Below are 288358 nucleotides of genomic sequence, written 5' to 3'. Positions count from 1 at the left end.
ATGAATGGTTGTTGGGACTTCCAGTTTAATTTTCTGTCTGTTCTGGTTATTGTTTTGTTTCTAAATTTTTGTTGTCCTTAATTTTGGTTGTGCGAAGAGGCACAGTGGGTCCACCTATACCTCCATCTTGGCCAGAAGTTCTGATTGGTATGTCTCTCACAGTTTATGTCAGACCTTCTTCATCCTTTTTGTTTTTGTTTTTGCAATGAAATGGGCATTTGTTTTGTAAAATTTGGCTGAGTGTATCCCCATACTGTTGTTTAAAGTATTCACTTTGCCTGTATTTCCTGTGAATTATTGGTTACAACCAAAGGCTTGTTCAGATTCCGGTTTGAGTTTAATACTTTTGGCAAGTATCTTTCATAGGTGGTGCTGTGCACTTCCTATTACATCATATCAAGAGGCTCATAATGTCCGATTCTTTCTCCTTATGATATTAAGATAGATTAGTAGCTCAAGTATTTCCAGCTTGATCCATCCATTATAAGGTTCCTCATCAGTCTTATCTAATGGTCCTTATCCATGATCCTTGCTCAGATACATTATTTCATTAGGCAAGATGGTGAGTTTCAATTCTATTATTTCTTTATATTAACTAAATGATTACTCTGAAGTAGATTTCATACAGAACAGGATCAATTCTTGAATCTTTTATTTACCATTTTTTAGAATGGGTTGATGCTCTAGAAACCTCCAGAAATGACCACTTTTAAAGTATTACAATTGCATAGATTTTAATTGTTTAAAGGTTTGATATATTTTAATCCATTGTAGCCATTATTTTTTCCAGTGTTCATGTTGTCCCATCTTTGGCAGTGGGAGGGCATTTGCATTGATTTGTAGTTCCATTTCATGTGACACTTGAACTCTTTCATAGTTTTCTTGTTTTCTGGTGCAACAAGATGTCCTAGGCTTATCTGTACAACATTGCCCCAGATCTGGAATCTGTCATGTCTTTAAGAAATTGTGATTCTCACCAGTGGGAATCATCATTAATTTCTAAATAGTCTATACTTTCCTTCTTAGATGTTGAGTTATTCAGAGCACTGTTTTAAAATTTCTGAGTGGTTAGTTTTTGGCTTTGCTTTTGTTAATTTTTAAATTTTATTTTCCCTATTGTCAAAAAATGTAGCTGTGTGATTTTCTTTATGGCTTACCATTGCCATTACCAGTTAAAAAAATGTACTATGAACATTTGAAAAGAATTCTATACAGTTATTAAATCAATTCTTAAAAAATTGTTATTCATAAACATTACTTATTTTGTTTACTTATCTGTAGATTTTTAAGAGAGCTGTGTTAAAAACAAATGCTATTATAGTAGTTCATCAATTCTTTCATTTCTAAAAACATAGTTTACTTTCCTTATTTTGAAGGGTTATGATTTAGTGTATAACATTGTGGTCTAGAGAGAAAATCTAATTATTCTCACCTGTAAGATGGATAATTTAAAATAGTAGAAGATTAAATTTTCTTCCCTTTATTAAGGGTTTGACCCCCACAGAGTACAAACATAAATGTTTGCTGTTGTGAAAGAGTACTTGGATTTTGTTGGTAGCTTCAGGAGAAGTAAAACATGTCATGTCTTGGGAATTGTAGTGCTAGTTAGTATATGCAGTAATTTAATAGTGTAGTGAAATGCAAATATTTGAGTGAATAAATGAGAAATTATTGGACAGTTATCAATATAATTATTAGTTGCACAATATAATTATTATTAATTACACTTTTTCTTTAATACTGCTTCTTGGTAATGTGGTAGTCTTAAGAAAACAAAGACATTTGCAAAATGTGAGTGCAATAAGCATTCCTTCTCAGTTGTGTCTTTTCCTTCCATGGAATGCTCTGAAATTAAAAGAATACATTAGTACTCTTTTAAGAAGGCCCAGTGTATTACCTGAACACCCCATAGTAAGGCCAGACTCACTCATGCTAAGATAGGATGTGTGACAGACAATGTTCACGTGACATTTCAACATACTAGGTTCTGGCTGAGTCAAGACAGCCTGCGACCTACGAATCTCTTTTCATTTCAGCTGTTTAAAAATACAATTTCACACATTCTTTCATTTTATTAAAGAAATGCTATGCTTCCAACCAAGGGGCCTGCCTGCCAGGTGGAATTATAATTATGCCTGGGCAGTTTGCAGCTGTGCTTAGTTATAAAGCTTTAACTAAAGAAAATAGAATTTGAGTGCTTTTATGCATCTCATAATATTTTCCTAAATCAGTATATTTATATGACAGTTAAATAATTTCTAAGGAGCTTACTGACATTTAAACTTTTTTTTGTTATCAGAACATCGGAAACTTAATACTAAAAATGACCTTTTTTTCTTTGGTTATCTTTCAGCAAAACTAATTATAAGTTATTCTTTTTCTTTTTTTCTTTTTTTTTGGCAATAGCATAACCCATCTCTTTCTTGACTATTTGCTCTTTTCCACTCACTACCCTCAGTCTATTTGCAAATCTACTGGCTTTGGTTTGAAATAGATCCAGGATGTAGCTTCTTCTCACCCTCCCTGACTATTACAACCTGAGTTGAAGCTGCATCATCTCTTGCCAGGACTGCTGAAAACACTTTCTATTTTGGCTCCTGTTTCCCTTCCATGATGTATTCTACACCCAGAAAGAATGCTCTCTTGAAAAGGTAGATCAGGTTATGTTTCTCCTCTATTCTAAACCTCTGTCTCTTCTAGGGTTGTTGCCATGCTCCACCAGACCATACTTGACCTGGACCTTTCTGGGACTCTGCCCTCATTTCCTACCTCTCTTCTCCTTGCTGCTTCCATCTCAGTTGTACTTCCCTCCTGCTGGTTGTGGACACATTGAGCACTATACCACCCCAAGGATTTTGCACTGGCTGTTCCCACCACCTGGAATATCCTTCTACACATATGTGCATGGTTTGCTTTATTACTTTATCCAAATAAATTTCTCTTTATCAGAGAGGACTTCTTAAAACTGTCCCTTCACCTCCTGGTTACTGTCCCAGGAGGACCCAGAGCCACTTCTGTGGGATTACAATCTTACAATGTACTGAATGGCCTGTTCAACTGAGAAATAATAATTTCTCACTTTCTTTTTTGTACAATGTCATACCATTGACATGCCCTTTCCTACATATTATCTTACTGAATTTCCATAATTTTTTTATTTGATAGGTGAGAAAATATATTAAAAAGTGTGGCATAATTGGGATTCAAATCCAGGTTTTTTTAAAGCCCAGAGGATTTTTCCCACCCAACCAAATAAAAAAAATGAAAATGTTTGTGCCCTTTTTATTTGGATAGCTTTTTCAGAATTTTAAGGAAGTTGACATAGTTTTTATTTTAGAAGAATTACTTTAGGCATTAAAGCTTATTGCTGTTGGGATTTGAAGTGTCCCTAGTTATTTAAAACCATCTCCAGCAATAAATAAGGTGGGAAGAGTGTTTTCCCAGGATGGGTTGAACACTTCCACTTGCTCACAGCATGGTAGCTGGTTTCACATGAGACATTTTGGAGGTCAGACAAAGGCTGTAAATCTCTTAAAGCCTAGCTTATGATGTACAATGTCACTTTCACCACATCTGGATTGGTTCTGGGATCAAAGTAGGTCACAGGACCAGTCTAGATTACAGAAAAGTGGAATAAACTCTACCTTTTGATAAGGAAGTGTTGTCTTATTGCAAAAGGTGTGTTATGGTGATCTTTGGAAACATAACCTACCCCAAAAGTCATCATGAAAAACTGTCATCATTTTACTACCAGTAGAGAATGAAGAGCTTAAGACAATGATGATAGTCACTGTTTTTGAAAAATTGTGGGTTTTCTTTGGTGTACTAGGTGTTGAAGAAAAACTTCACCTTTGAATAATACCCTCCTCACTGGGTATGCCATTAGATCTAAGAGATTTATTGTCCCTCTTAACTTATTGTCCCCCAGCATTGATAAAATACTTTCAAAAGAAAAATAGCTATATTATAGAATTGTGCTGAGCTCTTCATATTTCATATATGTAGCTGGCAGTGTACTTTGCAACAGGATTTAATGAAACTGATTTTATGCTATGTGTCACAAGGAAGCATGGACAAGTAAATGTAGACCATCATCATCATTCACTTTGAATAGTAGAATATAATTCAAGGTAATATTGTAATTTTGCTACTAATACATGATCTTATCATGTTCAGTAAATCTATAGAAATGGAGAACTGACCTTCTATTACAGAAGAATAGTCTTTCAAGTTAAAAACCAGCAACCATATACAGGTAGTTTTAAATCCATTATTTTCACTAACATTTATTTAGATATACTTCTAGCACACTACTAGGCACATGGTAAGGCACTGCATACATATTTGCAAATATTGGATAGTATAATATCTACAAAATAATTTTTTTATCTTAGAAATTTCTTTGTATGGGTAAGAAATGAAATATTGTGATTAACTCTAATTGTAAAGTCTTACTAGGCACTACCATTTTTACAGACATATGCAAACTATATACATTTAGTGTATCTAGTCATTGTTTTAACTTTCACTGAACACTATTGTTTTTAATTTGTGGTATTCTGGTCTCATGTATTAATTTCTTACCCTACTCTATCCCCCCCATTTCACTCTCTACTCCTTGGCAGGACACTCTGTCTGGAATTGCTGAGTTAACAACTTCCTCTGCTGTGATCATGTAATTCTAATCTTTACCCTCACGAGAGAACTTTTTGTGAATTCTGAGCCCATATGCAGCATATTCCATTTTGCCTCTGAAGTTAGTTCCAGACACGTGACAAATGTGGCCAAACTATTTACAACAAATGTCCACGGGAGCATTCATACTAAGCGACTGGGAAACGGGTTGATTCAGAGAAAAGTTTCTGTTTGACTTGACTGTCATAAACAATGAGATCACAAAAGTAAATACTCCACATCTGGCTGTCTGGATCCTTACTTGCATGGATATTTCTGGAAAGAAAAAAAGGAGCCATGTGGATCAGTCAGCATCATATTGTTCACATAATTACAATATTTGCTAAGAAGTAAAAAAAAATTCTTGGTTGATTCTTTGGATAAGTTTCACTCCATGAAAAGTAAGAAATTGCTGTATTTCAATCTGCATTGTGTAGGCAAATTAAAGTGTTTGGCTATTTCAGTATGACATGAGAGTACTTGTGGTAGAAGTAATTATTAGGTTTACAGGTTACAGTCTTGGCTAATTGCAAAAAAAAAAAACCCAGTTGCTTAGCTGCCTCATAACGTATAGCTATCCTGGTTTTTCCCTTTATGCAGGATATTTTCTTAAGATGGCATTTAATTAAAAGAGACAGGAATTTGTCCACATTCAGAAATATTCCTCAATATTTAATTTCATAATAAATTAGGTATAATGCCAAGTGGATTATGTCCTTACGCATTAACCATTCACATAGTTAAAACTTAACTGGTAACCATTGAGTCATGGAAATGTAATTTAGTTGAAGGTAAAAAGAAATGAGAATTCTCCTAATAATAGGTCTGAGTATGTGTTAAAATATATACATTTTTCTTTAAATACATTTGCATTAGGAATAAACTATATTTGTTGATCCTTTAGCATACTATTTGCACTTCAAATACTTTTTCTCTCCTTATAATGCACAGTAATAAAAGGTAATATTATATTTGGAAGTATGTTGGCAAGGGAAACTGGTAGACTTAATCCAATAACTTGGAGCACCTTGGCGAAAGGTGCTATAGAAACACAAGGAATTATTATCACTGTTATTATTGTGTTGTGCTGGAAAACCCACCTGCCCTTTGTGAAAGCTGGCCATTTAAGAAGGAATGCAGAATTGCCATAGCAGGAGTTGAAAGCATTTCACAATTTGAAAAATTTACCCAGCTAAGTAGTAAGAAAAAAATTTAAAAAGAAATGGCTTATTCAGATTTCTTGTTATTGTTCTTCATTTTCAAAGACGGTGTTATCAGTTATTTTCCAAGTATAACATGTAAGTGATAATTCCAATTCTTGGTGGTATTAGAGGTCAAACTGGAAATAATGATTTTCTAAAATAGAAGTTGACCTTGAAATTTATATGCAATGGTCTCCAGGATGCACAGAAGGATATACAGTATTACATTAATATCAAAACAATTGTGCATAGGGACCGTATACTTCTGTACCTTGGCTTAGGATGTATCAATATTCAAAAGGAAGTAAGTGTTGTGGGTGAGAGGATCATCTCTGTAGTTAGATTGGTCTCCATTCAAGTCATGGCTACTGGCTCTGTGAACTTAAAAATAATCATTAAAGTCTCCAGCCTCTGTTTCTTCATTTATATATTGAGGATAATAAAATCACACCAAAACCAGTGCCTTGCAGGTAGATGAGTTCTCAGAAGTGGAGGCTGTCATTTCAACTAAATGTTACCATCATCCTAATTCAAGTTACCGCTCTTAACTGAATTATTACCAATATATTTATGTAATTTCTGTATCATTAAGATCTTAAGCTTTTACTTTCTGTTGCTCCTCACTTCAGAGATTGAGAGTAAAGAAAGACCATGGAAATTCTCTTATTTTGATAGCTATTAATTATTACATTTGAAGGTAAGAGGGAAGTTATTAATAAAATAAACATGTTGATTTGATGTAAGTTTCTACTATATCAATATAATTTAAGGGGATCAGATGTGTAAGTTAAATGCATGTTGGTTCATTAACCAGATATATGTATCGTTTTGATTTTATCATTACCAGTGCTATAGTTATATTTCCTTGGATATTGTGTTGTTAAGTGATGTGGTTAGGGCTATATTTTCAAAATTGCTTTAGCAATATTTCAGCTTATTTACCAGGTATATCTGCTTATTCCAGTCATTTTAGTTATCCTACAATTGACAAAGCAGAAGGAAACATGCTTCAACTTTTTTAATAGCTATCTTAGAAGAGGGTATTTTGATGTTCTTAGTATCCTGTGCCTGAAAATATTTATGAGTGCAAACATTTTGCTTGTCCAAGTATGACGAACATATTTAGGGTATTAGACCAATTATTTAAAACTATGCTGGCTCAGCTACATATCTGACTATAGCTTTGATGAAAATTCTGGACTAATATTGGAAGCAGCTAATTTTATTGTTATCGACTGCTCATTAGACGTGTCCTTATTCAGATGAGAGAAGTGATGAACCAAGTTTTTATTTCAAGATGGTATTTAAATTGGATCCAAAGAAAAACCTTAAAATGGCTACATTTCACTGAAGACCACCTACCTACCTTCTTTTTTAAAGTAATATTTGTTGATTCCTCTTCCTATACAATTTTATTCATGTCTTCTTGTTATATATACATGTATACCCACATATACTCATTTACTTTGTTCTTGCCATTCTCTTTTGTTTAAATTATTTATTCAGTCAACCTTAATTTTTCACTTGTCTTCTCCCTGCTGGTGTCAAATGAATTCCTTTTTCTGCAGAAGCTCAGCAGGAAATGGATTAATGCAGCTACAATACAACTAGTGTAGTGTCAGGATGCTGGGGCATCCTCCATGTTTGAAAAATAAAAGAATTGAAAAGCATCCAGCAGCTGAAAGTCAAAAGGAAAACATCTTATGCATTCACCAAAGATGTGTTTGCACCATCTCTAAGGTATCCTGTGAGGGAATCATCATCATCATCATCATCATCATCATCATCTTAAATGATGATGAAACAGACATAAATTCTGAGTCTGGGATATATTTTAATACGTTTCAAGTTAGCAGTTCACAAGGGACATGGAATATTTGAGGTGCATGATTGATATGAACAAAAATGTGACGTTGTCCCTACCCCATTCACTTATATTATTTCCAGCAGTGAGAACCACCTCAAAAATTCATCTTCCAGTGATAAAAGGAGTTCATGTTTCTAGCCATCCTTCATCAATGTCAGGCTGTGATGGTTGGCCATTGCATGGGTATCCTTGCTGCTGAGGCCAAAAGCAACTTAGAAATGAAAGGACGTCCATTTTCCCTGCTACTGGTTCACTCACTTGCCAACAATATCCCTTTTCTTCACCCCCATGACTAGGATTTGTGAAATATCTGATGTTTGAAAACAAGATTGCTTACTCTTGCAGTTGTTATTAAATTCTTTTCCTGGGCTATAATGCATAGGCTTTGATCTAAAATCCTATCGTTGCTAGGACTTGTGTGATTACTATAATGTGTACTCCTCTTTTTGTTATTCCTATAGGGAAAATAAACCCCACATTAGTTCCATATTAGTACCTGACTTGGAGAAGTTAAAAAGCACCAGAAAAAGGTTAAACAGAGTCAAGTACACATAAGAGAGCAGTGGTTATTAGTGTTCAGGGAACCATTAAAAATTTCTGCTTATACAGAAGAATTTATTGGTGCTCCTGCTTCTGGCTGCTTTATGCATTTTAATAAAGAAGTAGGGTGTGTGTGTGCACACACATGCACTTAAACACATTTATGGCTGTGATTGGACAGGGGCTTTAGTTATTTGGTCTGTCACTAATTTCATCTTTTTTCCCTCTTTTCCACAAGTGTCTCTTTAATTTCCAGCTTCTGAAAATTCTGAAAATCCTTCAGTTTTATTTTTATTAAGGCACTGCAGAAGGAATATACCTATTAAGGCTATATATTTTCTTATGATACAAATTTTTACATCTGTAATAAGAAATTTAAAAAATGTAACAATATAAATGAAACTAATAGTGCAAAATGGTTTCTACAGTATGAGTACAACTATTTAAAAGCTTTTGTAAAAATATTTACAAAATAAGTAAAAAATAAAATAATCACAAATACACAAAGAATGTTAAGTACTCACAAAAAAGTCAATGTCAAAAGGTAAAATTGAATGCCTTTTGACTTTTGGCCAAGATGGAGGCATAGGTAGATACACTTTGCCTCCTCACACAACCAAAAGAAGGACAACAAGTTTAAACACAAAAATATAACCAGAACTGCCAGAAAATCAAACTGTATGGAAGTCTGACAACCAAGGAGTTAAAGAAGAAATATTCATTCAGACTGGTAGGAGGGGCAGAGACAGGCAGCCAGGACAGAGAGGAGGCACAGCAAAGCAGTGGCTGGCAGACCAGGGTAGGCAAGGTGGCAGCTGGCAGACTGAGCACACATTTGTGTGAGGTTAAACTGGGAGGAACAACTGGGGAGTGAGACAGATTGTGAAACCAAGGTTACAGAATGGGAAAAGAAAGCCTCCAAACCTCTGGCTATAAAAATGTATGGGGGTTGTGGTGGTGGGAGAAACTCCTAGCTTCACAGGAGAGTTTGTTGGAGAGAACCACGGGGTTCTAAAACATACACAAACACATCCACTTGAGAATCAGCATGAGAAGGACCCAATTTACTTGTGGGTAGCAGGGGAAGTGACTGAAAGTTAGCAGAGAACCCAGCAAGCACCATTGTTCTCTTTTGGACCCCTCCCCCACATACAGCACCACAACCCAGTGATGTGGGTTGCCCCACCCTGGCAAATACCTAAGGCTCTGCCCCTTACAATGTAACAAGCATGCTGAGACAAAAAAAAAAATATGGCCCAAATGAAAGAACAGATCCAAGCTCCAGAAAAAATACAGCTAATCAATGAAGAGATAGCCAACCTATCAGATACAGAGTTAAAAACACTGGTAATGAGGGTGCTCACAGAAATGGTTGAGTATGGATGCAAAATAGAGGGAAAAATGAAGGCTATGAAAAGTGAAATAAAAATATATAGGGAACCAAAAGTGAATGGAAGGAAATTGGGACTCAAATCAATGATTTGGAACCAAAGGAAGAAATAAATATTAAACCAGGACGGAATGAAGAAATAAGAATTCAAAAAAATAAGGAGAGCCTTAGGAACCTCTAGGACAACTTTCCAACATTCATTCCATTCCAACATCTGAATCATAGTGGTACCAGAAGGAGAAGAGGAAGAGCAAGCAATTGAAAACTTATTTGAAAAAATAGCACTGCCTGTTGTGGCTCAGTTCATTGAGTGCTCGTCTGCAAACCAAAGAGTCACTGGTTTGATTCCCAGTCAGGGCACATGCTTGGATTTTGGGCCAGATCTCCAGTAGGGGGCACATGAGAGGCAACCACACATTGATGTTTCTTTCCCTCTCTTTTTCCCTCCCTTTCCCACTCTCTAAAAATAAAAAAATAAATAAATGGTTAAAAAAAGAAAAAATAATGAAGGAGAGCTTTCCCAATATGGCAAAGGAAATAGACTTCCAGGAAGTCTGGGAAGCTCAGAGAATCCCAAAGAAGTTGGACTCAAGGGAGCACACATCAAGGCACAGCATAATTACATTACACAAGATTAAAGATAAGGAGAGAATCTTAAAAGGAGCAAGAGAAAAGAAGACAGTTACCTACAAAGGAGTTCCCATAAGACTATCAGCTGATGTCTCAAAAGAAATCTTGCAGGTCAGAGGGGCTGGAAAGAAGTATTCAAAGTCATGAGAAGCAAGGACCTACATCCAAGATGGCTCTATCCAGCAAAGCTATCATTTAGAATGGAAGAGCAGATAAAGTGCTTCCCAGATAAGGTCAAGTTAAAGGAGTTCATCATCACCAAGCTCTTATTATATGAAATGTGAAAGGGACTTATCTAAGGAAAAGGAGAAGATCAAAAATATGAACAATAATATGGCAATGAACTCACAAGCATCAACAACTGAACCTAAAACAAAAACAAAAACTAAGCAAACAACTAGAACAGGAACAGAATCACCAAAATGGAGATCACATGGAAGGTTATCAGCAGGGAGGAGTAGGGGGGAGAATGGAGGAAAAGGTACAGGGAATAAGAAGCATAAATGGTAAGCACAAAATAGACAGGGGGAGATTAATAATATAGGAAATGGAGAAGCCAAAGAACTTACATGTATGAACCATGGACATAAACTACGTGGTGGGGGAGGGTGGAATATGGGTGGGAGGGATTAAAGGGGGGAAATTGGGACAACTGTAATAGCATAATCAATAAAATATATTTTAAAAAATCTTTTCCTCATAGTTTTAGCTCCTGTGTGTTTGGTGAAAGTCTATGAACATTAAGTCATCTTTAAAAATTCTATCTTATTATCATATAATTTTACTCTTTATTTTATTTAGTACTTAAATTTATATTTTATCCTTTTTGCTATTAATGTTGCTATTCCTGCTTTACTTTGTTTTCTATCTTCAGATCTCCTTCACAATGCTTTTATTTTGTTTTATTGTTTGAAATTTACATTTATTTTGGTCAAGGTATATAACATTACATAATACTGCATGGCCTTTCATACATAATATTACTGGTCTCCTATGGTTTTCTATGGAGAAGGTTGAGGCAATTGATACTAAATTAAGGACAGGTAGAAGCCTTTGATCAGTATTTTTTTTTTTAAGAACACATTAAAAATACAGGGTAAAACAGAGTGGTGAATGGCATTATCTTTGTATCTCCATAGGTTGTAGGAACAAATCTTTACATTGATATATTTCCCAATTAACAGTGCTATTTAAGACTTTCCATTTCTTTTTTCCTTCTCCTCACTTGAAGATATGTTTATTGATTTCAGAGAGAGAGAGAAAGAAAGAGAGAGAGGCAGACATTGATATGACAGAGAAACATTGATTGGTTGCCTCCCATATGTGCCCTGACTGGGAACTGAACCCAAAACTTAGGTATGTGCCCTGACTGGAGAGAGAACACACCTTTTTCACACTGGGTGATGCTCCAACCGGCTGAACCACCTGGCCAGGGCCATTTCTGTCTTTTATATAGCACTTCCAACAAAATTAAACTAAACATGCTTCAGCATGTTCTTTTTTCTCAAAAAGTAAATAAAAGAAAAATATGTGTGAATAAAGATATCCCTTGGTACAGTACAGATCTCCACAGTACAATGTCATCTATCTGTAACCTGTACAACAAAGAATAGGAGGAAAAGCCAAATGGTTATATTTGTATATAGGAGAGATTTTTGCTTATTAACAACCGAATATGAGGAGGATTTTGAATGAGTAATTTCAAGTCAATGGAAAATAGAAGCCCTGGCTGGCGTGGATTGAGCGCAGGCTGTGAACCAAAGCATCACAGGTTCGATTACCAGTCAGGGTACATGCCTGGGTTGCAGGCCATGGCTCCCAGCAACCGCACATTGATGTCTCTCTCTCTTTCTCCCTCCCTTCTCTCTCTAAAAATAAATAAACAAAATCTTAAAAAAAAAGATTTGGTACTTAAAAAAAAAAAAAGAGAATAGAAACCATTAAAAGAATAAAAGGACACAAAGCCATTTCTTGAAAAGATCATAGAACATTTATATTCTTTGTATTTTTTCTTGGTATTCATTCCTGCTTATTTTTTAGAATCATTTGTATTGAGTTCAAGTGTTTCTTTATACCTTCTGTGTGATTTTTGTAACTTTAGTTATTTTTTCTGTTCTCTCAGTGCCTAGAACTTATCTGAAATGACAGTTTCCCTCATTGCCCTATAAAATTGTTATTTTATTATTAGTTTTAATTTTAGGTTAATTCTCCAGATATCTAATTTGTGGAATTTTGTGAGTGAGGGCAAGGGAATGAGTTCTTGGTAGTTGTTTTATTCTTTCTTTCTCTGTTTGTATGTGTTTTACCTAGGTGGTTGCATAGCCTTTTATTTTGTACATGTAGGCTTGCGCTTAACTGGAAGAAAAGCAGTTATCTAGCTTTCCTTTTATATTAAAAGAAAGACTACATATTATTTTTCTGTTTCTATTATGTCCTCGATCTGATGCTTTAACTGTTATCATTGAATTGAGCTGACTTAAATGGTGATAGTCCACAGAAATATAATTAATACCAGTGTTATTTCCAGTATATTCAATCTTGTTTTAAAGAAAACATTACTGTTACATTTTTTAAAGGAATATGAGTATATGAAGGATGATGACTAAATACTTTCTTATCTTAATACAATATAGGATCAGAGAAGATGGAATTCATTAGGACTAGTAAGATTTAGCTGACAAATTGTTGGAGTCTGTCTCTGGTTGGTGGAGTAAAATCAATTGTGTGGTGCTGGGCAAGCAAAGGAGAAAATAAAGGTTTTGGGAAAGCTAAGCTAGCTTTTGGGACCTTAATAGGAGTAAGGATAGCAGATGGATTCTCTGTTACCCCAAAGCAGTGGGTGATGCTAAAATCAGGGGCGTGATTAGTAAGAGTTGATCAGAAATCCAAGGTCTATTGGCCAAAGCCAGGAAGCCAAATAGATTATTTAATCAATGAAGAAGTCAGAGTTAATTATCAAGTTCCAAAATATGGAACCAGGATATGAAAACAGGAAGCAAAAAGGCTAAGTCTAGGTCCTGGGTCATCTGGAAGGGCCTAGTACAGATGCAAGTTCATTTGGCCTAAATTTCATTTATTGGCTTGTCCAATGCCAGGTAGTATGTGGGATGTTTAAAGGGCCAGAGACAAAGCTGAGAAATAATATCAACTTCTCTTATAGTAGGAACTGTTGAAACACTGGACCAGCAATGAAAGATCAACTATGTCATTCCCTGGTACCTGCTGAACAACTGACTTTAAATGAGGCCCTACTCACTGGTGGGAATTTGAATTAATAACTTACTGAGACTCCTTTGGCTTTAAGAATTCTATGATTTTTTTTTCTTTCTATTGGGTATAGAAGGTCACTTTCTTACTCAGGAAGCATATATCAAATACTGTTTTTAATAGAAAGTGTGTTTGAGTAGTTGTAGAGGTAACAAATGCTCTTGCTCTAGAATAGGCAATTGTAGTCATAAACAGCTCAGATTTCAATGTGTCAAACAACACAGCAAGGAGAGTGTTCCTTAAACTGACATATAGGGCTTTCCCCACCTTTCAGAAACAAGATGATGCTGGTCTAGCTACTTTTAAACAGTATACATCTTGAAGGGAGGAAAGATTTGCTAGGTCCATTGGTTTGTCATTATTTCACTTTAGAGGGGACAAGTGGCAGTGCCTGAGCCTGCTCTCAGTTCTGACCAGCTTCTGAAAATCTACACTGTATATGGCACATATGCTCACCTGCCACAAAATCGCCTTGGTAGAATCACAACCCCCCTTTCTCTTGAGATCCATGACAAGGCAGATATATATAGGTGTCTGTATTAGTCAGTGGTCAGACCAGATTTTATAATCATTGTAGTGTCCTGGTAATTAAATATGAAGGCTTAACTGGGACTTTCAGAATGGCCAGATCCTGTAAGAAAGCAATGGAAAACCAGTGAAGGATTTCAAGCAAGGAGGGTGTTTATTTGTTCAACAAATATTTATGAAGTGACCAATAGCATCAGGCGTAGTACTAAGATCTGGGGATTAATTCAAAAGTGAAATAGTAGACATGGTTCCTGTTGTCTATGGAAAAATATAGATAGGAAAAAAATAGTGTGATAGATACTGTGATGAAAAGAAGGACAAGATAGGAATATTGAAGCAAGGAGATGTTATATAAGAAAAAGGAGCCAGATAACAAATAAGGAAGTGTGTACTTGGCAAAGGATGAATGGTTGTAAAAGATCAGGGGAGGTGGAACATGGAGCACTGTGAGAAATGAAGGTGGTTGAAGGTGATTGGAAGGTCAAGTGCTTTGATCAGAGTGGTCCATTTGGACTCACAAGTCAGTATAAAATGCTGGTGTGCTGGTACACATGAGATGATAAATATAAATATAAACATGTCAGTATAGTAAAAATAAATAGACTAAATTAAAGGACAAAAGTTACCAGATTGAACTAAAAGACCCCCATAAAATCGAGCCATGTGCTATTGGTAAGAAGCACATCTAAAACATAAGCCTACACAGGGATGGAAATGGGCAATGGAGGCAGAGAGGATGTGTGGCAAGGCAGTGGCTGGCGGACCGGGCGGTCCTACATTTGTGTGAGATAAACTGGGAAGAACAACTGGAGAGTGAGACTGTGAAACCCAGGATTCCAGCCCAGGAAAATAAAGCCTCAAAACCTCTGGCTATAAAAACCTGTGAGGGTTGTGGTGGCGGGAGAAATTCCCAGCCTCACAGAGTTTGTTGAAGAGATGCACAGGGTCCTAGAATGTACACAAAACCACCCACCTAGGAATCAGCACTAGAAAGGCCCAATTTGCTTGTGGGTAGTGGGGGAAGTAACTGAAAGCCAGCGGAGAGCCCAGCAAGCTGAAAAGCCCAAATGAAGTTATAGTATCCTATCACTGAATCCATGTCTGGATAATGTTAATTTCTCTTCTAATTTAGTAACAGTCCCATTTGGATATTCTGAACCTAAAGACTACATTGTAAATTTAGGTACTACTAACATGCAATAAAATGATATGGGAAAAGGAAAGGGGGAAAAGATCAAAATATGCATGATGCGTGGGTCACCAGCCAGCAGTGATCACAGAATGCTGCGGATGGCTCGTCGAAAACGTGAGGAAAAACATGCACAGAGACAGCCAGGTCCTGTGGAGGAATAGGAACAGCAGGGCCACTCCTCACGTGGGGAGCGCCTTGGCCACCCTCTTTGCTGGAGGAGGCCACTTGGCCACCCTCCCAGGTGGGGAGAGCAAGCCGTTCCCCCTATGGAGAGGCTTTTTATTGGTTTTGTTTGCATAAGAATTCAGGTAAAAGCTCATTACTCATTGCTAGGAAGTAAGGATCAAACAATAGATAACAAGGAAGTCTGAGGGCCTATTCTGAGTCAGGGTCAAACAGCTGTAAGACTTTTAAGGAACAAACTAACTTCCTCCTTGGACCCTTCCCATTCAACTGAGAACATTCTAAACAAAGCAGGTTTCACAGTAATTTACAAGTTCTTTCTTAGGCTTGATCACCCGGGGAATATGCCCTTTTCAGCACAGAGCTGCACCACCCTGTCATTGTTTCAGGCTTAGGTGGAGAAAGGGAACTAAGGCAACCAAGAGATAAGGAGATTTTCTCCCAGAGGATGAGGACTCAGGCTATGTCAAAGCCAAGGAGCAAGGGTCCATCACCCCCTTTTGCTGTAGCCCCCAAAGTCCTTCTTTTGGGGGCCTCCCACGTGATCGTGCCTGTCTTAGATCATTCCCCCTTTGGGGACTCTTACCCATCTTTGGCTAACTGACCAAGCTTTGGGGTTCAGTTATGTATGAAGCAGCAGAAGCAGCACTCCTGCCAGGGAGATAGCTTTTTTTCTCCTTGCTGGCTTACAGTTCCAAGGGCGTTCCCTTAGCCTTAGCCTAGGCGGGGATTACAGCTTCTGATACCAGGCAGGGTGGTTCCCAACATATGCATATATGGAGAAAGTAAAGAAAAATATACTTGGCTACTATAATGCAATTAACTTAGAAATCAGTAACAAAAATAAAACTGGAAAAGTATATGCTGGAAATTAAGAGCTTCTAAGCAATTAAAGAGTCAGTAAAGAAATAAGTGAGAATTAGAAAATTTTTAGAACTGATTTATAATAAAAATATTAAATGTCAAAACTGGTACAAAGCTAAAACAGATTTAGAGGAATTTTTATGGCTTTAAATGCTGTGATAGAAAAGGTGAAAACTTCATGCAGAAACATTTTTACTGACATGTCCCCTAGAGCAAGGGACGTAAAAGAAAGAATAAGCAAATGGGACCTCATCAAAATAAAAAGCTCTGCATGGCAAAAGAAAACAGTATTAAAATAAAAAGAGAACCAACTGTATGGGAAAACATATTTGCCAATGATACCTCAGACAAGGGTTTAATCTCCAAAATATATAAAGAACTTATACGACTCCACTCTAAGAAGACGAGCAACCCAATTTAAAAATGGGCAAAGGACTTGAACAGACACTTCTCCAAGGAGGACATACAGAGGACCCAGAGACACATGAAAAGATGTTCAGTATCGCTAGCCATCAGGGAGATGCAGATTAAAACCACAATGAGATACCACTTCACACCAGTCAGAATGGCCATCATAAACAAAGCAACAAACAACAAGTGTTGGAGAGGTTGTGGAGAAAAGGGGACCCTAGTGCACTGTTGGTGGGACTGCAGACTGGTACAACCACTATGGAAAACAGTATGGAACTTCCTCAGAAAACTGAAAATGGAACTGCCTTTTGACCCAGCAATTCCACTGCTGGGACTCTATCCTAAGAACCCTGAAACAACAATCCAAAAGAACCTATGCATCCCAATGTTCATAGCAGCACAATTTACAATAGCTAAGTGCTGGAAGCAACCTAGGTGCCCATCAGTAAATGAATGGATCCAAAAACTATGGTACATTTACACAATGGAATTCTATGCAGCAGAAAGAAAGAAGGAGCTCCTACCCTTTGCAACAGCATGGATGGAGCTGGAAAGCATTATGCTAAGTGAAATAAGCCAGGCAGTGAAAGACAAATACCATATGATCTCACCTTTAACAGGAACCTAAACAACAACATGAAGAAACAAGCAAAATATAGTCAAAGACACTGAAATAGAGGACAGGCTGACAGTGACCAGAGGGGAGAGGGGAGGGAATTTCAGGGGAGAATGGGAAGGGTTTACAGGAACAAATATAAAGGACACATGGACAAAAACTAGGGGGGTGGGTGGGTGGGTGGGAGTAAAGGACAGAAAACTACTTGAACAATGACTAAAATAAAATAAAAAAGAAAAGGTGAAAACTAATACAATAAACTTCTGTCTTAATTAAATGCAAAAAAGTGGAAGAAGGTAATAAACATAAAAGCAGAAATCAATACAGTTAAAATAAAGCTTTTAATGAAGAGGATCTACAAAGCTAAGTAACTTATTTGAAAACATTAATATAATTGACAAACCCCTAGTGAGATTGATTATGAAATAATCAGGATTGAAAAAGGAAACAACAGAAATGTTCATGCTATTACAATGATAATAAAAGGCTATAATGATAAACTTTAGGCTATAACTTTGAATATTGGTAAGAAATGGATAAAATCTTGTGAAGAAAATCTTTTACCCAAACTGACTGTAGCATAAATAAAAACCCTAGCAATAACAAAATAATTGAAGAAATTGAATCCACAGTAAAAAGAAAGTTTTCCCACAAAGGAAACTCCAGTCCCAGCAAAATCTACATTCAAGAAAAATAATTCCAAAATTACTCCATAGACCATAGAAAAAAAAGATTAGCATATTTTTGATACTAAAACCTGACATAGATTATATAAGAAACAATTATAGGTCAATGTTATAATAAAAATACATGTAAAAATTCAATGTATAAAATATGTACATATGTATAAAATACAATGTACAAAATATTAGCAAATCAAAATCTCTAATATATATATAAAAGCTAAAGAATCATGAGAAATAGTGTTTGTCCCAGGAGTATTAGGCTGGTATAATTTTAGAAAACTAATGTTATTTATCTTATACATTCAAAGAGAAAAATTATGTTACCTCAAGTAATGCAGACATAGCATTTGCTGAAATTCACCATGATAGAAAATAATCTTAGCAAACTGAGACCTGAAGGGAAATTTCTGGCCAAGAGTTTCTAAAAATAGTAACTGTTGTCCTTAACAGTGAAATTTTGAAGACTTATATTTGAGATTAGCAAGAGACAAGCATGTCCCTATGAGCACCATGAAGAAGAACAATAAATAAAAAGTATCAGGAGTGGATGGGAGGAAAGAAAACTATCACTCTTTACAGATACTATGATTGTGTAAATACAAAATCTACAGATAATTTATTAGAATTAATAAGTCAGTATAGAAAGGTAGTTGATTTTTGTATATTGATTTTATATTCAATTGTATTTCTATATGCCAGTAAGAAACATTCAGAAAATGGATAAAAAACATGCTCATAATAGCACAAAAACATGAGAAATAAATCTAACAAAAGAGATGCAAAAGGTTTATGGAAAAAGTTGTAAAATTTTATTGAAAGATATTAAAGAGGACCTAATCAAATGGAGAGATAAGCCATGCTTATGGATCAGAAGATTCAATATTGTAAAGGTGTCAACTCTCCTCTAATTAATTGACTTAGATTCAATGTAGTTCTGTTTAGGATCCACACAGGATTTATTTTTCTTTTGTGAAATTTGATAAGATACTTATATAGCAATGCAAGGGACCAAGAGTTTCCACATTATTTTTAAAGACAAAGAACAAAGTTCAGAAATTTGCCTAGTAAGATCAAGGTTTTTATAAAACCATAGTAATTGAGAGACTTTGGTGTTGATACAGGGACAGAGAGCTACAGGAGAACATAAGGGAGCCCCTATAGAGATTAACACATATAATACCATTTGATATGTGACAGAAGCAAAAAAGAGGCAAGGAGTTTGGTGGCCCAAGGAGTCTTTCTGTTCTTCCCCTACTTGTCCCTGGATGGGTAGTACATAACCTTGATATTCTCTGTGCAAAACACTGTGGGTCCTTCCTTCCAAGGGTGGGTGACTCCTTCAATGTGCACATCTTGCCTTAAGGAGTGGTTGTTTGTATATAATTTCTCATGTATGGGGGTGAATGGAGCTTGGCTATGTATGATCACATGTAAGTACTTGAGACCCCTAATGGAGCAGAATGGAACTGGGTGAGAAGGGCCCGGGGCTGGGTCATGGGTCAGGGCTTTGAGGATAGAATATGGCTCTTCCCACATTTTGGTGGGTGCTGCCATGTTCTGGTCAGAAATTTTGGAGAAGTTAAAAAATTTAAATCAGTGCTTTTCAAAATGTGATAAGACTAGTTTTTAAAAAAATTCAAATGCTTTTATTAAATATAAATTGCAAGAAAATGAAATTTTAAAAGTATGTAACAATACTCTGTTAAATTGATATAAAAATTTTTAAACACTCAATTTCTATACTTATCATGGACCAATAAAAAATAATTTGTTGACTTGCATTGTGGGCTGTACTTGGAGCACCATTCATCTAAATTCAACCTGGCCTTACAGGATATTATAAAGATATATTTGTCAAAATGTGATAATAGCACATAATTTAACAGTTTATATGTAGACATGTAGTATGTGGGCATACATCTATACTTTCAACCCCAATCCTGTTTAAGTGTAGGCATGAGTCTTCTTCCAGCATCAGTGTTCTATACCCTGGGAAGTACCAAGGGGTATGCAGTGGCCCATCTTCTTAAAGCTGGAGTGCCACATTCCCTCACTCCCCTCTGGATTGTCTGAGCACGCGCTGGATCTAAGTATGGTCTGATCTCCCCAAGGTTCAGAGTCTCATCTCTGTTTTTCTTCATCATGGGAGCATAAACTACTTTCTGATATCATTAATATCTGGATTACCTCAGAATACCCTTCTCCCTACTTTATTTTTGTTTTTTTTCAGCCATTCAACACTTGTGTAACCATTCCGTATATTCAGTCTCCTCTGTTTAAAATACCTTGTGTAGTTTTAATTTTCCTGACTGGATCTTGACTTATATAACTTACAAATCAACAAGGAAAAGAAACCTGGGAAAAAGTCTTAAACAGGCACTTCATAAAGAGAGGAAGGCCAATAAATGTAGGGAAAAACACTTCATCTCATTAATAATCAGAGAAATGCAAAGTGAAAGCCCAGTGAAATAGCATACACATTTGCCAGGTTGGCAAATATGAACAACCTGACAAGTGTTGGGGATGGTGTGGAGGAAAGTGGGTTTGGGTCTGGACTGGCATAGCTACTTTGGCAGACAGTTGAGCACTGCTAGGGAAGTTGAGATTTACATACTTTCAATAGACTACAAGTCTCTTCTCAGGTGTCCACCCTTGAGAATCTCCTGAATTTGTGTGTACCAGGATTCATATATATGAAAGTGCATAGTAACATTGCTTATAAGAGGCAAACAAAACAAAAGAACAAAACTAGAATGACTCAAATGCCCATCAGCAAGAGATTGGATAATTGAGTTGTATTTGTACAAGGGAAGTGAATGTGAGACAAACTATAGCTCTGTGCCATCAATATGAATGGTCTTAGAAGTATAATGTTCATTCATTCAACAAATATTTATTGAGTGTCTATTAGTTGCCATGTATTGTTCTACATTCTGGGGTTACTTAATAGAGCTAATATTATAGTGAGAGAAGACAGAAACAAACAATAAGCACATTCCAAAGTGATAGGTGCTGTGGGAAAAGAAAAGGAACACATGAAAGAGAATCTGGCATTTCTGAGAGTGCGTTTGTGTTTGCCATTTTCAATAAGAAGATCAGGTCAGCTTCACTGAGAAATCAGATAGGCTTCACTGAGAATGTGACTTTAGGGAAAAAACTTGAAGGTGGTAATGTTTGTGTCATGGGGGTTGGGATTGTGGGGAAATGGGTGCAGGCAGAGGAAACAGTTAATGCAAAGACACAAAGTAGGGGCATTTCTGGAAAGGAGGAAGGGTGGCTAGAGGGGAGTGAGATTAGATTAGATAGGTAGCTGTGTGCTCAGATCATGGAGAGCTCCACTGACATTCTTGCTTTTACTAAATTGAGCAGCCATGGCAGGATTGTGAGCAGAGGCAGTGCCTCAGTTTGACTCCTCACTTTGGCTGCCATGGTGCAAATAGTTTTGGAGAATAAGCCATATTGAGCAAAAGAAGCATGTGACTGAAAGAATGCATACAGTATGTGTTAGTTTATATCAGGGGTGTCAAACTCATTTTTACCAGGGGCCACATCAGCCTTATGGTTGCTTTCAAAGGGCCAAATGTAATTTTAGGGCTGTATAAATGTAACTACTCCTTAACTAAGGGCAAGAAGCTTGGCACTGCTACTGGGTAGAAACAAAGTGCCAGGCTGGATAAAACAAGGTGGAGGGCCGGATTCAGCCCGTGGGCCTTGTGTTTGCCACCTGTGGTTTGTAATAAAGACTCAAAGTAGCCAAACTAAACAATATCCTGCCTGGAGGATACACACACAGGTGGTAAAACTATAAAGAAAGCATAGAGTAAAACAAAGTTAGGGTAGAGGTTACCTCTGGGGGGAAAGGCAGATGATTCAGTGGGGGAGGGGCACACAGGGGTACTGAGTGGTCATGTTCTCTTTCTTCATGTGGGTGGAACTTTTACTGGTAGTCACTTTATTAATACTGTTTTAAAGCAAATATTGTAGACAGATATTTCATACACAAAAGTAAAAATAAAAGAGAAATAAAAGGGGAAAAACAGAAGCCTGTTATTAGTAATTGCCAAAACTGTTTTACTATTCATTTATATAACAAGTTAGTATTTTTCTAAAGACAGAATTTTAAGTTTTTAAAAAAGATTTTATTTATTTATTTTTAGAGAGAGGGGAAGGGAGGGAGAAAGAAGGGAGGAGGAACGTCAACTTCTCACGCTTCCCCTACTGGGACCTGGCCCACAACACAGGCATGTGCCCCGATTGGGAATCAAACCAGCAACCTTTGGTTTGCAAGCGAGCACTCAATCCACTGAGCCACATCAGCTGGGGCCAGAATTTTAAAAGTTTTGCTCAAATATCTGGGAAATATAAATAAAAAAGTGTGGATGCATTATTTGGGTATTGTCCATGACATGTAGATATCAACTTTTGTCTATTAAAATAACACAATAAAAAAGAGAATTGGATGTCAGCCATGTACTTATAAGCTAGAAACCTCCAGTTTAGATAAACATGCTTTATCTAGTATTTTTCAGCACCTGCTACACATGTAAGGAAATTGGGAGTACAGAGGGAATATTTAATCTTATTAGCAAGATGAGATCAATGTATCAAACAATTATCTAAGACATTGTATTATTAATTGCTAAATTGTGTGGCACTAGATAAAAAGTGCTGACAAAAATATCTGAGAATCCCAGATGTAAAGCACAGATACAGTCCATGTCTTTATTTTAGAATCAATAGTAATCTGAGTATAGAGTTTTATAGCCAATTTTTATTATTGCATTAACACAATAGATTATAAAAAGACAATTTGCTATTGTGCATTTATGTGAATACCAGGTATCTTGATGTTTATAATTTCACAAACACTTTGGCCAATGTGCTCGACTTTTTTCTTGATTTCTCATCTGTCTAGAATATTCCCATGTTTCTCTTTCCATAGTAAATAGGTGTAAATAGCCTTAGAAAAGTGAACCATTCTTTCTGCTCTTATGTTTCATATATTCTTTTATGTGAATGAAATTATTAAGTATTTTAGCTTAAAACACTCCTGCTGGGCTGTACAAAATATAGGTAATGCAGAGGTAATGAATACAACAACTTCAGGTAGTTTTAACTTGGTCTTGTTAATTATTTCAATAAGAACTTGAAAACAACATAAACTGGTAATTGGGAATTTGCTTTCATTAAGCAAATTTTAAAAAAGGATTTAAAGTCACTTTTAGGGAAAATTTTGTTTAGTACTTTGTTATGTTTAAGATATTGATGAAATACATGAACATAGCTTAATATCTAATTACTATATTATATATTATAAAGTTAATATAGTTGCCAATTTGTAACCAGGCAAACTGGGGCTTGTGCTCATGGCACCTTGATGCATGACCCAACAATTAGTGTTGGAGGAAACAGGTTTTTATTTACAGGATTCTAACCTCGGGGTGAGGGATGCTGGGAGCACTTCTGCTTGGAGGACTGTTCTCCCAAGTGACGCAACACTTTCCTTGCTCCCTACCAGGCATAAGCCAAAATGAAGCCCAGTAGTTCCCCATGTCTTTGTCTGTTCTTAAGCTGGCTTTGCAAACAGTTTTCCATCTCCTCTGGAAAGTACACTCATGGGTTTCAAAGTCACCATCCTCTAGCAGTAGCTTTCCCCTTCAGGATCTGGGTGCATTGTCCTCAGCCTCCATGTAATAGTACAGGGAAACACATGCCATATTGCATGGGATCATGGTGAAGTCCAAGAAGGCACAAATCCCAACAGAGTGGCCTCTCCATATATCCCTCAGAGAAGCAGAAGTCTACAGTCTCTGGTCATAGTTCAGCATTCCAGGCATCTCCCACTCATCCATGCTTGGTTAGGCAGGTTCCCATAATTCCTAGCTTGATCAGCCTTTCCAGATCCCCTCACAGCTCCATCACCTCTCTCCTTACACCCTTTTCTCCTGCATGAATACTACCTTGCTATAGACCACATGCTTGCTCCCTACACTACAGACTGCACAGCTGCATCTCCTCATGGCTACCTCCCTTTCAAACTGCATGACTGAATCTTTCTGTCTCCTATGGCAGATCCTCTTCATTACAGACTGGCCTGGCTTCTACTCTTCCTCCTCCTTCCTCATGGCTAAACCTTCATGGCTGCCTCCTGCTACAGCCCCCATGGCTCCTATCTCACTACAGACCTCATGGTAGACCAAAATCCCCTTCTCTTCAAGACTGCTCTTATTTAAAATGCTGACCAGGAACTTCCTATGTGACCTCATATCTGGCCCCTCCTACAGTGGGATACTTTTGCCAGTTGCCCCATATCTTTACCTTCATTTGGCTGCCATCTTTAATCAAGGCAATAGTGACTCAGTGATGCAAGGGCCTCTGCCTCCCATGGCTATGTCACAAGTCAGGACACATTCTGAAAGTCACATATACTTTTTGCCTGGGGTGATAGCACAGCTATTAACTTGCCTTTTGTTATGCAAAGTATCTTGTCCTTCCCCCCCATTCCCTAACCAGGGGCTGTGTAGACTTTGGGGACCCCTCACTCTGTACTCCATTACAGATTCACACACATATATCATCAAGTGATAATTTGGCTTTGGAGCTCTGGAAAGGAAAACTATTTTAAAGTCTTTCACTCAAGTGTATTCTCCCTTTAATTGTCCATGGCTGTCAAAATCCAAGAATAAAATTGTTTATGTTGACTGCTTGACATACCTCTACTTTTCATAAGTACATATTGAGAAGCAAAAAAGATTAGTCTTTGTGCTGTGTTTTGATGTATGTCTAGAGTCCAAAATAAATGGTATATTTCAGTAAACTATTGAAAAAATCTGACTTTACTATAATGGTGACATAGTGCTTTGTTATGTATGGAGTTGCCTTGAAATATTTTATCCTTAGAAACATTTGCATATGCTTACAATGGGTTAGTAGGACCATTTGCTTTTTGTGTGTTAAATTCTATTCATTGCTTTTTCCCAATTCTGGTCAGCCTATCCTCTCAAGCTGTGTTAATATTGAGAATTTTCCAGGAGGAAAGGTGGAAATGAGGAAAGTATGGCCTCAGAGGTATGTGTTTATCTTTTGCTTTATTTTATTTGACATTGTTTTGGCCTTAAGCAAAAACAGGAAATTTGCTTTTTTTTTTTTTATAAGCAATTTACTTGCTTATATAAAGGAAAAAGAACCTTCTGGTGTTTTGTTTTTTTTTTAAAGAAACACATCTTTAATAATTCTGTTTCAGGATTTCTTCAAGATACGACATATACCCTAGATTAAAGGCCTTCATATGCTCAGCATACATCTAACCTCAGTCCATGTTAATGCCCCTAAGAGTCAGTTCTCCAACATTATTTCTAGCAATAAAATTAACAGCAAGGTGCAACAGCTCATAGATGTCAGAAAAATAACTGACCATCTGAGTGTTAAGAGTTGGTTGGAGCCATATCTGCTTGGGAATTTTAAATGTCCTAAATGGTTTATAGAAACTTGGGTCAGTCTCAGTTTGACTCTGTCCCCACCACTACACTGTCTGAATCCCTGCCCCCAGTTATTCTCACTGGGAAATTTATTGTAAGTTCTCTTCTGTGTTTTAGTGGGTATTCCTTGCAGTGTGCCAAAGGAGCAGCAATTATGTGGGAAATAGATGTGTGGGAATATAGTTTAAGAAGACTGCAGTGTGCCTTAGGTAATGATGTTTAGATAGATTGAAATTCACGGAGTATGAAGGGTTCTTTGGCAACCTTCCAAGCTGCCCTTCCAGTTTTAAGCTCTTTGAGATATTTTATAGGAAGGCCCTCTTAAAATTTACATATTAAACACTTCCCATTCTATTATGATTCCTGAATTTCTAGGCCTGGTTAATATTTTTCCTTTCCATAGACTGAGAGTTCTTTAATAACCTCCTTGAGGGCATGGATACTGTCACTTGGACTATGTGTCCCTAGGATGTTCAGTAATAGTATGTGGAATGTAGAGCCAGATAAGAGGGCTCATTTGGCTTAAGGTAACACTTGCTTTTCCATTTTAATGTAACAACTACTGAAATAATTGTCCTTTTCCTTCTTCATTATCTCCAGAAAAAAATCCTTGAAAGTTGGTTAGGTTTTCACAAATGATACTGCTCATCTTGTTGGCTAGGTTGTATTAATAATCTCAACTGGAAAGAATTTCATGTTTAAAGCAATGGGGTCCTATGCAAGGCATTTGCTTGTTTGTTCTAGACACATTCCCTGCCCTTTCCTGCTCTTTGTATTATGGGCCAATACCTGCAGCCTGTGTTTCTCAGGTTCCCTTGCTGATTGGTTTCCAGATAGGTTTGGCCAATGGTAAGAGAATGATGGGCAGTAGGAAGGGAGAAGCCAGGGTTTCTGTCTTCTGTCTCCTTGGCTTCAGGATGAGTGCCTCGGTCTCCGCCCTGGTTCCAGCATCCATCCCATAGACCCTTCTTTACTGGCCACAGTTTATGCTGGGTCTCTCATTCCCAAGTCCTGGTAGAGTACTTCATCCCTTTGTCCCTCTTGCTCAAAGTGAGACAATGGCTCCTTTCTCACTTTCCTTCTTTCTTTCCTCTCTTCCTCCCTTTATACTTTCCTTCCTTTTAATTGAAATATAATTCAGATACCATAAAACTTAACCTTTTGAAAAGTGTACAATTCAGTGATTTTAAAGTATATTCAGACTTATACAACCATCATTCACTATCTAATTCTAGAGCATTTTCACCATCCCAGAAAGAAACCTTGTACTCATTAGCAGTCACTTCCAATTCTCTTTTCCTCACAGTCTCTAGCAACCACACATCTACTTTTGTCTGTATATGTTTGCCTATTCTGCACAGTTCATTAAAATGGAATTATATAATAAATACATAGCCTTTGTGACTGGCTTTTTTCACTTAGCATAATGTCTTCAAGGTTCATCTGTGCTGTAGCTTGCATCAGTACTTCAATTTTATGGCCGAATGATATTCTATTGTATGGATATACCACATTTTATTTATTCATCTATTCATCAGTTGATGAACATTTGGCTGCTTCCATTTTTTTTGCTATTATTAATACTGCTATGAACATTAATATACAAGTTTTTGTATGAACCTGTGTTTTCAATTCTTAGATTGAAATTCTCAATTCTCTTAAGCAAAAAGAGATATCCAGGGCTGGGCAAAAGTAGGCTTACAGTTGTAACACAAATAAATAATACAATAAATAAATAGTCATTTGAGAATAAACTGAATGGTGTTTTGCATACTCCCAACTGTAAACCTACTTTGCCCACCCTGTACTTAAGAATAGAATGGCTGCATCATATAATAACTCTACTTTGAACTTTTTGAAGAACTAGATAGTGGCTTATTTCTGTTGCAGACCTCTGCATTGTCTCATTGTCCTTTCTTTGTCATTCGGCCTGTTTATAACTAGTCCCTGTATAAAATATCCTATCAAAATATCTCAGGCTCTATTTCATTGATTGAATCCTGACTGAGATGTTTTCATTTATATTATACATGAAAATCAAGGTTATTTTTCCTCTCAAGTTTCTTCATTTATTTTTTCATACCTGAGAAGCCACGGTTATGCAAAAGAGGAAAGGAAACGAAAAAGTTATTAGCATTGTCAGGAACAGAGTTTCTGTTTGTTTAGGTTTTGTAACTTCATTTGGTAATTTGCTGGCCTATTTAACCTGGCGATAGTTCTTTTGAATGTGTGTTACTTCCCCAACAGTCTCCAACTTTGAGTGTAAGTAGCTTATTTCGAAAGTGATTCCAGGAAGCTTCAGGAGAAAAGTGGGGAAGTGACACGGGGGAGGAAAAATGTCAACACAAGGTGCATTGGTGATCAAGTGACTTGGGATCAATTTTGCAGAGGACTTTGGAGAAACTACTTGCATGTGGAGGAGTTGTCCCATGTGAGGGCATGGAAACTGGGGTATCTCTCCACTGTATTTGATTTGTCACATTGTACCAAGTGACTTGAGGGCTGCTCCCCTGGGAATTGATTCCCTAAGAACTTCAGATCTGGTCATGTGGTGAGAAAAAGCCTGCATGCAGGGTCCCACGTGCTTGCAGGAAAAGCCAGTGTACTGTGTGTGCACATACACATGTATATGTTGATAGGGGGGTTTGGAGGAAGAGAGTGGGGGGCAGGTTTTGTAAACTCCTAGAAGGTAGAAACCTTGCATTTCTATGTATAAATTTTACTGGCGAATGATAAAAATTAGTTGATTTTATGCATTCATGAAGGAAACTGCCCAGGGAAAGAATCTTCCTGAATCATATATTGGAATTGTCACCTTATGTTTATACTGAAACTCTTCTTTCAGTTATTGGTTGATCTGGAAATTGTTTTTTAGAAAGAACCACAAATTCTCAATTTGTAACCAGACCATCAGCTGTGTTGTCAACAGCCTTTGAAAGAAGCCTCATAGAAACAGAGTTAAAATTTCCTTGATGCCTTTAGCTGCAGAGAATAAAACCTAGAAGGGAAAATAAAAATCTCACCCCCAAACTTTTCATAGCCACAAAGCAGAATGCTTCAGAAGTCCACAAGAAATGATGGGTATTAAAGCAAACGTACATATATTTGAGACCAGGAAGTGGGTATTAAACAAAAAAAAAATATTGATTAAAAACCAGGAACCTAGAGGAGTTTCTTAAAACAATGGCCCAATAGAGTGCACATGTTTAAATCAAGTTTAAAAGGGGTGATAAAAATGTAAATTAGTAGTTGCCTCCGGATCTCTTAACCAGTAGAATAAATTTAGATGCAATCAATTCTCTTCCCTCAGATAAGGTTGAAATCAAAGTGATAGGAAAATGGTGAGTTTTAAAAGTTATTGAGGAATGAAAAAATACAGTAAATGAGAGATGACATGTAAATAGGTTAAAGCCACTGACATTAGGGAAACTTCTCTCCCATTCTTGAATCTAGCTCAAGGCTCCCTTAGGGCAAGGCTTTGCCACGTGAAAACCATTTTAAAGACTTTCCAGTTTCCCCTGGTCATCCAAACAGGTAATGGTGATCACTGTTATACAAGTTAATAATGGAAACTTTGCTATGCCTTGACCACTACAGTGTGAAGCAGGAAATGGTATTTAATCATATCTGGCATGGTTTATCTTCCCATTCAGAGAGCAACAGCAATTTATACTTTGCATGTAGCATCTTCTACTTTCTATTTAATGCCTTCAACTCTTCTTTCCAGAATCCAGCCTCTTGTCTTGTGAACAGTGTAAAATTCAGCAAATCTCACCACCTCAGATTCCTTAGCAATAGACAGCAGATAACAGTAGCTACTTGGTAGTTGTTGATAAATAAGAAAATTCATATTGAGAGCTGCATGTAGTGGCTGAACCACAGTAGTACTGAATAAATGATGGCAGTTATAATTACACTCAGTGCCCTTCAGCCCTACTCATCTGCCTGTTTTCTTCTTTAGTTACCCCATTACCTGCTGCTTCAACCTTCTATTCATCCTCTTTTACATTCTTGGAATCTTTTTCCAGAAATTGATGTCCTTCTTTCTTGCTTTCAGTCTCTTCCTCATTTTTGTGGTTCTTCATCTCCTCCTCTGACCCTAAATTAAAAATATAACTAATAAACAATGTCTGTTTCCACTAGTTGGCTCTAGCTGAAGTTACTGTTCATTCCCCCTGCACCCCTTTTTACTGTTAAATTTCTTGAAACGGTTGTCTGTACTGGCCACATTCACTTGGCTTCCTAGTTACTCTGCATCCTCATGTCATTGATGTCCCCAATATCAGTGGCTTTGACATTGTATTCTTGTGAATTTGACCCTTCTCAAAGGTCACAAACAAACCCCTGCAGGTTACATCCCAGGACTTCTTTTAATTCTTTATCCTCCTTCACTTCTTGGCTGTATTTCATATTGGCATTTACCTCCTCTTTAGAGATCTTTGTACTTTTGGCCTCTGTAGCCTTGTTTTCCAGATCCCCTTTCTTTTTGATCACTTACCTTCATTTGTCCTGTTCCTCTCATATTTCTTTAAGGCTGGTAAACTCCAAGTTTTCTGGGCCTGGGAATCTTACTCTTCCTGAGATTGCTGACTGAGTGCATCCATATCCAAGGATTTGGTTATTATCTCAGGGTCAGAGCTTTTCCTGGTTATTTCTAACAGGCTGAGCACTGCCTCCAAATACACCAATTATCTTCTCACACACAACCCTTCCTTTATTTCTTTTTACCTTTTCATTTATTTATATATTTTAATTTATTGGCTTTGTTTTTTTGAGAGAAAGGAAGTAATACCAATTTGTTTTTCCACCCATTTATACATTCATTGATTGATTCTTGTATGTACTCTGACCAGGGATGGAACCTATAATCTTGATGTATCAGGACATTGTTCTAACCATCTGAGCTACCCAGCTCAGGGCGTCCTTCTTACCTTGAATGACATCAATATCCATCCAGTTGCTCAATCTGAAAACCTTTTCAGTTTGACTCTTCAGCCTTTCACACCAACTTGTGTCCCACCTTTACTTCTTGGCTTTTAGATATGCTCCTTCCTCTTTGTTCTTCCTGCCATTTCTCTACTCTAAGCCTATGTGATCTCCCCCAAACAGATTGTCCTGGTAACAACTTCAGTGATCTCTAGACCTAAAGGTCCCAAGAATTGCAGACACCATCAGGAGCTAGGAGACACACAAAATGCAGATTTTCCCTTAGAGCCTCCAGAAGAAACCAACCTTGCTGAAAACTTGTTTTCTAAGCTTCTGGCCTCCAGAGCCATGAGGGAATATTTTTATTATTTAAGGTACCCAGTTTGTGGTAATTTGTTATGGCAGCATGTAGGAATACCACCTTTTTCCCAAATCTGCCCATTGTAATCACTCTTAATATTTCTTGATGCATGGTGCTTTCAGGTCTCTGTTCTGGGCCTTTGCCTCTTTCTAGAATGTGCTTTATTTTCTACTTCTCCAGCTTCTTTCCCACCATCAAGTAAACTGATCAGGCCCTGCTCAAATTTGCTGTCTCAGAACCCTTTCCTCCTTCTCCTGCCACGTCATTTCCTTTGTTTATATCACATTGTTCTATTTTCTCTTCCCGAGATGTAGTATCTAGTTTGTCATTCAGTGTCTGTGTCTCTGTTAACCCATGAACTTCTTCGGAGTTGGGGCTATTTTATCTTTATATTCCCACAGCTTGGGATGTGATGGACACATGATTGACATTTATAAATAGTTATTTAATTAATGAAAGTTTCTCTTTTTGTTTTGCTTTTATTTTTTAAAGTCCAAGCCTATTGTTTCATTCTCCTTGGAAGATGTGTGTAAAAATAAATGCAACTTTGAATATCAAAACAGGCCATAGTGAGGTCAAAAGTTAAGTCTTCCTGGCCTTGCTATTAGAAACTGCCATTTAAAAATTGTTTAATTTAGAACTAATTTTGTTTTATGAAGATAAATGATGGAATAAAAGGAATAAACCAGTAAATAACTGTTCAAAATTCTGGAAAGTTAAAGCTGGATGACTTCATTGAAGGTTATTAAGAGTAAGGTTACTGTCAGAAAATTAGAGAAATATTTCACCTAATTAATTGAAGTGAGTTCATGATATTAAAGACCTGAAAAGCTTTTATGCCAAGAATTATTCTTCATGCTATCTCCTGCCATAGTGTGTGGGAAATGGGTTAGGGAGAAAATTTGTGGGAAGAGGTGTGAAACTATTTTTTATTCCTCTTTTTAAAATTCCATAATCAGTTGAAAGGGATAATAAGACAACCATTATTTAAAGATCTAGAAAGGGGTTTACTTTAAGGAAAGGAATTACAAAGATGGCCAAGCATTTCAAGAACTCTTGTTTATTGAATTATCTTGTATTTTTAAAACTATTTTGTTGCACCACAGCACTGATTGCTTGTTAGGATAATCAATTTATTCTTTCCAAAAGGGGGAAAAGCCCTGATTCCAAAAGGTTCTGAAACCATAAATAAAATCCCAATGAGGTTATGATTTGAAAAGACTGAGTATGGTTGTGTTCTTAAATATCAATTCTATGTAGGGAAAGAAAAAATATTAGCAAAATGACTTTTAGTAATAAATTCAGGCTTCCCGAAATGACATATTATTGCAAGTTGTTCTTCTATGGTCTATGTCAGAAAAAGTTTTTTTTTAAAAACTTTTTTATCTATAGCTAATTATCACCCCTCTATTAGAGGCAGTCTGACTGCTTTCACTGGCTGTATCCCTTTTGCAGCCCTTACCCAGTGAATCTTGGGTTGTCTTGCAAACAGAGTGTTTCTGGAATTACAGCTCTCTCTCTTCTACTTCAGTGCACAAAGCTCATTTTTAGCATTCTCTGAAATTCCTAGTGTATACATCTCAATAAAAGTTTGTTAAGAGGAAATTTGATATGCAGTGTCTGCCATTCTTTGTTTACTGATAACTGCAATCAATAGTTGGCAGCTTTAGACTCTGTTTCAGTTATTTATTGCCCAAAACTTAAAAAAAAAGAATTTTTCCCCTCATAATTCTACTAGGAGGTGTTTTCTGCCTTATATGTGAACCAGGGTTACTCAGTTGGTTGCATTCAGTTGGCATCTTGGCAAGAAAGCTTCACTCAAATGTCTCATACTTTGTGTCTCTCATGTTCTTTTCCTGTGGCTAGTTTAGGTCTCCTTACAGAATGGTGGTCTCAGGTTAGTCTACTTCTTATACTTTAACTGACTTTAAGAGAGAAAGCAGCAGTTGCCAAGTTTCTTGCAGGCTAGGACTAGATCTGGCACAGTGTCATTTCCACCCAAGTTATAAAACCAACCCAAATTTGAGGAAGGGAAGTAAACACAGCTTCTAGGTAGAGAGTGGTTTGCTCATATAGGGAGGGAAAGAATTGACAGCAGGAACTGGAGAATACCTACCTCTGCCTCATTACTCACTGTAAATTAGTGCTACTTTATCTTATAAATTAGATTTTCTCATGTATCTTCAGTTCCCTTTATTAGAACAATATTACATTCACTTGCCACTTTCTGCCATCATTTTCTGGTCATTTAGAAAAGATGATCCTAATTATTCTTAGTATAGTTAGTTAGGCCTTACTGTGTGTTCAGGACTGAATATAGTTCTTTATGTATGTGATGAAGCCTTACAACAACACCATGAGGAAAATTTTATTATCTCTATTTTCTTGATTTAAACAAACAGACAGCATAAACAAAATTGCCCAAATTCTCAGCTTATAAAGTATTAGAGCCAGCTTTAGAAACTAGAGATTTCTGATTTCAAAATTAGTGCTTTTGTATAAAACATGATAGTTTTTTTTTAGGTCCATTTTGAAGTTTCTATTTGAAACTTTTGTCAAATCCACCTGCACTAGACTTGTTGACTTCCCTGAATTCTGCTCACAGAATCCCTGAAATAGATGTTCCTGTTCTTGGCATGTACACCAGGACAAGGTCTGTGAGGTGCTTCCGTTAACAGAAACTCCTCTAAGCCTTTTGATTTATAGATTCTCTAAAACCAGAAACGTTTTTCCGGGACTTCTACTATTCCTCCATACTACCCTGAGAAATCTCCTTTTGTTGTTCAGCTGCTACCCACCTGAGTGGTATGGAAGACATTTCCACATCCTCAGGTCTTTCGGTTTTCTTGTCCAATATTATCATATCTTAATTACATTTTCATTGCTGAAGCCTTAGACTGTGGCTGTCCAGACTACAGAGGATTTTTCAGTAGGTTAAACAAATAAAAAATTGGCTTTTACTATTTTGAACGTTAGATTCTTGTCATGTTCTCTTGTGAACTTTATAGTCTGTTAAACTCTACTACATTCCTTTAGGCCATTAATATTTTCTGAGCCTTTCTATATTTTACTTTGATGTTAATATTTTATGTTTCTGGTCATGTATTTACTATTCACCATCATTAAAAATAGTTAAGTTGCTCAGTTGCAGGCTTTGGATTTTTATTATAACTCTTTAATTTCCTGAAACATGTTCCTGTGATAAAAATGACAAATAGATCCAGAAATTGGTCATATTCAGATCTTTGTTTAAATATTGCAATTCCATTATATATATATATATATATATATTTTTTTTTCAGAGAGAACTAAGAGATAGCACTAAAAAAGCCATAAAAAGATTGACATGTACCCTTTATACTGTGAGCGCAAGAGTTGGGCAGTCATGATGACGCCATCTTCTTGTTTAAATGCCAGGATGAAGATTTTAATTCAAAGTTGAAATTGGTGCTGCATTACACCTAAAATACAAGACACTGTTCCTAAATGTAACCTTAGTTACATGCATTGTCTTAGAAGTTTTTGAGTCTAAGAAATACAGTGCAGGAATAGAGCCACAAATTTTGATATGCTGTGTTTTCATTTTTACTCACTTCAAATACTTTGTAATTTATGTTTGATTTCTTTCTTTACCTGTGGATTCTATAGAAGTATTTTCTTTAGTTTCTAAATGTTTGGGGATTTTTTCAGAGCTCTTTCTGTTACTGATGTATAATTTAATTCCAATGTGGTCAGAGAACATACTTTGTGGACTTGAATGCTTTATAATTTTTAAAAACAGTTCTTTTATAGCCCCAAATATGGCCTATCTTTATATAAGATAAGCATGTGAAATAAACTGTAAGCATGTGAAATAAATGTATATTTTGTTGTTGGGTGGAGTATTCCATGAATGTCAGTTAAATCAAGTTGATTAATAGTGTTTTTTATATCTTCTTTGTCTTTACTAATTTTGTTTATTCTATTATTGAGATATTGGAAATTTTAAAGTATAACCATGGACCTGTTGATTTCTCTTTGTAGTTCTTTATGTATTTTGAAACTCTGTTATGAGGTGCATAGATGTTTCTGATATTTATGTCCTCTTGATGAATCAACCCTTTTGTCATTATGAAATGACTTGTTTAATCCCTTATAATCTTCTTTGTTCTGAAGTCTACTTTGTTTGATATTAAAATACCTCTTTCTACTTTTTTCAACTTGTTAGTGCAGAATATCTTTTTCCATCCTTTTTACTTTTAATGCTTTTTAAAATTTGCAATAGCTTAGAGTTTGGTGTTGCTTTTTTCCCCTCCTCATATGATAATTTTTGCCTTTTAATTGTTTTTTACATGATTTATATTAAATATGATTATTGATATAACTGCATTTGAATCCATCATTTTGCTATTTGGTTTTTATATGTACCTTCTGTTCTCAGTTCCCTTTGTCTTCTTTTTCTGCTTTGTCTGAGATTATTGTTTTTATGATTCTTTTTTGTCTCCTTTGTTGTTTTATTAAGTTATAACTGCTGTGTGATTTTATTTGTTGCTTTGGAGTTTATATTATACATATGTAACATATCATATTTACCTCCAGTGATACTTTACACTTACAGTATAAGACCCTTACAACAGTACTTTTTTTTATTTACCCACCATTCATTATCAAACCATTATTTTTCTTTTTAAAAAATCATGTATCATTTTTCAATTATAGTTGACATTCAATATTATATTAGTTTCAAGTATATACATAAGTGATTAGGCATTATATAACTTACTAAGTCATTACCTAATAAATCTCACACCCATCTGAAACCACACATAGTTATTAATATATTATTGTCTATACACTACATCCCCATGGCTTTTCTGTAACAACTAATTTGTTCTTATTAACCCCTTCACCTTTTTTACCCATCCCTCCAATGCCCCTAGCATCTGGAAAGTATTAAAATGTTTTCTGTATCAATGAGTCTGTTTCTGTTCTGCTTGTTCATTTATTCTGATTTTTAGATTCAATTGTTGATAGATACATATTTATTGCCATTTTATTGTTCATGTTTATTATCTTTTATTCTTCTTAGAGAAGATCCTTTAACATTTCATATAATACTGATTTGGTGGTGATGAACTTCTTTAGCTTTACTTTGTCTGGGAAGCACTTTATATGTTCTTTGATTCTAAATGAGAGCTTTGCTGGGTAGAGTAATTTTGGTTGTAGATCCTTGCTTTTCATCACTTTGAATATTTCTCGACAGTCCTTTCTGGCCTGCAAAGTTTCTGTTGAGAAATCAGCTGACAGTCTTATGGGAGCTCTATTGTAGGTAATTAACTGCTTTTCTCTTGCTGCTTTTAAAATTCTCTTTGTTTTTAATCTTTGGCATTTTAATTATGATGTGTTTTGGTGTGGACCTCTTTGGGTTCATCTTGTTTGGGATTCTTTATGCTTCCTGGATGTGTAGGTCTATTTCCTTCACCAGGGTATGGAATTTTTCTCTCATTATATTTTCAAATAGGTTTTCAACTTCTTGCTCTCCTCTTCTACTTCTAGCCACCCCCATGATGTGAATGTTGGTACACTTGAAGTAGTTCCAGAGGCTCCTTACACTAGCTTTACTTTTTATATTTTTTTCTTTTTGCTATTTGGGTTGTGTGATTTCTGCTTCCTTATATTCCAAATCACCGAATTAATTCTTGGCATCATCTACTATTGATTATCTGTACATTATTCTTCATTTCAGTTAGTGTATCCTTCATTTATGACTGTTTTTTCATGGTTTCTATATCCCTTTTCATACTGTTGGAATTCACTAAGTTTCTTGAGCATCCTTATAACCATTATTTTGAACTCTACATCTGGTAGTTTGCCTGCCTCATTTTCATTTAGTTATTTTTCTGGAGAGTTCTGTTTCTTTCATTTGGGACCAGATTCTTTGTCTCCACATTTTGGTGGCTTCCCTATGTGTATTTCTATGTATTAGGTAGCACTGGTATGTCTCTTGGGCTTGGTATAGTAGCCTTGTCTAGTAAGTATCCTGTAGGGCACAGTGGTACAGCCTCCCTAGTCACTTGAGCTGAGCATTACAGGTGCATCCCTATGTAGCTTGTGCCCATTGTCCTGTTGTAGTTAAGCCTTAATTGCTGTTGGTGGCTCTAGGAGGGATTTCCCCCCAGGACCTATTGGCTGTGAGGACCAGGGCCTATTGGCTGTGAGGACCAGTGGAGGAGCTGCTATGCAGTAGTTGACCCTATGGAGTAGAACTTGCTTCAGTGGGGCTTCAGTGTTCACTGAGTTCACTATTTGAGTGTGTTGCTTATGGAGGTAGTAGAATTATAATGCAGCGTGATGTGAAGCTGTGCACTGGATACATTTATTCTGGGGCCTTCAAGGAAGTGCAATGTCAGCCATCACCTATACCCTGCCTGGGGCCATCCAGCGTGAGCTTCAGACCAATCTGCAGATGGCTGCTACTTGTACTTGGCTTGGAGGTACCCAGGAGAGACTACACATGAATCAAGGAGGGCTGCGCTAGAGTTGGGCCTGGGGCCACTGAGCAAGTTGTAGTAGGTATGCAAAGGCCAGATGCTGCTTGTTTGAGAGATTTTAGGAAAGTTCAGAGCATGGAACAAGAGAGGCCAGTTGTGTGGAAAAGCTGTTGGAGATGACTTGGATAAGCCCACAAGTTAGGTGGGGCAGGGTTTCAGGGAATCAGCAGAGTAGGGCAAACAGTGTGGATCAGGTTGACAGAGACTCAGATATGGCACCTATATGTCATCTTTCTGGTGGGTGTGGTCTCAGAAAAGGACCAATGGCCTCTGTCACAGTTTTGTCTGTCAGAAAGGTGTCCTTCCAACTCTCGCCCTTATGTCAGACAACTCCGTTTCACCCCTGGTGTCCCTGGTTTCTTCCAAACTGCAGCTCCAACACTGGAGCTCAGAGGCAGTGAGTCCAAGTAAGTCTGTGCATGGACCCTTTAGGAGGAACTGCCTGGGGCTCCAGAAGCCCTCTGTCTCACTCAGCCACAATCCCTGTTGGTTTTCACAGACAGAGGTTGTGTGGACTTCTCTTCCTGGCACTGGAACCCTGGGCTAGGGACCTGGGCTGGGACCCTTTGCTACTCATGTGGGACCTCTGTAGCTGAGATATTCCTGCTTGTTTTTGTCTACCACACTTGGGTGTGGGACCAACGTAATCTGTACCTCTGCCCCTCTTACCACTCTTGATGTGGCTTCTTTTCAAAATCCTTAGTTGTAGGATTCCATTCAGCTAGATTTCAGGTAATTCTGAATGATGGTTGTTGTGTTGTTTAGCTATGATTTTGGTGGTTGTAGGAGGATGAGTGCTGCATTTACTTATGCCACCATCTTGATCTGACCCAACAGTATTTTTGTTTTCATTTCTTCTTCTTTCTCTTGGCCTTTAAGATATTGTTGTCATACATTTCCTTTTCATATATGTTAAAATTCCTAGAATACATTGCTGTTATTTTTGCTTTAAACAATGATCTTTTAAAGAGATTTAATTTTAAAAAAGACTGTTTATTTTTACCTCTGTAGTTTCTGTTTCCACTGTCATTTCTTCCTTTATGTACATCAGATTTCCTTCTGGTACCATTTTCATTCTGTTTGAGGCATGCACTTTGCTATTTCTTTTAGTGCAGGTCTACTGGTGGTGATTAATTCTTTGTTTTTGATTCCTAGAAAAGGTCTTATTTCATCTTCATTTTTATATCTATTTTCAGTGCATTTACCCAAGTCAGTACTTTAAAGATGTTGTTACACTATTTTCTAGCTTATGTCATTTCTAGTTAGAAATTTGCTGTCTTCACATTTATTCCTCTGTTCATAATCTGTCTCTATTTCTCCCCTTTAATTCTTTTTCACATTTCTTTCTTTATCACTGATTTTAAGCAATTTGATTATGATGTGCCTTAGTTTTCTTCATGTTCTTCTTCAGGGGTTTATTGAATTTCTTGGATTTTTTTTCCTCCAAGGAGTTTAATTTGGCAAACCTGGGTATAGGGTGGGCCCTGCATTTAAAAGAAGGCATTGGGTCTTTTGATGGTGAAGCTTGGCTTTTGCTGATAACGCAAAACCCAGTGAGGTAGTGGGAACTTGATTTTGGAATTGTGGAACTGTTACAGGGTGCAGCCAAGAGGGGGGGACCCCAAATGGGCATTTGAAATGGGGTCCGGAACTCAAGGTGTCCAGGGGATTTTAAGATGTCTCCCCCCCGCCCCCCCCGCCAGGGTGTGGGTTGGGGGAAGGGACAAATGAGGCAGGGCCATTGAGAGCTGTTTTGCATAGCAACAGCCTTGCAGCTAAGCTCTGGCGTGGTCATTTAACATATCTATAACCTTTGGCTGGTCGCTTAGATATGTCAAATAGCTGTGGCCATGCCCTGAGCCAGGGGAATGGAAGTAACTTCCCCACCAAGATGTAACTGGGGGGCAGGTCCCCCGAGTTACAGTGCCTGCATGGGAGCTTGGAGATGATTGGCTCCAGGACTTGGGGCCACACCTGCCCAGACTCATGATGGCAGTCCAGTAAAGCTGGAAGGATGTGAATTCTGGCATGTGAAGCCGAGTGTGGGAGGAATCGGAAATGGGGCTGCAGAGGAAGGCGAGCACGGGGATTTAAAACCCAGAGGCGGCAACCCTGAGAGGGAGAACCACGTGGCCTTGACAGAGTGGAGACTCCCTCAGCCCTGAGAGAGAGAACCCTGAGATGCAGCCTGGACAGAGTGGGGACTCCCGCAGCTTTAGAAGGGGGAACCACCACCTGGTTTTAGCAGAGATCCCGGCGACTCAGCGGAGGGTGCCGGGAACCCAGGGAGGTCTCCCAGTCAAGATGGAGGACTAAGAACCAGAGGACTGCCTGAGCCATGGACTTCTATTTCCTTTCCTGAGATACGGTACTCTGGACTGGGCAAAGGGGGAAGGAAGGAAGGACTGTGTCTGTTTGTGGGTCTTTTAAGGGACTTTAGGATTTTTTTGATAAAGACATTAGGTCACTACTTTAAGTTTGTGTAGCATTAAATAAACATTTCCTTTCCTTTTCACGAATCTCTGGCATTGAGAGACGTCTTTCCTCGGGTGGTGGACATGATGGACCTGGGGGCTTTTTTTCAATAATAGTACATCGTCCCAGGCCCCCCTTGTTTGTTCTGTAACAGAACTGCTTGACCACTGTAGGTAGCACCTGCTGGTGGTGATATCTTCCACCTTCATGATTTAAATTGAGTGGGCCTGGGCATGGTGCTGGACACTCATGTCACAATAGCACTGAGTGACAGTGTCCACAATGGTCATGTCCGGATATACCTGGTGCATGTGGATGCCACTGTGAGAGTTTCACTGAAGCCAGTTTCCCAAGTTCTTCACTTGCAGGGAGGATTTCCCAAACACCTGTTTGCTGGAGACACAGTTGAATGAATGATATGGTAGAGATGTGGTAGACATGGTAGTATACAAGTACACTAGGGTAATGGTGAGACTGAAATAGACTGAAGGTTTCTTCTTCAGCTGAGACACAAAGTACCAGAAGTTGGACCTGGTAAGGACAATATTAGGTGTAAAGATTCACATCTGTTGCAAGATGGCATTTGAGGGTGGGCAGGAAAAGGCCCCCTGCTTTGTACTCTCACTTGAGGCTTTCATGGTACTCTCTCTGTGCTTTCTTCTTCCCACAAATGGGGTTAAAGTTTTCATCAAATTTGAAATATTTCAGCCTTTACTTTTTCAAATATTTGTTGCCTCCCCATTCTTTAAGGATGCCAATTACATTATATGTATTTTCCCACTTGAGGTTGTCTCATGGTTCACTGATGCTTTTGTTCATTTTTTCTTTCTAAATTTTTTTTGTTTCAGGACTTCCGGCTAAGATGCAGGCATAGGTAGACACACTGTGCCTCCTCATACAACCAAAACAAGGACAAAAAAGATTTAGAAACAAAAAAACAACCAGTACTGACAGAAAATTGAACTGTATCGAAGTCTGACAACAAAGGAGTTAAAATAGACATGTTCGCCCAGACCAGTAGGAGGGGTGGAATTCGGGCAGAGAGGGGTTGTGGCAAAAAAAGTGGGGGCTAGTAAATCCTGGGCACATAGGTAGTGGCTGGCAGGTTCCAGGAGCGAAGTGGCAGCAGGTGAACCCAGCGAGGCGGCAGACTGTGGATGGGTGTAGCACACAAGGCAGCTGGAAGACCAGGCGGTCTCACATTCCGGTGCAGATAAACCAGGTGAAACTGGGGAGCAAGACAGACCACATAACCCAGGGCTCCAGCTTGAGGAAATAAAATCTCTAAACACTGATTGAAAACACCTGTGGGGGTGGAGGTGCCAGGAGAGACTCCTAGCCTCCCAGGAGAGTTCATTGGAGAGACCCACAGGGTCCTAGAACATACACAAGCCCACCCACACAGGAATCAGCACCAGAAGGGCCCAGTTTGCTTGTGGGAAGTGGCAGAAGGGACTGAAATCCAGCAGAGATTGGAGCAAGTGCTATAGTTCCCGCTCAGACCCCTCCCCTACAAATAGCATCACAATGCAGTGAGGTGGGTTGCCCCACCTTGGTGAATACCTAAGGCTCTGCCCCTCACTATGTAACAGGTGCGTCAAGACAAAAAAAAAATGGCCTAAAAGAAAGAACAGATCAAAGCTCCAGAATAAATACAACTAAGTGATGAAGAGATAGCCAACCTATCAGATGCACAGTTCAAAACACTGATAATTAGGATGCTCACACAATTGGTTGAATTTGCTCACAAATTAGATGAAAAAATGAAGAAGACTACATTAAGTGAAATGAAGGAAAATGCACAGAGAACCAGTAGTGATGGAAAGAAAACTGGGCCTCAAATCAATGGAGTGGACCAGAAGGAAGAAAGCAACAACCAATCAGTAAAGAATGAAGAAACAAGAATTCAAAACAATGAGGAGAGGCTTTGGAACCTCTAGGACATCTTTAAATGTTCCAACATCCGAATTATAGGGGTACCAGAAAGGGAAGAGGAAGAGCAACAAGTGGAAAAGTTATTTGAGTAAATAATAAAGGAGAACTTCCGCAATCTGGCAAAGGAAATAGACTTCCAGGAAGTCCAGGAAGCTCAGAGTCCCAAAGAAGTTGGAGCCAAGGAGGAACACACCAAGGCACATCATAATTACATTACCCAAGATTAAAATGAAGGAGAGAATCCTAGAAGCAGCAAGAGATAAGGAGGCAGTTACCAACAAAGGAGTTCCCATCAGACTGTCAGCTGATTTCTCGAAAGAGACCTTACAGGCAAGACAGGGCTGGAAAGAAGTATTCCAAGTCATGAAAGGCAAGGACCTACATCCAAGATTGCTCTATCCAGCAAAGCTTTCATTTAGAATGGAAGGGCAGATAAAATGCTTCTCAGATAAGGTCAGGTTAAGGGAGTTCATCATCACCAAGCCCTTATTATATGAAATGTTAAAGGGACTCATCTAAGAAAAAGAAGATAAAAAACAAATATAGTAACATGACAGCAAACTCACAGTTATTAACAACCACACTTAAAACAAAAGCAAACTAAGCGAACAACTACAACATGAAAACCACAGAAATGGAGATCACATGGAGGGTTATCAACAGGGGAGTGGGAGGAGGAGAGAGGGTGAAAAGGTACAGAGAATAAATAGCATAGATGGTAGGTAGAAAATAGACAGGGGGAGGGCAAGAATAGTATGGGAAATGTAGAACCTAAAGAACTTATAAGTAAGGCACATGGACATGAACTAAAGTGGGGGGGAATGTGGGTGGGAGAGGGTGGAGAGGAGTGCAGGGGGAAAATGGGACAACTGTAATAGCATAATCAATAAAATATATTAAAATTTTTTGTTTCATTTTGGATAGCTTCTATTGTTATTTTTTAGTTTATTAATCTTTTCTTCTTTGTCTAATCCTCTGTTAACCTCATGTAGTATTTTTTTCTTTGTTTTTAACCTGAGGACTTATTTATTTTTATTTTTTTAGTATGTTTTATTGATTATGGTATTCTAGTTGTCCCATATTTTTCTCTCCTTTATTCCTCTTCACCCAGCATTCCCCCTCCCACCAGTAGTCCCTCCTCATGCTTAGTTCAAGTCCATGGGTTGTACATACAAGTTTTTTGGTGTCTCCATTTCCTATACTATTCTTAACCTCTCCCTGTCTATTTTGTACCTACCAACTATGCTTCTTATTCCTTGTGCTTTCTCCCCTATTCTCTCCCACCCCCCTCCACTGATAACCCTCCATGTGATCTTCATTTCTGTGATTCTGTTCATGTTCTAGTTGTTTGCTTAGTTTGTTTTTGTTATTTTTTTTAGGTTCAGTTGTTGATAGTTGTCAGTTTGTTGTCATTTTACTGTTCATATTTTTGACCTTTTTTTCTTAGATAAGTCCCTTTAACATTTCATATAATAAAGGCTTGGTGATGATGAACTCCTTTAACTTGACCTTAGTTGGGAAGCTTCATCTTTATCTGCCCTTCCACTCTGATATGATAGCTTTGCCAGATAGAGTCAACTTAGATGTAGGTCCTTGACTTTCATGACTTTGAATACTTCTTTCCAGCCACTTCTTGCCTGCAAAGTTGAGAAATCATCTGATAGCCTTATGGGCACTCCTTTGTAGGTAACTGTCTTCTTTTGCTCTTTTTAAGATTCTCTCCTTATCTTTAATGTTGGGCAATGTAATTATGCTGTGCCTTGGTGTGTGCTCCCTTGGGCCCAACTTCTTTGGGACTCTCTGAACTTCCTGGACTTCCTGGAAGTCTATTTCCTTTGCCAGATTGGGGAAGTTCTCCATTGTTTTTTTCAAATAAGTTTTGAATTTCTTGCTCTTCCTCTTCTCCTTGTGGCATCCCTATGATGCAGATGTTGGAACATTTAAAGTTGTCCCAGAGGATCCTAAGCCTCTTCTTTTTTTTTTTTTTGTTGTTGTTGTTGTTGTTGTTGAATTCTTGTTTCTTCATTGTGTTCTGGTTAAATGTTTATTTCTTCCTTTGGTTCCAAATTGCTGATTTGAAACTGGTTTCCTTCCCTTCACTGTTGGTTCCCTGTATGTTTTCCTTTAATTCACTTTTCATAGCCTTTACTTCTTCCTCTATTTTGCAACCATATACAACTATTTTTGTGAGCATCCTAATTACCAGTGTTTTGAACTCTGCATCTGATAAGTTGGCTATTTCTTCATTGCTTAGTTCTATTTTTGGAGCTTTTTACAAAAAGGTTATATATTTTAATTTTAGAGAGAAGGGAAGGGATGAGAAGGAGAAGGAGAGGGAGAGACACATCAATGTGTAATTGCCTCTTGTACTCCTCATGCCAGGAACCTGACCCACAACTCAGGCATGTACCCTGACTGGGAATTGAACCTGTGATCCTTTGGTTCACTGTTTGGCAATCAGTTCACTGAGCCACACCAGCTAAAGCTATTTTTGGAGCTTTGATATGTTCTTCCATGCAGGCTATATATATATATATATATATTTTTTTTTTTTTTTTTTTGGCTCAGTGCAGTTGTTACCTGGTAAGGGGTGGAGCTGTAGGTATTTGCCAGAGTGGGGCAACCCACGTTGATGCATTGTGGTGCTGTATGTGGGGGAGAGGTAAGAGAGGGAACAATGCCACTTGCTTAGCTCTCTGCTGGTTTTCAGTCACTTACCCTGCTACCCACAGGGAAGTTGGGCCCTTCTGTTACTGATTCCTGGGTGAGTGGGTTTGTGTACATTCTGGGACCCTGTGGGTCTCTTCAAGGAACTTTCCTGTGAGGCTGGGAGTTTTTCCCAGAAACATAACCCCCACAGGTTTTTATAGTCAGAGGTTTTGAAGCTTTATTTCCCTACACTGGCACCCTGGGCTGCAAGGTCTGTTTCATTTCCCAGTTGTTCCTCCCGGTTTAGCCACACACAAATATGGAACAGCCTGGTCCTTCAGCATCTGCTTTGCCATGAGTCCTCTCTGCCCTGGCTGACCATCTCAGCCCCTTCTATCAGTCTGAATGAATGTTTTTTCTTTAACTCCTTGGTTGTCAGACTTCAATACAGTTTGATTTTCTGGCAGTTCTGGTTATTTTTTTGTTTTTAAATTTGTTGTTATCCTTCTTTTGGTTGTGTAGGAGTTAAAGTGTATCTTCCTCTGCCTCCTACTTAAGTGAAAGTCTTTTTATTTCTTCTAAAGCTTTTGGTTTATTATTTACCTTGACACTAAAATTACTAAAAATCTCTAAAATTATTACACTACCAGTTTTCTCCTAGTCAGTTTTTGCCTGTCAAATGTTTCCCATATGTTTATCTTAAAGTTTTCAAGGTTAACATTTTTTAGGTTTATCTCTTGTAAGCACTTGATAGTTGAATTTTATTTTATTTAATCTTGTCATCAGTTTTGGAAAGTTAAATCTGTTTATAGACTTAGTCATCCAAAAGAATCAAGCAAGGAGTTATAAAAATAGATAACATGGGGCAAGAACAGATACTTAAGAACTCTTACTTTAAAGGCCTTGGTCATGAGTCCCAATTTAATGGTTTCTGATTTCATTTCTTAAATAGATGCTAGAATTCCATTGGCTCCCATCAGATTATCTTCTCAGCTCATAGGCCTGAACATGCTGATAGAAAAAGATAATCTCACTCTCCTAAAATGGGAAATTATACTCAAGGTGTTCTCTTGTTCTCCTGCCCCACATGAAAATGGGTCTTTTAAAGCATTCGTGCCAGTATTATTTTGTATTTTGCTTAAAAGTTAATTTTAAATATGTCATTTTTTTAAGAAAAATTTCTTAGTGTGTAGATTTTTAATTGTCTCCATATTCTTTAGTTTATGTAGTTGTTCCTTTGGCCATTCTTTTTTAGATGGTCATATACTAAGTTTACTTGATCACTGTTAGGGTGAATTTTTTAATTCTAATAGACTATGTACTGTTCAGGGTCATTTATAATGAATAAAAAGTAACATTCCTATTACATAAAAATAAAATAATTGTTTTTGTGAAATGAATTGGAAGATGTGGCATAATTAGACAGTGGGCATTTATATTCTCCTATTATTACTTTGGAGCTGCAAAAAATGGAAGTAATTTATTTCATCTTGGTAATGCTTCTTCTTTCTGGTCCAACAATTTATCAGAAATGTTAATCCAGCAAGCAGTAAGTGGAGGAGGTGGGTGTTGAGAGAAGAGAGGGGGATTTAAAATTAGCTTGGCAATATTGCACATCTCATTAAAAATGTAATCATGCGTAAAATGAGATCAATGAAAATTTATCTAAAAGTGCAGGAAAAAGGCATTTCTAGTATGATACTGGATTTAATAGACTGGATTTTAATTTAGTCAGTTTTCTACAAAAAAATCTCTCCCGGCTAAATAAAACAGTTTTCCCTCCCAGTTATTGTACAGACAGCTAATTTCAGACCCTTTCCTTCTGATATTCAATCTTATCTCTTGCTGGATATGGGTTCTGTATATTGCAGAATTTGTTTTCTTTACATTTTCCATTACTGCTTTCATTTGCATGATAAATGATTAGAAGTAGAAACAGGAAAAAAACCCCATGCAGAACATTTCTTTATTAATTTTGTTTAAATCAGAGTAACTTTTTTATTCATCCTTCCTCTCCCCATTTAACAACCAGTGTATCTGAGAGTTATTTTAATATTCTGTTGTACAGCTAGAAAAATGGGTTACACATTTTTTATCTTGCACTTTCTTCAAGTAACATTTTATTTCGTTCTCATGTTTGTAGTTTATGTTTTGGTTTTTGTCTTGCACTGTTAATGATACTGATTTTTTTCCCCTTAAGAGAGACCTTTGTGTGTTAGGGGTTTAAGGTACTGAGGTTTAAAATATGTTGACATTGATGAACTTGAGGACTTTGAAGATTTATTTTGCAGATGATATTATCACAATTCTTAAATAATAAATAAGGTTTGTAAAATTAGGCTTCATTTACGTCTTCTGCCCTTTCTCTATTATTTTTCTAGTCTGATAATTTAGAAATGTGAAATAATGTAACTGAACACATTAATGAAAATCATCTAATGGCTTCCTTTCCTTCAAGGTTCTAAATGAAAAGAAATCAGCTTTACCAATAAAAACTTGCCTGGGCAAAATTTGCCTGAGCAAAAATTATTGTACAAGCTAAATGAATGGCTCCAGCAAAATTGGTCTACAAGAGAGACATCCTACATGATCATTTTAGGATCATTCACATAGATACCTTTTCTATTTATCTCACACAAATTTTGGGTAAATACTTTCCTGTTGTAAACAAACAAACAGACAAACAAACAGTACAGTTAATTGAATATTCTCTTGGTCATTTTTCTTTTCCTACTCCCTTCCATAAAAGTAACACACTGGTCAGCAGTCATCCTCCCTGAGATTTTTCTCTGTAAAATATGTGCCTGTAGAAATATGTTCATTTTAATTTTTGTTAAATTAATCTATAGTGCAAGGCATTATACCATTTTATTTTTTATCATTTTACTTAACATTATATCTTTGAAAACTTTCCATTTCAGTACATGTAAGTCTACTTCTTTCTGTTGATCTGTTGCATAATATTCTATAACCTGGACCTAGAAACATATGGAAAGAACCTAAATATCCTTCAATAGGGGAATGTTAACCAGACAAACAATGATGCTATAATGAACTTTATACCTCTGTGGAGAGTGGAAGTATTTCTTTGGGACACCATGAAGTAGGAGAACAGGGTCAATGAGTGCTCTTAAATTTTTCTGAGTACCGTTTTACCTAAATCCCACATGTTTTAAATGTCTGTATTGTAATTCATTTCTAAGTAGTTTGTAAGATCTGCATTGATTTTTCTCTTAAATGTAAGACTTATTATTATGAGGCTTTACAGTTTCTTTTTTTTATATATTTTTTAAATATTTTATTTATTTATTTTTAGAGAGGGAAGGGAGGGAGATAGAGAGAGAGAGAGAAACATCAATGTGCGGTTGCTGGGGGTTATGGCCTGCAACCCAGGAATGTACCCTGGCTGGGAATCGAACTTGGGACACTTTGGTTCCCAGCCCGCGCTCAATCCACTGAGCTACGCCAGCCAGGGAGGCTTTACAGTTTCTAAGTCTAGATTTTTCTGGCTGTCTTTTTGATGATTAATCTAATTTTATTTTATTGTGATCAATCAGTATGGCTTATATGATTTCTACTTTACAGGAGTTGATAAGGTTTTTCTTCATGACCTACTATGTGATCAGTTTTCTTTTGTCAGTGCCCCAGGTGAAGAATGGTTTTTATTATGTTCAATGTTTTCTTTTATACCCATTAGATCACTTGCTAATTAACTTATTCAAATATTCTATATTCTTTTGTCCATGTATTTAGTCTGCTGGTTCATAAAAGCTATGTTGTTAGACATACACAAAAGTTCATGAGTTACATCTTCTTGGGAAGTATCTTTTTCTGTCCTTTTAGTGTATTTGCCTAATTTTTTTCCTTTTTCCTGATACTAAGAATTATTTAGTATATCTTTTATTATACTTTTATCTCTTTGTGTGATACCTTATTTTAGATATGTCTTTTAAATATAGCCTTTGGCTTTCTATTACAATATGAAAGTATTTTTTTAAAGATTTTATTTATTTATTTTTAGAGATGGGGAAGGGAGGGAGAGAAACATTGATGTGTGAGTGGAACATCAATTGGTTGCCTCTTGCATGCTCCTAACTGGGCATCTGGCCCACAGCCTAGGCATATCCCTTGACCAGGCACTGAATTGGCAACCTTTTGGTTTGTGGAATGATGCTCAATCCATTGAGCCACAGCAGTCAGGGTGAAAGTTTCTATTTTTAGTAGATAATTAATCCTTCACCCAAATTATCATTACCATTTTATTTAGACCTATTTATATTTTCTGTGTATTTTTCCGTTCTATGCCTTCTTCCCTCACCCTTCTATTTTTGGTTGATTGGATTATTTTTTCATTTTTTTCTCCAGTGGTGGATTAATTATACTTCTTATAACTATTCTTCCATTAATTACACTTATATTTTTGAAATAACGTACACATTGATTATATATCTTTCTGCTATAGTGTAGACTACCTACCTCTATCTTGTCCCCAAATAAGGCGAAAATATTGGTGTATTTTTATTTCTGTTACTTTCTACCTTCTCTGACACTTTTCAAGTTTTTAGTTCCAAATTTTAAATTTTTTTGTTTGATATCAACATTTGTTTAAATTTAATTAGTTTTACTATTTTTTGTTTGTTTGTTTTTCTCACCCTTGTCTTTATATCCTCTCCTCTCTTCTCTTGCTTTCTTCTTCTCTTTGTTTCTTTCTGGAGTACATTCTCAAGAAATTCTTGTTAGACAGTTTATATATGAATGCTTGCATATCTGAAAATGTCCTTATTTTGAAAAATAATTAGAACTCCTCTAAAATATTAGGTTTAGATATTTTTCTCTTACAATATTAGTGGTATTGTTCTGTTAGAAATCCAAAGTCAATTTTTTTCTCATTTTCTTTTAGGTTGATGTTCATATGTTTTTTTTTTCCTCAGTGGAACATTTCAAGAATTTTTAAATTAAAGGTTATACTTTGCCTAATTCACAAATAAAAATAATAAAAAGTTACACTCAGAATTTTTGCTCCCACTGCTGTTCCCGCCTTCGTATTCGCCCCTCCACAGGTAACAATTTTCCATTAGATTTCTGTTTATCATTTCTTTGTTGAAAGGAAAGCAAATGTATATTTCTATTTCCCCGTCTTTGTTATAGAAAAGGTAGCATACTACATAACTTGCTTTGCATCTTGCTTCTTTTCAACAGTATCCTAAAGGTCTTTTCACATCAGTAAGTGGATATTCTTGAGCTTTTTATTCAATTGCATAATATTTATTATTTTTATTTTTGATTTTAATCCTCCTCTGAGGGTATGTTTTTATTGATTTTAGAGAGAGAGAGAGGGAGTGAGAGAGAGAGAAACATTGATTGGTTGCCTCCCATACACTCCCCACCTGGGGGTTGAACCGACAACATTTTGGTATATGGTATGATGTACCACTAATTGAGCCACCTGGCCAGAGCCAGATGCATAATATTTAACTGGGCAGATGTATCCATAGCTTTTTCAACCAGTACCATAAAATGGACTGCTGGATCATTTTCAATATTTTACTGTTACAAAGAATACTGTAATGAATAATCTTCCACACATGCCGTTTTATATGAGTGCAGCTATATCTATGGGATAGATTCCCAGGTGTAGGATTGTTAGATCAAAGGGTAAATGTATCTGTATGTCTTGTAGAGAGACTAAGAGCAAGAAAGGGAAGCACATTTATGTGAAAGAGAAACATTGATTGGTTGCCTCCTGAATGCAGCTTGACCGGGAATTGAACTTGAAACCTTTTTAGTGGGCAGGACAACAGTCCAGCCAACTAAGCCAGGGTGTATGGTCTTGGTTTTAACAGGCCCACTTGGATAATCCAGGATAATCTTATTTTAAGGTTAGACGATTAGCAGCCTTAATTCCCTTTGCCAGGTTATATAACATATTCACAGATTCTGGGAAGTAAGACACAGACATCTTTGGGGAGGAGGCATTATTCTGAGTACCACACACTACTTATGAGAAAGAAGAGTAATCTCTAAAGGAAAACAAATTCCAAGGCATCTGCTGAAATGGAAACTATGTATGTACTAATAATATGTGAGAACAGTCACATTCTTGTTTTAAGAAAAAAGGTGACAACACATATTCTTTTGGTTTATTGAAGACCAGCTCTCATATAGGGCAAGGAAGGTGCCTGAAAATTAGATGCCTGAAAATGCCAACAGTTGGGGATTTGTTTACCAGATTTCAGGAAACCATCTTGATCCTAGAATTCTTTCCTTTGTCCACTAAGCACCATCTTTCATGCATTGAGTTTGTGGAAAGTTGGCAGTCCTATTTATATAGATATGTTGCCCATAGAACATGTTCACAAGTGTAGTTTGGCTGAAACCCCTTTGCCCTGCAACGCTGATCTCAAATGACTTATGCACGAACCTACAACTATAACAAACCACACAATAGAAACCTGTAATATCCCCCTCAGGAACAGCAAATGTAACTTTCTGCTTTCCTTACCTGGTACAAGATATACTGAGGAAGGAAAAGTTAACTTCTGAACCTGATTCATCACTTTTATTGAAGTTAAATTCTTTTGTTTTAATGCACACTTGATAGAGCAAGCATTTATTGAGGCAGTTAGGGTTTGTAGGAGAAAGACAGTTGAAGAAAGAACAAATGAATCTAATGTAAATCAAATACTTAGCCCTTTTATAGGAACTACAAAGACTTAAATGTGTGTTCTTAATGGTAATTTTTACAAAACTCCAATAGGAGGCTTTGACAGTGATTGTTTCGTTGGGGAGATGGGTTTTTCCTTTCACATGCTAATCCCCTGCTTCTGGTGATATTTCTCTCCTGACTGCAGTCACGGAATTGAATAATTTATGGAATAAATTTTGTTGTAAATTTATTGTGTCACAAGCAGGTTGTAATTTCACTAACAGTTCACTTAAGTTATTAAGTTTAAGAAAAATGTGGTTGATAGGATAGTGCTTTTGGAGGATTTTCTCCCCTCCCAGCAAGTTCACATCTTATATATTTTCAAAACAGAGTACTTGCCTAATTTTTATTCAGAATTTGATATGCGAGAAGGAAGTGTACATTAACATAAGTGGAATTGCATTTACACACTGTTGTTGAATTTTGTAAGTCGTAAACAAATTATTGAAGATTTTCTAGAGACAGAAGTAGCATTAAACTCACAGTGCTGTGGTGCTGCTGCCATTGTTTCCTGAATTACTGCTCCCAGCTTGTTGATGAGGAACGAAGGGTTGGAAGCATAGAGGCGAAGATGCTCCTGGGAGGGAAAAAGTGCCACATAAGTCCCTTTGAATTGTGCTTCTACTCTGAGGTTAAAACAATGGCAAATTATTATTCCCCCAAGTCTTATGCAATCCGAATGGACTACGAGGAGAATAGGAAAAAAAAATCTTTAAAAATCTCTCGCAGGGGTATCTGATTGGCCTCCATCTACATTCACAACATTCTCAGGCTTCTTTTTTTAATGGCTGTTCCACTGTGATAAGAGGCAACATTTGGCCACTGCAGAAACCTTTGCTTAGTTTCTCCCCCCAATGTTTCAGCATTCAGCAAACACACATTTAAGGTCTCCTGTTATTTACATTGAAATTTTTCTATTGACCCTGCCAGTGTGAATGAATTTCAAACCAGTTGTTTCTTTCTCTGTATAGATGATTTCCCTATGTTCCTGGTGGGGATTACTTTTAATGCCTCTAGGAATTGCCTCTATTCTTGTTAACACCCTGAGGACTTGCTTTCTGTTTCCCTCCCTGTCGCCTGATGTGTGGCCCCCTCTCCCCACAGTCTACCCTGGGTATTCCAACCCTACACAGGGATGCTGGATAATAGCCACTATTCTTAAACAGAAATACATTTTAGGTCTTCAGAATAAACATTTCACCATCTTTTATGTACAATCTAAAAATGTGATGTGAAAACAGGTTATAATTAACTAAAAATGGGCAAAACTCTGTGTCTTAATGCATTTATGTAATGGGGTGCAGAGCGGGGAGAGGGGGTTGCCTGAAAATAGCAGAGGTATCCTTTATAGCCCTTGACTGGGGAGAAGGGGAAGTGGATGATATGGCCTTTAAGATGCTTTCATAACAGTGGCAAGTTAATAGCTGTGCCTTCCCTGAAGGGAAGAGGATCACAGCCTAGGGTGAAAGGTATAGTAATTTTAAGAGCATGTAGTGACTTGTGACATAGCCCGCAGAGGCAGATGCCCATCCTGGATGCCCCTGAGTCACTGGGAACTCCTGTCCTGACTAAAGATGGCAGCCAAAAGAAGGTAAAAGATACTGGGGAACTGGCAAAAATGGCAGACTCTAACACATGATAGGAGGGGCCAGATATGAGGTCACCTAAGAAGTTCCGGGCTGAACATTTAAATGAGGGCTGGCTGAAAGAGAAGAGAGGGTCTGCCACAAGGTCTGGTGTGTAAGGACAGAGTCTACCACAAAGAAAAGAGGTCTGGAATAAGTGAGAGAGACATAGGAGTGCACCACAAGTTCTGGGGAAGATCAGACCAGAGAAGACAGCACTAGAGCTGATGGAGCTGTGCGGGGACTTGCCTAACCAAGCATGGATACATGGGAGATGCTTGAAGCTGAACTGTGACCAAGAATCCTGAGTTACAGACTTCGGCTTCTCTGAAGGATGTACAGAGAACTCACCCTTTAGGGACTGTGCCTCCCTGGGCCCCACCATGACCCAGTGGAACATGATGTAAATTTTCTTGAACCACACTTTGAAGGCTAAGAACAGTGCACCCCAGATCCTGAAGGAGAGGATGCTGTGAGGGGATGGCGACTCAGAAACCCACAAATGCACATGCCAGAGAGAATGGAGAACTGTCTGTGCAGCAGGCTTAAGAACAGAAAAAGATATGGGGAACTTCTGGGCATGGTTTTGGTCTGTAGCCTTTCGGGGAGTAAGGGAAGTGCTGGTTCTTGTGGGAGAGGAGGGCCCTGAGCAGGAGTGCTCTTAGCACCCCCAACCCCCTAGGTTGGAACACTGTCATTAAAAAACTGTTTCCTTCAACACTAATTGTTGGGTCATGTATCAAGGCATCACGTGACCCATCCCTGGTTTGCTCAGTTACATTTAGATTGAGGAAATAGCTCCTCAAATTTCCAAAAAAATGCAGCTTTTACATTTTTAAAAAAATTAATAGGCTTTATTTTTTTGGATCAGTTTTGGGTTTATAACAAATTGAGGAAAAGTATAGAGCTTCCATATCCCCCTCCTACCCCCTGCCAGTTTCCCTTGTTTCCATCTTGGCCTAGTGTGTTATATGTATTATAACTGATGAGCCAACGTCAATACATCAGTATTTACTAAAATCCATAGTTTATGTTAGGGTTTACCCTTGGTATTGTACCTGGAGGGGAGGAAGAAACTTTACCCTTGAATTTACTTTCCAAGGATGTACCTTGGATGTCCATTTGCAGGACGGTTACAAGAATAGATGTTCAGTAATTAGAAGTTTGCCTTGCTCTGTTGATAAGTCATACAAAGTCATTCCTGGTGTTAACAGTTACTGCAGGCAAGGCCCCTATTTTACATTCTTTAAGGAGAAGTAAAAGTGTCTCATGAGCCTGTAGGGTCTTGATTACCTTCAGCTCAAAGTAATTCACCTGCCAAAGTGGCACATTTTGAGCAGGCCTGTTCAGTACCTTGCACATATTCTATGGGTTTTGACAAATGTATAATGACATGTATCCACCATTACAGTATCTAATGGGACAGTTTGACTGCCCCTGTGCTCCATCTATTCATCCCTACCCCTCTCACTCTGCCATCCCCCCATACATATCAAACCTCTGGTAACTACTATTATTTTTACAGCCTCCATAGCTTTGCCTTTTCCTGAATATCATATAGTTATGGCACCAGTGAAGGGTGTTTTTCCCCCTTCTCCAAGATAGAAATCAAGAGAGAAGGGAAAACAGATTCAAAAGGAGGGTTTATTGACAACAAAGTGGAGGTAAAGGAGACAGGGAGAGAGCTTGATACATCAAAAGCTCATACACTAATGAAGAACATGGCTGCCTGAACCTCTGCCAGAGTCTGGCTGATGTAGGGCTGGGTTCTTCACACAGGTGCAGAGATTTCTTTCCTTCCCAGGTTCCTGTGGTGAGCTGGTTTGATTTGTGCAGGTACAGAGCAGGAGCTCTTTGCTTTCCAGGTTCCCTTGTTGGCTGTTGTGGACCAGTGCAGGTGGAGAGTGGAGTTCTTTGGAAACTGCCTGAAGAGAATCTTTAAACTTATCTAGGAGAAGCTTAAAACATAATTGAAGAGCATCCCCATTTATTTAAGAGAGGCTCAGCCTGTCTCAGTTGGAATCATGTAGTGGGTAGCCTTTTTAGATTGGCGTCTTTCACTTAGCAATATGCGTTTAGAATTCATTTATATCTTTCATAGGGGACAAAACTCCTATTCTCTCCTAGGGTCTTTTGGTCTAATAATTAAATTGACAAATTAAGAGGAGAAAAACAAGTTTAATTTCGTTTGTAAGGACTCTCACATAGACATGAGAGGTTCAAAAACAGGCACTTGAGGCTTACATGCCATCCTGAGTTAAGGGGAAAGGTGAAAGGGGTAGGGGTCTAAGGCTCCAAAAAAGAAGGAAAATTCACAGGAAGAAGGGAAGAGGAAATGTTTGGAAAACAAATGTTTGCCAGGGGTCTCAGAGGAATTTGAACAAACAGGCTCTGCTGAGCTCCACCCCGTCCCCCCTTTCCCCCTCCCCCAGCTTGTGACACCTCGCCCATACTCTTTGTAATTATCTCTGGTGACAGCTCTTCCTGGATCAGGCCCTCTGTCTAAATTCTTTTAGGCAGTAAGGGGAAGGTAAAAATTCTTCCGTAATCTTTTGGGCCTTGATTTGTCTTCAGCTCAAAATAATCCACATGCCAAAATGGCACATTTTGGGGCTGCCTGTTCTGTTCCCCTTCAATAGCTCATTTCTTTTTCATTGCTGAATGATTAACTTTTCACTGGGAAACTGAGTGGGAACTCGGATTTTCTGATATGGAAGTAAAGCTACGGAGATAGATCTTTGCTCTCCTGAGTCCAGTCTAGCATGTTGTGTTTTCTTCACCACTGATAACCAGAGTTATCAGTGGTTATCAGAGTTAAGTCACCAGCATCAAGTACTCCACAAAATCATGAGACTGATTTAACAATCCACATGGGAAAATCAGACTTATTAATCTGATTACATTTTATATATTCCTGTAGTGGTTTCCCTTGGTTAATTAAAATGACATTTTATGTCTATTCTCTGTCTCTCTGAGAAAAACAGATTTGTTCTTAATACTTTAAGTATAGATTTGATCTGAAACCAGCTCAGGTAAGTAATAATTCTTTGTGTCTAAACCTCTCTAAAATCAGGCATGTAGACAATCCACAAATACTTTTGAACAAATACTGGATATTAGGTACCAATATATATACTGGGAAGAAATTGGTGACTAAGATGGAGCTTACAACATTACATTGTAAACATTAGAGAGGTAATAAATAAATAATCAATATAATTTAGGTCCTGAAAGGAACCTAAAAGAAAACAGAGTAATGTGGTAGAGTGGGCATGTGTGTGCACACATGAATATATGTATATTTTGTGTGTGGATACATGTGTGCAATGTGTGCATGCATGTATGCACATGTGTGTTTGTGATGGGTGTACATATGTGTGTCTCAGGAGGCAGGTTGTAGCTGCTTTTGTTAGGGTATTTAGGAAAGGCCTTTGTGAGGAGGTAGCATTTAATTTGGTGAGCAGCAGACAACTGTGTGAAGATTTGGGGAAGGGCATTTAGGCAGAAGGAACAGCAAGAGCAGTAGCCCTCAGCTGGAACTGGATGTGTCCCAGGAACTGAGAGAAGGTTGATATAACTGGAGCAGATAGGGGCCAGATCTTATTTGACTTTGCAGGCTTTGATCATGAGTTTTTGTTCTAAGATGTATTGGGAACAATTAACCCTATCCAAAGAGAAGACTTCCCTTTGTCCTCTGCTCCTGAAAGCTCCTCAGAATGCCCTGCTTAGTAAGATTGTCTTTGTTTACCAAGGGGTCTTGAGCCATACTGGATAGTCTAACAATGTAATTTATGGTGGTGACTTTGGGCTATGTAGTTACCAGTTCAACCTTCAGAAGGACTAAGGACTGAAGATCAGTCACATGAGCAATCAACCATGTCTAGGTGACCAAACCCCAATAAAACTCTATGTACCAAGCCTCAGATGAGCTTCCATAGTAAAACGCCATGAGTATTGTCAACCATCATTGCTGGGAAAACTTAGTGTCATACATGACTCCACCAGGAAAGGACAACTAGAAGCTCTGTACATGGAACTGCCCTAGACTTGAAGAGGAACTGTGCCATGTTCCTCTTCATTTGGCTGATTTCTTTTCACCGTAACAAACCATAACCATGAATATAAAAGCTTTAGTGAGTTCTGTAATATTTTTTCAAAGCAAAATATCAGACTCACGGGTGGTCATGGAGACCTCCAAACTTTCAGTTGGTGTCACAGTGTAGGTGATCTTGAGGATCCCTGAACTTCGTGGTTGGTGTCAGAAGTGAGAGCGATCTTGGAGACTCCCTCTATCTGCAGAAGCCATTGAAGTTTAAGCAAGGAAAGAGCAAAGTTTGATTTCTACTTTAGAAAGATGACTTTGCTCTGTTAGGAGGCTATTATAGTAATGTGGAAAGAGATGATAGAAGTTTAGTCACATGATTAGATATGGCACATGTGGCACATGTTTTGTCAATAAGTGACTGTACTTATTGATGAATTAACTATCATGTTTTTATCACAGACAAGTGTTTGTGACTGGTGGATCAAATGTGTTTGGTTGTACAAGAGGAAGACTTTTTGAGAAATCTAGAAAACCCTTCTTAGGTTTTTCAAGCAAGGCCTTTGAGCTCATTCCCTTTTTAGGATTGCATTCTTTTTTTTAAAATATTTTATTTATTTTAGACAGAAGGGAAGGGAAGGAAAAAGAGAGGGAGAGAAACATCAATGTGTGATTACCTCTCACATGCCCCCAACTAGGGACCTGACTGGCAACCCAGGCATGTGTCCTGACTGGGAATCAAGCATGTGACCCTTTGGTTCGCAGGCCGGTGCTCAATCTGCTGAGCCACATCAACCAGGGCAGGACTGTATTCTTAAAACATGTATAATACTATGCTATTAGTGTCCACAGACCTTCTAACAACATTTCTCTTTGTATGTAATTCAAAGGTTTATAGTTTAGGAAAATTGGAGACTGCATAGGTTTTATGTGTATTGGGTGTCCTTTTGGAAGCAGGTAATTTCTTTAGGGTTGTTATACTATTGTGTCATGCCTCGTGTCCCAGGGCACTCAAGAGTTTCATGAAACTTTCTTTTTTACTGTTGCATTGGATAGAAATTGAGTGTTAGCTTTGAAGAAATGTATTCAATGTCTAGCACTGGGTCTGGCATGTGAAAGGTACTAGATAAGTATTGGCAGAATGAATGAATGAATGAATGAATGAATGGCATTTGAGCCTTGTCAGTCATCCTAAGAGCAAGCATGCATAGAACTGACAGGTCTTCAAGTGTTTAGCTTTGGAGACAACCACGTGTCCTTACTATAGTCTATGCTCAATTGAAAAGGATATTATGTGAATTAATACCAACTGTATTATTTGTCCTAATCCTTTCATTGGGTGAAAATATTATTTTGCTGGCTCATTATACCTTCACTGAATTCTTGCTGGGTATCAAGACTATGCTGTCCCTGGGTATTAGGAAAGCAATAAAAAGACATCACCCTTACCCCAATGATTTTATGTTCTCAGAGAAATACTTCCTTAGAGGGTAGGGAGATGGAGAGAATGGGAATTATTTTTGTAGGACAAACATTTCCTTTGGTGTTGAGGTGTCAGTGGCATGCTATGGTGACACAGTAAAAAGCTGGAGGCAAATGTGTTGGAGTTTGCTTTAATCCCTCATGTGACCCTCTTCTACCTGGTTAGATAAGCAGGATCAAGCATTCAAGGGAACAGGATGTCAGTTCTTTTCTACTAAAGGGATACATTTCATACCATTTCTTCTGAGCAGGTAAAAACTCCTTCCGAACATTCCCTATGAATCCTTGTTTTTCTATTCCATCTTGCTCGGGGCCCTGGGAAGTTGATGCATCAGAACTCTATCATCTTGGCCCCCTTGCTCAAATTCTGTAGGGGTTTTTAACAAGGAATTAAACAATGAACTTGCCCTGAAATACTTTTTGCCTCACACCCCAACAGGGAGATAAAGCAAGTTCTTAAAGAAATACATAATGAAGTGAACAATTTAAATACAAAGTGCTATAAAGGGAGAGGAAGCTTAGGGAGTACAAATCATATCTGGTGAGTGGATGAGGGAGCTGGGATGTGTAGGGGAGGGTTACGAAAGGTGGTATGCTACAATCAGCTTTATTGCCTCTGTAACCGCTCATTACATTTTCAAGAATTTTGTCTGCTGATTATCACCTTAATAACTTGGAATCTTCCAGAGTGGGAGTATATATACCACATAACTGACAAACTTTGCAACTTAGGGTTCCCTCCACCCAGAGCTATTTGTTAAACACTTACCAGCACCCCACTGGAAACCTGGTTGGGGACGCTGGCTCTTAGATGAACCTGGGATGAGAAAGGGAAAATTCTCTAGGTAGAGGACCTAGCTCAAGTCCAGGCAGGGAGGTAAGAAAGGATGTGTGCGTGTATGTGTAGAACAATGCAAAGTCAGCATAGTTAAACAGGAGAAACATAGGGGAACATTAAGAATGAGGCTGGAAGGCAGGTTAGGGTTTCGAATATCCCAGTATTCAGCTAAAAGATTTTGTACCTTTTTCTCCATTTGATAGATTGTAGAGTCATGGAAGTTTCTTAAGCATGAGAGTGAGGCAATCAGAGATGATGGCGTACAGGTTGTTTAATCTGTCATACAAGATCAAGGTCACAGAGTCTTCTGAAACTTAAATTTTTTAAAAATTGATTTTGAGAAAGAGATATCAATATGTTTTTCCACTTATTTATGCATTCATTGGTTGATTCTTGTATGTTGCCCTGATGGGGGGTCGAATCCCTAACACTGGTATATTGGGACAGTGCTCTAACCAACCGAGATACCCAGACAAGGCTCTTCTGAAACTCTTTATCTCAGGTTTTCCATGTGCAATCAGTTTCCAAATCTTGTAGCATCAACTTTCACAATTTTTGTTCATTCCATCCCCTCATTTCCCATTGTAGGTGGGAAGCCTGGGAGCTGACTTTGGGATGTAGGAATAAGGTTTCTGTCTTTAGGCTTTTCCATGTAAAAATGACACATTTGTCATTTGTAGGGGCGTGAGGTAAGAGATCTAATTTAATTGCTCCTCAAATATGCAGCTCATTGTTCCAAATTACTGACTAGTTATCTTTTCCTCGCCAGTTTTAAAGGCCAGTCCACAAGGATGATAAGGGTTAAGATCCAGACATATCGTTAGATTATTTGGTGCTTTTCCCCATGAGCTCTAATTATACTAGCATCCCTAAGATGATCTAAAGCCCTTTTCTGCAGTGTGGAGTTTTCTAAGTTGTCATATTAATCTACTTGTTTTAATTTGGGTTCCCCTAGAAGCAGGATCTGAGACAGAGTAGGGCATTGGGGAACTGAAACAAGGAAGGGAAGGTAGTCAACAAACATGCCTTTATGATGCAAGTTACCATTGTGGATAATTAGTTTTGGTCTTAATCTGTGAAATAAAAATTTTAATAACTAACACTTACATAGTACTTATGTATTAGGCACTGTTCTGAAATCTTAACTTGTTTATTCTTTTTTTTTAATATTTTATTTATTTATTTTTAGAGAGGGAAGGGAGGGAGAAAGAGAGAGAGAGAGAAACATCAATGTGTGGTTGCTGGGGGCCACGGCCTGCAACCCAGGCATGTGCCCTGACTGGGAATTGAACCTGCGATGCTTTGGTTTGCAGCCCATGTTCAATCCACTGAGCTACGCCAGCCAGGGCTTAACTTGTTTATTCTTTATAGCAACTTAATTTCTCCATTTTATAGATAAAGAAACTGAGGTAGGAATTGATGAAGTCTGTGTCCAGAGTCACATAGCTTATAAGTGGCAGGTCCAGGAATCTTCAGGACTTTATCATAGAATGCAGGACTGATTATCCAGGGGTAAATATTCTTTATAGTGAAGTGGTTGAAAAGCCAGGGCTTCTGAAATTACATCACTGGTGAAAACTGATGCAAAGTACTGCCTTTGCCTTCTAGTAAAATGTTTGTGAAAACCCAGGTATGACTCATATATGCCATTCTAATTTGAAATGGAGTAGGTAATAATTTCCCAAAGAAAGCCATTTAAAAATAGTGATTAAAGGAGAGTATCTGCTTGAATGATCTTACAATGGATTTATTATATCGTTGTGTATAGAATAAGGAATAGGAGAAAACATAAAAACAAAAACATTTTGTTTTTGCTGGCATTGGTTATATATCCAGCTTCTTTCCTGATTACCATGTTTCAAAAATTAAAATAGAGAAAACATTTTTGCCTTCCATTTTTTATTAAAAATACTGTTATGACTCTAATGTTGTCAGGATATGTTAAATTTTTAATTTGCATTTCATTTATCTGTCCCATTGATGTAATTGGTGCTCACTCACCCTAGGATACAGATTAATAACTTCCTAACCTGAGAAAAAAAAATGATAAAAAGAACACCTCATGGTTTAAGTGACCATTTCAGTCCCTGTCTCTCCTTTTAAAATAACCTATTTCTTGCTCTGTCTGTCTAAGCCATTTTGTGCTTTCCAAAACTCTGCTAGCCATTAAAAGTTTAATTACTTCAAGGTATTATTTTAAAATATATATACATAAATTACCTTAAAAATTAGACCTTGGTTTGCATAATAATACCTTGTTATGGCTTGTATGTACCTATGTTCAAATTAGAGCATTGTTGTTTGTGATTTGAAATATACACTTAGCTATTTTTCTTATTTATATCTTAAAAGCAGTGTTAGTTCATGTGCTTCTTAAGCATATTAGCTAATTAATCTTATGGAATGTTATATAAAGACAATAACAGAGTTTTAAGAAATGTACAAAAGTTGTTGGTCAAAAACTATGTTAAATTAGTGTAGTTATCATCATTATGTGTTATAAACAAAAACATTAGTGTGATAGCTAACATTTTTGTTCCGGCTAACTTAGCTCAGTGTTTTGCACATTGTAGCACTGAATAAAAGCTTGTTGAATGAACAGATGGATGAATGGATATGATGGTTGATTTTATGTATCAACTGAGGTAGACAGTGCTTCCCAAATATTTGATCAAACATTATTCTAGATGTTTCTGTAAAGGTACTTTTTAGATGAGATTAACATTTAAATTAGTAGACTTTGAGTAAAGAGATCACCCTCCATAGTGTGGGTGGGCCTTATATAATCTGTTCATGGCTTTATTTAGTAGGAAAAACACTGTCTTCCCTTGAAGAGGGAATTCTGCCTCTCAACTTGAGATGAAATACCACTTTCCTTGAGTCTCTAGCCTGATAGCTTATCCTGAAGCCTTGGGATTTGCCAACCTTCACAACTGCATGAGCCAAATTTTTAAAATCTATCTATTCCTTCCTTCCTCCTTCCTCTTCTTCCTTTCCACCTTCCTATTTACCTTCCTTCCTTTTTTCCACCTGTCCTTTCTGTGCACACTCATGCAATTAGTTGATATTGTCTCTTTTTCTCTGGAGAACAATGAGTAATGTGCGATGATAACCATGAATAAATATATTACATTATGGCTTGTGCAATTAATGTATTAGAGTTGTGAAGGTAAAAAAATGTACTCTTCCCAAATCTTATATTGATATGAACATCAATTTGGTTATTATCACTGAGATGATTTTGAAGACTTTCAGCCAAGATGGAGGTGTAGGTAAGCACATTCTTTGCAAAACCACAGCAAAAATTACAATTAGACTACAAAACAATCATCACCCAGAATCATCAGAAAATCAAGCTATATGGAAGTCTGACAATCAAAGAATTAAAGAGGTCACATTCATCCAGATAGGAGGGGCAGAGAAACCACCCTCTCACTCCCTCTAGACACCAGCACAGGGGCAGCAGCTAGAAGGGTACCAGAGGAGTATGGGGATAGATTTAAGTGTCTGACATCAGGGACAGTGCCGGGGGACAGCTTTTTTCTGGACAAAACTCCAGAGGCTAGGCAGTGGCATTGTCCCCTTTCTAAGCCCTCCCCCATACAGAGCTACAGAGTGGCAACACCATATTGGAGACTCCATCAACCTGGTTCACACAGGTTGGCCCATACAGGTGACTACCTAAGGCTCTACCCCATCCAACTTACTGGTGAGCTTTATTCCAATAGGCCATGCTACTAATACAGGGAGTCAAAGCAGCTCTACTTAATACATAAAAACAAACAGAAGAAGGCTGCCAAAATGAGGAAACAAAGAAATATGGTGCAAATGAAATAACAGAACAAAACTCCAGAAAAAGAACCAAATGGAGATAAGCAATATAACTGATACAGAGTTCAAAACACTGGTTATTAGGATGTTCAAAGAACTCATTGGATACTTCATACGCATAAAAAAGATCCAGGCAGAAATGAAGGTTACACTAAGTGAAATAAAGAAAAATTTACAGGAAAGTAACCATGGAGTGGATGAAGCCAAGAATCAAATCAATGATTTGGAACATAGGGAAGAAAAAAGCATTCACTCAGAAAAGCAAGAAGGAAAAAGAATCCAAAAAAACAATGATAGGTTAAGAAGTCCCTGGGACATCTTCAAACATACCAACATTTGAATCATGAGGATACTGGAAGGAGAAGATAAGGAGGAAGGAATTGAAACCTTATTTGAAAAAATAATGAAAGAAAACTTCCCTAATTTGGTGAAGGAAATAGACATACAAGTCTAGGAAGCACAGATAGTCTCAAACAAGATGGACTATAAGAGGACCACACCAAGACACCAAAGATTGGGACAACTGTAATAGCATAATCAATAAAATATATTTTTAAAAAGTAATACATATTTTGAAAGTAATTTTCCTCGTGGTGAAATTTTCTTTTTTTTTTTCATTTCTTTATAAAAGTTTTCTCATATCCCTTTTCAATTTTTCTTTTCTTCTCCATATACCCTTTGGGTTTACACTGACTTGTCTTTTTAAAGGTATTGGATTTTATCCCCCTCTCAGAATTTGATTTGAATCTAAGGGTATGGGAAGTTCTGTCAGCATTGGGAAGAATTTTTTCCCTGTGTTTTCCACTAAGTAGCACTGGTGACTTTGAACAAATTGCATAAACCTCTCAGTCTTGTCTGATAAATGATGATCTCTAAAATGTGTTATAGCTTTAAAATGTGTTATAGCTTTTAAAATGTTTTAATTAGTGACATTGACAATGTCACTAATTTATTTGGCTATCTTTAAAGAGTTATCACTGGTATTTTTGGAATGCAACTTAGTACCTAATTTTATTTGAAAACAATGATGGCAACATTAATTTTTTTGGTATTTATTTTGAATTCTACCTGTCTAGGTGAGATTACAAATTAGAGAAAGAGAAAAATAAAACCCTGTGTCCATCTTTTAGACATCAATGTTTATAGAACAGGGGAATGCAGATGACACCATAACAGAACTGTGAGTGCCCAAGGACAGCCACACAGAGAGCACCCACGGATGAATTGTAGAAAAACATTCAGGAGAGGCCATTTCACTCTGATTTCTGCCACATGTCTTTGACTTATTTCCACTGTGAGGCCATGGTAAGGGTTTGGGTACAAGTAAGGGTACAGATTTAGGGCTAATCATTCTGTCTATACTCTATATGGTATATATTATTCTGTACCTTTAAAAATTATTTTAAAATCTTTATGATATATCTGGCAAAGCAAAAGAAATATTTGTTTAGGGGATTTCCTTTTAGTTCATCAAAACTTGATCTGTATAGGTTAGCATTCCATTGGGTGGATAACCAATAAGAATATAAATTAAAGGGTTGGGTGAAGAGCTCCCTTTCCATTTTAAGCTGTTGTGATTTCCGATGCCTAGTCTGATTAAATGTTTCATGAGGGTAAAACCTTCCCATTAGGAATTTTACACATTACCTTAATTCTTTGAGCCAGTTGTTTCTTCTGATGTAGACATCTTTACAATATTCTTGCACTTGAGGGAGTATTGATCAGTTTGCCAGCATTACAGATTTTCATTCAGCAACAGGGCCCTTGAAACCAATGCAGAATTGTCTTTGAGAGAAACTCCTGTCCCATAAAAATTTTAAGAACTGGGACAATGACTATCTTTTGATTATTTTAAGTACAGCTCTTTTTGGCAGTCTGATACAGTAGATAACCTTTTTTTTTCCCATCCCTTTCTGTAGTGTGATTTTCAAACATACCAACTGACTGAATCTCTTGCAGAAATAGGTCAACAAGGGACTCATAAGTGTTCATTGTTTTACATTTGAGTCTTTTGCTGCTCTGAGGATAAAGACTGGCTCACTGCTGGGGATTAAAGGGTTTCAAGACAAGCCAAATAATAACCAGCTGGCCACAAGTAAAGTTTATATTCTAAGACTTTCTTTTAGTATCCCTCAAAGATTTTATGTTTACAAGAGAATTCAGAATGAATTTGCCATTGGTGAATGTTGGTATCCTCCAAGTCTTATCATATAGGAACCTAGAGAGGAAGTTTATGAAGATAAAAGGCAGGCAGTATAATATAGCACATGTGAGTGAGAACCAAGGAAATTTTATAGGCCTGAAAAACAACTGTGGACCTAATAATGTTTTTGGAAATACTGAAGGCTAAACTTGTGAAAATCCTGTATTTTCACCAACCTAAACAAAAATCCAGAATAAGGAAAATGGAACTTGATAGTTTAACTCTCTTATGTGCTCTATTTCCCCCAGTATTAATTCTCTGTGCTTCAGCGGAGAAAACACCACATGATATTAAGATGGCTTGTGCACATTTCTTTGGACATGGTGTTTTGTGACATTAGCTGAGGATCAATAGGGCAATGATTAAGAAAGCACCAATGACTTTATTTCTAGGCAAAAGCAAGGGTTGCTGTTGGTATTTTGGGGGAAGGATGTATTCACTGATATACAAGGTCAGTCCCATTTTCATGAAGAAGTTTCCCTTTGATCTTTACTTTTTGCCCCATCAGGATTCTGAACAACAGCATGCCCAGGCAAACCTTGCTTTGTTGTGAACATTTTCCTACAGTCTTCTCTGTAACAAACATGCATACTTGAAATAGACAGTGGGGCTTTGAGGCAGAGACAGATACAGGATTTGTTGGGGCCAAAAGCTCATACAATTTTAGAGCTCTCTTTAAGAAAACATGAACTAATGGGTACAAATTATGTAAGAAAGTAAATATTTAGATTGAAAAAATTACAAAGCTTAAAAAGCAGACATATACAACAAAAGCCCTAAGAATGGATGCTAATATAGCATTTTTATTAATTAATTGCTCAATACACCTCAATGGTGCTTTTTTTTGTATAGTTTTTGGCTGCCTAATCTTGACAACTAATTAAGTTTTAATTTTTTCAGGTTTATTGAGACATAATTGACATTTAACATTGTATAAGTTTAAGGTGTACATGATGATTTGATAACGTACTGACAATGATTTTTAAATTTTGCTTCCTAGTCAGAGGACAGAAAGATGATTCAGTCTTTTTCTCTAGCATAGTTGATTGGCATTTGTTTTTTATTGTTGATGTTTAGGGAAATTTATTTTAGTATCCTAAGTCTTTATTGGTAATGCAAAAATTTATTGGTAAATTTTAAAAATTGTTTAGGATTAAAATTTAGAAAACTTGCTCCCAAATTTCTTTTCTTTTTGGGCTATGAGTTTGCAAGGCATTTCAAATTTTCTCAGAATAGCATCTGTCTTGAATTGACAACACTCATTCTTGTCTATGTCTTGTACATTGTAAGTTTTATGTTATTTTCACCAATATAAGAACTTCCTGTCAAATCAGGAAGAAATGTAATCTTTTTCCCAGAGTGGTTATTTGGGTTCCTCCTCATGAATTTAATGATCAAACAATCCAAGAGTGTGTTCATTATGACTAGTCAACATTTATCTCTTCCTTTAATGAAGTACTGCTTTTGGTGTGATCTAAAGACTTTTTATGTAATTCTTTTCGTCATGTCAGCGTAATTTCCACTGATTTCAGCTCTCATTTTATCTCTCTTGTTTGTATATTCTATTAATTTTATCTGAAATTTCAGTTACTTAATAAATAACTTTAAAGTCAAAAGAGGATACCCATTATATACATCCAAATCAGGAATTCTAAAATTTCTCTAAAATGATAAGACATCATTCTAAATTATAGTTAAAATAGTATGTTTAAACTTTACTATTAAAAAAAGGAAACTGTGTAGGGTATTTCAATTGTGCACACTGTTTTGTTTCTGACTAGAGAGTTCCTCTTTTGACTATGCATTGATGAGAACTGAATTTTCTCCTTTCAATGTTATACATCTCATGATTGGAGGAATTTTTTGCAGACTAGCTTCTGCTTGATACCTTTCACACCTTGTCATATCATGATACAACTCCTGAATTTGCCTCTTCATGTCATCTAGATGGATGGGTGAACACAGTGGGAAGTATGGATATTCCTGGAAGTCATTCCTCTGGGAAGATGAGCAACATCTTAACTACATGGAAGGGACAGCAAAACACATTAGTATATCCCATAAACCCCAAATCGATGTATTCCCAACTCAAATCTCCTTTACCAAACATTAAAAATGGCTGCAATCTCTCTAATGCCACCTGACCCAGGTGAAGTGTGATAGAAAAATCAGAGTGGAAACAGACAGTGTCTTAACTAATTATGGTTAAAAATATATTGGCTTTGAAAATTTTATAAAAACATATTGCTAAGGTCTCTCCAGAGTTTTGAAAGGGGCTGTGCAAATGAGAGGCACTAAAGCTGAAACTCTATTAGCTTGGTAAAGTTGCCTTAGCTGTAAAGATAAAACACAGTGTTGTATGTTTTACTGAGGTCTTCTTTTAGTCATCAATATGTCTTTCTGGGGCATACATTTTTCATATGGTACTACCTAAGGTAATTTTTATATCTAACTATTTTCTAGAATGCTTATCTCCTTTTTCTGGTGTCCCCTCTTTCAGTTCCCTCTATCCATGTGTTAAAGGAAACCTCTCCGGGCATATGTACCCTCACATACTTAGGCAGTTTTAACTTGAGAGTGAAGCCAGCTGTTTCCCCTGTCCTTCACAGTTGAACTTGAAAGTGGTTCACTTATACATTGGTTTTGATAGTGTCTCAGGGGCTCACTTAAAGTTAGCTTAAGCATAATGTGCATACTGTTTTCTGATGATTTTTATGTTTGTTTTAAAGATACTACTTTAAGTTTGTCTTGAAATTTTTATTATAGTTATTTACAAGTTTTGTATCCAAATGGCTTGCCTCCCTTTGTATATGAGGATGTGACAACTGAGATGATGGTCCCTCATCAAAGATTTGCCACATTATCATAAACAAATGCTGGTTTCCCCTGTACTATGTGCTTGCATGCGTGTGTGTAAAGAATCTTCTAGGAGGGAATATGAGGGCAGCGGGAGACGACTTACTCATTCATAGTTACTTAAGTACCAGTGATGCAGACACATGAGACTACTAAGTGAGTGAAAGCCATAAACTTCAGAGGGCCCTTGGCCACCTATTCCTTAGTTTTTGGCTCTATAATTTTGTGGGATCAGTCTGCCAGTTTTAACTCTAAGCTATATAGTAGCTGGGTATTGTTTCCTAGTAAAGTATTTTTTTTTCAATGTAGTGAAGTTACTTTTTATAGAGATAATTTTCTCATGTTTTTTGTTTATGTTTCTCATGTTTGTTTATTCTCATGTTTATTATTTCTCAGGGGAAAATAGCTAAAGATTTTTAAACAGATAATTCATAAGGAAAGCTATATCTGATTATGGTGATTTTTTGAGATTATCTTCTTAATTAAAAAACTAAAACTCTCATTTTCTAGGAAATTCAATGCATTTCAGATGAGAGAAGCCAAATGAACAGTGTTTATTTTCTCACTCTTACGCTAATCTCTTTCTTTAGGTCAAGGTTAAGCGGGTCTAGAAAAACAGATATCTGTGTTTGTAATGCAATAAAGTGTAATGAGTATGGCAACTTTTTCTAATTTACCTCAGCTGGGTATGCAAATAGAATGATTAAACTTATAACCCATAACTCTGTGGGGGAACCAATGGGTAACAGAAGTGCACAGTATTTACTGTAGCTAATGGGAAAGTTGTTAGATGATAAGAATGTAATATGTTCTATTTGCAAATGTACTAAAGAGGTAGTTAGCAGTGTAAATGAGGATTTGGTTATTTAGGAATAACCTTCAAATTGGCAAAATTAGTCCCAACAGCACAATTTAAATTAAAAAAATCAATCATTTATTTAATGGTGTTTAAATTTACTAACTACAGCTTGTTATGTATATTTAGAGATGTAGTTTTGTAAGTGGGAAGTCAGTAGTCTTAAATGTACATAATACACCATTGCAATGTACTAGTTTCTTTTATTTTATGTGATATTTTTCTTCAAAAAGCTTAAATTCTTCTCAGTGTTTAACTAGCTAATGTCATACTTGTCAAGAAGGCAAAGGTCAGGGTTATAATAATAATTTTTTAGATGTAAAAAATATAGATTCAGTCTTATGCTCAAATTCTACCATTAAGGACATAGAGTAAAATTTACATATTTGGTCTCAGCCAATATTTATTTATTTATTCATTCATTCATTTTTATTGTTATTCAAGTACAATTGTGTCTATTTTCATCTGTGCATGACTTTCACACCCATCCCCACCTCTCACCCTTGAACCCCCCCACTTTGAATGTGTCCATGTGTCCTTCATATGTGTTCCTTGATGGCCCCACCCATTATCCCCTATTATCCCTCTCCCTCTTCCTCTCTGATTACTGTCAGATTGTTCTTTATTTTAATGTCTCGTATTTTGCTTGCTTGTTTGTTTTGTTGATTCGGTTCCACTTATAGGTGAGATCATAAGGTATTTATCTTTCACTGCTTGGTTTGTTTCACATAGCATAATGCTCTCCAGATTCATCCATGCTGTCATAAAGGGTAGGAGCCCTTTCCTTCTGCTGCGTAGTATTCCATTGTGTAAATGTACCATAGTTTTTTAATTCACTCATTTACTGATGGGCATTTAGGTTGCTTCCAGCAGCTGGCTGTTGTGAATTGTGCTGCTGTGAAGATTGGGGTGCATAGGTTCTTTTGAATTGGTGTTTCAGGATCCTTAGGGTATACTCCTTAGTGGTATTCCTGCATCAAAAGGCAGTTACATTTTTAGTTTTCTGAGGATATTCTATACTGTTTTCTACCTTGGCTTCACCAGTCTGCATTCCTACCAACAGTATACTAGGGTTCCCTTTTCTCCACAACCTCTCCAACACTTGTTTATTGATTTGTTTATGATGGCCATTCTCACTGTTGTGAAGTGGTATCTCATTGTCATATTAATTTGCATCTTTCTTATGGCTAGTGATGCTCAGCATCTTATCATATGTCTCTGGGCCCTTTCTGTATGTCCTCCTTGGAGAAGTGTCTGTTCAAGTCCTTTGCCCATTTTTTTAATTGGGTTGTTTGTCTTCCTGGAGTGGAGTCATGTGAGTTGTTTATATATTTTGGAAATCAGACCTTTGTCTGAGATATCATCTGCAAATATGTTTTCCCATATGATTGGTTCTCTTTTGATTTTAATGCTATTTTCTTTAGCTATGCAGAAGCTTTTTATTTTTATGAGATCTCATTTATTTATTCTTTCCTTTATGTCTCTTGCTCTAGGGGGTGTATCAGTGAAAATATTGTTGCATGGAATATCTGAGATTTTCCTGCCTATGTTTTCCTCTAGGACTTTTTGGTGTCCTGATTTATATTTAAGCCTTTTATCCACCTTGAATTTATTTTTGGGTATGGTATAAGTTGATGGCTGAGTTTCATTCTTTTGCATGTAGCTGTCCAGTTTTCCCAACACCATTTGTTGAAGAGGCTATTTTTGCTTCATTTTATGCTGCTGCCCCCTTTGTCAAATATTAATTGACCATAGAGACTTGGGTTTATTTGGGAGCTCTCTATTCTGTTCCATTGGTCTGTGTGTCTATTCTTATGCCAGGGCCAGGCTGTTTTGATTACAGTGGCCTTGTAATATAGTTGAGATCAGATATTGTGATCCCTCCTGCTTTGTTCTTCTTCCTTAAAATTGCTGTGGCTATTTGGGGTCATTTACAGTTCCTTATAAATTTTTGAAATGTTTGTTCTATATCTGTGAAATATGTCATTGGTATTTTAATAGGGATTGCTTGAATCTATAAATTTCTTTGGGTAATATGGACATTTTGATAATGTCGATTCTTCCAATCCATGAACACGGTATATGCTTCCATTTACTTGTGTCTTCTTTAATTTCTTTCTTCAGTGTCGTGTAGTTTTCTGAGTACAGGTCTTTCACCTCCTTGGTAAGATTTATTCCTAGGTACTTTATTTTTCTTGTTGCTATAGCAAATGGGATTTTTTTTTCTTGATTTCTGATTCTGATCTTTTGTTGTTGATGTATAAAAGTGCCTTTGATTCGGAATATTAACTTTGAAACCTGCTGTTTTGCCAGATTTGCTTATTATGTTGAGTAGTTTTGGGGTGGAGTCTGTAGGGTTTTCTCTGTACAAAACAATTATTTTCTTTCCACAGACAGTTATAAAATTTTCCATTTTGTAACTTGTGTGTGTATAAATGTTCCAGCCTTTAGGGGTCACCTTTTCTCTTTACACCCAAATTGCCTGCTCTGAGTATTCTGTAGTCACAGGGATAAATGAGTAAATAGTTGCAAAACAATGAAAGAGGTAAATCCATCATGTTAAAAAGCAGAGAGAAGTCCTTCTTCAGACTAGCCTGAAAGAGGACTGTGCATAAACCATTCACAAAAACACAGACTCTTATGATTAGAAGTGGTGTTAGGGCTGATTCAGTCCACCTACCTCATAATGCTGCATAGATTGCTTTACCTTGTAAATCCTCCTTGACCTGGGATCATCTGAGGAGGGCCCTTGCAATCACAAGAGGCTAGCAGGTATATAGAATTGCTGATATACAACTGTTTTCGACCTATAAAGTAGCAGTTTCATATGGTTCATCCTAATAAGTTCCTCTTTGCTAGAGGCAAAATTCTAACTCTGTCCTGTTGGTACGTAGGAATATTTAAAAACTTGTTTAGGAAAAGAGATTTAATTTCCACCTTTGGTACACTATTCTGATATTTCTGTCACATTTCTTCTGTTTTTGTTTGTTTTACGCTATTAAGTATTAAATAAAAGTAATTTAAACCCATTTTATTTCAAAATTATGTCTTTAAAAATGATCTATGTATCCTCAATAGAATTGATTTTTGCCTCCCTTTGCCCCTGTTCTATTTGTACTCTATTGGTCTGTTTATTATTCTATTATGCTCTATTGGAAATAAAATAGGATAGCACAGATAAGAGCTCACAATTCACCCTTCCCTGAATTTCTCTAAATAATAATAATTTTCCCTCAATAAAGCTGGAAAAAAGTCATGTTCCTTCCTGTAGCTCTGTATTTCTTCAAACTACTTCTCAAAAATAATAATATAGCACCATAAAATAATAAAGAAATCTCAATGGATATGATATGATAAACAAGACTCATCTCTAGAATGAAATTACTGGTAGGATCTGCTGAAATCTTTCTTGAAAATGTTTTATACTCATTCTAGTAATAAGTCAGTCAAGAATTATCAATGCTAAAACTATTGGATGAATTAATGTTTGATGAAAATACAAGATATTTACATGGTCGTAAACTATTTTCATACAAATTATAAAGGGAGAAACAGTAACTTCATAGTGATGAAACCACTTTAACCAAGTCATCAAAGTTACTATTACCACCAATGGGGCAAAATGATGGTGTGTGTCTCCTGACAGGAAATGATAAACTAATGACATAGTTTTGCTTCGGTGGTATTCTTGCCAAAAATGTGTTCAGTATAACCTGAATCTGATCCTGAGGAAGCATTATTAAACCCAAAGTGAGGGACATATTCTGTTATCTTTAAAAATGTTTGTATCATGAAAAACAAGGATGGGTTTCCAGACTAAAGCCTAAAGAGCATGGCATCCACATGTAATATGTGAGGCTGGGTTGCACCCTATACTAAATGCTATACAAGAAGATAGTATTGGGACAATTAGAGAAATATGAATATGGACTGCTTAGTGGCTAATGATATTAATATTAAACTCTTGACTTCGATAACTGCACTATAGTTATATAAGAGAATATCTTTGGTTTTAGGAAATATACTCTGAAGTACTTATGTGCTACAGGGAATGATACCTCCAACTTACTCTCAACTGGTTAAGAAAAAAATGTTATGGAAGGTTTTTACACTAGTCTTGTGAATTTAAACTTAAATTATTTCAGAATAAAAAGTTCTAAATTGTTCTCCATTAAAAAAATCTATAAATATGCTGGAATTCCTCTCTTTGATTTCATTAGCCCTATATGCATTAAAAGTATCAGCATGTTAGCTGCTTATAAGGAAGCTTGGTCCTTTGTGGTTGCCTTCAAAGAGCTGAATGCAATTTCAACTACTTAACAGTTAAGGAGTAGTTAAATTTATACAGTCCTAAAATTATTTTGGCCCTTTGAAGACAACCATGAGGCTGATGTGGTCCCTGGTGAAAATGAGCTTGACACCCCTGCCCTATGCTTAATTGGTTACCTGGGACATGTACCTTTTTTAGAAGGAGGAACAATCTCCACTTGTTTGCTTGAGTTGATGGCACAGCACAAGTGCTTCACTTAGGTGAGACGAGTGACATGTATCTCAGGAAACACTTGCCATTGTGTTTCCAGCATGAGCTGGTCAGCAGTATTTTGAAGCAAGTCTGCAAGTTTTGCTGTTTTGATCTTAGCTGTCACTTTGTTTGTGGTTTGTTTCTTCTTTTATTTATTTTCTAAGGTGTAAGGATGGTAGGTACATTATGTAAGGTTAGTAGATTTGATTTTTTAGTGGTTTTAGCTTTTTTTTGTTCAATGAGAAAATTTTGTACTATGCTATTGAGTTTGATGCAGGCACCGCCATGAGAGTTTAGTCTGAATTGGTCCCTCCATTGTTTCTGTTGCCACACAGAAAGCATCTCTTACTGATTTTAGTTTTGGGTTGGTTTCGATTGATTGGTTTTCTCTTCATTATGGGTCTTGTCCTATTTCTTTGCATGCCTGGGATTTTTAAATAAAAATTGTTTTTGATGTAGACATTGTAAATTTTACTTTTTGGGGTGCTGGATAGTTTTTATTCTATATATATTCTTGAGCTTTATTTTGGGACACAATTGAGTTACTTTGAAGTTGTTCAGTTCTTTGGGTCTTGCTTTTAAGATTTGTGAGGCATGATCGTAGTCATATTTAGTCTGAGCCTAGTTATTCTGCACTACTGTGGTAAGACCCTCTGAGTACTCTGCTCAAAGCCCATTGATTTATGAGGTTTCCCAGTTTGGCTGATAGGAATAGGCATTATTCTTGGCCCTGTGTGAGTTCCAAGTTTTGTTCTATTTAACCCTTAAAATGTTTCTTTACCCAACCATGGTGTGAGGGTAGTTTCAGTTCTCTACTGAAAGCTTGGAGGGGAGCCTCTACAGGTTTCTGGAATTTTCTCTCAGTAGGAGTTTGCCCTGAGAACTCTAGCTTTTTGGCCTCCCCCGATTCTCAGCTCCATTTCTTCATCTCAGGACATCATTAGGCTGTGCCTGGGTTCTCTTCTTCATGCACGGTGTTCTGGAAACTCTTTCTATGCCCGTAGCTCAGGCAATGGTAGGCTTACCTATTTCTCATGGATTACTGTTCTTTGTTACCTGATGTCCAATGTCTTGAGCACTGTTATTTTATACCTGTGTCCCAATTTATAGTTGTTTCAAGTGGGCAAGTAAATCTAATTTCAATCACTCCATCTTGGCTGGAATAGAAACTCTTAGTGATTTTATATATAGTCACAGAAGTAAAAACAATAATTTTAAAAGATATTTTTATTAAAAATATACAAAATGCTGGCTCAAGCTTAAGAGATATAGGGCAGTTAAAACACTGTACATTTGTGGGCAGTCAGTATAAGTGTGTGTACATTTGTGTATACATACACATAAAATTCATTGCTCTGGTTAAATATTATAAATGCTAGTACTCTGGACTGTATATTCATTGTAGCAAAATCATCTGTGGAAACATATCCCCTCTCTGGGTTCCCTCTTTATTTTTCATTTAGTGATGCTTTCTCCAGGTGATATATTTGGACATTTAAGTGTGTCACACTCCTATAACCAAAGTCAAAGCAGAATGAGAACCACAAACCTTTCATAGCTATCTTTTCTTTGGTTGTATCATCATTGTAATCAATCCCCAAGTAGCAAAATTTCCCAAGTTTATTTGTATAAAAAGACCACACACTAAACTATTAGTGAGATAGTCTTTGATTCTAAATGGAAGTCCTGACATGGGCTGGAAAAGTCAGATTAGGCCTTGGAAAACACCTGAGTCAAGTTAAAAAAAATGAGAAAGAGAAGAGGTTACGAACAAATTTTTAGTTTACATGTGCTGAACTCTTAAATAAGAATGTGTAGTTTCTACTTAGAAGTGGATTTGGCGCTTCATTTTTGTCTTTTCAGAAATTATATTGCTTACAAGAGAAAATTGACATGATTCAAAACATGCAGTTAAGTTAGTAAAATGGTTTGTTTTTACTGAAAATGCCTGGTGAACTGATGGGGTGTTACTGAGTACATGTATTTCTGTTATGTTCAGTTATTCATATCTGAAGTTCAACTAACCACTGAACTTACATGATGATAAATAGTCACTAAAATTTGCCTGGAGGCAGTTTCTTAAATACAGACATGGTTGGAGAGTGATAATTTACTCCTTGAAAGACTTGATTTGAATACTAATTCTGCATGTAAATGTCACAGTTTTCAAGCTTCAAGAATTACAGTGGTTATTTCATGAGTATAATATTTGAGTAATCATAACATTTTTTTCATTATGGAAGAGACCAGATAATCATTCGACCAGCCATAAATATCAATATCTATACTCACGTTAGTGGAGATGTGGGCTCTCAGTTCTCAAGTTTGGCAAAAAAATAATTTAGAGCCAAGCACTTTAGTGTATGAAGTTTAAATAGAATGCAAAGTAAAAGTACACTTAAAGAGAAGATTTAAGTAAGCTGCTCAGAGTACTGCCTTGGCCTTGTAGAAAGTAAGTCATAGAGGCAGAACAAGTGAGCCAGCTGGGTGTATGGACTAGGGGGCAAAAGAAGTGCCCTAGAAGCTTAGGGGAAAGAAAGCAAGGATATATGCCTGAGGAAAGAAGAGGGGAGGGAAAGGTACAGGTGTGTTCTAGAGAGAACAAGAGCACACACTGGATCCTTTGTCTTGAGGGTTTTAATCTGTTTTCTAAAGGCAGGAATTTTAGGGGAGATCTTAGGAGGGGTGAACAGCAACAGAATATTCATCAGCTTTTCCAGGTGCGTCCTTTAATATGCTGCTTCATCAAAATGAGTATATAGGGTCAGGTTTGTGGTCTGTACTGATTAGTTGGAGCTTTGTCTGAGTTTACTGCTCTTCTTGGCCTAGAGCTGAAACACAACTGAGGTCTAGATGTTATCCCTAGTTTGACCAAAACTCTGCCTCTGTGGTCAGTAGATCTGAGGCTTTGTCCCTAAGATTATTTGATGCTGATCAGAACCTCATTGTTCTGAGAGCTTAATGCTTAAGGGAGTAGTCTGCAAAGGAGAAGGAGGCAGGTGGGGTCAGGATGAGGCCAGTGTGAATCTGTCTCAGTTTCCCCATTCCACTTGCCAAGGAATTTTCTTGGCTTCTTAGTATCCTGCCTCAGTCCTAGTCTCAAACATAATCTAAATTCATTGTTTTAATTATAATATATGCAGTCTATAATTAGATGTTAATTACTAAATAACATAGCTTTCAAGTTTTGATCTGTGATACTTGACTTCATGCATTTACAGAGATATATGCTAACTAAATGACGAGTCTTTTTAAAAAAGATTTTATGTATTTATTTTTAGAGAGAGGGGAATGGAGGGAGAAAGAGAGGGAGAAGAACATCCATGTGAGAGAGAAACATCAATTGGTTGCTTCTCATACACACCCCGACTAGGGACCAAACCCACCAACCAGGCATGTGTCCTAACCAGGGATTGAACTAGCAACCTTTTGTTTTGTGGAATGACACCCAGCCAAGTGAACCACACCAGTCAGGGCATGACTCACTTTCTTAAAATAATTCATAAAAATGACATTTGAAAATAAAGTTATTAAACTATATCCAACTTAAGACAAATACTATTTTGGGGGATTTCTTATGCTACTGAAAGTTTGATTGTCTGAATTGTCTTAAATATTAAAGTAAAGCGCTTCTATGACTGACTTTGAAAGCTCATTTTACTAGATTAAAAGTACCTAAGACAGGTATGTATCTAAAATGATTTTTCTCAAAGTGATGTCGTCCAGATCAGCTATATTGGTATCATTTGTGATACCTGTTAGAGATGCAAATTCTGCAGGCCCATCTCAGTCTACTGAATCAGAAACTTTGGTGATGGGAGGCCTAGTCACATGTATTTTACCAAGCCCAAGGTAATTCTGTATTTGCTAAAGTTGGAGCACCTGTGATCTGAAAAAGTGCCTCTCTGATTTCAGATGCCAGAAAAGCTGCTTTTCACAAGAATTTCCCCCCATGTTTGCATCTCAAACCCTTGTCATAAATCTGGTTTTGAACTGTTAGTTGAGGCTAATTAGGATTTAAACTTATTTAAAGTGAAGAAGTGCAGCCTCCTCAAACCATTTTTTTTTCAATTTAATGCCCAAATGATCATTTCATTGCTTTAGATGAAAGTAACTAATTTGTCTCATGATTTCCAAACTGTAACTATCTCAAGTTAACCGGGAGAGTTTCATTTAATTAGATCAATTCTTGATGGATAAACTCACCAGAACTAATCTGAAAGCAGATATTTACTTTTAAATTTGCCTTTTTCCACCCACAAAAGGGGGGAAAGAACTATCTGCTGATAGTTATTGCTTTCATCTATACTATTTCTAGCTTGCATTTACTGTCATGAAATGCACTTAGATTTGCCTCCATGTAGGTTTGCTTCAATATAGATTAACTTCAGTGTCTTTAAATAATTGCTGCAAGCTAGAGGACTGGGAGTTGGGTTGTAGCTCTAGGACAACCAAAACTGATAGCAGGTTACTGGCATACCTCATTTTATTGTGTTTCACTTTATTGTGCTTCACAGATGTGCTTTTTTAATTTTTATTTTTAAAATATATTTTATTGATTATGCTATTACAGTTGTCCCATTCCCCCCTCACTCCCCTCCACCCTGCACACCCCCTCCCATCCACATTCCCTCTTTAGTTCATGTCCATGGGTCATACATATAAGTTCTTTGGCTTCTACATTTCTTGTACTATTTTTGCCCTCCCCCTGTCTATTTTCTACCTACCATCTATGCTATTTATTCTATGTACCTTTTCCCCTTCTCTCCCCCTCCCCTGTTGATAACCCTCCATGTGATCTCCATTTCTGTGATTCTGTTCATGTTCTAGTTGTTTGCCTAGTTTGTTTTTGTTTTGGGTGTGGTTGTTAATAATTGTGAGTTTGCTGTCATTTTACTATGCATGTTTTTCATCTTCTTTTTCTTAGATGAATCCCTTTAACATTTCATATAATAAAAGCTTGGTGATGATGAACTCCTTTAACCTGACCTTATCGGAGAAGCACTTTATCTGCCCTTCCATTCTAAATGAAAGCTTTGCTGGATAGAGCAATCTTGGATGTAGGTCCTTGCCTTTCATGACTTGGAATACTTCTTTCCAGCCCCTTCTTGCCTGTAAGATCTCTTTTGAGAAATCAACTGACAGTCTGATGAGCACTCCTTTGTAGGTAACTGCCTCCTTTTCTCTTGCTGCTTTTAAGATTCTCTCCTTCATTTTAATCTTGGGTAATGTAATTATGATGTGCCTTGGTGTGTTCCTTCTTGGCTCCAACTTCTTTGGGACTGACTCTCTGAGCTTCCTGGACTTCCTGGAAGTCTATTTCCTTTGACAGATGGGGGAAGTTCTCCTTTATTATTTGTTCAAATAAGTTTTCTACTTGTTGCTCTTCCTCTTCTCCTTCTGGTACCCCTATAATTTGGATGTTGGAGTGTTTAAAGATGTCCTGGAGGTTCCTAAACCTCCCCTCATTGTTTTGAATTCTTGTTTCTTCATTCTTTTCTGTTTGGTTGTTTTCTTTCTTCTGGTCCACATTGTTGATGTGAGTCCCAGTTTGCTTCCCATCATTATTGGTTCCCTGTACATTTTCCTTTATTTCAGTTAGCATAGCCTTCATTTTTTCATCTAATTTGTGACCAAATTCAACCAATTCTGTGAGCATCCTGCTTACCCCAGTATTTTGAATTGTGCATCAGATAGGTTGGCTATCTCTTTGTCACTTAGTTGTATTTTTTCTGGAGCTTTGATCTGTTCTTTCATTTGGGCCATTTTTTTTTTTTTTTGTCTTGACATGCCTGTTAAGTAGTAAGGGTTGGAGCCTTAGGCATTCACCAGGGCGAGGCAATCCACGTGGCTAGAATGTAATGCTGTATGTGGGGGAGGGGTCCGAGCTGGAACTGTGGCACTTGCTCCAATCTCTGCTGGATTTCAGTCCCTTCCACCACTTCCCACAAGCAAACTGGGCCCTTCTGGTGCTGATTCCCGTGTATGTGGGCTTGTGTATGTTCTAGGACCCTGTGGGTCTCTCCAATGAACTCTCCTGTGAGGCTAGGAGTCTCTCCTGGTACCTCCACCCCCACAGGTGTTTTCAATCCGTGTTTTGAGGTTTTATTTCCCCAAGCTGGAGCCCTGGGTTGTGTGGTCTGTCTTGCTCCCCAGTTTCACCTGGTTTATCTGCATGGGAATGTAGGACCGCCTGGTCCTCCAGCTGCCTTGTGTGCCACACCCATCCACAATCCACCACCTCACTGGGTCCGCCAGCCACTGCCTTGCCACGAGCCCTCTCTGCCCTGGCTGCCCGACCCCACCCCTCCTACTGGTCTGGATGAATGTGTCTTCTTTAACCCCTTGGTTGTCAGACTTCCATACAGTATGATTTTCTGTCAGTTCTGGTTGTTTTTTTGTTTTTAAATTGTTGCCATCCTTCTTTTGGTTGTGTGAGGAGGCACAGTGTGTCTACCTACGCCTCCATCTTGGCTGGAAGTCTGATGTGCTTTTAAAAAAAAATTAAAGGCAAGACCCTCGGCTAGCAAAGAGATTATGACTTGTTTTATTGCTAGGCTTACTTTATTGTGGTGATCTAGAACTGAATCCACAATATCCAAGGTGTATGTCTGTATTTCAAAGCCAGGAAGAGGAAAATAATACCCTTTGTCTGCCAGGGGAAAAGAAAGACCTTTGAAAGGTGAGTTTGAGAATTTTTCTAGTCTTGTAGGACCAAAGTTCCTTAAATAGATGCTGTAACACCTTAAAGTATTAATAGTATTATGAAAATTTATAACTGTGCACAGTGATAGAAAGTCAAAGCTTGTGATGAGAAATTCCTCCTGTAAGTGGCAATGAAGGATATTGGCTCTCTTTGAAGCTTGCAAGGAGTGTTGGATATTAATATTATGATATTTAATCTGACATTTAGGCAATTGTCATGTTCTTTACTCTTATTTAGATGGCCTCATGAGATTCATGCTCTGATAAACAATGAAAGTTAGCAGTGGCTAAATCTTAGCATGGTTTTCAGACATATCTACAATTCTTGTACTCAGAGATAGCTGATGAGTGCAGATAGGTTCTGAAAAATGGGTTAATTTTGGTAGTCATGTGACTTCTGCTCTAAACATCCCAAAGTAGCCATTATAAAGCAACAAGTTTGGAAAAGGAAATCCCTGGCAGATACTACAGAAAATGATCAAGTAATTTTTTCCTGGTGATTTCATGTGCGATCCTCACTGAATGCCTTGCTATTATGTTTTTATTTATGCAATTAAATCCTAATAAAGCCATCTATTTTGGCTTCCAGTCAGTTTGCCAATGTATAATGAATACAGTTTTTAAGGGTCTGGAGAGCCTTAGCATTATACATTCGCACAGCTGTATGTAGCTCTCCATCCCCCAGTTCCACCTCTCAAAAGCAGCTGCCTCCAACTTTTTTACCTATTTTGTTCAGGATTTTTCCACATTTTTCTCCTAAATGATCTGCATATATCTTTACTACTTATCCCCACCCCTGTTTTGGGGGCCATTATCCTTGACTTTTTAATAGAAATTATGAAGAATTTTTAGTGTTTTTACACTACTCACCTCCCTATCCCACACACATCCCTTTTCTTTATTCTTAAAATGTAGCTATGCTACAATTTTTGGTTAAATTAAATTTTAGTGTTCATATTATTTTTATTATGTAAATATTGTCTTTAACTGAGCCATATAATATTCTGCAATTTGATTTCCTTTTGGGGGCCACATTTTTGTTCCCCTGGAGATAATATCCTTTTTTATTTTTTTGCTTAGTTTTCTGGGCATATGTCACTAAATTTCATCAAAGTTTTTGTTTTGGTTACCTGTTTTGCTCACTCTATTTCTTTCCTTCCTTCCTTCCCTCCTTTCTTTAAAAAAACCCAGTTTTGTTGAAATATAGTTCATATTTTATTCAAGTCACCTATTTAAAATGTATAATTCAGTAATTTTTAGTATGTTCACAAATATGTCAGTCACAGATATGTGACCACAGTCAATTTGAGAACATTTTGATCACCTAAAACTTATTTTTGATACTGCTCTCCTTTCCTGAAGTTTCTTACTCTGAGCAGATGCTGAAAGATATCATCTCTCTATAAGTCCCTTCATCCCACCTGGAGAGCCACTGCTCTAGACTCAACCCCAATCTATTACTGCAAGTATTAGTTTTCTAAAACAAATACACTTTTGTGAGGGACCAGATAAGCGTTTTAGTGAACTCTTGTCATATATAGGTTGGCATCCAAACTTCCTGGCATATCTTGGGCAGTCATAAAATTAGAGAAATCAGTTTGCCTTTGGTTGGCTAAAGACCTCTCCCCTGAATCCCGTGGAGGTGGTAGCTAGACCTCTGTTTTCCTTTGCCTCAGAGTACATCATTTAGCCCTGGCAGACCTGACTTTGGGGTTGTGGAGAGCAAAGCAAAAGTTATGTATATATATACACACACACACACACACACACACACACACTCTTTCATTTCTGGCTTTTGTTTTCCTAAATGTATATACTAGAGGAGTAGGCCAGGGTAAGAGAAAGGAGGAACTAGGAAAGAGATTCTTTGTAGCCTAGAAAAATGCTGGATGGAGGTGGAACCCTTGCTTAAGGACCTTGCCAGAGTTCCAGATATTCACCATGGCTAAGAAACTGCCTGGGAAAATGTTAGATGGGTATTTGCCATGTGCTTTGATGACATTAAACTTCTTTTGACACTGATCAAAAGATGCATTTTTAAATCAGTTTTAATCTTCAAGTACAGTTGACATATATTAGTCTCAAGTTGTACATTGGGCTGTACACTTGAAAGTACTACATAACTTACTAAGTGATCACCCCGATAAATCTTGGACCCATCTGACACCATACATAGTTATTAGACTATTATTGACTCTATTCCTTATGCTGTACTTTACATCCCCATGACTATTCTGTAACAACCAATTTGTACTTCTTAATCCATTGAACTCCCCCCACCCGACCTCCCTCCCATCTGGCAACCATCAAAACAGTCTCTGTATCTAAGAATCTGTTTCTCTTCTTCTTGCTCATTTATTTTGTTTTTTAAATTCAATTATTGATAGACAGGTATATATTGCCATTTTATTGTTCATATTTTTGATCTTAAAGAAGACCCTTTGATATTCCATATAATACTGGTTTGGTGGTAAAGGAAATAGACATAGAAGTCCAGGAAGCACAGAGAGTCCCCAAAAAGGTGAACCCAAAGTGGCTTACATGAAGACACATCAGAATAAATGCCAAAGGTTAAAGATAAGGAAATAATCTCAAAAGCAGCAAGAGAAAAGGAGAGTTACCTACAAGGGACTTCCATGAGACTGTCAACTGATTTCTCAAAAGAAAGTTTGTAGGCTAGGAGGGATTAGCAAGAAATATTCAAAGTGATAAAAAGCAGTGACCTACAACCTAGATTACTCTACCCAGCAAAGCTATCATTTGTAATTGCAGGATCAATAAAGAGCTTCCCAGACAAAAAAAAGCTAAAGGCTCCTCACCCCTGCCTTTAACAGCGGCTGTTTTCTACCTTTTCTCACCGCTACCATTTTTATGCCTTTTCTTTGTAATGTACTTTGGCTTTTCTCTGCAGAAGTTCATGTAAATGTTACTATGATATATATTGTTTGCTAAATAAAAATTTTGAATTTAGGACCCTGGGGGAAAAAAGAAAAAGCTAAAGGAAAGAAGCATTTTAAGTAGAGGAACATTAAATGTAAAACCAGTAGGCCATTGAGAGTCAACTATATTGATTAATAGTATTTGTTGGCTATCTTACTTTTTCCAGGGACCAGGTAAGTACTTTCAATTTATTATCTAGTATTACTGATTATCTTTACTTCTCAGATGAGAAAACAGAAGTACAGAGAGGCATCACTAGCCAGTCACATTACAGATGTGACTCACTTCACCTGTGACATGAAACCTTCCCAACAGAGTCCTGTTCCCCTTCTTCCAGCACACAGAGCAGCTTTTTCACCCTGCTCTTAAATGAATCTGTGCATACATCCCTTCCCATTTTTCTTTGGACAATTCTAGTGTGTGAGTTATTTCTGTATCATTCTTGGCAACTGAGAATTTCACTTCCAGTGTATGTGAAGTGTGAGTCACTCCTGTTACTGACATTTGCAAAAGTAGAAGCTGAGGCTTGGGAGTAGAAGTTGGTGCAATCAGAGAAGCTGAGGAAAGAGTAAGCTGAGTCTTGAGGTAGTGTTGTGATGCTGTGGGAAGAAGTAAAGGGTGTTAGCATGGACATACAATCCCTGAGGGTCAGGGGAGGGAGGTTCAGAAATAGTCATCCATGATGAGTAGGTTAAATAAGTGTTATCCAAAGTAGTGGTTGTTGCTGCTGCTGTTCTTCTTCCTCTCCTCCTCCTCTTTCTCCTTATTCCTATTCCTATTTGTAGTCCTATTATTAATCCAGTTACTCTGCAACTCAGTTACTTTGTAGAGCTTGAGAAGAAAGAATTTCTTGAGTTATAAGATCAGAAAGGGATTGAACATTTTGTTGAATGACACAGAAAATAATTACATCTGAAGCAAAGCAAAATGAACTTACAAGTGTAGAACATCCATAGATATTGTGGTAAGATGGCCCTCAACTTGTTCTTGCCTCACCAAGTCTAATCCTGTATGGACTCTTGTCTTGGCTATGGAACTTACTTTGGCCAATGGGATAATAGCAAATATGATGCCCAGGTTGGAAAAATACATGCTCTAGTTGCTGAGAACCCTTCTATCACTGTGTAAATAAGTCCTCAGAGGATTAGAGACTATGTGGAGTGACATCCAACCATCCATGACATCCAACAGAGGCCACAGATATTAGTGAGGCCATTTCTTTATCATTTAGTCTGACAGACCTGACTCACCCCAGATCACAGAGTCATCAGAAGTACTTTGTCTATTTTAAGTACTAAGGTTTGAGGTAGTTTGTTCTGTAGCAGAAATTGATAATGTATCATAACCTTTATTTCATATTTTTGCTATATGAAATATTATTCATATTCTCTTCATTTCACATGCTACCTTTGTTGTATGTTCATCAAGTTCTATAGGTTAGTTGTTAGGAATGTGGGCTCTGTAGTTGGACTACCTGAATTTCAAGTTTGACCTATCTGCTAGCTACATGACTTTGCACAAGTCACCAGACCTCTCTGTGCTATTTCTTTATGAGTAAAATGGGTTGTTGGAAGTGTAAATGAGAATGCATGAAAGGTTGTTCCTAACATATGGTAAGTGCTCATTAAATGTGCGCAATTAGTAGTCTGCAGTATTCATAAAGATGCTCATTGGTTACTAGGTACTCTGACCCTATTTCTCCCTAACTTCTATAAGGTTTCTTTTTTAAAAGTATATTTTATTGATTATGCTATTACAGTTGTCCCAGTTTTTCCCCCTATGATCCCCTCCACCCAAACCACCCCTTCCCTCCAGCAACCCCCTTCTTAGTTCATGTCCATGGTTGTGCATATATGTTCTTTGGCTTCTCCATTTCCTATGCTCTTCTTAACATCCACCTGTCTATTTCATTCCTACCAATTATGCTTCTTAATCTCTGCACCATTTCCCCCATTCTCCCTTCTTCTTCCTCCCAACTAATTACTCTCCAAATGATCTTCATACCTATGATTCAGTTCCTTTTATGGTTGTCTGCTTAGTCTGCCTTCCTTCCTTCCTTCCTTCCTTCCTTCCTCCCTCCCTCCCTCCCTCTTTCTCTTTCTTTCTTTCTTTCTTTCTTTCTTTCTTTCTTTCTTTCTTTCTTTCTTTCTTTCTTTCTTTCTCTTTTTGATTTAGCTGTTGATAGTTGTGAATTTGTTGCCTTTTTAATGTTCATAGTTTTGATCTTTCCTTAAATAAATCCCTTTAACATTTTGTGTAATAATGGTGTGGTGATGATGAACTCCTTTAGTTTTACCTTGTCTGGGAAGCACTTTATCTGCCCTTGCATTCTAAGTGATAGCTTTGCTGGGTAGAGTAATCTAGGTTATAGGTCCTTGCTTTTCATCACTTTGAATATTTCTTGCTAGTTCCTTCTAGCCTGCAAAGTTTCTTTTGTGAAATCAACTGATAGTCTTACGGGAACTACTTGGCAGGTAACATTCTGCTCTTCTCTTGAAATTTTTAAGAGTCTCTCTTTATCTTTAATCTTTGGCATTTTAATTATGATGCATCTTGGTGTGTTCCTCTTTGGGTCTGGCTTGTTTGGGACTCTCTGTACTTCCTGGACTTTTATGTCTATTTCCTTCGCCCAGTTAGGGAAGTTTTCTTCCATTATTTTTTTCGAACAAGTTTTCATTTTATTACTCTTTCTCTTCTCCTTCTGGTATCCCTATGATTTGGATGTTGGCATGTTTGGGCATGTCCCAAAGGTTCCTAAGCCTATCCTTGTTATTTTTTGAATTCTTGTTTCTTCTTTCTGTTCTGTTTGAATGTTTTTCTTCCTTATGTTCAAAATCATTGGTTTGAATTCCAGCTTCCTTTTCTTCTCTGTTGGTTCCCTGTGGATTTTTCTTTGTTTCACTTAGTGTAATCTTCATTTCTTCCTTTATTTTTTTGACATACTGATAGAGTTCTCTGAGCATCCTGATCAACCATGTTTTGAACTCTGCATCTGATAGGTTGGCTGTCTCTGTTTCTCTTAGTTTTTTTTCTGGAGTTTTTTTCTATTCTTTCATTTGGGTCACATTTCTTTGTCTCCTCAATTTCACAGCCTCCCTGTGTTTGTTTCTGTGTATTAGGTAGAGCTGCTTTTTACTCCCTGTGTTAGTAACATGGCCTATGTAGAAAAGGAAATTGTATGGGGTGAAGCATTTGGTAATTGTCAGGGTGGGGCAACTCTCTTCACCACTCTGTGGCTGTTGGGGAGGGCTTGGAGAGTGGACAATGCTGCCACCTGGCCTCTGGAAGTTCGCCCCATTTCCAGTCACTTCACTTTCTTCCCGAGTATGACTGGAGCCCTTCCAGCTACTGCCCTGGTGGTGGGTGGGTTTGTGTACATTCTAAGACTGTGCAGGCCTTTCAAGCAGCGAAAAGCCAACAGTTTCTTCCACCACCCCAAACCCCACTGGTTTTTACAGCCAGAGGTAAGGGGGATCTATCTTTGTGGTGCTGGAACCATGGGCTTTGTGGTCTGGCCCCGGGGCTAAGATTGCTTGCTCCCAAGGTATCCCAGTTTTCATCCACAATATGTGAATGTGGGACCCTCGGTTTCATTGCTATTGCCTGGCCATGCCACACTGCCTCTCTGCCCATTTCTGCGACTCCACCCCTCCTATCTGTCTGGATGAATGTAGCTTCTTTAAATCCTTGGTTATTGGACTTTCCTACAGATCAATTTTCTGATGGTTCTGGGTGTTATTAGTTTTGAGATCTGGTTGTAATTCTTTCTGTAGTCGTGTAAGGAGGCATAGTGTGTCTACGTATGTTTCCATCTTGACCAGCAGTCTATAAGGTTTTTTAAATGTTAATTTTACTGTTGGAATTTCAGGAATAGACTGCAGGGTCAATGAAGGACTGTATCTTCACTAGCATTTATTATATTTTTTGTTTGTATGTCTCTTGCCCTCCATGGGTCATGGTTCCCCAGGGCTGAGATCAGAAATAGCTATGTTATTATTATCTAGCATGGACCCTGGCCAGTGTGTCTCAGTTGGTTGGAGTGTTGTTCTATGAACTGAAAGGTTTGAGTGCATGCCTAGGTTGCAGGTCTGGTCCTCAGTCAGGGCTCGTGCAAGAGGCAACTGATCAATGCTTCTTTCTCACATTGATGTTTCACTCTCTCTCTCTTACCCTCTATCTTTCCCTCCACTCCCCTCTCTCTAAAATTAATAAGCATGTCCTTGGGTGAGGATAAAAAATGTATATTATCTAGCATGGTTTCTGACATGCCATAGAATAGACAATGTGTCCATTGAATGACTGGAGCCAGCAGGCATTAAGTGGAAGCTCCAGCATTCTGCTTGATTTTGGCAAGACTTCTCCTTCCAACATTCACAAAGTTGACAGCTGGTGCCTCTACCTTGGGGCCATCAGGATTACTCTCATTGAGTGTTTATCCCTGTTTATGATGGCCATAAAGCCAAAGCCATAGAAGGCCTTTGAGTTTGTGACCTCTGACCAGAACCCATCAAATATGAAATCTCAGTGACATTTCTAAACCTCCCTGTACCTTATGGTAAAAGCCATCATCATGTACCATTTGGAGGAAGTTATCTAACATAGAGGGATGTAAAGTGAAATGAATCTGAAATCAAACAGGAGGTACAGATAGGACTATGAGTAGAAACTAGGATTCAGTATCTGTTGGCCTGACAATGATGATTAATGTAGATGAATCATTTGACACTCTGCCCTGTGTCCCCTTGATTTACAGCTGAGTCCATTTGGGTTTTTGTTTTTTTTTAAAGACTTTATTTATTTTTAGAGGGAAGGAAAGGAAGGGAGTGAGGGAGAGGAACATCAGTGTATGATTGCTTCTCACATACCCCCTACTGGGAATCTGGCCTGCATCCCAAGCATGTGCCTTGAATGGGAATTGAACCAGTGACCCATTGGTTCACAGGCCAGCATTCAATCCATTGAGCCACACCAGCTAGGACTAGGGCTATGCATTGTGACAGGTTCTGTTTCTAGTCCTGTGTTTCTGCTTCTCTCCCTGGGAATTTTCTCTAGCTCTGTGCATGGCTGTTCAGAAGCTGGGAATGTAACTTTCCCAAGAGCAACCCCTTGCTTCTGAGAGATAGGAGTCAGAAATACATTCTCCTGCTTTTCCATCCTTTGGAGCTACACTTCTGATCTACATGGCAGCTTGGGGAGTCCCTAAGGAGACTGAGTCCCAGTTGCCTATGGCAATAGCCCCTCCTTAAAATACCTTTTTTTGGTTTTTCTCTCTCCTTGTGTCTCATTTTTCTCATATTCTCAATTGTGCTTCCTGAGGTCACCTTCCAAACAAATTACCTGTGTTCAACTTGCCTGTTCAGGACATGCCTCCCAAACCAGGAGAGTGCCTGCCAGCCTTTTTCAAAAGAGCATTGAAGGCAGAAGATATAGTACTGTATTTTTTTTGCATTAGAGCATGCAAACAATTGGCTTTGTTCATAACAGAAAAATAAGGAGAATAACTGGCAGTATCATGTCAGATTTCTACAACATTCCATGGATTTCATAACTCTCTAGAGAAATCCCAGGGTGGCAGATACATTCATTTGTTTTCTAGATCCCCTCCAAGCCTGTCTGTATATTATACCAGGTATCCTGCCCATATGAAGAAAAAATAAAACTAAACTAAAAACTACCTCAATGGAGCAGAGTTGAGAAATCTTTCATATTGAAAATGACTGCTATTGACTATTGAGTAATGTGCCAGCCATCTAGGAAAAAAATACCTGTCCTTATTGCCTTAAACATAGTGGGTATTTAATAGATTTTTGCAGAATTATGCTCACAGATTTTAACATTACAATTAACGGGCAAGATATGCATTTGGTGGTTAAGCACTTCTTAAAGGTGTTATTTAATTAAGGATAGTAATAATAGAATAGGTAACAAATGCCTAGAGTCATTGGGGTCTGCAGGCTGGAGTGAGTAGAGGAAAATTATACAACTGGTTAAAAATGACCAGGTCTGTTGATTTTACAGATGCTGAAACAAAGGATGTTCTTGCAGAGTCCCTTGTCTTAGTTAAACATACTGATATGATTGAATCTAGTTATAATCAGTATTTAGTGCTGTACTTAGAGCATAAACCCAGTCAAAAGGATGGGATCATATAAGCATTAGTAGCCTTCCCTCTATATTTTCAGCTGTTTTTTTTAAAATAGTAGCTTTTCAGATAAGCTACTGCTTATCCTTATACTTGATGTGGGGTCCCCTAATAAATCTGGGAAGTGTCAGAACTGGCTATTAGTGTCTTAACTTTTTTCTCCTACTATTGACTTATCAGCAGAAAATAAAAAAAAATAAAAAGGCATCCTTTTTTTTTTTTTCTATACATGTGCTCTGGTTCCAACAGGACAGTAAGTCTGAATGTCCTGAAATGCTTAAGTATTTCAGAGGCAAATAGGGAAAGGAATTAGGGAACCCCCCCTGGAATTTGGAGATATTTGTGACTTGTTTAGAGGGCAGTATAATAGGATGACTTGTTCCATATCCATATCAAATCAAATCAGGCTCTCTGCTGTCCATGGTTGGTAAGAGGTTCAGTATTGGTTTTCACGTAATTTCCCTTGAGTTGAGCCTACAACTTCTGCCATCCAGGACAAAGAAGGAAGCTGGTCAAACCCATCCTGTGCACCATAGAGACTATTCCTTAGGGCCATTCATAGATCAGGTGTCCTGGTGTTGTCTATACCAAGCTTGTCTATGGATCCCAAGGCTGTGGCACTGAGCCATGGAACCTGCTATCTTTTTGTCTGGGAAACAGATCTAACCTGAGGGGAACATAAGGCTGGACATTAGACACTTGAGTGAGCTGTCTTCCTGGAATGAGGTCTGGGAAAGAGAAGAATGCATTTTAATTTTTGCTGGTGATTTGATAGTAGGATAAAAAATGTTAAGACATCCATTCATGTCTTTCTATTTCCAGAGTGGGATCCTCTTTTGGTAGAGTAATTGAGGGTAAATATGATGGGGACAGATTAGAGAAAATCCTTGATTACTAGATCACAGAAAATTTTGCCTCAGTATCTGGACTTTTTCCTAAAAAGAATGTGTTGCCTTTTGATCCTGGGGTTTGATATAATGAAATCAATGTTTCAGGAGGTTTAACCTGGTGTTGTTCAGGACAAGTTAGAGGAGGAAAGGATGGAGTTTACTAGATATAAAGTTTTATAGTAAGTCTTGAAATGAGATGCCTGGTTGCTGGCAATATGATTAGAAAGAACTCACGAAATGGTTCGATAGATGGAATACTATTAACTTATTATTTATTCTGTCAAAAGCTCATGGTGAATAAGATCTAGAATGTCCTTACTGCTATGGAAGGAAGACAAATGATAAACAAACAAAACACAAATAAATGAATAAGAATTTTCAATGGTGACACACACTCCAAAAAAAAAAATAAAAGAAGATGATGCAGTAGAAGGTAACTGCGGAGTTGGTGAGGACTTCTGCTTTATATTGGTTGGTTAGCAAAGGTCTTCCTGAGCAGATAACCTTTGAACTATAAGCCTCTTTCCTTCCCTTGCGCCTTCCCCCTTCCATAATGCATGCACTCCTGTTCGTGCATACGTGCCTGTTAGTGTCCTCCACCAGAGCACTTACCACACTAAGTTATGAATATGCATTGGCTTGTATGTACAACCCACAATGCTATTATGAAGACAAGAAATTATCTTATTTATGTTTCTTACCATAGCACCTAAAACTGTACTTAGTATATCAGAGACATTAAGTAAAGATTTGTAGAATGAATGAGTGATTCAAGTCACCAAGAGAAAGGGTTTAAAGAGAATGGGACAGTGGGTAAAGGATGAAACTTTAAGAAACTCCCATAGTTGGGAATGAGAACAGAAAGAAGAGGGCAAAGGAGGAGTGTTAAACATTTTCTGCTGTCCCTGCCTGGTTAGTACAACAGTCTGTGCCTGCTTTACTTTCATCTCTCTGGAGTTGAGCTTTCTGTGTGGTAGCCAGTAGCCACATGTTGGCTACTAAGCATTTGAAATGTGACTACTCCTAGTTGAGATGTGCCATCAGTATAAAAATACATATTAGCTCTCAAAGACCTAGTTTTTAGAAAAGGGATGTGAGATATCTATTGAGTACTTTTTAGTTGACAGTGTTTAAAGGTGTATTAGATACATTGGGTTAAATATATTAACTTTAATGTCACTGTTAATTTTTGTTTTCTTAATGTGACTACTAAAAATTTGAAATTAATACTTGACTCACACTATATTCCTATTGCACATTAGTGGCCAATAGTCTATACTAGATAGCTTAGTTTGTTATTAGCTTATCATTTCTGAAATGAATGGTGCAAAGAAGAGTGACATGTCACTTTATTTACTTCTCAGCAATATAAATATCTCAACACATTAAAAATAATGGGATCAGATATGGGAGGTGTAACATAAATTTTATAGCAAAGAAGACATGTCCCAGTGCAAAACATATTGGGAAGTACTATATTAATTTTTAACTTTTATCACCTTTATTAGAAAGCAGCTTTCAAATTTTTGGGAAAAACTCATAATTTTATACTGAAAAGTTCATTTCCTAATTTTATTTCTACTCTTTGATATTTCTGCTATAGGGTAACTGTATGACTTAGTTGTTTTGTTTTTTTTTTTAATTGGTGGAACACAGTTCCTGAAGACTCAGTGAATGGTGCCCCCAGAGCCCATCTTATCCTGGCCTCACATGAGTGATAGCAACATAGAGATTCTTAAAGAAGAAAAACAGGTGTTATTTAAATACTCTATCTGTATCCCACCAATAACATTTTAGGATTGAGCTCACAGTGCCTGGATGTTAAAAATCTTTCACTGATCCCAAATTATGAATGCTCCATGTTGCTTTAATCCATTCCCTTGCAATGGCTTTATTAGATGAAACACCCTGTTGAGCATCTGAAGAGCAGTGGGATTATCACATTTCCCTTTGAAAATCCAGTAAAGACAAAATAAATGGTTAACAAAACAGAGCAAATTCAGTTTGCAGGTGTTCACGGGAAGTGCAACCCCTGGTAGAATCTGTGTCTCTATTCTTCTTTCCTTGTGAAATGCCTTTTACACAGGCTGAAGATATTTTTCAGGAAAAAGAAGTCATGGGGCAAAAGTTACTTTCCTCTTTTTTGATATGTTACTAATTGCATTGTGTAGACTGCAGAGACAGTGGGTAAGAAATCTAAAAACTTTGTTTCATTAAGCTTCGATTTTGACTACACCTATGTGCCAATAACAGTTCTTCATCATCTGTATCACCTAGAGTGTTGACTCTCAACAATTGATTTTTTTTCTTGGCAAATCTAATTAACTATTTGAAGTATTTCATCAAACAGTACCCAGTTACTATACACATTTGGTGGGTGACTCCTAGAGATTCTCTTAAAAACTCCGTTACGTCCCAGCACTCTAAAAGTTCTTCTCTGCCAGAGCAATTTGAATTTTGTGATTAGTGTCTGCTGGAAATCATAATTCAATAAAGAATAACTCATTTAAAAAGGTTTCATACTGGGCATGCATTAGGTAACTTGGGTAACAGGAGACACAGGAAAACATACAAACGTTCAGGTCTGCACAGGAAATTGGAGTGGTAGTGAACAATTTAAAGGAGGCTTTTTATATTTTTTAAGCAGCTATAACCAGATTAGGCGTGTGTGTGTGCACCCCCCCACCCCAACATACACATTTAAATCAGCGGACACAGTAGTCTTTTCTTTTACTCCCCTAGTACACTAGCATCTTCCACCAATCCTCAAATGTAAGCTAGTGGGCATAAAAAGAGCCTCTATCAACATTTAAAGTAATGATAATGACAAACAAGAGCCCCTGCATATTTCTTTGTGTAACTCATGTATGACCCTGGCTTCTCCTCTTGAATGAGATTATATCCATCTCCCAGCCTCCTCTCTCTCTTTCTCTTGTTCCTTTTATGGACATAGGATTATTGCTATAGAAAATATGGCCGTGCCATAGGGGAATGTACCTCCTGCTCATGGTTGTTTTATTTTTTTTTTTCAACTACATCTGCAGACTGCAGCTGCTGCAGTCTTTGAAAAAAAAAGATCTGGGTCCTTATGAAACTAATTCTTGAACAATGAATTCTTCCTTACAAGACACTCTACTTTTCACTGCTGTTTAGCACAGACTGCCATTAGTCTTCCCTGCAGTTTATTTGCTGCCCAAGTTCATCATTTGAAATATGTAGGGATATTTAAACATTTTTTCCCCCAGAGAAGTTTGTTTCATCTTTGGAACCACAGGGCTTCCTGCTGTCTTCACAGGACCTCTTCTACTCTACCCTCCCTTGTTCTCTGTTCTGCTTATCTGTGTCCACCCCCCACATGTTTCTTTGTTATGATGAGGTATCTCACACTGTTTTCCATTTGCCTCCTAAACTACATTCAGAAAATACCATCCCTTGCCCATTTTCTCCCTTCCAGTCTTTATTTCAAATCTATCTTTTGCAACATATCAACAGTTGAACTTCCAATTTCTCCATTTTTTACTGTTTCAGTACATTATGTGCTTTCGTGAGTTGTAATTTCCCTTGCTCTTAAATTAAACCCAGTGCCTAGAGAGATTATGAAGTTTTCCCTGAAATGTGGGAAAATAAAAGTATATGTATTTTATTTTGGTACATTTCCCTCTTTTGTCCTCTAGACATTATTAGATATTTGAAAAATAAGAGGGACCCATCCTGATTTGATGAATGGAAGCCTGCAGCCTGCATGAAATAAAAAGAGAGCTAGATTGTAGTTGATAATTCATCATATAGAGAGATACATTTTTGTTTTTTGTACATATCAGACCAAATCAACCGTGATGTGTGATTTTGTAGCTCAACTTAGCAATTAAAGGTTTAAAAACAACAGAGACCAGTTAGTTCTTATTTCTCCTTGAAGCTTCAAGAGCAAGTAAAGCCAAACTATTGATTGCCCTGTAATGATTGTATGGTATTTCTTGTAAACCCTTTAAAAAGAAGAATTAAACTAAGAAACCTAAGGTTGTTACTTTCTGATTAGTATAGAGATCCTTGCTAACATATAAGCTTCTTGTTAGTTAATATTTTTATGGGGAACTTTTGGTGCCTTTTCCTTTAAAGAGTAATATAGAGAAAGCAGTTGGCATGTTGACATTAAGCTGTATTGAGGAAAGTGGGTCCCTACTCCCCACATCTGTTCAGTGTTTCTGTTGCCTTTCATTTTCTAAAGTGTTACATATGGAATACATATGTCTTTCTGTTCCAGTATCACAGGAAAAAAAAGGAAAGAAATAAAAAAGAGAAAAATCACAAAGAAATCAATAAACACCTGTTATTCCCAGATCTGCAGTTATTTGGGCTCAGAAGTGCCTGCAGGCAAAGTTAGAACAAAAAAATCCTAGGATGTCTATATATGTCTTCATAGATTTCTTAGCCTGTATGAGGTTTTTAAATTTTATTTTATATTTATTTCATTTTGTTTCATCTTATTTTATCCCAGAGTGGACCCTTCACCTTCTGTTATTTTATAGCCCTGGATTTGTTCTCTCCAATGTATATTTCCTCTTTCTTTATATGCCATATTTTGTATTCAGCAAAGTGGAGATTTTTTTTTTTTTTTCAGACAGCTCCAGAATGTGGCCTTGCTTTAGCTCTCACTAGTTTCACAGCAGGTTTCCTACGTTAGATTGCCCCCTGCTGCTTCTGGAACATTAAAAATAAAGCTAGAAATAAAATATTTGGGGACCTACTCTTAAAAAAGTACATATTAAGTGAAATATATTGGAATCTAATCATTTGAAAATAGATTCAAGTGTAAGTCATAATTGGTAAATGCTTTGGCATGTCATATGGAGATTTTAAATTTGTGTGTGAGTGCTCACGTATGCACACAATTCACACATTGCCCCTTTCCACTGAAAGTCACCTATAATTTAGAGGGCATCCTTTTAAATAAGTATGAGGTATATGGTATGTTTTTTCCTTTGTCTGTGACAGGCAATGTACTTCCCATAAGCATGTTCTTACCCAACTGTACAACATACTTTTTCTTAAAAAAATTATACTTTTTCTTAAGGGTAGAGACCATATCTTGTTTGTTTTTGTCTCTTTAGTCCAGTGCCTGACACATGAAAGGTACTGTTTGTTAATTCCACTAGGTTTAGTCATTCAACAAAGAATAAGATCACTCGAGTTTAATTCATCGAATTAATTTTATTGGTTTTAGGATTTGGAAGAGTAAGTAATGTTGTTAACATTTTGACAGAAATAATTCCCAGCAAAGGTACAGGAAATTTTTAGTAATCCCTATGTCAGAGGGAGATTCTACCTTAGTGGCTTGCATTTTTGGCTGTCAATTTTCATTCTTTTGATTGCTTTTTCCTTCTTTCCCAGCTCAGGTTTTATATATAGATTTGACCTTATCTGCTGGATATTCCTCCCCTACCCCACATATATTTTTAGGACACCACATTGAATACTTTGGTTACTAGAACTTGTCTGCTTTCTCTGCAAAACCTTTAAGTGACTTGAGGGCAGGGACCATGTCTGATTTCTTTCTGCATCCCCAGCAGCTATCCCAGCAACATCCGTTTGTTATTAAATAGTTGACATTGAATTGGGATTCAGATATCCTCCAAAGAAAACAAGTACTGAAAATAGAAAAAAAATAATAAAAATAGAAGTGAATTATTAGACATGGTATTTAGTTTTATGAGTGATCCAACTGAAACAAAGAACAGCAATAAGGTATAAAATCACTATGTTGCCAAAGGCCAAGATGGGATGATAGTGGACTGGAAACATGAAATTAATCATGGTTGACTGCCCTAATCTCTATTCTCTTTTCCTACCTGTAATCATTAGAACAGCTCTATGTATACATCTGGCATTTCTTCTTCCCTCTCCCCTCAACAGTTGAGCCCCACTGGATCTGGTATTCTGATTAATCAGCATTATGACTGACAGCTTAATTTCAATAGAATTATGAGACTCTAGGTTGGGAGTGAGGGATCTGGGCCCCCTCACTTATCTGCATACTGTTTATCGAGAGTATAACTATACTCTAGACCTTTTGCTTCTCTTTCATCCTTGGCCTACAAGGGGTGAGTTCCTAAGGTGTATTTATTGGGGTAATATAAAGAGAGGCCAGACCCCTCACACTGGTGTCTGATCAGTCATTAAAGGTTCACCCTTTGTGACCCCAGGAATGTCCTCTACCACCTCTGGTTTCAAGTATGTGCAAATGAAGTTTATAAAAACCATGTTTGATTTTAACCTTTTGCTATCTAAATAAAGAAGAGTTTATTAAAGAAAAATTCCTTTGAGACTCATTTTTTTTCCTTACCAGGCAGAAGTAACTACTTCCCTGAAAATTATTTTTCTCAGATTACCTTGTAAAAACCAATAATTTTAGCACTGTTTGATATGTAGGATTAATATGTATGTATCCCTAAAAATATTCTTTAGTTTTGCTTATTTTGAAACTTTTGAAGTGGTATCCTATTTTAGGTACTCTCTTATAACTTTTTTTAAACTGAAATTTATACTTCCAAGATTCATTCATGCTGTTGCATGTAGCTTTTAATTCATTCCTTTTCACTGTTAACAAAATATTTCATTGAATGAATGTAGCCCAGTTTATTTATGCAGGCCCTTACTAATGGGCAGTTGGGTTACTTCCACTTTTGTTTTTTCCAACATTGCTATAAGGATCATTCTTGCACATGTGTAAGCATTTCTTTAGGGTATGTATAAAATATGAGAATTTCTCGGTTGTAGGGCATGTTCATTTTCAATTTGGTAATGCCAAATTATATTCTAAGATAGCACCAATTTATATTCCCATCAGCAGCATGTATATAATAGTTCTTATTGTTTCATATTCATGCAGCCCTTGGAAAATTTTGCACATCTAGTAATCCAGAATTGTTATCTCACTGTGGTTTTAATTTGCATATCCTTGATTACTAGTGTGGCTGAGTTTTACATGAATATTGGCCATTTGTGTTTCTTCTGAAAAATGCCAGTTCATGTCTTTTGTCTATTTTTCTAGTAAGTTATCTATTTTTTTCTTATTAATTTGTAGAATTTTCTTATATATTCTGGATACTAACCCTTTGTTAGTTATGAGTATTCAAATGTGTTTTTTTTCCCATTCTGTGGCTTGCTTTTTCACTCCTTATTGTTTTTAAATTAATTTTTTTTCCTTTTATGGTATCTTTTGATAAAGAGTAGTTCTTCATTTAAATAAATTCTTACATATTAATCTTTTGCTTTGTGGTTTGAGTTTTTAGTGTCTTGCTAAGAATTCTTCCCTATATGGGAGCCATAAAAACATCTGCTATATTTTATGGAATTTTAAGAATTAAAATATTTTTGAAGTTGCACTTTTCATGATAAAATCATTAATCTGCCTGGGACTGGTTTTTGAATGTGGTGTAAGGTAGGGATCTAAATTCATCTTTCCCCCACATGGACTATCAATTAACCCAACACCATTCATTAAATACTCCATCTTTTCTTCACTGATCTGCACAGTCAGCTCTGTTATCTGTCAACTCTTCATAAACATGGGGTCCGTTCTAGGCACTCTATTTGGCTTACTGGTCTAGCTATTTGTCCTCTGCCTTATGGATTTCCTTTCTCTTTTGTTTTCCAAGACTGAAAAGTAATAGTCCTTGTAGGACAAAATCATTGTTTGCATCACTTTTTGTAAATCTGCCTGAATGTCTATTATGTAAAGAAGCAGTTAGAAAACTATTTGTTTATATTACTGTGTGTTTTAGCAGCTGTTTTTAGGCATATTTTCCTGTACTTTAGTGATAGCATTAGTTGTTTTTATTATCCAAATCCTTACCTCAAGTATCCAGTCTTTTGATATTTCAGGCTCTTGTTTTTAAGTCTTGAGTGAATTTTTGTTATTGTGATTCAGTTCCCTAGGTGGACCTGTTAGAAGTGTTGCATCTCGCTCTTTTATATCCCTATGCAGAAAAGCACACAGAAATAATGTTGCTTCCACTAATGAAAATTCAGTAGAATGTCCTCATAATGCTGATGTTGGAGAATAAATGTAAAACCTGCTCTATTGTGGACTTACTCAGTTATGGTGTGAGATACTATGTGTAGATGGGAAATTTGGTGGCACACGATTTGATTCATTTGAATCCTTGTAACAGCAAGACCCATTATGATTGTTTTTGTTTTTAGTATATATGAAACTTCATACCGAGGACCATAAACTTCAAATTAATTTTTTTGAGAAAGGATTTCTTAGAAATGGAATATTTCATTAAAAGATTAATATGGCAAGTTTCAGGAATGTTTCTCACTTGGGTTTTAATAAAAGACATATTTATTTCAATTTTATACTAACTTGCATATGCACTTAATTTCAATAAATCATAAGAAAATGGTGACTAAGGGATCCACACATTTCAATGGTCTAATGTAATCATAAACTACTCAGTATTGACTCTCTGGCTAAGATAATGTGAACTGGAATTTCATTGATGTATATAGCACTGTTCTCTTAAATCATAGCTGTGTGTGTATAGGTATACTCATACAATTTCAGTAGATTATGGTCTCCATGCACTCTACATATTTCATGGAAATTTATGCACTGAATTTTGTGACTGTACGATTCAACCTGTGCATTGAATTTAATTCTGCCTGCTTGCTGAAGAGAGTAGTTTTTCTTTCAAAGTCAGTTTTGTTCCTAATTTTTAAATAAAGTATTTGTTATTCTATTTTATTGATATTACATCCAGCATTATATTAGGCTTAATGGTCATTTTAAGAAAGGTACCATGAATTCCATGATCTCCGATTTAGAAGCCATCAATGTAGAAAACTAACCAATTGCTGGGTATCAAGGAATCTGGATTTATGTCCTTGGTAGAAGTGCTGCTATTCCAGTCTGCAACCTTCTCTCTTGGGTACTTCCCATCACAGTAAGGAAATCTAGTTGAAACACTATTTTGAGTTCCTTTTAAAAGTGAAGGACAGCATTAGACACTGCTAAAACCATGTCTGTATTATTTGAAACTTAACTGTTACATATATTATATTTCTTCTTGAATTTCTAGCTTTGCTGAGAGAAAGAATGTAGGTGGAGGGAAGAGTCTTTGTGTAAAGGTCAGGAAGTAGGAACCCATTCTGGACTGACATTTCCAGTTTCATGTTTTGATGTCCTTAGTGTAATCAAGAAAATGAAGATCCAAACCAGTGTTCTTAAGGTATTGTCCCTGTAGCAGGGGGACGAGTATCACTTGGGAACTTAATAGAAATTCACACTCTCGGGTCTCAACCACACCCACTGAATCAGAATCTTGAAGAGGTCAGGTCCGGCAATTTGTGCTTTAATAACCCTCCTGGTGATTCTTGTGCGCACAAAATTTAAAACCACCCATATTATTAAGTATTTAACTAATTTTTCCTTTGGAAACACAAATTAGGTACCTCGATATACATGAATAATTATCAAGTACTTTTTGTTCCTTTATCATTGATAAATAACGGAAGAAAAAGTGTTCCCTATATATATATATATGTTTTTTACATTAGCTTTCCTCTAGTACTTTTTCTTTTCTGGCTAATTTTGTTGTTGTTCAGTCTCCTGTTGTTTTTAGGTATTATAAAATTTTATTCCCATTTGACTCAATCATTTTTGCAATAACTCAATTTTCTATGTGAAAAATACTATCCTGAGTGCTTTGAAAATAACAAAGGAGAAAACTTGATCTTTTTCCTTAGGGAAAAAGAAGAAAACCTAGTTAGGAGGGCATCAATTCCTTGACTTGAATTTTCTCTACAAATGTAATAAAATGGCATAGACAGGAAAGAGCTATCTGAATTGGGGTGGACTAGCTTGTTGCATGAAATAAGTTATATTTTTTGCATTAAAATATTTTTTAAATTGTTGTAAAATACACTTAAACATTGTGTATTTTAGTGATTGGATTTAGAAGATTGGGTTGCCAAAGGGGAGGGGATGGAAATAAAAAAAAATACATGTATACATAAAATGTACTATCTTAACCATTTAAAAATGTACAGTTCAATAGTGTTAAGTACATTCACATTGTTGTACATTCAATCTCCAGAACTTTTTTATCTTGTAAAACAGAAACTGTATAACTATTAAGCAGCAACTCCCCATCCTCCCCTGCCCTCAGCCCCTGGCAACTACCATTCTATTTTCTATCTCTATAAATTTGACTTTTTTTATGTATTTCATAGAAGTAGAATTATACAGTAGTTGTCTTTTTGTAACAGTCTTACCTCAGCATCATATCCAGAGGTTCATTTAAGCTGTATCATGTCAGAATTTCCTCCTTTTTAAGACTGAAAAATATTTCCTTTTATTTCCTTATCATACTTCCTTATATTTTCCTTTTATTTCCTGTATTACATTTTGCTCATCCATTCATCTGTTGATGGACCCTTTGGTTGCTTCTACCTTTTGGTTCTTATGAATAATGGTATTATAAACATGGGTGTGCAAATATCTCTTTGAGATCCTACTTTCAACTCTTTTGGATATATAGTCAGAAGTGGAATTGCTGGGTCATATGGTAATTCTATTTTTAATTTTTTGAGGAGCTTCCATACTGTCTTCCATAGCAATTACACCACATTACATTCCCACCAACAAGTGTACAATTTGTCTCAATTTCTTCACATCTTCGACAATACTTTATTTTCTTCCCCTCCCTCCTTCCTCCCTCCCTCCCTCCCTCCCTCCCTCCCTCCCTCCCTCCCTCCCTCCCTCCCTCCCTTTCCTCCCTCCCTCCCTCCCTCCCTTCCTTCCTTCCTTCCTTCCTTCCTTCCTTCCTTCCTTCCTTCCTTCCTTCCTTCCTTCCTTCCTTCCTTCCCTCTGTCTTTCCCTCCCACCCTCCCTCAGTCTCTCCCTCCCTTCCCTTCTTCCTTTCTGCCATACTGATGGATGTGAAGTCGTGTCTTATTATGGTAGAAGATTGTGAACTTGGCTGATGAAAGATAGAGTAAGTTTCCCAAGTGAGCAAAGAGCCATGAGAAAAACAGAAATTTAAATTTATATTATTTGGGGGGGAAAGAGACTATATTGAAGGACAGGGGATAGTGAGGTAGGTGGTGTGAGGAGTTGTTGGTATCAGATGATGGAGGATACTGTGTACCACACTGAGGGATGTGCTACACTTCTATTATAGTTCCTTTTGAAAGTGAAGGACACTTCACATTAGTATAGGAAGTTCCTGAAGAGTTTTGCACACTGAGATTATCTGAAAATAGTAGAGGCTATCTAGTCATGTTATTCTGGCAGCTGTTGATTGACTCTCAGTGGCCAGAGATGGAGCCAGTTGAATGTTTTCCTAAGAGCTGTCACTCTTACTTGTATTTGAGGTTTTGAATGACAAATCAGGGATCTAAAAAAGAGTGTTAAGCTATAGTAAGTAGTCTTTAGAATTTTGATGGAATTTTAAAAACTATTTAAAAGATCTCTAATTTCATATTTGCTTTTTTAGCTGCTAAATTGGAGTCTTTCAATTGATTTATTTGCAAAAACAATGTACATTTTTTTTTAAAAAGTGCTTATCCAAGCCATTGAAAACTATTATAGCAAATAGTGTGGATGTGGTAGACTAAAAATACACCACCCCTCAAATATAGATAAGGTCTTAACATCTGGAATTTGTAAATACTGCCTTATTTGGAAACAAAGTTTTTTCAGATGTTAAGGATTTTGAGATGGGGATGTTTGTTATCCTAGATTATCTGGGTGGGCCCTAAATGCAACCACAAGTTTCCTTAGAAAGAGATGAGGAAGATTTCACACAGAGACACAGAGGAGAAGGCTATGTGAAAACAGAGCCAAAAGAGATGGTGGCCTTGAAGACTAATGTGTCCACAAGCCAAGTAATGTGTCCACAAGCCAAGGAAGCTAGAATAGGAAAACAACGGATTCTCTCCTAGAGTGTGTGGAGAGAGTGTAGCATTGTTAACATCTTGATTTTGGCCCACTGATACTGAGTTCAGACTTCTGGCCTCTAGATCTGTGAGAGAATAAATTTCTGTTATTGCAGGGCATGAAGTTTGTAATAATTTGTTATCATTACTGTAGGAAAGTAATAAGATGGATGAGAATATTGCAACCAGAATTCCTGAATAAACAGGCTGGCATTGCCACTTGCTGGCTTTGTGAAGTTTTGCATTTAACTTAATTCTCTTTTCCTTATCTGTAAAATGAGGATGATAAAAATGGAGTGTTATCTATTTAATAGGGTGGTTCTGAGGACTAAATTAGCCTTCCCAGCCATAGTAAGTTCTATCATCATGATCACCATCAACATTGCTGATATCATTTCTTTTTGTCAGTTAATCCTATGCTCTTCCAGATTGGATATTTGTTTATCTTCTAATAAGTATAGTTCATATTCCTTACTTTGAAGACTTTACCCCTTTTCTTATTCTGTATCTAAGCTCATGGTTTGGCTCATTAAAATTTTTATCATTTTGGCAAAGTAAGGCCAACTTCACCTTCAGCAAAAGACTGGGGGATGCTGCAAAAAATGTAATTATGGCCAAGGTCACCCTAAGCATCTGTAAGGTTTTTCTTTCTCCTCTTTCTTATCATCTCCTTCATCTGCCTCTTCCTTCTTTTGCTTTCTTCTACTATTTCTTCTTCCACTATGTCATTCTTCCTTCTCCTGCTCCTATCTAAAATGGTTCTAAACCCTTCCCTAGCAAAGTATAGAGTCAGTTCTTGATTATGAATTCTAGAGGAAGAAAACATTGTGATGATAACCCTAAATGTTAGATGAAGGCATGGCTTGTTCCATGGTAGCCCAACAGGCTATGTGGGTTTATAGAATTATGAAATTAATTGATTGACCAACACATTTGGTTTCTAAATTATTTGAGAATTCAGATTTTGAGTAAATGATCTCTTCCTCTCTTGCTTATTTCTACTTCTAGGCCTTGGGTTAGCTTCAGACTACTTTGACCTGCTGAGAAGACTGTGACTGCCATTAGGGTTACACTTGCTAAGAGTCATCACCAGACCCCCATCTCCAAATGCCAAGCCCATTTACTGATGCCTACAAAGGGTTTGGCCTCATAAGAAAATAAATATCCAAGACCCAGAGAGCTTGTGCCCTGTAATTCCTTTAAAACCTACTAGGTTTTAATTTTCTCCATCACCCATCTGGGAGTTATTCATTTATAGAATAAATGCTAATATAAGCACCTACTTTATGCTGTGTACGTTGTTCTCAATAGTGACCAAAACAAAGCCCATGCTCTCCTATGTATAAGGAGATACAGGTAATTGAAGGGACAATTAAAATACAGACTAATGATGATTACCACTGGGATAGTTAAGGGCAAACATATAGGGACTCTTTTCAATGACCATGCTTTTACTGGAATTGAAAATAGGATTCTACTCTTTTCTAAAATAGCTATCTATCTACTTTGCTCAAAGCTGGGTGTTTACAAGATGCCTTTGAAAGGCCATAATGATATGCTTTCCTAGTTACAGAGTAAATTTCCAAGTATTTACTTAGCTGAAAGTAGCTTGGGAACAGATTTTTCTTCTGTCACTTTGGGACATATGGGGGAGTACTCAGAAATTCTGAAGAGGCATGGAAATGGCAAATAATGAGATCTGGATGGAATGTTTCATTGTGGTTGAATTTTAAAAGCATTTTTGTTTATTAACAAAGCATGAGTTTATTCAGAGCAACAAACATTTGTAAGTAGGAAGAAAACTATCTTTGTGAAATAGAGCATTTTTCTAGAACTTACTTTTGGGAGTTTAGGACTGACTCTCACAAAAGCTAGTCCTAATAGGTCATCCAGTGCTCCATGTACAATGTTGCTCTAACTTGGTTTAATGTAGGAAAAATAAAAATAAAATTATGGACATATTAGTAATGCTATTATTGCAGTTGGTAAGGTTGGTTGTAAAGAATTATGAAAATCAGTGAAGACAGTCTAAGGACCTTTCTTTTTATGGTCAACACATCTAAAACTTGTTACATGGCCAGTGCTTATTACTTATCTCATGATTTCATGGAGCATAAGTGACCTGAAGATTTAATACCATTGGCAATATGGCAAGATTTCAAAGAGTCACTTGTTCATTTTTCAACAGAAAGACTAGGGCCCGTGCTCTAGATAGAGCAAGATTTCAATTTATAATGTTAAATAAATTCCCTTATTGGGTTTAAAATCTTGGGGATTAAAAACCTTCATTCTACATTAAAATTGATTTATGGGATGTTTAAAAGATAGGATGCTAGGATGAAGAAAATTCAGCTGCATATTTGGATAATTTTCAGATAAGCCAAGAACATCATTTTGGGCTTGTTTTTGTTTCTGGGGATTAGGGTCTACCCTTTTTGGATTTTCTATCCTGTTATTTATCAGGGATTTCACTCTTTATCCTCACCCTTTGGACCATTTATTGTGTTGAGCATTCTGGGCTACAGCTTCATCATGAAGGTGATGCTATTCAAGGTCAATTTATTTACAGCTCTAGGCAGGAATTCTTATGGAGAGTCTTTCATGACCCAGAAAACTTCTCTCCCCCAAATAACTCTATTTTCCATATAACATCAGCTATTATTGCCTGAATTTTTTGATCAGTGAGTCATTCCTCTGGGTTAGCAAACACCATTAGGAAAAATGCAAGCAAGCAGCTATCAATCACACACATCCTAATGCAAATCATCTCTTTGACTCTTCCCAGCCAAGAACTGAGCTTCTTGGTAATGAAATTTAAATCTGAGATAAGGGAAAGGGATCATCTGAAGTAGAAGCTCTGTTAGAGATCAGGCTTATGTGGGGGTGATTGCAAGCTAAACTTAAGGCAGCATTTGGGAGTGCAGAAAGGGAAAGTAGGAAGATGTATTTCAGTGACCTCATAGTTTCCTTATTTAACCTCATGTTAGTGATTTACCATGTTGAGATTACCACTGCATGGATTATAGCTCTGCAGGTCTATTCATTCAGTGGTGTTTGTCAAGCATCTAGTATGGTGCCAGCACATAGTATGTGCTCAATAAACATAAATGAATGAATGAATAACTTGATATGCAAAGACTACTTTCAATCTATATTGCTAAAGCTATTTTTTTCAACTTCTAAACTGACCTTATTTTTTATTCCAACCCTCAAATGATTTTTAATAAGGTTCACTATACCAGATTTAAGTAATTTCTGCTGTCCCTTCATATTTAAAATACTAAGGATTAGATGTCTTACTAACTAAACAAGCTTATTATAAGAATTAATTAATGAGGTATTTATTGACAACACATTGTGCCCAGGATGATGATGATGATAATGATGATGGTGATGATGATGATTTTTAGGTCTGGAAGAAGGAAAATGCCAATCTGTTGATCCGTATTTTGCTTTTATACTTATAAGAATCCATGGAAAGCAATTAGGAGTTTTACTACTCGGGGATGCAAATATTCATGATAAATAATAGCCATCATTTTAATCTTTTGGATTTGATTTTATGGTTGCATTATGACCATTTGTCTGATGTATTTAATTTTCTAAATTTCTATTACATGAAAAATGGAAGCTGTATTGATTTAACATCAGAAAAATGTACAACAGTTAATATAAAAAAGGCTGCATCTAATTTTGTTAATAAACTATAAATGGTAAAATGACATACAGTTTAGATTTTAAAGCATGGGGGACCCACATTTTTCTGTAACATTAATTATGTAGTTTTAGTTTTGGCAGCATCATAATTCTACAGTGTGATATTTCTACTTTATTGTTTCTCAAAGTAGGCCTAAAATGTTAATATAATATGGGAAATTTTCCCCTGTGAAGTGTGCACTGAGCTAGGGGATGTAATGTTTGTATTACAAAGGTAACTCTTGCAGATATTTTCAGACTAGACACACTGGTCATCATAACTACCCTTAACCCTGACATTGAAAGATTTTATTAATGTCCGATGATACTCATTTGCCATTATGTGTTATAAACTCAAATGTAGTTTGCTCTTCTTGACTGTCTCTGGAGTAACAGACAAGTTCGTAGTTAACTCTGAAATCTTATGTCCTAGTTTTGAATCCTGGCTCTTCCACTTATTAGCTGTGTCTCAGTTTTCTCATCTATGAAATGAGGATAATAACTAGATCAACTCGTAGGGTTGTTCTGAGGATTATAAATTAATATAAATAAATGTTTAGAACAATGACGAGAACATTGTGCTTGATAAATATTAGACTTTCTATGATATATTATGAATATTCTTGTTCTCTGAAATTTGAGCTCCAGTGAAATAGTAATATAAGAGTACTATGAATAAGATTAGTTCATGAACAAAATACAGTGAGCTGTATCTATGTGGTGTTTCATTTCTTGGAAGAGACTTAGTTTAGTCTCAGAAGGGGAGGTTAGATTAAGCACAGAAGGCTTTAAAGTGAGAAAGAACATGGGTCTCTGTATTTAGGAGTGCAGAAGTTGTCAGGTTGTGAGAGATGAGGCTTGGTAAGAAAGCCAGGGGTGAATCCTGAACATGTGATTGAGAGTTTGGCTGCTATCTTGAGGGAAGTAAGGAAGCCTCTAAAATTTTAAGTTGTAGAGTGACATGCTAGATGAGTTTTGAGCAGTAGCATTGTGCCTGCAGTACAGAGAATGGAGCAGAGGGACCTTGACTGGTGCAGGAAGTCAGTTAAGAGGCCATTGAGAGGCAAGAGTGATGGTGGCCTGGATGAAGCAGCTGGTGTACCAGTGGAGATAAAGAACTGGACAGGTTTGAAATCCATTTAGAAGAGAGAATCAGTAGCATCTACTGATTGTTTTGATGTGGTGGGTGAGAAAGTGGTAACGAGTTGAGGATGATGGCAATGTTCCAGGCAGTGGCCAACTAGGGCAATACCCACCTCCCTGAACAGGTGCCTAGAGTTGTGGTTTACCACTTGGCTTACAGGGGTAACGTCAGGTGGAGCTGCTGTCTTGGAGAAGTCAGCATCACAGGTAAAACTGAAGAATTTGGTCATGGGCTGGAGGTAGGGAGGCTGTGTAGAAAGTAAGAGATGTATGATGTTAAAAACAGAAAATGAGGACAAATCTGAGGCAAGTGTTCAGGACAGCCTAGGGCACAGCCTCCATACACTCTCAGGGTTCCATGTGACAGTAGGCAGTTTTTTAATTTTTAAAAAATGTAATGTGACTTTTTCTAGTGACTACTGTCCCTAGAACAGTCCTTGTAGGCTTTAAATGCTCTGAGCAATTTCAGACCTCTGTTGGCTCTTTTCTTATTTCCCCTGGAGCCTTGGCATTAGCAGTTAAGGGTTGTGTCTCCCACCCTGAGGCAAATTGGAGGTCACCTTGAATCTGCAATTTTTGGGCGTTCATACCTTCAGCTTCTGAAGATGCTTTTTTCTCTCTGAGACAATGGACCCTGAGGAGTTAAAGCAGAGTTCTTAATTTTTCTTCTTTATCCATATTTGTGACATATCCATTCCATACCTCAATTGTTAAGGTGTCTTAGATCAGTGCTGGAACCTGAAACTTGATGCATTTTGGCTAGGCATTTCTGCCAGCTTGGCTCTAGAAATGAGTTAGGTTGAATTCAGCTAATTGCTAAATTAACTTTCTAATTTCACAAAGTTTGAGTTTTATCAGTTATTGCAACACTTTTATGATAAAATATAAACCGGAACACAACATGAATTGCAGCACCGGTGGGTAGGAATTAAAAATTTAATGTTCAGAAATTAGCAACCTAATATTTCATGAGCCCTCTAAGAATAGTAGAATTGTTAATTTATGTGAATGGAATGTAAATCTTTTTTCAGTTTGTTTAATATTAGAAATTCAAGAACAGGAAGATCCATAGCATTTCAAATATTACAAACCTTCTTAAGGTGATCATTATAGCAAGCCTCACTGAAAGTAAACAGACCTCTCTTGCTTTTTCAATAGACAAAAAGTGAGGGTAGGAATGAAATTAGCACTGAAAGTATTAAAATATTGATAGCAATCATTTCATGTCCACACTTTTCCAATTAATAATTAATTTTACCTTGAAGGTAAGAGTCAGACATTTTCCCCCATGCTTTCACTTGGCAAGAATGTTTGACTTTTTTACCTCAATGTTATCAAGTCTCTGTTATCATAACTCACATTTTAATGTGGTTAGTGGTTGAAATTTTTTTGTGGCTTCATGAAATAAAAAAAATTGCTGTGAATGATTTAAAGAAGGCCTGAGTTAGTCATCTCTCTGATTTATATGTGGCATCATTGCATCCTTATTAAGTCATTGCCTATTATGTACTTCTCAGTATATGTGTTGTTTAAAAAAACAAAATTAAGGGCTGTATCCAAAAGTAGAGGGAATGATTGCTATGCTCTGCACATTGACAATTACAAGAGGGTTATAGATTGTTACAAAATGGATGTTTTCTCACCAAAACAGGAATCATTCTTCAGTTTTTGTGGCTTTTTATTTGAGCAAGGCAAGTTTGTCTTGAATTTCTCTCAATATCACGTGTTAACAGCCTTCTTGCTGTTGTGTTATTTTGGAGTTAAAAGAGGTAATGCTCTCTGTGTTGATCTTGCCCTCAGAGTTGGTAGCAAAACTATGTCCTAATTGGTTTTACACATTTAAGAGTTATCTATTCAGAAGTACTTTGGAATGAATTTTATGTTGTCTTTTACTTTGATAAAATAAAAGTGACTAAAATATTCACTCATTCTCTGAACAAATATTTGCTAAATGCCCGGTATGTGCTGTTCTAAAGAAAAGCAGATTTAAAGCCAGTCCATGTCTTACTAAAAAGGTTATTAAAGAATACTACATGCTCTGTTTCTCATTTTCTAAAATGGGACAAGATGTTTATAGTCTTCGGGCCTTATACAAAAATGTCCCCCATTTAAAATGTCCATCCCTTCCAACTAAAAGCATATTGTGTTTTGCAAAAAAAAAAAAAAAAGCATTTATTTTGAATACAGACATTTAACTGTAGTCATCCTTCACTCCAGGTTTTAGAAATATTGTATTTAAAAATATTTGTTTATGTGCAGCTACAGGAAAATGTGTAATTTTTCTAAGTGACCCTGTTCAAATGTTTGAAACAGCACCTACCACTGTGCCCGGCACACATGTTTGTCAGTGCTGAGTGTGCCTTAATTCCAGTCTCCAGAATTTAGTAATCCAGTACCTCCACTCTGTTTAGTTACTTATCTTCTCAGTGGTGCTTTCTTGTCTTTTTTTCCATCTTGGTGCCTCAACTCCAAGATAACCTAAGCTATTCAATCTGTTACTAGCTAGCATAACAAGCAGTTTTCAGTCTAATTGCAACACTAACATAAGACTTGCAGACATTGATTATCTTGAATAAAAAGTCAGGAACAGGAGATAGTATTTTTATTTGGGTGACTGTGTTTATGAATGAAAGTAGGCTACTGGTAAGGTTTCATAAGTTACTACATTTATTAGTAGGATTTGTGTGGCTTATACTGTTTCTACCAACTCCTATAATGATTCAATGGCATTAAGTATTGAGACACTTGCAAATGAGTTAGACAGAATTTTCTGCAGTTACACAGGAGATTTATATGGTCATGCCAATAATTTAATTTGTGCAATTTTAAGGTCAATAGACATTGCCACTTATGAAATGAAAGTGAGCCAAAATTTATAATAGCCTTCAGGTAGACTTTATTTTGCTCTTTATAGTTACTCATGGAGAGAGTATCTTTGAAAATAAAGATGTTCTAACACAGTATAGTATTTATCATTTTTCCAGGCTGGGTGGAAAGTACACATCTAAATTATTCTTATAGGTCACAGAAGAGTTTTCAATGTAAGTTGGGAAGAAATGCTATAATATTTTGTGTTAAACTTTTAAAACTTATTAATTATGCATAAGATAATACTCTCAATAGTATCATGAATAGATAAATGAAATCATTAATTTTATATTCCAGACCCCCATGCACATCTATTATTACTATGTGTTAGAATGCCTCCGCCCCTATTTCTCAAAATGACTTTTTTTATTGTTGTTCTATTACAGTTGTTCCAATTTCTCTCCATTGCTCTCCCCTGCCTCGAACATCCTCCTACTCCCACAGTCAGTCCCTGCTCTATTGTCCATGTTCATGGGTCATTTATACCTGTTTCTTGACTAGACCCTTCCCCTTCTTTTCCTGCTCATCAAAGTCATTTTTTCATACATTATAATGTGATACCATAAATAAATATGAACATTATTATGTAGTGGATGAAATATACAAAAAAATCTTAGCTTTTGAAAATTATAAACCTGTCTCATTACTTGGAAGAGACAATTTTCTAACAGTCAATCATTTACCATTGTCTTTATTTTGTTAAATGGGGCCTCTGATAAATTTGTCATCCACTCCCGCATGCTTAACATGCTGCCAGGGCAGTATCAGTAGTGTAGATAGACATGGATGGGTCTTTGGGGTGGTACCTTCTAGGTATATGAAGTCTAGCTGGAGAAAGGTTCATCTGCTTCCTGTAGAGTCTGGTTATGATGGCATATCCAGGGTGTATCTGCATATCCTTTTAAGTTCCAAGCATTCTAGAGAATTATTTTGAGAGGTAGGAGAAGAAATACAGAGTGTATATTTAAAATGACTTTGTAAAATGATATGATTAGCCAAAATGCACATTACTTTAATTCAGCCAAGATAGGTGGCCAATTAAATGTTCTCGCAACTGTAATTGTCTACATGCTATTTGCAAGTCCCTTTCTAATAGAGCTAGCAAAATGCACCTTTTTCTTTCAATATCCATTTGGTTAGGAATGCATCTGTTACTTATAAATGATAACTTATTTTGGTTCTATAAATATCAGTGAAGGTAATTTCTAATAATTTTTTTTCTATTTTTGTAGTTGTGGAAATTATTTTTAAATGTACTATGTGTTTATCTTAAAATTCACTCTAAACTGTATATTTGCTTAAAAAGAAAAGGGAGATATAATCTGAGAAGGACAGCCATCCAGATAGGAGCTGGTTCTAGCCAGGCATTTTATAGCCAGAATTTGAAAACATGGATGGAAATATTCTCTAAGTTTTCAATATTGAAAATTGGTTAACCTTTTACATACTTCACCTTGCTGACACCAATCAGAAGCAATTAAAGTATGACAATAGAATTATATGTTACAGAATTTTAACCTGAAAAAGCTGTGATTTATTCATTGGTAGATGCACTGGTGCTTTTGTTTTATGTTTCTGAAGTATAAATGCATGAACCAAATTATAGAAAGAAATTTTGTCTATGAATTCCACTATTAGTAGTAAATGTTAAATATATCTTCTCATTGAAATATTTTTATTGTAAAAGATAAAACAAAAAATACAAAAGTAATCTTTGTAAATTCTGAATTGTGTTTTATGTATTAGACTTGATATGTCCAGTACACATAGTTAGTTATGTTTCTAACCTAGTACTGTCTCTACTAGCTGTGTGACCTTAGGCAAATTATTTAAGTCTTTGTGCCTTTGTTTCCTCATGTGCAAAATAAAGCAGAAATGATATTTCCATCAAAGTTGTTATAAAGATAAATGATTTAATACATGTATTTTGTTTAGAGATTCAAATAAAATGCAGTGTTGGGGATTCTAAGTTATGTTATATTAATAAAATTACTAATAATTAAAAATACCTATAGGGGAGTTCCCATGACTTCCAGCTGATTTCTGAAAAGGAACTTTGCAGGATAGAAGGGATTGGAAAGAAATATTCAAAGTAATGAAAAGCAGGGACCTACAGCCAAGATTACTCTACTCAGCAAAGATATCATTTAGAATTGAAGGGCAGAAAAAGAACTTCCAAGACAAGAAAAAAACTAAAGGAGTTCATCATCACCAAGCCATTATTGTATGAAATGTTAAAGGGGGTTATTTAAGAAAAAGAAGAAAACCAAAACTATGAACAATAAAATGGTAATAAATATGTATCATCACCAGTTGAATCTAGATGGACAAGAAGATTTGAAATAGAAGAAGGGCTCTCAGATGGGCAGGCATGGTATCTCTCTGGCTCTGAGGCTCTCTTCTTCCTCCAGGATGCCTGGATGATCACACTGAAGCTGCCTGTGTTTCCCCATGGCTGAGAAGAGGTGAAAGACACATGTCTGATTGCAATATCTATCTTGAGATGAGAGCAACTATAATCATCTATGAAAAGGAAAGCTACCTGTGACAATTTTTCATCCAGAAAGGCAATAGGGTTGCATTGAAATTAGGGACAAAAAGGACTTCTGGCCAAGATGGAGGCATAGGTAGACACACTTTGTCTCCTTGCACAACCAAAAAATGGACAACAACAAATTTAAAAACAAAAAATAACTAGAACTGCCAGAAAATCAAACTATATGGAAATCGGACAATGAAGGAATTAAAGAAGAAATATTCAGACTGCACCACAACACAGCTATGTGGGTTGTCCCGCCCTGGCAGATACCCAAGGCTCAGCCCCCTACAACGTAACAGGCATGTGGAGATAAAGAAATATGGCCCAAATGAAAGAACAGATCAAAGCCTCAAAAATAGAAGTAAGTGATGAAGAGATAGCCCACTTACTGGATGCAGAGTTTGAAACACTGGTAATGAGGATGCTCACAGAAATGGTTGAGTATGGTTGCAAAATAGAGGAAAAAGTGAAGGCTATGCAAAGTAAAATAAAGAAAAATATGCAAGGAACCAACAGTGAAGGGAAGGAAACTGGGATCAAATTAACAATTTGGAACCAAAGGAAGAAATAAATATTCATCCAGAACAGAATGAAGAAATGAGAATTAAAAAAAATGAGGAGAGGCTTAGAAACCTCCCAGACAACTTTAAACATTCCAACATCTGAATTATAGGGGTGGCAGAAGGAGAAGAGGAAGAACAAGAAAATGAAAACTTACTTGAAAAAATAATGGAGAGCTTCCCCAATCTGACAAAGGAAATAGACTTTCAGGAAGTCCAGGAAGCTCAGAGAGTCCCAAAGAAGTTGGACCCAAGGGAGCACACACCAAGGAAGCATAATTACATTACCCAAGATTAAAGATAAGGAGAGAATGTTAAAAGGAGCAAGAGAAAAGGAGACAGTCACCTACAAAGGAGTGCCTATAAGGCTATCAGTTGATTTCTCAAAAGAAACCTTGCAAGCAAGAAGGGGCTGGAAAAAAGTATTCCAAGTTATGAAAAGCAAGGACCTGCATCTAAGATTACTCTATCCAGCAAAGCTATCATTTAGAATGGAAGGGCAGATAAAGTGCTTCCCAGATAAGGTCAAATTAAAGGAGTTCATCATTGTCAAGCTCTTATTATATGAAATGATGAAGGGACTTATCTAAGAAAAAGAAGATAATACAAAATATGAACAGATGAACAGTAAAATGACAACAAACACAGAACTATCAACAACTGAACCTAAAAAAAAATACCAAAAACAAACTAAGCAAACAACTAGAATATGAACAGAATCACAGAAATGGAGATCATATGGAAGGTTATCAGTGGGGAGGTGAAGAGGGGAGAATAGGGGGAAAAGGTACAGGTAATAAGAAGCATAAATGGTAGGTAGAAAATAGACAGGGGGAGGGTAATAATAGAATGGGAAATGGAGAAGCCAAAGAACTTATGTGTACGATTCATGGGCATGAACTAAAGTGGGGGGCAGGGGGTATCCTGGTGGGAGGGAGGGTGCGGGGCAAAGGGGAATAAAGGGGAGGAAAAATTGGACAACTGTAATAGCATAATTAATAAAATATACATTAAAAATTTGAATCTAAAAATCTAGCAGACAAGAACAGAGACAGAACCATGGGTTCAGAGAGCATTTTGATGGCTGCCAGATGGGAGCAGGGTGTGGGGGAATGGGTGAAGGAGGTGAGGGGATGAAGTACAAATAGGTAGTTACAGAATAGCCATAGGATGTAAAGTACAGTATAGGAAATGGAGTAGCCAAAGAACTTACAAGCATGACTCATGGTCATGAACAATGGTGTGCGAATTGCCTGAGGGAGTGGGAGGTGCTGGGTGGAGGGGGAGAAAGGGGGAAACATGGGGACAACTGTAATAGCATAATCAAACTATAATTAAAAAATAGTCAAAAAATGAAATTTTAATAAAAATACATATTATTTCAAACTCTAAAAATAATGGCACTTAAAATTTGTGGAAACTACAGAAAGATATAAAGAACAGGTTAGAAATCACTTATCATTCCCCATAGAGATAATCACTACAACATTTAGTTATAAATTATCTCGTTCTTAGCATTCTGCTTTCTTTTGGCTGGTATTTGCCTACTATACCTTTCTTTATCAGTTTCTTTTCAGTCTTTCAGTGCCACCCTACAGTGTCTCTTTAATAAACAACATATAGCTAGATTTTAACTTCAATTCAATTTGAGAGTCTTTTTTTTAAATCTAAATCATTTGAATTTATTATGGTCATTGATACTTACATTTTTTTGGTATCTTCATTTCTTATTTTCCATATTTTTAATTTTCTTTTTTCTGCTTTCATGCCTTCAGTTGAATTATGTTGTTTTTATTTCCCCTGCGTATTTTCTCCCCTCTACTGAATTTAAAGTTTGCTTTCTATTTCAGTTCTTTCAATGTTTACCCTAGAATATTTGACATGCATACTTACCTAACACACTATAAAGGTGATGAAAATCCTATCCTACTCTTAAATACAATAATCCTAGAACCTTGATAACATGTTATTGTTATCAAAGATCCCATTATGATTTGAAACCCTCCAAAATGAGCTATTATTGACTTAGATTCACCAACTCGTATTAGTAATTTCTTTGCTTGCTCTTATTTCTTGTATCCCATTCTTTCCTGTGAGATTCATTTTCCTTCTAGTTGAATACATCCATTAGTAGTTCTTTCAGATGGGTCTCTGCTTAGCAAGCTCTTAGTTTTTATATCTTTGCTAGTTGCCTTTGCTTGACCTCAACTGATTGTTAACTGGCTATGGAATACTAGGTTATGCTATATTTCCTTAGTATTTTGAATTTACTGTTGTCTTTGTGCACTTATTGTTGCTGATGATAGAACTGTTGGTCTGATTGTTGTTTCTCTGAAGGTAGTTTATTTTTTCTCTTGTGGCTTTCACAATCTCTCTCTCTCTCTCTCGTGTTCTATAGTTTCACTTCAGTGTTTTAGTTGAGAATTTGTCTTTATTTAGTCTTGGAACTGATAAGCTTTTTAAATCCAAGAATTTATGTCTTTCTTCAGTTCAGAAAAATTTTTTACTTTTCTTTGTTCTCTCTAGTTTCATTTTCTCAGATAACTATCATATGCTGGATCTTTTCATTCTCTTTATCTAAATCTCCCTTTCATATTTGTTATATTTTTAACTTTCTGTTGTAGATTCTGGGTGATTTCCTTAGATCTATTTTCCAGTTTACTAAATTTATCTTCCTTTTTGTCTTACATACTCTTTAACATATTCCTTTGTTTTCCAGTGATAGTCTTTTAATTTCAGATTTTTTTTTCAAATTTTCTACTTTTCATAATACCCTGTTCCTGCCATGTGGAATCTATATCTATTATCTTTTTCATCTAGTTGATGGCTGTAAGCATTTATTTTAAAGTTCCTTTTGAATTGGTTTAGTATCTAAAGTTATTTGATTATGACCTTTGTTGTATTTGCAAACTTTCATAACATCAGATCTCCATGCATTCTTTGCAATCTTTTTATTTGGGTTCATCAGTAATAATTATATATTTATAGGTTACATGCTGGCTTGTGGAATCATCCTTATGGGTAAGTTTTGTGCTTTACTCTGTCATGAATGTATGAACTCCTCAGCTTTGGACATCTTTATGTACATGTCTTTGTGATTATCTCTGCCAAGGCTGCCTTCTTAGAGGTGGAAAAATTAATGTATAACAGGACAGGATCTTAACTATCTGAATGACCGATTGAGCAGTAGTAATGTAAAAGTATAAGGGATGTATTACAAAAATTCTAAAAATTACAAAAAAAACCACCCCAGATAGCCCTGGCCAGTATGTCTTCATTGGTTGGAGCATTGTCCAGTGACCAAAAGGTCAGGGCACATACTTAGGTTGCAAGGCTGATCTCCAGTCTGGGTAGTTACGATCTCCTGTGTGAGTGTGTATTGGAGGCAACCACTTGATGCTTCTCTTTTGCATTGATGTTTCTCTCTCCTCTTTCTCTCTCCCCAGAAGCAATGAAGAAAATGTCCTTAGGTGAGGGAAAAGCAAAACAGAATAAAATAGTCGGAGGAAGATAAAAGTACAGTGGATTAAAACTTTATACCATTATAAACTTCAAATCTGTTAGTTCATTCATACAAGTATTTGAGATACTGTATGGAGTACTGTCATTAATGGGGTGGTATAAAAGATGAATAAGACATGGTTTCTGTTATTTAGAAGAATCTAGGTCAACTCTCAATGAAGATAAAGAGAAGTAACAGAAACTCTAATAAAAAAGGCAGGCATAAGTAATATACTAAAGGTAACAGGAGATCTCACAGAATTTGACTCAACCCATTTGGATGAGGGGCCAAATCTACCTAATAATTTATGAAGTTTCCATCTAAATGTGATGAGATGGCTTGTATTCATGTTTTTAACTATTCATTTTAGAAATAAACACTATCTAAATGAAGAATTAAGATGACATAGTTTTTTTAACCCCTTAAGTACCTCATCACAGTTTGAATTTGAAGATCACAATTTTTGAAATTATTTTTTACAATACATCTCACATTATGGAACAAATATTTGACGAACTTTTAGTGTCCTTGAGCTTTTTGAAACCACAGCTTGTATCTCATTCCTGATTTTAGGCACCCAGTTTTACTTTTACATGGTCACCTGTCATTAGACCAACTGAGAGCTTCCTAAGGTGATATCCCTCATCCACACAGAACAGTGCTCACTGCGTGGTAGATCTATGGAATGAATTGTATAACACTCTGACAAACATTTCTCTGCCTATTCTGATCTGTTCAGTTTATAAAATACCAACTCAGGGTTTGGTCTTATTAATACTTAAAGTGTATGGGTGCATATCTATTTATGACAACTTTTGTTGCTCTCTTCATTTTGAAGATAGATGGATACTCATTGTAGAAATTTAGAAAGTATGGAAAATTACAAAGAAAATAATCATTGTGAAGCTTTTGCATTTCTTTCCAGTCTTTCTTCTTTTTATATATTAATTATATAAATAATGTCTAAATCCTGCTTTCACTAACTTATTGTGGCATTTCCCTCTGCCATTAAAAAGTTCTCATAAACATAATTTTAACTGCTTTGTGAGCTATTACATCTTATGAAAGTACCATGGTTCATTTAACCCATTATTTATTGTTAGAAATATAGTTTCTAATCTGTTTTTATAAATTAAGCATTACACAATCCTGTGGTATTCTTGCATATAGGTGTCAACTGTGTAAAGATTTGTTTGGGATAAGTTCCTAAAAAAAAACTGGGTCAAAGGTACAAATATTTTTAAGGCTCTTATTATATTTTTGCTTTAGATAAATTTGTAAATGTACCTATGATATTAGAGAAGGAGAAGTGATATCTGTTTGGTTGCAGTTGGACAGTTGTTGATGCCTTAATAAATGAACGCTTCTATTAAGGGTTTTGAAATTTAGATGATAGTAAAAACAACATCCAAGTTAGATTTATCAAATCTAGCAGGTAGGAGAACTAGGCTACCTTGTTATGTGAGAGAATTGGCTTTGAGACACTGTCTTGAATCTCAGTTCTTTGGGGATTCACCCTCCAGGGCCTTCTGCATCCCTGGATCTTAGTTTACATTTACATTTCCTGAGTTTCATTTGCATCTGACCTCTCCCTAAAGAGAACTTGGTAGGGCTTTATACTCCACTTAAGAACCAGCACCCATTTGCTTTCTCACAAGCTGACCTTGGTTTCTGGACTGAGGAATACAGTCCTGATTTCGTCTCTTGATTATGCATTAACAAAGCTTAAAGCTCACATATGTGGAAAGTCTTGATATAGTGGGAACATCATTTTGTTTCAGGGGAAGAATGATATATATATATATATATAAGCAGAAATGCTGAAACTAAATTCTTACATATTAAAAATATTTAAACTATTTACTCAGAGGCAGAAATAATTTGGGCTTAGAAAAAAATCACAGGTAACTTGAAATTCATACATTGTTGTTAGATTTAAAGTAATATTTTTCTTCATCTAGATCATATCAATTTAATCCTAAGAATCATGTCCAAGGGCTTTGGAAGTTTTTTTAATGTAAAGAACTAGCACTTAAAAAAAATCAGCTTTTCACAGTGACAGACTTGCAGCTGTTAGCTAATCCCATAACGAGTGGTATTTACCCACACATTTTCCAAATTAAATATGGGTATATGCAGGCCTGGCTTAAGATCCTGTAATACAGATACTTTACCTGCTAAGGAAAAAAAAAATAAAAGCAAAATTGCCCCAAGGATTATAAGCACTGAGGAATAGGTGAGAATAAAAAAGCCAGAGAGAAGGGAATGTATATGACTTTGTAGAATGCCCTCTTGGAACAGAGAGCAGAGGAAATTGCAGGGATGGTTAAAGAATAATACAAGTGCCTCTGAGAGCATTGCTTAGAAGACCTGATCAGTTATCCAGAAGAGACTATCCTTGCATGGGTTTTAGGAACTGCCATTTTGGGGAGGACTGATTTTTTGTTTGTTTTTTTGCTAGGAGGTGTTAGAAATTTTTTTTTCTGAAGTACTTACTTCTATTTGCCCTTTGCTTTAAAATTCTTTTTCAGGTAGTGAAATGACATTTTTATATCTTTAGTTTAATTTGGATTCAGTTCAATACAATTTTTGAAAACAAGAAATTAATCCTGCACTGGGCTAAAACTTGATTTGCTAGAGTGGCCCATTATCGCATCTCCCCCTAGCCTGCACATTTTTTGAGAATCCCATTAAATTTTATTCAGGAGTCCCTTACCAGCCAAATGTATTGTTTCCATGGATACAATTAATGGGGAAAGCAATTTTATAAGACTGATGTAAAAAATGAGCACTTCATCAGCCCCCCTGCTGGTTGCATTTAGAGACTGGAGGAAGGAAGTCTGCTCTTGTGGGGTTGGCAGAAGCTCTGTGGTATGAAGGGGCAAAACAATGAAGGCACAAGTCAGAAGTGTCTTTTTTAAGTGTAAGGAATTACCCCTGAAGACTGTATTAGGTATTGGAAAATGCCACTAATTTGTGACACCTTCTCATACTTTTTGCATTTATAGAATCTACTCTATGACAACTTTAAAAAACAAAAAGCAACCCATTTCTTAAAAATACAGACTTCTCCTTTAATTTCAGGAACAGGTTATAGGGTATTTGGTACAAGATAAGAGACTCCAAGAAAGAATCAAAGCCTTAATGATTTGAAGAGTGCACTAATTTTCACCCCAGTATTTAAGTTTATGTAGTTATGACTCGATCATTAAAATTTCTCTCAATTAGTATTTTTATTTATTTTCTGAAATACATATGAAGTAAAATCAATAACACCTCATCTCAATTTCAAAATATTAAAGTGAAAATAAAAGGACCACAGTGTAATTTCCTAAGCATTGAAGAATTCTTTCATTCTACCACCTCCAGTCTAAGCCCAGAGCAGAAATCTAGAGATTTCTTGGAGAAATCATGGATGGTCCTACTGTACAGTGGTCACATCACATGTGGATGACTACTAAAAATATATTTTTTGTGCTTATTCTAATTTGGGGAAGAACTTAGACTTCAACAATCATGTGTTCAGTGTAACATTGTCATGAGGCTTGTGACAGTAATGTTGCCCTTTTCCTATTTTTGTGTGACTAGAAATGTGAGTTAAGCTAACTTTATAAAGAAAATAATAAAGTATACACAAGTACCGTATTTTGCCATGTATAATGCACCAACATTTTTGGCCCAAACTTTCAGGAAAAAAATATTTTGTTTTAATTTTTTAATTCAATTTTTTATTTATATATAAACCAATTATATTCCAAGGTATTATTTTGCATATGGGTGTCATTATTGCTTTCTAGAGTTATACTTTTAATATATATAAGAATAAATAAAAGAATTAAAAACATTCATATAGGTATGGAATTAGTACTACCCATGTATAATGTGCATCCTTATTTTTCCCACAAAAATTTGGGCCAAAAAAAATACTGTATTTGGACACATTATACACATCAAAATCCAGTATATTTTAGGGGAAATACATATAGTTAAATTGCTTATAAGCAAATCCATTTAAGAAATTAGTTGTTTTATGTTTTCAGTATCAATGCTATACTGCTTTTTTTTTTTTCTTTTTGAGATTGCTTGAGAGGCGACTGTTAGAAAGACATTTCCCCCTGCAGAGGGCACTCTGCCTCTACAAAATACACCCGGCCCAGGCAGCATTTGAGCATAGAGAACAAGTATGTATAATTATTTTTTAAGCTGTGAATGTAAATAATTCTTTTTCTTTTGAATGGCACTATGGGAAAAATTTTTTATATTAGAAAATTATAGATTGTATACAGCTCTGTGAGTGTGTTCTCCTCTTGCCCTTTTATGTATTGTCTTGCTGACCAGTTTTTTTTTAAAGATTGAAGGCATTTTTGAATAAGCACTGAGCAAGAGAGATAACAAATAAGGTCCCAAATGGAGGGGGGAGGGAAATGGTAATTGGGAGAATAAGAGGAACATCAGGCTGGGTTTTAGATTAAAAATGTATTTATATTAAGAATTTTAAGGCCTGCAAATTGCACCACAAATGCAGAGAAAGTAAAACATACTACCTGATTTTTTTTTAAGTGCAGAAATTAATTTCAGTTTAAAGAGGTTTCTCTCTGCAGTTGGAGATATTTAATCTGAGAAGTGTGAGGAAATAGGTATTTCTTTCTGTAATATTTCTTTCCTGTTTGATGTACGTCTCTGTCTGAAAGAGGAATGGATTAAATAGAGGCAGCTATTCCAGAGGAGAATCGGAACCTTTCAAGAAGAGGCACTGAAATGCATGTAACTGATGCACAGATAAATACGAGACAACAGAATTCCCAAACAGTTTAATTGCAGGTTTCCTGGATTTCAAAGGGGAGGTCCCACTTTCTGCTGACCAGGAGAAAAGTGTTTGGAGATATAGTGAAGGCTTAGTTTAAGGTGTGTGAAAAATGATCAAGTGGCAAATGATCATTTCAATAGATCAGCTTCAATGGGCAGAATAAGCCACCTTCCTAGTGTAGAAATTCATAAATACTGAAAAAAATTATATGGCTTTTGTTTATTGAAAAACAGAAAAATGAGTAAAACACTCCTTAAAAACACAATAACTAATATAGGGGAAAATGCTTAGAAACTTATGTCTTGGGAATATTACAGGAATCTGCAGCTCACACTGATTTCACATCGTGAATGCAAGTTTGGAAATACCTTTGAGAATTTCTTTTGCTGCTTGCCTGCCTATTTACTTGCCAGCATTTTCTCAGTTCCTTTTCTAAAGCAGTTTGAAAAATGTGATTTTGTGTCGAGATGCTTTTGTGAAGTGCAACTTATTTATTCACTTCTCACCACATATGTTTTTATTAATGTGCAATTGCTATTTAGCAAGATAACACCAGCACAGAATTTATTGTCTTAAATGAAGGGGAGGGGCTGTGAGTGGTTTAATTTTTGAAACTTATATTTTTGGAGCTGGCTCTCAAATCATGCTCCTTTGTAGTCTGCGATTTATGACGGCTGCGGTCGAGCCAGGTGGAGCAAAAGCCGCAAAATGGCAGGACAATTACTATAAGGGAAGATCATGGAGGAGTCTTGTCAGTTTCCAATGTGAAATTCAATCAGGTTACATAGAGTGATGTGATGTATATTGTTAGCCCATCTGAACTATTTTGAAAATGTAAATTATGAACCTCTCAAAATTTAAAACAGGGAGATTCAGCACTGCATAGGTTATCGTCCAGATGTTTATTTTACTGCCATGAAGTTTTATATTAGCAAGTTTATTTTAATCAAGTCCATTCCATATCATGTTGATATTGTACATGCAATCATGGTTGTTAGTTTTGTCCATTTATAAAGAATTTTATTTTAGCAAGTTTATTATGGTCAAATACTCTAGTCTCTATTGATACTTTTTTTATCTTATCATAGTTGCCAGGGCCAACAACATATAATTATTCTTTTCCAGAACTAAAAAACAAGTATAAAATGTTTATATACAATAAAGAAGCTCATCTTTGAGGGATATTTTGCCTTGTGCTATGAACATTGCTATGTCCTTAATCTAAACAAATCTTAAAAAGTTATTTGTGTTGTGTCCTTTTGTTTTAAATGAACACTACTTACAAATCCTTGAATATTAAAAATTAAATGATAACAATGTACAAAGTATTCTTGAGCCTTCCAGATCTTTAAAGGATTACAATATTAGGTAGATTGGCTATTTTTCACTAAAAACTGAAGACTTTCAACCTTTGAAATTTGTGTCACAAATACTGATACAGTTTAAAAGAATGATACTCTTTCTCTCTTCATTCACACACACACACACACACACACACACACCCCTATATGTATATATAAAATACATAAAACCCTTTTTTACAAAAAATATGTGTACTTTATTCCATGGCTAGTGAGGTATCCCTAATCAACTATTTATAAATTAGTACTGTTCCAAAATATGTTAACTCTTATGGTCTGTCAATTGCATCATGAATGCTACAAAAATCACATAGTTTGATTTGCGTTGTTCCTCCTAACACCTCGGGAACAATGCTTACAGAGAAAAGGGTAGGTGGCTTTTACATGACTTGGAAATATCAAATAATATTCCAATGTGTATATGTATGTGCTATTAAGTAATCTTAATGCTTTGACTTTCTAAATGCCTCTCTTCAAATTTTTAAGTACACGTTGAATTATGAAAAAGTGTACTAAATATTTTTTTCTGTCATCTCGAGAAAACTCAATGTAACCAACTTTCACATTTGATTAGAAAATCAGAAGCATTCGGCGCTGCGGTTACATCTGTGTCCTGAGTCTGCATTGTACTGTGTTTTCTTGCCACCATCCACAGCTGAGTGCAAAAAAACCCACAGTGTGAACCCTGGTTTTTCAGCCATTCTGTATCTTTGTTGCTGTTAGAGTCTTAATTCTGCTTGAGTTTATAATATTTGCGTTTGCTCTTGTTACACCAAAAGAAATTCCTTGGAATGCATATTCACTTTCTCCCCATTCCTTTCATTTGCAGATGAAAGGCAAATGCAGATTTTTAAAAAATAAATAAATACGATGTGGTTAGGACCATTCATCACACTCCCTGTCTGCTGGGTCTTTGTTTCTGTTTCATGCTGCGTGCATTACATTACATTTCTGAACCTGTTGTGAGTTTTTTCCCCAGCATTTTTCTTTTGTAGTTTATTAAAATAAAAATATTTTCAGTCAGCAGAAATCCCATTGGTTCTTCTGGAAATCTTGCCCCACAGGCCTTTGCAGGGCAAGAACAGATTGTCTGGGGCCTAATTCTGAGCATTGTTTTTTATGAGGAAATCAAAAGTATAATTGTTAAAACCCAGTGTGTCCTTTTATGTCTGAAAAGGAGAATTAAATTGCTGGTGGCAAAGCAACAGGGGATAGAGAGAGAATGGATGTGAGGCAGGCCCTCTGGAATTGGGGGTTTGTTGTTGAAAGTAAAGGGAGAATACACTTCAGAGTGTACCCAAGTGAGTATGCATTTGGCAAGTAGATCATGGGACCCACTGAGTATAATGCAATGGGAATTGAAAAGGAATAAATGTAATAAAATGGTCTCTTTGACCATTCAGTTTGCTGCTGTCAAATTCTTTCTTAAAACTCCCAATTTGCAAATGGTGGAGAAAACATTTTGATTGAAACTTAGACCACAGACTATCAGATACCAACTTTGGTTCTTTCTGGGATAAAAATCTTTATTTTTTTAGGGCTTTTTACTTAGGCATGCACTTTTTCAGCATTATTCATAACACTACTACTTTAGCTCTTTGACTTGTGCTTTCATTTTAAGCCTGAGGAGAATAGATTGAAATTTCTATTTCATTTGAGCAAATTTCACTTTGTGGATCTGATCACTTAATGATATATCTTGATTTGGGGTTTGTAACCTAACTGTTCTAGATTCCTAAATTTCATGAAGTTCTAAGACCAACATCACCAGAGGTCTGTCTTTCATTCGAATATTCACACAATTTCAAGTGACATATAGCATATCTGCATAGTTTAGGGTACACATGTAAGACAAAAGATTCTCTGAAAGTACTTTATTTTCCAAGTTTCGTTGGGATGTAACAAAGTAGATTTTTAAAAAAGAGTGCTGTGAATCCTGGCAAAGACTTAGTGGTATGCTGTGGTGGACAAATGGTTAAAATATACACTCATTGGAGTATGAAGGCAGTTCTTCTTGGCTGTCAGATAGTTTGACCAGTGTCAGGCTATCCTGACGCGTGCAGCATACCTTCATTGCATCATAAATAAAACAGACAAATTACTTTTTTTTTCTCCCTAGGATGGAATAAGCACCATGAGAGGGGAGGGAAAAGGATTAAGGGGGGGTTGTTTGGAAGGTCTGTGGTGGGGGGAGGTGAAGAATTAGAAGGGAAAGGAAAAAAGAGAGATCCTTTCAGCCCCTCTATGAATCTCAGAATGGCAGCCGAGAACAATGAGAAAACCAGGCAATTACCTAGAATCCTGTTCCCTTATCCAGACATAGAAAATATATTCTTGCACCAGCCTTCCTTCCATCCCCCACTCCCCCACTCCCTCCTCCCCTTCCCAGTCTATCTAATTCAGTTCCTTAGTGGAAGGCCTAGCAGATGTAACAAAGGGAAGGTTTTCTGATGATGGGCCACTCAGGACTTGAGGGCTCAGCCTTCCAGGTCTGCAGTGGGAAACATTTTTTTATATGCTGTGCCCTTACAGACTTTTGTAACCTCTGAAGCTGCAGCAGTGAAAAATGAGCAGAAAGGTATTTTATAGCTTGAACTCTTTTCCTGATTCCCAGAAAATCAAGTGGTCAGGATGCTAAATCACCTGGCTCAAACACACCAAGTTGGCCATATCTCTTTGGCCTGTGGAAATTCAGCCCTAAAGTGTGCTAGGAATTCTGGGCTCTGAAACAGTTCTACCAGAAACCTTCCTGAAATCCACTGAGGAGTCCTGCTTTATTTCGTATTTAAATCATTGCAGTCCTACAAGAGGTTGTTCATCCCCCCTCCCCAACTTTTTCACTTCAGTTGAGCACCAGTGAATGTAGATGCTTGTAATATTGGTGATTTGAGAGGTTTTGCCAAGAGTGACTAGAAAATCTGCATTTTCTTCACTCCTGTGCTTCCTGGTCTCCTGGCCAAAGCACCGAGAATATGTGTGGAGGGATGACCTGCAAATGATTGCTCTCTCTCAGGCCTTTACAGTTGGAATATATGGGTCCCATTATTTGCTGAACAGGAACTTTAGGTTAGCCAGTACACTGAAGAGTAACATTTCAGTGAGAATGTGTGTCTGAACCCTTGTCGTTTATATTCCAAGATGTTATCTATAGGTTCCAAGACATATTATATATATGATTTTCTGTGTCCTTTATCCACCTTCTCCCACAATTGGCAAGACTTACTTTGCATTGTTTTGAATGATGATAGTTTATAATGCACCATCCACACATCTTGTCAAGACTAGCCCTTCATAAAGCTAGACAGCTGCCTGGGGTTAGGGTGTGGTTGGCAGCTGCTTACAAAAATTCCTCTCGGCACTCTTTACAGTAGCTGTGCAATCACTATAAAAAGTGGAATACCCAGACTTTCCCATGACAATGCTTATTCAAGATAATGTCTGAAGGAGACTTAAGTATCTTCTTGGAAAAACAATTAGCGAAATCTCAGAGGCCAGGAGATTGCCAAGACCACCTATCTATATTAGCCAAAGAACACTTGTTGGTATTCACTGGCTTGTTTAACCTTTTCCTTTAAGTAAAATTGCTTTACTGGAATTGCCATTGTTTCCAATGGAGTGGTGTTTAGTTTCAAAGTGGATGTTAAGTGATTTTGTACCTCTTGTGCCTTAAAGTGTGACTTTATCTTATATTATGTAGTTTTCACTGTATTTATTTTTACAACTTGGTAGTGAGTTAGGAAGGGCTGGAACCCTGGTTTAGATGTCCCTGCATCATTCCATAGGACCGAAGGCTTCCAGTTGGAGTCTGGCATTCAGAATCCAGTTAGTTTTGCCTCTTGCCTGGTACGATGTCAGGAAAATTGATGACTCTTGCTTAGGTTCGGACCCAACTTCTGTAGGAGACCAAAATTCACCAGCAGTCTGGTGAGGTTGAATAAAATAAAGACACATTATGTCACCTGGTAAACTACCACATTCCTAGAAGTGTTAGTTATGATCACTCCAATACGTACTCATAAATACTTGTTGATTGAGGCTCCAGTTAAGTAAAGATAAGCCTAGACTAAGAAGCTACTTTCTTAAGAGTGTTGTACTGTTCAGGACAAACCCCTAAAAATAAAGGTCTTTCTGGGGAAATAGTAGAAAATATGTTGGAAGATGACAGTGTTCAACTTTTAAAAATATGTCACCAGAAACAGCTATACATTGCCAGATACAGCTTTTCTTTTTCTCCTTAGAAGTCACATCTGAATTTAACATAAGCTCTAAAACTCAGTGCTGAGACAAGCCATAAAATAATCCAATTAATGGGTCCCTAGTACAATTTGTAAGCTTATAGCAGATTCATCATTAAAAAAAAAAAACTCTTGATATTCTTTATGAGTGATATTTCTGATATTTAGACCAATTTAATTGGACCCTATTAAATGCTTCTTTAGTGTCATCTTTCCAAGATTTGTCTACTATTGTCTATTACAAATAATCCTTCATTAGGTGAGATGACCTAGTATCTCTAAATTTAATTTCTATAAACTGTATTTTAATAAAAGTTTACTACAGTTGAGGCTTTTACTTGTCGAGATAATTGTTTTCAACCTCACTGATTTTTTAATTCCGCAATCCAATTCACTCATATTATAATCACTTTCACTCCCCATTGTTGACAATGGGGGTGGCTGTGCATGTTGTATAATACATCATATTAGATAGAGCCCACAGAGCTGATCAGAATGGCTTTTGTGTACATATCTCATGTATGAATAAAAATGTATAAAATCCTGAGAAATTCCCCAAGTCCAATAGAATGAGACAGAATCTGGGTGATTTGTTGTATTCAAATGGCTCTCACCCACTTGTTTTGCTAGGGATGGAAGATGCCCTGGGAGGATTTCAGCCCACCAAGGACAGTTGAAGTCCTTAATTATGTGAACTTAAATGATTATAAGACACTTATTTGGGTGAATAATTAAAAATATTTAAAACTATTAACCCATTTTTAAAAACAGGGCTATAGCATTTTTGTTTTTTTAAAAGGCATTTGACAAATCAAAGTTTTATTGAAAGTATGGCTTTCACCTTGTGAGAAGTGCAGAAGCAGAAGGAGAGAGTTGAAGATCACACATTATGTAAATACATATTACTCTCTTTAAGATGCTCCTCGGATGTTGAGATTTGTTTTTTAAATGGTGGAGAATGAGAAGTAATTCTAGAGGAATATCAAAGGATACAGGATGCTATATCATATTAAGATCACAGTTTGGTGAATCTGCAAGACTTTTCTTTAATCTAATGTAAAGGTTTGTAAGAACCTGTCATCTCTCTGATGTTCCTTGGCTATATTTTACGTAATGCTTTTCAGCATCATTGATACCAACCTTGATGGCATTATTATTATTGCTATTTACAGTTGTATGATAGCAATGTTAAACCCAAATAGGATTAATAAAGTAAATTATGTGATAAAGATTTGAATGATATTAACAGTCAGTAATACTTCTTGACAGCACAAGAAAAGGCATAGCATGCCATTAGTCATCCAAGATAGACTCTAAGGTCGGTTTATAAACACAAAGATTTTTGGTAATTTTTGTTGATAAAACTTTGTTCAAGTGGCTTTCCACTCTGCTTTTATATTCTTTTCCTCCCTTTGCTTCCTTCTTCCCTTCTTTCCCTTTCTCCTTCCTTTCCTTTCCCTGACTTTGTTGTTTCTTTGTGTGTTCCTCACCATCTCTCATTTTACTGCTTTGTGGTTATTTGTGTCTAGAAATTGACCATTGCCTAGCAATCGTGTGTGTGACTTCTGCCAATAAACCTGCTGTCTCAGTCTGCCTTCCTCCCAGCTCTCTTTGCCTTCCTTAGCTTGTGCTTTCCTCACTCCCACTGTCTTCCAGCTTCTGCCTCAACACTCTTCATCCTCCTACAGATGCTTCCTGGGGTTCTTTTTGAAATGGATGCTAGCCTTTTGTTCCAGTCCCACTTTGAGCCGCTAGGGTCAGGCAGCTAGCAGCCTCCCTGGGGCAGTGCTATGATGAATTTTGGCATGGCCAGGCTGTTTAACAACTCCATCGCAGAGTGCCAGCTTTCTCAAAGATCGAAAGCTGTGATGAGCTTTTTCCAAAGGCTCCACTCATGTTTTGAAATGCCAAAGATTCCCGTGGATCTCTAAATTATGTGGTAATTTTTCAAACCACACCTTCCCAATAAAAATGATTTTTTTTTTCCAAGAAACATAGTTACTCTGTGATCTTATTAGTTAAGCACTCTTTTTTTTTCTGGAATCTGTGTTGTTTGGATTTAGTAATTTTCTTTTCTAAAAATGTTCAAGTCCTGTCAACCTTTTTATTGCTGATTCCCAATTATGTCTCTTCTTTGCTATCATTCACATCTTTTGCTTCTTTTTAAAGCCATGATTGTTATACATAACTCCTTCAACTAATTTTAAAAACCCTGGTCATTTTAGAAACATTTAGAAAGCTGTCCTAATTAAGTAGAATTTTTAAAGCAGGTAGAAACAGTGATTTCAGCCCAAATTATTTATCTAGCTCTGTGTGTATGTGAAAAAATTGTTTAAACTAGAATACATTTTACTTTCTTTCATTGTATCAAGAGTTTACCTTTCAACTTTTAAAAATCTTTTGGTATTGACATATTTGGGTTGTAATGTGACTGACTACTAAAGAGGCAAATAGTGGTCTTTAATTGGGACTACTTAAGTAGTCAGACAAGGAGATATTGCTGGGGACCTTCTGATGTTAGCCATGAATGAAAACATTTAAACATTGCTTATGTACCCAAAACAAGCCCATGACATGGCCTCTCTGCAAATCAGGTGTACCTTGAAGTGCTACTTTATTGTGATGACCACCTCCACCCCTTGTTCCCGCCCCAACCCCCACCTTTTTTGGAACCAAGAATGGGGAAAAAAGTGCTTAAAGGTGTGTGTGTGTGTGTGTTTCCACTGTATGTGATGAGTGTTCTCAGGAAGGATAACTTGGGCTGAGTTAACAGCTCTGTGCCTTCGTTCTTATCCTTACTGGTATTCATTAAGTTAATATACTGTTGTCTGCATGGGACACCTTCTTTGATGGTGAGTACAGTTAAATGACTATTTAGACATGCCATGGACTAACCAATCCAAGAAGGTGCATGAATGTGGCAGAGAGAGAGAGAAAGAGAGGGATGGAGGGAGGGAGAGAGAGAGAGAGAGAGAGGCATTGCTATATATTTTTTAACTTAAAAATACTTCTTAACAATCCTTTGCAGCTGGCAGAAGGCTAAGGTTTCTCACACTATGAAAGGAAGTCAGACCATAAATAAGCCAGTCAAGCACACCTGGAACGAATAAAATGCCTTTCTAGACTTTACACTGTGCTCAGAATGGATGCCAGCCTGATGAGTGCATTCAAACGGTATGGAAGAATGTGTAAATGCCACATTAGTATAAAGCTAGGGAAATGTTTCCATTTTTAATCTCCAACTTTTAAAGTAATGGCTTATGGGAGAAAATATGGAAAGGCATTTTTCAAACTTTAATATCTTGCTGTCATGTTTGGGGCAATGGACCTCTTTCAAAAAGTAGTGACAGAATGAGACAGAAAGGTTTAATACATTCAGAGGCAGATAGAGACTAACAAACATTGCATAAGTTGTTACAGTTTTCACACTTATGGATCTAATTCAAAGAGCAAAGATAAGCAATACATTCCTCATCTGATGTGCATAAAAGACCTAATGTGATCCAGTGATTATTGGTTCTTTTTACCTTATCCGCTTTCAGGTCATTACACAAGATTTTTTCTTATCGCTACATTGTTCAGACATGTACTGGTACAGTTCTTGGGTTGGACATTGTGGATGCTGCTCTTTAGTTATTTGGCTGTCAGTACTGCCCTTAAGTTGTATTTCTTTTGGCTTAAGTGTTTTCCAAATTTTGAGATAGGGCACTCAACCCACCCAGAAGTTGGGTACAGATGAAACAAGTCAGCAAACTTATGGCTGTGTTACTTTTGTCTGAAAAGTGTGCTTTGTGGCCTTCCTGATCTGTATGATAAATAGGGTTCATGTCTAGGCCATTAGATGGAAGGGCAAGAGGGAAGGGCATCAGTTGCCAGGCTGTGAGATAGATACTTCCTAGGTTAAAAAAAGAAAGAAAGATGGGCTTATACAACCCATTTCTTAATTCTACTAACTTTGTGTTCAGATTCTGAAGTCTAGATGGGGAAGAAAGCTTTCTCTTTATTTGGTCTGTGTCAACTTTTACAGATTGATGCCAATGACAAGTTGATTTTTTAATACATTTTAAAACATTTATGGCTATAGCAGCAAGGCAAAAACAAGTATGTCTGGATCTAGCTGCCTAGTAGTCACATTCTTCCCTTTCCCCCAAATTTATCTCCTATCATTGCCTCCTTTTAATGTCAGACACATTGTTCGTGCGTCCCTGGCCTGTTCACTTCATTAGCACCCCCTGCTACAGAGGGAAACAGTGAGTGGAGGAGGGCTTCTGAGAGCCAGCAGAGTGGTTCTCTTGTAGAATATATTAATCTTCTTTACCCAGGTAGCCTCTTCCCAAAACATGGGCTCTGCCTCCCACAGCGCAGCCAGAGGGGATGGGAAGAAATGAATAATTATTAAGCGCCTGTTATTTGACATGCATTGCCAGAACCAGATGGCATTCAGTTTTTCTTGAATCACTGTGATTGTGTGAAGGGTTTTCCTTGCTGGATTTCAGACTTTTCAGGGAGTCCATACCTTTCTGAACCTTCATGAACTAAGACTTCTGATGACTGCTTTGTGCCAGACACTTTGTTAGAATATCACATTATATTATACAATTTGATATATTTGAGTGGAGGGAAGTCTTAACATTTGACTTTTTAAATACTAACTTAGCCCTTCAAAAAGAAGAGTAGGGAGGAAATAAATGACAAAAAGAGCTTATTGTCAGTTTGTTTATTCTGTGGAATAAGTAGTTGCATGTTTCGATTTTTTAATTCTTTTTTTTCATTCAGTAACTATGCACTGGGCAACTCATTTATTCAAGGCATTGTTCATACTGCAATGGTGGAATGAAAGAACCATACAAGTCATGGTCCTTATCCTAGAAAATATGTACCTTAATTGCATCATTTACAGGAGTGTCTTGTAATTATATGTCAACAACTGAAATTACTGAGTCAAGATTTTATTTTGACAAAGGAGTCAAGAAACAAATGAAAATACTTGTTCCCTTTTTTTCAGAGTAATGATAATTCTTGCTGAACTTAAGTTTTAAAATACCCTTTAACTTTGAATTTTTAAGAATGTTTTTGTTCCATTAATTTAAAAATAAAATTAATGTGTTGAATATGCTTAGAAAGATGATAAAAGAATAGATATCTTAGCTGTAAGACTAGAAACTTAACTTGATAATTTACATCAATAGTAATTGAAGTCAGGGTCCATTTTAATACAAGTTTGTTTGTAGATCAAATGCTGAGAAGATGGAATTCATTCTTCATGAAGTTACTATATTTTCAAAAAAGAGTAGTATTTTTAGAGTAATGTGCTGCTAATATTTAAAGTGTTGCTTTTCTGATATTATTGCTTAAAATTTCCAGTGGTGTAAATTAGACCCTCTAATCCTTGTCTCAGCAGTAAGCAATAATTGAGGATATTTGATGGTTTTTATCCACATGGGAGAATGTACCACATAGTTCAAAGGCAACAAATCTCTGCATTCAGTTTATTTATATTGCATTTTTTAATTTCAATATTTTGAAGGAAGAAGGAATGGTTAAATAATAATATTTGCTTAAGTGACCAATAACAGATATAAATTTAATAAAGAAATAAATGGGGATAATCTACATTAATATACATTTCTTGTATGTAAGGTCAGCATATGTTCTCTTTCAGCAACTATTTTTCCACTCTTCTTCATAACACTTGGTTGATTTTGGAAGCATGTATCATCTTTCTGAATTTATGATCTATTTATTTCTGTGTTTTTAAATATTGAAGCATTTTTGTTTATAATCTTTTAGTTCTTTTTTTTTGGTTTAGAATCTTATAGAGAAGCCAAACATGAGAGTGAAGTGGGCAGTATTCAATATTATTAGTTAGGAATGTCACATATCACATGTGGGTATTAAATGTGATGGTGTTATACATACATCTTTTTACTATGTTTATAACTTGACTGTCAAAATTAACCTGAGGCTGACACTCTAGGTAAATCTTAATTGAAGAGAGATTTATAAAACCCAATCTTAAAGAAAACACCAGACAGTGTTTTTAATTTTTCTTAGCACAGTTTTTATATTTGTATTCCCTCTAATATGGCATTATGATTTTTAACACTAAATTTGACAGGCAGTAAAGCTAATTATTACTGAGCAATGAAAAATATATGTAAGAGAGCTGGTATCTAAATATTTTGCTTTCACATTCATGGAATATTTGTTAACAAAGTTTCATAAGGATTTTAAAATTATTACATATCACAGTTATACCTCTAATAAACTAATTATATATGTTGTTTCTACTCTGTAATTAGGTATAATTACACTAATTGCATAAACAGATGATAATCAACCTGAAATTACTTTATAAAACAAGAACATTTACACAACAATAATGTCATTAAAAAACATAAGCCCTCAAGATTGAGACAAAGCTAGCACCACCAGGAAATTCAGTTAGGGATTAAGTGTCTAGCACTGTAGGTATAATAGGGACGCTGTCACCTTCCCATTACCCTAATGCACTCCATTCCTCTTAGATATAGTATGTTTAAATCCTGAGCTGTGAATTTCTAGGCCTTTGTGCCTTTGTCTCACCACCTTAACATTTTTAATGTAGTTTTTGTTGTGTAAATCTATATAAGTGCCATCACCCGTCAGCAGTGACATTTGATGGCATGAGGCCGACCCAGTCTGCATGTATTAGGCCTTTTTGTGTTTGTGCAGTGGAACCCACTTAAACAAATTCCAGTTGAAGGAATAAACCTGTAAAAGGAATACATTTTCTCTGATCTGAAACAATAGCTCAGTGTTGAATGGATTCCTATGAAAAGAATAAATCACAAAGAAGGATAAAGTTCTTTTCCTCCAAAAGGCGAGAGGAAGGTAATGATGATTTTGACCTACTGAAGAAATAAATCTCTTGATTTATCAATTTAATGTGGAGACCAATCTAGAACATATGCCAGGAAGCCTCCTTGGAATTATTGCTCAATTTTGGATTATCCTAAAAGAATTTCGAATAACAAAAACAACATCAAGAATTCAACATTTTCACAGAAAAATGTTGAAAACCCAGACCGGGCGGGGCACTCCTGACATTCCTTGAATAACTTTTCAATATTTAGTAATTCTATCAGTGCTAGACACCAGTAAACCAAAACCCTGAAGTGCTGTGGTTAGAGGTAAAATCAACCTCCCTTAAAATGTGGCATTTACATTACAACTGATTTTTTTGTGTTATCTGTGAACAATAGTTTAGGAACTCTAGATCTGTTATTATATATACTTTGGGTAGAATTTTCTGTGAATTTGTGCTTTCAAAATGTGTAGATTCCTGAGTCTTCATCTCCTAATATTTGAGGTATCCATGCCACGTAGAAGTTCAGTTCCTATTATCACCTTAATTTGTAGCAGAGCAATTGGAGTATTGTTAAGAGCATTTAGGACTTGAGATACCAATTCAAGTTCAATTTGAGACCTTGAAGATGCTCATTTATATTTTGGTTTCTCTGGCAATTAAAATATGTAGTTGGCAAAATAATGTAATTTTCACAGCTACCAGGTGCTGATATAAAGTAAACAAATACCCAATAGCTATTTGCTGAGCAAATACATGAATATATGAAAAAAAAAAGAAAATATAATATTTGGTGGTTTTCTCCAAAAGAAAAGATAGAATGTGAGCTGTGTTTTGCCTGAAAGCTTGGGAATGTTACTTACTTTTTAAAATAATAATGCTTTATATTCTGTGATTACAAGATACTGTTTGCTATAAAAACTTTGGAAACTACAGATAGGCACAAAGGAAGTTATGGAAAGGCTTTGAGGTGTGTGCTGCCTCATTGCTCTCCAGAAAGCTTCCATTCCTGCTAGAATAGGAATAAGAATGCCATTTCCCCACATCTTACCAATATTTGGTATTTTAATTTTAAAATCTGTTAATTTTATGCACAAAGTATTATTTTTATGCATCATTTTCAATTCTAGAAAACTTCTTTTGGTTTCTGTTTCTACTTGATTCTCTTGGATATAGTTGGTATTTTGATAAATATCCGAATCTCTTTTCTATGTTAGAAGAATTATGCAATGTTTTGAGTCTTAGGGACAGCCTGCTGTCCACCATAAAAACTAACAAGTTCTAAATTTTTCTTATTATGAGAATACAGGTCTGCCTAACAGGTTCTCACCTATCGATTCAGAGGTAACCATGAGGAATGCTTCTTTGTGACAGTTCCTTGGGAGTGGTGGTAACTGTGCTGGTATGTTCAGTGTCCACTGATGGGACCATCTGCGGTAGGTTTGCACTATTCGGTGCTCAGCAGGGGCATCAGTGATGTCTGCCCAAAACCCCACTGCTGGGCTTCTCAGCATTTTACCTCTAGCTCTGTGGCTGTGAGCACCTACCTTCAGCTTTCACTACAATTCTGTGAGCTAGACAATATTCTTTCAATAAGCATCATTTTTGCTTAAATAAGACAACATAGGTTTTTATTACTTATGACACCAGATTTTAATTGGTGAATAAAAGGATGCTAGGACTGGTTGTTTCTACTATGTTTACAGTTTGAAGAAAAGAACAGTAAACTCAAAGTTCTAAATTCTTGGTTCTAGAAAGGAATTTTCTATTACAAAACAAAATATCTTCTCGCTTATAGCCACAGAGCTGAGACAATTCAACATAAAGGATAATTGACCCCCATGGTGGTTGAATTACTAAGTCATTACTACACATCATTCTTGGTGTAGAAGTGTATTGATGGAAAAGGACTGAAACCTCAGAATTGGGGTGGAGATATAGGGAAGGATTTAAATGATTCAGAATATAATGTGTTCCCAACCCCATGATTTTTTTTTATTGTGGGCTGAAGGAACCTTCTTGCCCTGTCTTACTTGAAAATCCTGGAATGACCTCCTTGCAAATGGAATCCAGTTGTCCCTATGGCCCATTCTCAACATCATACACCATCCCTAATCCCATATCTAGAGACAGATCCCTCTATGCTCTGGGATACCAATTACAGAATCAAAACTGCAATATTTTGCTATTTTTTAATTTGTAAATCTGATGTATATAAATGGATTTGAAGGTACAAGAACAAGGAAGACGGAATATAATTTTAAATTTGGCTGAGTTAATTGATATGGTTATATTTCATACGGATTCTGGATTAGAGATAGTAGCTTAAGTGAAAATGCTCAATGTCATACTAGGTATTCAGCTGTTCAGGATGTTAAAAATGTTGGATTTATCATGTTCACCTAACTCTAACCATGTCCTCTAAGTGGACTCAGAAGATACTCTCTTTAAGTGTTTAGACATAGATTAATAAGAATGTTCCAGGTCTTGGAAGAGTACAAAAATGTCCACCATTCTCTATAAGGCAAGGATACTGGTGGGAGACACAGCAGGGTTCCACAAATTCATTGAGGTTACATGGAACCCAGGGTAACAGAGGCTAAGTAGCAGCTCACGACCATTAGAGACAAGGTTTCTATTGTTATCATAATATGCATCAGAGCTAGTATAATAATAGTTTGACTAACTACAGTGTTTGGTAGTAACTAGGATTAAAAGAGATGGGTAACCCAATTGAGTTTTACTTAATATGCATAACAGAAACAAATGCATACTTGAAACTAAGGCCTGACTTGAACCACCATAAGAAGTCCCAAACCTGTATAAGTTTACAGTTTCAGAATTCTTTTTTTTTAAACTTGCTTTTCTTTTTTTAAAAAGATTTTATTTATTTATTTATTTATTTATTTATTTATTTATTTGTTTATTTTTAGAGAGAGGGAAGGGAGGGAGAAAGAGAGAGAGAAACATCAATGTGCGGTTGCTGGAGGCCGTGACCTGCAACCCAGGCATGTGCCCTGACTGGGAATCGAACCTGCGACACTTTGGTTCACAGCCCGCGCTCAATCCAAGTTTCAGAATTCTTAAATGAGGGGGAGACCAGATACTCTTGAGAGGGAGACATCTACAATTACGTCTCAATTAGTATATATAACATCCACCAGGGTAATTGGGCACTTGCAGGAAAGGCAAATACCTAGATCTTTCAGAAAGTATTAGATGTTAGTTCTGAGCTAACAGTAAGTCCCAGAGCCAGAACACAATGTAGTTATTCTGTTAGAATATGGAATTTATAGAATTGAGATGATAGAGATTTGACTCAACTGTTTCATAATAGGCCCTGTGGGACCCTAAATGCATCCTTCATATTTATTTATTTAATTAATTTGTTGGAATGTATATCATCAGCTATAGAAGAATCCCATTATGGCTTCTGATACTTTAGAAAGGACCAAGTGAAAACCACTGGAATTCATCTCACAACTGAGAGAATAAATGAAAAACAACACCACATCCCTGGGAACTTCAGAGATAAATGTCATCATCAAAAGGCAGGGATGTTGAGTCTTATTTCTTTTTTTTTTTAACTTTATGTTTATTGTTGACACTACTACAAATGTCCCTGCCCCCAACTTTTCCCACCTCCACCTGTCCCCCCCACCTTCCCTGTGGCCATCCCCACACTGTTGTTTGTGTCTGTGTGTCATGCATATATGTTTGGCTAATCCCTTTACCTTCTTCATCCAGTTCTCCAACCCACAACCAAGTCTGTCTTCTTAACATACTCTCTAGTACAGATAATCCTGGCGAATGCTAGCAAATTATTATCATAGTTTAAAAGATGGTAACTTCAGTTAAATCAAGTACTCCAGATGTGGTATCTTTACTGAAGTAAGTGAATACAACCTTAACTACTAACCTCCCAAATTTTTCTCTATTTCAATATATGTAGAACACCAATAGAATATTTCTTACACTTGCCATGATTAGCAATATAGTTTTACCACTTTGCCCCTAAGTTATGTAAACTCTCCGATCCTGAGCCATAACTTAATCTCTAGGGAACTTGGTCATCTCATTATCCCAAAGGACATCAAGCTAGGCCATGACAATGATTTTATTCTGATATGATCTGGAGAATATGAAGTAGTAGACACTCTAGATACATGCATACCAGAAAGTGGGCATGATATCCATAAAAATAGTAGGGCTGAGTTGCTCAGTGAAGTGTGTTGAAGGTTCAGTGGTTGGAAAATGTAAGAATATCTGCTGGAGTTTGAATCCTTTACCATCAAGAAAGAGACACTGAACTTAGTGGGTCTGTTTTCATTTTAAAGTCAATATGTAGCGTACTTGCCATATAATTGGTCTGAAGCCACTTACTAGGTGTAGCAGATGCTGTGAGGACCTCACCCATATTCCCATACCTTTACCCTCATCACTGCTTTAAGAAAACTTAAAACTGCCCGCACCTGCATTCTTTTTCCTGAGGGATTTCTCTGACTGCCAGAGCATTCTTTCTTGCTCATTACTAAAAGTGTCTGACAACTTGGGATACTATATGAAGATTGTATTATTTCTCATTAGGAGAAGCATAGCAAATGCCTTTGGGGCTTGTGATTAAGACCATACTTTCTTAGTCAAGTAACTAGTCTTGAGAAATAGCTCTCACTTTGCTTTAAGGCACTTATAAAGACTCAATGTTTTACAATGGCATATCAGATAACTATTCAGCCTGAGTTGCCCATGATGTGTGTTATAATTCACCTACATTTATAAGTACACCTATATATTGGGGTGTGCTAAACTGCAATACATTTTCAGATGGTGGTGGCATACAGTGGATCTAACTCAAATGGTTTTTTTTTTTTCAGACTTATGGTCTCAGGGAGAGGTTCTTGTGACCAATTGATTAAGGGGGAAAGAAAAATGGAAGCTTAATTACCACTGATTCTGCATGATAAGTTAGTACCAAGCAGAAGTAGACTGTTTTAGTTTTACAAATACACCTAGGGAGAGCCTGGCCTCAGTTCTTAAACTTCATCTCATCAAGGCTGACTTGATTACTGTCATTGCTGAATACCCAGTGTGCAAGCTGTAGCCCACAAACAGTACCATACTCAAGAGAGATTAGCCAGACACCTAAATGTATTAGACTGTATCATCATGGAGCAAAAATAATTTTAAATTTGTTTTTTCTTTCATTGCCTGCCATGTATTAGCCAGCCCCACCACCCTTAGATTCACTCAGGCTTTACTTTGTATCATGGTGTCCTATACCACATAGTTTCTGAACATGAGTTCTCATCAAAAGAAGTGAGGCAATATGTGTAGCATATGAGATTCATACAGTTTCACAGAAACTGCAATGGGGTTTGTGAAATATAATTTTTTATTTCCAGCCTCTGGAGTTCAGGGAAGCATATAGAAGGTAAAATGAATGCTAAGGATCAATCAACCATTTTTTGAAATGTATGCTATCATCTAGAAAGCTGCAATAGCCTATTGAAGACTCTGTTAGAGGTTCAGCTCAGACACTACTTTGCCAGGTCCTATGGGATACAATGTATGCTTTGAATGTATGATCAGAATGTGATTCTGTGTTTTTATGTGTGTGTGTGTGTGTGTGTGTGTGTGTGTGTGATTCTTATATATATATATATATATATATATATATATATATAAGAATATATAAGTTTGGGAACCAGTTGGGAGGAAAAGGGAAGGGTACGTCTCATAGGTACAGCTAATGACCAACTCAAATGTTTTACTTCCCATATCACTCAGGGTTCAGTGCAGCGAACAAAAATCACTTCAGGTATTTTAGGCAGAAAGGGCTTTAATATAGGGAATTAGGTACTTATGGAAACATTGGAAGGCTGGAGGAGTGAGAATTAGGAGTCATTTTAGGAACATTAAGGTTCTAGAAACCCCCTTGTAGCCACAATTCTGCAATTCTTGAAATGAAGAATTGGTTGGAATGGTGAATGCCCATCAACTATAGCAGGTCCTCAAATAAGTGTTTCAGCCTTCAAGGTTTTGTTAAAACATTGATGAGATGCCATAGGAACTTAACTCTTATTTATATCAATTAGCCAACAGTAAAACTGGTTTTGTTATATACATTGTTTCACTGCAGTCCAAGAACTCATCAACAACATTGAGGACTTTCTCAATTCAGAAACTCTGGTATCTGCCACTTTAGAGGCTTAGTACCTAAAGAAAGATGGCTTCCATCAGCAGAACAGCAGTTAACTCTACTGAACTCAGGCTGATCCAATCACCCAGTCATTTCAGACTTCTCATGCCGTTTGACAGATATGTGTAAAAGGGTGTTCAGTGTTGGCATGGGAGGTTGTTCCTGTCAATAAGGTTACTGCTATTATTATAACAGCATGAGGAGTTGGGAACCCAAGGGATGCTTTGGGGTAGATTCTTATACTACTCTAGTGATAAAACTTAATAAAAGACTAGATCAGTATCTTGAATCTCCATGAACAAAGGTTTAGGTCCTCACACTGGGTAAAGAAACCCGGTCAGCTGTGGCACAGGGTGAAACTGAACCTGGAAGGAGGTGTGGAGGAGGGAAGGCAAAAGTACCAGTGATAGATAGCATCATGTCTATTTTCATACAACTGTAGCATCTGCCCATGGTTTTGTACCTGCTATGATGCCTCATGTATGTTTATATATTTTAAAATTTCTTCTCTTTTTCTCTCCCTTCTCCCTATGATCATTCATATTTACATATATTTCTATACCTATATATTATATTTTGTATGTTAGTGATTATTAGCTTTATAGTTTAGTCCATAGATTTGAGAGTATTGAGTAGCTTGGACTTGGAGCTGAATGCATTAACTAAAAGGTCTTTGGGTTGTCCACTATTGGAGGAGAGAAGTCATGCTTTTAGATTAGATAAGGATACTTGTATATGGGAAAGAAAAAAAATATGAGGAAAAAAATGTATCTCGATGTGGAGCAAAGTGGTCTTTCAGGGTACATGTGTCATCTACTTTGGCCGCTCAGTATCTAAACCTCCTTTCCATGTCTTGGGTTCTCACTCATTTTATGAATTTTGTGCAGACACTGCCTACCTCTGACTGGAAAAGCTGAAAATGCCAGTTACTGGGTTCTCCTCCCCCACACCCTCTTGGCCTGTCTTGCAGCTGGAGTGCATGCACATAATCTAGACTCCAGGGACAACTATCTTAGAGTGACAGGAAAGGTGCACCCTCAGGATATCTTCCTGGTAGGGGCAGTGGCTGCAGAAAGATTGAATTCCTGGGACAGCAGTGATGCTGCATCATGAGAGCGTCCTGTGTTCCTTCCTCCTTGTATTCAGCAGTGACAGTAGTATCTTCTCTGACCACCTGTTCTGAATATCATTTCAGGAGTCCTTTTGTCTCTGTGTCCCAAATGTAGCTCTCCAGCCTTTCTGGGAGTTCTGTGCATTAGCCACTATCTCTTCTCTTTTTTTCATCATCATGTTTGATTTCTGTTTCTTGCCACAAAGAAAACCAGACTGTTCAATGACATAATAGAAGGAGCTCTAGACTTGCAGGCAAGAACCTGGATTGTGCATATAGGGGCTGCCACCTCATGGCCCTGTTGCCTGGGGCATAGTATTTAATTCCTTGGAGCCACAGTGTCCTTATCTATAAAATGGGAATAAAAATGCCCACCTCAACTGTTTGGCACAAAAACCACATTTGTGAAGGTTCTTAGATGTGTGCCTGTCACATCTTGATTTCATTATTGTTGGTGTTTTTAAACAAGCAGTGCAATGGGAAGATCCAGTGTTGAGTATAGAGCATCTGTGCTCTTATTACAATATATGACTATATTTAATATTGCTTTCATTAAAATGTCCTGGAAAAATATGTTTTCTTGCTTGCTCCTGAGAGTGAACAAGTAATGAAGTTGTAGTTGCCAGTTCTGAATGCGAGTGTTCTTTACTTTTTTTTAAGTTCTGCCATATGATATAGTTCAAATTTCTGAGGGTCATCTTGGGAACTGTAGAGTAGCAAGATGTACTTTTATATCTAATTGCTGTAAGAAAGTTCAATAACAAGTATGACATTTTTGGTGAAAGAAGTTTGTTTATTGTCAATTAAATTATTTTATTCTTACAAAGAAATAGAATATAGAGAAAATATAAATAATAATTAAATCAACACCTACATACCCACCACTCAACTGAGGTCTCTAGTGTAATTCTTCTTTTCTTTGCATTCCTTCTAGTAGTAGGAACAATAAAGTGTTAGCAGGAGCAGGAATCATGGGGGTGCTTTGCCTTTCTTGTTTCTTTGTCATTTGTATTTTTTTAGGACAGGGTATTTCTTCATTTAGAAAAATAATACATTAAAAAAAGAAAAAGAACAACCATATTAATTGCATTGAAACAATAGGAATTAGCTAAACATAAATACAGTGGGCTTGCTGAAATAAATACATGGAATTTCAAAAGCACATTAGCAATGTTTGTTTATATTTTTGGATTGTCTTAAATTGTTTATTAGGTAGGAATTTTACAAACATTACTTATATTAGCAGTGACAGTAGAGCTGGAGAATATTGTGTCTTCTCCATGCTGAGGGCGAAAACCACCAATATTGTGATGGGACTGTGGCCCTTTCCAAGGCCACAGCTCCCAGCCTGCAGGTATCAGCCCTCGCATCTTCCTGTGCTTGTGGACTGGTTTGGTGATGCATTGGGTGTCAGGATTCCTTCTGATAGCCTTATGGAATGGATCGATGAGGATAACCTCAAAGAATTTGTATGTGAAATCTTCACCAACCCAGTAAGAACCCAGTTCACTCCTGGGCAACAGACTAAAGGCTTCCAGCAAACTTTAGCTGGTTAACATCATGATGGACATGATGGACATGCTTGCAGTAGGTCACACCTTTAAGGAACAGGGTGTTTGCAGCTACTATGGCACACAAATCTGACATATGACATAATATTGCTTGGCTTGTATCCCAGCCTGAGTGCTTTGTTGGGCCAGATGGGGCAGGAGGCCCTTATGGAGTGCAGAGAGATGGTGGTACTACCAGCAGCACATCCTGAGAAGGAAGCACATTATATTGGACTGCTTTTTTCTTCATAGCTTTTGGATGTACTTGTAGTGCCCATCTTAGCTTACCTATTGGCTGCAGCCTGATGGAAAGGAAGAGCCTAAGTAACAATTATTTAGACAGTAATTTATTTTTCTGGTTTAATTGCTTCTTGAAATTTGTAGTAATTAAAAGGGTAGACCCTGGAGTCAGTGGGGGTAGTTTCAAACCCAGCTCCAACGTTTACAAATTGTGTGGCCTTGAGCAAACCACTTATGTATAAATCCTTTTGTGCCTCAGTTTCCTTACCTATAAACTGTGGATAGTTACAGAATCAATCTCATAAGATGGTTGTGAGGATTAGATGGATAATTAGAACAGTGATGCATAAATAGTATGTATATATGTGTGTGGCTATATATATCTGTTTATACACATGCACACAAAAAATGGAATTCTGGGGAATGTAGTTCAGCTACTCAAATTGCAAAGCCATCACACTCCTCTATTTTCTCCATTTGCTCTTTTAAACTCTTAGGAGGTGGAGAATTTTTCCTGGCCTCCTTATTTTCTCATTCAGTTTTCAGGAATTTATATTCAGCTCTTCACTGACTTTATTGAATGCCCCACCCTCTTTACTCCCTCTTTCCCTTTCTTCCTCAGTCTCTCTCTCCCTCATCCCTTCTCCTTCCCTTTCTCCAAATTTCAAAGAATTCATTCTTGTTCTCGGGTAGTTTCCTTTCCACCCCTGCCCCAACCTCCTCCTTCCTTTTTTATATTCTATTCTTATTTCAGTGATGAAATAGCTTCTTTAATCCTACTGAGGCTGCAAGTGAAATATCCTCTACTGTTTCCTGAATTAACATTAGGTCTATTCCCTCTGACTTCTCAGTTGTTTCCCCTCTTCAGTTTACTCATAATCTTCATGTGTTAGTAACTTTTCTTTCTTGTTCATTACTTAAAAATTAAGATCCATATCTAGTAGTTCCCAGAAGTGTCTGTACCTTAAACTCACCAGAAGGCTTTACCAAAAATACTGACTCCAAAGTCTTATCACTGGGGATTCTGATTTGAATGTTCTAGGGCAAGACCCAGGAATTCTGGTTTAAAAAATAAATTTTAAATACTTTGACTCTACTAGTTTGTATAGATCAGTGTTTGGAAACCCCTCATCTAGATTTCTCAGATTTATAGCTTTTATAATTTCTTGCTGGCTGCAGTTGTATATTCTGTTGAATTTTTTTTGTAGAGTTGTGTCTAGACATATAAGTTGGTGCATAATTGATAGACCAGGTCTTCCTTTTCCAACCCACAAAGAGTAAACAGGAGCCAGCATTTGTGAGCATTTCCATGTAAGTATAGAGGTTGATTATAATGGACTTCTTTAATAGTATAGCATATATATGAAATGCTGTTTTGATTTGTTACTGTTTAATAAGCTAACAATTAAGGCTATTAATTTGCCTGTGAACATAGCTTTAGGTACACCTGATAAGTGTGGCTGTAGTAGTGTTACCATTATAGTTATATTCTAAATAATCTGTGAGTGCTTTTATTTAGTGTTCAGGTGTTGAAGGTTTTCTTTTTGTTTTATTTTGTTTATGCTTAAAGATTTACTATACTATGGACAGATAATAAAATACAATCCCTGCATCCTTTTTAGAATTTGGAGTTTAATCAGCATTTCTTTGTTGGTGATATATAGTAAAGTAATATTAATATTGTTTGGGCATTAAAGTGTTTGCTTTGTATGGAGGTAATCATATGTATTGTTACTTATGTTTTGACTAATCTGTCTAACTTACACTCTGGTATTTCCTGTATTTTTGTTACTTTTTTCTTTGCTGCTTTTAGTTTTACTTCTCTGTTTCAAGGCAGTGTTATTCTATGTATAAAAGCTAGTGATTGTTATAGATTTATTATATATTATACCTTTTATCAATTTAATAATATCTTCTTTTTTCATATAATGCTTTGTCTTGATTTAAGCTTCTACTGATACTAATATAGGTACTACCTACCACTTTATTTTGGTTTATGTTGGTTAGTCTATTATATCTTTGTCCACCCTTTTACTTTTCAACTTTCTGTGTCACATTCTAAGTGCTTAAGCAAATTTTGTTGCTTTCTGAAATCCAATCTAAGAATTTTTGTCCTTAATAAGCATGATTTACTTATTTATATTTATTATTATAACTAGTAGGTTGATCTATATTACTCTTGTTGCCTTCAGAGCTTTCTTCTTATAATTTATTTTTGTTGTCTTCTCTTTTTTAAACCATGAACTGTGTATTCTTTGTGTCTATTTTTGTCAGTATTTTAGAAGTTATATATCTAGATGTTTAATCCAAGAAATGGTAACCATGCTCTTTAAAAAATATTTATTACTAAATATGTTATTTTAAAATATTTTTCAAAGCTGAACGAAATAATAGCTTAAACAAAACTCTAATTGGCAGCATTCTCTGGCTCCTATTACTAAGAAGTTAATGAGTAAAAGAAAGGAAACTTTCCCCATCTTGACTCTTGCCAGTTACTACAGGAGCCAGCAGAAAAAACAAGACCCATTGCTGCTACTGAGAATAGTGGCAGGAAACAACTTGAGTTTTTGTGCAGATGTGTACATAGGACTTGTCATACTTTTTAGCATATGAGAATATATCTATTTTAAGATCATAATGTATCTGCTTTTAGAATAGCCATCACATGTTGCTTTGCTGTAATGAAATAAAAATGTATGGAGCTAGAAAAGATTCAGGGAAGGAAAATGAAAATTAAAAGCAGTTGAGAAGCTTCTATATGAAGAGAAAATTTTTTAAATTTTTTATAATAATTCTTTTTTTTTTTAAGATTTTATTTATTTATTTTTAGAGAGGGAAGGGAGAGAGAAAGAGAGAGAGAGAGAGAGAGAGAGAGAGAGAGAGAGAGAGAGAAACATCATTGTACGGTTGCTGGGGGTCATGGCCTGCAACCCAGGCATGTACTTTGACTGGGAATCGAACCTGCGACACTTTGGTTCGCAGCTTGCGCTTCAATCCACTGAGCTACGCCAGCCAGGGCTGAAGAGAAATTTTAAAATAATAGATTTATAGTTCCACTGACAGAACGCTGAACAAAGAAATCTGCCTCAGTATGAAATTTTAATTGTTTTTAATGTAATAAATTTCTTTTCAGAATGTTGTTAATTTTTCAAGAAATCATTATATGCATATCTCTTTGACCCCTATAAATATGGGGTATAGAGATTATTATTGCTTCTTTGACCAGACAAAGATGAGCTGAAGTCATTTTTTATTGTTGTTTGCTTTGAATCAGGCCTGGCTAAATACATGACTTAGAGATAGTCCTTTGAGTTAGAAGTAATCAAAATGGTTCAGTCTTCACCAAACCTGTCACCATTTGAGTTTAATTCACTTTAAACAACTTTGAGATTATTATTTATGTGTTTCTCAGGTATCCAAAGTCCACATTTCTGCCTTGGACATGCTCTGTAATAACACAAATGAAGACCTAGAGCAAAAGAGAGAAAAAGTTTTAAAGGAACTCACTGAAAAAGCAAAAGAAATGAAGAACTGACTAGCTAACAATAGCTAACTAAAATGACTGTTGGTCATTTTAGTATGGCTTATTGTAGGAATTCTATAGGTGACAGTCACTTTTCTGTAACTTTTCAATGAGCCAGAGAGATAAGTGATAGGGTTGACTTGCTGGTTTTGGTAAGCAAAGTGTGTAATATCAAAGTGCATGTTTAAGCCCTGGCTGGTGTGACTCAGTGGATTGAGTGCCAGCCTGTGAACCAAAGGGTCACAGGTGCAATGCCCAGTCTAGGGTACATGCTGGGTTCCAGGCCAGGCACCCGATATGAGGTGTGGGAGAGGCAACCACACATTGATGTTTCTCTCCCTCTCTTTCTCCCTCCCTTCTTCCCCTCTCTACAAATAAATAAATAAAATATTTTAAAAAGTGCATGTTTATTGCAGAGCCATAATTTACCATGATATTTTGTATCTAGATCAGCGATTTTCAACTGGTATGCCACAGCATACTGGTGTGTCACAAGAATTTTTAATTTTTAATTTTTTTATTGTCAGCCAAAGACATACTTGTTGATTTTAGAGAAAGAGGGGAAGGGAGGGAAAAAGAGGAGAGAAACATCAATGATAGAAACAATGATTGGTTGCCTTTTGTATGAGCCCCAGCTGAGACCAAACCAGGACCAAATCCAGAACCTAGGCATGTGCCCTGGTCAGGAATTAAACCCAGGACCTTTTGGTTTGTGAGACAACACCCAAACAAGTTAGCCATGCCAGCCAGGGCTGTTGCAAGAAGTTTTAAAACATGCAATACCTGACTATTAAGTCAGGGACATTGACTTCTTTTCCCTTAGACTGTCAGATAAAAAAATGACAACAGCCAACACAACAGTAGTTGGCCAGTGTGAATGCCTTGTCTTTTTCTTTTTTTAAAAGGTTTTATTATTTTTAGAGATAGGGGAAGGGAGGAAGAAAGTGGGAGAGAAACCTTGATGTGCAAGAGACATTTTGATCAGTTGCCTTTTGTATACCCCCAAGTAGGAACCTGGCCTGCAACCCAGGCATGTGCCCTGACTGGGGATCGGACTCATGACTTTTCAGTTCCCAGGCTGGCACCCAATCCACTGAGCCACACCAGCCAGGAGAATGCCTTTTCACGAACCATAAATGTATAGATCATATAATTGAGTTATATCTTATTGGTCACATTGTATAATAAGGTTGTGCCTGATTGGTTAATTCTTTGTACCAGAAATCCTTATATACAAGTATAGGCACCTGAATTTTTTAAAAAGATTTTTTAAGAAAGATTTTATTTATTTATTTTTAGAGAGAGAGGAAGGGAGGGAGAAACAGAAACATCAATGTGTGGTTGCCTCTTGAGCACCCCCTACTGGGTACCTGGCCCACAACCCAGGCATGTGCCCTGACTTGTCATTGAACCTGTGACCCTTGGATTCACAAGCTGGCACTCAATCCATTGAGCCACGCCAGCCAGGGCCGACTTTTTTTTAAAAGGTTGCTTTGAAGCAAATAGGGTAGATGATACTATTATTATTATTATTATTATTATTATAAATTATTCAAAATTACACCTATTTTTGTCAGGTCAGCAAAAAATATAACATTTTTTGGTGTGCTGCAGAATTTTAGTAATTAGTCTATGTGTGCTATGAGATGAAAAAGGTTGAAAATTACTGGTCTAGTTGATGACCCAGTGAAAGTCCTAGATACTGTAATTTACTCACATTTTTCACCCTCAAGGGAATATTTTATGAGTTTGTTAAAAAGGAAGTTTATGTCAAGCATTTTGTCAATAGTACAATATTTGTAGCTGTGGGACAATGTTACTAGATTGTTTTTATTGTTAAGTGGTGTATTCTTTAAAAAGTGCTTGTTTTCCAACACCAATAGGTGAGAATATTCTGATGAGAGTGACTCTTCAAAGTACATCTTAAATCAAAAATTTCCTGGCTGTGGAATTCAGAATATTGATAAATTCATTTGAAAGCAATTATTTGAAGCATTTGCACATTAGTCACTGTGAAGAAAACCATTTACAAAACGTACTCAGTAATAGTTTTTCATATTTTAAAGAAAAACATAGAACTACTTTGGAATGTAGCCCAGTAGAAGGAAAGCAGACATATGGAAGACAGTTTCAGGACATTTATTTATTCCCCATTCACAAACAACACATTTTTCCAAGTTAAAAAGGTCTGAATATGTCTTTGTATTTTTTGGCATCTTCAACTTTTTCCTAGTAGTCGATGAGTTATATAATTTCCTTCTGCTCTGGTTCTGTAACAGGAAGGGTGTAGCATGAACATGGGATGGTCGTTCCCAGATATGGATATCAGTTCCTGAGGGAAACAACCACATGCCAGACAGCTTTGAAGGTCAAGTTGCACTATGTCCATTCTTTCTTTTTTTTTCTTGCCCAGTTGGCTACCTATTTATAAAGGCAGATAGGTTTTGTGGTGACTTGCCATGGTTCTCATTGATGTACTATGTTTTGTTCAGTCTTAATTGATCAAGAAAGTCACTCCAACAGAATTTGACTATTTAGAAAAAAACTATTGCATTTTTAAAAATTGAATTGTGATTTTCCTGGGGGCTGTAGTAGCAGGAGATACCTGTTCCTGAAAAAAAGTTGAGAGACAAAGGGTTTTTAAGCAATCAAATGAACATGAATTTAAAGGAAATGAAAAGAGGGAAAACCAAAATGACTGCTAGTGTTTTGCTTGTCTCAGAGCATGCACACGTATTTAGGTTCCATTGTTTGTGACATAGCATGTGATGTCACCTGGTACTGGTCCCTGGAGGGGAGCCTAAGTGTGTCCAATGTTAACCATAGAGCAGTGGACTTTGCCAAAAGTTTAAAGAGAAACACATGATTCCTGGATTGCTGCAATATCTAATTAGATACTGAGTAGTGGGAGAATGTTGAATAATAAGAACAGGAAAAAAATCTGGCATGTCTTTTGTTGAAATTCAATCCCCTTGTTCCCCCCCACCCCACACATTCTCTGCAACAGTCTGAAAACTTTTCAATCACTTTTTTTTAAGGATGCAGTGAATTTTATCACAATTTTGTCTATCAAAACCACATGTGCTTGCTCCACTGATGATAGAGAATAACAAAATCATATTTGTTAAGACCAAAACTCAGGTAATAAATAACTGGGATGAAATGTGAAATCTAATGTTCTTTAAAAGAAACAATGAATGTTGCCGAAAAATTTAATTCAGAGAGTAAAATTAACTTTTTGAAGAGAAAACCATATGAAAGTTGTTCATGTGACTCAGTGACCTTTCTTTCCCTATCAGAGCAATTCTATTTTCCTTTCTTGAGGACATAATAAGAACTCTCCTGCCAACTGCCCAGTGTTAATGTGATCTAGATTGAGTTCTGTAAGTGTAGGTTATAGTTATGACCATGTTTTAGAGCACAGAGTAGCAAAGATTTGCAAGATCTTCAGGCAAATCTTCTCCAATGTTTGTTCTGTGTGTGTGAATAAAGATTTATTGGAACACAACCACATTCATTCATTGACATGTCATCTATGGCTGTCTTCATGGTATAATGGTGGTGTTGAGTAGCTGCAAGAGACTGAGTGGCCCACAGAGCCTAAAAATATTTACTATTTTACCTTTTACATACATAGTGTATTAGTCCTGTCTTTTTTTAGATGATCAAGAATATTCAGACAGAGTACAATGAAAATAGCTGACTCCTGGGGAGCAAGAATTGAGAAGGGTTGTGGTAATTTAAGAAAAATTTCCCGCTGATTCTTGGGCTATGACATCATTTTATTTTGTTAGTGGTATAAGGAAGACTAATCCAATGTACGTGACAAAGGCCATCAGCAGCCACTCAGGAACCTCTATTCTGTATTACTGAAATTATTTGCTCTTGGGTTTGGCTTTGGCAAGTAACCAGAACTTCTCGGTCTACCCCCTTAGTGAGGAGGGCCTGGCTATAATCTAAATGCATAGTAGCTGCTTTAGGAGTGTGGAAGCTTCAAGTTCCTCCCTTGGCATCATCACTGTAGAATGATTTGTCCTAACATGTATGTCCCAGGATAGTTAAGAACCAGTCATAGACTTGCCTTTAGAAAGTGATGAATGTTAGGGTGTCATTTGTCTGTTTTTATTTTTAGCTTTAGAACCCGTTTGATTTTAGGAATGCTATCAATTTTAATATGATTGTGCAAAGAGAACAAAAGAATGTAATCGTATCTTGAACAAGATCTTTGATCACTTAATTGATGAATTAAAGACTCTCAAAGGCCGTGCACCAGGCGGAATGCTTCAGATTTACCGGTAATTTTAGAAGCGCTTTGTTATTAGTTCCGTATTTCCAGCTATCCTGCAAAAGGTATTTCAAAATGTATATTAAAGTCAAAGCCAAGCTGCCTCTCTTCTCCAACAGCTACAGAGCTCCAGGGACTTTTCTAGGAAGGCAATGTCAGGATATTTGGAAAGGTTAATTCATCTCTAGGTGATAGGAACCAGGTTCTGTCCATTTAAAGGAAAAGAATAGAAAGGGGAGGGGGATAAAAAGAGACACTAGGAAAAATAATAAAGGCTACATAACTAGAGAAAGTAACCATGAAATGTGTAAGGCCTGTGGTCGTTTGATTAAAAGAAATCAGGCTGATGGCAGTTAAGAATTTGAATTGTAATAGAAAATGTCTCACTCTCATTCAGTATTTTTAGGTGATTAACGCTCTCTGCTGCCTACTGCATCATTGCTGGTAAGTATGAAGATGGTAATAATTTTAGCAGACTCTTTTGGTTTTATATGTTGCTTATCTAACATAGCGGAGATAGCAAGTGATTCCTGAGCTGCCTCTTCTAGCTCTAACTTTCTTGTATACCTGAATTGTAGAACATCTTTTCAACTTACCCCTGCCACTTGGAAAACAAGCTAATCTGTTTTGTCCAGGAAAATCCCTGGGCCATGGGGACTCCTGGTACTTTTGTGTTTTGAAGCATGAAGAAGGAACAGGAAACAAACTAGTGAGCCATCATGCATCTAGGAGGCAGGATAATAGAAATAGTTTTACATAGTGCGTAGGGTATAGTCCCCCCTTATCTGTGGTTTTGCTTTCAGTGGTTTAAGTTACCTGTGATCAACTGCAGTTTGAAAATATTAACTATAAAATTCCAACAGTGAACAATTCATAAGTTTTAAATTGCTCACCATTGTGAGTAGCACGGTGAAATTTTGTCGCACCCAGGAAGCGAATCATCCATCTTCCAGCATACCCACATTGTATATGCTACCCACCCAGTAGTCATTCAGTAACTGTATCAGTTGTCATGTTGACTGTCATGGTATTGAAGTGCTATGCTCAAGTAACCCTAATTTTATTTAACAATGGTTCCAGAGCACAAAAGTAGTGAAGCTGGCAATCAGATATGCCAAAGTGTTTCCTTTAAGTGAAAAGGTACATATGTATAGGAAAAAAAAGTATGTATATAGGGTTTGGTACTATTTGCAGGCATCCATTGGTAGTTTTAGAACATATCCCCTGTAAGGGGGTACTACTGTATTCCCTATGGCTGACATGTTGAAATATTTTCTACTTGGGGACCAAAGTTTAACTGGGGACATCACCCAATTTTAGGGAGGAAGTAAAAAGAACACTGAATAGTGAGCCGGAGACTAATATAAGTCCATATTCAGAAGCTGTCTTTAATTGTTGATTTACTGCATACATGAATGGTCACATTTACCAATGGCGGAGACAGTGATTATTAGACCACTTTCTTGGGAAATTTTGTGAATAGACTATTTTGATATTGGAAAGGAGAGAAGAATTGGATAAATGTGGCATGCCTAGAGTGCTCTGAAATGGTTAGGCCTCATCTGGAAATTTGATTTTAGTTTTTGGGACTATATCTTCAAAGGTATATTACACATTAGAATATGCCCAGGATGGTGAGAGGACTTGAAACCACATATTCATTCAGCAAATTTTTTTCTTGATACATGAGTATTTATCATGTACCAAGCACTGTACCAGCCACTAGAAACACAACAGTAACAGACAAATATGGAACCCACCTTTGTGGAGCTCATAATCTAAAGGGGAAACTAGAATAAAGAAACATACACACACCAGCTAGCTAACTAATTAACAAGTCATGAGTGAGCTGTGATAAATCGGGAGTGGGGAGTAAGTTCTGAACTTGAAAGATTGTCAGCAACAGTATCTCTAAGGAAATAATATTTAAACTGATGACTAAAGAATGGGAAGGAATGGGATGAAGAGCATTCTGGAAGAGTGCAATGGTTCAGAAATGGGAAAAAAATTTAATGTGTGCTAGGAAATAAAAACAGGTAGTTGCCACTCTAATGCAGTGAATGAGGGGAAGGGAGAGCGTGAGGTAGCACCAGAGAGGAGGAGCTGGGTCAGATCACTCAAGGTCTTAAGGAGCATGTACAGAAGGTTGGAATTTTTTCTGTCATAGGAAGCCATAGACAGTTTCAGGCAAGAGGGTAACATGATCTACTTTATATTCTAGAAAAACTGCTCTTGGCTCCCATGTGAAGAATGGCAGAAAGAAGGGTAAACATGGAAGGGGGAATGCAGGAATTAGGAGACTGCATTAGCTCAGGCTGGAAATGAAGCCAAAATGAAGAAACATGTATGGATTCATGTACATTTAAAATAAAAATTAGCTTTTGTTGGGTTGGAGGTGAGCACAAGGGATAGTGAGGAATCAAACATGACTGTTATGTGACTGCCATCTCTGATTAGATGGGGGAAAGCAGGGAAGAACAAGTATGAGGAGTAGAGTAGGTGAAATCAAGAGGCATGACTGGAGAAACTAGATATGTTTAGTTTGGAGAGGTTAAAACTCTGAGACAAAAGACATGCTTCATAGTCACCTTTAAGACAATGGTTTTTTAATATATGGGAAGCCACAGATTATCTTGGAATCTAATGATAGCTAAGGACCCTCTCTACAAAAGAAAGAATTATATATCTAATACTGAATGCTTTTTTAAGAGCTCCATGGACCAATAGTTGATCTGTGGATTGTTTATGGATCCCAGCTTAAGAATTCCTCCTTTAAAGATATAAAGGGCTGCCTATGGAAAAGAAATTGGCATAGTATCATCATTGTTCATTAGGCAGTCTGGATTAAAGTCTAAATTTGTTAGTCTCAGCTTTCCAATTGTTAGATGAGATTAATAATGTTTATTTTATCAATGTAGATAGCTATTCTAAGGTTTAAATGAGACGGCATTTTTTACATGTTTAAAACAATTTTTTACTGTTGTTCAATTACAGTTGTCCCCATTTTTCCTTCATTACTCTCCCCTGACCTATCTACCCCTGACCTCCCACATTCAATCTTCCCTCCCGTTGTCTTTGTCCATGGTTCCTTTATACATGTTCCTTGATTTGACCCTTCCCCTTCTCTTTCTCCTGTTATCTCCCAGCCCCCTCCCCTCTGATCACTGCCAGTTTGTTCTTTATTTCCATGTCTTTGGTTCTATTTTGCTCACTTGTTTGTTTTGTTGATTAGGTTCTACTTATAGGTGAGATCATATGGTATCTGTCTTTTACCACCTGGATATTTCACTTAGCATAGTACTCCAAATCCATCTATGCTGTCATGAAGTGTAGGAGTTCCTTCTTCCAATGGAATACATAGTATTCCATTGTATAAATATACCATAGTTTTTTGATCCACTCATTTACTGGACACTTAGGCTGTTTCCAGCACTTGACTATTGTAAATAATGCTTCTGTGAACATTGATTGGGGTGCATAGGTTCTTTTGATTTGGTGTTTCAGGATTCTTAGGGTATAATCCCAGCAGAGGAATTGCTGGGTCAAGAGGCAGTTCCATTTTTAGTTTTTTGAGGAAATTCCATACTGTTTTCCACCATGGCTGCACCAGTCTACATTCCCACCAACAATATACTAGGGTTCCCTGTTCTCCACAACCTCCCCAGTACTTGTTTATTGATTTGTTTATGATGGCCATTCTGACCTGTGTGAAGTGGTATCTCATTGTGGTTTTGATTTGCATCTCTCTGATGGCTAGTGATGCTGAGCATCCTTTCATGTGTCTTTGGGCCCTCTGTATGTCCTCCTTGGAGAAGTGTTTGTTCAAATCCTTTGCCCATTTTTTAATTGGATTGTTTGTCTTCCTGGTGTGGAGTCATCTGAGTTCTTTTTTTTTTTAGAGATCAAACCCTTGTCCAATGTATCATTGGCAAATGTATTTTCCCATAGAGTTGGTTCCCTTTTCATTTTGCTGATGTTTTCTTTATCCATGCAGAAGCTTTTTAATTTGATGAAGTCCCATTTGTTTATACTTTCCTTGATTTCCCTTGCTTTAGGGGACATATTGGTGAAAATGTTGCTGTGTGGAATATCTGAAATTTTCCTACCTATATTCTTCTCTAGGACTTTTGTGGTATCATGACTAATATGTAAGTCTTCTATCCATCTTGAGTTTATTTTTGTGTATGGTGTATTGTGATCCCTCCTACTTTGTTCTTCTTTCTCAAAATTGCTGAGGCTATTCAGAGTCATTTATGGTTCCTTATAATTTTTTGAAATGTTTGTTCTATATCTGTGAAATATATCATTGGTATTTTAATAGGGATTACACTGAATCTACAAATTGCTTTGGGTAGTATGGACATTTCGATGATGCTAATTCTTCCAATCCATGAACATGGTATATGCTTCCATTTATTTGTGTCTTCCTTAATTTCTTTCTTCAGTGTTGTGTAGTTTTCTCAGTACAGGTCTTTTACCTCCTTGGCTAGGTTTATTTTAGGTACTTTATTTTACTTGCTGCTATAGCAAATGGGGATTCTTTCCTAATTTCTGTTTCTGATATTTCATTTTTGATGTACAAAAATGCCTTCAATTTCTAAATATTGACTTTGTATCCTGCTGTTTTGCCATATTCACCTATTAGCTTGAGTAGTTTTTTGGTGAGTCTATAGGGTTCTATCATGTCATCTGCAAACAAGGACAGTTTTGCTTTCTCCTTTCCAAATTGGATGCCTTTTATTTCTTTTTCTTTTCTGATCACTGTGGCTAGAACCTCCAATACTATGTTAAATAGAAATGGTGAAAGCAGACATTGTTCCTGATCTTAGTGAGAAAGCTTTTAGTTTTTGCCCATTGAGTCTGACGTTGGCTATAAGTTTCTTGTGTATGGCCTTTATTATGTTGAGGTATGCTCCCTCTACTCCCACTTTGCTGAGTGTTTTTATCATAAATGGATGCTGTACTTTATCAAATGCTTTTTCAACATGTATTGATATGATCATGTGGTTTTTGTCTTTCCTTTTGTTGATGTGATGTATTATGTTTATTGATTTGTAAATATTGTACCATCCTTGTATCCCTGGGATGAATCCCACTTGATCATGGTGTGTGATTTTTTTAATGTATTGCTGGATGTGATTTGCCAATATTTTGTTGAGGATTTTGCCACCTATGTTCATCAGCTATATTGGCCTGTATTTGTTTTACATTTTTAGTTGTATTTTTTCCATTACCATTTATCTTTCTAGAGATGGTGCTTTCTTAATGAACATGATCCTATGATTATTAATACTTTAAATAAAATGAACCCATAGGGAGGTAGATAAGGCTTGAATGAAGAGGAATTTTTGATAATTGGTAGCATTCTGTGGCTAGAATACACTCCCTGGTGAGATAGTGATTCATGAAATTGTTCAAGCTGAATCTGAATGCTATCTTGTCCATAATAAAGTAGTGAGTATTGGACTAGATGATCTCTAAAACCCTACCCAATAGATGGTCTTCACCAAAGCCTAACTATACATAAATTTATAAGATTTAACAGAGCAATAATCTGTGCTAGGCAGTGCTAAATAAAATGCTTAATAAATAATTGCTGTGGTGGCAGACAATGCTGGGTGGTTGCCACAATCCAAATTCACAGACCTGTTTCCTGTAGTTGGAAAAGTGGCAGATGTAAAGGGTAAGCATATTTTGAACTTTTTTCTTTTATGTTTACCTTTTTTGTCCCGGAATATGAAAGTGATGCCAAGAAATGAAGCAGCCATCTTGCGATCTTGAAATAATAGCCACAAAGCAAAGGTTAAGAGAATTGTAGAGGTATTTTCATTTCTCTTGGGTATATACCTAGGAGTGGAGTTGCTGAGTCATTTGGTAATTCTATGTTACAATTTCTGAGGAGCTGCATACTGGTTTCCACAGTACCTGTACCATTTTACATCTGCTAGCAATATATGAAGCCCCAATTTTTCCATGTGCTCTCCAAAACTTATTGTCTCCTTTTTGAATATAGTCATGCTAGTGAGTGTGAAATGGTCTCTAATTGTGGTTTTAATTTGCATTTCCCTGATGAATAATGATGTGGCAAGCATCATTTTATGTGCTTATGGGCCATCTGTTAGAGATATCTTATAGTCCACCTTTACTAGAGATGTCTGTCTGTCCAGGTCCTTTGCCCATTTTTTAATTGGGTGATCTTTTCCTTAATATATATTTTTAGATTTTATTTGTTTTTAGAGAAGGGAAAGGAGGGAGAAAGAGAGGGAGAGAAATGTGTGGTTGCCTCTCGCACGCTCCCTATTGGGGACCTGGTCTGCAACCCAGGCATGTGCCCTGACTGGAAATTGAACCGGTGACCTTATTTTACCTTATTTTATTTTTTAAAAATTTTACTTATTTATTTTTAGAGAGAAGGAGAAAGAGAGGGAGAGAAACATCAGTGTGTGGTTACCTCTTGCACATCATCTATTGGGGACCTGGCCCACCACCCAGGCATGTACCCTGACTGGGAATCAAACCAGCAACCCTTTGGTTCACAGGCCCGCACTCAATCCACTGAGCTATGCCAGCCAGGGCTTCTTTTCATTTTCTTGATGGTGTTATTTCCAGCACAAGAGTTTTAAATTTTGATGTAGTCTAGTTTGTCTATTTTTTTTCTTTTTCACTTGTACTTTTGGTGTTGTATCCAAGAAATCTTTGTATACTCCAACGTCATGAAGATTTACTCCTGTTTTTATCTGACAGTTTTATAGTTTAGCTCTTATATTTAGATCTGTGATATATTTTGAGTTATTTTTGTATGTGTGTGTCTGGTGTGAGGTAGAGATCCAACTTCATTCTTTCTTTTTATGTGGCTATCCCTTTGTTCCAGCACCATTTGTTGAAAAGACCATTATTTCCCCCATTAAATTGTCTTGACACTCTTGTCAGAGTCAATTGACCATAAATGTCAGGGTTTATTTTTGGATTCAATTCTATTCCATTGATTTATATGTCTGTCTTTCTGTCAGTACCATGCAATATTGATTACTATTGCATTGTAGTAAGTTTGAAATGAGGACGTGGGAGTCCCCAACTTTGTTCTTTTTTTTCAAGATTGTTTGCCTATTTTGTCTTCTTTGCTTTTCCATAGGGATTTGAAGATCAATTTGTCAATTTCTACAAAAAAGTAAATGAGATTTTTATAGAGATTATTTTTAATCCAGAGATCAATTTGGTATTACATACCTATTAATATTGTCTTCAATTCATGAATGCAGAATAATTTTATTTAAATTTTCTTTACTTCAGCAATGTTTTGTAGTTTTTCATCTATATGCTTTGCACTTCCATTGAATTTATTCCTAAATACTTTATTCTTTTTGATGCTATTATAAATGGAATTGTTTTCTTAATTTCATTTTCACAGTATTCAGTTCAAGTGCATGGGAATACGATTAATTTTCTTATATTGTATTCTACAGTCTTGCTGAGCTTGTTTATGTATTTTTAGTGGTTACCTCAGCATTTTCCATATACAAATCATATCATCTGTGAATAGAGATAGCTCTGCTACTTCCTTTAATCTGTATGTCTTTTATAGATTTATTTTTTTCTTGCCTAATTGCCCTGGCTAGACCCTCCATTACAATGTTGAATAGAAGTAGTGAGAGTAGACATCCTTGCTTTTTACCTGATCTTAGGGGGAAAGCATTGTCTTTCACTGTTAAGTAAGATGTTAACTATGGGATTTTCATAGATGCTTTTTATTGGGTTGATAAATCTCCTAATTCTACTTTGTTGAATATTCTTATCATGAAAGGGTATTGGGTTTTGTAAATGTTTTTTCTTCTTATATTAAAATAAATTTTTGTCCTTTATTCTGTTAATATGATATATTGCATTATTGATTTTGGATTTTATATCAACCTTGTGTTCTTGGGGTAAATCCCACTTGGTTATGATGTATATTCCTTTTTATATGTTGTTGGATTTATTTTGCAGGATTTTGTTGAGAATTTTTGTATCTATATTCATAATATAGATACAAAATACTGGTCTGTAGTAATTTTTTTCTTTTTCTTATGATATTTTTGTCTGGTTTTGGCATCAGAGAAGTTATGGTCCCATTAAATTAGCTGGAATGTATTCCTTTCATTTTTATTTTTGGAAGAGTTTGTGAAAGATTAGTATCAATTTGTTTTTAAATATTTGATAGAATTAATTGGTAATATCATGAGTGTCTGGACTTTTGTTTGTAGGAAGTCTTGCTATTAGTAATATTCTCTCTTTACTTTTTAGGTCTATGTAGATTCCTCGGTCTATATTTTCTTCTTCTCTCCCTTCCAGGATTCCTAATCCCTATCTTTCTACCCACCAACTTTTTTTCCCTTCCTGATTGTTGATCATTTTAAAAAATTGTCATAAAATATACATAACATAAAATTTACACTTTAACCATTTTAAATGTATAATTCAGTGGTAATAAGTACATTTACAGTGTAATGCAACCATTTACTGTATTGATTTCCAGAACCTTTTCATCATCCCAAATAGAAACTTTGTATCCATTAAACAATAACTTTACATTCCCGCCTCCCAGTCCCTGGTAGTCTCTATTGTACTTTCTGTGGAATTTCTATGTAATTGCACTTATATGAGATACCTAGAAATTCTTATCTAATATCTAATAGTGTCTGATAATTAATATCTAATTTCTAAGTATGTCATATGAGTGGAATCTTACAATATTGTTGCTTTTCTGCATGGCTTACTCCACTTAGTATAATGACTTCATGGTTCATCCACATTGTAGCATGTATCAGATTTTCATTTCTTTTTAAGGCTGAATAATATTCTATTATAGGTACATATCACATCTTGTTTATCTATTAACCTTTTGATGGGTCACTTTTGGCCATGGTGAATAATGCTGCAGTGAACATTGGCTTAAAAGTGTTCAAGTTCCTGTTTTCAGTTTGTTGGGATATATGCTGGACTGGAATTCTTGGGTCACAGGGTAATTTTATTTTTAACTTTTGAAGAACCTCCAAACTATTTTCCACAGCAACTACACCATTTACATTTCCACCAGCAATATACAAGTGTTCCAATTTCTTTGTATCCTCAGAAATACTTGTTTTGATAATAGCCATCCTGATGGGTGTGAAGTATCCTGCCCACTTTTAATTACTTTTTCCTCTACTGCTGCCAGGGGTGAATTCCTTTTATTTTATTATATAAAGCAAATTCTCTGACAAGACAGGAAGAAACAATGAATTATAAATTTGTCTAAATTATAAATTTTTAAATTGTAAAACATTTCTAATGTACAGAAATGTATGAGAGATCATAAACACCTATTTAAAAATCAGATTTATTAGATCTTGTCATTTTGCTATATTTGTTCCATGATTTATCTTTTATAGTTTTTTTTTTTTTTTGCCTTGAGGTGGGCTTTCTACCTTATCAGTGATTACCTGTCTATAAACTAAATGAGACAAAATGTTTTTTCTCCATCAGGTCCAGAGCAAGTCCCCCGCTATCAAGATATATGTTTTGTTGTTTGTTGTTCTGTTTTAAATTCCTGCCCTGTCCACTTTGTATCCAAAGGCATTTTCCATATTCAGAGTGAAGCTTTTCTTTACGTTTTAGCAGATCCATTTGCAATGAGCCTCTTCACATTTCTTAAATTGCTTTCTAAAATATCATCACTACAGTCTCCTAATAGGTATACCTTAGGAGCCCTACTTTTTATGCAAGGAAACTGAGATTTGGAGAAAGATAGAGGAAACTTAAATCAACAAATGGAAAATATTAGCATTAAAAGGAAGCATGAGAATATCTCCTGAGAAGTAATGCTCACTTTTCTTTTTTGTCAGGGGGGAAACTTGTAATACAGCCATCCTTCCATCTCTTAATTTATTGTAGTTTATTTGTTTAGGAAAGTGGATTCTTTGTCCTGAAGAGTTTCCTACTATACTTTGTTGACTTTTCATTGAGAAGTACACAAAATCTGGTTGTCTATTTTAGAATGTTTATCACCCAGCATTGATGATCAATACAAAGATAAATGAACTCATTAAGGGTTGAGAAATGGTGATGTTCTAATTCTGATATCCCTTATTTATTAGCTAGAATACTTTTATGGAGTGTACAACTTTCTTATATCTACTATTTGATTACCATGAATTCTAGTGTATGTAGGATAAAATTCATGAGTTCTTCCCCTCTTTATCATGTTTCAAATTAATAAGTTGTTTACCAGCATCTTCAATAGTGGCCAGTGTTTACCCTTTAGCTTAATTATGAACACATGGGTTCAAGTATACAGGGTAGGGCAAAAGTAGGTCCACAGTTGTTCATACAGAAAATAATACAAGAATAAGCTGTGGTCCTGGCTGGTGTGACTCAGTGGATTGAGCACCAGCCTATGAATTGAAAGGTCATCTGTTCAATCCCCAGTAAGTGCACTTGCCTGGGTTGCGGGCCAGGTCCCTGGTTGGGGGCTTGTGAGAGGCAGCCAATTGATGTTTCTCTTACACATTATTGTTTCTCTTCTTTTCTTTCTCCCTCCCTTCCCCCCATCTCTTAAAAAAAGAATAAACTGTTTTGTATACTCACATATGTAAACCTACTTTTGCCCCACCCTTTATTTGATTTCAATCCAGTGCAGCTAATATTTTCATTGATACTGTAACTGTTCCATCTCTAACCATTGGGACTATTCAATCTGGCTTCTGAGTCATTTTGACATGGTATTAATGTTTTCTATCTTATATCTTTTAACTTTGCTAATAGTTTTGATATACAAAGTTTTAAAAATTTTTATGTAATTTATCTACCCTTTTTTGCTAATGTTTTCTGAGCCATAGTTATCTCAATATTAATTAACAAGCTCATGTTTTCCTCTCATATTTGAAGTGCTTTTTTATTTTAAACTAAATTTGTATTGTAACTGGGTCTATTTCCAGATTTTTTATTCTACTATAGGTCTGTCTTATTTTATAAGAGGCTTTATGGTATATTTTATTTTCAGGTGGGGCTAGTGCCACCCCATCTGGGCTTTTATTTTTTCAGGTTTTCTTGCATATTGTTACTGTTTTTTTTTCCAAATTGACTTTGAAATCATTAATTAGTTTTTTTTTTAAAGATTTTCTTTTTAGAGAGAGGGGACTTTTCACATATAAACACTTGAATTCCAGTAAATCTTGTCGCCATCATCTTTAGCATTTAAAGAAATCCTGTGAGATTATACTTGTTTACACGACTGAGACAGTTCTGGTATTTTCTGAGTACTTGAAACAACAGAGAAAGTCTAAGTAGCAAAATGTGAGGAGGCAAGCCCTGACAGGTGTGGCTGAGTTGGTTGAGCATTGTCCCACAAATCAAAAGGTCACAGATTTGATTCCGGGCTAGGGCATATGCCTGGGTTTCAGGCCCAGTCCCTGGCTGGAGTATGTGTGCTAGAGGCAACTGATCCATGTTTCTCTCACCCATTGATGATGTTTCTCTCCCTCTCCTTCTTTCTCCCTCCCCCTCATTCTCTAAGAATAATTAAGTAAAATGTTTTTTTAAAATGTGAGGGGGCAAAAACAAATATAGAAGAGGACTATAGACAACAGGGTTCATAGATTCTTTGGCAAAAGCGATGCACTAAAATGTCTGAAGGAAATACCATGCTTGGGTGTAAAGATGGTGCCAAAATAAAGAAGAGAAAGACATAAAGTAGTAATGGTGATTGAAGAAATAAAAAATACATTAATTTTTTTTCAGCTGAGGAAATTAATACTTCATATTTATTTAATTTTTATGGTTTACAAATATTTTATAATCATTATCTGATTTTATTACTACAATTGCTTTGAAAAATGATTTTTCTGAATCCCATTTCATAGATTTTTTTTTAAAGGAAGGGCACTACTTTTCATTGATCAGTTGCTATGTACTGGTCCCGTTACAGTCTTTATCTCCTATAATCATCACAGCAACCGGGTGAATAGGTATTATTATGGCCATTTTACAAATTAGGAGACTGGGGTCACGCATACTAAGTGATCAGCCCAGATTTATACAGAGAAAAACAGAGTAGGGGCTCACATTCAATTCCCTTTCTATCAGTAGTGTTGACTTTCAGAAATTTTTTATCTGAAACTATAAATCTGTATTGTCTATTAAGGTATCCTATTAGCCACAGGTGGCTATTTAAATTTAAATTAGTTAAAATAAAAATAATTAAAATAAAATAATATGTAAAAATTATTTCATGTGTGCCCACTGGCTACCATACCAGATAGCACAGCTGTGTAACATTTCCATCACTGTCGAAGTTCTGTTGGACAGAGCTGCTAGAAAGGCTGTACCAAATGTTTAATATTTTTGTTACATGTACATATGCCAAAGAATGAACAAAAGAATGTAAAGTCAAGAAAATAAGCTAGCAGAACACAAAGCAATACCAATGAACCCATTATTTGTTTTGTTTATTTGAGGGGTGAAGCAAATTATTATTGAGTGTGTATACAGCAGGCAAGAAGAAATAAAAGATGCTTTCATCTCAGCGTATGGAAAGTAGCAGAGGTTGTAGGGAGGAAATATTGGTAAAGGTGGTAGTTAGTGAATAAGTATTTGAGTGTCCTTAGGATGCTTAGTTCTAAACTAGGTGCTGGAGGGTACATATTAAAAATAGACATGGTCTAGTGCACAGTTTGTGGATCCTATGATTTTTCAGAACTCCCAGAAAAGCTGACAAAGAATTGCCTCATGCACTGCACAAGAAACATACAGATAAAACCATTCATACCGTCAACACAGTCATACAGAATATTGGCTATTATTTTCTTTCTCAACAAATGTGGGAGATAGATTGCCTTAGGCAAAATAGTATTTTACACATGGTTTCCCCAAAGCCCTGTGCATATTTAGAGCTCTTCTCAAAATGTTTGCATTTGTTCTTCCAAAAAGAAATTTGCATGACATTTTAGAATTGCATTCTGTCTAGAAAGCAAATCCTAGCTTTTCATATTTAAATTCAAAGCTTTCTGATGTAAAATCTGCCAGGAAAATGTATGTTCCAAATTACGTTCTTCTCAGAGCATGGCAGACTTTTTTTTTCACCATTAAAATAATTTTGGGAAAAAATTCCTAACATCATGCTATTCTTTCTTAGTTGAGAAAAGCATTGATGATGACTCAAGGCTCTGCCTAGTCTTCTACTTTTAGAAAATTGAGGCTGGATTCCATTTTGATGGGGCCTTCCAGAGACAGACTCATGTGCTGTTACTGGCTAGCCCCTTACATTACAGTTGTTCCATGTAAAAACATTCTTTACTGTCAAAGTAGTTGATAGTCGATATTATTAACAAAGATTGGTGAATTACTCAGGTTGAATAAAAGGGTTCTCGATAATCCCTCAAATTCACCTTCCAAATTGACTTCAGGGCATGATCATCAATGGTTTATAGCCATGATCCTTTGAATTTTTAATTTTTGGGCATAATTTCTCTTATTCAGGTATCAGTGAACAATTGCTCAGTATCCTTCCCTTTAAAACTCTGCAGCAAGTTAAAAATATTCTAGTTCTTTCTAGTCTTTTTTTTTTACATAGTGTACATTATAGAGTATTTGCTATAACAAATTCTAATGTACTAGGCTCAAGAAACAGTTATAGTCTGGTGGCAGAGAAAAAATTGGTGGGACCAGAGCCAGCAGTATGATTACTCGGTGTGGTAGATTGTTGCAGTAATATCCCTGCCCCCTGTTAGCCAAACCCATACTGATGCTGCACTTGGTCACATAACTTGCTTTGATCAATGGGACAATAGCAGATGTGGCACAGCAACAATTTGTAAAATGTTTGTGTGTTTGGGCTTTCCCCTGTCTTGATGCTCTTTGGAACTCAGAGGCTACCTTGAGAAGAAGCCTGGTCTAGAGAAGGATAGATAGACCGTATGGAGCAGACACCAGCAGGCCCAGCTGAGGTCCCTTTAGACTACTAAGATGGTAGCCACTACACTTATGAGTGAGGCCATTTGGCCTCAGCCAATTCACCAGGTGACTTCAATGATCAGCCAAGTTGGCCCAGGGTAGCTGCACCACTTGGTTAACCCAAAGAACCTTTTGATTTGATTGATCTCTAGTATTTGTTTTATGTTACCTGATTTCTGCTTTTATCTGTACTGTTTCTTTCCTCCTATTCTCTTTGGCTTCTTTTTTTCTACCTTCTTGCATTGGATGCTTATCTTATTCATTTTTAGTATTTTAAAGATGTTGAGAAAACTTGCTTTAAAAGTAGAATTGGAAGGACTTGGTAGTGAATTGGATGTTGGGACTAAGGGAGACAGAAGCATCACAAAAGACTTCCAGGTTTGGAATACATTTGGATTGGCATTTCCTTTGCTGTAAAAAATTCCAGATAGGTTGACCTTGTTTGTGTCAGTTCATGTGTAACAGAGTGTCTCTGTTAAATCCTCAGATGGTACCACAGATGGTAGTAGCTTTTGTTATCCCTTTGTAAGATTAGGGTAACAATAGTACTAATCTAACAGGATTGGTTGAGAATTAAATGAAATAGTATGTGTAAAGCATTTAACATGCATAGTAAGTGTTAGGTATATTATTATTAGCAGTAGTATTACTATTAGGCAGACATAATGTAGATCCCAGCATTGAAATTCTTTGAGTACCATGATTTATCTTGCAAGGTATCCCACCAAAGTGAGGAAACTGAGGCTTGGTGTTGAGTTAACTGAAGTGCATCTCCAACCTACTACAAGCATGCAGAATTCATGTTCTTGATTCATTGCTTGTTTTTATTTTATATTTGAGCCATATGCTCATTGTGTTTATTAGACCTTGTCAATCATTATCATTGTTCAATAGTTCTTTTTTTTAAAAAAATTTTATTTATTTATTTTTAGAGAGAAGGAAAGGGAGAGAGAAAAAGAGGGAATGAAACATTGATGTGGGAGAGAAGCATTGATCAGTTGCCTCTCGTACACACCTTGACCCGATGCAGGGATGGAACGTGCATCTCAGGCAGGTGACCTGACCAGGTATCAAACTGATGACCTTTTGCTTTGCAGGATGATTGATGCTCGACCAATTGAGCCACACCAGGCAAGGTCTGTACAATGCTTCTTCATGATCCCATTCTATTCTGAGTGTGAAGAAATGGAGATACCATGGATTCTGCAGTTAATGATGATATTGAAATAAAAAAATCTGTATTCTGCATTAGTGCTTAAACTTTGAATACTTGATTTGTACTGAAAATATCCCAAGTCACTCAAAATATGAAATGATTTTAACTATCCTTTTATTTTCAGCAGGCAGGGTTTGGCCTGTGTCCTTTTGGACTGGTTTTGTCCATCCCACATGTCCTTTCCAATTGGAAACTGAGGTCTCTGTGCAAAGGCAGGATGTTGATTCCTTTCTTCTGGGTTTGTGGCACCTGCAGCTTTGTCCAGGACCAGGCTCCTTGGCTCAAGGAGCCTGTGCTTGAAATCCATTTCCCTTCAATTCTGTTAAATTGTAACAGAGAGTTACTCCTCTTTCTGTTGTAGGTAACTATTTCACTTTTCCCACTGGGCTCTCTCAATAATTACAATTCTTTATTTTAACACATTGCACAAGCATGAGGTCTTGTATTTGTACCAACCCTTGGCTCTTTTTATTAACTTCTATGCTGCTTCCAACAGGAATACCCTTAATTCTCTTTGAGGTAGATGGAAGGTATGCCTTGCTTCAGGCCCCATGGCTGCAACAGTATATTGGATGGTGCCGGGTGCCCTGTTGTTGCCCAGCAAATAAGCTCTAATGCTGATGAGAATGAACAGGCAAGGGAGAGCCATCCATCAACTCTCCGTCATATAGTATTGAAATGGAGTGACTGTGGTGTAGAAGGCAAACCAGTGCAATCTCTGTGGAGGTCTGTGTGGTGAACTAGGCACAGACTGTGTCAGTTAAACCTTGCTGCAAGTAAAATACCATGACACTCCACCTTTGATTAACGTACCTGATTATTGCTGGCCAAAAGAACACAGCTCATCTATGTCACTGACCTGTTACAGATTTCCAGTTTGGTTTGCTGCTCCCTTATATACCACAGAAAAGGTGGGTGGCAGGGATATGTCCACTCTGAAACATAGTTAAAGGCCTCCCTGATCTCATGTCACTTTTTGTACATGTGCTTTATAGATTATAAAACAGACCTTGCCTCCAGTATGATCTCTGTTGGCAGAGCAAAGTTGAAATACAGAAATATTCAGTGATTTATTTATCTCTGAGTCTATGAATAGCAAACCAACAACCAACTCAGGAGATACTAAACCATCTCATCAACATTTTTGCCTGAATATGGCCTCTGGAACTGAGTTTCTTTTCCTGGCTTTGCAGATTTCTTCATCTTCTGCTGTTCTCTTGATAAAAATTGTAAGTCATCTTAAATTAAATAAGGTAACTAATTTTATTTCATTTCTAAAAAAATTTGTTTTTTTTTTAATTTTACCACTTAGAAGTGCCCCACATGCCACTCTCACAAAGCCTTTTGAGTTGAATGGAAGCTACCATGAGCACCGTTTTTTTAACAGAGAAGACCGTGTTCTATCATAATAGTAACTGCTGCTTCTGAAATAATTTTGAGATGCCATAGGCAGCTTTCAGTCTCAGGTGCCATAAATACAAGAGCCTTATTCTTCAAGTGCTTTAAGGAAAAATTGTGATTACAGTTTCTTCTATGGCTGCCTCGATTTAAAGCCTGAAATTCTTTAAAAGCACCTTCCAGATTTGATCGGTGGAGGGAAATTCCATCTGGGCAGTTCTTCTGTGCAGGATCTGGGAGTGGTGCTAATGGGAAAGGGGGCTGGGAGCAGAGATTCTTACAGTTAGAAGAAGTAACTACTTAAAGCAAATGCTAATGATTTAAAATGTTATTCCTTCTGTGCTTTTAGAAAAAAAAATAAAATTAAAGTAATAAAGGCTCACAGCCTGTACCTCATCTCCAGTCACTCCACTGAAATTCCCAAGAGGGCCTTGGCTCCCCTCTCCTCCCTTTAAAAATGGTGGACCTGGAACCACTTACAGAAGAGGTTTAATAAGAGGCAAATGTGTTTTATATTTTGTATCTTGTTAAGTGAAAAAAGATGGATTCTTGCAAGTAGTCTCTTGGTGCAGATTTGAGTGGTCTGTGCATGCAAACATGGGATGCTTCGCCAGCTAGCATCTCTGTTCTGGTCCCCCTTGGCTACTTAAGATCCGCTCCCCCCCTCCCCCCACCCCCAATGCCACATCCTCACCCCAGAGCCAGCAGAGATGAAATTGCTTCATTTGTAGAATGGATCTGCAGATCCAGGGAAGTTGTTTCTATCTGATTTGCTGATAATTTACTCCTCATTTGATTTGGGGGGGATGGAAAAAAGGTAGGGGGGAACCCAGTCTCAGCTAACCTAGCCCTTCCTTGAGGAAAGAGGGATTGCTGTGCAGGTTGCAGAAAATCGTGATTGAAAGCAAGTGAAAAATTAATAAAGATTTACACGAAGTTTGCACATTTATTAGCAGAAAAGCAGGAAAACCTTGCACCTGTGACAAAGTGACAAAAAAAATTCCTCACTTAAGTAGCTCATTGAAAACTGGGAGAGGAAGAATGATTTAATAAATATACATTTTATCTTAGATATATAATTTTACAATGAGACACATTCTCTTTCTGGCAATTTTTTTTATGACCTTTGGGTGCCAGATAGCGCCATTCCTGCTGTCTGCTTTTGCTATTCAGCGTTGAGGAAGCCCATTATATCTGTCTTTGATCCGGAGATCAGGATTGCTAAAACTGATGGCCACAATTAAAGACAGTCCTGTTGAAAAGCTGACCTCTGTCTGCTCTCAACTGCATGTAAACTTTTCAATATGGATGTAATTTGGTATTAAATTACCCATGCTTTATTGCTTTTTAGTACAGCCCTGTCTGTTGGCTTTTAAAGATAAAGGTAACATAAAAGAAAAATTGTGGTGTCTGCATAATTATGTAATTATAAACTTGTTTTCCTACATTCAGAAAACCCTTTGTGTGTGTGCACATCTATTGAAAAGTAATAGACTGGTAGGATTGGAGAAGAAGCCTTTATATATATTTTTTTTCTCCTGATCCATTCAACTTAGGCATACGCTATGCAAGATAGGTCACTGTATTTAACTATTTTAATCTTGGCTTTCAGAGGGTGTTCTTGATTTACAAGTGAGAAAGATTTGTAAAAAGATGTTGCTATGTTTATTCTTTAGAATGGGCCAAACCAGAGTGGAGTTTATGCCAGAGCTCTGAGGCAAAACCTACCTGTTCCACCAAAGATTGGTCCTAATCCTAGCAATGTAATAATATCCCAAATGTCTGGAATAAGCTCTTGGATGATTTAAACCTCACTATACTTGAAATTTAAAATGACAGTTTGGATTTTCTCTTTTAACATTCTTTTTTTTTTTGGAGGAATTCTGCTGAGGGGAACTGAGAAAAGCTGGGAAGACTGGAGCAGATTTCCCTTTTGTATTACAGAGCTGCCTGCTCCTCTCAGTTCTACTAGCTACTGCTGTTATTTCAGCCATGGAGAGTATAAGCCATCATTAGAGTTTGCTATAGGTTTCTAGAATTGCATTTTCTGAATAGAGATACAATATCTGTTTGGAAGGATGGTTGAAATCACAATCCCATCATAAAACTTGGAGGAAGACATACTCTCAGACCTCTGGAAATGTGCAATAATTTTGTGTGTAAATGGACATTTTTGAGCTTGCTTCTTCTTGTTAAATGTTCCATGGCAAAATTTTCCAGTAGAACTGCATAAAAAGCCAAGCAGATAAAAAACTGATATCAAAACAAACAACCCAAGGAAAGCCAAACAGGCTGCTCTAGATACCTTAAAACATAATAAAGCAAAGGTTTCAAGTTGGGGAAAAGTGTCTGCAGAGTGGTGGCCAGTCTATCTCTCTCTCCTTGTCAAACCTCCATTGAGTTATGTGTCTAGTCTGCTGCCCCCCTCCCATACCCCACCCCAGCCTGATCCTCTGGGCACACTGAAGAATTGTATCCTGACCAAAGTTGTAATTCATCTGCTTGTGCTATAAAAATTGCATCCTGTGGAAAACATATGCTATGTACATGTTTATTGGCTCTCATGCAAAGAGGTAATTCCAGAATATCAAGGAAGTGTTGAAAATAGATTCCATGCTAGATTTAATTTCCCACCCCCATCAACCTCCCTGTCCCCAACATAGTGGGTTTTAGGGACTGAGACCAAAGAGAAGGCTCAGCTTCAAGTATCCTTTTGTCAACCTACTGTTTGAGTAGGGCTCCTTTTTCTTTCTTTCCTCTGCAATGGATCTTCTTTCCTCTGAGGTTGCTGGTGGCAATGATGAGATGGCTGGGGCCTTAGATACAGTGGGGGTTAAAGGACTATGGGGCTAAATCTGAGCTGTTCAAGGTGGTAGTCATTAGCCCCATGTGGCTATTGATATTTAAATTAATTAAAATGATTAAAATTCAATTCCTCAGTCAAACCCACTATATTTCTAATGGCCATTTCTAATGGCTACATGGGACTAGTGGCTACCAACCTGGAAAGTACAGATGCAGGACATTTCCACTTTCATTGCACAAAATTCTGTTGGAAAGAAATGGGCTAGTTAGACTTGAAACATCAGCTTCACTCTCACCTCGGCTAAGTCACTGCACCTAAGTTTACTCATCTGTAAATGGGAATATTAACGGTATTGACTTCTTTAGGTGATTATTGGGGGAATTAAATGAGGTAATACATGTGCTAGAACTTTGTACAGTGATGGAAATGATCTATATCTGCATTGTCCAATGTGGTAGCCATTAGCTACAAATGGCTACTGAGCACTTAAGATGTGGCTAGTGTGGTTTTTTAAAAAAAAACCCAAAACTAAAGTTCTGATTTTTATTTACCTTTAATTAATTAAAATTTAAATATCCACATGGAACTACTGTACTATTCATTGTGGATCAAGAATAGAGTACTTGCTCAGTAAACATTAGCTTTTGTTTCTATTGGCTCTTCCACCATTGTGGCTTAAATGAAAGAATTTTTCATGAAAGCACTAAATAAATACCACATATTTAACATATTTTTCACCATGCATTAAATTTATTTGTAATTGTAAGCCTTGTTTAAACAGAAGAGTGATTAATAAGAATCACAAGGCATCATGAAATAGTGAAGGACCAAGTAATAAATTTGTTTTCTGTTTAAATGCTCCAGTAAGTTTGAATTCTAAGAAGGTTAAAATATATAAGTTAATTCAGAAGACTAATGAGAGGATCATTATTTTTCTTTTTGTCTCCCTTAATTTTATTTGTTACCATTAATATATAGGCCAAATTTGGTATTTTTTAAAAGGCCATTGGATCAGCTACATTATTTTCTAGCATGAATAATTTACCATCTAGCAGTATTCTTATTTAATTTTGTATGTTGTCACAAGTTTGGGGAAAAAACAGAATCCTCTCTTTTTAAATGCAACTCTCTGAAACTACAGTTGAAGAGAGTCTCAGTAGTGCTAAAATGAAGGGTTTTAGCCACATCTGCAAAGCAAGCAGACCTGCTTTTGATTTTCTTACTTGCCGAGTAAGCTTAGAGCAGTATATACAAAAATTCACGTATTTGATTGCAAGCACTCTTGTATTGTTTTGTGGGAGTTTGTCCCACCTTTTCAACTAAATCATAAGCTTCCTGAAGTCAAAGCCCCAATACAGAAATAACCTGACCTTTTTAATCTTAGGAAAAATATTCCATTTTATCCTGAAACATTTGGTAAAAATTAAAGTATCTATTTAAAAAATACTATCAATTAAAATTAGGTATGCAAGAGAGGCTCCAATTTGAGATAACTTCGAATATCCAGTTTTGTAAAAGATCTGAGAATAATTTAAGTCTTTCTACTAAAACATTCCACTGGATATCATGATCTATCTATATCCAGTTTAACATTCTTTTAGCATAAAAAAAAAGAAACCTATTTTGAAATTTACTGGAAAAGCCAATTGTAAGAGAAATGTGCCCACTCAAATAGGCTTAGACCTAAACATAGAATTTTGGAGCTGCAAGGGATCTCAGAGCTCACATGGTCTGGTACTGCAGAGGTTAATTGACTAATGATAACACAGAACAGATCAGGTTCACATTGACTCTAAACGGCCCACTTTACTTGCCAGTGTAGACCCAAGACATGATTCACTTAAATAAAAGTGCATCATGAGCTCAGTGCCAGTTTAACCCCAATTGTTACAATTGTGCTACCTTGTGGGCCCTGTGGTACATTTTTATTAATCCCTAACTCCTCATTGAGATTACTTTATTTAAATGTCATCACCCAGCTCTAAAATATACTTTCAAAATAATGGTGGTGCATTGAGAGAAGAAAAGGAAGCAGTAGAAGCCAACTTCTGTTTGATATGTAGACACGTTTCAGTCCACTGGGCCCCTGGTGGTGGTACTGAGGCAGGCTTTACAACCAGGCCCGGACATCCCAGCTGTCAGAGGGGGACTGCCATCACCACTGGCAGGGTTGTGCCTTTGGAGGCATTTGGGTCATCGGTAGAGTAGGATCAGAGAAAAGTATAAAAAATGAGATGAAGCAAAGGGATCTATAAACTAGTCTTATGATGCAAGGTGGGGTGGAGGAAACCCCTGGCATTAGACAGAGAGAAGATCAGAGTCAGTTAATAAGTTTGGGGTGCTGGCGACTGAAACCAGATCACTGGTGGCTGTCAGCTGGAGAGGGGTGTTATCCCAGGTGGATGGTGACCTGGTCATCTCTGCTACAGCATGCGCCTTAGTATTCATTTCTTTCCACTCCTGCTCACTTTTTTTCAATCCTTTGTCGAAAGACAGTGAAGTGTTGGCCTTTTCTCCCCCCATGCTGATACAGGTAAAGGCAGAGACTGATGGTGCCAGCCTTAATTCCCCAAAGAAAAGGAGATCCAGATTTATGTGAATACCTTTAGTTCTGAAACAAGAAAAGATAAAACAGGTTACATTCATGTATTCATGAAGCAGGCAGTGTGTGTATTGGAGAATTCTGTACAAATTCACATATTGTTCCATCCCTCTTATTTCTGAAGACCCTGTGCTCATTTTTCCTCAATAACATAAAAGCAGTTTTAGCACAACTGAATTTTCAGGTTTAAAATGAGGTATCCGCAGTTCAAAAATGCCCTTTATGCATTTATCAACTTGTTTATATGCAACAAGTTGATTAGAAGATCAGTGTGACTCCACTGGGAACAAAAGTTTTTTCTGGTTTACAAGTTTTTTGTTTTGTTTTTGTTTTTAATCAGTAAAACTGAAGGACATCTTCCAGCTAGGAGAACTGTGGTCATGGGTCAGAATTTTGACATCTTTGTAAAGATGGTGAACAGTGACAAGCAGCCAATTTTCTTTTCTTGGTCTGTATCACTTGTCTTGCTTTTCCATTGATAGATGCTCTATCTTTAATAGCTGGAATGACAACTCCTTAGGGGACTGGGGAAAAACTGGGTCTAGGAACAGTGGTCCTCAAATGTTCAAATGTCCATAAATCACCCAGGGAACTTGTTAAAAAAAAAGAAGCACACCATGATTCACTGGTGCTGGAACGCAACCCATGAATCCCTAATTTATACAAGTAGCCCAAGTGATTCTAATCTGTAGCCACACTCTGAGAGGTATTAGTCTAAGACAGGGGCGAGCAAACTATAGCCTGAAGGCCAAATCTAGCCCCTTGCCTGTTTGTGTAAATAAAGTTTTATTGGAACTCAGTTACTCTCATTTATTTTTGTCTTGTTTATGGATACATTTGCACTGTGTTGGTAAAATTGAGTAGTTGTAACAAAGACTTTACAGCCCACAAAGCTTAACTATTTCCTACCTGCCCCTTTACAGGAAAAATTTGCTGATCTCTGGTCTAGGAGAAGAGAAAAATTTCAACTTGTTTATGAAAGTCAACATAGGTATATGTGTGTTTCTGTGTAATATGTGTATACATGTATGTATATGGCAAACATGATATTTTAAATGCCTAGTATTAGTTTACCCATATAAAAGGTATATAAAAGGGTAGATGATTTGGCTCAAGGGCTAGACATTGTGTGTGATACTGTCTCAGTAATTTAATAGGAGTGCAGGAATGCAGGAGTTAGTAGTGTCATCTCTGGTTACACAGACAATGATCCAAGAGCTGGCTCTGTTTTATATTGAGCTTGTGACATTGGACAGGGTTCTTCAGCTCTCTATCCTCAATTTCCTAATCTGTGAAAAGGGGATGATAGTATTATAGTACCTAGTCATAGGATTGTAAGGATTAAAAAAGATAATATAAGCAAAGTATGTGGGATTGTGTCTGGAACATGTTAAGTACTCAGTGAATGTTGGCTTTCTGAATCAGGTCTGTCCAACCTTTTAGTGTCTCTGGAAGAAGAGTTGTCTTGAGCCACACATTAAAAACATTGCAACACATAACCACAAAACAATCTCATAGTGTTTTAAGTAAATTTACGATTTTGTGTAGGGCTGCATTCATAGCCATCCTGAGCTACATGCAGCCTGCAGGCCATAGGCTGGATACTCCTGACTGTCATCCTCACCCAGTGTTGCACATTACTAGTGAGCTGTGGGTATTGTGGTCAGCAGATTGGCTATGGTGCCTGTTTCAGGTGCCTGGGATGAAAATGGAGGCCAATGCTTAGGACTCTGGACAGCCCAGACCCTGAATCTGTCGATTTTGAAACAGGCATTTTTAGAGACATGATCTTCTCTTATTAAATGTCATTGCCAATTTTCTCCTTACATACACAGTTTCAAGGAGGTGCCTATGACTTTGGAAGTGATTATTCCAGTCTCCTGGAAAATATTACTTAATTGTAGCCATGAAAACTTATTTTCCATCAAAGTTCCATCAAACAACAGCCAATAAATGGTAAATTAAGATAAGGACTGTGAAGACCCTATGTGCTTTATTACAATTTCTTCAATCTATAGTGAATCACTGATAGTGGATATGATACAGATGCCCATTTCATATGCAATTGGGAAAATATCTGCCTGTTATCCAACAGCTATTTTCTTTCTGCTCTGCTTATTAACTATGAGCTAAGTGGTTAGTTAAAAATACACACACACACACACACACACACACACACACACATCCTGAAAACACAAGATTCAGGTTAAATACTATGTCCACCTGTTTAGAAGAGAGAATGAATTTGTCCTTGAATGAGGAAAGAACAGATAAAAATATCATCATCATCATCATCACAAATTTCTCCTATGTGTCTTGCGACCATGGGTGGTTATCTAGGATCACCCCTTCACCTTGATTTTATCTAAATCAGTGATTCTCAATGGGATACAATTTTGCCTTCCCACTGGAGATGTTTTTGATTGTCCACCTAGGGGACATGGGGAGGAAACTCGACTGGCATCTAGTGAGTAGAGGCCAGGGATGCTGCTAAACACCCTGTAGTGCACTTGACAGCACCACCCTGACCCCACTAGACTTATCTAGTCCAAATGGTCAGTAGTGCTGCTGTTGAGAAAACCTGCTCTCTAGGGAGAGAAACCCAGGTCTTCCAGTTTCTGGTCTAGCTACCTCATGATTAGTAGTTATAACTCATTTCTTTTTAGAGATTTTATTTTATTTTATTTTATTTTTAGAGAGAGGGGAAGAGATGGAGAAAGAGAGGGAAAGAAACATCAATTGGTTGCTTCTCGAATGTCCCCAACTGGGGACCTGTCCTGAATCCCAGACATGTGCCCTGACTGGGAATCAAACCAGCGACCTTTCAGTTCTCAGGCAGGTGCTCAATCTATTGAGCCACACCGGGTAGGGCAAACTCTTCTTTCTTTTTAGCCTTTCTGCTAATCGACTGCTTTGTTACCCTAGATAGAATACTTCCCATTTAAAATTAGCTTACCAAAATAAACTGTATTCATCTGAGAGAAGGTTATAGCAGAAGTAAAAATTCAATCAGGATGTGGTCCACAGATTTTTGGAGGTGAATAAATTCTTACGTTCATAGTCATCAAGTCCTGCTCAGCAACACTGGGATATATTGTTGCACCATCTTTGGAAAAATAATCTGCCATAAGCACCATACATACAGGGTGGAGCAAAAGTAGGTTTACAATTGTGAGTACATGAAGCACAGAGTTTATTCTTATATTACTGTTTATTAATTATTAATTTCCATACAAACAACTGGAAACCTACTTTTGCCCCACCCTGTGTATTAGTATATTTAAATCCTTGCTACCATTGTGTGTGAACTCTTTTGTAACCCTCCCACCCATGCTCTTTCCCAAATAATGAAATTAAGGCTCAGAGAGTTTAAGTGACATGCCCATTAAAACACGTAGCTAGTTTGTAGCTGAAACAAAGTTAAAGCAGTTTGGGGGGCCAGGGATGACATTCTTTAACAGGTTGCCAAGTTCACAGGGATTCTTCTTACATTCTCTCTCATTCTCTCACCAAGACGATTGCCTTCCCTCCCCCTGGGACCATTCATTGTGCAGTTGGAGAAGGGATCCAGATACTTCTTAGAAACAAAGAGCCTCTTCTTACACCTCCCCAAAATGTCACTAACACTGAGCTACCTTAGTTAGAGGCTATTTATTTTTTTTCTTTTTCAGTCAAAGCAGCTTGATTTCTTTTATCTTTATTTTATTTTTTAAATTTTAAATTTCCTCCTTTTTTATTGATCATCTGGATGGTATTATGGATCTGAAGGAGTTATTGAAATTAGCCAAGGAAAATGTTATATATACTACAGGATCAAACTTGTATAGGTAGAGTATCCATCTGTATCTAAAGACAAAACAAACTTAGTAAACTGGTTAATTGGCAAATGTTGAAGCAAAAGGAGGGAGTGCGTGACATAAAAAATGGCATAAAGTATGCCCCATGTAATGTTTTGGAAGATTATTTTAGAGGAAGTACTGTTGTATCCTTATCAGTTCTGAAAAACTGGAAATTGTAGACCAACCATCAATTGCGTAAATTTGTAGTTTAGCATTTTAATTTCTTTTAGGCACATCTAGAGGTCAAAATTATTCCTAATGCAGAGATAATTGTGTTGACTATGTTTTCTTGCATCTTTAAAATGTTTTAAAGTTTTTAAGAGTTAAATATTTCAACTAAAGTACAAAAATAATACTCATAATCTACCAGTTAGCTTTAACAAATCTTTGTTATATTTATTTCACTTTAAAAAAGTAAGATATTTCAGATATCCAAATTTCCTTTCTCTTACCCTAGAGGTAACTGCTACTTTAATTGTTTATATCAGTCCCAAGGATGTTTTAATTTTTGCTTCAACTATATATGTGTATATATGTATATAAAACATATATGGCTAGAAATAATCTAACGTTTTAAATACAGTCATGTATGACTTAATGACAGGAATACAGTCTGAGAATTGTGTTGTTAGGCAATTTCATACTAGTGCAAACAGCATAGAGTGTATTTATACAAACCTTGGCGGTCTAGCCTACTAGATACCTAGGCTGTATGGTTGATGGCCAAAACGTTGTTATGCAGGGCATGACTGTATAAATTCCTATATTTTGTTTAACATTATAATTTTGAATTTATCCATGTTTCAACTTTTAGAGATAATCTGTTTTTTTATCCACATAGTATCCCACTGAATGAATAAATTAGTTTATTCATTCCTGTTAATTTCCTTCAAATTTTTTTTTTGTTGTGAGGAGTATGCTGGTGTAAATATCCTTATTACATACCTTGTAGAACATGTGCAAATATTTCTCTAGGATTGAACACTAGAAGTAGGGTATACGCAGCTTCATCTTTATAGGAATTGCCAAAGTCCCCCACATTTCTTATACATAAAAGTTCTAATTTCCTCCTTTACTTACTGACACTTGGTGTTATTAGGCATAGTTATTATTTTAACCAGTCTGACAGGCTTAAGATGACATTTTAGTATGTTTTAATTTACATTCCTGTGATTACTAGTGAGTTTGAATATCTTTTCATAAATTTACTGCTCATTTGGAGTTTTTCTATTAATTGTTCATTTCCTCAGCTCATTTTTATTGTTTCTTTTTCTTATAAATCTATAAGAATTCTTTCTATGTTTGATCAGAATACTGTGCTAATTAAATGTGTGGACAATATCTTCATCTGCTCTGTGACTTGTCTTTTCACTTTGTTCCTTGTGTGTCTTGTAAGGTTTTAAATTTTAGTACAACCAAGATTATCAGCTTTTTATGGTTTGTGATTTGTGCCTTGTTTAAGAAATTATTCCCTACTGGGATGTCATAAGGATATTCTCCCATGTTTGATTCTTCAAGTTGAATGATTTTGCCTTCTCAAGTTTAAATATTTAATCTATGTACAATATAGTTTTCTATTTTGTGAGAAAGTAATCTAATTTTCTACTTACTAAGTGAATGGTTGATTGTCTTAACACTTTGTTGAAAAGTCCAGGTTCTCATATGTCTATGAGACTGTTTTAAGTTGTCCATGCCTGTCTCTCTGCTAATATCAATGGTTGTAATTACAGTAGCTTTATAATAAGCTTTGCTAGGTAGTGAGGTGAGATCCCCCTCTTTTTAATAATCTAAATTTTCTAAAACTTGCCTTGGCTATTCTTGACTTTTTGCTTCCACATGAATTTTAGAATCAGTTTTTCAACTGCTAAGAAATGTCCTGCTGGGCATTTTGATTGGTATTGTGTTTAGTTTGTAGAGTGTTTTAAGGTGAATTTCCATTTTAAAATAGATTCTCGCTGTCCATGAACAAAGTATAGCTCTCCACATACTCAAGCCTTTTATGCGTCTTTAGGCCTTTCTTTTCTGGCACCTGTGTGTAGGGATAAGTCAAATATGCTTTTCTAGAAGCTCATACTGGCTTCTCCTACCCTCTGAGCCTGGCAAAGGGTCTCTCATGTCAATGGTGATGGCGGATAGAGTTGCTCTCATAGCTATGAACAAGGACACTGTGAATATAGGATCTACGCCCACCTTCCAGTTAGCCCATTGGCTACTGGAGTCTGGCTGCTATGATGGGGGCAGGGTAGCAGGTCTGAGGAAGAAGCCTGAGGGCCTCTGTCACTATGACTGCACAGTTATTTCTTGGGCCTAGTTGCTGTCTGTGTTCTAGGGACAATGTGTCTGTACTTTGGAACATAGTCTTTGAACAAAACTGCTTGTATTAAAATCCCATCTCCACCATCTACTAGCCTGGACAAGTTGTTTAAATCCCTAGTATACCAGTTTCTTCATTTGTTAAGTAGGGAACCTCATAGAGTTGTTGGGGGAGTGAAAGAGGTTCTATCAGTAAGTCCGAGAACAAAGCTCTGCTCTTTGTGGTTACCTGCTGCTCCATTATCATGTTAGTAGTCTTACTATGGAATTACATGATCTTAGATTCAAACTGATATTTTCCTATGTGTGCATTCTCTTGAAATGAACTTCCTGTGACAGTCTGTCCAACTTACTGGAGGTCGATGGTGTCCACTAATATACTCAAGGTTCTTAAAATGTTTGTAGTAAAAAAAATGTTTTTTTTACCTGTTTAATCTTATTTAAGCCAATATTTCCCAAACCTACTTGTCTAGTGAACTCTTCATTTTCCCAAAGAGTGCCTATTAATATCAGTGTAATTAGTATTCCATATAAGACAATTTAAGAATAGTCCCTAGGGCATTACTTGAAAAAATTATCTTTATTTTGGCATATAGTACAAAAAGACATCCCAAGAAGATATATTCTTAGTGGGGGTTTTGAAAACAGAAGTTGGGTTGGCAGGTGGTCTTTGATCAGTAAAATATCCTTTAAGTATATGAAAAAAAATCTGTATCATACATTAGCCCAACAGCTCCCACTGATTACAAACATATTCCCATTTGGAAAAAGTGTGTTCATATTGGGGAGTAGTGTATGTTTTTAAAGGAAAAGTAAAACTGTTGTATTTTTTGATGCCTATATTGCAGGTTGGTGCAGAGGTAAAATTTGATTAATTTTGCAGAAGTCCAGTTGGACTTTCTCCTGAAGTTAGGAAGGCCAGTTTATTGGTATTAATCACGGTTCATTTACTTTTTGTTTTTGTTTCTTCAAGGAACCCCAATTTCAATTGGGAATGGCATTTGGGGAATGTTGGGAATGCTGCTGAGATGTACACTGACTCCTCTACCCCTTGGTTGTATTCTGTTGTTTCCTTAGCCATATTCCCTGTGAAAATGTTTGGCTGGTTAATTGCTCCAAATCAGGAACAAAATGCAAAAGCAAAGTGAAGAGGAGGCAGCTCAGTGCTTCCTCTTCCTGTCACTGTTCTGTCAACTTCTCTCCCTGCCCTTAACTTGCTCTTAACTGAGCTGAAGGAGAAGTTAATTATGCTGGTGTTTAATCTAAACAATCAGCTCTTTATCAAGAAAAGCAAAGCAAAACCAATTGCACATACAGTTTCCTTTCCTTTTCTTTTGTTTCCTGAAAGATCTTTTCTTAGAAAGCTTCCCTCCACCCTTCTCTATTTTCCCTCCATGGCATTTTTTACTACTGCAAGGGGTACCTCATTGTGGGGCTCAGATGAGTTTGAAAGCTGCTGGTGTCAGAGGCTGGTAGGGAAGATCTGACTAGAGAACTAGAACTGAGAAGTAAACTCATGGGCAGGGCCACTGGTCTGCTCGATTATTCATTACTAATTCTCTGTAATGTAGATTCCTTCTATTACAATTCACATCTGTTAGGGTAAAATGTCTAGATTTAGGTCTAGGAGCTTCTAGAATCTTAAAAACAACGATTTTATAGCCTTGGTTTTCAAGGCTTGTGTTTAGTTCTTTCAGCACACTCATGCTAAGTAAGATGTCTTGGGTTAACTCAAATTAGGAACATTTTGTTATTTTACAGTTTTATGAATGAAGTTTTATAGATGTTTTTGTTTCATATATTTCTTTTCAAACAAACTTCATATAAGTACTCAATGAATTACTCAGAAATCAAGTTAAAGTAATAACTTTTGGCTTATCTGTCAAAGATGTAATATTTTCATGGGACTTAATCACCACTGTACTTAAACAGAAACATTAAAATGCAAAATGAGGCTTGTTTTTCATTAAAAAAAGAAAAGAACTGGTAACACTTTCAATATGTAAACATTGTTGCCTGGTAAATTATAATCAGATTGTCATTGGATCATACATTACATTGTGCTAATGCTAAAAGACTGGTTCCCAGTGATGTCATTATGGGCTTTGAATAGGCAGGATCTGTTACTATTAAAAAATGCTATGCTAACAATTTGCAGCAGAGGAAGGAGTAATTTGACTGGGGTAGGATTGGATAGAATTGTAAAGAGTCATTTACTTTTATTGAGAAAAAACTTTCAAATGTTAGATTTTAACTTCATCTGGGGCAAGATCCATTAGACATGGACCATTTTATTTATTTAAAAAATGTCTTCCATGCCACTAAAGTCATTTCTTTGTGTACAGTTGACTTTACAATAGGATCAAATAAAGGAGATGTTGAGGGTTGCAGAAGAAAGTTTTTCTCTTTGTATATGCCTCTGTTATCACTGCAGATAAAATAAGAAGTGAATGGTCACATAAATGGTTTTTAAAGTAAATGCTTTTTATTTTTTACTCTTTTCTGTTTTTTATTCCATGAAGACAGGATGCATCTGTGATTCTAGTATGTCCACTAGTGGGCACTGTAGGGCTTCCAACTTTGTATATTTTTATCTGGGCACAGTATAAAAAGAATCATAAAATGAATAGTGAGTTTTCCTTAAGAGCTACTGTCCTGTCAAGAAAGACACCAAAAATACATTTGAAAGATTATATCTACTGAAATTATTTACTAAAATTTAAGAACAGAATAATGTGCTTGAGATACTAGTCAGTTTTTGCTGGCCTTCATTTATGTTTGTGAATTGTCACATTTATTTTTTGTTTGATAGGCATATACACTGAAGTCCACATTATGCAGAAAAGAAAAGGTACTTAATGCCATAGTACAAATTAACAATATTTATTAGGAGAAATGCTGCCTATGTCTATTAGAGAAACATTTAACATGTTTGGTTGGTATAATTTTGAGCACGAAGCAGTGTGGTTATAGCTAAGATGTCTATTTGATATTTAGGAAAGAATTTGATGCTTTAATAAGGGAATCCTCTGTCTCCCTCATCCATCATCCACCATCCTCATCCATCCAAACACCACTGTAAATTTGTCAGAGCCTTTTCCATATTCAGTACTTGTATAAATAATGGCTGCTGTGATTTGAAAAAAGGGAAATGTGCACTTTCTGGTTATATATCTGATCACAGTCATGGCGACATCTCATAGTTTTTGTTTTGCATTGCTGAGCCTCCGTGCATATAATTTAAGCCCCAGAGCCAAAGGACATTTTTCTGTGTTGACCCTATTGTGGTTAGTTCTTGCTGAAATGAAATTAGTTTGGTGAGGGGGGCTTTTCTACAGCGGACAGAACACAGCCTCTGCTCCATTACCGTGCTTTTATCATTGTCCATCGCCTCTCCTTCTCTCCTTTGCTATCTTAGGGATTATGCAGGTTCTCTGCAATATTCTGAAATTAATCAAAGCAAGCAAAACCCCATGCCTTATTATCCATCACAGGAAGAGAGTGGTTTCCACAATTCAGACAGCTTTGTGATGTTGTCCAGTTGTGTAACTAGAATTTTATTATCTTAAAAAAAGGGTTCTGGTTTTCACACAATGAAACCTTTTCATATTAAACTTCTATGAGCAATGGATGGCTCCATGTGAGTGTGACAAAGGATCTGAATTTAACTGATAGGCTGTTTCCTTATTTAAATAAGGAGCTGATCTGTGAACAATGTCCATTTTTTTCTTTGATTTTTAGCTTAGCAGAATAGCTGTGTGTCCTTAATGCCGTTTGGGTCAAAGAAGCTTTATATGCAATGAGATAGAAGCAACTTACAGGATGCTTATCCAGTCTGGATCTTATGTTCTATCTCATCTTTTTATAATCATGCTCTACAAATGATTTTTTTCCACTAAATTAGTGGCCATTGTACAGATTGCAGACACTTAGTTTGATTGAAAGTAATAAAAGGAGATTATCCACTGAGTTGGTTGAGTGAAGGTTCTGATTTGACCCACTGGCTGGAGTGTAAAGAATTAATCTTATAAACCCAACTCACTTCTGCCATGCTTTGAAAAACTGCCAGGAATGCATTAGATCCCTTTTGTCTCAAGTCCAGTAAGAGCTAAAGGTGGAGTGGGACAAATTTCAACACGTGAAGCAAATAGGCAGTGGCCTGGGTGTTATGCTTTGAGTGATACGATGTGAGCTTTTTCTTGCTCTCCGAGGAAAATCCTACCACCACAATCTTTGAATTTGAGGAGGAGGAGGAGAAGGAAAAGAAGGTGAATGGTTTTCATTTACTGAGTATATTCTTTGTGCCAGGCACAGTTTTAGATTCTAAATTTAGATTATATATATGTTTTTGTACCTTATCTTCATGAAATAGATTATTATGCCAACTTTATGGGAGTGGAAACAGGTACAAAGAGGTGAAGTGTGGGTGATTTGAGATTCAAATCCAAGTTTTTTTTCCCCCCTTCCAAAGTGCTTGCTTGTAAACACCATGCTTTCCTACCTCCTCTGACATAGCAAAGATGAAAGCATTAGCTCTGGGAGACCAGGGTGCATGCAGCATGCCCAATATCAGACTGGCACAGGGAGGTACTTCGGTGGATGAATGGATGAAAAAGTACATCACTGATATTGAGGGGAAAACTTTTGTCCGCTTTAGATGATAGCATGGTTACAGGCTTTGGAGCCAGCTAGGCTTGGTTGTACGTATCTGACTCTTTTCTTTGTTGTTTTCCTTGTCACTGGTAGCGCACCACTAACCTCTCTGAGCCTCTGTTTCTGTCTCCATAACATACCTCATAGGTTTTGGGAGTGCTGGGTAGATGGCCTAGGGAGTGTAGGATGGCAGATACTAGCATGAAAGTCTGTTGGAAGGTGTGATGCAATGCCTTGGGTGGGAGGGTGGAGGTTGGAGGTTGGGGATGGTATTTAGCACCATGAAGTTGGCAGAGGAAACTTTCCATATGCTATATTGGAAGAAAGCATCTAAATCAAATGGAGAATTTCAACTCAGAGGTGACAAATAGCAGGACTCAAACCTACCTCCATAAACTTTGAACTCTAAAAAAACTACCCTTCCCACAGAGCTTTAGACAAAATGGTAGTGTCAACACTGACCGTTATTTTAGCTGTGTAATTTCCATGGAGTATGTGGAACAGCACTGAACAGTCAATGCCAGCCCTGCTGCCTTCTGTTTATGGTGGCAGCCACAAGGATCTCTTGCATCCACTCTCTCTTCCTTTGTCTGTTGATTTCTGTCTTGTTGGGGGAATAAGAGTGAGAGAAATGAAGAGAAAATAAAAAACAACAACAACAAAACATTGTGCTGGAAGTGTTTTACTCAACTTCTTCAGTTCATTTGTTTTATCTAAGAGTGTTTTCCTCTGAGCTTCAGCCTTTTGTTCTTGTTTTTGTTGATGATTGCATTACATTTTCCCAAGTTGCCCCTTTTTTTTTAGCTTTGAGATCTGGCAGGACAGAATGAAGAAGAGGAAAGTAAAGTGTAAATGATAAGGCAGTCGAAAGGAGAACTGAGGTGGTCATGTTAGGATGGCTCTTGCCATTCAGGTCAGTGTGCCGAGGGCTGCTCTGTGGGCTGAACCAAGATGGTTGGAGGGAGGTGGCTGTGGGACGGACCTATTGAAGCCTGGTGTGCATATGTGTTATGTTCTCTGTGTGTGTATATTCAGAGTTCAGTGAGTCTCTTCTTTCCTGTATTTAGGGATGCTTTTATTACCATATCTTTTCTACCTGATGGCAAAGTTAGTAGGACTAGTCTCACAGTTTTGACGTTGTTATTCAGGTATTATTGACCTAGAGAAACCAGTCCTCTGCTGTTTCTTTGGCAGAGAGGGAATGTACTCCCTCTAACCCAGGGCTTTAGATATAAGTGAACTGGCAACTGGGAGACCAGTCAAGGCCTAAGTCTGTTTTTCTTTCCTTCCTAAGCCTGAAGGGATTTTGTCTAATGTCGGGACAAACCTCAAGGGGCTCAGGATCATGGGTAGAAGTAGTGATTCAATGCTCTCTTGATTTCTGAACTTCAGGGCCATGGGGGCTTGCCCTTCCCGTGCCTGTGCTGGCCCTCTTGAGGTGGGGGTGTAACATGAACACTCTGTAGAGTCCTTTGAGCGTCTGGTTATGGTTTGACCTGCTAGCCATGAGAGCCTTCTTGATGCATGAAAACTTGATCTGTTTCTCCCATTTTTGTCCCTTCTGAGGGAAGGAATTAGACAAGGCAGGCATAAGTGGGGAATCCCTGGAGTCAGGCTATGGCCCTTCTCCCTGTTTCACTCTTGCTTTTGTCTCAGGCAGAGTCAAGCTCCTGTTCTGCAAGTTGTTCCACAGATGGCTCAGCAGCAGACACCCAGCTGGGCTGATTGAACCCACAGAGTGTTTGTGTTTGTGTTTGACAGCCAAGACAGGGAGCAGGAAAACTGTTTTCATTGGGATCAGCCTCAGTTATTTCTCCAAAAGCAGTTGGTTGAACTGCTGTGCTGTTTCTGAAGCCATTATGCCATGAAGTGAAGTTTGGATGAAGGACAGATGTATTATCTAGGAAGGAATCCTGGTTCTTCTTCCAGAAAATGTTCAGTTATTGTCTGTGCCAACAAATGAAACTGCTCTCTCATGTTCTGTTTATGCAGAGACTATTTTAGGGAGAAAAAACGTATGACATTAATCCTCCTTTGATCTAAAGCAAGTAAGTAGCAAGTGTTGGTTATATTCATTTTATAGATGAGGAAATAGAGACACTGAAAAATTAAATAGATCATTGCTCCTCAAATTCACACGTATCCTAAAGTGCCCAAGGATCTTGCTGTAAATGAAGCTTTTGATTCAGTCTGGAGAGGAGACATGAGAACCTGTATTTTTACATGCCTTGTGAAGAGGCAGATGCTGCTTGTCTGTGATCATACTTTGAGTTTCACAGATGTGACTTACTAGGCATGTAGTGAGTGAGTGAGTAGCCAGATAAGGCTACTTGCCTATGTCCCAGGAAGCAAAACAATTCAGTCTTCTAATTAAGACTATATATAATTGTTTCAAAATAGTTAAAATATAAAGCATACCACTTACTGGATGTTGTGACCATGATGCATAAAACAACCAGACTGACAGGTTTGGTTTTTGAAGAATTAGTGAGTTAGTTTGGTTTCATGCAGTCGTGACTATAGCCTGCCTTGTATAACAGAAGCGTAAAAAATTGTATCCAAGCTTTGGGAACTTAGTAGTGCTTTGAATGCAAGGCTTATAAATTCACTTTTTCTTCCAACCAGAGTGCATAAATGGTGTGTGTGTGTGTGTGTGTGTGTGTGTGTGTAGGTCCAGTGTTACTGTTTCTAACTGCACTCCTGTACTCTATTTCCTTATAACATGCTATCAGAGCAGAGTTGGCATCTGTAAAAGACAATCTTTCCCATGTGCTACTACTCACAAGGATTTCACAATTTGTTGATGACTCACACATCTGTGTGGAAATATATACTGCTGCCTTCAGCTGCAGTAGTTTATGCCTTTTCCCCCTCTGGAATATGATTACCCAGAAGTATGTAATAGTCATTTAATGGGGAGCAGGTGTAAGAAGAAACAGTCATTTTGAACAAAAGGAACAGATGCAAATTGCAGCATGAAGGATTTAGGTTAGACATCCACATGTAGAGAAATTCTCTCCTGCCAGCGAGAGCAGTGAAACATTGGAACATAGAATCAAAGCTGAGCTGTGGCACATTTTCAGGGCATTTGAAAGAAAAGGGCAGGTGGTTTTATTTCAATGCTTTCTGTACAGCTTCTCTCAGAGGGAGGCAAATGAATTCTGCAATTGCTGGAGATCATTTTTAGCTTTGTGATTCATGAGAGATGAATTCTGGGGACATCTGATTAAAAACCATGTCAAAGAGCCACATATTCTAGCAATCCTTTCTGATCATCCTAATTGATACTGGATGTCATTTTTTGGCATGAGGATGGGAATCCAACATGTATTTGTTCAGACCAGTTTCATGTAATGCCTTTTACTTTGGCTGATTTTCACCTACACCTTCAATGATAATAAAAATTGTCTCCCTAAGGGCTAATGAGATACTGTAAGTACAGCATCATCTGGAATACTCAAGGGATCCAAAGGTCATCAGAAATTCTTCCTCCTAATATTATTTGGAATCTTCCAAATTTTAATCATCTGTACAGTAGTCCTTCATTTTCTTTTCTAATTGGAATTTCAACTAGAGATGCCTACAGGCATTGACTTTCCTCACGTTGAATGATTTGGTGTCCGAGGTAGGCAATGATGAAGAATGTCCACACGCTGGTCCAAAATCACCGTGCTGCTATCATTTTTGGCATTATACCATATAAAAGCCCATGTGTCAAGAGAGAGCGACAATGCCTAAAAATAGTGGAGATTAAACTTCCCCAGCTTTTCAGAGAATCCTGAAAATAAAATACTATGTGTCTTCTAAGTGACTAATGGCACCTTCTTATAAACAGCATCATAAGATATCACACACACATGCACGCTTGCACGCACAATCACATAAAGATGAGAAATAGGCATTTGAGTTTCTAGCGAATATTTTCTAGGTCCATTATATATGGGGTCAGCTGCAGTGTACATTCAATAAAATTCATAACAGGCAAATAGGAACGTGGAGAAATTCTACAGACCTTTTGGAGTTGGATAACCCAAACATTAAGAAGGTCAGAAAACTGGCAGTTTTGTGAACAAGAATTAGGAAAATGGAAAAAAGAGGATGGGGAAGCTAATAGTCAGGAGTGACAGGCCTATATTTTAAAGATTGCTTGTGTGGGGGGATTTAAGGCATCTGAATTCCATACTTTTTTTGTTGTTGTTTTTATCCCAATCATAGAACCTACCCCCTCAATGAGCTGATCCACCAATCAGGCAGGGTCTAGACAAGAAAACTGAATTCTGTGATGGTTGTTTTTGGTTATTAAATTCAAGTTAGCTAAAGCTAAGCCAACACAAAAATTCATTGTCATCACCTTGTTAGATTACTAGACCACTGAAGTTAATTAGTATTTTTAATGAAAAGCGGTGTAATGTACCCTATTACATTTTTCTTATTCCATAAATTCCCAGAAATTTGGACTTCATGGATAATTTAATTTCAAAATTTTGTTAATTTTCTCCAAGAAAGATGCTTCCAAATTAAAAAAAAACCTCAACAAACAGAACACAAAACAACCATCTATCTTTTAATATAACCATTATTTCATAAAAGGACAGGCATTTGAACATTGGAACTGCGGGAGGGAGATATTCTAGAATAAAGAAGTGTCTGTGTGTTAAATAAATTTAGCTTAATGATAACTCAGTGGAGAATAGTGAAAATCTTATGGACCAATACTGATCAACTGCTTAGGATTTGCAAACCCCTCTAGCAAAAACCTGCTGCCTGTTTAGAAGTTCATCTGCTTGAGGGGACAGGGTGACTTTTGGAGGCCCATTGCACTTTGGTTATTGGTCATCTTCACTGATGAAATAGGTATGCCATAAAAATCAGAAACATTAGCATATGTTTACAAAAATTTCTTTATAAATTAAAGCACATAATTTTGACTCAGCCAGGCTTAAAGATTTTCCCAATACCAAATTTATCTTTGATTGTTTCCCTAAGATTTAGCAATTCTTATGGCCCTTTATAAATAGGAAAGGATATGGAACCTGCTTTTTTCAAGGAAATTACAACTATATTTAAGTAAACTCTGCTCTGTTTTCCATTCTTTCAAACATAAGATGGCTTAGCAATTTCACTGCTGAAACTTATGCGTCACAATGTTTGAATTGAGAAATCTTTCTGTTGCTATTATAACTTTTGGTTATACCTCTTAACTCCTCTTACTGTTGTGTTATATGTAAAGCTTTCTTAATCAAAAAAGACTTGATTTAGAGGAAATGAAATGAACACTAATGCTTGGGGACTGAAAACCGGTTATGAATGCCTAGGCTAGTCCAAGCATTGTACCTATGTCTATTTACCATTTTGTACCTCGCTTAGGTATAACACTCCATTTTTTCACCCATGTTTTGTGCCAGGAAACAAATGCTAGGGATGAGGAAAGTGTCCCAGGACAAGCTCTCTTTCAAAGTTATAACCATTTGTATCAATTGTTCTACATAAGAATGTCTGGTGCTGACTTGTTAGTAATCACTTAGAATGGTAAGGCAGGAGAGTCTTGAATGATGCTTTATTTTATAGATGAGGGAGGGGTAGGAAGAGTCCTGGAAGGGATTCAAGTTGAAATGCAGATGTCTGAGAAAGAATATAACAGGACCCAGAAGTGGAAAATTGAAGAGGATGACAGAGTTGAAAGGTACAACAGTATTTCAGATAAAACTTTACGGATTCCTTCCAGCAGTATGTGGATTGTTGTTGGAGCTAAGTGAATGATTTTGCGTATAATGTGTTCCACAGCTGTTAGGAGATGCCAGATGTGTGTGTGTATTATGTTCTTTGGATAGACTGTGCTAACGAGGGTCTGCACATGGTCACTTACCTATATTTGTAATGAACTACAGCTTTCAAAGACCATAAGGGCATCTTCTGGGTTCACTGCAATGGGGCTTCCCATTTTGTGCTGTGATAATAATTTTGGCTAAAGTGGATGTGTCTTAAAACATTTGCTTATTTAAATATTACATGGGCATTACACATAGAGAGTCTGCTCCAGTTTTAGGGTCTTTGGAAAATCTTTTCTTTCTTGATTCAACCTTTCAGCATGGACTGCTTTGGCTGAAAGGAAAATTTACCAGTCAAGTGTCACTCAGTTGACCTTAAGTAAACAATATAAACATCACAGTATAGCCCTTTTATTAAACTCATTTTTGTTTGTATTTTTTTTTGGCCAGCTATACCAATTACTTAGGTCTTAAAAAAAACTGTTCCTTTCCTCCCCTTGTGTTAATACATATATTAAGTCTAATAGTATCTACTTAGCATAAACAAGAAGATAAAAATGATTCCTGTGATTGAAATGTTTGTTATTTAGCATTAAGCATCTTCTTGCTCCCATGCGTTTTGCATTTTAATCCACTCAGTGCTTGGTTTGGGGATTGCTAGATTAGTTTTAATCCCCTGTCTAATAGTGGAGTAGTGGTGAGATTTATTACACAGGCAGGGTTTGGTTCTTGGATTTAAGAGGGCTCACGTGCACTCTTCATGCATATTAAATTTGGGAAACCACCGGTTCAGTATAAAAGGTTAGGGAGACATCCTTTATCTCAGAATGGTTCTCTTTAGGAACACAAAGTGCAGACAGCATTTATTACATTAATGAAAAGAAAATTGATTATAAGTGTTTCTCTTGTTTGGGGTCAGACTAATGTTCTCAGAATGTTTTTTTTTTCTTTTGAAATGTGTTCTACCATCATTTCAAAGCACTTTGATGTTTTTTTTTTATGTTTTTTTGGAGGCCACCTGAAAGGTTGAGATAAATAGCTTATTATTTAATGGGTTGGTTCTTCCCAAGAAAAATGGGGAAGGTTGAGTACTACCAAACTGAGGGAGTAAATATTTTCAGAAATCACAGAAAAATAGGATAGCTCACTATTCCTAGAGAACCTAATCACTGACAAATTTTGTCCAAATTGATATAAAAACTTGCTCTTTTGAATATTGGAGGTTTATTGTTATTATTACTTTAATATTTGCTGTTTCACATGCTGTAAAAGATTCTGGTTAAAGGAAAACTTCAAAGTAATACTGGAACCAAACTTGTAGTAGTTTTTTCTCCCATTGTTCCTCTTAAGTAATTTCACCTTAAGGGAAAAATTGGAATGTATTTTGTAGTTAAGTGGTGAATAGGCAGGTGCTGGGAACTACTTGGGTTATTGGGTGGAAAAAAAGAGATTTTTATGATGTAAAAATACCATCTAATATTTTAAATGAATATTATCCACAGAACTTAAATTTGCATCCAATGAACTTAAACTGTGACCCAGAAAATCTTACTTAGTCTTTCAGGGTTGCTTTTGTTCCCATTAAGGTTTGATCTTTTAAAGGAAGATGACAAATATGTGCAATGGTCAGTGGTCTCCTAAGAGGATAAAGAGGAGCTCAAATGGAGGGATACAGTTCTGTTTACTTAAGAGCTGTATTTAAAATTTACAAAACAATGATTTCTCTTTATGATTTGGGAGTTCAAAGGAACTCTTCTGTGTTCTTCAGTTCTCCTTCAAATTTTGACTTTTGATTTTGTTTCCAAATTTATATTTTATTCATTAGCTTTGGTACTGGCTGTGAATATGAGTAACTCAAAGTTGATTTTCTTGAGAGACCAGAACAAGACAGCAATATGTTTTTTTGGAATGTTAATGATACTATGATTAAATCCTTTCAACATGACTTTTAATATATACATTTGAAAATATAAGTAAATGGACTTCATAGTAATACCAAATTTGGATCCCAGGTCCAACTTTTTTAACATCTCTGAGACATGGATAAGAATATGCTGTTGGATTTGATATTCTCAAAGGTACTTTTTTGCTCCAGGATTTTGTGATCCTATGATCTCATGCCAGACAGAAATCTACAAACCTATTAAATTTGTTTCAAAAACTCACCCAATTTGTTTTGAAATATTTATTTCATATTGAATAAAACATTAGTATGATGGTAATATTTTCTTTTACAGTTTATCACCATCTAAATGTTGGCTTGATGAGTCTAGGCATACCATCTCTCTTGTTCACCATGGCACCCCAGAACCGAGAATAGGATCTGTGACCTCTAATAAATGAATAAATTTATGGATGGATAGATCACTGGAAAAGAGATATCTGAGTCTCTTCTGAATAAGTTCTCAGACAACTTCTTGATACGCTCTACAGATTTAGAATATGTGTTCTTTTTAACCATTAGGGAATTCAGTCAAAGAGGGTGAGAGTATGTTGAGGAGGAAGGGTTTTAATCTGGGGACTGAAAGTGAGGTATAGCATATTTCCATCATATATAAAATATTAAAAAATATTAACCAATGTCACCCCAGTAAATTTAATTAAAAAATAATGTTATACAAGGGTGAGCAAATGTAGGTTTACAGTTGTGAGTATGCAAAAATAGTTTATTCTTATATTATCATTATTAACATACTTTTGCCAAACACTGTATAATATTATATATAATATCAATACATACTAAATTATAAAATAAAATATATAAATATGTAAAATATATGTTATATATTGGAAATATGCTATAACCCAATTTTTGTTTACAGAGAGCTAGTTTCCTTCCAGTCATAGTTTGATGAGTGTTTTTATTATGAAAGTGTGTTTCATTTTGCCAAATACTCTTTCTGCATCAATTGTGATGATCATATTTTTTTGTCATTCTGTTAATTCTTCATGTATTCTATCCAGTTTTCTTATTGTTTATAGTGGGAAGGGGGCAAGTCTTATAGCAATCACTCTGTCATGGAAAGAAACCTCTGGATATTGGATTTTTGCAAATATCTTTTCTCATTTTTTAAAAAAGGATTTTATTTATTTATTTTTAGAGAGAGGGCAAAGGAGGGAGAGAGGGAGAGAAACATCAATATGTGGTTGCTTCTTTCATACCCCCTACTGGGGACCTGGCCCACATCCCAGGCACGTGCCCTGACTGGGAATCAAACTGGTGACTCTGGTTTGAAGGCCAGTACTCAATCCACTGAGCCACACCAGCCAGGGCTCTTTTCTCATATCTATTAATGATTAACTATTAACATCCTGGTTTCAGTTTTTTTTGTAATCATTTTTATCTTTGGACATATTTATACCATGACCTCTCTGTTTTCCATTTGTTTCTTGCTATTTTCTTGCTTCTTTTTCCTTCTTATCTTAATTTTTCTGGTTGATTTCTTTTCATTTTTATAGGTAAATAATATCTTAATCTACTCTACAACAAGTCAAGTTCTCAGAACTTTTATCTTAACCCTCAAGAATTATGTACTGTCATTGTTGAGTAGTTCACTACTACCTTTTTATTTTAAACCACAAATGAGTAATATCATCATTAATATTTTATAGAGACAATAATTGTTTGATTTAAATCCATGATCATATTTTATTTGCTTACCACTTATTTCTGTACTTCAAACTTTCTTTTGTGAATTATTTTCCTTATTTTTGAACATTTAGCAGTTCTTAGATACAGGCCTCTTTATAGTAAGGTTCTCAGTTTCTATAGATTCATTACTATTTACTTAACTACCATTCTTGAAATGTAATTTTGTTGACTAAACAATTCAGGATTGAAAATCATTTTCTCATCACTTTGAAGAATTATTCTGCTATCTTCTTGTATCTACCATGAGTATTGGAGTGTCTGTCATTTTTTTAGTGTTTCCTCACTGATTTTTCTTAATCTATTCTTTTTGTCTTTGGTATTCTGTAGTTTCACTACTTTGTGTCTAGGCATGGGCTTCTTCCTATCCCACTTGGGATACGTTATACTTCTTGAACCATTGGAATGATGCTTTTTTTTTTATTACCACTGGAAAATTGACAACCTTTACCTTTTTAAAATTTTCTTTCTTCCATTTTCTTTATTTTTGCTCACTGATATTCTACTTAGATATATTTAAGACCCAATTATTTTATCCTCTAACCTCTTAATACCTCTTTTATATTCTATTTGGGTTTGACCTTAAATTCTTGATAATGTCTTCATATGCATTTTCCATTTCATGAATTCTCTCTATAGCCATAATGATTCTATTTAACCCATCCATTAAGTATTTTATTTAAACAATATATTTTAATGTCAAGAGTTCTGTTTTTTTTTTTTCAAAATTATCTGCTAATTCTTGATACCCTCTCATTTCTTTCTTATTATTGTAACTGTGTTATTTCTTTAAACATTTTTGTCCATAGATGCTCTTTATTCTATACATGAAAGTCCCAATGTTTATATCCCTTGAGGGTCTAACCTTCACATTTGTTATTTCTGTGGCTCTCTTTAATAGTGTCTTGCCTTTGAAAGTGCTTATTAGTTTTTTTCTTGTGAGCTCTATTGCTTGATCTTAATCAGTGGAACTCCTTCAGACCTAATTTGTGGACATACTTCTTCAGAAAAGATGTTTTTGTTTCTGTAGCCAAGAGATGCCCCTAATCTGACACATCTTGGGTGTCTTGTTTTGGCACAGAAGACTCAGGTTCAACTTACTCTTCCCAGCCCAAACTGCACTATTATGGAGTGCTTTAACTGGAATTGCTTTCAGAGTAAACTTGTACCTCCTCACTCTCTGTCCTTTCGATATCAACTAAAGGTTTTTGGTGGAGAGTGTGAAGTCCTGCCCTTTAAGTCACTCGTGAGACCAGTGAAGTCTTAATGACATGCCCTATTCAAAATATAGTTGCTCTTAATTTTGAGGCTCCCTCAGGATTTTTAGATAGCCATAATGCCAGAAGGAGAAGTCATATGGTTGCTTTTCAAATAATACTTTTTGTTACTTGTGTAAAGAAATGTACAAAGTTTATCTTTAACTTAATTGTTATATCTCTAAATTCTTTTGGAATTTCTTTATACACAGTCATATTTCTCGCATATAATGACAATATTGTTTCTTTCCAGTTTTTATAGTTTTTATTTTGTTTTCATACTCTATTGACTAGAACCTTGAGTACATGAATAGAAGAGGTGATAGTGGGCATTCTTATCTTATTTCTGATCTTCAAAGGGATACTTTCACTGTTTCACCAGTAAGTGTGATCTTTACTGTAATTAATGTACGTATGTTTATGAAAATTAATTCTTATCAGAGACTTTGGAAAGAACTTTGTAAGATTTAAATTTGATCCTGACAGTGAGTAGGTTGAGCTTTGTTATAGCTATATGGCACATATAACTAGATTTTATCTACCAATGAAAGAAAAGGTTGGAAAGGGTAATAAAATTTTTTATCTAGTATTTGCATATTTTTTATTCATTTATATATCCAAGCATAGCAAAGCTAAACCCATATATGTATGTTGTTTCCTAGCTTCTTTTGTAATTGATATATGCATGGCTTTTCTGAGGGTATAATTTTAATGTCAGGAAAAATTAGTGATATAGTAGAACTCAAACATTTCTGATGTTAGGATCTTTCAGAGAAGAGTAGTGATGGGATAGTGTTGTTTAATTTTTTCTTTTCTTTTTTTTTGCAGTTTCTTCTTCTCTCTCTCTCTCTCTCCCTCTCTCTCCCTCTCTCCCTCCCTCCCCCCCCCCTCTCCTCCTGATCAGGAATAGGTACATGACAACCTTTAGCAATAGGGACCTCATTAGCTCTTAAATTCTGTGAGCCTGAGAGATGTTCTGTAGGAAATATGTGTTATTTGCTCATCTTTCAATGACCTACATTCTATGATGTCTAATATTTCCCTCCCCCATGAACACCATGTAGTTAGTTCTTCATGCTACCAACATCCTTCTCCTTACTAACTGTTCATAGGATGAGGGTAACTACTAGCATAAACATATTTTCTTTTCTGAAAATTAGGAGTTAGAACCCAGAGAAAGCCAGAAATTCTCTCTTTAAGTAGGTAAACCTGAAACATATAAATTCAGTACTGTGGCACAACCATCCATACCCACTATGGGAGCTGTGGATAAGAGAAGATGACTCTGCAGAGAAGGGAGAAGAATTCAGAGAGAAGTTGGGGTGAGTGGTATGAGGAAAGGACTGCCAGGTTTCTGACCATATTTCTCCTTCTTATTCCAGTTCCTTTCCAGACCTAGCTGCCTTACAGCCCTTGGGTTCATGAGGCACCCCTCTATCCTTATAATTTTTTTTTCTTTTTGTGAAAGCCTTTTGGGGTTACAGACTTAGGCAACTAATACACTTGGATTTAAATTGTAATTCCAGTGACTCTGAGCAAGTTACTTAACCCCAGGAACCTCAGTTTCTACATCTGTAAAATAGAAATAGTGAGTTCTACTTTGCAAAATTCTTGTAAGAAGTTGAGCTAATGGATGTAGCAGAATAACTGGCCCAAGTAGGGGTCAGTTATCTTTATTTCTAATAAATAATAGTTATTACTTTTGAAATTATTTTTCCAATACAATACGATGTCTAATAGTGTAATGTTTGCATATTTATTATTACACATCCTATTCTGCCTATGTTATTACTTCTTGGATGTTCTCCCTGTCTTCCCATTAGATTTCGATCTTCCTGACAGAATGAATTCTAACATGTGCTTCTCTATAACCTATCAGAAACCACTCCAAAGTTTGTGCTCAATAAATAATTATTAGATGGAATAAATACTTTTGGGATTTCTTGTCAGAAAAAACCAGAAGAGTGAAGACTAGACCACTTGATCTATTATTTATGACTGCTCTCTTTATAAAGCTAGCCAAGCACAAACTGTGATGTCTTCTATTCCAGAAAGAACTGCCCTTAAGTGAATAGTCTTCTCCTTGGATAAGCCATTGAAAACCATGTTTTTTGGGTCATCATTTTTCAAATCAAATTCTATGAGGAACTCCAATATATAAAGCAGATTTTAGCAGAGGCTTTGTGACTAAGCAGGAGAGAGAAGCCTTGAGCCCTGTATCCCATCCTTAGGGTGGATGCCAAGACACCTTAGGGTTCTGAGGAAACATTTTGAAAACCATTACTTTAGATTATTTAGGATAGCCTATGTAACCAATAGTTACCATGGGTTTTTACTGAATTAAAAAATGTGAAACCAAGGGAGATGTTATAACCCTTACCAGAGTCATTATGAAAGGTTTTATAAAGCTTTGGGGTGGTGAACATACAATACAATGTACAGATGACATATTATAGAAATGTACCCCTGAAACCTATATAATTTTGTTAACTAATGTCACCTCAATAAATTCAATAAAAAATAAAAAAAGAGTTTTAGGGGATTGTTGTCAAGCTTTTTTCAGGTGGTGATGTGGAAACTTTTGGTCACTATTATAAGCAAGAGTGATTTTAATGAGATGGGGAATGTTTTGTGCTGGATCTCAAAAGACATGGGCTTGAGTTCTGGTTCCTTTTCTTACTAAACAGTGACTTTAGGCAGCTTTGCAAACTTACCAAGTTTCGCCTACAAATTGTGAATTATCATCCCCATGTACTTCACAAATCTGTGAGCTTACATGAAAGGTAAAGTGATTTTGTAATCTGAAAAGATAGTACTATATAAGTGAGGCATTTTTAGTAATACAATTAATTAACTAGACAGAAAATATAGTTTATATAATTAATAACTTCCCCTGAACTCAGCTATTTTCATCTTGTGACATGGTGTACATATATTCTTTTTAATTTTTCTTAAGATAAAAATCCAAATAAATGTAGTATCCATAAAGGCCCTCTTATTGGTCTGGAGGTTTCTTGTTTCTCCAAACCTTTTACATTTTTGAAATATCTTTTAAATTAACCAGGCATTGAAAACACATTGTGAACTTCTGCTTCTGAAAAGATGAAGTAAACATATTTTATGCATTTCCCCCATGAATTAAGTACAGCTAAAAACCCTGGACGTATGTGAAACAAACATGAGACCCTGAAAAGTAAAGAGAAAAAGGCAGACTGGCAAGGGACCTTGGATCCCAGGAAGGGTATGGTGGTGAGTTTCTTGTTTTTGTTTTTTTTTCTTTTTTTTGCCTCATTTATCCCACACTGGGTACTGGAAAAACTGGCAGCCTGGAAATGCAAATGTGCACAGGAAAAAAAAAGACCCAAGAAGACTGCTTTCTCTAGCCAAAGGAACAGGAAAGAGACAGCCTTGCAAGATAGAAAACTTTCAGAAAGCATGTGAATTTGTTAGGGCTGGGTTGGATAGCTTAAAAAGCAGAAGTGTATTGTCTCACAGTTCTGAAGGCTGGAAGTCTAAAATTAAGGTGCTGGCAGAATTGGTTCCATCTGACAGCTGTGAGGGAGGAATCCATTGCAGTCCTCTATGCTTGGCTTGTAGGTGGCCATCTTCTCTCTGTCTCGCCACATTGTCTTCCCTTTATGCATGCTTCAGTGTCCAAATTTCCCCTTTTGATAAGGATACCAGTCATATTGGTTTTGGGTCCACTTTAATGACCTCATTTTAACTTGATCACTTTTGTGAAGATATCATCTCTAAATAAGATGACATTCTGAGGTAGTGGGGGGGTTAGGGGGTAGGGGGTTAGGACTTTAACATATGAATTGTTGGATGACACAATTTAGCTCATAACAGCAACTGTTCAACTCTATCCACACATCACAGAAAACTGTCTGGCCTTACCCATTTCCCACCAACACAGGCCAAGTTGAGAGCTTATACATCCACCCTTACCAGGCTGTAACAAGGTACCCTATTCACCCCCAACTTCCATCAGTAAAGACCATATGAGGAGCCTGGATTTGTGCAGTGGTATTAGGACACCCCTCCACCCTCTGAACTGTGGAGGTGTCAGAGGACACTTGGTGGGAAGTCTTAACCCCTCCTAAGAGCCAACAATAACCAGAAACTCTCTTGGTGTCAATGGAAGCTGAATGGAGAACCTGGACTTCTGTTCCCACTTGACACCAATGAGATGATGTTTCCCCTTCTCTGTCAGAGTAGTATCAAAGGAGCCCTACTAAAAGAGAAGATTTAAATAAGAGCCAGAGTCTTATTATATTCAGCATGTCCAGTTATCAATAAAAAAAATCCCTCCTCCTACCCAGGACCAGGTGTGTCTCAGCTTAAATGAGAAAAGTCAGTCAACAGACATTGCCCCTGAGATGACAGGTGTTAGAATGACCTGATGAGGGTTTTTTTAAAAGATTTTATTTATTTATTTTTAGAGAGGGAAGAGAGGGAGAGAGAAACATCAATGTGCGGTTGCTGGGGGTCATGGCCTGCAACTCAGGCATGTGCCCTGACTGGGAATCAAACCTGCGATGCTTTGGTTCACAGCCCATGCTCAATCCACTGAGCTATGCTAGCCAGGGCTTGATGAGGGTTTTAAAGCAGCCATCCTAAAACACTTTTGTGAGCAATTAGGAACATGTTTCAAACAAACGAAAGTATAGAAAGTCTCAGCAAAGAAATAGACAGTTTTAATAAAGAAATGAAAGATATAAAGAAGAACCAAATAAAAAGTTCTGAACTAAAAAAATACAATAATGAAAATAAAAAACTTAATGGATAGGCTCAACAGCAGAATGGAGAGGAGAAAGGAAAAAAACCAGCAACTTTGAAACCAGACCCGATCCAGAACAACACAGAGAAAAGAGACTGAACAAAATAAAGCTTCAGTGACATATGGGACTAGAACAAAAGATCTGACATTCATATCATTGAAGTCTCAGAAGGGGATCACTTCTCAACCTTTTGGCTAAGATCAAGTGAAGTCTCAGAAGGAGAGGGGATTGAGGACAAGGATTATAAAGTATAATTCAAAGAAATGATGTTTGAAAATCCCCCCAATTTGGCAAAAGACATGGATCTATACATCCAAGAAGCCGAGTAAACTGTGAACAGGATAAACCCAAGTTAATCCACATTAACACATCATAGTTGAACTTTTAAAAACTAAAGACAAAGAAAGTAACTTGAAAGCAGCCAGAGAGGAATGATGCATTAGCTATAGAAAAAATAATTTCAATGACAGATTATTTCTCTTCAGAAACAATGGGGACTAGAATGAAGTAGCATGAGATTTTTTAAGTCTTGAAAGTAAAGAACAGTGGTCTCAAATTTTTCAGGAATGAAGAGGAAATCAAACAATTCTCAGATAAATAAAAACTAAGGGGTATTGTTGCCAGAAGACATATCTTAAAAGAATGGCTGAAGAACATTTTCTAAACAGGAAATTTAGAAAAAGGAGAGATCTTGGGACAGCAGGAAGGAAAAAAGAACACTAGATATAGCAGAAACATGAGTATAAATACAATAGGCTTTGGAGTTTTCTAAATTATATTTCATGATTGAAGAAAAATGATAAAACAATGCCCAATATGTTTCTCAATGTCTGTAAGGATAATATTTAAGACAACTATTTTAAAAATAGTGAGGCTAAAGGAATGTACAGGAACATAAGTTTCCTGAACCACTTGGCTGGTAAAATGTCCATAGACTATGATAAATTGTGTATGTATAATTTAATACCTAGAGCATACACTAAAAAAGCTACATAGAGAGATACACTCCACAACAAAAGACAAAAACTAAAGGTAAATCAAAGTAGATGAAAAAAACCTGTTTAAGGAACTCAAAGGAAGGCATGTGGAGGGAAACAGAGAAACAAATAATTTAGATCAAACAGAAAACAAAGAAAATGGCAGACAAATCCTACTATATCAATAGTTATAGGAAATGTAAATAATCTAGATATATCAATTAAAGAAGAGATTGGAAGGGTTTATTTAAAAATTACTCAACTATATGGTATCTGAAAGAAACATTCAAATATGATAAACATTCAAGTAGTTTAAAGTAAAAGGATGGAAAAGATATACTATGTAAACAATAATAAGGAAAGTAGGAGTGGCTAAATTAATATCTGGTAAAGTAAACTTTAGGGCAAATACAATTGTTGGAGTTAGAGAGCCACTTTACATAATAAAAAGATCAATCCACCAAGAAGGCATAGCAATCCTAAATATGTAGGTACAAAGTAATACAGCTGTAAAATGTGTGAAGCAAAAACTGATTGAGTTGAAAGGAGAAAAAGACAAATCTATAATCGTAATTGGACACTTCCTTACCCTTTTTATGATATAGGTCATAGAACAACCCAACTGAACAGAAAATCAGCAAGAGTATGAAAGAAGGCTACATTATCAACCAACAGGATACAGTTGACATTTATAGAGCACTCCACCCAACATAGCAGAATACACATTTTTTCTAACAGTCCATGAAACAATACTGAGATAGAATGTATTCTGCACCATCAAGCAAACCTCAACAAATTTATAAGAATTTAAATTATATATTTTGTTCTCTACAGTGGAATCAAAACAGAAGTCAATAGTAGGAAGATAACAAAATTTCCAAATATGTAGAAACTAAACAAAATATTTTTACCTAATCCATGCATCAAAGAGGAATATCAAGGAAAGTAAAAAAGATACAAGGAACTGAATGAAAATAAAAGTACAACATGTCAATCTTATGGGACATAGCTAAGGCAATGCTGAGAGGAAAAGGTATAGTACTGAAAGCTTATATTAAACAAGAGGAAAAAAGATCAAAATCAATGATCTAAGCCCTCACCTCAATGAAAAGGAAAATCAAAATAAATCCAAAGCAAGCAAAAGGAAGGAAATGATAAATACCCAAGCAGAAATCAATGCAATAAAAAGCAGTAAAACAGTAGAGAAAATCAATAAAACAAAAAGCCAGTTCTTTGAAGTGATCAATAAAATTGACAAACCTTACCAAGACTGACAAGGGAAAAAAGAGAGAAGACACAAATTACTAATATCAGGAATAAAACAGAGATGTCACTAGACACCACAGACATCAAATGGATAATAGGAAAATAGTATGGACAACTCTATACACAGAAATTTGATAATAAATTAATAACACACATATTACAAAATAGGTAATTTTAGTAATTCTTTACTCTTACAGAAATTGAATTTGTGATCTTAAATGCCCTGAAAAAGAAATATCCAGGCCCTGATGGTTTCACTGGACAATTCTACCAAATGTTTAAAGAAGAATTAACTAATTCTACACAGCCTCTTAAAATAGAAGGGAATATTTTCCAACTCATTCTGTATTGCCCTGATATCATACCTAGAAAAAGACCATACCAAAAATAAAAAAAGGCCCTGGCTGGTGTAGCTCAGTGGATTGAGCACGGGCCTGTGAACCAAAGCATTGCTGGTTTGATTCCCAGTCAGGGCACATACCCGGGTTGTAGGCCAGGTCCCCAGTGTGGGGCACACAAGAGGTATTCACACATTGATGTTTCTCTCCCTCTCCCTCTCTTTCTCCTTCCCCTCTCTCTAAAAATAAATCTTAAAAAAGAGGAAAGAACAAAAGAAAAGAATTATAGACCAATAGCCCTCATAAATATAGATATAAAAATTCTTTACAAAAATATTAGGAAATAGAATTCAGGAATGTATAAAAATAATTATGTGCGACAACAAAGTGGAGTTTGTTTCAAGGATGCAAGACTGATGTAATATTTGAAAATCAATCTAATCCACCATATTGACAGGGTAAAGAATATATAGATCTATCAATGCAGAAAAAGCATTTGACCAAATTTAACACCCATTCATGGTGAAAAAAATCTCATGAAACTGAGAATAGATAACTTCTCTAATTTGATAAAGAATACTAGAAAACTATAGCTAACATCATACTTAATGGTGAATGACTGAATATTTTCCCCCACATATCAGGAACAGAGCAACAATGCCCACTCTTACTATTGCTACTTTAGGGCAGTAAGGCAAGAAAAAACAGCGGGGGAGGTTTAATAAGAATGGACGAAATAAAATTCTATTTCCAGATGACAAGATTGTCTATATGGAATATTTCAAGAATCAATTTAAAAAGAAGTCTCATAGTACTAGTAAATGAATTCAGATCTCTGGATACAATATCAAAGTACAAAATCAATTATATTTTTATAGTTTAGCAATGAGCGTGTGGAAACTGAAATTTAAAATATAATCATTGAGAGCATGAAAAGGCAAGCCACGGGCTGGGAGAAAACATTGGTAAAACACATTCTGATAAAGATCTAATATGCAAAATATACAAAGAACTCTTAAAATTTAACAATGAGAAAATAAGCAACCTGAGTAAATAATGGGCAAATGATCTGAACAGACACCTCACCAAAAAAGATGTATACAAGGAAAAAAAAAAAGATGATTATCATAATTAGAAAAAGTCATTAGGGAACTGCAAATTAAAACAATAAGGAGATGCCACTATACACCTAGTAGAATGACTAAAATCCAAAATACTAATAACATCAAGTGCTGGGGAGGATGTGGAGTAACATCAACTCTTATTTGTTTCTGGTGGGAAAGCAAAATGGTACAGCCACTTTGAAAGACAATTTGGCAATTTCCTGTAAAACTAAATACATTTTATCATGCGATTCAGTAGTCATGCTCCTTTGTATTTACCCAAATGTGTTGAAAACTTATATCCACTTAAAAACCTGTACACAAATATTTATAGAAGCTTTTTTCAGAAATTGCCGAAACTTGGAAGCAACCAAGATGTCCTTCAATAGGTAAATGAGTACATAAATTGTAATATATTCATATGATGGAATATTATTCAGTGATAAAGAGCTACGAAGCCAAGAAAGGCTGTGGAAAAATTTAAATTCATATTGCTAAGTGAAAACAGCCAATCTGACAAGTTTACTATTGTATGATTTCAACTATACAGCATAAAAAAGAAGGCAAAACTATGGAAACAGTAAAAAGATTAGCAATTGCCAAGAATTAGGGGAAAGGTAGGAAGGATGACAGATGAAGCACAGGGGACTTTTTTTAGGGGAATGAAACTATTCTGTATGATAGTGTAATGGTGGATACATGTCATTACATATTTGTCAAAAGTCTTAAGATATACAATACAAACAGTGAACTCTAATATAAACTGTGGCCTTTCATTTGTAATGTTAATATTGGCTTATCAACCATAACAACTCTAGTACTGCAGTAATGCAAGATATCTATATAGCGGAACTACCAGGGCAGTGTAAAGGGGTTATGGGAACTCTCTGTATTTTCTGTTCAGTTTTTATGTAAACCTAAAGATGCTCAAAAATAGTCTTAACTTAAATACCACCACAATTTACAAAATATGGAATATTTAGATTTATATCCAACAAAACATGTACAGAACTTGTATGCTAAGAACTATATAAAATAAATCAAAGATCTAAATAAATGCAGATACATACTGTGTTCATAGCATTGAAGACTCAACACAGTAAAGATGTCAGTTCTCCCCAGTTTGATGTATAGGATTAATACAGTTCTTATCAAAATCCCATCAAGATTTTTGTTGATAATGATGAATATTCTAACATGTATATGAAAAGGCATAGGAACTAGATAGCTAAAACATATTAAAAAATAAGTGGGAAGAACCAGTCTACCCAATTTCCAGACACAGGGTAAAAAAACAACAACAATATAGAACTATACTATGTACACATTGTAGTGATGCCTAATTCCTGCCTTTGATATTCAACGTGCATATCAGGGTGATTTGCTATGTGTAGACATTGTGAGAGGATTACCCCATCAAGTTAACTAACACATCCATTACCTCACATATCTATCTGTGTGTGTCTTACGAACATTTAAGTTCTACTCTCTTAGGAAATTTCAAGTATTAAAAGTTGAAAGAAAAAAACAGCAAGCACATTGCAGTTATGTCAGTGATTTGCTGGTTAACTCTCCACCCTTTTCTCACCCTTCTGTGTTCTGATGTTATGTGTGATAGGGATGCCAGGGCTTTGCAGGTGACTTCTTTCAAGTGCCCTTGTCAATTGGCTTCTATTAGGTCTTACCAACTAGTAGTCACGGCAGAGACTGGGAGACAGAATATGAGGAGATGCTAGTTACTTTTCACTTTCAGCTTCCATTGATGTTTCTCCAGCAACTGTGGGCAGCTACAGAATATTGAATTTTTTGGCAGATCATGAACATGCCATCTGGGGCTTTTTCCTTAGTCCCATCACCAACATTCAGCACCCCCTCAGCAGTTCCAGATTTAGAGATGAGATGTTCCTTCTTTGCCTTGGCATTGAGTTCAGTCCTCTTCTCTACTTCTAGGCTTTGGTAATACAACCACCTCCATTTACCAGACTTCGCAGTAATTGTTGCTTTCTCTAGTTAGTTACTGGTCTTTGGATTACCACCTTTTTAATTCCCTCTGTCCTTTCTAAAAAAATACCTTTTTAAAAAACGTCCCTGTATTAAATTTCTGTGTTAGATATTCCTACAGTGGTTCCATTTTCTGATTTGACTTTGATTACTGATGCATTAGCATTGGGTAAAACAGAGCTAGTCTCTTTGTTAAGGAATTGTTCTACAGAGAGAAGGTAATATTCTTTCCATTTCTTTATCTCAGAGTTGAGCCACCATTCTTAGAAGCTTTTGTGTAGAGAACCTTCTGAAGATGAGAAAAAACATGGGGTATCTTAAACCTGAACTATGGCTGCAACTTAGCCCTAAGATCTCTGAAATCTTTGTGGAAATAGTGGAGACTGAAAAAAAAAAGCTACTTCAAATTGGAACATAGTTTTCTAATTTTCAAGAGAAGGATATTTGGATGCCGTTCCCTATTTTTTCTAGGAAATATGCCCGAATAAGCCAAATAAAAACAGAGATATATTTGTCCAAAGGTTCCAACAAATTAAATTAAATCACTGTGCATTGATGTTTCCTAGACTTTTGATTTTATGTTCCTGGAAAAAAAATGAGGATCCAACTTTTTAGTTTTACCAAAGGAGCATGTTAAAAATGGAAAAAAATAAATAGTTATCACAATAATTTTATTAAACAAAGAGCAGCTTAGTAAGAACAAATAGACATGAGATCAGAAAAATGGATAGTGTTTTAAATTTAACAAAGTGTTCCTTACAGAATTTTACCATTTGTTCTTATTTGTTTATTTAAAAAACTATACCCATGGTCCATTAAAATTTTCCACTGGTCTGCTGTTTAGAAAGTCCTGCTGGAAAATTTAATGTTGATTTTATGGTATAGGTAGAGTGCATCTTAGAGACAGTATTTCTATTGTGGAAATATTTTTTTATAAGTGAACCAAGATGGCACTATCCTAGAAAACTGTTGGTTCATTTGAAGATGTGTGCCTCTTGTTTTAGAGTTGCTAACAAAAGTTGAAAGTGATGTTTCCAGGAGAGCTTGAGATTCTGTGTCTTCAGGAACCTGTGCTTATTAGTGCTTAGGAGAAAAAAGTACAGCACAGAGTTTGGGAGAGGGAAATTTTCCCTACTTTTTTTCTGGAACCCATTGCTCTGCTTTGAATACTAAGAGACTGTCAACTCTGGGAGCACTTGGAGGAAGTCTCCTTGACTTAGGTATTAGCTTTCTCATAATGGACTCCAAAGATGCTGAAAACAGTGATACTCACCCAAGTGGCTTTACAAGCATGCAAGCCAGAGCACAATATGTCAGATGCTATATAGTGTCTGTAGAAAAAATAATTTGCAAGCACACACAAAACTCTCCCTTTGAATACTCTTAGATGTTCCTGGGAGTGATCGATTTTCAAAGGGAAGCATGAGATACTTTATTAGGCTGTGGAGCAAGAATAGAATCTTGATTCCTTTGTACCCACTAAGTGGAGAATTGTGGCAGCACTTGTTTGTAGATTTTATGTACTTGGTAGCTTTTGGTGTGTAACCAACCACTCCATGACTTAGTCACTTAAAATTACCAAATATTTAGAATTTTTAAAATTTTAAAAAAAATTGTGCGTTAACTGGGCAATTCATGTGGTTTGTGCTGGCTTGATTGGGCCTGCATGGTCCAGGATGGCTTACATGTCTGTGACCTCTGGTGAAACAGCTAGAAATACTGAGACTAATGAAATCTCTTTCCATGTGGTCTCTCATTTACCAGTAGGGTAATCCATGTTTTTTGTGGTAATGGTGCTCAGCAACAAGAGAGGAAATGTACTTTTTGAGCCTCTGAACATATCATGTTTGCTAATATTCTATTGACTAAACCACCCATTGACATAGCGATGTTCAGGGCCAGATTAAGGAAAAGAGAAATAGACTTTACCCTGGATAAGAGAACCTGCAAAGGCATTTATAAAGGAGCTTGGATATGGAGAAGAGAGTATTTTGTGGCCAATTTGCAATCTATCACATGGAGTAATGTTGAGAATTTTAGCTTTGAGTTATATGGCACATAAGATTTCTCATCCAGGTGCTCAGCATGGCTTTAAGCTTCTAGGTAATGGAGGTGGCCTCCATCATTGGTAAGAAAATTTTCGTCTTCTCTGGCAAGCATCACCTGCTGTCATGTGCCATTTTAATAGAGTTCCAAACCTAACTTTATATTGCTTTGTGATTCTGGGGGCAGGAGCCCTGCAAATTCTATTTTTGCCTTGCCAATAGATTCCCTGTTAAGCTCTGATGATAGTGAGCACTAGCATCATATTGAAAGGCTGAAGAGGAAGAAATGGTACACTCTTTTTGTCTGGCTCTTTTGGACTTTCTGTCAGCTTTTCCCTGTATCACTCCAACATCATTTTGTCACTCTGTCCACAGGAATTTCTTACTATAGGAACTTCTGTGCAACTTTCCTAACATCTTCATAACCGGTTTTATCATGCCTCACTCAGATACACCAGCACAAGCCACCCAGCATCCCTTCCTCAGAGACCTGAGTTTGGCCCTTTCTTCAAACCCCTTAGTTTTAATAATTCCAACCTTTTCTCTTTATCCTCCCAGTCTTAGGGGTAGTTGGTACTTATTTGATTCCTTAGGGTTCTTTTTGTCTTTTCAGTTAACTGGTTAAAAATTCTTTATAACCAATTAAAATGCTTTATATTAAATTTTCTGTTACATTAATCTGTGTAATTTCTGTGTTCTGCCTGAACCTTGACTGATCAGGTAGGAAGAGGAAGACAAGAAAGAGAGGATGGCTTAACATGTTCAAGGCACCACTGGTTTTCTGCCATTAGTTGTGTGACTACAATTACAAAATCTAACTTATGAAGATAGCATAAACTTGATAGCAAAACTGAACAAGGATAGTATGAGAACAGAAAAATTACAGCTTATCTGTTTAAGAAACAGTGATGCAAAGTCAAGGAAAAAATATTAGCAAACCAAATCCTGTACCTTATATAAAGAATACTATTTTATGTACTGGTCTTGTTTCTGAAATGCAATGTTGGTTTAACATTAGAAAATAAATTACTATATAAATATTATATTTTATGTAATAATATATACATAACAGAAAAATAATAAACTCATCTTACTAGGTACAGAAAGATAATTTAAAAAATTTATTATATCTTATGTGAGAATTTTCAGAAAACTAGAAATAGAAACACTCCTTATTTGATACCTAATATCTAAAAAATATGCAACAAACATCATTCTTAATGGTAAGCAATAAAAAACTTTCCTTTTGAGGTCTGGAAAAAGATAAATCTATCTATTATTACTTACATTCAACCTGGCACTAGACACTCTAGCCAGTGCAGTAAGACAGAGAAAAGAAATTAAAGGTATAGAATTGTAAAGAGGAAATGAAACTATATTTCTTCATGGAGGATATGACTATGAACGTAAAAAATCCAAAAGAATCAATTGAAAAAATATTAAAATGAACAATAACAAAGTTGTTGGATACAAAATCAAAATGGAAAAATGAGTGACATTTTTATATAAAAGCAACAAATAGAAAATAAACTTTAAAAACATAGCATTTTAAGGGTATCAAAAATATGAAAAATGTAGGATAAATATAACTGAAGATTTATGTCTAATCTTAAAATTAAAAACCTTATTGAACAACATTACAAAGGACCTAAATAAATGGAGAAATGTAGCAAGTTCATGAAAGATAGCAATTCCTCATAACTGATCTAAAAGTTCTGTCAAATGCAGTCTCAATTAAAATATCGACTTACATAAAAGGAATATATATAGAAATGCAAGGGCTGAAGAATTGCCAAGAGCCCTTTAAAGAGAAACATAGTTGGTACTTCCTTACTGATGTCAAATTTTGTTATTAGGCCACATTGAGACAGTGTAGTAACAGTACAGGTATAAATAGGCCAATGGAACAGAATAGAACACCAAGAAGTGAAACAATCCATATGTATATATTAGATAGGTAACATAAATAGTTTTATAAATCAGTGGAAAAAGAAGAGACTTTTCAATAAATAGTGTTGGGGCAATTTATTTATATGAAAAAAGAATGAAATTGGAACTCTAACTCACAGTATACAAAATATTCAATTCCACATGAAATAAAGACCAAAAGATATAATAGGCAAAGGAATAAAACTTTTAGAAAATAATTTAAGAGAATACCTTCATGACCTCAAGCTAGGGAAAATTTCTTTAAAAAGAAAGATATTTGAAGCATATATAACTGCCAAAAGAGTAGTATCCAGAACATATAAAGAATTCTGGCAAATGAATAAGAAAAAGACTAATCCAGTAAAAATAATAGATGAGAAATCTGGATCCTTCATAAAAGAGCAAAACCAATTGGCCAGTAAATACATTAAAAAAAAAAAGCTTCACCTCACTGGTAATCAGATCACTACAAATTAAAATCAGAAAAAGATATCAATACATACTCAACACCTTAGTTAGCAACATTTTTAAAAGTTGGTGAAAACGAAGATCATTGGGAACTTTGCTGGCAGGAATCGCAATTGAGATGACCATATCAAAAAACAGTTTGGTTTACTTGGTAAAGTTGAGCTCACTCATGTACTAAGATTCTGCATCTTCACTCCTGGCTTGCTCAGGAACCAGGAAACATGAACAAGAATGTTCACATTAGTGTTGTTTATCTTAGCCTCAAATTAGAAATAATCAAAATGTCCGTCAGCAGAATTGGATCAATAAAGACTAATATATTCATAAAATGGGATGGTGCACACGAATGAGAAAGAATGGGCCATGGCTGCACATGACAAAACCAGTGAATCTTATGTTCAGCAAGTGAGATAATCTGAAGAATAATGACTGTATTAGTATACAACTGTCAAAAGTAAAATCTTGTTGGGATTAACGTACAGGTAGAAAAGATTGCATGGTAAAAAACACAGGGAATGACTATCTTAAAAGTCAGGAGAGTGGGAACATTTTGTGGGGTTGTGAGAAGGAAAGAATTACAGTAGAGCTTAAGGTAGGGAGAAACGGGTGGAGGAGGGTTGGTTTCTAAGATGTTGGCAAAGTTTTGCTTTTTAGCCTGATTTGAGGTTATGTGGGTGTTTCCTTTATCAGTTTTCTTTCAACTGTACATATGTATTTATACACTTCTGTAATAGTTTCATGGTTAAAAGTTCACTTTTATTCTTCTTATAGGAACTAATGTAGAAACTGCAGAAAAGAGAATGTGAACCTCCTTTACACAAGGTTACTTCTATTAGGGTTGCTTCTTTAAAAAAAGTAGTTTTTTCTTCCTTTCCACATATACAAATATTGATATTAATTATCATTATTGATCAAAGTTAAGTCAGTTTGTTATAGATTTGGCACTATGTTGTACTAACAATTAATGAGGTACCAGCCCTAAAACAGCTATTTTTGTGATTCTTAGAAAGTTTAGTGCCACTGGCTGACATGGAAAACACTGACCATAAGTCTTGAAAATGACTTGTACACTAGTGGGTTCGGAATGCCCCATAACACATTGCTGGGAGCACCCCTACATTTATAACCCTGAGTGAAACTCCATTTTGCCATTTAAACATTAATGCTTTCCTTTGGGGAGCAAAATTTCTACATGAGAAAAGCGCAACAAAACAGCAATTATGTAAATTGAATGGAAGAAAACCAGTAGTGTCCTGTTTGAGGCAATTTTCCCCATAATGAGTGTTGGGGGAAGGAGGAGAATGGGAAGGACTGGAGGTTAAAAATGGGAAATTGTGTATGTGTATGTAATAAACTTGCACACAAAGCAGATGCACGGTGTGGAAGTCATGTATAGAGGCAATAATCTGTGACAGAAAGATTTACATAATATTCTTTGAGGGCAAGTTCCCCATTTTAAAAAGATGGTGAAATGCAGGCAGCATGCCTGACTGTAATGAATCTAAATCAGGTAAATAATTTGCACTCTCAGATTATGCCCCACCCCCAGTGCACAGTTCCTTAATGGATCTATTACAGCTTAGAGGGTAAAGAGAACTGAAGTCACCCTGATGTGTGGCTGTGACATAAGTGAAAACACTATATTTTGGAAGGTACTGATAGACCTTGATAATTTTGATCTTGCAGATCATAATTAATAATTAATACATTTACAAGTGGAAGAAAAACCTCCCTAAATCATGAAAGGAAGGTTGTTTTACACACACACACACACACACACACACACACACACACACACAGAGCCAAAAACTGGCTTAGAGGATTCTAGGTTACACAGAATGCTGATTTTCCCTGCAGTGGATCAGTGTCATAAGATGAACATTATGTAAAACATATATCTGTGCCCCTTCCTCTCCCTTCTCCTCTTTAGCAATACATTTCCATTAGGTGCTATGTTGTCTTCTGGCAGAAGAAGGAAAACCAAGAGCACAAGATGCTGTTCAACTTACATGATATCACTCAAAATGGGGTAGGGATGAGATCTAACTGTCTTCCTTTAAATGTCATGACTACTCTTACATTTTAAGCTTTCCCTGCTTTTATTTACAAGCACATCTCTTGTTTGTTATGCTCTCCATTAGATTCATATAATTTTGAGTGACTTTATTCTCCGCTTGTAAATTGAACCTGGAGGGTTTTTAGGGGGTGGGGCATGTAACCAGTGCTGGGAGGCTTAATAGACTTGATTTCAGCAGTCCCCGAGACCAGATTTATAGTTTTAACTTTTTACCATGTAGTAGCCATAAGCTGTTGCAGAGTCCTGACTTGGACACTTAATACCCTGTCTCTAATGCACTGGTTTCAATTAACCTGCAAACCTCTTGGTTAGTGTAATGCTTAACTAGAGCTACAGTAATTAACTGCCTATAATTATTACACAAAGCAATATAAAGTATTGTTTCACATGTGTGGAAATTAAAAAGAAAACCTTTAAGACTTGGTTTCTTCCTTTGAATATTGTACATGAATTATATTGCCCATTGTATTTGCATGGTATTTCTTTTTCAAGGTAAACACAAAATACTGAAAGGGAAGCAAATCAGAGAAGGTACCCCAAACACCAGAGTTGTTGTTTTCAGGTCATCAGTATGGGTGCTAAAATGAGATGGGTAAAGGGGAGAATTTTAATTAGGTTTAAAAAAGGGGAAAATATAGTTTGTTTGGTAAGTGTGTCTGATTTGCTATGGCACATCTTTGTTTAGATGCAGACGACCGTCAACTATTACTACACATTTATCATCATAAGATGTTTATTTTGACTTATTTTTAAAAAGGAAAAATGTATACATGTGCACACATACACAAAGGGCAAAACAAGGAGCTATCTCTCAAGGGTAGGCTATTACTTGCCCGAGCTTGGGAGAAAAGGCTTCTCAATGGGATTATGTCCTCTCTCATAACCTATCAGTTGTCTGATCAGAAATTCATAACGCAGCCCATCTATCGCTCAGCTCGTCCAGGGCTGCAGGACTGAATTTAAATAGGCAAATGCCAGACTTGGGCATTGACATTCTCTCCGTCTCTCTCAATCTTTTTCTCCTGCCTTCCTTCCAATCACATTGTCTCTCTTTTCTTTTTCCTATCTTTTTAAAAATTCTTCCACACGCCACCATTTTATATTCTGTACGTACTAACGTGATGAGAAGTTATCAGGAAATGGAGGAAGGATGGTGAGTGAAGAAGTAGATACAGTGAGAGGCAGAGGGAGGGAGGATGAGAGAATGAGATGGAAGGAAATTGTAAATTATTGCTGTCATACTCTTGTCAGGACAGCAAAACCTGGTTGCTTTTCTTTTCTTTTCTTTTCGTTTCTTTTCTTTTCTTTTCTTTTCTTTTCTTTTCTTTTCTTTTCTTTTCTTTTCTGCATCTAAGTGGAAATAATTCAGGATAAATTACTTAGTGCATATCCTTACTCAACCAGCCATATGTCTGTGTATATATAACATATATGTGTCCATTATTATACCCTCTCTTTTTGTGCGGCTGCATGTAGAAAATGCATCTTAATCTGTACATTCTTGATCATGGCTTCCTGTGGTTGCGTGGCTACAGGGTGTCAATTCTATAGAGTTGTAACCTGATGACATTTAACTTTTGCTTTGATAGAGTAGTCATTTAGATTCTCTTTTCCCATTCTTCCTTCCCCTCTTCTCCAACCCCAATAAAAATAAATCAGATTTATCTCTAAGTCCAAAATCACAGTGGAAGGAAAAAATGTTTAATTGATAACACATTAAAACTCTCTGTAGAACTTAGATGTTGAAAGTTGAGAGCTTTTGTGTTCAGACAGACGGGTGAATGTTAATCACACCAGTTGGGCTTTGCTGCAAATGATTAAAAAATGAAAATTGCTATGAGAAAACTGCCTATTGTCCTGCCTCTTTTCCCTAAAGAAGGTGGTACAGTTCATTCAACTCTATGTCAGATCGCTAGCTTTTAAAAGTCATACTCTTCCCTCTCCCTCCCCAATGTTAACATTGGATTAGAAAGTGAGTCTTGAATTAGGAGTTTGATTGTGTTTGTACTAAAATTCCTCTCCTGGTGGCTATAATCTAGAGAATTATATTTCTTGATTTTAAGATTTTCATCAGTAATGCTTAATTAAAAAGAAACAGTTATAAGTGTTCATTTTTTAAAACTCAGCATCAATTTTTGGTATTTAAATTTATTTCATAGGACAAACTACAAATAAATTTTGTCCACATGGGAAAACATATGGTATGGGGGTATTGCGCAACTTGTAACAAATACCCCACCCAGCCTTAATAAAAATAGTATTCTGTGCTACTATGTATACATTTCTGCCTAAGGAAGGATAGTATTTTATACCAGAAAATGTTGCTAAATATTTTCATTTTTCAAATTATCTTTATGTGAATGCTACAACCTCCTTTCTATCTTAGGACACTGAAAACTCATTGACTTTAACTGATGAGGTTTGATAATCAGAAGTGAAAGAATCAGAGGGGCTGGAGCCAGTGGTCCAGTTAACCACTCACTGACCCACTAGGGCTTGCAGAATTTCCCTTGTTACCATGTTCATTTTCAGATGTTGCCACTGACTTGTTGGCGTATGACCCATGGAGAGTCCAATTAATGTAGTATTTGGTCCAGTTGCTACAGAGGAAAATAACTTAAAACCAAACTCATCAAAGATCCAAATAAGTCTCCTTCTTCTAAGGTTAGTATTGATAACAAGGGAACTCTTATATTTACTCTCCTTGGCATTTTCTCCATTGTTTTAGTCTGATGAGCTCCCTCCAGGTATTGCTATTATTCAGGAAGGGCTACATTGTACATTTCTGGTGGATAAGGGTTTTATAAATGTCTTTTTTTTTAGCAGCTTTATTGAGATGTAATTCACATCCATTTAAAATACATAATTCAAAGGTATATTCACATAATCCTGGTATATTCACAGTTTTTTTCAACCATGACCTTAATCAATTTTAGAACAGTTTCATTATCCCAAAAAGAAATCCCGTACTCATTAGCTCCCAACTCTCCATTTCCTCCCAACTCCCTTCCTCTTACCTCCTTTCTATCTCTATGGATTTGCCTGTTCAGGACATTTCCCATCAAGGGAATCATGCAATACATGGTGCTTTGTGACTGGCAGGTATGGTTCTAAACAGCTGCTGAGAACATAGACCTCTTTGGAAGTTCAGGAAGATGCACATGCACACAAGTAATGAGAAAAGTGTTGGGGACAATGATCCCTCCCAAAATTCCTGGACCCCCATTAAAAGAGCACCATTCACTTGTCAGAGTCATCATTCAATGAACAGGCAGATTCAGGGGCCACTCTGCCTTCACTCTCCTAGAAGTTTTCCTGTTTTCCAATGGCATTTATTTTCTTCCTCAATGCAATTGGTAAGGGAAAAGATTTGTAGAATCTACCTATTGCTTTTCCAAAACAACAAATAGTCATTTAGTAATTGCTGGGATTCACATTTAAGTCACATATTTATTACTGTAAAATAAAGTGTGCAGCCTAACATAAACTAGGATGGGTCTAACGGAAGTAAACATTGTGAATATGGTTTTATATTTCAACTCTTTTGCCATTTAATTCACTTCTACTACATCAAGGTAAAGGGGAAGAAGGCTGAGTTTTGGCAGTCCCTTAGGATTCTTTTCAAGTGGATAGGTAGATAGGCAGGTAGGTAGGTAGGTAGATGAGTAAATAAGTAAGTGAAAGGCATAGGCAAAGCTCCAAAGATGCTGTTTTAGGAACCGAGGGCTTGTCTTTTTGCCAAACAGCCACTAGTCACCTTTTCTCTCAGCCTATTTACACACAATTTTTTTTCTGTTAGTTTCCTGTAAGCTGGTTATATAAGTAGAAGACTGTCTTATTCTGTTCAAGCTTGCTATGTATCCAAGCCTGTCCCTGAAACCCTAAATGTTCCACTTTTAGAACAGAATCTTCTAGCAGCCACCAAACAGTCTGATGTATTTTGCAGACCTCCTGTGCTATGCAGGACTTGTGCAACTGTGGCCAGCCCATTGGGTCATTCGCAAGATTGTGTCTCACACGTGCCTTCCCATTTCCTACTTCAGACTGTCTGATATTCTGAGCTTCCAAGAAAGCTGCCTGGAGAGAAGCCCAAGTGGACAAATGTCTTTCCTCTGTGGTTTGTTCCAGAGGGGAGTCACAGTACAGTTCAAACCCATCAAATCTCAGTTTGTGGGGAAAGATATCTTGCTTGATTCCACATGTTTTTCAGTGGATCTTTACTGTTTGTTTTCTTTTCTCTATTACTTCCTCCTGGCTTTGGTTGTTTTGTCTTGCACATTCATTTTTTTTTTACCCTGGGAATCTTCTTTTTATTTTAAGAGCAACAGAATTTGTTGGAAAACCAATTTTATACACACAATGAATCTTTATCTCCATATTATTATAAGCAAGAAGTACTAGGGGATACATGGGACAGAAAGCACAATACATTTATTTCTCATTTTCAGCTATAAGCCAGGGTCTAATTCTGTCTTGAGATTGATTAAAATGAAATATTGGGTTTTATAGCACTCAGGTGTGGTGGACACAAAGCTGTCCCTTAGACATCACTGCTGCTCCCATCACTGCCTCAGTTTTGTAACTGCCGGAAGAAATGGGCAGGACTTGAGGTCAACCTGAGCTTCCTTTAGTAGGTTAAAAGCCAAGGTTGTGGCAACTGGGATTTCTCAGTTCAAGGACATCTTCATGAGTCATTTTCAGTACCAAAAGAAATACAAATAAGGCATTTTCCCCCTTTTTAAAAACTGTCAAATAGAAAAATAAAAACTGTAAAGATCTGGAAAAAAGAATTCATATGTGTGGCAGAAGACAAGTACATACTTCAAAACTGACCTCCTGAAATAAGGTCAAGTGGAGTTCCTTTGCTTTAGTGAAGAAGTTGTTGATTCACAGGAGCTTTGAGAGGAGTTTAGCCACACAAGAACTGGAAGGATTACCCAGATGTCAGCTGACATTAGTTTATCTTTTGAGATTTAAATTGGTGGTTTTACAATAAGTTCTGTTGGAGACTCCAAGCTTTCACTAAAAATGCAGTTAATATCTGGGGCTCAGGTTTGTTTTTTGTTTGTTTGTTTTGGGTGTTTTTTAAAATTTTTATTTATTTATTTATTTTGCCTGTCGTAGCTCTGAGGGCTTTCTTCCAGTGACTTCTCAATCTTCACATTATCCACACTCTATCAGGCTATTAGGTTTCCTTTTTTCCTGGAAATCTCTGCATGCCACAGCAACCTAGATATGGAAGTAAGCTCTTGCCTGCATTGCCCTCTCTGCCCCATCCCCTCCCTCCACCCCAACCCCTATCACTTGCATTAAGACATGCTTGAGGAACTTTGCTGAAGGCTTGGAAGCAAAGGAAGTTTACTTTGCAGTGATCCAAGCAACTTAATAATGAATATTGCATGAATATGTTCAAGGAAGTTTTCTGATCTCTTAATACCAGAAATTTATGACTATAATACTTTTCTCTGAAGTTACTTCTTATTCTATTCTACACCACCCCTCTCATTTCTTCTCTTGTTCTCCCTACCTCTATGTTCATTTATGAAGAGCAGTTTAGCACTTCATTTGGCTGTTGTTTTTATCTCCCGGTTGGACTCATCTTCCACATGCTAGGTGGCATATGAAAGGGTTTCCTTGTAGATGTTTTGCTCCTTAGCATGAATGCTACAGCCTGCTATAAAAAATCGCTCTGCTGCATAGCTCTCTAAGGACTGAGGATGATGAAGGCAGAGAAAAACCAAGCCACTCCCTTAGCCCCATAACTTTGGAGGAATCCTGCTATATTTCCTTGGATAGTTCCACTTGTGACACTAGAGATGACATTTAGAGTTTAATTGAATCAGTGAGTTGATTTTAAATCACTGAAATACTTCTATTTGAATTGTTAAAATAAAAAAGATTTTTTCACTTTTTTCCTTCAAGAGTGGGAAGCAATTGAAGCTGCAGAGAAATAAAAAAGGAAGGAGCTGTTTGAAGTTTTCAGAATTAAATACAAAAAGGTGTTTTTGGATCATGCTAATAAATAAAAATGGTGTCTGTTGAAGTCAGTATTTAGAATTTCTCAGGCTGGTTATGATGCTTTATAAAGGAATAAGCAAAAAAATGTTGTGGATGCCAAAAATAAAAAAATCTAAATCCATTTGAAATATAATTTGTAACCATATTTAAAAAAACTTTAGCCAATAGTTACTATATAAGGTAGAGAAATGCAGTATTTGAAAATCCACAAACTTTTTACTTTTTAAAAGACTTTATTTATTTTTAGAGAGAGAGGAAGGAAGGGAGAATGAGAAGGGGAGAAACATAAATGTGTGGTTGCCTCTTTCATGCCCCGCACCAGGTACCTGGCCAGCAACCCAGGCTTGTGCCCTGACTTGGAATCAAACTGGCGACCCTTGGTTTGCAGGCTGGCACTCAATGCACTGAGCCACACCAGCCTGGGCCCCAAACTTTTGACAAAGGTACTATCTATTTGTTGTTACTAGATTATCTCCACAAAGTTATAACATGACAAGAAATAATAAGTAAAAGTATAAAGATAAAAGTAACATTTTATTATTAGAATTAAATGAAAGCAGATCTCAGGCAAAATGTTTGCTCTGATGAAAATAGATTGTGAGACTCAGCTCTGCCTTTTGTGATTTGGTTCTAGTCAACCTGTATCTAAAATTTATCCTAGTGGAATTTCTGATCAGGTAAAAACAAATGTGAAAAATCAGAATGGAATGTTTTTTTGAGAGCTTAAAAAATGATATTTGCATGTGCAATTCAGATTCATTTTCCTCGCCAGAAGCCTACTGGTTTTCATCTGTATTTCTACATTGGTGAAGCTTCAATCCTCTTGGTTTGTGAATCTTGGTAAGAATTAAGTTAGGAATAGCAGTTTTTATGATGTTGTCAGATATTTCCTGATGATGACTCCTGGACATCTCAGACCCACCCTATCTCCACATGAATATTTCAGATTGGTGAGAGTGTGAAACACAAGGCTTAATCTCTTGTTCAAACATTTTGAAAGGTCTAGACATTAAATATGTTCACCTTTTTTGGAGAGGGCTCCAGTGGTGTTGAAAACTAGTTTAGTTTGGCATGCAAAACAGCTGATGGATCCGTACCTTTGACATACACATTTCCTACTGTGCAGTGGGGTTTCTTTTGGAAGGTATGCTGTAAGATAATATAAAGTGAGAGCCTGAAGAGAGCTTCAGTGCTTTTAACAGAACAAATCAAGAAAATGGGATTCCTTGAGGGTTCACTATTAAACTGAAAACTATAGCAAAGTTGGTTTGGAAGAAATGTACCATTTCCTGTATCTACATCTGCTTTTCCAAACCTTTGAATATGTTTTCTTTCTTCAGGTGTGTAGATATTTGTGCACATGTACATGAGTATGTGTATATAGGTGTTAATTATTGATGACAGATGTTTGTTTAGCTGACCGATCCAGTGCACAAAGTTTTATTTATGGTCAGGGAAGATACAGAAACAATAGCAGCTATCACACAAGTTAATCAGGATTGTATCTGCCATGACTGGTGTAATATAAATATTTCCAGAGAGAGGTGATGGAGTGTCAGTCACAAGAAATTCCCAACCTTAGTATGAGTGGTATATATACTCATGCTCATTTCCCTGTCTTTGGTTAGCTGATAGTAATAGAAGCATTTGAATTATTCTGCAGCATTCTAAAAGAAAACTCACGTCCGAGGTTTTCAGTTCTTATCATGTTCATTAAGTGTAGCATTCACTCTATCTTCTGGGCTAACACCCTTCCTTTGTATTGGAAGTGTCAGGTAGCTTTTCCTTGACTGAAAGACACCCTGCCTTAACTCTGTAGAGTACATCATTTATCAATGCCCCTGAATGCATGCTTGTATGTTGTGTTCAGTGTGGGGAATTGAGGGGAAGTTTTCACCCTAGTGAACATGACCATAAGTGCTCCTCTCCCAGGTGGTAAACTGTAATTCAAATAACTCCTTTGACACATAAGAAAAGCTGCAAGGGAAATCACTCATGGGAGTCACTGTGATATTCTTTCACCAATACTAGGGAAAAAATGAATATGCAGTGGCTTTAGCTTCTAGAACAGTGGTCCTTATTTGGGGTCATGGTTTCCTTTGAGAACCACACACAAACACCCACACACGTGCACACACACACATCCTTTCACACCCCTACCTCAAGTTTTGCAAAGTATTTTTGGAGGACGCTTGCCCTTCCTGAGACTCACTAATGATTGTATTAAGGCTTAAGCTTCCAGGTTAAGACCCCATCATTTGGAGAACCCATACACTGAACATTCTGAACACTAAGATAAAAATCCATTTTTGATTACTATAAAATTGAGTGGCCATGATAACTTACCACTATACCTTGTTACTCTTGGGATTTTACCTCTCATCCTCTCTTCTGATCCTGCTTCTGTGTCTTTTTCCATTCTTTCCCTGATTTTTTGTCCCCCTCTTACTCAAAGTTCTGTCCCAATCAGGATACTTGATTCTGATTTCTATCCAGGTTTCCTTCTTATTCCAGTTCTTTTCATTTGAAAATTTTTTTCCATTACTACTCAGCTTTGCTTTTCTCCATCTGTTTCCCACATGCCTTAGTTCCTTTAGGGGACTTGACAAATTAGGTCATGGTGCTTAGAGGAACGGGTTTTAGAGTGGTTACATAATTTTGGTAGCAGTCACTCTGCAGTGTGCCAAAAATGTAATGATCACAGTTTTATTTTGTCAATATCAAAATGCAAAGAAAGAGAGCAGGGGAAGATGTGATGGTGACATTTTACAGGCACATAAGTTTTGATGTAAAACAAAGGATATTGATGTTTTATCCAAAATGTTTAATATTTAATAAATCACTGTGCTACATGAATGATGATCTAGGAAAATCAAGCACTGACTTTGTTTTCCAGGGTGTTTAATGGAAGCTTTTAGTTTTAGAAGTGAAAGTCTGAGTACCCATAGTTGGTCTTTAAGCTATTTAATTCTGTGCCACATTTTAAGTAGACTCTGTTGCAGCCAATGAAAATGAAAACCAATGAAGTGTCTGTTTCAAGATACACCTTAGAATTAAGCAAGTTAAATCAATGGAAATCAATAGAATGTTAGGAGAACCAAGAAAACTACCTGGCAGGAGAGCAGTGAAGTAGTGAATTAACTTTTCATGCCAGAATCAGTATATTTCCACTGTAGTCCTGGGGCTTCAGGAGCTTACTCAGGTGAGTAATCTACATGTGATTTAACAGTTTAAGCCAGTGTTCTTATAAAACTTCTGTGTGATATTGTCTACTACCAGGCTGAAATAGGGACAGAACTTGCTTTTTTGAATATAGGCTCAGTCAGGCCTGACATCCAGGTATGTGTGAAACTTCCCCAACTGTAAAGACTCTAGCTCTTTCTTGCTCATTCCTGAGAAATGGTAGAGTTTCTATGTTGAGATTTTAGTCAATGACTACAATAGGTGATTGTGACTCAGTATATGGAATTTTGGACATTGTTTTGATAGTATTTATACTATCATTATCTAAACAGTTATTCAAATATTAGGTTAATGAAATGTTACATGCACCAAATAGCTTTTCATCAGATATATCTCTTTAGAAGACTAAGGGTCTAGCCTACTCCCCATTTAATTCTAGTTCTTGTTCACTAAAAATAAAAATGACAGGAAAATAACATTAAGAATTTAGGCTACATGTAAAGGGTAATTTGATAATTGATAAAATTGTACCAACATATTAATGGTTAATATGAACTCCTTTTTTCCAGAAGTCTTGAAACTGTAACCATGGTTTTTCACTTGTCTGAGATGGTTTAATGTGGCCTTGCCACAATTCTGGGGGATTTTCTAGTAAACTACTTTGAGAATAATCGGTTAAGTTGAAAATTGATCAGAGCGTTGAAATGTTTGAGGTCTAGATGTTTATTTTTAGGTTGTCTATGTACATTTTTAGAAGTACATTTTATATTGTTTATTTTATGTTTATGTGAGTTCTTTGTGAGAAATTTTGTGTTTACAGAAGATACCATATATTAGACACAGAGATGAGAGAAGGGGGTCCATGCTCTACATGAAACTAGTGTTATTTATGCCTTTTACTATCTTTGTAAATTATTTTATTGTATTTTTCCTCCATTAAAAATCTCACATGCACAGAGTTGGTGCAGAGTACAAAACCAAAGACTTAATCAGATCAAAGGAGGAGCTATGGCATAAAAAACAAGAAAACTTCCCTGACTGTATTAAGAAAAGTAAAGATATTTAGATTATTGCAAACTTCCTAATTAATTAAGCTGTAAAGTCATCTTCATCCTCTGCTTCAGAATTCTATGTAGAAGAAGATGACTCTCTATTAAATATCCACCAATAATAGTCAATAGATGAACTAGTTACCTGGAAATGGGCAAATTGAGGCCTGGTTGATTTATGTAGTAAGAGATAATATTTAGACTATACTTCCATATAAAATTTTTTTCACTGTGTATTAACTACTACACTTATTAATAATTGTTGATATGCAGTTCTTTTTTACCTAAAATGTGGCATTTTTGTCTTTCTATCTAATTGTACAATCTTAGATGTGTTTTGCAAGCTATAAATGCTAATCCATTTCTTACTGTAGGTTCTCCATTTTAAAATGGAGATAACAATTATACTTGCCTCATAAAGTTGTTGTGAGAATTAAATGGGATAATAGATGCAACTTGCTTAGGACCATACCTAGTACAGTAAGTACTCATGAACTCTTGCTATTTATCCCTATTGCTGTTAAGATTTTTTAAAAAATCACAAATAATCTATTGTGTTTATATGGACAATATTACTACCAAATTAAGAAAAATAACCTTTCCCCCCTTTGCTGGCTTGAAATAGAATAATAGCCACTGGGTAGTGAATGAAATGCGCCCTCAGTAAAGCTGCCTTTGCCTTTTGGTATCGAGACCCCTATCTAATTCAGCTCTCGATATCTATTTTTTTTGTAAATGTTTTTTACCTGGTAAATGCTGGTGTATATTGCATTACATTGAACTGAGTTTCTCTTAAAATTCAGAGCAATTTCTAATTTCACCTTATTTTTTAGAAACCTCATTATAACATATATAAATAAATTAGGAGACATAATGTGTTTCAAGATACTTTCAAAAGATGGCCATGTAAGAAAATCTCATAAAATAGTAACTATGTTATCATTAGGTATGCTGAAATGCATTAAATAGGCAAATGGAATCCTTGGGGGCAGAAGGACACAAGTGGAAGAGTTTGGTGGCTGATCAGACCTATTCCAGGATACCTCAAGAATCATGCTGAGGATGGCTTTTAATCAGTCAGCTTCCATGAGGTCTAATAGGTTCTGCTTCCATTCAGCCCTCATCAGAGAAGAAAATCCTGCCTGATAGGAAGGGGCTGTGCATCCCAAACTTTTCTCTTAAAGAACCAAATTTGGTTGTTGGACTCCTGCTATTGATGGAAATAATTTTCAGCCATTTTATATAGTATACTATTTAAATTTGGACAAACATTAAATTAGGAATTAATTTGCTATGCGTATAGCTTTTATATAGCTATAAAACTAAACTAAACTTACAGATTACTATATAAATTTACTATAAAAACCATTAAAGCTTAACTTAACAACATTAATTTAATGTTCTATGTGATATTTTGCTGAAACTAAAGTGCTGATGGTGAATTTAATCATTGGAAAAATGTATTTTCATATTTGGTATTTTACTTACTATGTTGATTCTTTGGATTACAGTCTGATAGGATTATCATTTTAATAATTTTTATTGTCATGGTTATTCTTCTCTTTATACACTGAATTCATTTTGAACCAGTGATCCATCATTTTCATGAGCCAATCAATTTGATAGTGTTACTCAAAGTACAATATTGAAAAAAATTTTAATGTATTTTAATGAAAATTTTTTCACTACCTTTTGCATTTCTTGACATTAATTGTTATAAGTTCTTATGTTAAATATGAGAGTCTCCTATTAATTTTAGGTGGAACTATTACAATCAACTGTTATGGTAAAGCTGTGGAATCTGGCTTCTCTTTGTTAGTGTGTGCTGTGTGATGACTCAGTTTTCCCACTGTTTTCCTCCATTACTCTGTCCATGAAACTTTTGTTTCTTTGGTGTCCTATAAAGTTACTGGGCAAGAACCTTTCATGATATATTAAGTTGGCCTTTGTTTTTTTTTTTCTTATTAAATGCTGATGGTTAAAGGAACACATTAATCTACCATACTGTCATTTTCATGAAGACAAAACAAAAGCTCAATTTATTAAATAACTGAAGAATCTATGTGAGAATGGATAATTATCACTGCAAAAGAGAAATTTTGTCTTTATAGTTTGTAGAATTCCACATAAACATCATGATAGCTATAGCATGATAATTTTGTGTTTAGATTTTTCAATTTTGTAAAACTTCAGTGCAGCACATGAATGTGTTGTTTGAATGAGTGCTTTGAGGGACAGGGAATGAAGGAGTTGAAATTGAAGAAAGTTTCACTGTAAGTTGGTGTATCTGCTACCCTGACTACATGTAGAGTTGATTTTTCAAAAGAAAAATCATTGTCTTTTGGATTCTTCCAAAAGAAAATCATGGAAGTATTTGTCTTAAAAAGCAGTGGTTTCCAAAGCATTTTATTATAATTGAGGTAACATTGCAAATTATTTAGTTTAGTACAAGAAACTTCAATGACTGAACTCTACTAAATTTGTCAATTGATGCTTTTTTTGCTATTTTATATCTAATTTTAGTTGTTTCCTAAGCTTCTCATAAATACCCTAATTCTGGTAGTGAATTTTTTTACTCTGTAGCATTGATTTGTCTTGAAAACAAACTCGTGTGTGTGTGTGTGTGTGTGTGTGTGTGTGTGTGTTTTAAACAGTAATTTTATTCGAAGGAACAATCAGAAGTATCAGAAAACCCAACGACTGGTACTAGCTCTACCGCTTACTAGCGGTAAATCTTTGAAAAGTCAGCATCTCTCAGCCTCAATTTCCTTACCTATACAGTGGGACTAATACTACTTGAACTGCCTCATCAGGGGCTTAGTTGTGAGTAAATATTGTAAGTTGATTGCACTTGGAAAGGGTAAATCATATATGTATACATATATATTGTTACCTAAGTAGGGATTTTAAATGCTAATCAAGTGGGTTTAAAATCTTATGTATTTGCAATCATTAAGATTCTCCAATTCTTTAACTTTTGTTGCGTATCTCCACCCATATTCCATCCTTCAGTTGTGTCATCTAAGAAGTTATTATGCATCAGATTTTGGCAAACTGAAGGCTGAGTGTTGCCTGCCACCTGTTTTTGTAAATAAAATTTTATTGAAACATAGCCATGCTGTGCCTATGGCTGCCTTTTCACTATGGTGGCAGTTGAATAATTCTGACAGAGACTGTATGACATGTAAAACCTAAAATGTTTCTTCTCTGGTTCTTTATGGAAAAATGATGGTACCTCTGTTACATATTACTAAAGTCCAGGACCAATTATAATCCAGTCCTTTCTGGAACCTAAATCCTTGATAGGGAATGTAATTTTATTTAAGATCCATATTCTCCTTTAAGGAGCTAAGTGGCCCTGAGTGTCCTCCTTGGTAAGCAGCATCCTCACTCATCTTCTTCTGATGTATGAGTTCAAAGATGTTGGTGTCTTGAGACCTTATTTTGTTTTTTGCTGAAAATTTTGTTTGGAAATCTAGGCCATTTTGAATCTAGTTTATTACCAGGGTATAACAATGTACGCAGGCTAATGTTTCACAAATTTTAAACCTCAATGGGCACATTGAATAAAGTAAATTACTAACACAGCAAATATATAATGAAGAAAAGTTTTAAAAAATATAAAGAACCTGGCTGGCGTAGCTCAGTGGATTGAGCGCGGGCTGCGAACCAAAGTGTCGCAGGTTCTATTCCCAGTCAGGGTACATGCCTGGGTTGCAGGCCATGACCCCCAGCAACCGCACATTGATGTTTCTCTCTCTCTCTTTCTCCCTCCCTTCCCTCTCTAAAAATGAATAAAATCTTTAAAAAAAATACAAAGAACACCTTCATTTTAAATGTACTTACCTGTTTTTCCCATTTCCAGATTTTCCTATGTTTAAGGTTTTCAACTTCATATACTATATTCATGTGAATTTGAAGGTATCTGATGGGAGAGATGAGGGATTTGGTAGTCCCTGCAAGTTTACTTCCCACTAATTTAGAAAAGTCAGAGGTGTCTCATTTAAAACATAGAATTTTAAAGCTGAAATAGACCTCAGAGATCAGCATTTCCCAACCTCTTCTGACCCATAGACCGTTTTCATAGTAATTTATAGTCTTGTCAACCCTCTTAGGAGTTTTTAAAATCAGTTCATCATTTTTTGTGGTATATTATGAAAAGGTAATTTTAAGTGCAACTATTTTACCTTAGATTAGTACATTATTAAGGATTATAGTAGAAATTTTAACTCAGTCATTAATAGTGGTATATGTAAACAATTTTTGCCTTTTTCATTTAATGAATGGTAAATACTTTAAAATCACAAAGAAGTCACAAAAGGAAACACTGATTTATCAAAAAGTGACATTTTCACATGTAGACTGCAATTGAACTGTACATTAACACAAAAGAGGCAAAATTGCTTTCATGATCTGACATTTGAAATTCTTAGATTTTATGCTATAAAATTAATTTATTTTTATAATTTTTGTTTTTGTGCCTTAATGATATTAGGGAGGTTGTAGTTTCCCTTTTCCAAAGAAATATTGACTGAAAAGCTCCAGTGAAAAGCCAAGTTGGATATAATTGTGTCTGTATATTTTATTTTAATATTTTTCTATTGCTAGACATATATTGATATGCTATACAAGAATTTTGATTAGATAAACATATTCAATAAACCTATTGAGATAATTTTGACAATTACTAGTTTTAATCTCCTCCTGAAGCTTCATTCAGTTTTTCCCACTTTTTTGGCTTTTGGTATTAACCAAAGATGTGTGATAATTATGCATTAATCTTCACATGACCTTGAACAAGATAGTTTAAGATTGTGGTCTTAACTGATGGTCAAGGTCACATAGCAGCTGCCTATGGGCCTGGGTCCAGAGCATATTCATCACCACTGACTTTATGCTCATTCCAAATATACTTGGAGACTCTCAAACCATCCAATTTAAAAGGAAAGGATATTGCAATTATTATTTCATTTAGTTATTTTACAAAGGAATGGAAATCAATGTTATTGACAAGAGCCCCATGGTTTACTCATTTTACATATGAGGAAACTTGAACTAAGAGAAGTGAAATGGCATTTTCAAGTTCATGCAGTAGCCCAGCGGGTGAGCCAGGTCTAGAACACAGGGTTCCTGACTCTCAGTGTACCATTCATATGTTTTGACTGAACATCTAGCATCTTGCCATTTGAATGCATATAATTAAAAGTGGTACTATGCCCTGCACAAGCAAGTGCAGTAGACCTGGTTCTGGTTTTTGATTGGTTGCTCACCAATTAATTCACCCCAAAATATATACATGTATTGTGTTCCAAGGTTATTATTTAGCAGAAGTAAGCCTATCCAGTTATTTCTCAGAAATCTCTTTGGAAGATGATTCTTAATGTTCTTTCTTTTATGATATACCAATATTTGAATAGTGACTATTTATGTGTAAGTTCAATTATAGTAAATATCTATTCCAGGGATATCACTTTGTAACAAAAGGTATTGAACCTGAACTAACAAACTATGTATTGGAAATAAGTCATTGACCAAACAAAATTACAAAATGACAAAAAATTTGGAGAGTACCCTAGTGCAGTAGATTTTCAGCATCAAGAAAAATTTCCCCAAACAGTATGGAATAATTCATTTTGGTCATTGGTACAAATTCAGGCAGAAGATTAAGTGGAGTGTATTCTAACATACAATCTCTATTGGTCATTCCAGTAGAATTCTATTCAAAGATATGTGTCCATTTGTAAAGTTGCTTTTGTCTTGATTGTTTTTCCTATAGATTGTAATGAAAGGATCCTTGGCTATCTTCAATTGATTAATTGTCGGCTGTTCATTTATTCAGTATATATTTATTGATTTGTAGTCCTTCTCCTCCATTGTTAAATTTATCAGATTACATTATTACCCAACTCAAGGCTATGCTATCATCTTGTTGGAGATTATTTTAAATCAATCTATTACTTCCAGTAGGAGTGGAAGGTTTTATGTTTGTAGGGTAATACATTTACTGGCTAACCTATAGTGAAGAAGAGAAGAAAGCATATGAAAGGATGCAAAAGATTAGAAAGCATTTTGAAATTTACTCTGGTCTAAATATGCATCTTCATGAAGTGGGAATATACTTGAATTTCTGTATTTAGATTTTTCAAGCAACATTTTAGAATTATAAGAAAAATAAGGTCTTAGCTAATCAGCTATTACTCTATTGTCCAGTTCTTTCTTCTGCTCATTACTGGTAGCTGCAATCACTCATCCTTGCTGGAGCCATGTTGCACCTGGGCACATTCTCAAAGAGGTGCCTCTCAAGTAGATTTGGAGAAATATTCTGACCACTTTTAAACTTTTATCCAATAAAAACTATTTATCAGCACCACCACTCAAAACATCCTAGGTTGCAGTTAATATAATAGTCCCTGTGTCCATTTGCCTATTGTTTAATTCTCTATAATCAATTGTTGTGATGATCATTATTTGGAAAAGTACATTTTCTGATGTTGGCATAGTAACATCTTGGAAGAAAGCCATTTGTTTTAAGACTTTTGCCCAAAATCATAATTTAACATTCTGCTCTAGGGTTTATGCCATGAGCCAAGCACCTCTGTACTCCATGTGAGAGTAGCTGGACTAGATGGGAGGTGATATCTCTTGACTTCCACAACCCTTCAAGACTTGATAATACTAACCTCTTTAGGCAAACTAAATTATTATAGAACATTAAAGCATATTCTTAAAGATATTGTGTAAAACCCCTAAAAGTTTATCACCTTATCCATGATTAAGAGCCATGAATAACTATGTGGGAAATTTTGGTTATAGAGTCTTATTTATGAAAACTTTATAGGTGAATCCCCACCATGAATCACAATGCCATGCTGAACTTACTACCCCCAATTAGTCATCTTCAAATAATATTCCCTGTTCTTTGACCCACAAATGGAGTGGGGAAGGAAGGGTATATACAACATAAAATCAGGCTTCTCTTCTTGCCCCTTTACTATCTCAGTGGGAGTCACCAATGGTAGATTATTCACATGGCTATGTTGTAAAAAAGATTTTTAATACTGGACTACTGAGTACAAATATAACATTTAAATAAAAATAATGCAGTTATTTATCTTCACCAAATCTTCTCTGTCCTGTAGAGGATGTGAGCTGTCTCTTTAATAATGCAAAGGAGGAGTAAATTTCAAGCTGAGGATGGGCAATAACAAGGAGAGTGATCTCCACACTGCCCTAATGTCAGTGGAGTGCCTTAGGAGAACACCTTATTAGTTCTAACAGGCTGGTTAGCGCAGGGTCACCTCTCTGCCTCCATCTTCCCCAGCAGGGTCACTCATCTCTGGGCTATATTTGGGAGGAAAGAAGTGAGGGGGAAGGGAAGGAATATATTTAGAGCTTCTCTCATCTCCCCAGCATTGAGAGCTGTTTATTTTTATTTGTTGTCCAGTTGTGTTATTGTCCTCTTTCTTGCTTCTTGTCTGTTTCCATTCTCTCTCTTCTTAGCTGCCCCGTCTTCTCCTCTAGTAGTAGTATGTCTGCATACATTCTCTGTTGAGTTGAAACAGAAACCTATCAATGTTTTTTTCCTCATTATTGCTTTATTTTTAGAAATCATCATAAGTAAGTGTAGTTTGTAAATCTATGTTTAAATGAGTGTTTGCTGTGCTGAAAATATTAACTGGAAAAGGGACCCAGCATAACTAAGCTTTCAATTAACATAACTAGCTGAAAAAAATAAGAGAGAATATAGACATACTTTTAAGCACTTCTGTCTTAAAAAATGAGATCAACATATTTTGCAAATCAATCACATTTTACAATTGTGCTTGATACGTTTTCACAAAAGGAAAAGATGGACTATCCTCTTTTTTAAAATGTATTTTTATAGTGTCTTTTATTTTGTTTCCATCATAGCTACCAACATCAACCTTTTCTCTTCCCCAGCCCCCATCCCCCATCCCCCATCCAAAAATGAATGCAAAGAAATACTATTAGGCTGTCTGGTTATGTATTTTTTATGAGGCCATACAAGACGCTGCCTGACCCCTTGCAGCTCATGTTATAAGCACACTGAAGATGCTTTTCATTTGGGTTTTGCTTTTCAGCCTGGGTGACCTCTATTAAATAAAAAAGGGGTGGGGGTGGGGGCAGGCCTAATATGTGACCCCAGGGACTAGTCGCTTCAAGGATTACATTTAATTCATATGATAATATTGAAATATAATGTTCCTGAGTCTAATGTTTTGGTTATTTTCTCTTTCTCTTTATTTCAGAGATTCATTGATGAGTCTTGTCATAGATGTTTTTCATCAATTTTGGGTAGAGAGCTCTAACTTGTATGTTAAGGTCAGATTCTTAAAATTACCTTTTCTTTCTCCTTTTTGAATTCAGGCAATGAATGCAAAATATATTTTTGTGAGAGACACAGAGAAATTAATTTTTCTGATGTGTGTCTGCCAAGAATTCTGTTTCAAATAAACAATTGTTATTTAGCATTTCCTTAACCATACTCAACCACTGATCCCTAAGTTCACTATTAGTGTGAATGCTAACATCTTTTAAACTCCTTTCCTCCTTCCTTCCCTCCCTCCCTCCCTCCCTCCCTTCCTTCCTTCCCCCGAAGTCAGTTGTAGATATTTAATTGTATTCTCTCATATATGATATGTGTTGTGGTCTAGATAAAGACCCACATTTGGATCCTGGTGCATGGTACATATCTATGCTGTAATACACATTTTTATATTGCTTTTATCATTATCCTGCTTTTTATAATGCCCCTATTAGTTTTTGAATGCTCACTTGCATGAATTTTAGGTACTTAAAACTTCACCATATCTTTTTTTTTTTTACTGTGAAATATTGTTCATACTATTTAAGTTTAGGATTAATGTTCAAAACCAATTTGCAAAAGCATCCCTCTGACCAGCTTTTAGAATTATATTTTTATTAAAGTTTCTCACAACATTGGATGCCTTTTTGTCTTTGCTAGTTGAAATGAACAGGTTGAAAATGGAATTGAACTACACACTATTCATTGTATTTTGAAGATATTTTTATTCCTTTCACTTAACAGACTAGCACTTAATTTCTTTGAATCGGCTGCTGTTCATCAGTGCTTCAGTGGTTCACTTGTCTTTGGAAGGCAGGTTCCTTGGAGGGATAGTAACATTTCATCGGAGCTAATAAAGTCAATTAGGATAATATTATACAGTAGGCCACTAGGAAATCAGGTGCATTTTGCATGAATCATTCTATATTTTTAATTCATACCTACTTTATACTTCATAAGGAATATTAAAGACAGCTATTATTGGTTACATCAGCTTGCATATATATTATTTAACTGCATTTTTCTTCCCCCCTCCTTTTTTGTTGCAAGAAAAAGAAAGCAAGAAAATTTGTGGACATGTTCACACATATTCTTTACAACAAAAGTACTGATGAAAACTGACCAAAGCTGGGGAATTCATTGCAGAAGCTAAAACCCCATCTCAAGCCAGTCCCTTATTAACCAGGTATTGCCACAAATGTGATTCAGCAAATAAAGCCCCTAGCTCCTGGTCCCCTCTGCAATCAGAGTGCAGCAAAGTGGATCCGCAGTGGGGTTTTCACAATGACTCATAATTTTCCTACATTTGTTTGCATCACAGTCTTAACATTTTTGACATCTGGGTTACTGGTGAAAATGTGCATATGCCTCTGTGTATACATATAGTACATATGTTTTTGTCTTGGTTAGTCGTTGTATGTGCAAGGGATGTTTTAAAAACAGAGACTCCAGGTTCTCCTTTGTAAAGCATTAAGCTGTGACCCTCCCCTCCTCTCTTCCCTCCCCCTGTAGCCCTGGACTTCATGATGCCTTCTTGACTGCTAGCTGAACATGGAGATGTCTTTTTATTTTTTTTTATAAACCCAGTCACAACACAGAAAGAGGAGGAGGAGGAAGAGAGAGAGAGAGAGAGAGAGAGAGAGAGAGAGAGAGAGAGAGAGAAAGGAGAGAGTGAAGTAAAAACCCTGAAGGATGGTTCTCAAAAATTCTAAAGGAACCACAGGGAATTCCTTTTAAGAGCAACAGAAAGCAAGCTAGCTGAGGTAAGGCAGATGTGGACAGCCTTTCTTTTCTTCTCTTTTCTTTCTTTCCCTCTTTCTGTATCTTTCTGTGTATGTCTCTCTCTGTTCTCCTTCTCTCCTCATGTTCTCTCCCTTGTCCTTTACATTCAGATGTTCTCTCTCTCCCTCTCCCTTTCTGCCTCCCTCCTTCCCTCCTCCCTCTTTCTCTCTCTCCCTCTCCTCTTCCTCTTCTCTAAAGCTGTTTCTTTATGGTTCTGGGAGGGTAGGTGGGTGGGGGAGCTACCTAACTTCTTTCCTGCTTAAGCAATCTGAGAATGGAACTCATGTGAATATGCAAATAGGACTGCCTGGGCCGCGTTGCCGACACGTGTATGTGTTGTATCCTTCTCCCCACCTCCCTGTCTTAGCGTCTGATCTTCAACAGATTGCTGTTGTTTCTTGTGATCACCAGCACAGCGTGCTGGAAAGAGAGATGGGGGGAGAGGTGGGGATTGGAGGGAGTGTTGTGGGGCTGGAAGGCAGGAAATCAGACATGATTGCTGTGACTTTTTTATATTAATGTGAGGCTTTTTTTTTTCTAGCTCATTTGCATGTCAAAGTGGCGGAGGTGTGAGGGCAGAGATTAGTATGGAGATGACATAATGATGCAATGAATTAAATGTGATCACTTCTCTAGCGGGGGTGAAAGTGGGTGGGTGGGTGGGGGGAAAGCAGTGAGGTGGGGAGGGGGGAACCAGCAAGACAGAGGGAGTGAGAGAGCAAGAGAGGAGCGCCGCTTCTGATCTTCACCACACAGTTGATTGATGTCACCAGCGAACAGAATGCATCTTTTTATTGTGATGATGGTGACGGTGGTGGTGATGCTGATTGCCATGATTACACTTATCGTTAGTGTGAAATTTGAATTTTAAGTGGTCAGTGCTGGAGCTCCAGTGCACGTGATTGTTTAGTCCATCAGTGCAAACACTTTACTGTGAAAATTTAACACTGTTCCACGTTTGCTTTTATTTAAAAAGGAGGATGCAACATACAGTAAAGAGATGACTAATTTGTGATGTTACACAGTGGGCTGGGATACCAAGGTTATCATGTAGCCTCGGTTTTATTTTACGTATGCAAAAAAAAAGAGGAGGTGAGATTAAAAACATTTCTACTATTACAAAAAGAAAAATCTTTCACCAAATCGGTGGTGGGCAAGGGTTTCAACCCTCGACAATAAAGAAAACGCAATTTTCATCTCTGGCATTCAATGTTATCTCCCTTTAATAACAAAACCAAACCAGACTGATTACTGAACAAAGCAAATTCTCAGGCGGCTAGTTGCAGGTCTGAATGCTGGAGTAAAAAACTGAACATTTCCCTCCCTCCTTTTGGTTGTTTTGTATGCGACACCTGCAAATGTGCTTGGAGCAGCTTTAAAAGATTTGTGGGGGAGGCAAGGGGAGGTTTTTTTAAAAAGCTCTTCCATAATTAAAAGAAGAAAAAGAATATAAACACACAAAGTACAAAGATTTAGACTTCGTCGATTTATTTGTTTTAGAAACCAAATTCATTCTGTCTGCCAGTAAGTTTTCCTCTGATTAGTCTGGTCTACTGCTTCTTCAGGAGGACAGACTTCCTACAATATAGACAAATCAGTATAGAAATTTAGGACTAATTGTTATGTGTGCAATAACCCTGATGATATAAATGAGCACTTAAGAATCCACAGAACATCACTAACATTAATTTATTGAAAAAGAAAATCCAAAGCAACTCCATTAGTTTTTCCCTGTTATTGTTAAGGACTTTAAATGGATTTCCTAATTGGATAATTTTATTCACAAGAATAATACACAAATGGAAAGCAAGCCCTAACTCTGGGGGTGGAGAGCGTTGGTCTGCAGGAGAGCGAACTGCAGTCAACTTCTGGAAAACCTGCTTAGTGCACTAAAGAGAAAGGCAGAAGGTTCAGATAATAACACCCACATGTGAGAACTGGCTGACCAACTGCAGCGGGGGCAGAAGGGTGCTTTCAGCATGTGGGAGCAATACAGCATATTAATTCACTTGCCTCCTTTTTATGATATTTAAAACAATGTCCATCATTGTTGTCCCTCTTTGATCATAGGCACTCAAATTCCTTCTGTCCTAACTTTTCCTACGATGGAGCGCCACATCTTCACCTTCTTTCATTTGCTCTCATCTACATCTTTGGCATTTTCTGTTCACCAAGTTCATCTTCTTGGAGTGGTACTTGGCCTTGCATCATTTCTCTTCTCTTTCCCAAATGAAGGTAGCCATGTTTACCATAAGCTGGGTCTCACTGAATGTTGTGCATGACTACTATTAATAGAAAAGTATCTTTTGTGCTGTTCTTATACCCTTTGCCTGCTAAATACACAGAATGAATCAGGACAGTCAGAGAAAAGTTCTTGAATGCTGGTCTTGAGTGGCTTCCCTTCCACACATCAACACCTGTATTCTTATTCTCCATCTGTCCCCAGGTATCACTGCGGCCTCCTCCACCTCCTGCTTTCTCCTTGCCTAGTCTTCTAGGCCAATAAAGAAGAAAGGCAGGGATGAGGATTGTTCCTATTGATCTGCCCAAGGGGATCATTAGGCATCCGTATCAATCTACAAATCAGTGGCCTGTGTTACTAGCTTGGGCAGTCATTGCCAATTTGTTCCTATTAGATGGCGGAGCCTGGAGGTGTTTGATGAACAGATTGGGTCTTTATCTCAGCACTAGAGAGTATGCAGGCTTTGTACCAGACAGCAGAGGTTTACAGGATTTGTTTTTTTGTAGGGGGACAGGGATCCTTATGGGTATTGTTTTTCCACCTGAAATCTGCCTGCACTGCAACCAGACCTCCAAGGAGGAACCCACCCACCCTTGCCGAATTGTCTCCAGTTGCAATTAGCCCCCACTTGCCTCCTCCAGTCCTGGTATCTCCTCAGAAAACTGCCCACAGAAATATCTCCGAGTGTTCTTTTGTAATCCTTTTCAGGACAACATCTGAACAATTGAAATGTAAACACTTTTTCTTTCCTTCCTCCAGCTCCTGTGCTAGGAGGAGGAGGAGAAACAGTGTATTTACTGTTGAGCAGGTGACATTTTTAGCTGATATTTTCTCTGTAGTTCAATTAGATAAAGTAAAAGTTAAAGCTCCAGGTAATTTTGTTTGGGGAATCCTATTTACCTTTTCTCTTTGAATTGAAATCGCAAAAGATATGTGTTCTCATTGCCATCTTTTAATTTTTTTTCAAAAAAATCTTCAAAATTCATCCTTGTCTCTAGTCTTAAGTGTGAAAGAGCAGCAACTGTGACAAAAGCCATGTTCTCTTCTATGTATGTAGATTTGAAAAATAAAAATTATGTTTCTATGGGGGAAGGGGAGGAGAAAAGGATAGTGAATGAATAAGCACAATTTATGCTGTTACCACTGCTAGCATGACATTTCCTCTTCATTATTTTGCGAAAACCTCAATTTTAAACCTGGTTTTACTCATTCCTGACGTGAGCATTATTCAGTATAAATATCTGTCCATTGCAGACCATGGTGATGCTCTCAGTGACATTTCTGCTTTATAGCTTTCAGTGGGGGGAGGAAGTGAGGTGAGGGAAGGTGGGCTGATGCGGATGGGGAAGGAGGGGACGGGACAATGTCCACTTCCTCAGAGCTCTGTTTCTATCACTGCCCTTGAGTTTGTTACTTGTGAATAATAAACTGTTATTCTGAGCTGGGGCGGGGGAGGTGAGTCAAGTGACCCAACCTGAATTGTGTACATAGCACTTGTGTCTTCTTTAGAAATTCATGCATCATTCAAAAGGGACAAAAGGGAGCAAAGGGACAAAAAAGTTTTTGTTTTTAATATAATGTTTCGTATTTGAGTGTTGAAAGTAAGATGGAACTCTGTTTACACTGCACACCAATTTCCAAGTGGTTTTGGTCTGTTGGTAGTTATGTAACCCAGTTCAGGCAACTATGAAGAAAAACCTGCATTTTGCTTTAGAAAACTTTAAAGTTAGTGATTATTACTACTTATTAGTTTGTATCTACATTTTCTCACCTTTTAAAAATTCTTTCTCAGCCCTGTTTCACTCTAAGAAGCACTCACTTAATTTCATTTCATTTGACAAGAACCTGCTTTATTTGGTTGTTGAGTAGATCACAGAACTTCACAGAAATACATCTGCATGGGGCATATGATTGCTAGGAGTTAAACCATCTTAATTTATCATAAACCAGACATCCAGGCAGCTTTCATCTTTACAGTGCATGTATAGAAATTGATTTGGAGTGGACTCAGAGGAATGTTTTAAGAGTTTGGTTTGCAAATATTTATAAACCTTTTTCTCTGGAGCAGAGTCTATTTTAGAGTGGTCATCATACTATTAAGAACAGAGCTTATTTTGAGGAAGATGCTGCCAAACTCTGTTGTTTGTTTTATCGTGAGGGTTGGGAGTTCACATTTGTTTTGCCACTGACATACTGTCTAAGCTAGAGGTATCTGTGAATAAGCTTGTTATTTTATTCATCCTCAGGATCTCCTTCCTCCATTTATTGAACCCCTTGAGAACTTAAAATGAGTGAAACAAACAACCCAGGTGCTCACTTTGATTTTCTGCCTGAAGGACAGAAAGTGGACCTTTTTGCATTTCTCTTTAGTAGAAAAAAGAAACCAATCATTTTCTCATCACATAGGGGCGTATTACTTGAGGATGTTGACGAAATGTTGCAACTTATAGAAACTTTTAATCAGTGAGAGTCTGGCTCTCCAGCCAGGACACTTATAGTTTCCAACTCACCTATAACATGCAATAGGGACATTACTTTGATTTCTCTCTTAGTGATAGAAAACATTTTCATTCCTTAACACACTGTTTGTTTATCTATCCATATACCTCCCGGTTTTTCTTGTTTTATTTAGTGTGGCTTCCATATATGCCATTTGTCTATGAAACAGTTGATACATTCTCAGCATGCTGTTGTGAGTAGAAAAAACTCCTAGATTAATGGTCAGTGTCTCACACACGTACATTTGTGTTGTGATACTACGGAGAAGCTGCGAATTACTGACAAGATCTAGAATAATTCCTAATGCTGTCGGAGGCTTCAGTTTCTCCTCGGCATGATGGATGAGGCATAAGAAGTGCTTTCTGAGATCATTATGTGCATCATTCTGTTAAGTGTTATTAAAGTCCGTCTGTCTTAGGCAGCAGAAACAATATCTTCACCCTGATTTTGCCCGTGTTTTTAGAAACAGTGACTGTACATCCTTTTCTTCCTAATGTGAGCTTTTTTTTTTTTTTTTGGAGACCATCTATTAATTTGTGCAATACAATTATTAAGAATTGTGTTTTTCTTTCTACTTAAAATTTGATATTAATCTATAAGTGAATTCTGCTTTATTTCTAAATTATTAATTCACAATAAATATTTTAGAAGTGCATTTTATTAAAAAAATAGATGTGCAAAGTACCAGTATTTGGAGCATGGGTTTTAGTCTGTAACTTCAAAGAGATTTAATATAAGAGTCTCTTATTTTCTGGGATCAAATTACTTTAAATATCATTGTTATTTGTGATTATGTAAGAAACAGGATGAATTTGAATTTTGATGAACATTGCATAGAATTCCTCCCTCACTGGCAGGTATATGTGTAGCTGACAATGCAAAGATATGTAAATGGGAATGAAACTTCCTCTACCACTTGGTCAGGGAGAGTTTGTTTTTGATAAACAGTGAATTTAGAGGGCAAATTTCCCTCAGTAAAAGGGGGCACTTGCTGTGTTTGGATGGTGGCGGGGGAATGAGGGTCTTGGAGTGAAACTAGCATGCCCTATTTAATAGGGCAGTCCAGGTAAAATACGGATGGCTCTTAATATATCTCAAGCAATTTCACCCAAACCAAAGAATTTACTTTAAAGGTTTGTAAACTTCCTTTAAGTCACAGGTTTTTCTGCAATAATAAAATGCTATCTACTTTACACAGCATTTCCTTTATTACCCAGTAGCCTTCTCCATCACCTTTGTTGTTGTTGTTGTTGTTGTTGAACAGTCTGGTAGAATATCTTTAGACCCCTGGCAGGCTTATCAAAAGAAAATGAAATAAACAAAAGAAGATCATCACATTTTCCTTTAAAACACTACTTCCCCTTTTTAGAGATTCAATGAGATCTAGAAAGGCTCACTTTTATAGTTTTAATAGAATTATGTAAGTTTGATGCACAGCTGGGATAAACTCAGCCATCCACAGCACAGTGAGTTTTTGAACACTTAATTTTATATTTGAATAATTCTCCAGATCAGGCTATAATCATGAATGTCATATAAAAAGAATTTTTTTATAAATTATATTATTTCACAGATGTGCAAATACTTCTGAGAAAAAAATTACATTGATCAGTTTTTAATACCCCCCTGTCTCACCATTCAGTCAAAGGGAAAAATAGCTTTTTTCCCATCTTTGTCTTCAGAAAGGTGCTAGATTGTAAACATCTGAAGGAAATGAAAGGGGGTTGGCCAGTCCACCCCAAACTCTTTCCAGATTTTCAATCCTTTCAGCAGCAGCCTTCAGTTTTCAGAAAAGAGGGAGGGTCTAGGGGGAAAAAAAGAAAGGAGATGTCTCTGTTTATTATTAAAATTTAAAGCAAAAAGCATTGATATAACTGGCTAATTTTGAATCTACTAATTTAGAGGGTTTGAGCAACAAGAAGCAAAATTTAGACAATGCGTGTACTGTGGGGTTTGGGAAAAGATAAGGCATTTGCAGATAAGATCTAATTCTGTGAAAATGGACAATAAGCAACAGATGGCCATTTCTTTTACAATTTTTAAAACAATAGCATGTGGATATTTCATTCTACAATTTATTTAGACAAACAATTATTTTTACTTAGGTAGAAAGATGATTATTCTTTGTATAGATTTCTGAAGCATAGTCTGTTTATTTCTGTTTAAATATAGGCATTTCAGAATTTCTGTGTTTTGCAGTTTTGAAATATTTCTGGAAGCAACAATTGAAGTCGTGAATCATGGTCATTTTGGGAACAGTCACCTGTGGTTGGGAATACACTGTTACTCAGGGCTAAATGAACAAGTGTTTTTGAATCTGAAACAAACAAAATAATTGAAAGTTCTGACTGTTGATTTTTCCATGTTTCTTTTGTTAACATCTCTGACGGAGTTGTATGGCATGGCCTCCGTACCCATATAATATTTGGATATTTGATACATCATCATAAAGACATTCTGAAAGTGGAAAAGATTGCATTAGCATTTGGCCAATGGATAGATTTGGTTAAGCTGCAGTATTTTTTAGGATTTCTATACTGACCCCACATAAGTTTTTTTTTCTTTTGAACCAAAACACAGAATAATATACAAAAAGAAAACAAAGTGTTGTATTCAGATCAGTAGGTATGAAATCACAATCGCCTCTTTGTCTTTCAGAAACCATACATGCCAGATGCACTATGAGAAAAATAATCTAAAATCTTGGGTTTATTTTCAATATGCAAGTAGTATAAAAATATGCAAGCTCTAATCACAGTGTGCTGGAAACCACTCCACAAAAATGTGTAACGAAAGCTGTTACTATAAGTGTGGCTCATGTATTGGAACAGCTGTGACAGCCCGATACAGCTTAACACTTGTTCAATTATAAGAAAAGGAAATTCAGAAGGGAACTTGATTTAGATAAGAATTTTAAATAATCTTTGAAATTTTCAAAGGAACTTCTACTCCCAGTCAAAATCATACCTTTTCCATAGTTTGTCCTCTTGCCTTTACCTGTATTTAGTGTCCAACTGCCTTATGGAGATCTTGGAAGTAACAGCTGCCCTTGACTTGACCACCTTCTCCTTCTAAACTCTGTTCATATTTTATGTTTTTTTTTAGGGTCTGGGTTACAGTGATTTGCAAATTATTTCTGGTGTCTGCTCTTTTATGACTTAGGAAATTGCAAAGAAATCACCTAGTAGCTGGACACACTTTTCATTACACCTATTTCTTTTTTTGTTTTCAAGTAATTTTACTGTGCTTTTATGACAGATATATTTTAGTGCCTATAGGAAAGGCTGACACTGATATTGATACTAAACCTTTAGTTCTGCGAATGTGAATACGTCACTACTTTTTTGTTTGTTAAGCAAATGCTTGATTGATGCGGGTGCAATGTGTGATTGATGTATATATCACACATATGTTTTATATATGCCTATATATGTAATGTATACACACACATACAGATATAAAGGTCTAATGTACTATAGTCTTTTTGTGCCATCTAAATTCAATCCTGGAGTAACTGAATACATAAAGAACATATGTTCCCATGTGTAACACTTTGTTTTGTTTGTTTAGCTTAACTTTTTAGTTTCTAAGCTGAGTTGTTCTTATGGTTTATGTGCGTAGGTTTATTGTGGTAATACTGCATGGTTTGAGAGCATATGGGAGGGCAAAGTAGGTTTATAGTTGTTCATATGGAAAATAATGCAGTATTTAATAAATAATAATAATACAAGAATAAATTCTGTTTTGCATACTCACAACTGTAAATCTACTTTTGCTCCACCTGTATTAATAGTGTTTGCTTGATGTGTTCAATAATCAACATCTTAATATCATTTTGAAATTGCAGTCCAAAAAAACCCCCCACAAAACAAAACAACCTTTAAGCTAACAGAAATTATTTAGTATTTTTAATCTGAAAGACTGTTCTTATCTTTACTAAAAACAATAATCTCAGCCATTTTCACAAAAAAGCCCCAAATGCCCAGTGTTTATAACCAAGGCTCTCTCGTAGACAACAGAAAGAAGTATGTATTTATTTGTACCAACAGGACGAATGGCCCTCAATCCTCCACCTATGGAGATGCCTGTTTCAGTTTCATAATTCCCATCAACTTTACATTATTCAAGTCTTCGGCAGTGGACAGGAAAAATAAAATACTGAACTTTTTCAAGTGGTTTTTTGGGATACTTAGCATCCAAAAAGCTTACACAAGGGTCTGTGTATTGAGTGGGGCTGGAAAGGAGAGAAATGGTGAAAGCTATCTTTTTTTATTCTGTAGTGGTTGGCATGGGCAATTTAAAGAAGGATCTTGAAATTTCCAGACCCCGACTCTATCTTCTAAGTCATTTCTGTACCTGGAATAAAATGTTGCTGTAGAAATTATTGACATAATAGCCCCCATGAGGATTCATAGCCATCAAAGTGAAATCTCACAATAAATTCAGAGGCCACCTGGAGAACCACCGTTAAAGAGCTTTTTAGAGGAGGAAAAAAAAACTTTAAAAGCTTAATTCTTCTTAAATATAAGTTCACTGATCATGTTTCTGTACCACTTTCCTAGAGTTTAGTTCTTTACTTTTAGCTTTGTTAATAATCCTTTAAAGCCTTTTTGACAGCAAAAATGCTGTGTTTTGTATAGATGACATCACTAGCCCAACTCCAGCCACGTTGAAAGCCAAGGGGTTACTAAGCAATAAACCTCCGTCAGGATTTCTGCATGTCTCCAGGCATAAAAGCCTTAAAACGTGAGGTGGGTCTTAGTGATCTGCAGGACAAACATTCCTACTATAATACCAGAAGCATTATTGATCAGTTTGGGGGGAACATTTTTTTAAAAGCTAATTAGTCTTTGCAGAGTTGAATAACTAATGTTGTTTTACACTTAGCACTTAGGCAGTGCTTTTCATCTTCAAAGTGCTTTGAAAACATTAACTAATTAATCATTAGCTAATTTAGCAACTGACGATAAAAGTTAAGAGACTAAAAGAGGCTGGATTCCGCTAGCGTTTTGTGCAGAGTAACCCCTCTACAAGAGTCCAAAGGAGTATCTCTGTCTGGAGTGGAATAGTGGGCAGGCTGCCAGATGGGGGTGCCCTTCAGGGGACACTGCTCAGGTAATATTTATAGAGAACTTAAAGAAAATCCTTCAGATACACATTCCTGGACAGTCTTAACAGGTCATGGTCAGATTTTGATTTTATTTTTTTTAAAAATAAAAGGCTACTTTAGTAGCAGGAGCCCTAACAAATATCAAGGGTATATAGAGATGCTGAAATTTATTAGTGTGGTAATCATGGGCAGAGTGGGAAACTGCATGCATGAATGATCTTGACCAGTAAACCTTCCTGGGTCCAGTGCCATGTAATCCATGAGTACTGCCCTGGAAATCCAGCTTAGTTTAGGAAACTCAATGCAGAAACGTAAGAGAGTTTTCTTGCATATCGTGACAAACAGAATGCTTTCCTGGGGGCTTGTATGCTCTGCACTGTAGCTCTATCCATTATGTGAATGAGATGTGAAAACAGTTCCTTGTTTCTGAGATATCAGCAGACCGCACAAGCTGAGTTTCTTTAAAAACACAGAAGACAGTTCATCTATAGACTTACTCTGAATGAGTGAGTATGTGTGGTCCAGCCCATTTAAAGAAAGAAGCATTCCACAAAAGCCACCGGTAATATAGAACGTGGTACCAATGACTACAGTTTTGAAAGAGTGAATATATTTGCTTTGCCTTCAGTTTCTTCTGAATCCCACACACTCTTTTCCTGCAATGAGAAAAAGCAAGATTTCAGAGTATTAAAAAATGTCAAATATGTTCTCTTTTCTCTTTCTTATTATCACCAAAGTACTGGTAAAAACAAAACAAAACAAAACAAAACAAAACAAAACAAGGGGAGCAGAGACAGGAGTTGTTTACATTTTTTCAGTGTGAGGACTATGGAGAGATTACTACCTGATTGAAAACTTCCCACCAGCCAACCTTGGCTATCCCTGGTAAAAGGCAAGAGAAAGAGACAATGCACACCTACTATAGCCCATTAGTTACTGCAGAATTACTCAGTGTTCTGTTGAAAAAGTTTAAATGGAAACTTTGCACGCATGTCCTCAGATAGGACTTAAAAGATTCTATTTGTAGTTATTAGCATTTCAGGTTCATAAGGATCTACACTGTCCTAATCCTAAACTTGGCTGCAGTTTTAACTTCACTAGTACTCTTGAATGTATTTCTATATCTCCTGCACTCCACTGTCTCCACTGACCTTTATTTCTAGCTTATCTTTTCTCACTGAGGGGACAGTTTTTTAAAAATTCCACAGTGAAGTTTCAAATTGTGTTCCTAATTTAAAAATTCAAATTTTACACCTTCTCTGTTAAAATTGTCTATTTGAGAGGTGGGCTAGGAAAGACTTCAGATATAAAGATTACCTATTTTTCAGTTTACCAGTTGCCTTTGGATAATAAAGCCCTTTAATTTTATCAATTTGTATAAACTCCCCATTCCTCTCCCCATCCTCCATCCAAACCACCTGACAGCTACCATCCATGAGATAACTCTCTCCTTTAGCTCCCTCTCTAGAATTTTCTAGGGAGCCTTTTGGAAAGGTCAGGCGCCCTGATTAGCTCTGAGGTTAAAGAAATTGCTGAATGGAGATTACTCCTCTTCCATTTGTACCTATTCCACCACATTCTTCTATCTTTTAAAAAATATTATGCCGCCCTGGCTGGAGTAGTTCAGTGGATTGAGTGCGGGCTGTGAACAAAAGCATCGCAGGTTCGATTCCCAGTCAGGGCACATGCCTGGGTTGCAGGCCACGGCCCCCAGCAACCACACATTGATGTTTCTCTCTCTCTCTTTCTCCCTCCCTTCCCTCTCTAAAAATAAATAAATAAAATCTTTAAAAAATATATTATGCCATGTATCAACATGAACCAGCCAGACTGAGAATCATGTGAGAACTAATTTATATAAAATTGGATTTTGTATCCCACAACAGTTGTTATCAATTGGGGGTGGGGGGAGGATGATTTTGTTCCCAGGGGACATCTGGCATTGATTATCACAGCTGTGTGTGGAGGTGTCAGTGACATCTATTGAGTAGAGACTGGGATGCTGGTCACCAGCCTGCAATGCACCGGACAGCCCCCTATAAGAAAGAATTATCTTCCCCCCAAATGTGAGTATTGTGGAAGTTGAGAATGTCTGTCGTTTACTTATGCCTATACCTATCTTGAAACATTTGGACAGCAGCTCTTAGGTGGGAACTCATTTTCTTTTTGATAGTGCTTGTAAAATAAATTCTTATCTAATTGAGGTGATAGTCCTTTCTTCTAAATGTTGCTTTCCTCAACTTGAACAATTTTGTATAGAGAGTAGGAAATGGTAGCCCTGAATCCATTCCCTTTCTCACTTTTAAAAACTATACAAGCCATCCAGAATGAAAAAAAAAAAAGTGTACAAATGAGCAAAGGATGCATTGGTAGAAAATGTGAGACTGGCTTGCAAAAACTTGATTTTTGTTTTTTTTAAAAGATGCCTTAGTTTCTGCATCCCATATAGCACAAGGAGACAGAAAAAGAGACTTTATGCTCACGATGTCAGGCTCTCTCTGTGTCTTCACTCTTGTGCATCCCCTCTTGACCAGGACCCTTGTCTTTTCCATTGTGATTTTAGGGATTAAAAAAATCTTTTGCAGAGAGGATTCTAACACAAACTGCCTGTAAAAATCACAAGCTAGAGATTGCAGGAAAGGACCCCAAGGTCGCTCACTGCTGGTGATTATTTTTCTGGGTGTTGTTAACTTGTTACTCAAGAGTAGTTGGAAGGAGCTGAAAAAGAGAGGCTTTAGCTAGAAATTAAGAAGCAAAATGCTGGGAGGAGATCTCAGAGGAAGAACATAATGATCTATAATAAGAACTGATGTTTCAATGACAATATCTATATTTCTCTTTTCTTTTTTTGAACAGTGAAGGGTATAGGACTGGATGTCTCTCCAGTTATATCTATCTATCTGCCTTTTAAACTAGCCTTTGCTGTTTAAAGTGAAGTTGAACTTCACGTTCCCAGTAGATGGCATTGTAGTCTGTTTAGTGGGAAAGTGCTTCCCCTAACCAATAGGACTTTAATTTTTTCCCAGAGCTTCTTCCTTGATAATGTACCCCCTCCCCCTTGCATTAAATACTAGCTTGAGGTTATAAATAAGAATCTTGTTTTCACTAGTTACCTATAACTCTCAAAAGATTTGATTTAAAAAGAGATACAGTAGATTATTTAATATCCCTATATCAAATGAAAGAAAAAAACAGACTAAATCTGGGGAGTGTGGCATATGGAAAAAATATGCAAGTATGGAATAATTTTAGACTACACTGTTTTAAAATGACAACTGACTCTGGTTTGCCTAAGTATACTTTCTGGTATTTATCCCTTATACTTACAGCATTTTAGTATTAGTGTGAAAGAAAGCTTGCAGAAGTTGTTCTGTGTCAAAGATTTTCAGACATGGTATATTCTCCTCGATTGCACCCCTAGCTAACTTTGATTCCTCTTCATTACTATTTAATTTAAAACTCTTCTTTTTAAAAACCATCTTATCTGGGTTTCATGTGCACGACATGTGGGACAAACAGTTATATTTTTGGTTAATTATAAATACTATTTTCATGGTATTCTGTTTCCTTCTTTCAAATCAATAGACCCCAAAATAGCAGCAGTTAATTGATTGAGCCAGGACATGTTGTCATTGCTTGGTATTAGAAAAAGGTACCTATATGTGTATTATTATTTTGTTTATTATGAAGATCCCTGAATCACAATCAGTACATTAAGCTAGATTTCAACCAAAGAGAGAAATGATGATATGAAGAATAGACATGTTATTTTCTTTAAAAATTCATAATGAGGATTTACCTATGTAAATACCTTATAAATTAGGGGTTTAATGTATTGACAATTACCATCAAAGTAGATTTTTCTTTTTATTTAAATTTGAATGTGAAACTACCATGTCTGTGTGTCTCTGTGTTTTAACAGAATCTGGTTGTCTCTTAAGAGTCATTTTTTTTTTCTGTAAAGCTGCTATGTTTTCTTTTAAAAAATATTTTGCTAAACTGTAAACTATCCTCCCCCCACCTCGACAAAATCCTCTTTCCACTGAATATAATCTATATTTCTCTGACAGTCATTTGGTAATAATATTTGACTTCCATTTATCAATACCATTTCTTTCCATTATTTTTAATCACAAGATTATGAGCTGTGTATTTAGTTATTATTTAAGCTAAATGGTGTCTTTGGCTGTTAGCTTGAAAAGATAATGTCCCAATATCAGGATTAAGTTTTCATCTGTATCAACTGGCTTAAAAATACCCAACTTGATTCCTTTTGAATTAACTGAGTCTTATTTTTTTTTCAATATCACCTATCACCATAGTAACCACTAGCTGTCAGTTCAGCTTCTGACATTTTTCTCATTTGGTAAGATTTCAGAATTGCCATCCTCCCTGCCAACATGTCATGAACAAGAAAAAAAATTGCATGAAAAATCTAATGGGTGTCTGGTCTGATTGTCCTCATTCGTGGCAGGAAAGACAAAAACTGATGAATTGTGAAATGTATTCAGAGGGATTCAAGGAAGCAAGTGCCTGGGACCTCCCTCCCCCCCAACCTCGTTTTCATTTTGTTATGCTTGATGCACCGTACATGCTTACCCTGACACTGGGTTTGTAGAAATTTAAGATGAACAGTTTTTACATTCACCCTGCTGATCTCTCTCCCTATCTTGTTTTTTTTTTAAGTCATCATTAAAAATAAAGTTACCAGGGCTCATATTTAGTATGATTTCTCACTCAGATTATAGATATTTAGGAAGTCCAAATTGGCTTCCAGTGTTTAAGATGTGCTTGCAAATGTACAGCTCTGTTTTGGAGCCACACATGGACTGTGGCTGCACACAGTGGGTTTTGTGTGTGTATGTGGGTGATTAGAAATGATATCAGGTCCATTCTAAAATAGAAGGAAAGCTGGTTCTGGACCTTTTCTAAGGGTTTGTTTTTCATGGCAAAAAAAAAAAAAGAGAAACACTGTATTTTATTATTCTTTCCAGCATTCTGGTTTAACAAATGAATGGGAAAAAACATGCTAATGAATTTCTATCCCAAATACTAGTCTGAGTAGTTGATGAGAGGAATTATCTATACTCATTTTTTCCTTTTGATTGCCAGACTTGTAGCAAGAAGCAAAAAAGGGTAGTGATAATGTACTTTAGCTGATGTAAGCATGCAAATTGCTCAGTAAATGTTACTGATATGGTACAAACATATACCCCGGATGTGGATATCTCTAACACTGAGATAAGACATGTAATATATATGTGGTCTAAATATAAGTAAACATATGAAATAGATTGGCATGCATTTGTATGCACACAGATGTTCATATTGTTAATATATCCTTAAGCTATCTAGGTGTACATGGGTTTGATAAAACTTATGTGTCTTTTCTAGAGGTTTTATTTTGAGCCAGATCAATCTTACAGGATATTTTTTTTTTTCATGACTGTCTACAAATTCAGACTCAGCAGCAGGAACTCATTCCAGAAACATAAAGCTGATTTGATAAGCAGCTGCAGAATCCGGTGTCTTTTTACTAACGGGTGGACAACCCCAGGATCATGCATGTAGATGTTGGGATGTTTCCATTTCACATTTCATATGCTGTGGCTTCAGCTCCTTTTAAAAAATTCACACACCGGACGGTTTGGGGGTGTGTTGTAAAATTTATTGCAGATTTTTATTCACAACTATATTTAAACCTTACCTATAGTTAAGAAAGAATGGAAAGACCCAGTGAAAAATATCTCCATTAAGGATCAAAGTCTTTAATTTAAAAAGCAAAATCACGTGTGTATTTTGATGCAATTTATATGAATATTAAAACATTTAATGTTCAGTGTAGGTGGATTGATAACATGATTTTGGCATTGATGATTAATGGTGTGCTGGAAATATACATGCATAAGTGCATACATATGTATATGGCTGTAATGTGTGTGTAAAATAAGCAATTTGGTTCATCATGCTTTTGTTATTTGATTCTTTTTAAATTTAAACAGTTTGGAGAAACCAAACGAATAATGCCTGAATGTTTGCTGCTATTATTATGAACAAATATAACCCTTGAGAAATAACTAGAAAATTGATACTGAATCTCAGGGTATATTTCAAACACATATTTGGAAGTGGAAAAATAGAAAGTATTTTTTGAATCCTGGCAAATAAATTTATGTCATAAAAGAAAAAAGCCAGAAAAATATAAATCTTTTAATAAGAAATAATATTTTTATAAGCTGTATTTTAAAATGAATGGTGTAAATAGAATATATTTTAATGCCTTTATGCTTTATAGGATTTATAACAATAATCAGCAAAACCTTGTAGCTGTGTTTGTACCTATGTGCCTTCAAGCCATTGGATCTTGCAGTTAATTGTATAAATTCCATACACTATGGGAAATCACGATATATCATTTATATTCTGCATGTGTCATGTGTATAAATATTAAAATATATTAGCCAAAATGGCTGATTATTCCTCAAACATTTTGTGATAAATCTTATCTTTTATGGGTTGGGTGGGGGAAGCTAAATATTTTATGTTATTTGGAAATATTCTTTAAGCAACCTAGATTTATTATTAACATTTTAAACATTTATAACTACATTAAAATATTCGGAGACTTAGCTCACTGAACAGCCATATACCCGGGTCAAGTTATTTTTGCATGCAGCATATACAAGCAGTTCCGACTTCACTGTTCTTCAGTGTGTTGCCTGTGTAAATGTCCATTGGTGCTAACCTCACATACATAAAACACTTATTTGTAGATATGTTCAGAATTACATGGAATCATTGATATAGGCCCAGATAGGAATACTATATTATCTGAATGTGCAGGGATGTTTTGAAACCTATGTAATTATAATTCTCATCTTTAAAATTTTTTTAATGTCTCCTAGACAGTAAGGCAGCATATAGGTGAATTGTTGTATGCAAACATTTTATTTTCAGTGTGTATTTGAGGAGATATTTTCAAAATGTGGGTTGAATGTATTCAGACATAAGCACATGACTCAGATATATGAAGGTCTGATGTAAAGCAAATGTGAAAAATTAGAGTGATACATATTTATTGAGACTGATAGAGATGCCTAATGAATAAACAAACACAGGGTTGAACTGTTTTACAAATGTATTTGGCAACTGCCCGTAGCAGTGAGTGTGTACATTTTGAGGGGAGGAAATGTCAGAACAGAGTCTTGTAAATACATGCAGCTGGAAAGAATAAAATAAAAAATGATGACTAGCGCTGACAGGCAGACTTGGGGTGTATGATATACTTTGTTCATTTGATTCTTAGAACTCAGTCGGGGGTTAAATTGGAATCCAGACATCAAAGAATTCTTCCACCAGACCAAAATTTTGCCCATATAATTTTTTTTCTTACAGTTGTCATAATTTAAGCTAATTTCACAGTGCAATAAATTTTTACCGTTTGATGTCTTTTTTTCTTCTTAAATATGCACACAGTATGTATATAATATATCTCATGTGAACTACCCACACACTTGATACTAGGTACACACACACATAAAAATGATAGACATACACATATGTATATACACACGTGCCTGTACACGCACATTCGCAGATGGAGAAAGAAATGGCGGAGGCAGCCACTGCATTCATTTGACCCTAATCTTGAAATATTAAAGAGAAAAGCCTGTTTTCAGTAGCGATACGTTTGTTTCTTTTTTCTTTTTTACCTTTTCTCCCCCTTCTGACTGTTGTGTCTGAAAATGTTGGAAGCATGTGGTGCTGCATATTTGGAGGTTTTGCAGATTTCTGTATGATTTTTATCTGAAGGTCAGGGCTGAGGAAATACATCAGGTTGGGATGTTTACCATTTGCTATTTAGCCTTGCTCCTCTTATCAGATCATTCTGTTGTGTGGGCCACAAACAGGGAACTCCTCTAAAGAGAAAGTAAAAATAAACATTATTTTATTCGTATGCACTATTTTTCCTTTTTAAAGGATCTAAACACCATTTCTACATGTACTTCACTTCCAGAATTCCTCGGGTTTATTGGTTTATGATTAAAATCCCATTTACTATTTGCATTTCTCAAATAAAAATGTTAAAGATAAATGTTTTTCCCCCTAAAAAGTAAAAACAGTGATAAATCATATTTATAAGGTAATGTGTCATTTCTGAGCTATTGGTATGAGTCCACTATACTTGATTTTACCTGAATATGCCATTTATGATAAAGACACATATAAATTGAATAATAGGATTTTCTTAACTTGTACATTCCATGGTTCTAAGGAACTTGTTTTATAGTTGATGAAGTTGTCTCTTTTCAAATAGGCTATGCTGATGGAGGAAGGCTTGGATAATTTGGTCACCAACCCACCAGAGTAGCTTACCAAACTGTGGCTCCCATTCTGTGAAATTAATGTTGTTTATGGAAACTCTTGATGGGGAGCTTCATACCATGAATGCTGTGAATTAAATTTATCCAAGGTAGTTGTCCAATCTTCATCACCTCATGCACTATTCAGAGGGCATGCAGAGCCAAGGAAAACAAACTTCCGGTCTTCTGCTATTAAGAAAAAATCTCCTCCTGTTTACAAGGGGAGTGATTAGATAGGAGGCATTAGAAGGTGAAAGCCATTACAAATAAATATTGGTCATAACTTTTGGGAACTAGGTGAGAAATGCCTATTGAATTTTAGGATTAGTGGGTAACTAATTACATTCCTAATTCCAACCAGTCATTTATCTACAGTTAAAAATTGAGAATATGGCTCTCTAGGTTGGCTATAAACTCTTGTAGTTGGACCTATGGAAAAATCCTAGATGACTATTATTATAGTGGACCTGCCATTTTTCATTAGTACAATTACTCTTTGGAATAATTTCCAGGGAGTAGATTTCACTGGGAATGCTTAGAGGAAGCCAAGTTTCATTTCCCTAAGCTTCTAGACAGCTCAGGAGGCCTCTGAGACTGCTTCTTACTTTACAAAGTGAGTAGTTATTTTGTTAGCCAGGCTAGCTGTGGTCTCACTACTAAATAGCTACCGCCAGTGGTATCTAATAAGGACTTGACTTTTTTTTTTTAAGAGAGACTACCATAAGCTTTGTTATGCTGTCCTTTGCAAAAGATAAACATTTGCTTTCCATCTTGGTGTCATCTTTTCAGGTTATTATTTGGTCACTAATTTATCTCACCATTAGCAAATTATGGTAGATTATTGCTTGGATGCATTAAAAGCACCAAGGAGCTGTGGTCCTGTGGCTATTTCGGGCAAAGTCATAAGCACACACTTTTTTTTTTATTGTCCTCCCAGGGAGCAGAATTTGAACTTAATATTCCATGAAATAAGCCATTGTAATCACGTTGGGTTAATAGAAGAAGTAAAATTGCCTCTCCTCTCACAAGACATTAGAGCAAGGCTGCGTTATTAAAGTTTTCTTGCGGATAGGCAGTTTAAAATATATCCTCAGTGGCTGATGCAAGTCCTTTCAGGGTGGATGACAGCTTTTCAGATCTTAATAGGCTGCTCATTCCTGGCCCGTGAGTTTCCAGCAATTCTTCCTTTTAAGCCAGACTATGACATGATGGCTAAAGTCTGACATAGCAGAGTACCATGGGCTGTGTGCAAACCTGTACTCATTAAGTGGCTTTATGTAAATTTGTGTCAATAAGTAAAGAATTAGGACCTGTAAACATTATTGATTCAGTGTAGACCAGTTATTCTTACCTCTCTGACCCACAAAAGTCTCTGCTGGATGGCCTCCTCAGACTCCATGGCCCACTGGTACACACAGAACAGTAATGGGAGGCCAGCAAAGATGAGATTCTCTGACTGGCCTAGGAATTGTTGAATCAATGGGAAACATTATTCAGTGCTTTTAAAAAAATCTTGCCAGTTAGTTGTATTTTAGGTTGAGCTAAATTTAAGTAAAGGTTATAAGAAGAAAGTGGTGAGGTATTTGTGTCTCTCCTCCTTTCACACCCAGTTGTTGCCTAGCACCTGCTGATGTTCATGTTCAGGTCCAGTTAATGTTGGGAGGGCAGGTACTGTCCCCCAGTCCCCATAGGAAACTCTAGCACTTTCACAGTTCTGAATTGACTTTGAACTTCATATGAATTGGGGACTATATCTCAGAATGTATTTTCCTCTTGGTGATATTATGAGCAAAGGAAAGGAAAAGGAGTTTGCTCTCAAATGCTTTGAAAGTGCCATTTTCTGAGTCAAGTCTTATCCAAGAAATACAGAGAATAATGGGTACTCATGTGGGTATTTTTCAGCTCCATAGGAAAAAGAATTGTTTTGAGCGTTGGGGTGGACTAAAGTTTTAAGCTTGTTTTGGCTTTTTCCTCTTTCTGTCCTTGTTTCTCTTTCCTCACTTACCTCCACCCCATAGAACTGAACAGATGAATGACCTGCTACACTGGTAGAGATGCTTTGTGGCTCCAAGGATTGGCTGGAGGCAACTCTTTGTTACTGGCATTGCCTTTAGCCTGCTAGTTGAGAGGGAATACCTAACTTGTGTGGTGTGTCCAATGCCCAGTATTATGAGGAGATTCTTTCAAGGCCCTGGCATTAACTGAAATGTAAGCAGCAAACCTCCATAGTATATAAAGTGATTATCAGGGAGCTATCCGTATCCCTAAATATGATGTACAAATAGATACGTAGTGAGGGAGATAAAAAAGATATGGTTTTGACCTTCCTACACATACTCAGTATTTGGAAATAGCTCAATAAGGAGTCAAATTGTTTATTTTCTAGTAAATCTAGAAGCTTTATGGAACTACTTTATGCCCACTTGGAGGCTGGACACGGAGAGAAGATATAGGAGAAATTTGATTTAATTAAGTCAAAATGTTTATTGAATGTCAGTTTGGTATCAGGGACTGTCCTATGCCCCTTAGGTCCCAGATGTAAAGGACAAGCCCCTTGCTGCAAGAAACTTGCTAATGCACAAGAGCACTCCTTTCCTCTAAACAAACAGGAAGCAGGGTTAGAAATTCTGAGATGTCCTAGCTTCTTTTCAAGCCTCACACCATAATGAATACAGCTGCCTCCACAGACCCCTGCTTCACATCAGGATAGTGGGCTTCAATCAGGTATGAACCAGCATTTATTGATGGAAACATGCTCACAGCTGCCTGCTTTGTCTTTTTTTGTCCCAATGTATATGTATGCACCTGTTTCTTTCCCATGATAATCCTTAAGTACAGTTATGCAAATATACAAATAAGTTATGTATGTATATCTCACATGTTCTAAAGCATTTCTCCAGTTATCTGTTGCATGGGCAAGGCCTTTGTAGTAGAGTGTATTTTATCTGTGGTGCATAAACAGTTAGCCCTTTGTCTGTATAACTTTGACTTGAAGATAGTTCTCTGCAGATGCTTAGCTTTTTTTCAGTATTGACATAATTCATTCTCAGCTGATAAGTTTTAGCCCTTTTCCCTAGTCAAATGGCATCTAAAATTTAACTAAACATTCCCTTCGTGTTTACTCTTCAAGTTGATTTGGGTGGTTGGGAGCTGTTTGCTTATTCATGAGTTGTATGTAAAATGCTGTCTTTTCTAAAACACCCTATAGGTTGCTACACTGTGAATTTGCAGCTCCACTACCAGCTGTGTTTCCAAAGTTGTACAATTTCTGTGTGCCTTGACCATGATAAGGTTTTTAAAGAAGTGGTATAAACATTACTAGCTACTGGGGAGGTTAATGTGACATATTCCTAAAGAATACTGACTTGGATGAATCTGTCCTGGGCTTTCAGAGAGCACTGGGCACTTTCATCCTAATTTAAATTTAATGGGACAACATTCACCATTTTCAAAGGGTAGAACTTCCAAGAAGGGAAAGGGTATAAAGAAGATTATGAAATCATGAAAACACTTTTGTGTTCTTTAAAAAGCAGATCAATAGCTGGCTTAAAGTCCTTAGATTATAAACTGATAATGCAGAGTATTCAAATAAAAATATGGAGCCAGGGCATATGATGGAACAAGAGGAAAAATCCAACTCATTAAAAAAAACATATAAAGAGATCCTTCAGAGGGCACTAAGTATCGTTTGCACTGGGCTATCCTCTGCATTCAAATGAAGAAAAAAAGGCTTTAGTTAATGTGCTTAGGTTTGTTAGAGTATCCAAGGAGTTCCCTGTACTGCCAGGTAAAATTTGCATTTACATAATGGAATGAAGAACTGCATGTGCTTTCAGAGGGGGAGAGGAAAGCTTCTACAGATGCAACTGAACAAGTGTTACATATGTATAAATTCCACCTTCAGTGGGTGACATGGACATTACAGCTTCCACTGGCAGATTGTCTACTGTCTGTATCAGTTATAATTCTTGGTTACAAACACTGAAACTTATTCTGGGCAATTAAGCAAAATTAAGGTGATTTATTAGGAGGAAAAGAAGAAGGGCAGTAATGAGTACCTGCCAGAGACCAGGGGACCAAGTTCAGGGAAGGGTGGAAACAAGGGACCTCTGAGGGCTGGAAATATGCAAAAGGGAGCATGGCATCTCACTCTAGTGAGAATGGTCTGGCTGGAGGGCTACTGTCACTTCTTCCATGAAGGACTCAGGATCTTCTCTGTTCTCGTATCACTTGCTCAAGATGCGAAGTACTATGAAAGGGTATCTGCTTGGTCAAGCTTAGTGCACAGGTTCATCTCTGGAAAGCCTCTGGACTTTACCTTCTTAACAAGCCTGCACTACTGGAGGAGAGGCAATTTGTCTATGGAAATCAGGGTGCACTTGGGAAGGGGAATGGGTACTGGGTGCCCAGAAAGTGATAGTTGTCCACTATACCTTTGAATTAAGTAGTACTTATTAAATAGCACAATTGCAAGATGTTAAGTACCAGGCAAGATAGGTTAAAAAGAAAAGACACTGGTTTTCAGGCACATTAAGTTTTTAATGGCCAGACTACCAAGAAATGTAAAACTATGGGGAGAAACTCTACCTTGGCCTTGGATGAGGTTGTTAATGACTCTAAGGTGAAGGTAATGTCTACTGTTCTCATGATTTTCATAATGCCAGGGAGTGTTTGCTTTGCCTGTGGCTTGCAATCTGTCTTACTAAGTTGCCTGGTGTTCAAGCTTGGGGTCTGGCCCTGTCCCCACATACTGAGGCCAGAGGCCACAGTCCCCCCATCTGTAAAATGGAGCTCACAGTAACCTCACAGCATTGCTTTGAGTATTGCATGAGATGACTCTTGTGGAAACGTTTGATGCCAGGGTTGGCTCATGGAGCAATCTCAGTAAGTGTTAGTATAGTGGGTGCTGTCAGTGTCTCACTTCATATCCTCTTGGCCCACCTCTGTTTTCACCTGTAGTGGAGGTGGACAGTTCCAGGCTGCTGATAGCTCCCCTTCTCCAAGGTCTCTGTCTCTTAGTCTATGAGATGAAGTGCCAGGAATTTAGTGCACCTGGGCAACCCCAAACCAAGAAGGGGCATGAAGGGAGTTAGTGGACAAGCATTGTGCATCTCTAGTCCTTGGTGGGACATTTTCAGGGCTTTTCCACCTGGTTTCATCAGTGATACCCCAGGAGGATTGATCACTTGGTGCCCATAGCAGCCATCAGCTCACTAACACACCATCACTGTCTTTTCTCATTTCCCTGCTCCTTCACTTGTCCTTTCTGGATTTGCTCCCTTAATGAACTCCCTGCACCCAAGTCGTTGGAATGATTTTGAGGGAAACCAAACTCAAACAGCTATCAGAGTCAACTGCAAAATTATTAAAGGAAGGATTGGCCCCATTTTGGACAAATAAATAGGTTTTTGCCTTATTATTAATGTGGATTTTTTGGTGCCTGGAATAAATAAGGAGAGAATAAAGAATGACAAAACTTATTTGAGGCCAGAACTCTTTGAAAAGTGTTAAACTTTTGTAGGTTTTGAGGAAAAGAGGGAATGATGAGTGCTTTCTATCACTTGAAGAAAACTGAGGTCTGAAAGTAAGAAGAGAATGCTCAAAGTCATTCCTAGGTTAGTAGCATGTTCTTGACAAAACTGTATGCTTTTCTGAGTCACAGCAGTTTAGATGTCCCACAAATTAGGACTCAGGACACTGTGCCAATGGAACTGGAAGGTGCCAACGGAGCTTGGGTGAATGGTAGGCAGGAAATTAGCAGTGTGAACCAAGCATCTAGAACATTATATGGTTAGGCATTTGGATTGGGGTGGGGTCTCAGTCCCAGGAAACAGGATATGAAGAGCTTCTTAAATGAAGACAGGGCATGCAGGCTTCCCAGAGGTGCCTTGTTCCCCCTCACTGAGCTCTAGCTTTACCTGTCTTTCAGTTTCTTAGGTTTTACTGCCTCAGGAGCCTTCCTTATGAGATTTCCTCAGTCTGGACTGTTCTTCCACACTCTAGTCCTTTCATTTTTTAGCTCATTTTCAGATCCTGATTGTATGAGGCAGCATTTACTGTATAACAAACCACTCCAAAACAACAGTTGTATAGTTGCTCACAGTGTGTGGGTCAGCCGTTTTAGCTGGGTTCACCCAGGATGCCTTGTTTCATGTAAGCCATTTTGCAATCTTGGGCAAAGAAGGTGTGTTTTGGGGGTATCCTATGCCACATGCTTCAGCCCAATCCCTTTTGGGTCACCCTTCACCTGGGTGTACCCTCTGGGGTCATTGTTCATAATTCTCCACTTTCTGCCTAGTGCTTAATACTAAAACTTAACTTTCAACATACCATTCCTGTAGGGATTGCTTCTCTTAATTATTAATCTGTTCCAAGTTAGAACTTAGTTGAAAATTGTGTGACTTTCAAGAATTGTATCAGGCTGATGGGTAGAGGTTTTGGTGTAGATAGTTTTTTTTCCCTCCATCTTTCTATTTCTCTCTCATCTTGCTACTGAAGATGGGATTCCAAAACCTTAGAGGATAATAGAGTGGCAATTAATATGTACAGGTTTTCACTATATATCAAGTACAAAAACAAGAAGTTTTACATATCTCTTTGATGAAGTTCTCAGCTGCAAACAACAGAATCCACTCTAGGTAGTTAAAATCACAGGAGATTTTAAGTAATAATAGATAGCTCTTGACTCAGTTTGAAGACCTGAGATGTAGACCCAACTCTGAGCTTCCAGGAATGACTCTGAAAAACACACCATGAAACTGAACAACCTTTACTGTGATTGGGAAGGTGGGACCAAAGCAACAGGTTCAGAACCACATGGTGTCTATCAATCTGTGCCCAGAGATTGTAAGGCCAGGACTTGGCCTCTTTCTCTGCATAACTAATGGGGGTGCTTCCCATTTAAAGGATCTAAATAATAAAAGGGAGGCAGGAAATATACCTTTTAGATTCTTCTTTGGGAAGGTGAGATAGTACACTATAGGGAACTATCAAAATGTGGAAAGAAGCTCCCAAAGATCTTGGGAAGTGATAACTAAAAATGTTCTCTCCACAAGTATGAATCACACATTTTGAATAGTTCACATCCATATGAACGATTTCCATCTAAATTCTGTTACTAACTCCTCTTTTAAGATTTGGGAAGAAGGCACAGAGAACCAAATAATGTGTACACAGGAATAGAATTAGGATTAAAACCTAGAGTAGTCTGACTCCAAAACCCTCTGATTTTCTTGGCATCATTTTTGGTTGCATTGAAGAGCATGTTTCTTCCATGGCCCCTGGAATTGTGTCAACAAGCAAGGGTCACATAGAAACTCGGTTGTAAAGCAGATGAATTTGATGCTAAGAGTAGAAGCACTTTGGAAATATTTTCAAAATTTTATCAGCATTATTTTCATGGGAGAGTCTAGAAAAGGGAAACTAAGAAAATACTATCTCCCTTCCTCCATAAAGAACCTTTGGGAATGTGAAAAGTGGAGAAAACATGGGGCCAGGGGTGGGGAGGTGGTCCCTGACACTTGCTGTTCAGGCTTTTATGGTGAATCTGTGCTAATGTCTTTAATCACTTCCAAAGAAATGACAAGCAGAGTTCTGCACCAAAAAAGCCTGAACTTTTATCAAGTGCTAGTGTCTTTAGGAGACAGCATGGGAGAAATATAAAACAGGCCTGAGGAAGGTGCAGAGCCTGCTTTGTTTCACATTTTTTTCCCACTAAGATATAAGTGAGATCTTTCTCTAAAGACCAAAATGGCTCCACGAGAATTGCCATATTAGACAAGAGGTCTTTTTACTTTGTATGCAATGCATTTGTATTGAAAACACATGTTGTAGGCCAGAGCAATTTTCTTTACAGACAATGAATCTTACAACTGGTTTGAACAATTTTTTAAAACTCAAATGTTTTACCACTCCTTGTGATTGGTAGGACTAGGAAAAAATGTGAGGGAGAGAAAGAAGACAAGAAAAGCAAGAACAGATTGGAACTGTTTGAAAAGCTGCAAGTTATAAGAAATTAAGGCATACAGAGAACCTTCAAAAGGCAGTGAGTCTATTGCTTGGGAAATTTTTGGTTACAGTCTTTCACAATGTATTTTAGGGAAAAATGTATTCATCATTTTTTGAAATGTGAATAATTTATAATTTATTAATTTTACTAGAAAAGAAAGAAAGTTTTTAGAAAAACAAGCAAGAAAAGCAAACAAAAAACAAACTACCTGCGGGTGATCTTTCTTAGGACGGACTGATACCAGGTCCCTGTTTGCTCTTGTGTTTTGTCTGGCAGTGTCTTTAAATAAGAGTGGAAAGTTGTTGTGACCTTCACTGTCAGATTCAATCTGAACTGGGCCATAAGACTTTGCATTTTATTTTTTAAATTAGCCATTCCTGTCTCTTGATGTTTGTCTACAGGCCGTTCCTGCGGTGTGAGAAAGACATGCAGTGGGATGCTTTTACTTTTCCTCACATTCCCTTTTAAAAATGCTCTGAACCGAAGTACAACTTGATGACATTGTGCAAGTTTTCTATTAAGCTTTATTAATATGTGAAGCAGTTTTGTCTCTGAGTCTTAGTGATTGTGGTTAACTGCTCTCCACTTTTTCCTCTCTCCTTATCAGAAGAGAGAACATTTCTCTTTTGTGGCTTTTTGTTGTTATTGTTTTTGTTGCCTTTCTCTTGAATTCTTAGCTATCATTTTGTTAATAGCCACTGGAATTGTAATGTTCAAGTTCAAGAGCAAGGCTGGACCTAGAGATGTGCTACCCTATCCTTCTAGAAGTGAAGGAAACCGAATGCTAGAGAAGTGAACTGACTTGCTCAAGGTCACACATCTGGTTGTTGGTGTACAAGACTCTATGTGAATTTCCTTCCCCAGTGCCAGATGGCTGATATGCAGAGAGAAATGATGGGGTAGGAGAGGGCTGCTGCTTTCCCTGCCTGAGCACATCAGAGGTTTGAAATTGTCATGCAGGCTTTAATTTACAAAATTAAATTAATTTTGACTCCCCATCTATGGCAATGCAACAGTAATAAGATTTATATTTGGAGATGTTCTTTTACCATTTTGACTGGCAATATTTATCACTTTATGAAGTAGGAGCTATGGGACATTCCAGAAACTTATTTTGGACAACAGGGGACTTCAGACCTCATCTGGGACCTTGCAAATGGTCCTTGGGGAAGCTTTCAATATAATTTCTCATCTTGGGATGAAATTTGGAAATATTTTCCCCATATTTATCTATATAACTGTTTTTCTCTGGGTAAAAGACAGGGAATTGCACTCTTTGTCTTCCTTTAGGTATTTTTTTTTCCAGTAGATAAGTAGAGTTTACACATATAAAGCAAGGACAGATAGAAGAGCTGAAAGGGAGGAATAGATGGTTGTGAATGGTTAGTTCATTTGGGGAAAAGCTGGGTCAGAATCAGGTCTCATCCTCCTTTCCTTCTCATCTTACATGCCCTATAATTTACTGAAAGTTGTAGATTATTATGGAGCTAAGAATCCCATCATTATGATGCAGCCCACCTGAAAACCCTGTATTAAAACCAGACCAAGATGTGATCACCTCCCACTTGCTGAAGCTCCCTGGACATCTTTTGTGATAGCTTTGTGTTTTTGTATATCAAAAAGTTTAAGATAGAATTATCCCCCCCCAAATCCAAACGCTAGATTAACCTATATGTCATCTATTTACAAGACACTGTGATACTGGCTTTCTATCACAGTAAATGAGACAATGTATACAGTATTTCATGAGGGTATAATAACGCATTATGCAGGGTCCTAAAATGCAGTATAATACAGTGCAATTCATGTAAACATAATCATTTCCTTTCAAAATGGCAAATGTGGTTTCAGTGCTAAAGAACCCACCTCTGGCCATTGTTACTGATGGAAATCGCCTGTTGTCATCAGAGCATCTGAGACTCCATCAAGATCAGCAGCCATTTCTCCCCAGAATGGTGTGTCTTTCAATATTCAGCCTTCCCAGGGGTTCTTTGACATGGTCTGAGCCTCTTTCTATTTTATTTATCATTCTCCATCTTGTAACATTACTGTTTACTGGATTTGTACCCACTGAGCTTTTCTCGCATAGGATGCTCAAACCCTCTTGTGCATGGGGGAGGCAGGCATTGCAGGACAAACTCCTTTGTTAGGTTTAATCAGGGGCATATTTTCCATTTCTGCGAGATGTCACAATTAAGTATCAAGCCTCTTCTATAGGAACCGAGACCCTGTTCTTGACAATGCGTGGAAGGAGAATCTTCATGGACTCTGTCTTATTTAAAAACTGCACAACAAAACCAGTGGTGCAGCATATTAAAACTTATGTAGCATCATGCAGTTCTGTTTAGAGTTCCTGTGTTCTCAAAACTTTGAAATGTGTGGCACAAGTTTCATGGGGCTTTATTGTAGAACATACCAGGGAAGATACTCTCTTTTTCCCTTAAAAAAAATGTCAATGGTTGGAATAAGGAAGTCTCAGAACAAAGGGAAAACATTAGTAAAGAAGTGGAACCACTGAGGTTATTTTATACTAAAGAGAGGGGCATGTCCCTTGTACCAGAGGGCTCAGCATCTTCATAATCACTTTTTCAACTGGTAAATATATTTAGGGAGAAGTGCATTTAGATGCCATTTTTACTCATTTATTCTTCAAACTGTAATATAGCACATTTTGGGTTTTAGAATATTGCATTTTAAAACTAATGATGCATTCATTCTAGAGCAAATCTTATTTCTAAGCCCTAATTTAATAGAATTAAACTCTAAGATGAATTGGTTTTATGAGATAAAACTCTGAAGTTGATAACTGCATTTAGCAATAGTTCAGGTATTGAGTTTCTAATTTGCTTCCTGACCATGGAAATCCCTCAGATAATCAATATTGACTACCTTTAATTGGTAGGAAAGGCTCTTGCTGAGTTTTCTATCTTCTGCTAAAGGAATTGCCTCTGGACATTGGTTGTCTATGTCACTCTGGATACAACTGAAGAGCCCTGAGTTTGAGTTCATTTGAAGTTGGTATTTGTTTCTGACCAGTTGACCACAGCCACATTCAGCTCAGTTCAAACAAGAATGGGCTGTGAAAACCCTTTTTCTTTGTGCCTTATAGAGTTTCTGGGTGCATTTTAGTTTTCCTTTTAGGCTGTAAATCTAGTCTTTATAGCAGACAGCATTGTTTTCCTTCCGTGGGGGTAGAAGGCAGGCTGGTCAAGATCAGATCAGGAGCTTTCCAGAGGGTAGGGACACTTCTGATTAGGGTATGACACTTCATAAATCAGTTCTAATACCTTCCGAAAATAAAAATCCTGCTAATTGTTAAATGGACTATTCACAGAAGCTATAGGCACTTGAAAATGGATATCTCCAAATCCCTTAAAAATCAGATGCTGAGTTATTTTGGTTTAGGAAAATATATTCTAAATGTGAATTTAAAACACAGGCAAATGTGTATTTTTCTTTTGGAGCAGAAAGCACCCACCTATTCATCTCAGCCTTGATCCAAATTCTCTAAGAAAGAACTTTTTTTGGTCCTTACCAATCTGGAGGGGATTTTATTTAAAGGAATTTAATATGAATGCTATAGAATTGCTACTGCATCCAACCATATTTTTCTTAATAAGACAATTTAAATTTTTATTGTTTTTTAAACATTAAAAAAACCATGGACTAGCACACAAAATAAAATAATCCTACAACCTACATGTAGTCGTTGCCAATGTTAGGGAGTATATGTCCTTCTCTCCCCACATACATATACACAGTTTATGAAATCAGTATATGTGCTTCTTTAAAACTGCTTTTTAAATTTAGAGTTATATTTGGGACATTTATCCATGTTATTAAATACATTTTCACAAACTGATTTTTTAATGGTTCCACAGTATGAATGCATCATAATCTGTTTAACTGATTTTCAGTTATCGGGCATTTATTTTCTTCCATATTTCATAGTATTATAAATAATGTCATGATAGATATTCTTGAATATAAATTTCATAAAATAGTGTTTAACACTATACCACTTTATATGTATGGAAAATATTGCCCCAAATATCTACACTTTGCATGTTTTTGCTGTGTTCTGTCTTATTTTTTCCTCTCTTTTTTATTTCAAAAATACTCCATCATGATGATGAAATGTTTTATACATTTAAGTTATTTGTGAAGTTTAATTTACCTCTTTAAGTTCTATGCTCTAGTAAATACTTTGAGTTTGCTATGTTTTCCAGAGTGACTAAATGTTTGTATTTTATTCCCATTATAAATTTGCATACATTTTAAGGTATGTGCAGGAAAGATGAAGTAATTCTGAACTCAGGAGAGCTTTGGCCTTTATTTGAAGTTTATGACAGTGTTCTTTTTCCTCCTCTGGAAAAGTCCCTGTGTTATCAGTGACCCTGCCAGCTGCTTCCGTGGCTGCCCACCTGCTATGCCCTGGCTGTTTTTGTGGCCCATGGAAGTTGGTTAGCTCTCTGCTAGTTCAGAAAAGCCACTGAATGGGAAATCCAGCCTGAAAGGCTGGGAAGGTAAATCGTGTATCTGGCACATTTCAATGCCAGTAAATTACATTTTGTCAGCTTCATTGCCCTGAATTTCACGCGCAAATGTGGGACATTGAGCGACTGGCATTTGACAATAAAATTTTTTAAAAAGGCTAATGCCTTATTAATGCAAACAGTTTCTGATTCAAATGGCTGCAGGCAAGGAGTTGTGGCTGTTTCAATGGGGACAATTGCTCAGATTTTCCTTTTGTTCATATTAATTTCTCAGAAAAATTTAGGATATCTTTTGTTTTCCATTTTGCTCTATACTGGATTGAAAACACCAGCCCTCTTTGGAAAAATACTGGCTTGTGGAAGCTTGTAGAAACCAGGAGATTTGGGGTCCTCATTTAGACTAGAGGGCCCACATGTTTTTGAAAATATTTTATTGTTTATGCTATTGTAGTTGTCTCAGTTTCCCCCCTTTATCCCCCTCCACCCAGTTCACCCCCTGTGTTCTGGTTTACAACAGGCAAGGCTTCTTGAGTCTGCATCTTGGTGGTCCCCCATTTAACTGTAGATCCTGTGGTTTCTTCTGTGTGGAATCTCTCATTGAAAAACCCAGGTATACAAGAGCAGGCATGGTGGGTAATTTATGTCCTGGAAGAACAACTAGAGGTCTTAGGTTGCCTTTAGGAACTATAAAAATTGGTCCTCTCGTTGTTGTTGTTTTTTTGAAGGTGGGATGCATTTCTTTTTGTCATCAATTCTAGCAAATTTGGTACTTGGCCTTTATTTTTTTTATTGGATCAGAGAAAATAGTCAATTTCATAGGTGCAAAAGAACTCCTAGTTCAATTTTGTATATCCTTATTATCTATCCCAAATAGGGGCAAATGGGTACTTTTTAAATAATGTTCTTTAGCATCTCATACCAGAGAGAATCTGAGACACTAAAAATTCTAGCGAGTTTATGGGTAAGTTTGACCTGACACCACCTTGGTTTTGAGGTTTGTCAGTGGGATACAAGAAAACATCTGTTTTTATCTTTTCAAATGTCTACTTTGCCACCACTAAAAAACATTAACACAGAACATGTACACAGGCAAGTGAAATGGTGTTTTATGTGTGTAGTTGTATGTGCTTTCTTTGTATTCCTCTGAAAGGTCCTGTAGGAGTATGATCTTCAGAATCAAAGATGGGCTCTTTTATTTTGGTGTTGACTGAAGTGTAGAATGGAGACAAATGACCAAGTCTAACACATGTGACAATAGGGGATTCTCAGAGACTTTGTAAAACATCTTTAGTGTTATCGGCAAACTTCATAATATGCAGAGACCTAGTCCCAGCTACATGGTCACGTGGAGGTGAGACTTTGACCTTTGATTTTTGAGCATCCTGCAAAGCTTGCAGGCCTGTGTGAGAAAGCCTGGCCTTTCTAGGAGAAAAGTCTTGATGGAGGAGTCAGGGCAGAAAAGCCTGCAATTGTATTAGAGTGGTGATGAGGACCAGTTTCACCACCTGGAGCAACACGAGCATAACGTCAGTCCACAGTCCTATTGGTCCCAGTGTTCCTCTTTCAATAACAAATATCTTATAATGCTCTCTTTAATCTCCTGACTTTAAAAAGATCAAAAAACTATAGTACATTTACACAGTGGAATTCTATGCAGCAGAAAGAAAGAAGGAGCTCCTACCCTTTGCAACAGCTTCGATGGAGCTGGAAAGCATTATGCTAAGCAAAATAAGCCAGGCAGTGAAAGACAAATACCATATGATCTCATCTTTAACAGGAACCTAATCAACAAAACAAAGAAACAAGCAAAATATAACCAAAGACACTGAAATACAGGACAGGCTGACAGTGACCAGAGGGGAGAGAAGAGGGAATTTCAGGGGAGAATAGGAAGGGTTTACAGGAACAAATTTAAAGGACACATGGACAAAAACTAGGGGGAGGGTAGTAATGGGAGGGAAGTGGGGAGGGTTGGGTGGGTGGGCTGTACTGGGAGTAAAAGGGAGAAAACTGTGCTTGAACAATGATTAAAATAAAAAAATCAATAAAATATCCCAACAGTAATGTAAAACAAATTTGAAAGGAAAATAATTTATAATAAAATATACTTTGAATATTGAATATGAAAATAATTGGGGCAACCACACTAGAAAACATAACGAGGGAGTCAAATCAACACATCTTTGTGTAGGTTCACCATGGGTCAGCAACAAATGCAGATTGATAGAAATGTGTTATATTGATGACTTGGTTTCATTAAGTGGCTTAGTCATGACTTTCTTTTCTTTTTTTTTAAATTCTCACCCAAGAACACCTTTTCGTTGCTTTTAGCTTTTAGCAAGAAAGGAAGGGAGAGAGAAAAACATCCATGTGAGAAAGAAGCACCAATTGGTTGCCTTCCACATGTGCTTGGACTGGGGCTTGAATCTGCAAACTACGTATATGTCCTGACCGGGTATCAAACCCACAACCCTTCAGTTACAGGACAATGCTCCAGCCAACTGAGCCACACTGGCCAGGGCCGTCATGACATTCTTGCATGGGGAGCAACTGTTGATCGAGTTGCAAAAATAGCGTTTCATTATCCCTTGACATACCTAGCAGTTTTTCATTTCTGAAAAATTCACTTATATTAACATTGAATGGTAGATAGTTTTTTTTCTTTAAATATGTGACAATATTTATATTCTAGGCTCAGATAATGACTTAAAAATTTTTATTGTTTATACTATTACAGTTGTCCCAATTTTTCCCTCTTTGTCCCCCTCCCCCCAGCCTTCCCTTCCCACAATCAATCCCACCTTTGTTCACATCCATGTATTATGCAAATATGTTCTTTGTCTAATCCCTTCACCTTTTTCAGCCAGTCCCACCCTCTCCCCTTCCCTCTTACAGCTATCATTCTATTTTCTGTTTAGGCTCAGATAACGATTAAGAAGCTTTTACCTTTGAAAATATCCTGTAGGATGTTGGGAAGTCATGCAGGAGGTGAGTGGGACAATTCTTCATTGTGAGAGATTGTTTTGGGTCATGCTGTGTGTTAAACATTCCTGGATGTCCACTAAATATCAGTAGTGTCCCCAACACTACTGTGACAATCAAAACTTCCCCCATGAAGTTACAAATTAGAGAACCACTATGGAAGATGGTGGACTCTTAGGGGACACAAGTCTATAGATGCTAATGCCTCAATATTAAAAAATGAAGTCTCTGTGATATTAAATTCAAGCATAAACTATACCATTGTAGGCTGTACCTTGATATGTTTTTACATACAATGGTGAAAGTTCATCATCATAAGATTTCAGTAGGAGTTCTTAAATTTTAACTTTCTAGTCCTCTCAGAAGGAACTTTGTGAAGGAATTTAAAGAACACAGTAGTCTCCCCTTATTCTGAGGGAAGATGTTCCAAGACCCCCAGTGCATGCCTGAAACCATGGATAGTACCTATGTATATGATTTTTTTCTATACATACATTCCTACAATAAAGTTTAATTTATAAATTAGACACAGGAAGAGATCAATAATGGTAACTAATAATGAAATAGAACAATTATAACAAGATACTTTAGTAAAAGTTATGTGAATGTGGTCTCATTCTCTCCCTTTCTGATAACTCATCTGATAACCCAGATGGCTACTAAGGACTAATAGGACAGGAGAGTATACAGCATGGAGATGCTGGACAAAGGGACGGGCAATTCTTGTCCTGGGCTGGACAGATTGGGACAGTGTGAGGCTGCATCATGCTACTCAAAACAGCTCACAGTATAAAACTTACAAGTTATTTCTAGAATATTCCATTAAATATTTTCAGACCGTGGTTGACCACGGGTAACTGAAACTGTAGAAATTGAAACTGCTAATAAGGGGTTTTTCCCTCCTCCTATAAACTGCCCTAAAGTAGGCTTCAGGAATGTCTAAAATGTGCTCTTGTAGAACATTTGGGCTCTTGATTCTCTTACATGCTTTGCCTGTTAAAAGCTTTATCATGCACCATGTACTACTTGTTAATTTCCCCCTCTCTGAATTGAATTCTATATTTTAATCTATGTTCAAGCTCTTTGTAGAAAAAAATAGTTTGTAACCATGTTTTGACAGCAGTAAGACAGACTGTAACTTGGAAGTGGAGATATTATGGTCTTTTGTAATTGTGCTTAATCACAATATATTTCAACAAAAGGAGAGTTTAGAAGGAGGAAAAAATGAGGAAAGAGTAAGATAATGGAGGCGTCATAGAGCTATGTGTGTTTTGCCCCAGAGGTCATTTGGTTGGTGGGTCCCAAGTTTTGATGGAGTGCTTGGCATGTCTTTAGGGTAGATGCAGGTTGTGATGAGCCACCGAAATTTTCTGGTCCCCTTTAACAGTTCAGTGACCTTCTTCAGAAGACTGGCCTTGGCCAAGCAGAATTGCTTTGCCAGGAAGTTCTGAGAACTTTACCTTTGAACCTACAGCCCTTGGTGTCCTAAAGTCAATAACTGCCTTTGGTTAAGGGTGATAAAAGCCTTGTTCCCTTTCTCCAGGGCAGGATGGATTCTGCCAGGCAATCTATGCCCCACAGCTCCCCATGGAATTGGAATGAAGCTAGACTCTACCTGAAACTACGTTCTTGCTCCCTCCTTCCCTGTCCCATCCTACTACCATCACTCCCCTTCTCTTGAGAGCCCTCACTGAAGAGTTTGTGCACATGGTAACCCATGTGTTCATCTCAAGACTGTTTCTGTGGACCAGACCTGAGACAGACCCAGTTTTCAGGAGTAAATCATGTTGATTGCTAACCAGATTCCAGCAAGGGTTGTTTTAAAAAATAATGACCATTTTTATTGAATATTTTCTCTGTCTATAGCACTGTACAAAGCACTTTATATATACTCTCTTTAACTCACTCTAAAAATATTTTATAGTTGAGGAAACTGGACTTAGAAGTGTTGTCTAACTTGTCCAGCAGTGTGCAGGTTAGTAATTGAAGGTGATGGGATTTGGCTTCAAAAACTGAGCCATGTTATTCTGCCTTCCTAGTTATTAATCACTGAAATGGTGAGCTCTCAGGAAAGGGAGCCATGATTTTCAAGAGTCAGCATGGTTTACTTGAAAGAAGTCTTGCCAAATTAATTGTATTTCTTTTTTTTTTAATGTGTTATATTGGTGAATGAAGAGAACATCCTGGAATTTAGGAAGTGGTTGATAAAGCTTCTCATATATCTTTGAAGACAAAATGGAGAAATATAGACTGACTGGTGGAACATTATTAGTTGAATAACCACTCTCAGCAAGTTCTATTAACCAGAGAAAATTACCCTTATTTTATAACACTCCCAAACTGGAGACCCTGTTATCTTTTTTAAATTTTAAGTCAATAATTTAGATGACAACCAAGAAACTGTACTTTTTCAGTATATAAACTGGGAGAGGACTAATAAATACATTGATTATCAGAGCCAGTGTTCAGTGGGGTATAATATAGGAAGCACTGTTCTAAAGGATTTGCCAGTTCTTATATTGATCCATTAGAGATCAAGTGTCAAGTATCATTGTAGTTTCATAATAGCTTTTTGCTTGTGCTCAGGCTTGAGCACAGACATGGTATAAAAAGTAAGACAGGAAGTACAGAATGGCTGAGTGACTCTGACAGAGTCTACTTTCTCCTGGCCATCATTGGTCCTGCCTTAGACACAATCGTCCATGTTCCCTCAGCTCTGAGATTAGGACCCATTCCAACTGGTATTTAGGGAGATGTTGCCCCCACTGAAATAATCCTATGTCCAGACTAGATTTGGTATAAAGGCTATAGAAACAAAATTTGTTTACTATTCCTCTGAGTTGTACTAGTGTTACTAATGAAAAATATTTATCAAATACTATATGCTAGATGCATTATTAGATACTTCATATACATTGTCTAATTTAATATTCACAACAATCCTGAAAGCTGGCTTTTATTAGTCCCATGCGACTTATGAGTAAACTGAGGACTCAGGAGGCTAACTAACTTGCTTGAAGGTCACTCTGTTACCAAGGTAGATACAGGATTTCACTCTATCTGACTCCATTCACACTCCGAATAGATAGCTCCTCAACTCACCACAGTGGATGATTCTATCTGGCCCAAGACAAGTCTACAGATGCTTTCTAAGAGAGGCTTTTCCACCAAGGCTCTGACAAGAATGCTTTTTCCAGGAACCAGTCAGATCCCTCTTTGGCACAGGTTTTGAAGTGTGACGCTAACATTCCAAGGTCAGGGAGCAGTATCATCTGTAAGGGCTTTTAAAGCCCTAGAATCTTTGAGAACCAAAGAGACAGTGTGACCTACAATGGAAAAAAGGAGAGAGGGGGAGGGAGAGACCTTTTAAAAAACATTTGAAAATTAAAAAATCACTTGGCTGGAAGTTTCAACTAAGTGTTAAGGTCCAAAAAACTAGTGATGGCCTATCCTTCGTGGCTGAATTTGTCTTTTATTTTTATTAAAAGTGCATCTTTGAAAGTGCCCCATTCTGGAAAACTTGTTAGTTTTCTTGCCAGGTTGAAAGTTTCACTTCTGTGGACAAGAAGCCCCATCTTCCACTGTAGGAATGTCACATATTTTCTCTTGCACAAATAGGTAGCAAGAGGGCGCCCAGACATTTGGCTTACTGCTGAGGAATCTGTGCTTATTCATGCATATTTACAAGGTAATTAGTTGTCCATTCATTCATTAGCGTGTTTATAGGGCCACTGGCAAAGCCTCTCAATTGCAGCTTGGAGAAAAGAGACAGCCAAGGCAGGCCTCCGGGGAACACTCGGGTTAAACAGAGTCACAGCTGGATTTAGTGGAATCCACCAGTCCTGACACCAGAACTAGTTTAGTAACTCAAATGTGACTTGTCAATCACCCTGAAATGAGGCATTGAATTGGCTCATTCATGTTTCCCCTTCAGAAATCAAGCAGACACTCGGAAGATAGAAGTTTCCTTTTTTAAAAGCCTTTTACGTCCAGGCAGAAATTTCAATATTTTTAAAAAGTTACTCTTATTCAAATTGAGATATAATTTGCATATACTCAAATTAATTTTTGATGTACAGGTCCATGAATGTTGGTAAAGCACGTATATAGCCATGTAACTAACACCACAATCAAGGTACAATGTGTTTTAAAAATAAAGAGTTTTTACATTTTATCTTTATCAGTTAACTAGATCTAAAGTAGACATGCCTTAACTTCATGGATCGGGTAAAGACTGTTTTCAGAGAGGAAGTTCTGTTGGGGGAAGGTTTTGATTCATGACAACACAGGGGTTGCTGGAGATGTTTTGGGGGAAATCCCGATAAAGCCAGCATGCCTCAATAAAGTGATACACATCAGAAGGGAGTAAACAGTTCTGGCAACTCAGAATTGATTTAGGGTGAGTTATCTAGTTTTCTAAAGCATTATATATTTTGTTTATAAATGAAGATAATGTTTCCTGTTGATGTGGTTTGATGTGAGTTAATATCATTCCTGTGACCAACTGAATAGCTGGGTGTAGGCCTCTATGTATTTAAAACGAGCTCCCTAACCACTTCAGGCTGGACCCACATGGAAGGAGATGCTCCTTGCACAAGCTGCTTTGCATTCCCTACATGCCCTCCTGGATATCAAAGGGAGGCAGTTTGTAGAACCTGTGTTTTTGAAAATCTGTCCCTACATTAGATCTGAGAGAAAAAAATGCCTAGCTCTTCAAATCATCTTCGCCCTTTCAAATAAATCTCCTCTGAATCTTTGTTTTTCCCAGTTCCAGGTCCTCTGTGTGCATGCTTCCTGTAGTTGTGTGCGTGTTTCAATATTTAGTTCCTTCAGTCATTTTTAAATGACTTTCAACTCACCTCCAGTAAACCTTCACCCAAACTATTCTCTTGGAAGAGTAGAGCCTATCAGTGCATGGCTACTTTAAAAAAGAGGAGTTCCTATTGTCCCTCACTTCTTCAGTTCTTGCGTATTCCAATAGCCTTTTACTTATTTTCCCATTGCCCACACAGATGCAGCCTAGTGTGGAGTTAAGTCTTCCATTTTTAGAATTGGACTGCCATCCCTCCCTTCCTCCCTTTCTCCCTCCTTTCCTCCCTCCCTCCCTCAGACATGTTTTTAGTCTCAGTTTCCTCATCTGTAAACTGGGGTGATAATGCCTCATAGACCGTTATGAGGATTAAATGATAAAATGTGTATTATAGCATTTAGAGTAGTTACCATCACCTACGAAGGCTCCATTATATTAGCCTTCCACATTTTCATTATTTTTATGACCTCTTTTCTCCTTCCTTCTCTCATGTTCCATTCACAAAAGCAGGGCCATACTTTCTCATTTGGGACTTGCTCCCAAACTTACCTTCAATCAAGTCTAAGTGTTGATAGTAAAGCTGCTATTCTGCCTAACCCTCCTCCTCACACTCACATCATCAGGACTGATGTGACTGAGTTTCACCATGTTTTATGGCTCTCCTTTCTATTTGTGGTTTGTTCATTTTCCCCCTTTCTTGTGGCTGCCATTTAGTTTCTGCATTCGCATAGATGTCCATTCTGCCTGAACATGTATTCAGCAGTATGATTCTGATTGTGCAGGTAATGTTGCACTTTTCAAGGGTTTGTGGGCTATGTAGCCAGGCTGGACAGGCTGCAGCAGCCTTTCAGCAAAGGATGGTTTATGCATTTTTAAATGGTTGAAAAAATAAAAAGAAAAATATTTCCTAACACATGAAGATTATGTCAAATTCAAATTTCAGTGTCCATGAAGTTTTATTGGAGCACAGCCACACCCTTTTGTTTATGAATTGCTGTCACACTACAATGGCAGGGTTAAATAGCTGCAACAGAGACAGAGTGGCCTGAAAAGCCTAACACATTTATTGTCTAGCTCTTCACAGGAAATGTTTGCTAACTCCTGACTTGGAGTCTTGTTCTACATAAATTCACTGATGAAAATAAAAGAGTATCCTGATGTAAGAAGTAGAAGTATGAAAGCTGGTTATTTTAAGGAGAATTGTCTTTGAGTAACTGCGGTCTCCGATTTTCAGTACTTCCTGTTCCTTACCTGATGCATTTAGTATATTTGATGGGGTGTGTGTTAAGTCAGTTTGCATAAAACTTCTGTGTCAAGTCAATTTCTCGATTCTCTGCCTGGCAGTAAAACCAGATCCTGTCATCCTAGAGTTCAGGATTTCACGGGACACAATCCCTTCCCTAAACGGCAAAGGCTTTGTTTCTTTGTGAACTACCATAGCTCTTCTTAAATTTCTTTTATTGATGTTCAGAACTGGGCCTTGTGTGCCGAATATCTTCACACGTTTTAAACCAGTGCAACTTCAGGCTTCTCAGCTGTGCACACGGAAGGAGTGTATGCATTGTCTTTCTATTGGGGTGATTGACTTGTTCTTTAAATAAAACTGCAGCCTTTGTTCTCAATTCCGCACTAACTGCCATCTTAAAATTGTTTGTTCTTGTCTAAAATAACTTCAGTGTTGCAGGTTATTCTTCAGTCTTGCAAGCAATTAAGAACAATGTTTACAATGTAAATTGACACCTATTCTGGAAAAAACCTGCAAAAACAAAGAAGGAAATCTAAATAACAAAATGAGGAGAAAAGAAATTGGGCAGGCCTTTATTTTGTACATAATGCACTCCTGAAAACTTGTCTAACAGTTGAACAATTGATTCCTGTGTTGTATAGTGGGAATTCCATTTGCAGAGAATTTTAAAAAAGTTGCAAAAGGCCTAATTCTGATATGGGCAGACTTTGTCTTCCTTGGGTCATGAGAACTGAGGCATGAGCCGTGGTTGTGTGTAGGGAAGCGGCAGCTCATGCTGATTTTAGGAAGTCAAGCCAGGCATCCACCCTGACAATGACTGTTGGTTAGGTAGCCCCCTAATCTGGAACTTCTACATATGTGTTAGATCCCTAGAATAAAAGTGGGGGCAAGGATGGGTTTTCCTTCCTTAATTTTCCTTCCATATTACTAGTATCATGGAGTTTTGATTCTTGATACTCTTCTGTACACACACATACACTCACACTTACATGCTCACACACACACACTAACACACACTAAGCTATTACCTGACGTCTTCCCAAAGGGAGAACCATGGTGAGGTAGGAGGGGACAGATGTTGACACAGCTATGGGACACAGGCTAGAGACTACACCCCTAGCAAAGTAACTGACTCTAAGTGTCCAGCTTCTGGCTATGTGTGGTCTACCTGCTTGAGTCAGCCCATTGCAACAATAGCTCTTGGAGCCTAAGGTTAGAAGGATGGTTCCTTCCCACAGGGTCCTGTGTAGGCACTGGGAGCTCTCCAAGGACCTGCCCTTCATCAGCCACCTTTTCCCTTGGTGCCAATAGGTATCAGGCATTGCCATTTGGGGATGACTTCAATCATATAAATTATAAAAGTTCTTGAAGCTAGGTTACACAGTTACATGCTATATACCAATGTGCTAAAAAAAATGTAATTTTTCAATGTTTCATAACAGATTACTCGTCCCTGGTAGTTTCTACTCTGCTGAGTATCAAGAAAAAATAAAATTTTATTTGATACAATAATTTAAATAGCTTCTTAGGTAAAAGTCTGTTTGGATAAAGATTTAATCTTTCAGATTTCTCCCTCTGCTTCTTCTGTTTTGTTGTTGTTCACCAGAAAAGTTGTGGACAGGAGAGGAATCTCATCTCATGGTGAGGGGTTGACTGTGGCTCATGCATGCAGGTCTCTGGCTATGCAGGTCTTCTGGCTATGTGTGGTCTACCTGCTCGAGTCAGCCCACTGCTCACTGCCCACTGAACTCTCTTGTGGCCATAGGCATGTCCTGAATCTGGTTGTGAGGTTCTGGAATGGTGCTGAAGTTTACAGCTCTGAAATCATGGTGCCTTCTATCTCAGCTTGGTCCCTGCCAATTCAGTCCCTCTTTAGCCCTGAACCTGAGTCTTTCCCATGATTCCTGGTCTGGGACATTTCCCCTGGAGTCCATGACTGTCAGGATCACTCAGTCCCTGCTGTGAGCATCCCTCCCTTATAAGTCTATCAGATATCTTCTGGGTCCCTTACAGACACTTGCCCTGTGACATAAAGGGGATGCTGGAAAGCTTTCCTTACTTCTCTGTTGCCACGCCCCCCAACTTTACTATGCTAGGGATACCCCAGGTTGGTATGGGTTGAGGGGAGCCAACCTCTAATACAGAGCCTAGCAGGAAGGAAGCTCTTTCTCTGCTTTGTTTTTTCCCATAAGTGTATTTCACATGCCCACCCTTATCCAGGACCCCAGTCTAGAGAATAGAGTTAGTACATGCATTTTTTCCCATCTTCTTTCATATTGCTTGACTTGGTGTCCTGCCATTTCCCCTGGAGTGGAAGGAATAAGCTTTCTTCTTCTTCTTCCTGTTTGATGGAGTATTTTCCTTCATGCAACCTCCTCCTTCTCAAGCTGGTACTCCCTTACCCCATCCCATCCCCACTCCCTGGAGTTAGAAGAGTGAAGTGGCTACTAAGAGACATGATTTATGGGAAGAAAGAATGTAAATCATATCAGTTTACTACTTTCAAAATGTTCTCTTGGTTTTACCTCAATTTATGGTATGAAAAGCAGTTTCAAGGTGCATTGTATAATGGGGTACAGCTCAGGGTATATGGGGATTTACACAGAATGGTTGAGAGCTGTACTGTTCTGCACCCTGTAGGCTTATTAGGTGCTGAGACTGCAAATGCATCTGTCCTTGAATGTGCTGTAGAGCCCAAGCACTCTGAAACACAGGGAACATTAAACTCTCCATTGTCTGATGATGATACTAGAAGGTTTCTACATCACAGGAAATTTTTGTTGTTATTGGAAAAAAAAAAAGCCTGCCAATTCCTGGGTATCAGGCCAGGGAAAATATATTGTGTAACCAAGTGAAATTGGGTTGGAATAAAAACCCATGTCATTCTTAAAGGTAAATAGTCACATGGCTTACAGCTGAGTAATATATATGGACTATTTGAGGGGCAGCCCCTCTGCCTTTCTTTCATGTGTTGGTGGTGGGGGCTTTTGGGGTTGGGGAAGTGTGACTTTTAGTGGAAAGAAGACATGAGTGGACTCTTGTTTCCTCCTCCATTTTCTCCTCTTTTCTGGTTCCCTTCTCACCATTTCCATTCCTACCCTTGGAGCCCTGCCAATAGCATTATTATGGCATTAGGATTATATATTCCCTCATTCATTCAGCATATTTTGAGTGTTTGCTCTGTGCCACATACTGGGATGTGTGGTAGAGGGACAAAAATTAAATCCCTGTTCTACTCAGATGCTTGCTTGGACAAACTAACTGATTTGTGCGAGATGGGATTTGAGGTAGTATCTGCTCTGTGCCAGATAACATGGGAAGAAAACTCTTTGAGAATGGAGAAGGGTTGAAAGGCCTATGAAAATTGGGAATGGGGAAGAGAAGGAATGAGAAATTGTTGCTAGCAAGACTAGCAAGAAGTGCTTGGGGCATGGAGCGTCTTCTCAGAGGTTGGTTTGGACCACAGTTCCCACAGTTAGGATTAGGGTGCTGGGGATGGCTAAAATCATGAACCCACTTACTGTATTAGAAGACAATCAGCATGATTCCTTGAGACTAGCTCACTATGGGAGAGTAGTAAAGTTCACTGGTGCTAATGGGCCATTTCAGTGCTGTGTGCATGCTTTTTTCTTTTCTTGACTCAGAGATGTTAAGAGAGCTTTAATCCTGTGAATTTATTGTGATGGACTCAAGACAACTTCACAAGGATGAACATTAAAAATGCCTTTGAACATTTTATTCTATTCAACTGTACATATGCATTCTATTCAAGACTGGTTTTTTCATTAATAGTGATTTCTTTGGTAGAGACATACAGGATTACCTTCCAACCTGTCCACATCTCAATACTGATGTCTCCTGAAAGATTCCTAAAATGTACCCAAAATACTCCAAAGTGTATTTTCAATTCATTGTCCATGCAAACCTAACTTTTTAATGCTTTTGTAAAGTGAAGCCAATATACCCTACACCAGGCACCTCAGCATAGGAAGCTACAGGTGTCTACTGACATTAGCAGTGATTGTCTGTTAGTAACAATGTCATACATGTCTGTTCCCAATTGGGTTTTGTTCTGGTATCTTCCTTACCTGTTTCTGAGATCCTGATCCTTCCTTGGTCTTCCAACCTTGGTATTTGAGCTTTAGATTTTCCATATGGACTTTGACCTGAGCTGCTCTTTCAGATCAATGAATCATTGATCTTGCTAAACCTCTGGCTTCAGAGCTTCAATCCATTCCTGACCTGCTAGCATACAACACACATGTATACACACATAAATGCACACTAACACCCACAGACACATACCATATATCACATACACTCGTGTGCACATCCAGTAGTAGAAGTTGACCTGAAGGACCTTTCTAAAACACACATGTTGCTCTTGCCTTCCATCTGTACAGCTTGATATTTGGAAATTACTCCTTCAATCAGACTAGAAAAGACCCCTTGTTGTTGATATCTGACACCCAAATGAAAGAACTTTTTAAGCGTCACTTTATACTTTGCAAAACTCTTTCAGATTTATTATGTCTCATAGCTATTCAGAAGATACATAAGGATTCAATGGGGTTGTCTGAGCTGTGGACCTTAATCAAGCCTCAGGTAGCTGGCTTTCACTTGGTGTAAATTAAATAGGCAACGTGCATTTTTTTTTGAGGTGGCAACAGGGGCCATTTTCTCTATTTGTCCATATACCTAATTTTATTGGAATCCCTGAAAAGTGACAGAAGATATGCTTAGATAAAAATATTTCATCAGTCTTTTTTTTTCAAGAGAACAGACAAAACTGCACAACCAAGGGAAGGCATATACTTGTATTTGCTACAGGTCTGGCCAGATCAACCCCAGATAGGAAAAGCAAGGTATAGGTCCTAATGGAAGAAAGGATTTCTGGGTCAATTTTGGAGTAGTAGATACATTAGTAACTTGCCAAATTTAGTTGAACTCTGACAACCTTCAAATATTTTGAGTGTAACAAACACTTAGTGTAGAGTGGTCAACTTGAAATGGAGACCTGGAAATGCTAAGTAACTGAGCATGTCATATCCAAGTGTATGTGGCAGTGACATTGGGACTTGATGGGCAATCTTCTATCCCTACACCATTCATGAAAGAGAAACAAACTTTTCTTTCAGAGAGAGAGTGCAAAAACAGAAATATAATTAAGCTGATATGTACATGTTTCTCAGAATTCTTGTGCTCATAGTGACTCTAGAGCATGGGCATGGAGAGATGTTTGAGGAAAGTTGAAAAGATTTGAAAAGCATAACACCCTTAAAGGATATCAAGTGGTTTGTGTCTTTGCCATAGCTTTTCTGTTTTTCAGCAATTTCAGGGTTTTATGTAAGCATATGAATGAGTTGCGGGCATGGAAGATCACAACCTATTAGCCAAAAGGCAATCATCATGGTGTTTGGTGAAACTTACAGAGTTAAAATTGAATAGAAGTTAGTTGTATGGGGCATATTATATCAAACATGTTGAGCTTGATCAAACAACCAATCCAAAGAGATAATAAACACAAGTTTAGTTCTAACTCATGCTTGCTCATTGTCTTAGCTCAGGCTGGTACAACAAAATTAACATAGACAGTGTGACTTAAACAACAAGAATTAATTTTCTCAGTTCTGGAGGTCAGAAGTCCATGATCAAGGTGTCAGCATGGTTGGGCTCTGGTGAGGTCCCTTGGTTTGCAAACAGCCATCTCCTTACTGGATCCTCACATGGAAGAAAGAGATTACTTCTCTTATGTCTTTCCTTAAAAGGGCCTGATTCCATTCATAAAGGCTCCAACCTTGTGACTTAATTGCCTCCTAAAGGCCAGACTATCACATTGAGGAGTAGGGTTTCAATATATGGACTTGTGGGAAGTCCATAGCACTCATGCAGTCCACCATCACATGTGAACAATGGGCTTCCTTCTGTTCATTGTTGTTGTTCCTACACCTGATCTGTCCACCTTGACATGGACTTCAGCAATACCCCAGACAGGGAAGAGAATGACTGAGTTGAGCCATGAATGCTTCAAATATTTATTTCAATGTGATCAGTCAGTGCCGGACACACTTAAAAGCAAATGGCATGGCCACAGCAGTGTTCAAGTAGATGGAGAAAAGTGATCTTGCCACACTGCCTAGAATACTGCATGTTTGTCAATAGCTCTGGTGACTACCACAGTTACACCTGAAGTTTGCTATTCTCCCTTGCCTTAAGAGTATTATCTTCTCAAATCCTAAATTTATCCCGTTTTTTTAAGATTTTATTTATTTATTTTTAGAGAGGAAAGGGAGGGAGAAAGAGAGAGAGAAACATCAATGTATGGTTGCTGGGGGTCATGGCCTGCAACCCAGACATGTACCCTGACTGGGAATCGAACCTGTGACACTTTGGTTCGCAGCTCGAGCTCAATCCACTGAGCTATACCAGCCAGGAATTTATCCCGTTTAAAGTATCTTCTCTCCCCGTCCCCTGCTCCCCTGCCCCAAGAATGAACATGTTAAATAACCTCTTTCTGTATTTGGAAATATCACTTTAAATTGATTCAGCCTAGAAATATTTGTTGTTGTTTTTTTCTGATGTAGGCCTTATATTAAATGCTGTCATCCAGTTGCTTACTGCCTCATGGGTTGACAAACATGACAGACAAACCCTTGCAGTATAAAAAGATGACTCTTCCTCTGCAGATGGGTTTAATGTGGATTGAGTGTAGTGGAGAAGTGCTCCTAATTCTGCTTGGGGACACTCAAGACAATTTACTGATACTGCAAGAAAGTTCCTTATGCTATACTTTACATCTCTCCCCTATTGTTGTGTTCTGAAAATTATCATTTTGAAGTGAAAGCTTTCATGTCCTTGAAATAAATACTATTCTATTTTCCTCCATTTTCTTTTCTATGCAGAGTGAATGTGGTTACTTTCATTTTCATGGATCAATCTTCTTTTCCTTTGTGACCCTTTTGAATCCTACCTCGCTCCCAGTCCAGGTGTAGGAAAAGTGATGCAAGCACAAGAAGTCAGGTGCATTTGGTCAAAGACTAGGCTGACAAGAAAGCACCCTTGACTACTTCAATGGGAAATTAAACATAGTTTTCTTGACAGCCTGGAGTGAATCATCTCTCACACAGCTTAGAACTGAAGCTACATGAAGCTAGAGAGGGTCATCTCTTGATTCTTCTAGTTTCCATTCTAGATCCCTCAGGCAACCCAGGCAAAGGGTTTCATTTCTTGTCTTCATCTCATTGGAATCATTTTGGGGGGAGTATTTTATCTTATGCCTTCTCCTATACTCCAAAAGCTGCTTTAAATATTGCTTTGTTTTTCTTTATTTTTGGTAGCAGGGGAATCATAACATAAAGTTGTACTATTTGCTACCAGAACACCCTTTTCAGTCATTTCTGAGGGCAACGTCCTCCACTGCTCTGCATTTTTATATCTTTCCCCATGCTAAAAAACATTGTGACTTTGGTGGGGGAAGTGTTTCTTCCCCACTCCTCATGTTTCTTCCATGAAAAGAGGTGGTAGCTAGTGCAACTCCTGGCCTTACCGTGACCCCGTGGGCATGGATTTAACTGATTGGTAAATTTGGGGAGAAAGAATGAGGCATCTGCTCTATTCTGTGCTTCTTCCTGTTGAGGCCTGCCTTTCCTCTAAGAGCACTTGGTATGCTCTGACTCTGTGGGGAAAGTCCAATTCTAAATAAATTATTGAAAGAATATATAGAAGCCTATATAAAAACTGATATATACCTATTTTTGAGAACTTGTGACAGTCTAGTTTTGGCAGGAAGTATTTCTATTCCATTATGTTCTCTATGTGTAAGCCTGCATTAGACATTCACTTAGATGATAAATATTAAATTCGGCTGTCAAACAGCTTGCCTTCTTATTTCAAAACTCTCCCACCTGTAGCCTATTAGAAAGGACCTGGCTTAAAATAATTCCATTTATCAGAAGTTAGGTATCAAAATATGATTCTTGAATATATTATATTTTCTTATGTTCATTTTAATTTTCTTCTTTCCCTAGTCTTAAGGAACAGACAACTATGGGCTCTCAATGCCATTTCTTTTTTTTATTTAATCTTTATTGTGTTTTTTCCACTACCATTTAGTCCCCTTATACTCCTCACCCCCTAGCACTAACCACACTGTTGCTCATGTCCATGAATCCTTTTTTGTTTTTGCTCAATCCCTCCATCCCCTCACCATTTCTTAGGCTATTAGGTTACAAAAGTAAGCATAATGGCTTATGTCCAAATAGCCCCGAGTATACTGGACTCTGTAAGGACTGTGGGTAACCTCAGCATATAGCAGAGACCCAGGAGGTTGGCACCATCTGGAATGAAAACAAATGGCTTCAAGAATGCTACAAAAACAGAAGAAACTGTCATCAGGGAGGGTCAGTGCTGGGTAGGTGGAGAAAATGGATGTCCAACTGCTTGTCCCTGTTCCCGAAGAAAGGTCTACAATTAGCAAGCATTCTCCCTGCCTCCCACTTCCCAACCTGTGTCCCCTTGGCCTCCTTTTCTTTCTTCCTCCCCACTCCCCACCTCCTACTGAGGCAAGGAACAATGAGTTGAGAATAATCATTCTTGGTAGGAGAGTTTTATAAGAGAAAGTTGTGGGATTGCCAATTATTTCATTATTAGGTATTAGGTTAACTATCTGAGTAAAGGAGAGAAAGTCAAGGAATGAAATTTCAAGAAGCTGTAGCATTTGTATACAGTGCTACGAAAGCAGTTCCCATTACTGTTAATAGGCATCATGCAGATGAATCTCCGAGTGCTGCACACACTCATCTGCCAAAACCTCACTCTTCCAGCTGTCATTTTGCCCATTCCCATCTGTTTCTTATGCTCTAATAAACGATAGCACTAATTTATTTAGCACCTCTCACCAGAGCCCCCAGGGTTACTCCAGCCCTGCAGAGATTCTCTGCTGATGTGTGATGACCTCAGAGTGGACACATGGCCTGCTGCTTCTGGACCGGCAGTACAGACTCTGATAGTACTTTGCCTTCAGGGATGCTCACCATCAATGGTGTGATTTTTTCATTGCCCTTTTCAATTCCCTTTAGCCTCGAGAATGGAAAATTTGGCCCATTTCTCCAGGGTTGTGAATACCCTGAGAATTGCTTCCCTATAGAGGATCTGGAATGTTTGTAGATATTTATGGTTGCTTTTGAAAATGTTTATTGGCCTACTATTGGGTCTTCTGGAGGTGACTGAAAGATAAGAGAAATACAGAATATTTACATTCTTGAGGGTAATGCCCGTCTCTGAGCTAGTTACTGGTCAGCCAGATGCATAGAGCTGTTTGTTCAGTGCATAGAGATGGTGGATCCGAGAGCAGTGAGTGCAGTTGGCTGTCTTGTCTATGACTAATTTCTTATAGATTGTGAGCCTCTCAGGCTGTATAGTTCTTTTGCATATTGAGTGATTGGGGTCGGGGGCAGAAGGGTATCTTTTGCAATATTTAAAAGAAATTTGGCTTATAGAATTCGGAGTGCAGTGAGACAGTCAATTCAAGAGGTTAAAAACATTCATGTATTTCTTGTGAACTGATGCTTTGAATTAAAAAAATCAGTGAAGTGCAATTTGTTGATGTTGACAATTTGCGAAAGAGAGAAGAGAGGCAAATGCCTAAAGCTTTAAAACTGTGTCAGGGAATCCTAGACATAGGATTTTAAACATAGGAATTGGGAACAAAATTCACGTAATCTTTTTTCATATGGGAGGAATTGGAGAAGTTGAGATTGGTGGGGTTTTACTTCCTATGTACCCACAAGAAAGCTTGTCACTGCTAACCCTTTCCTCTTTTGACAGATTTGAAGTTATTTTTAAAGGTAATACCTTTCTGGTATTATTGTTTTGGAGAAAATTAACAAAAGAGGATTTGCTAATAAAGTTCAGAGCAATGTTACACAAAGTTTGCTTCAGGTGACTCTGGCCAGCAAGATGTTGTTGGAAAAGGAGTCAGTGACCAAATAAATTTGAGACACAGCACAAATTTTTCTTTTTCCTGAAGATTTACAAAGTACATGGTGTATTTAAAGTCTCTAATAAGTCCTGCAATAAATAAGCTGGTTCCACTTTGTTTACCCAGTGCTTTACATACTTATTTAATTACAATGCTTTTTATTATTTTCTGGATCCCATCTTTGTGTGATTTTTTTTTCAGAGAACAGACTTTGGGAGATGCCAATGTACAATCAACTTTTGTGGAATATAATGATTTTGCGAAGTAAAATATGCGTAAATACATGAACCTTGTCTTGTTTGATTTCTGAGGCATTGTTACAAATACCTATGTGTCCTTTCCTTCTTGTGATTCTTTTAGTCAGTGAGAACATCCACTAGAAGACATATTCAAGCTTCCTTCTTTCAGGTGCCAGAGATAATAAACTTTTCCCTCTTAAGATTTAAAATCCTGCTCATTTTTTTATACCAGGACTCAGCAAACGTTATATGTAAAAGGCCAGATAGTGAATATTTTCAGTTTTGTGGGTCCAGTGGTCTTTGCAGAAACTACCCAGTTCTGTCACTGTAGTACAAAAGTAGCTATAGACACTGTTCAAATGAATGGGTGTGGCTGTGTTGTAGTGCAACTCTTTTCTTTCTTTCTTTCTTTTTTTTTTTTAACAAAAACAGGCCACAGCAGAATTTGGTCAGTGCTTATTTTAGACTCTGCTTGGGGTGACTCTCTTTTTGAAGACTTTCTTGAGGTTCCAGCCAACTGTTCCTGCATAGTTTGACCCTTTGTTTAGTGCTTACTTTATTCTGTCTGGCATAGTATCTATCATCTATCATGTCATTCTGAGGGACAGAGGGACCCAGGGATGGTATGTATTCCATCTCATCTTATCTTCTCTGGCTTTCCTTTCCTCCCTCCACTATGACTTCTCTGGCCATCCTTTGGTTCCGCAAATATACTCTGTTACCTGTCTTTGATCATGCTGTTCCCTCTATTTCTCCCTGATTGATTAGCTCCTACTTTGACATTTAAAACTGTGTCAGGGAATCCTAGACATAGGTCTTAGCCTACTCAATCTTTTACTGACCTCATGGATTTTATAAAACTCTCCTATTATAAGAATTGAAACCTGCATGTACTGCACAGACCTTGGTTCAAATGCAATATCCTATTAACTTTTATAATTAGATGATTAATGACTGTCTCTTTCACTAGGCTCTAAGCACCACTGTGCAAGTATCAGGCTTATTTTTGCTCACTGTTACATCCCTAACTCATACCTCAGTGCCTATAATATAGTAAATGCTCAATAAAAAATTGCTGGAAAAAATGAATGCATTAACTAATACTCAGATGATTGAATTCATTCATTCATTCATTTACCACTGGCTCAGTGTTTTGTCTATGAGCTTGCACATATATGCTTCATAAATATTTTAAAGAATAAAAATTAATGACTACTGTTACTTTCGATATCTAAAAATGTCATGGACTGGTAGCTTTGACTCCCTCTGGCATCAGTTAGAAATCTGTAGGTCATGCCTCATGCCACATCATGGCATTTTCATCCAAATATTTGATTTCTTTTCAAATTGAACTTGGCTACAACCACCAAGCACAAACTTTACAATAAATAATAGAGAATGGATCCTTTCTACTTGGGGAACCTTCAATATCTATGCTGAACAGAACCCAACTGGACATTAGTACCCAAGAATAAAGCATTACAGTGTCCTTTAGTATTTTTTTTAATTAAAAAAAGAGAGTAAAAGGTACCTTTTCAAAGATGGCCAACCTGAGAAAAGCCACCAAGTGGAAAATTCTGAGTTACGATGCAGTTGTGTTAATAATTGTGTGTTAGGGTCTTTTACAGAAGTCATAACATGCTGAATTTTGGATGAATAGTTGCTTTCCCTTTGAAACTCGGGCTTCTTAGCTGGCAGAAACCCAATGTGACTGAACTATAGTGCGTTTTCTGGGCCTCTAGGGAAGAAAGCCTCCAGCCTGGGGAGGTACGGTGAATGGAGATCAGAGCCCCAATTCTGGGTTCTCATTCCCAGCTCCTCCCCTGATGGGAGCAGGCTTCAAAGATAAAGAGAAAACAGAAGCTCGGGGGACACAAACAGGAAAGAGAAATCTCTCTCAGGCTGGCATTGCATTCTGTTAGGAAGTTTTGGTTATATGTGCTGGTGCTGGTCAATGATGATGCTAGCAGAGTGGTGCTGTACATCCTAGGTGGTGCCAATTTTTCACAATGCCTCAGCTGTGCTCAAAGGCAAATGTAGAGGCTAGATCCCTTTGGAGTGGGTCTCCAAACCTCAGGAGTACCCCAGCAAGGCGTCTTTGGGCAACATCCAGTCTAATGTGCACCACCTAGGACGTACGGGCTTCTCAGAAGTGTGTGAACAGTGTGTTTGCAAAACTCAGCTCATGTATGTACATTTCAGACTAGAGTATTTTTGACTTCCCACTGATCCCATCACTCCAACAACTTGTCTCTCACTTATATGCCAGCTGTAGGTAGCAGGAGGGAATGTATGTGCCCAACATGGTTCTAAATGTCCAGACATTAATTCAGACAGAGGCTAAATGTAAACACAGCAGTCTGGCCTCCTCATCCCTCAGACTGTACATGCCAGACATAGGTCCTATGTAGGCCCATCGTTGAGAATGCCCTTTATGTGTCAGCAGCATGTTGGGCACCTTAATACATTTGTCTTAAATTGTCATAATAACTCCAATGAGTAGGGCTAATTCCCATTTTACAGCTGAGGACTCTGAGGCTCAGAGGATATATGAATTGCCTATGGCCATCTAACAGGTAATAGGCACAGCTAATTTACACAGATATTGGAAAAGATAAGGACTGACTTCTTGAAAGATTGTGTGGAATATTTCTGGTCCCAGTGCCCTTTTAGAATTGCTACTGAAGATGGCACCTGATCCATGTACCTGGCGAGTATGCTCAAGGCCCCATCTCAAAGCAGAAGAGGCATTTATGTCAGTCCATGGGGAAGAACGATGACGGGGTATATTACTCTAGGAATCTGTGATCAGAGCAGAGGACAGAATTCTTGGATAGAATTTTTTGAGCAACATTTGACAGAGCCTTTTGGCCCTAACCTCAGCTATTGTTGCTATTGAGAAGACATTTTCCTAGCCATACTATTGAGAGTGAATCCCAGTCATTGCTATGCCATTGGTAATTCACTGAAGTAATGAACTTCATTGCATAGATTTTCAAAACTAGTATATCAGCTTGCGATTATTTCAGAGTCTGTCCCTGCGTAGATCATAGGTGTTAATCATTGTTAGGAGTTCAAATGAGGTTTTCTTCATCATTGTGTATGTTTTTGTCATTGTTTATCTCAGTGAAACTCTGAAGCTTCCTGAAATTCTCTGAATACACAATGTCTAGGTTGGTACTGCCTAAATTGTGAGTAGTTAGAAGTTTAAAAACAAATCTGAAGTTACAATTTGAGGAAGTGCTACAGAGCCATAAGCATTCTCCAATACAGCATGCATGTTCATTTCCCTTGCCTCGTATGTGTTTGGTATTAATTGTCCTTCATCCTACCAGCAGGGACCCAAAAAAGAATCTCTTTAGAACCTCTAGTTGAATTGAGCATGGGTGTCTGTTTCTCTGTAATGCTAGAGTGACCAGATGTCTGAAAACCCTACAGAACCTTTCTTGAAAGAGCAGGGGGTCTGAGACTCGTAAGAGCTTTGGCTGGTATCATATAATGATGGTGTGTTCATAAGAGGACCTCTTATATGTGCCATTTGTACATAAAATTGCTTAGCACAAAATCCACCCATCTCTGTGGTATTGGGGTAGGAACTGAGTTACTGTCAGCTAACCTGATGAAAATCACCCTGCCATGAACTCCCTTAGAAGGTGAAATCCCATTGCCATTTCCCTTTTTCTCCCTTGCAACAAGAGGTGTTAATTGGCTACATTGCCTCTAAATAAGTATTTCCTTCCCACCCCCTCCCCACCCCCACATGCAGTAGGATCTCTGTTTTTCCATAAACAGTTGCAAATGATAAAATAAATCAATATTTGTTAATGTTATGATGCAGCAGCATCCCCCAGATCTGCAAAGAATGATTTATAGACTACAGCATTTCAAGCCTGACCCGTTCGGGTCTTAGAAAGCACTTAAAAAATAAATTTACCCTGGCCTCTCTCACCCCATTTCAAAAAGGGTGACAAAGATGAAGTAATTTATAAGTCACACTTTTATTAATGCTTTTAACTTTCATACACTTGGCTTTGTTGGCCTTCGAGTGGCATTAGTGCAAGACCTGGTTGAATGGTAACCTTCGGCACTTGGAGGGGGGTTTGGTACAAATGATCAACTCATAAATAGGTGCTGGGCTCCACATTATCCTGCCATAAATTCACCAGGCCTTTCAAGTACATCAAGTAAGAGCGAGTTGAAGTGGGCGTTTCACTCTGAGTTTACAGACTAATGCAGTACTAATGAGTATCTGGGCAAAGGGTTTCCAGAACGATGTCTAGCACTTTGCAATGGGAGACGTTGCTTGTCACAGGGGAGTGGAGAGCCTTGTAACATAGGAGTCAGGGGAGCAGGCCTGTCTGTTTTCAAGGGATCCAAATGGATGTTCCTGAATGGTTGCAACTCCTTCTTTGCAGCCAGAGCAGGGAAATGAGGAATTGACTTGGACTTCACAATCTGCCTGTCAAAACTGTAATTTTTAAGACTTACCGTTAGGGTGTCTGTAACATGAAAAGGAGAATAGGTAGAGAAAGTCCCTGAAAGATGATGATAGCCACCTATTTGCTTGGAGTCTTTAAAAAGGAGTCTGTTGTAGTTTGTAGGATTAGTGATGACAGGGTATTGACCTGTCAGAGCAAACTTAGAGAAGCAGCAAACTGCTGCTTTTCTCTTTCCTTGGAATATGGTGAATGAGTCAATGAATTACATTGATTAGAACAGGGGGAAAAAAGAAAAAATCACTGAAATTATTGACCCCATACTGGAGAATTGCTTTGGACTTGATTCATAACATGAAACTTTCATGCACGCCTTTAATCATCAGCTCAAAAATTTGCAAGCGCCAATAAATGTGGCTGCATGCAAAGTGCTCAGCTGTGTGGGCACCTGGTTTGGAAGCCCTGGAGTAGCCTTGATTATGCTTTCTTCTTTCTCATCCCCAAACCCAGTGGTCACAGTCATGTTCAGTTTTTCCTGCAGTGTCCCTTACTCATGCCTCTAAGCCCAGTCCCACAGCATCCAGGTTGCTCCAGGCCTTCAGTGTCTCCTGCCAGGGATCTCAGTCTATCCAAAAACTACTACCTAATTGGATTTCTATAAATCTTCACTTTTTGTCAATAACCTTCTCAGAAACCCTCAGTGATGGCTGACTATCTACAGAATCAAGTCCAGTCTTCTTGGTCTTGATGTTCATGGTTTTCTGGCTTCTGTAGTCTCCACCCAACTCATTTTCCATACTCTCCTTCATTAACCTGCTATTCACATCCTGCAGTGCCATCTTCATTCAAGTGCTCAGTTCCTTCTCCCTGCTTGGGAGAGCTGTGTGCCTGATGGTCCCTACCTGTACCACCTCATTATTCCTCAATATTCAGCACTCTCTCTTTTTTAAACTCCATTTGTGAAGGCCCCCCCCCTTTTTTTTGAATCCAGGGTCAGCAAACATTTTCAATACAAGGCCGTAAATATTTTCAGCTTTGTGGGCCATACTACACAATCTCTGTTGCAGTTTCAGTACTCTGCCATTGTGCAGTGAAAATAGCCACAGATGGTATGCTAATGTGTGGCTGTGTTCTGAGAAAACTTTATTTACAAAAATAGATGGTAAGTTGGACTCTGCTCATGGATTTAGAGCAAAACCTCTGCCCCTGACTTAAATGCATGGTGAAATCCTTTTCCAATGGGCTCACATGACAAATTTAAGCCTTTCTTATATACTGCCTTTTGATAGCTTATGCATGGAGATTGTTAGATTTTTAAATGTTTCATGACATTATCATCTCCTTAATTAGATTTTAAATATCTCTTGTACAAGTATCAGTCAGGCAGTTTCTCTCTATATATACCTATATCTATATTCATACTTACACACATATTATCTATAACTATTTCTCTGTATGTTTGTTTTTTGGTTGGTATTTTTTTGTTTTGTGTTGTTGGTGGTAATTGGTCTTGTGGGTCCAGATTCTGGGTTTCTCTCTCCTGTCCATCCCATTCTCTACCATTTTATTTCTTTATATGAAGATACATGTTTTGATCCCATAATATATTAGGGTCATACACTTTAGTTACTTGAAAAGTAGTAGCTTTTCCTTAGGCTACTGACACATATCAACCTTATCGCAGTGCCTTGGAAGAAATACCACAGTCTTTATGAGGTTTTTTTATGATGAGGATTAGAAGATATGTAAACAGATTAGATTTGGGTCCTTAGAGGTCCTTCCAGATAGATTCTACACAACTGACACAATGTGGAATGATCTGGTAAGAGAGAGAGAATTAGGTGAAAGATTTCCTATGTAGAATGCTTATTTGAGGACCACTTTTAAGGGTTCCCTAGACACCATTACCTGCATGGAGTTTCTGGTATTAAGTTTAGGTTCACACTAATGGGTGGGTTTGGTTATAGAAGTCAACTGACCCTGATGAAGCCATTCTGGTGTAGTTAAATCAGAAGGTTCACCTCTTCTGCTTGGAAGTATGAGTTTTGGAAAGATATATCCCGGTGGCATGTTTCACCACAAAGATAAGGAAGTCAAATTCAATGGGATATTATATAATAATAGATCCTATTATATTAATAGTTAATATTATTCTCATTATTATAGTATTTTCTGAATGCTTGCTATAGGCCAGGCACTGGGCTGAGTGCTTTGCATGTGCTTGTGTTAACCTATTAGGTATTAGCTGGCATTCTCTCATAATGTTAAAGAAATATTCCCTGAAATTGGTGACTGTCATCCTACTTTTAGTATGGTGATTTTTTATTTCCTCACAGATTTTGGAGTAAGCTGAATTGATTGCAACATGATAAGCGCTAGTGTTTCAGTATATGTAGGATGAGATTTGTACTTTTAAAAAGCTGTGAATTATATAAGGTCAAAAGACCTTCCATAAAAGAAAGTGTTAAGCTTTCCTTCAAAAACACACTTATTATATATTTTAAAATTTGTATAGAAAGGCATGTTTGCGAAAAGTCTATCTGCTGAGCAACTTTTACATTAACTCATGAAGATTCCATGAGTATTTTTTCATATAAATTCAGAATGATCACAACCATCCAAATGATAGATAGCCAAGGTAGAGGCGTTGTTTTGTTAATTTAAAAAGATAATTATTATCTATTAG

The 288358-nt window shown here is 36.9% G+C and overlaps 1 pseudogene; it reads right to left on the bottom strand.

Annotated features, from left to right (window-relative positions):
• Nucleotides 1–142092: 142092 nt before the first annotated feature.
• Nucleotides 142093–275172, bottom strand: LOC123806124 (annotated as a pseudogene).
• Nucleotides 275173–288358: the final 13186 nt, after the last annotated feature.

This window comes from Phyllostomus hastatus, unplaced genomic scaffold (genome assembly GCF_019186645.2).
Source record: "Phyllostomus hastatus isolate PE091 unplaced genomic scaffold, TTU_PhHast_1.1 phas_scaffold_345, whole genome shotgun sequence".
Lineage (NCBI taxonomy): Eukaryota > Metazoa > Chordata > Mammalia > Chiroptera > Phyllostomidae > Phyllostomus > Phyllostomus hastatus.
The sequence above is the reverse complement of the archived record's forward strand: the minus strand, read 5'-3'. Positions and strand labels throughout refer to the sequence as shown.